This window comes from Chanos chanos, chromosome 2, assembly GCF_902362185.1.
Source record: "Chanos chanos chromosome 2, fChaCha1.1, whole genome shotgun sequence".
NCBI classification, from domain to species: domain Eukaryota; kingdom Metazoa; phylum Chordata; class Actinopteri; order Gonorynchiformes; family Chanidae; genus Chanos; species Chanos chanos.
In genome coordinates, this window is record NC_044496.1 from 43,954,720 (window position 1) to 44,195,453 (window position 240,734).

Here is a 240,734-nt window from a genome sequence, read left to right on the forward strand (position 1 = left end):
GTGTCATCTGTTGTTTGAATAACATGAGGGTCCATTTAACAACTACTTGCTGTCATTTTTCTTGTTATTTGTTAAATAGCATTTTCAACAAGCAGCTGGACCCAGCAGGGGTGAAATAGGCAGCAGAGGGAGTAAATTATCCAAAATTGACTTGATCACTATGAGTCATTATAGTGCTATGGACAAGCGAATAACTCATGTCAGACATTTCCACCTTTGACCCCCTACTCAGACAGCACTAAATCTTTCTAACGAGAAGTTGGTGTAAATGTAACACAACAAATAATTTGGGCCCCTTTAACTTTCTGTGCCCTTAAGCATAAATATTTTGGCACTGGGGAAGTGCAACATTTGGTACCATTCTCTATAATGTGTAAGTGCACTGTTGAAGGCTTTACTAGCATAGACTTGTGATTAATGTTACGTGCTTCTGAAAAACACTTAATCATTGAGCCATTTTTGTGTAGGCTTTATGTAGGTTCAGCAAAATTGTAGGAATTGTGAAGTCATGACACACTTTGCTGCCATTCTTACACAATGTGGCAAAAAAGTGAAGTGGCAACATGTCACATGCTTTCTCAGCAGGTTTTCACTCTACATAAGAAACTCAGCAAACAGTCACCCATTTTGTTCTTGCACTTACCACACATCTGTCTTCAAAGCATGCTTATAAGAGGTTGGCCCAAGATTATTTTGTTGTTGTTCTTTGATTATTTGTTTGTTTGTGTAGAACAAACAAACAGTTCTGAATTATCTGTGACAAGAGAAGCTTAACAGATGAAGTCACATGCTCAGTGTTGCACAATGCACTAGCCAGAGCTAAAAGTATGACATTTTTTATCATAACTGCCTATTTTGGCCTGTCTAAATACAGTAAAAGAGAAGAAGCAAACATAATGCTGCCAAGAACTGATATTTAATGATTCAGTTACAGAATTTGTATATATGAACAATGAGAGTTTAAACAACTTGAAAATTCTCTACATAATGCAACAATACCAGTTGTGTAGATCATGTTAAATGAAACTTCCACAACGATGACACTATGAAGCACATAAATAGAATGTCTTGGCACATAAACCTTTTGTCAGTCCATACTGACAAACAGAGCTGACTAGTGAATTAATTATACACTAGTTACAATACTATCGTATGTTCCAGTAAAATGGAAGTAAAAGTGTTTTTACAGTGAAAGAATTGTTTTTACCATTGATATAACCATTTGTTTTCAGGAGCTACATTAAATATGTCAAATACCTGTTATATTACAATATCAGATAATGTTATAGAGTATGAGATGTGGCAGCAAAAGACTTGTCAGTCAGCCAGATTCATTCAAAGACTAGACACAATTAGTTAACCAGTTTTTAGCCTCTGCTTTGCATATCATTACACTGCTTTCAGTGGTTCAGAGCTTCAGCAAAAAATAAGAATGTTGCATATTGACAGATGACACTGACTTATTTATTTTTTTTTTGGGGGGGGGGGGGGGGGGGGGGGTTCACTTTTTTGAGAGCATTTATCAATAGCCAAATTCTCATAAGAATACAAATGCTATCATTTTGATGGAATTATCTGTTTTAGTAACATCTTTCAAGTTTTGGTACTAATGATGAATTTTGCAAAGAAATGTGTTTTGGCAACCATGTTCCTGCTTGGAATATGATTTAAACTGTTTTCTAAATGTGAAACCTGTTCTAAAATGTATTCAAACCAACAAGAATAATTTAATCAGCTGCTAACTTCAGTTATTAAAATTGTGTTTACATATTAGCTCAAGTAAAACAATCTACCAAGTTGCTGAAAATTGTGCCAGTGCAAGTTTTGTGAGTGTGTGTGTATCATTCTTGATTTACTGTTGCAAATATCAAAACAAATTATGGAGACTTTATGGTGCCATGATGTATGCCACAGTCTTTTGAACTTGGTCCTGGGGCCTCACTTGACAGTAAGTTTTTACTGTAGCCTTCTGCTAATGCTCCTCATTGAACTAACTAAAAGTATGTTGATTAGCTGACAAGTCATATCAGGTAAAAGAATGATAGGTAAGAGCATAAAATATCTGCCCTGTGGTTCCCCTTGGCTGGATTTGAAAAATGCTGATACTGACATATGCAGTTATTATGTGAATAAACAGTAAACACAAGGAGAAATGAAATATAAATTTGGATACTCACTACAGCACATATACCTTTAGTCTACAGATCTGTGGGTTTCAGGTTAGATGATGGCATGAGAGAGAGAGATGACTCGACTGGTTATGCCCGTTCCCCGTTTGTTGGCACCACTGGTGCTGATGGTCATCTTGCCAGCGTGTTTGTGCGCATGTCCCCGTTCCTGCAGCTGCCCGGGCCAAAAGGAGGTGCATTGCACCTTCCGCCACCTTCCCTCCATTCCCCACAACATACCTAAAGATACACAGCGTGTCAACCTGGGGTAGGTGGCTTTGCATTTTACCAATATTGATGCAGATATACATGCTGCTGTTAATATAGTGGTTAATATTAAACTGAGAGATTTAACACAGGTTGAAATGCACAATATAAGAAGACGTTTGACATTAAATACAAACTGATTATTCCCTGTATAACCCTGTAATAACTTAAATATCTTGACAGGTACTACCATAAGTCAAAGTCTTGATTGTTTGCAGTGCATTTAAGGACACCAGATAGAAGAGATTTATTACAAAATAATAGAGATCTCTGGTGTAATCTGTAACAGATTCAAAGAAGAGAATGCACACTATGATTTCCCCTCCTTTGTAAGGAGATAAATATCTTTCATTCTGATTTCCTTTATGTTCTGTCTGCACCCCTGTACAGGTATAACAATATTGAAGCAGTACGAACTTCAGATTTCGCAAACCTGCACCAACTGGAGATGCTTATGCTCCATGGGAATGATATCACTACTGTGGCCTCAGGATCATTTTACCACCTACGCTCCCTCCAGGCAAGTGTGGATATGTAAAAATGTGTGTTTGGACCTAGGGAAGTCGTATATTGCCTTTTTGCAATGTCTTCTGGTTTCACATGCCATACATAATGGCCCATGACAAACACAGAAACAAATGAATGAAATTTCCACAAAGCAATGCAAGTTCTTTATACAAAATTACTTAAAATTCCATATTCTTTAACCATATTGTCACTAGATATGCCAAAATCAATTAAATAGTAAACGTTGCTGCTGCTTCACAGATTCTGAAACTGAGTTACAACAAGCTTAAGACCATTGATGCGGGCATGCTTGAGGGCTTGACAAGTCTAGTGCGCCTTCACTTGGACCATAATCTAATTGACTTCATTGAGCCTTTCTCCTTCAATGGACTTACATCTCTGAAGCTGCTTCAGCTTGAGGGCAACCGACTACAAGACCTGCACCCACAAACATTCATTACCCTGTCCATACTCGGCAACTTTTGGGGTTCAACTTTGCGTCACCTTTACCTGGCAGAAAATAGGCTGGACTACCTGCTACCTGGTACACTCCAGCATCTTAGCAAGCTGGAGGTCATTTCTCTGCATGGCAACCCCTGGACCTGTGACTGCCACTTGGAGTGGCTCATAGAATGGAAAAAGAAGCATGAAGGTTTTTTGTTTTGTTTTGTTGGTTTTGTTTGACATTGACTGAAAATATTGAGAGGACATGTACAAGTCCATCATTAAAAACACATGCGTGATGAAATGATACTGTAGGAAGTCATGACACTTTGTTGTAACGAAGACAAATGTCAGGTCGCTGACTTCCAAAAACTTATTTTCAATTTGTACAGTACGTGTATATACAGATTTAAAATATCAAGATTCTCTCTCCTGTTTTCTAGGTATAGTGAAGTGCAAAAAGGATCGTGATTCTGCAGCGAGTGAAATCTGTGCAGTGTGCTCTTCACCACAGCTCCTCAATAACACTCAGATCTTTCAGCTGACAAAGGAGAAGCTCACTTGTGAGAGGCCCTCCCTACAGTCCCCACTGAAAATAGGAGAAAGCAGTATTTGGGAGGACTTGGAGCCAGATCTTCCATATATCAAGGATCTGGAGAGTCCATTGGGCCAGTTAACTTTTGTCCTGTCCGACAGCCATGGGAATGTGGCTCACGTAGCCTGTGATGTCTCTCGTCCAACTGAAAGCACCTCCATGGTCTGGGAGCACCTGAAGAAGTCAGAGCAGGTAGAAGTCAATGTGACTCTAATTAGCCTACTGGAATGTGAGATTGACAAGGAAGCACTTCAGAATTTGTGGAGGCTAGTTGCCTATTACTATGAAAGCCCAGCCATCTTGGAGCGAGGACTTAAACATGAGAACACATCCAGAGTGACCTATCGGTATTCTCAGGTCTCAAGTGAGGATTCTCCTTACTTCACAGACCTCAAGGGGCATTTGACAGCAAACCCAACATGGCTTTTACAACCAAGAGTTACCCTTCAGTTAAACAGACAGAAGACTACAACCAGGAAATTAGTACTGAACTTTTCAACTTTCATTACAAAGCGCATCAGTGGAAGAGGGGAGCAAGAGGACGTTATCTCTTCATGGGCAATGATACAAAGAAGAACACCAGGGAGAATTCAGTCTGTGCTGGAACATTCTGATGCCAGTATGGACTGTAGCGTGTTGAGCTCAGGACATCAGCCTGTACGATGGATGCTTCCAGATCTAACCACACTGGATAATTCTGATTCAAAGCGAGATGTGTCTGAGCATAGCAAATTAATTATCAAAAATACAAGTCTGTCAGACTCTGGAATGTATCATTGCTTTATTCAAACTGATACTGAAGTGGATATAGTCTCTTTCAGACTAACAGTCAGGACTAATCTCCTTAGCCCCAGTGACCTAAATGGGAAAAAGATGTCTGTAGAAAGTGGAGAATCGCTTACTCTTCCCTGTTATGTGAATTCACCCCAGCCGAGTGAGACCAAATGGTTCCTACCCAATAATCAAATTCTTGGATCATCAGAACCAAATGGGAAAGCATATGTATCACAAAATAACTCTCTTGTTATCGAAAAAGTTACCCATGAAGATGCTGGGGAATACAGCTGTCTGGCCGCTAACCTCTATGGAGTGGATATGTTGTCTCATCTAGTTGTAGTCACTGGTGAAAAGGTAAAAGACCCTCCAGATATAAGTGTAGCTGAAGGTGAATCACCTTTGTTTGAGGGTGAGGAAAATGAAGGCTCAGGTTTTCAAGAAATAAAACGTCCAACTTCTAAAAAAACACAACAGAGAGTCGATGGGAAACACAGGAGTTCAGGTGGGCTTTTACGACCTGGTACCAAAGGAAAGAGAATTAAGGAGACAGTGAGGAAACCTAATAAATCTGTCAAAGAACTTGACCCGCATCGCTGGGCAGAATTTCTAGCAAAAGTGAATGTGAAAGTGTCAACTGCGCAACCATTCCCAATTACGATGACGACAGCAACAAAATCAACAACAGCAGAATCTGTAACACAAACCACATATATTTTCACTACTAATGCCTCTCCAACAACAATTACAGAAGGCACAAGCAGTCCCACCTCAATTTCAAGCCCTGGGGTTCAGAGTGAAAAAAGTTTTGATAAAGGCACATATGTGGAGAAAGAGGGCACAAGACATAGAGACCCACTACACCACAGGGAAGACTACTCAAACATTCCTGAAGTGATTTCACTAAATCCAGAATCAACCTCTGCATCTCCCATTGTCCCAGCTGCAAAAAACGTAACACAACCTCAGAAACAAGTGGACAGATATGAACTAGAAGAGAGAATTAAGGCCAACAACAATCCTATTTGGACACAAAGACGACGACCCACATTCAGGCGAAGGAGACCCCCTCTACATAGATTCCGCCCACAGAGACCCACTTTACCTCCATCAACAACAGAATACATTCAATTTTCAAAATCCTTATCCCCAACGAAGGTATCTGAATTCACTCAACGCAAGGAAGAAGAGACTAAAGCTACGGGCAAAAACAAAGAAGACACGGCCATCAAACTAAAGGGTTCAAGTCAACTGGACCTTCTTACTGAGGAACCACCTCAGGTTTACACAATGTCCACATTTACAAGAGAGGGAAAATCAAGAGAAATGAATATCAAACATCATGTGTCATTTCAAGACAAAATTACTACACCTGTGCCAAATGGTAGATTAGGTGTCACATTGGAACCTATTCAAAACAAGTTGCATGGAAGAGAAAACAGTGAAGACATTAGCTGGGGATCAGATAAGACTGAAGATAAAACTAAACAACATTCTTTGACAGTAAAAACAACAAACTCACCTTATCTTTATCACACAAATGTTAAATCTCCGCTGTCACCCAAAATAACAGTTACCACAGTTAAACCAGTCCTCACTGAGACAGTCAGACACAGAATGGACAAACCAAAGACAAGACTTGAAAATTCAGATTATTCAAATGGTTTCCCTATTCATCCTTGGATTAACCAACAGCACACACAGAAGAGAACCCAAACATCACTCAAACAACAACCCTTCACCCCGCCTCCCTTTTGGCTTTATACCGATCGTGCTCCTTTGTCGCCCACAGATTACAGTTCAAGACAGCGATACTCTCCAGACAGGCCATGGCATTTCCACTATACCGGGGGCAGGGTCACAGAGGTAACTAATCGACCAGAAATCACAGCAGAGACAGCAAAGCCAACAGCATACATCTCTGGCTCAACCGCAACTGCCTTTCCCCTGACTTTACCCCCCCACAGCAGCTCTTCCCCACGAGCCAGGGACTTCCTCCTTTTCTCCAGACTTCGAAATAGATATAGACAATCGCAGATTGATGCATACCGCCTTTCTCAACTTGGAAAACCGGTCACCTCCAAGCCAAGTGTTACTAAGCCCACTCCACATCAAGCTCCAAAGCTCCCAAGCGTCTACAAGTCTGTTACACCACCTTCCATCCCAGTGTCAGTGAACAAGCCACAATCTACCACAAGTGTATTCTATGGTAGTCGTTGGCACCATAGTTACTTTGGGACGAAGAAACTAAGTACTGCTCTGCCCTTCCCCAATCTGATGGGTAATGGACTGAAGCCCAGGATTACCTCAGCAAACTCTGTGAGTGTGTCTGCATTAGCAGAAACGGATATCTCCATACCCTGTGAATCATCTGGAGACCCAGAGCCCTCTCTCTCTTGGACCCAAGTCTCAACAGGTGAGGTGAAATTCAGTCTATTTCAAAACATCTTGTGGTAATTACACCGTGCATCATCCTTTCTCATAAGTTCCCCTCTTGGCAATCAAGTATATGTATTATATTAATCACTATTTGTTCAGAAGACTATCTCTACTATTTCTGGGAATATTTCAGATTATTTTGACAAACTGTTTCCATGTTATAAATACAGTGGAAAGGCTTTGCATTACAAAAGGAAACATATTATAGAAAAACGTACAGCCCATTTTAGAGTCATACAGTTTACACACTGGGTGATTACCCATTTGTTTGAGGACACCACGGTGAGATTTGTCTGTATTACAAAGCCAAGCACTGCATTAATTAAAGCTTATTTGTTTACGAACATCAATTTTTGCACTCGCATATAAACTTTTCCATTCTTTCTGTATTCCTTAGGGATCAGCATTCCAGCCAATACAAAGCATGGACAAAGATTTGAGGTGCATTCCAATGGAACATTTGTGATAAAGAATGTTCAGTTGCAGGACAGAGGCCAGTATCTCTGCACAGCACAAAATAAATTTGGTTCTGATCGAATGGTGATCACTCTTACTGTGCAGACACAGCCCCCAAAGATATATGGTGTTAAAGCCAAAGACATATCTGTATACTTGGGTAAACCAATAAATTTGGACTGCGTTGCTGTGGGTAAGCCCAAAGCCCAGATCTCCTGGATTCTCCCTGACCGGAGCTTTGTGCGAGAAGTGGGGTCTTTTGCAAAAGCAGCCTCATTTTTCCCAAATGGAACTCTGAGCATCAAATCAGCAAACTTTTCCAATAAAGGTGACTATATGTGCATTGCAAGCAATGCAGCAGGAGCTGACACTGTGACCTATCATATCCATGTTGCAGCTTTGCCTCCAACCATCACTGAGGGGGCCACAGAAAGTATTGCAATACAAAGTGGGAGGAGTGTCTATTTACATTGCACAGCAAAAGGAGAGCCAATGCCTCTTTTGAAGTGGAGTCTTCCTGATGGTGCCCACATGAAGCCCACACAGTTTCTTGGCAGACGACTCTTTGTGTTTCCAAATGGGACACTCTTCATTAAAAGTGTTGTACCACTTGATTCTGGACGGTATGAGTGTTCTGCCACCAATGTTGTGGGCTCTGCTAAAAGAGTGTTGCAGCTAGATATTGGACAAGAGACCCCAATCCCCTGGCAACGTCCATCTCAGCAGCATAGTGTCAAAGCCATGTATGGCTCCACTGTGTTCTTGCACTGCCCTGAGTCCGCAGGCTCCCAGAGAGGCACAGTTTGGAGACTGCCCTCAAAAATCCTGCTGGAACATCGTTACAGGTGCTGCGCCAAAGTAACTTTTCTAAAAATCTATCAGTAAAAATTACCACTTCCATAATGGCAGTAATGATCGTATTCTATTGCAGGATTCAATGAAATTGTATGTGCATCAAACTACACGGCATTTAATTTCCCCAAGTACATGAAACAGAGGTTTCTGTACAAAGGAACCCTGGACTCTGTAACAAAGTGATCAACATCTCCTTGGGCTATGTGTGATCTTCTCTTACTACAATTTAGAAAGTAGTTCACTGTAACATTATGTGGCATGACATAAATGCAGCAAAGGAGGTTCTCTCTGAACCACAACTTCCAATGACATGAGACACTGCACATCTTAACTTTAGATTCTACTACCAACGCAACAGATGTCATTATAATTTGGTAGAATTAATTTACTTGTGCACAATCAAAGATTATGTTTATTGGTTTATAGTTCTTTAGAGATCACTAGAAACCCTAGCTACTTAGTATGTAATCAAGTTATTAGCCCAAGGCAGAATAAGAGATACTAGTAGATTACACAGGAATGAACAGATTGTACAAAAAATATTCTTTAATTTATGGCATGAGTGATAAGCACATCCGAGGGCCAAAAGTGAAAAATAACAAACACAGACAAGGTCATTTACAATGCGACCATTCTACTACAACCTAGAGTGCAGAACTTTAGAATGTCTTGCCATGGAATTCTATCCCCCGTCAGGAGACAAAGGAGGTGTAAGTCTCTTTGATCTCCCTCCACACACCTCTATCACAAGATTTACCACTACAGGCCAACACAACTCAACATTTAACTTGACCTTTCACGGTTAGGTGAAAACAATATACAAAGACTGAGTTGTTGATCATTAAACTTTAAACTTGTCAGACACAGGAAAAAGAGTTCTGAGTAATATTATTATCTCACCAACTCTCAATCATGACTGCCATTTTTGTCTTTCAAAAGCGCTCAGTACTACAGTACTACAAAGCATGGAGAACAGTATTTTCAGACAAGCTGTCAACAATAAATATATGCAATGAAATCAACAAACACTGTGAGCTGACCATTACTGTGTTTCTTTTCAGCCCTCAGAGACACATCACTGCTTTTCCCAATGGTACTGTGAGGATCCTACAACTTACTGAAAAGGATGCAGGTAGTTACCTATGCATTTTTCAAAGGCCAAATGGAGAGGACATGGAGCTATTTCAAGTGGAGGTCCTGATGAAGCCTCCAAAGATTGAGAATGCGGGAGCCCAACAGAAAAGAGTTGCTAATGGGGAGAATTTTCAGGTGGATTGCGTGGCTTCAGGCCTCCCAGACCCTGAGGTGTCATGGAGCCTTCCTGATGGCACTGTGATCAATAATGCTCTTCAATCAGATGACAGTGGGACACGTTCTCAACGCTATATAATCTTTGGGAATGGTACGCTTTTATTGCACCAAATGGATAAAAAGGATGAGGGTGATTACACATGCTATGCAAAGAACACTCTCGGAGAGGATGAAATGAGAGTAAGTGTCAAGGTTATCTCAAACTCACCCAAGACTTCCTCCAAAGACCAGCTAACCATATTTGCACCACTTGGTGAGTCAGTCTATATGAAGTGTGATGCTCTTAGAAAATCCCAACCCACAATTATCTGGCTTTCACCAAGAAATGATATCATAACCTCAAATCCTATCAAGTATCAGATCATGAATGATGGAACTCTAGTCATTAAAAAGGTAAATTTATCTGACCAGGGAAAATATGCCTGTGTTGCACGAAATTCAGCTGGTGACAACATTAAAAATGTAATGCTCCAAATTGAGGACAGAGCCCCTCGTATCAATGGAAAAAAGGGGCAAACTAATATGAAAATTTTAGCAGTATCCTACCAGACTCTACTACTGGACTGCAAGGCAGAGGGTGTGCCAGAGCCACAGATTACCTGGACCACATCATATGGCATGTCCTTGCCCACACCATATCTGGGCGGCAGATTTCAAGTCCACAAAAATGGAAGTCTTGAGTTGAGGGGCATTAGGAAGGCAGATGAAGGCCAGTTTCTATGTGTTGCCACAAATTATTTGGGGGAGGCAAGTCTGGGATTTGACCTCGAAGTTGCATCACTTGCCGAAAAGCCAAGTTTCTCAGTGCCAAATATTGAAGTTCTACCTCTCAGACCAGATGGTGGTGACATCACCTTGGAGTGCCATGCTACTGGGAAGCCAAAGCCAGAACTGGCCTGGATTCTGCCCAATAGCACAGTGATGGCCCCAGGCTTGAGACTTCAGCGATTTATTCACTATCCAGAGAATGGAACTTTGCGCATCATCCAACCAGTGACCAACGATAAAGGTGTTTATCGTTGCCTAGCAAAAAATGTGGCTGGACAAGTAGAAAAAAGGTATGCACTGGAGCCTGGAAGAAAGCCTCAAATTCGAGGTACAGCTGGGGCCATGAAGATTTCCTTTGGACAAACTCTGAACATGCCATGCACAGTAGATGGCTGGCCAGAGGCAACAATCACCTGGACTCTCCCAAATGGTCTGGTCTTGGACAAACCTCAGGTTATTGAGCGTGTGACATATTTATCTAATGGTACACTTCAAATCAGAGAGACAGCTAAATCTGATAGAGGGACCTATCTCTGCAAAGCCACCAACACATTTGGAACCTCAATACTGTCATACCCAGTGACAGTAATGGTCTTTCCACCTCGGATCACAAATGCACCTCCATCCATTATAAGGGTTAACAAAGGCTCACCTGTGACTCTAAATTGTATTGCATCTGGCATACCCAAACCAGATATTTCTTGGACTCTACCAGGTCGTACTACACTTGTTCCCAGCAACCGCTTTGCAACACAGGGTGGAATTCACATGACAGTGGAAGGAAGTTTGGTCATACAAGATCCAGGCCTTATGAACTCAGGGATTTATAAATGTAATGCCAAAAACGCTCTAGGAACTGACTTCAAAGCTACATACCTTCAAGTGATATGAGCACCAGTGGATAATGTGTCAAATACATGCACAAGAGTGCCAAAAATTAACCTTGCAATTACAATGGACACCTCAGTTTAACCTCCACTAGACTAAAATGGCTCCTGAGTAGCTTATTATGTGCATGCACAATGCATTAAATAGCATAGATTATTTGACAGCCTCAAAGAACCATCGTTCTAAAAGTCACACTGAGGCCTAATCAACACCAGTTTATGTTTCAAAACGTCTAAGAATTTCATATAGATAAAAAATGTACTTCTATTTATGAACGTATTGTTTTGTAAATATTTAATAATATATTTCATTGGCTGAGGATAAATATTTTTTTTTGTTTAATTTCAATGCAATGTATATGTCTACATGCAAAATATCACGTTCTGAAATTATTAAAACTGATTTGTGATTATAACAGTGCAAATGTAAATCTGGGGAATGCTCTCTGATAAAATGCATTTGTAAACCACGGCATACAAACAGCCTTTCATTGTGGGAGTGAAAAGGAGCCTTGTATGGCACAAATGGCCATTGGAGTGTTCAAGCAGGAACAGTAAAACAAGTCAGTCAACCATTTTTGTATTGAGTTACTAAAATGATTTCTTCCTGAAAATATCCTGTACTTCTTTTTTCATAAGGTTACGTTCATTTTAAAAACTGGTCAGCCTACAAGACAATAAACTAGATTAAAGAACGTTATGATGTTTATATTTTAAATTCTCTAAACCTTAAATTTAGCTAGTTTTACTCTCCGTAGACTATGTGCAAGCTGTCACACCAAGAACATTCAAATGTTTTACAAATACAAACGTTCACCCAGTTTTCAGGCGTTGCGTTTCTTCATAAGGATCAAACGTTCTACAAATATACACGCGTATTACATCAATTACCGTGCACTTGCTAGACATAGCTCTCTTCGTCGGCTTCTCTCATCCGCTAAGGCGAAAACAGTGCCGAAGGGAGGGGATTTCACTTGTCGCCTAACCTCACTCCTTCCCCCAATAGCACAGTCAGACCAAGGCTCTAGTCCGTTCCCTATTTCATCGTTATGGCAAATGAAACTGTTGAAAATGGAGAGGGAAAAGCTAACATACGAAATGCTAATCTCACGTCGTCTTTGGATTTGAGCACGTCTCTGGACCATAGTGTACAAACTCGAATTTTTAAAATTATAGTAATAGGCGACTCAAATGTGGGTAAGACCTGTTTAACCTTCCGCTTCACTGGAGGAAGCTTCCCGGAGAAGACGGAGGCCACAATCGGTGTGGATTTCAGGGAGAAAGCCGTGGAGATTGAAGGCGAAAAAATAAAGGTAAAAAGCGGAGTCTTGCCAATAAGGCCGAAATTCTTTGTCTCGTTGGAGTAACTGCATTCAACATCCCCATGATGTCAGAATCAAAATAGAGTTTTGAAATACGTCTTGAGTCATGCAATGTATCTTCAGTTTTATTCTCACGCATTGCGTTAGTCGTAAGCCCTCATTTTTCTTTGTCATGAATTTAGCGATGAAACATCACTTTGTTATGTTTGATATGATCAATGTGCGCGCTGTTTTTGCTGCTTATTGTTTAATATGCTGTGTATTGTTTAAATTATATAAACATCGTGCATCAATGCCATATCCTCTCTTCACCTTTAACTGGATGCATTTACTTGAGCGATACACTGAAAAGGACATGACAACTGCGTAGCAGTGCTAATAGAGAATGGTTATTTATGTTTTCTGTTGGATGAAACTAGCGTTTAGTCATAAAGACAACACTTAGCAATGTAGAGAACAATATATTTAAAGGATTCAATTTTCCATTTTTGTATCAACACACCATATAATTTACTTCATAATTTGCTAGTCAATAATTTGTTTTAATGTGTTATTTCTTGCCTAGAATAAGTAGCAAATATTATAAGATAAATCGTTGTTTTTTACCTCTTTATCTCTTTGATCATTTATGTCTCCCATCCCAAATATAATTTGACATGACAAGACTTGTATGCCTCAAACAATATGTAAATGTTAGCATTAAAATGCACAGTAAACCTTGTCTAAATTATGCAAGGCTCTTTTGAAAAATAAACATTTTCATAAACGTTTTCATTCTAAATAAATCCCACCATGTGTTTGGAGTTAATAATTCATTTTAAGATTTCCCTCTCATTTTTTTTTAAATAACAACCTCTCCAGTAATCTGTATGTACCTCAGTCTCCATCAACCTGCTCTGACCACTGACTTGAATGATGTTTTTACCTCTAGGTCCAAGTATGGGATACAGCAGGTCAGGAGCGCTTCCGCAAAAGCATGGTGGAGCACTACTACCGTAATGTTCATGCTGTTGTCTTTGTTTATGATGTCACCAAGATGGCCTCTTTCCAGAACCTTAAGACCTGGATCCAGGAGTGCAATGGTCATCGGGTATCCCCCTCAGTACCTCGTGTCCTGGTGGGTAATAAGTGTGACCTGATCGATCAAATCCAGGTGCCCTCCAACACAGCCCTCAAGTTTGCTGATGCCCACAACATGCTGCTTTTTGAAACATCAGCCAAAGACCCTAAGGAGAGCCAAAACGTGGACTCCATTTTCATGTGTCTGGCGTGCCGATTGAAGGCCCAGAGGTCTCTGCTCTATAGGGATGTGGAGAGGGAGGATGGAAGGGTGAAGCTGTCCCATGAACCAGAGGTCAAGTCCAATTGCCCATGCTGACCGTACTGTGAAGCTCTGCCCTGAATGTTCCTCTCTAGCCCACATGTGATCATGCAAAAGACAGGAGGGGACACTAACGTTGAAATGAGCAACGAGAGAATGTGCCTGCAACTAATGACGTTTTTTCCTTTGTGACAGCTGCTTTTGTGACTTGCTTACTGTCTCTCTCTCTCTCTGTCTCTGTCTCTCTCTCTCTCTCTCTCTCTCTCTGTCTCTCTCTCTCTCTCTTCCTCTGCTTGTTTGTCCACCTATTTCTGGTTTTAGTGGGGTTGTTTTCTTGCAATTGACAGTTTTTACTTTTACATGCACTGTAAGGGAAAAACAACATGACAGAAAAAGCAACATAACAATTGACTTCACTGAGTAACCTCTACCTAACCTTATCTACCCCCGTCAATGACACTATTACTAAAATCGTATTAGATCACTTATATTGCTGCTGGCTTCACAGTGATGATTTGGGAGACTAGATATGTGAATATTGGATCAGAGCACCATTTTTATTATTTGTTTGAAAGAAAAAATTCCTTTAATCAAAGAAACAGAAATCAGAGTTGTTCATTTGGATTGCCTCTGTCCAGCCATGACAATTCAAACTCCAGCATACACTTAGCTTGAAAAATCATCATGGAATGCAATAATACATTACAAATCAAAGCCTTTGTTCTGAATTTCATGAGTGAAGGAGTGCATATGATTGGAAATTATTCAAATTAATTGTGAGCAGTAGGTTTATACTTCCACTGTTTGTGTTTTATATATAACTCACAGTAAATCTGGTTTCCCTTTGTATGCCTTAAAACTGTTGCTGTGTGAAAAAAATGATCATTGTTGATGTCTTAATAGCCATATGTGGTCATTCCTATGTCCTTAACAAAATACAACTGTATCTCCCAATAAGACAAGAAACTTATTTAAAATGCTGGTTTGCCAACACTAACTGCATGTCTGGTGTCTTAGAGGTAACACAAATAGCAAGAAACTCCTAACCAAAACATGTGGTGAGGGGTCTCTGTGTAGTAATGATATCAGAAATGCTGTTACCATAGGAGGGCAGTAATCCTGTTATTGAAATACAGACTGTCCAGAACCAGCACCTTCAGCACACAGATAGAATGGGGATGAACAAAATAATAAAAACAGGAAAGGAATAAGCATTCAAATTTTGGAATAAATAAACTACAGTTAGGAAGAAGTCTTTGCATGTTTCATGTTAATTTCAATATTAATATGTGTATACTGTTAATGATGTCTTTAAGTATGTCACTTTTTAAAGCAGTGAAAGAAGTCTGACCAGAGAGATCTAAGTCATTTTGAAAGAATCAAATACTTAGCTCCTGCATTGCAAGTAGGTAAGTTATAGAAATTCCAAAATTACTTGATGTGCTAAGGAAAGTAATGTTAAAAATCATGATGATGTATGCCAAACAATGAAAAACTACACCAGGAGAGAGGAGCTTTGACTGCAGGTTGAACAACTCGCTTACAAAGTGACGTTGCAAGCTTCAGAAGCTGATATTTATAGATAACATTTATTTATAGATATGTTGAAACTGCTGGTATTTAGGGAAACTGAACTGTCCTAATACACACCTAAACCAGTTCAAAGGAAGCTTGAGCACTAAGATGAAGTCAGATGGCTCCCATGGCCTCGCACATGCTATATCAAACTTCCAGCTTGCTACATCCAACTACCAGCATCAATAAATAATCTAAAAATAAATTAACTTTAATAAAAGACTCTGAGATGTAAGATACACAGTAGATTTCAACCTCTTTTGTTTCTACAAGAACTGAAGGCTTTCCCACCCCAGTAAAAACAGTTCAGAGGTTCAAAATTTGTACTGTTCCAAGAAGTTTTGCTGAAGGCAAAAGTTGACCTAGCTGTTTACTTGTTAGAAATATTTTATTCAGTGTTTCCATTATTTTGTATACCCCATCTAAGTAAACATTTATCCGAATCCAAATAATATTATCAGTCCACATCAATTCTTTTGGGTTCCCCAGTCACTTTTGGCATAGTAATATTTTACTGACTTCAGTAGGTACTTTCAAATGTTAACTGATAAATACAAAAACATGATAAATCACTTTTGATACAGTTTAATGTCTCATCAAATGGCCACTCTGCTAGTGCTCTTTCCACCTTTCATCCATTCTCATTTTTGCACACTTTCTCAAGCCCATTTTTCATTTTCTTTCCTTTTGCCTTTTACGCAACCTCCTGTGTCTTTAAATCACCAGGGCTTTATCTGGTTTTATGAGCTTCACAAGGTTTAATGATCACATACAATCAGACTCCAGAGTCTACAGACAAACATTTTTTCTGTGTCTGTATTTGGTTTTTGACACAAAATTAAATTTCCAGACATATCCTGTGGTATTTAATCTTTTCCCCACTTAAAATGTATTAATGTTAAGTTAAAATCAGATGATTTTTGAAAATAGTATACTGTTGATACTATTGTTAGTCTGTTCTGGTCACTAGAATAGGTATTCTAAACCGTATTGACTGAAGGCTTGGCATTACGTGTTAAAGTTATATTTATAAACACTGTGAGACTGTAGCAATGACAACAGTTACACTCATAAAGTACCATAGAAACAGATGCTGCCTTTCCTTGCACAACTCTTTCAAAGGAGGCGAAAATTGTGGTGTACTACAGTAATATTCCACTAGATGGAGCTAAAGTTCTGAAAACTGTTAATATAAAGTTCAACAGTGCACATTCAATGCAGGAAAGGAGGTACTGTGCCTACATCATTACCATGTTTCTTTTTAACTGTCTTTTGTGACTTCTTAATACTTGTAAAACCATCACGTGGATCTGGACTCCCACGTACTTTATCTGGATTCACAAAGATTTATCGGAAACTATATGTTAACCAGTTTCCTTTAAGTACCTCTTGAACAAACAGAAAGTAGTCCGAACACAAGGAGTATCGCGGACTACCAGTTCTATTTACTGGTGGTACAGTCACCCTTAGACCATCTTTCTTCCAAAAAGCAATTATTTGTTGACATAAATATATTCGATGCTTTGACTAAGTGTGATTAATAGAATGCTCTCAGTTTTGCGTTTAGTTTTCTGTTGAGGCGAGTTGAGGGAATTGTATGACATATTCCTCTCGGTGTAATGTAAGCTCTCTTCTACATCTGTTGCCTTGCGGAACAAACTGCCTTGGAGGTTCTGCAACATTTGGGATGGTTTGAATGAAGAACCGAAATGAAAATATTGAAATGTTCTGAGACCTAATAATGTTTACTCCCATCCAGAGGGTGGCAGTGTGTACCTTTAGTATTTTGTGATCACCCAACAATCAAGTGAGATCAAGCAGAATCTAACACTGGGTAAGGAAGGGTTGTCACGAAAACAGTCACTTTTACGGGTGACAGGGGCAAAGCATTGTATGCAAGTCCCACGACCGTAGCCGAAATGGCCGAATACAGCCAAACAGGCATACTTACGGCACTATTGTTTTTTACTGTTGTCACACTCCGAGACATATACCTCGGAAGAACCATGACTCAACACCATCAAGCTTTGGAGGACCTGGGGCCCGAAAGCTTGCTGGATGATGTCCACACTCAGAAGCTAAACAAACAGAAACTGTACACAGGTCCAGTTCTGAAGTTCCAGTTCTGGTAAGTTGGTTTTAGAGAATCTGATCCAAATATTAACCGTAACTGGTGAACTCGCCGATACGCTGTCCTCATTAGATAAGCAGCTGTACTGACGGCTAGCTTAACGCTATCAGTAAGCTTACCGAATTCCGCTCGACACGCTACTGTTGCTAGCGTCAATGAGACAAGGGAGTTAATGTTACAGAAATCGACAAGGCCTTCTTCTGTCCTCTCGAATATACAATGTGCCGAATCCCGTAACAGACATTAACATTCTTCCTCGTTACTCAAATTTTACTGTTACTAGTAGTAGTAGTATAGTCTAAAGCTTATCATTTTATTAGCCTTAAGCTTAAAATAATGAGATTGCGTCTTACGTATCATTGATATGGCTGTGTGAATAAGTAACTGTAGTGTGCTGGCAACGTGTTGTTGCCAGTAGATTTATTGACCTCATATTACCTGTTGTTACTTAGATTTTACTCTGTGTCTACATGTTATGTCTAAATAAACAGCCTTGGAGCTAATCAAACGTATTGATCCTGCACCTTTGTTTTTTCAGCATATCCTGAGGGTACAGTAAGGTGTTCCAGGAGTACTCCCGGTCGATAAACCAGCTGTACCCGGACATCAAAATTGAGGGAGAGAACTACCCTCCTAAACCAATTAACAAGTGAGTGGTCTCAGCGGGAATAACATTTGTATGAGGCAATTGGAAGGACGAATCGTGCTATAGTGCTCTGAATACTGATTTTGTTATGAAAAATGCTAGTAAAACAATGTTAATCTGTCACCCTTGATGTATCTCACTTAATATCTTTCAGGTACATGGCAAACTTCATTTCTTATTTTAAACTGCTCGCCATTGCCCTGATTGTGACTGGACAAAATCCTTTTCAAATGCTTGGGATGGAAACGCCTAGAGTGTGGTCGTGGGGCCAAGAGAATAAGGTAGCTCAGGCTTATATAACTGTATTTTCTGTTTTAAAAAATCCATAGCCTTCAAGAGAGTGAAGGCAAACCAGTGCCACATGAAAATTATACAAGACAGTTAACTCTGTTCATCATGGTTATAGAATAGCAGGTTTGACAAGTTTGTTCACATATAATTATTATTACATAACTTTTGAATGTCTTGGGTTGGTCATTGTGCCAGGTTGTTCCATACTGTTTATGATGCCAGTGATTCAGTCAGAGATCTGACTTGGTAATTGCTTTGGGTGTTCCCCATGCACATCACTCACCAGTATGTTATTTGTGCCTTTATATAAACGTCTTTCGTGATTAGTTACAGAGCGACAATTTGCATGGTGTGTCTTTCAGATATTTTCCTGTCTCATGGCATTCTTCCTCAGTAACATGCTGGAAACTCATTTCCTCTCCACGGGAGCATTTGAGATCACATTAAATGGTGGGTTATTTTAACAAGTACCCAGGGCCCTATTAAATCCGATTCCCTTATATGTTTTTTAAAGGACTGTAAAACATCGTTATTTAACTTTCTACATTGTGGTGCTTATATGGTCTTAATAGGCTGAGATATAGTTCATGTCCTCTCTCTTTTCTCGGTGTTGTAGATGTTCCAATTTGGTCCAAGTTGCAATCAGGATATGTGCCCAACATCCAGGAGCTTTTCCAAATTCTTGATAATCACCTAAAAATGAATCAGGTGGACAAGTTCTCCTTTCCTGCATCATAGTGCTGTTGTTCAAGCAGAGAGATGAGTAAGTGGAATACTGCAGAAATGTTGAAAAGGGTTTTGCATGACAGCAAATTGCACATTAGTTCCATATACAGCTTCACTTGGATTCCCCAGCAAATACATATTAACACTGAAATAACATTGTTATGCTGTGAAAAGCCAATAACAAATGAATGCGCATTTCATTTTGTGTCTCCTTCTCTCTCAGGTCTCTGGGACTGTTTCTCCTGTCAGCGGGACTGTGGACCGTGGCTTTATGAAGGTCTGCACTGAAAACAGTTTGCTGTGAGTGCAGACTGGATCCCTCTCCCACTACACACACTTCCACTGCCTGGTGAAACACTCCTCCAGCTAAGCTCCATCTCATTCTTCTTGTTCAAACATTTATCTATATGCATAAAATTGTAAAGAAACAACTCGGACTATATGTACTGATAAGATAGCAAATACAGAAGTTTTGGTAGAAGGAAAAGCCGCATAGGCTGCTGTCATCTTTGTCTGTCCTCTTTTTTTTCTTTTTTCTTTTTGCGTTTGCTAAAATCTGGATGAAATGTTCCATTTCTCTCAAGGGCGACTGTGATTTTAGTTTATTTGTCTTAAACTCTTCAAACAATCCATTGAGTGTTGGTTTACACTACTGTAGATGTATACTGTACATGCTCTGTCTAATTTCAGTCAGACTTTTTGTGAAGAGAGCTGTTTGCCATCCTAGAATTTACAAAGTTAGTCAAGGCAGGCTAAACCTTTTAAAGTGCTTGAATGTGTATTTTTATGTATTCACAGCAGAGTTAGTTCTAATGTTCCACACTTTAAACTTAAGATGCTTTACAAGTTGAAATGTGAACAGGATTCTGCTATTAGATGAACCCTTCAAGCTATTTATTATTGCACTGCCACCAAACTCTTAAACTTCAGGTGTTGGAGACTGCCATAGTATGAATGACAGTTACTGCAGTTGTTACGAGTTTATTCTCCAGGAGTGCTTATTGAACATAACACTGTATATCAGAAGCTTGATTAGAATGGTACTGTTTATAAAAACTACTCCTATTTTTTTTCCCATAACCCTTTATTTTGATGAAGCTTTGTTTCTGTGGATTCATATCTTGGGTGACCTTTCTTTGGGATTTAGCAAGGTGAAATTTTCTGCCTTTTCAAAAGTGATGTAGAATAAAGATGCTTCAGATCCTGTCATGTGTTATGTTTTTGTATGCAAAGTGGTCTGTATGTTTTCACTGATGTTTTCAGTGGTGACTGTGGAGCACTTGAAGACTGTGCTGGTATAGTGCAATTTGGGTGTATATGAAATACAGACCCATAAACATAGCCTGTGTTTGTCTTGTATTACTTTTATTACCTTTGTTCTGTATTTGTCCACAGGAAGTTATAGATTCATAGATAGATAGATAGATAGATAGATATAGATGTAGATTTGCATGTTAACAAAAGATAAACTTTTGATTGCCATCCAAACCATGACTAATGAACAAAACTGTACATACATTGACACGTAGCCATTAAATAAATAGGTAAAATAATTAACAAATGAATAAGTTGGGTCTTTAGGTATTCTACAAAAGAAGAGAACATTAGCAAGGTCTCCGTATCCTCCCAAGACATGAACACAGGCCCTGCAACATTTATTTTTACATAGAATATAAGCCTTTCTGCTGATATCACACTGATTAAGACAGCAGTCTTCAGCTATTAAATTAGTGAATTATTACAACACAATGTCAGACAAATGACAAATTTTTACCACATACACATATTCTGGAGTGAAATGAGTAATGCCAAACTTACCTAAGATTCCTCAATTATACATGCGCTTCTCAGGTTAGAATGTGGCCATGAATGTTCAGTGTACCCACAAAGTCTTCTTGAGCAGTCAGGAGGATATCCTGGCAATGCAGAATGGATTGATGTGCAGTACATACCAGTGTGTGCAACCCTGATTCTTTCATCTGACCATAGTGAGGTAAAGGTGCCAAGCGAGAGGAATGACAGACACAAAAAATCTAGAGGTAAGAGTCGTTTATTTTATACTGAAACATTTATATGGATAGAAAGCTGTCATAAGGTATCAGAATGTTCATGCAGCTTTTGTGGCTTTACCAATAACTTCATACAGTTCACCTCTCTGCAGTTTCTACAGCAGTGCTTCCTGTGTGTGATCTTGAACAAGGTTTTACAAGAAGTGCAGACATTACATTTGTCATCAGGGACACAGATCAGGCAGGCAGATCGGTACAAAATGATCTACTGAGATGAGATCGTTCATAAGATTACACAGTTGAAAATGTACTCATTGGTCAGGGACATGACTATAGTCTCTGATCTCTTAAGAATTAGAAGGGTCCATAAGTCCTGATGTTTAATTTGGTTTAAGTCTTCCAGAGTAACACCACAAAGGTCTGAAAATACTGAGAAAATTTAGGACAGATAAGAAAGCTTCCAAATTAGACTCACTTTTTATAGAACAGAGCAATCAGAATCTAAGCTTCAGCGTTGATGAGGATAGAGATATCGTTCAGTGCAAAACTGAAAATACACACTGCTACCTTGTCCCATGTTACATCCTGTCAATTTAACAGTGTGTCAAAACAATAACTGTTTTGACTGTTGTCCATTCATCCTTTCAAACAGTAGCCTACCTTATCTCTGCCTCTCTTCCTTCTCTTCACAAACAGATTTAGTGGTAATCATTTCAAATGAAGTCCTCAGAATAGCACAAAGCACAGACGCAAATCACAAATGTTATAGGTCTATCTTGTGAGAGAATTTAGATACATAATAAAAAGTGCAGCTCACTGTCACCAGTAGTATATCACTACCGGTATCATTTATGAGTCAAGATGTATGCTAAAGACTATCAAGATGTAAATCAAGTTTAATGTTTCAGTGGTCCACAACTGTAATGAAGAATTTGCTGAGGCCTATCAGAGATGCAGACAAACAAGAGTTCATGAGGTCGGTACAACTCTTGACACTGGAGCAGATGCTTTGAAAGGATAACTGTCCATCCACTATGCTCAAATGAGGTATCTATCAGACACTGAATTCAGCTCCATATCTAGTCTACACTATCCTCCCACTGTTACTCTCCAATGTCATACCTGCTCAGCAATGAGAACAACCTGCCATGTCACAAGTGTCCCAGACAGGTTCCTGCCTAAGCACTGTAGAATAACTGAGTCCGGGTAGGAGACATCACTCAAGAGAAGGATATACAAGGCCAATACAAGGGTTCAGCAGGCAGTAAGACACCATTTTGGCTCCAGAACTACAAATTCTGTCTTCAGTTGTTTTATCGTCCTCTTCCTTGTCTGGTGTCTGGAGACATTGCTGTTGGGTTTGAAAATTACTGTTGCTGAGAGCCTGATGTCACCAGTGTGTTTTGCTGCCTCCTCTGCAATGTGACTCATGCCTTTGCTCTGTTCCTCTGTTTCAAAGCTAATGGGCTCATGTGCCAAAGAGGTAGGAGTCAAAATGGAGACCCTGCTTGAATTGTAATCCCAAATGCAACATTTTACTTATTAGGCTGCATTAACTTGTGTGGGGAAGATATCACTTTGCATTATGATTGTAACTTTTAGAAGGAAAGTGTGCCTCATGACTATTGTCATGATGAAGTATTAATATTATAGGGACCCGTGCTTGCCTAATTACCTCCACCATGGAGGTTATGTTTTCAGCGCCATTTGTTTGTCTGTCTGTTTGTCTGTCTGTGAGTCAGCAGGATTATGCAAAAACTACTGGGTCAGTTTTCATGAAACTTGGTGGTGGGGGAGTGTAGCATGGGCCAAGGAAGAACCCATTACATTTTGGAGTGGATTTAAATCGTGGGGTGGATCCAGGAATTATTTTTCACTTTTGTTAATACTGAGACCTTGGCAGAGGTCTGCGCTCTCTGAGTGCCCTTCTAGTTACTATATGCTGCAAAATGTATCTGTGTGTTAGAACAATTAGCATTCATTATGTAGATAAGTATCCTGTGCTCTATGGGAAAAATTATCTTGTATACCCCCACACACACTGGCGGACTCAGGAAGTGCCCTCTATGCCGCTCCTATATGACAGTGTCCCGAAGGGTGCCCTTTCCAGCAGAGAAAATGGGATGCAGTGCTGTATAGGGTACTTCTACAGGTGAGAAAACATGAGGAAGTGCCCAATTAGGTGCTCCTCTAATGGAGAAGTGCCCCTCCAGTGGATGAAATGTGATGCAGTGTTGCAAAGGGTATCCCTGCGTGCATGAGCATGTAGGGAAGTTTCCAAATGGATGCCCCTCCAGTGAAGAGAATGTGATGTGGTGCCCTTACAATGGGATAAACTTGAGGTTCCCGAAAGGTGCCTTTCTGATGAAAAAAAAAACTCATGGAGTGCTCTCTTAGATGCCCTTCCAAGTGAGAAAAACACGGTGAAGTGCCCTTGCAACGGAGAGAAAAAAAGTCCCAGTGAAGAGAATGAGATGCAGTGCCCTACAGTCTCCCCTACAACATGCCCTCTAGGGCAGGCTTTCCCAATGCGGGTGTAGGTGACGACAGTCTAGGGATGCCGCCAAATACTTTGATAAGATTTTGAATTTACATCTCAAACCCTGCTTACAATCAAAACACATTGTATGGCTGCTAACAAATCTTTTCTGTGTTTTTGCAAGGGGCCGATCAGTTAGGCTAATATCTAGCTAGCATTTTGATGTAATCTCATCTGCACTGTCCCCGTTTTCATTTTTCAATGTACCTTTTAGGTTAGGTTAGATTATGTTAGGTTAACTGTATTTGATAGTGAAGGCCAAGTAAATTGTTGCCAACGATGACACAAATAAAGTTTAAAATACTCATTCCCATTGTAAAAAACTTACATCTATTCCATTCATTTAAGTTTTCTGTTTTAGCCACACCCCCTCTAAAATGTTCAGATGTCAGAGGTGAGTTAATATAGTCTGAGCTGTAACCCTGACATCCTACTACAATGTGTGAGGTAGGTAATACAGTAAGCTTTCTTTTAAATAATAAAGACTGAGTTTTACCAATGATGCATTACTAAATACTAATGTATGTACAGTGCAAGTGCTTTCATAGACATCTGTGTCACATTTAAGGCTATGCCTAGCTAAGGAGCTAGCTAACTAAACGGGTACGCTTAGCTGAATCTATGCTAACCTGTGGACTCAATTTGGGAATCAAGCAGAAGTGTAAAAATCCTTCCCTAGGGAATTATTTTAGGGTACAAAATGCCCATAGGACTTTAATGTTTGGTGTGAATTGCTTTTTCAACTAACTTAAGAGCAGGGTTAGTATTGGGCTACCCTATGATTACAGGAGGCCGAGGAGAGAAAGAAAATTGAAGCACATAGAAAATGAGCTTTTTGTGCTGTGTGTGAAATAGGGCCTAAACATTTTGAAGGTTTATAGTTCCCTGTGTGTTTTTATCATAGAGGTGTGTTTACACTTTTAATCTGGATCACTTAATAACATAATGTGAATCTCAATCAAGGATGAAGACTATTTCATCATACATGATGCGCTGGTGGGGCGTCGTATCGTGCAGTAGGTGCCTTTTATTTTTTCGCCCCTGCCTTTCAAACAGCTTGAGTTCGCCACTGCCCACACATGTCCTTGGAAGTTTGCCTCACTGTAGGAAAAGCCCTGCACACCTTAACCTCAGTGATAACTGCACTGCATTTCTGAAGTATGCTTCTCTCGTGCGCATGTCATAAAGGACAACGATTCGTCACATCTGAAGTTTGTTGTCTCTGAGAATTAGCAGCTCTCATTACAGGGGACTCCAAGTTTCACTTACATTATCTGGCAACGAGGATTGGGATGGACACTCCACTGAACGTCTCCTGAGCCTGGACAGAAGGTTAACTGCGCAGGGGTCCGTAAGTGGACTGGACTGGAATACTCCGCTCCGACAAACGGAGGACGGGATCCCGCCTAAGGTTGGGACAGGCAGCAGCAAGTGGGTGCTTCATTCAGATTAATTAAGTAAGTAAGATGTTATGAATCATTCCTATTGATTTACGTAGGGAAGTTCTCGCTACCCACGTGAATTTAAGAGTGATGCATGCGGTATCAATGTTTTAGGTGCTAATAGTAAGTAGGTTGAGAAGGTTTTGGTGTCAACCCACAGCGACAAAATAAAGTAAAGAAACCCTCTGTTAAAGTTTGTATGACATGCTTTCAGCCGACTAACTATGCAAATATCTGTTAGGCCGAATGGGTCATTAAAAACAGTCACAGTACCTTGGCTTCAAACCAAAGCTAACCCACCACGTTACTTTTTTAGACTTCTTCCGCAAATTTGGCACTTAATTCCCTATTGGTCTGATAAACAGGTACATTCTCAATCGTTAACTACTCCTGGATACTCAACACGTTGTCCTGGGCAAGAAGAATGTGCCACACATATGTAGAGCATAAAACACTGTGCGCTGAAATTCTGTGTTCTCTTCATCGTTTTTTACAACGGAAAATTAGGACCACATTGAGGGGGAAAAATTGAGATTTCTAGAATAAGGTCGTAATGTTACGAGAATAAATTCGTAATTGAGAAAGAAGGCACACAATTACGAGAACGAAGTTGCAAGTTTACGAGAAAATTATAATATTACGAGAATAAAATTGCAAAATTTGATGAAAAAAAAACACAGTATTTAGGAAAATATCACCAGCAACCAAACAAAAATGATGTGCCAAAACATTAAGTATTTCGTTATTTGTGAAACCCATGCAAAAGTGTAACCACAGAATATGGTCCACGTTCCTCATTTTAACGCAGCAGCGGCAGGCTGCTCTTCTGACATTTCCCTTCTAACACGTAGCTTAAAATTACGACTTTATTCTCGTAATATTATTTTAAAAAACTCGTTTAATTACGACTTCATTCTCGTAATGTTCGACCTTATTCTCGAAATCTCAGAGTTTTTTCCCCTCGATGTGGCCCTAATACTCCGCCATACCATACAACTAAAAATATATTTTTGATAGCAAGTTTGTGTGTGTGTGTGTGTGTGTGTGTGTGTGTATAGAGAGAGACAGGTCAGAAGCTACAGGGACAAGTAGTGTCCTTACTAGTTATGTGCTTAATCTGCAACTGCTCTCCCAAATGGAAAAAAGAAACCCTATCATCTGACTTTTTTTTTAATCTCTAATATATTGAAATGAAATTTGCTGGGGGGAAAGGTAATGTTCTTCAATGTCTAAATTCTCCTTATCATTGTAAAGAGTAACTTTTTTTTTTCTTGTGAAAGTCTGTTGACCAAAATACTGAATGTTATCCTGAAAATAAACTCCCCAGTACTAGCACATAGTTTGCACTAATTTATTAAATGTTTGCAAATGAATAACTGATGATAACATCAGATCAAATGAGCAAATGATTAAAAAAAACAGATGGCTGCGGCTTACAGCTACAGTTTACTTCTGGAGATGGCAACTCTTTATTTTAACAGCTAATGTAATGACCGCTTATTATGTTATATTTGGCAAATGTTTATTTATCACATTATTACTCATTTTAACTGAAAGCAATACGGATTAAATGGCTTCAGATCAACCAAACTGGAATCATACTCGGAAGTAAATTGGAATGAAACTACAAACTGAGGTTTCAAAAAGTTGAATTTTGAAAAGCTCTTTATCTTTTGTTTATGCAACCACTTTGCACTACGCAGCGTGTTCATCTTTGTTCAGTGGTACCTCGTGGCATATCCTTAAATAGTGCGTTGTTCAGGCAACATGCTAGTTTTGATACAGCGCACCATAATATGATCACAGTCCACTTTGTCCAATAGATGGCGCTGCACGATGCGAGAGCCTTTAAAAAGCAATTTACACTTTACCTGAACATACCCTCCACAACAATAGATGGCACTCTAAGTATGCAATCATACTTCGCTGGGACTTTCGCTTTTGAATTCAACGGACAGAAGCGACCCGAGTATACGAGTATGTCGCTGGCTATCTGTATTTTGTTCGTCTAATCGTTGGGATATGATTTCAGGACATTGCTTTCGATGGGATCTTTTCAGTTTTTCATAGTTCGACGGGTTATGTAGGGCAAGCTGCCTAGACCAGTTCCAACCAAAACTGTCTTTCATCTTTACAACCAAATTGTCTGTAGCTTGCAGGCTAACGTTGACTTTAGCTAGATAGCTGGTTACTGGTCTTTATTTGTTATTCAGATGCAGCATTAGGGCGTCTCTAGATTGTTGACGAGACGTAAATACATTTTCCGACGTTATATTGTTACTTGAAAACATTGACGTTTGATTTTGATACTCCCCACCAGCAGAAAATATTTAAAAGCTAAGCAGTCACCCAACTGGGGATATACCTACCAATTTCAGTTCTCTAGCAAAATAGCACTTTACCTCTTAGCAGTGCTCCGTTCCTAGCTTATTGCTATTTATGTCTAAATTTTATTGTCTACTTAACGTTAGTCGTCACTTCTTGTACAACAGGCCTTCTCAATCAGTTAGCTCATCGGAAGCTTAAAAGTGTGGTAAACTTTAGCATTTGCTACTGATTGGATCTTACTAGCTACAGTTTGGCGTTTGGATTGTTAGCTTGTCAATTGTCTCCCCAGTACCCTTTATACTAATATTTTAGTCACCCACCGAGCGTTGCTTAACTGCAGTGTTGACTTGGTACAACCAAAGTGTCTGTTTGCGGACCCTCTGAATTGATATCTAAGTGTTATCACAAACGATTCAAATGAACGAGTTCAGTCTTTGTTTTTTGTATTTAAACATGCTTTGTCGTAATATACCCTGTCGTATTAATTAATTATAGTGACTGTCACCATCAGGGCTTCCTTTTTTTAAAAATCTATCCGCGTGTTTTTCCTCATTAGTGGATATGTATTTGTAACCTGAAGAAAACGTTCGTCTTACATGACAATTTGTCCGGATTTTACTTAACGAAAACCAGTTATTGAGGCAACATGAGTACTACAGTGAGTACTATTCACGCACGCGAACACAAACACATGGACAGACACCTGATTATGATTAAGCAAACGGGCTTTACTTTTTACATGTTTTAGTTGCAGCTGTAATTCTTGCGTTTTTTGTAGACTCAAAGGAAACGACGGAGAACATCCTCTTCATGTTCCAGATGCTCAACCAAAAGAAGTAGGACTCAGTCGTCCCAGAGAGACATGGAGACCATTGTGTTAGAGAACGACAGACTTAGTAGTGAGTGTCGTATTGTCCAGGTGTAGGTGGTCTTGCACCAGATAGAAAGTATGATCATGCCAGCTTTAGTCTGTACCATTGTACATTAGATAGTTCAAAATGAAAATACATTTAGGGCTCATGTGGTGAATCTAAAGACATATATCTTATTCCAGTTTATTAGGTGTTAGTGAAGTGCTTCTTTAATTACGATTCCCTTAGATCTTTTCTGATAATTAGTTCATTATTTTCCCTCTCTTTCCCTCAATTCATTTTGAAGATGATGAGGTGGTGGACCTTACCTGTGAAGGATTAGAACCTGCTGTTGTTGACCTCACCAACAATGATTCTGTGGTGGTGAGTTTTGCATTGTCTGCAAAACAAAAATATGCGAAAAATTATATCTAAGCATTGTATTAGCATTCAAGCATGTATTTTCATGAAATAATGTGTTGATATTGTAGTGTTCTGGTCAGTGCCCAACTCTCTTACTCAGTAGCAGACTGGACTCTCTCATACTGACAGCACGTATGATGCCACTACAGGATCAAACCAGATTATAGTATTTTGCCTGTCTGCGATCTTAATGGTTGTTTTGTTAATGGTGATTCCTCCTTTTCTTTCCTCAAATTACACCTTGTTGCCACATGGAAATCAGGTGGTGGGAGAAGGTAATGAGTCATTATTTTTCTACTTTACAGACCTAATAATCCATGTTTTAGAGTAATCCAAATAAATTTTATTTCAGTACGTTGTACACGCTGAACAAAGGTAGATCAATGTAGTTACTACGGTCATGAGTGAAAAAGTAAATTATTTGTTATGTCCACAGAAAGAATCAGTAGCGCTCACACTGAAAATAAAACATCTCTATATTTTGAATATGCAGCTTCAGTTGAATGCATGATTGCAAAACGTTTGCTTATTTCACTAGCAGTATTTTCTAATCTCATGTTTTTATGGAGTGTTTGTCATATGCAGTGTGCTTTGTAATTCATTAAAGCTTATTTAACTGCTGACATCAACCTCTGTCCAACCATTTGTAAAATGCTGATAAAAGTATGTGTGTGACTTGCTGGCAGACTCCCAGAGCAGACATGGGCAGAACACAGAGAGCTATGTGTTGAGCAGCGATGAAGAAGTAGACGAGAGTAGTGTTGGCCTCAGCCCTGCTATGCTATCCTCTCTGCAAGCTAGCACAAGGGCCAGGTAAAACTTCTATAGAGATTCAGTGCTGCTGAGATACTGCTCTAAAAATTGTAATTTCTGAGATGTTTTCCTATGATTAAAATTGTGTTTAGCACCTGTAATATTGGTCTTATCTTACATATCTGGGTTCATTCAGTCATGTGTCACTCAGGCATTGATCAGTCATCTTTCTTCTGGTGAACTTTATGTTTTACCAGTGGTTACTGGATGTAAAGTACGAAAAAATTGCATTGTTCTCTGCCTTTTTGTAAGGTGCAAACCCTAATTTGTAAAACCATGTGATCTGAGGGCCATGTGTTGTTGATTTAGATTCATTTAGGTTTGTGTCTAAAACCACTGTCACTTCTGTTTGCTCTGTCTATAGATCTATGCCTGGAGCTGTCAGCTGCCCTGTGTGTATGGATGCTTATGCAGAGGTAAGAGTTACAAAGGACATTTTAAATGTACTTAAAGTATTTCTTCTGAGCATAGTAGTCCATTCTCTTTCTTTTCCACTGCTGATACTCTGTCAACGTTCCAAGCCAAGTGAAAGTGCTGGAGAATTTTGAAATTCAGCAAAAATGTTTCACAGAACTGACTTGTCAGAAAGTCATGAGCTGGCACAGTGCACCTAGACCTCAGCAGATTCCTCCTGTCAGGTTTTAAATTAACACTGTTTCTTCCTTCGACAGATCATCGATAGTGGTCGACTGATGGTCTCTACAAAGTGTGGTCATTTGTTCTGCAGCCAGTGTCTCCGAGACTCCCTTGCAAGAGCTCATACCTGCCCCACATGCAGAAAGAAACTCACACACAAACAGTATCACCCCATCTACATTTAACCAGAGGGAGCGACACACACTTAATCAAGTGACCAACAGACCCATGGGACCTATGTGCATGTATCTTGGTCATACCTGAAAAGGCCCCTTTTGTTACTCAGTTAAACACTCAGTGCTTAAACATTCTCACATGAACAACTTTAGAAAGGCAGTGAACTATCGTGAGTGATATTCTCTTCTGTTCAAAAATTCATTTGTTTTTGTCGTATTTTTTCAAATTCGGGCACTTAAGCAGTTGTGGATGTTTGATGATCTCTGCTTCTCTACCCTTAAATGTTTACTTAAGTGGATAACCTTGTGATTACTCCACAAAGCACTGTTTCTCTGGTAACTGCGCAACTGAAGTTTCCTTCTGTGTTCTCTAGTCTGCTGGACAGTTTTGACAGTAGGATGAGGTTATATGAGAGGTATACTGAGAAATCCTGCTTTGTGGAGTATCTGGCTGTCCAGTGTTTTAGGACTCTGAGTTTGAGCTGTGTGATTAAGTGATTAACAGAGCAACCATTTCAAATATTCATATCCAGCTCTTTGTAAAATCAAAGTATGGCCATTGATTGATGTACCACTGCACTATTCTTGTTGCTACTTGTGTGAAATTTGCAACCTTTGAAACATCTTAAGGATATTACATCACCACTGCCCCCTGTTGGCCAGTTTACAGTTTAGTTTGCAGCCAGGTGTTTTGCCTCAAGCCTTCATTGTAAATATTTGTATGTATTTAATGTACAAAATGAGTAGATCACTGTATGTATCAATTAAAATAAAGGTTTGGGTAAATTCAGCCATTGTGTTTAGTTTCAGCAGTTTGTGTGATCATACATAAGATCTTTTAATTGATTGTAAAGACCACTCTTTGCTTAAGACACACAAATGCACATAAATGTCAGTTTCTGATAGTATTGATTGTTCAGTCTGAGGACTTGTTTGACCTAATATTTGTCTTATGTCCTCTTAGATGGAGAGAAGACATAGCACAAGTTATTAACAGGCATTGGTTTTGTCTAAAGTGGTATAAAGTTTGTCATACATTTCTAAAAGTGAAGGCTGTAGTTTCCAGTTGTATAACATTTTATGAACCATATTTTTGAAATTCTTGAAATCATTACAGGGAACTACTTATCCCTCTGTCATTACTGAAGTCTACCACAAGGCAGCAGTATATACAACATTTTGAACATTAACATTATTTCAGTCGTGCTATTTGGCCCTGTCAACTATTTTAAGTTAGTGATAGTACCTTCTATCACCTTGTATCAGGTGTTTGTATCACGATAGAAACTTGCCTCGCACATACATTTAAGACATGTATTCGTCCTAAAATATTGCCTTAATGAAAATTAGTCAGGTTGTTGACGAATTTTCATTTCGTGCCCAATCTTTTCTTGTGCTATATTAAGTGAATCAACACCCTACAGAAAATATTGAGTATGCTTAGAAGGGCGTGTGAACTCTGAATCATTTTATGTCCGACACAAACACTCACATACATACAAATGAAAATAAGGAAAATGTCAGTAAGTGTTAACGAGAAATTAAAAAGGCTTGGACCTGTCTGTATTATTATTATTATTATTATTATTATTATTATTATTATAGTACGGTTGCACGAAAGAGTTAAATACTAAAATGTGTAGAGCCCCTCGTTCTGATTGGTCAAAAGTTCGTCGTAGGGTTGGACTATCGTTCCCTCTACAGTGATTGCGGTGTAACTAGACGACAGACTCTGTTATCTAAATAACTTTAACGGAATTTAACGAGGGACCTGCGGTTGGTTAAATAGCAATTCCGGCTTCGCAATTATTTTATCGGCTCTTCTTTATGGGTGTAATATCATAAAACCGGCGCGTCCACAAGATCTTATTAATTTAAATTTTGTATCGGATTCCTAACCCAAGCCCGTCAGGAGACCAGTGGACTTCACACGAGCGCTTTACGGTTTATGGTTAGGCTAACTGTCATGTAAAGTGCTGGTTGCTGATCACAACTGTCCGCGTGCACATCAGATCTACAACCGCACACTGTTGAGAAAATTGATTTCATGTAACTGTTATCGCAGTGGAAATAAGTAGGACTGACTCGGAATTAACTGCAAACGTAATATCTGGCCGCAATAACGTTATTTCTAACCCGAGAAATTCGGACGCATGCACATGTAACTAGAAATGATCTGAGCGGAGATTTCAAATATGTAAGCATGGTACTTCATTTATCGCCTGAGGGAAAGAAAATCCAGAGAAATATCGATTGTTGGTAAGTCTTGATATGAATAATGATTTTTGCCTAAAATGTTAAGATGAAAATGAGTAACTACAGATATCAATAACTTTATTTAGATATCATGCTTAGCAATACCGGTTCAACAGGTAGCAAGCTCCTAAATGGCAAGCAAAATCAAGCAACAGTATTAGCAGACTGTATGGATTTTCGGTCAACCTAGTCTACAAGGGTTACAAGCTTGTGCTACGAGCACGAAAAGAATAATTCCTCTAACTGAAAACAGGGAACCATATGGCCAAAATAACTGCTGTTCGTTTGAACGGAGTTCATGAATAAAACCATTTAGTCCTTCAGCATCACATTCTACTGTGTTCCTTTTATTGTTTAGGGATAGGCTGCTTGTACTCTTGTAAGATGTTAAATAGTTAACAAGTTAGGCTCATTTCATTTTTACTTGTTAAAAGACTGTAATTCAGTAATAGATTTCCTCAATGTCCTGACCCTTTTCGAGAGGAGAAAAATCTGCAAGAAATTATAACGCTGGATAGCGTTGCATAGTAGTTCTTTTCTTTCATTATTTAGTGTGTTTTTAAGTTCACGATAAGTCAGTAATTGTTCTTTCCTTACTGAGAGCTTGTTGTCTGTGCTCTTTCCCCCAGATTCTAAAAGCAGAAAACTTCCTTAGGGACAGCATGGAACTTCTATGGATTGCCCTTTTCATTTTTGATATTATACTGTTGACAGACAGTGCTCGGGGTGAGTAGAAAAAAAATCATTTGCTTTTTCAGTTTGCATTGAAAATAGAAGGGATGCTTAAATGAGTTAATTGATGCTGAAAAACACTGGAAATTATCAGACAGCACTGAGATGAGTCGAGCTGAATTTTGCGTATGTTTGTGCCTGAGCTAATTTCGAGTTCCAATGTATAAATGATATAGTTCACAATTTTGGAACTGTTGCATAAACAAAAATAGAATAAAACAATTCATGATAACTTTAGACTTTTCACTTTTTTACATGATTCTTCCTACATTTTATCTAGTACATATCACTATGGTTGTCTTTCTGAAAGAAACTTTCAGTGTCCTTTCATGTGTCAAACTACCAGAAATCATTGTTTAAATCATTGCTCTAAGTAATATGTCTTGCTATCTATTATAAATCAGTATGCCATGTTAACACAGATACCATATATATTTACATTTTCTTGTGGCAGGACCAATCAGAATGGTTATAGCATGTATGTTATGATGAATTTGTGATAAACAGATTCAAGGCGTACCTACAGTATTAATAGTTTTCTCCTATTGAAATGATCCTCTCTTTCGTGTTTTAAAGCAGTGTGAAGTGTGAAGTGTTGTGTGAAGTGTGAAAAGTTGATTTCTCAAGTTATGGCCAGTAATTTGCATTGGCATTTAGAGAAACAAAAGGAATTTGCAGCGTTATAGCTAAAAGGCGACGACAGCAGCAAGTCCTAGGGGTCAGTTGACCAGTCACACACTCCTAGACATACACATTGTGGCTCAGTTACCTAAAGCCTCCTTCAACTTAAAAGGGGATTTATGTTATTTTTGTGTGTGACATAATTTGTTCATACACAGTGCACGGTAACTGGGAAATACGATATATTCCAACTAGCTCACCAATCAGCACTTACATGCCATTTCAGTTATTCACAGTTCTGTACACCCTTCTTAGGGGAAAGGTGGCTGGAATTGTAAGATGATCAAGTGGCATTTGAAATATTGAAATGTTAAAAAAAAAAAAAGGCAGACAAAGAAACATATTTTTCTAGAGCAATCTGTGAGATAGCGATTTTCACAATGAAACACAAAGTACCTTGTGTCACTTTCCTGGCAGCAGCCCCTAAACACAGGTCAAGGAGCTGTGGTGCATTGGGTTTCAAAAATATTAAGGTAAGGAATGGGGGACCCTCAAGGCTTTCTCCTAAGCTCCGGAAAGGCAGTGTTTGACCGTGATACCTTGAGCAGTGTTTCATCATTGTTTGCTCAATGTGATCCTCTAGAGTAAGGAAGTCCCCAGCCGTGGTGTTTTTGAGCTGAAACAAACCATCATTTCAGTTCAAAAGCATCTGAAAGGGGGCCCATGCTGATGACTGAGATAGAGAGGGAAACTGACTCCACTCCCTTCAGACCTGCAGGTGAAGCGTGAGCACTGGAGTCTCCCATTTACCGTTACCATACCTTTCAGACTCAACAGCCAGTCACAGCGGCTGGCAGATAGAGAGAGAGAGAGGTGGAGGGGGGAAGGAGAGGAAAGGCAGGAGAAAGATAGAGAGAGGGAGGCCGAACGGCGTCTGAGCAGATTGCATCTGCGAGGGTGCGGAACAATGCAGCATTCACGGTCACACAGCCCCGGCCTTCACGGAGACGCTTAGCCAAAAGTAAACACAAATCCGATTAGATTAGGCAATTCTGTTTGTGTGGCAGGACAATGCCACAGGTTCGTCTGCGGATCTGAGTCGTTCAGGAGCATCGCATGAAGAGAAATGAACACAGTTGACTCGTTGCCTTGATTGTATCAGCGCGTGTACCCGTAGGGCCGATTTGATATGTCTTTAGATAAGGTGATGGAAAGGAAAAAAACAGAAGAAATCCTGTCTCTGTATGGGTATCTCATGTAAATTTACCAAACAATGGTCATGTTGCCTGAAAAATCAGATATTTAGAATGTGTGTTTTTGAACAACTCAGACCTTGAGTTGAAAGGTTTACGATTGAGAGATTAGATTACTGTCGGAGGATTGACAGACTAGTCCAGACGATCAGTTAAAAACCTCATCGTTACTTGTTTACTGGAAGTTTTGGGTGTCTTATTTCTGTCTAGAGGATGCAGTTTTTTGTCTTCAAAAATAAAACAAGGTAGAATTTTCAGGATCAGTGCAGGCATTTCAGAGTAATGAGACACAGGGCAAATATGAAATGAATATATTTCTGGAGACATGTATTGAAAGATATGAGAGAAATTTCACCCAAAGAAGTTTTTACGAAGTTTTAAGAATAACAATGATGAAATAAGATTATATACCTTACGGTTCCCTCAGAGCGTTTTGGATTGTTTCTGTGACTTGTTTTTCAACAGTTTTGAATGTCAGAGTGTGCTCTTGAGACAGTGCCTTTGGAAAGTTTATCAGCACTTGTGTATCATCATGAAGATTTCTAATGACTTTCTAAATCACAGTTGCTAAATAGACTCCCCTCAACAGATTCATTGTAGCAGAGTGGTAACAGTATAATAGGAAAATCCACTTGCTGAAGGGTCCTTACGAGAAGCATCTACCCAGCCTTCCTTGTCTGTCCTTGGTGCAAGAGAGTTCAAAACCTCACGTCAGATGACAAATATTTTCCATCGCTAGCGGAAGCGTCATTTGTGCTTGGCTGCCAGAGAGGCACATGAATTGGATAGCTTATGCAATGTTTCCGGGCTGTGGCTGAAAAATTAGCATCTTTTTCTGTCTGCAGTGATCTGTCCAACTGGCACGTCTGGCAAGTGTTTGTATTTGTGGCTTATGTTGTGTCTCGACAGATACACTTTTGGTCTCTTGATGAGAAATCTATGGGAGAGCTGAAAAGCTCCCCTACTAACATTTAATCGTGTATTCAAATAAAGGTGTTTTCATGGACATAGTACATTTGTAAAGCAGATGAAAATAAGCTTTAATATTCATTTAGATCTATACTTGAAATGTAGTGTTTTAACATGTGTTGTTTGTGAGCAAGTTTCACCTTTACAGTAAGAATCATAGTAGGTTTTATAGGTGAACTACTTGATTAACCTCAATCCTTGTGTTAAATTCTCATGACGAAACTAACAGCGCGCATTTAAAAAAAAAGGACTTTTTTAGATCCATTAATACCTATGCTTTTATATGCAAGGTAAGGAATATAAGAGGATAGAGTAGGGATAGAGGGAGAGACTGACAGAGACAGAGGGAAGGAGAAGGAAGAACATATGGGCTTGTACAAATGGGGAATGGAGTGGGAGTGATGTTGAGTTGAAGTGTTTGTGAGTTCATGCTGCTTTGTTTATACTAATGCAGACCACCCTTTACAGTGACTTTAAATATTCTTTTGAAGTGGACTGCAGTGTTAGCAGGTAATAAATACATAAATATAACTTAAACTGATGCTAAAACCTACTAACTTCTGATAATGTACAAAAAGAAAGCACTCAGAGGTAAGTTAATGATATTCTGGTTAAGAAGGAGACAGAGAATGAGTCCCCTATAGAATGAAGAAGAACATTTGTTCATTCATTCTCCCTCCCCTCCTCCTCCTTCCTATCCTTTTCCCCTCCCTCTCTCCCTCTCCCTCTCTTGCTCTACGTTTCCTATGGTTTATCACTAGCTAGAACCCAGAGGAAGTGTATGTGCTGTATGTTGTTACAGTTGATTGTTCTCCCCAAACTTCAAGGTGTGTATTGACATATGGGGGTCTGGGGATGGTTGTTACTACATGTTTTGCACTCAACATATCAGTGGTCCAGTTATGGTAAGCAGGACTGTGTGATAGGGATAAAAATATCATTATCAGGGGACAGCAAATGACACAATTCATTGCAAATTATTCAGTTCTATGGTGAATTTGTACAATTTACATGGTTAGAACAAACAAATAGATAAACGGTGAAATATAATCTGTGCAGCTTTTAGAGTTAGTGCAGTACATTAATATGAGTGCAACATTCCTGTGTGTAAATTCCAACTTTATTAAATTAGCGCTTTATAGACCGTGGATAGCTGGTGCTAAAAGATTAAAGAAAATAAGTGAAGGCTGCATTGGGAATAAAATGCCACTAACAGCACAAAAAAAATGACATTCTTACTGAACAAGGTGTTAGCAGAAAGGTGTGAAGCTCTGAGGAAGGCTCAAGGAAGAATGGTCATTAAGGTTGGCTAATAAAGTGGTTATTGCAAAGTCAAAAGGTGTTTACATAGCGACCGTTTCTTTGTCACCTAGCCTCATTGGCAATCCACTGTAAAGAACATTCCTCTGTAATGAGGTGGAAAATAGTTCAGGGACGTAAATTGTGCTACGGTCTTATTCAGCACACAGTGGTACAAATCACTCGATTCAGTGGTGAAGGAGGCCTTGGATACTTGAGTACATTAGCCACGTCTTCAGAATGAAAGTGTTTTTAATGTTAGGATCTCAAAAGAACTTTGAAACTGCGGAATAATGAGCAGATCTCAGAGACGTTGCCTTTCTGGCTCGCGTGATTGAAAGTAGAATGAGAAAAGGAATGGTAATGCCGTTAAGGTTCTTCCAGATTGAGAAACTCTGCTCAGAGGACAGCTATGAGTGTTACCAGTGGAGTATGACTCCTGTCATCTGGTGTAGTTTGACCCAACTGAGTACATTTAAGTAATATAACCAGCCTTGAATATGAGTTTTGTGTTGTAATTAGTCCCCGAAAGAAAGTCAGAGTGTGTGAGGGTGATACAGTGATGACAGCAGTGACATATGGCCTGTCCTTTGATGGCTGATGGAGGTCTTCCAAACCATCAGTGCTTTTGGAGGGCTGGGGAGTTCCTTTGCTAGCCTTGGTGCCTTGTGCTGCCTAGATGCTGGTACAAGATCATGTTGCCCATGGGGGAGGTGCCCTCAATCACAGGAGTGAGAGAGGAAGAAAAACAGCCTGATTTCAATGGGGGTTGTAAAAATATTTTGTTAAATCTAGGGATGTGAGGGAGCAAATGCCACATGCCAGTTGTGAGCCATTTAATGCTTAAATGTGAAAGGACGTAACTTTGTGCAAACTTCCAGTTTAAATGCAGTATACAATGAATTAGTAGCAACAAAAGGCTTCAAATATCACATTTTACCTGACTGGTAGTTTACATATATATAATTGGACTAAATGTTAGCACATAGCTCTCAACTTGCACGGTACTTTTGCCTTGGTCGTTCCTCTGAGACAGTCACTGTAAAGCATAGCCTCCTTAGTTCCGGTGCTTCAATGCCTCATTGTTGTGGTGCCTGCAGCTTATGTTTGGCCAGAGTTCCGTGGAAGAGGTCAGAGGTCCAGAGAGCTGACCACAGAGAGGGCCAGGTTAGGTCACATGCCTGACCCTACACCAGAGGTCTTACAATAACATGTCAGTTCTCCTGTTGTGTGTCCCACCCACTCTCAGACACCCTCCATATTTCGATATCAACTTCTTTTTTGTCTGCCATTGCTGTGACTAGGCTTGGTCCCATTTCCCCACCCCCACTTCCCCAGCTGTTCTTTTAGGCGCATTACAAATGAGATGTTGAAAAGCAATCCCTTCGACTGGAGACAGCTTCTCTTGTTTTCTTTTGGATTTGGCATGTCAGTTTGTGTTGGGGCCTGCGCCCTCCAGCAGCTGTGTATATGTCATGTGTCAGGGAGCGCTCCACGGCTCCCTCAGCAAGAGAGAATGCTGCACTGGTCTCAAACAAAACCAGGCATCTGCGTGATTGATAGCTGGCACTTCTACAGTCTTTTTTTTTTTTTTTTTCTATCCCGCATTGCCCTCACAGCTGACATGCAGACGCAATCATCTCCTTTAAAAAAAAAATAAAATACACTTGTGAAGTCCAGGCGTAGGACACTTTACAACACCACTCGCATGAATCTGTGGTATCTGACCTGGCCTAGATATCCAGGCCACATCTACAGCATTGTATTTAGCGTTCAACACCACATGCCATCTGTCAATCCTGAAATTATGAGGACTTGGACTCTTGTCAGCAGTGGCATTGTCTCTAGACCAATAGGACATTCTCAACTGCTGTTTTTGCAGGTCTGTATTCTTCAGTGCAGTGTACTAGTGTTTTGGGGGGGGGGGTGTTGTTGTTGTTGTTTTTAACCAAGGTTAACATGTTTTTTTTTTTTTATTCACACTTTGCATCATCTTAGCCATGTCAGCAGTGACACCGAGGTGTGTTTCAAATGGAAACTCAAACGCTGCATCTCAGATATCTTTACCATATAGCATATATCATAGTTCACACTTCAGTACAACTTTTTTTGTGGTTCCACTACAGGCAAAAGGTGAAAAGTTATTTCAATGAGTTAGAGAGAGAACTGAATGCAGCCTTGAAAGAGTTTTCATAATCCACATTTTGCTTGTTACTAAATGTGTTATTACATGCCAAAGATGTATGCTGGTCAAAATTTATATTGAAAATTGTTTATACTTTTTTCTGCAATCTGCAAATAAGTTTACTCTGCTGATGTAAATCAGTTTTCCATTACCAAACTGGTCATCATCACAATTGTCTTACACCTTAATTTGTGTGTGTGTGTGTGTGTGTGTGTGCGCGCGCGCGCGTGTGTGTGTGTGAGTTTTTCAGTTCACCCTCATTATAGATGTTTTACTGCAAGCAGTTTTGTAAGTTAAATATCAGTAACCCCCCCACCGCCTTGTAGCAGCACTGAGAAGCAGAGCCAGCTGTTGGGGTTGAATCCACACAGCAGTTGGAATGTGTAAAGTGTGTGAGAGTTGTGGGAGTGGTTTGGGCACTTGGGAATCTAAAATCATTGAGAACCCAACAGCGACTGCTATATTGTCGTTGTGGCTCCAACTTTTCTTAAGTACTGGGAAGTTAAACCACATGACTGGTGTTTTTGGTACAGTAAGTTTGTATTTTGGGAAATATCAGGGGACTGTTCTAGAATGAACTTACTTGCACCTGTGGAAGTTTTTATCTCCTGCTGGCTATAGTATGTCTCATAGATCCATGAAGGATCTGGCCTGATGAAATTACCCAAATGGACTATGTGAGAGGGCCTCTCCTAACAGGTGTGTCATTTTCCCCGTCTCAAATCCATTGTCCACTGGAACTCCTGCAGCTCTTTGTCATTTGTTTGTGAAGCTAAACTGTTCACCCAAAAAGACCTCTATGGGAGAAATCTACTGTGTTCACTCTCCCAGACAGCGGTTTAAAGATGAAAGGGCTTCCATTCTATGTCTGTCCCCGTCATTCTATTTCTCTTCTTCTCTCTTGCTCATTCTTTTGGTCTTTTCTCTCTCTCTCCCTCTCTCTCTCCCTCTCTCTCTCGCTCTCTGTGTCTCTGTGTGCTCAGATGACTGTTGTCTTAAGTAAATGTTGTTCCACTAATACAATGTCAGTGACAATTATCCTCGCATGGTTTTGTGTTTCCCACTGAACTCCCATTTGCTCTGTAACAGAAATTTAAATTAGATACACAACAGCTCTGTTACGATTGGAGTAGCTCTTTCTAAATATATTCTTACGGAAAACCAAGTGCCGGCTCTCCTCCCCGAACTTGATCGTTTAATTTGGGGGGGAGGAAAATGAAGGAGAAGGTGGCTCATTGGGTGGGGCTGTTGGTGAAAGAGTGACCCCTCACGTGATGATTGCCGAAAGGAAAATGACTGTAAGGCAGCCAACAGATCAGCACCTTGCAAGGGCAAAAATCGGCATGCACTGACAGGTACAAATGCTATGTCGACTGATTCATTTGAGATGATATTCCAGGACCGAGGGCCACGTGAGTGCTCAGACTGTCAATGGACACTTTGTAGGATCTGGCTGTGCCTCCAGGTCAGGGTATTCTTCTCCCGTGGCGCCACAATGAATACAGGCCAAAACCACTTTACAAGGACAAGCCAATAAGGGGGGCATAGGGCCAAGAGGTTCCGGGCACAGGGGAGCTCTGCTGAAGTGCTACATTTGTAATTTTATACAGGTACCTCATGTGGACTGCATTATGCAAATACTATGCTATGAATGCTTCCTCGAAAAACTACATTATATCATCCACTTGGCATTTTTTTTTTCCTGACTCGTACAAAGAACTTTCTATGAGCATATTTTATAGTTGATATTAAAAACAGATGTATGCAGCGATTGGCCCTGAGCCCAAGTGTCAAACTAGCATTACTTTACTCACAGCTGCTTGGAGTAGAATGTACTACAGCCACCCCTCCTCACTGGCCATGCAGATGTCTCCTGATACAGTCACAGGTTAGGCCATCCTCTGCCTTACTTCAGTCCCTCTAAATGTACCTATCTTAGTATCGCATGTCATTTTTTCATTGGGTCACATTAGTCGAGGTGTTTCAAGGCCTTTTTGTCTCAGTCAGTTGCCAGCAGAGCACGCAGATGAAACCTGACAGAGACCTGCGCAGAACAAATTGAGTTAGTCATGGCTGAGACACAGTGTGGAATGTGGGAGGCTGAGAGTACTGGGTACAGATGGGCTCCAGGGAGAAGCTGGAGACCCTTACCCAGGGCAAGAATGCCAGACTCTCTTGTCAGTGGGCCAGAAAGATACAGATGGTGGAAGACACGGGTGGGTTGGGGAGTGGACTTTGGGAGTTGTTTACCCAGTCAGCCCTGTAGTAGCTTTTGTGTCAGTTTTTTTGTTTGTTTGTTTGTTTTGTTTTGGTTTTTTTGTTTGTTTGGTTGGTTGCTTGGTTGCTTTGGATTGTTTTTTATTTGATTGTTTTAGCTCTTTGAATAGAAGCAATTATGGAGAAAAGTCCTATACGAAGGGATTCCATCTCAAGGAAACTGCCACGCCCCCATCTCCCTCTGCCGCTGTTACTACCTATCAGAGTTTGGTGTCGTCTGCTTACTGATCACTGGTGAACTCTGCCAGTCAGTCAATCATCATGCACACCTGTTCTCATTTCATGGACTCATTTACCTTCTGTGTATATATATTCCCCTTTGTGTCTTATGTCTTTGCAAAACGTTTCAGTTAGATGAGTTTCTGAGCCTTGATATTCTGTGTCTTGTGAACTTTATCTAGCACTTCATCCTATCTCAGTTCAGCCTGGGTCTAGTCTCCATTACACTTCTCCCACGGGCATCCTTGTTCTTGCAGTCGTCCTGACAGAACAAGCCCTTTTTTTGAGTCTTTTAACTAGAAATTTTATTCTTCATGGTTTATTCCTCATCTTCATAATGTTGTAGCAGAAAAAATTGAATCATTGTACATATTATACATTTAGGCTATTCATTTATTTGTATATTACATTTATACAGTATATTATACAGTTATTAATTTTGGGCATGCCATTAAGTATATTATTCTCTTAACATATGAGTGAATCTTGAGACTCTGGTAGTTGGCTTGTATGTAATCTCAGTAACCAGTTATGTCAGCTATCCAATCACACCTTATTGAGACTGCCTGTATCTTTTCACTAATGGTTGTTCTGTATTTGTATCATAGTGAAAGAAAAACCCTCCTGGAGTAACTTCTATATTCTGTTATCTCTGTCTAAAATCAGAGCAAATGAAAAGTGTGATCTATCTCAAGGTTGTTGCTGAAAGTTCAGATAAGGCATTGCTGTAAGCATTTCAGCTCCGCTCTTTTCCTATGTTTGATTATTTCAGTGTAGTGGGACAAATGGCAGGCTCCTGGTAATCAAATATTGACAGGTGATTACAAAGGGGAGCCATACCAGGTGCTGGCCACCTATCGGGAGTGGAGTTCGGGCCATGTGTAATGCAGATAAGGTGAAAGAGAAGTGTGACCAGCCAGGCTCAACCCAGGCTTTTATCAGCAAGATGGAGGCAGCTGCAGTTAAACATTAGCCAGAGAGTTATCAGACTCTTGTTCCTACAACATAAACTGAGAATATTTCCCCCACTTTCCGAGTTTATCATTGTCAGCTTCACATTAAGATGTCTCTTAATGTGACATCTTAAAACATGACCATGATTGCAGTATTGCCCTGTAAACCCTTATGGTTTTTTCTCTTATTTGTTTCAGATTATTTTAGCTTTTTTTTGTTGGCCATTTTGCCACCTTACTGTCTTAATCAGTATTATAATTCAAAATGGATATAACTTTAAAGGATACATAGGATCCGTGTTTTTACAGGAGCAAAGTATGGATTACTGGTATAGTACATCTATAACCAGTCACCCAATGGAAATGTCATCTGCAGTGGAGTTAGCTACCATTTATAGCTCTGCATTTTCCTCCTTTGTGGCATGGGGGAGGGAGCAGGGGTCTATACTCAAGCCCCACATTCCGTGCCTCTGTGTGCTGTTTGTCTGAGCAGCAGAGCCACATTAGCTGCTCCGGCCAGTCAGAGAGCACACACATACACACGCATGTGTGACTGCGTCGGCGTGTGAGCGTGTGCATGCAGTCGCGTATAACGGTACAAAGAGGTCAAATAACATTGTTTTAGGATATTTTTTTCTCCGCTCCAACTTAAAAATGTCTCCTCTCAGTTACCGTCACTCAGCCTCACTCTGGCTAACGTCTAGCACTGTCGAGGTCATTTTTATCTCCCCCCTGTGAAACGTAAAGCCCCTGCAGCAGCCACGTGTAATTGAAGTTGTGGCCTTTAACACATTTTTTCGCCAGTATGCAATAAGAAGCTCGCCTTTCCCTCGCTCTCCAGCCTAGGTCTCTGCCCTGGGAATCGTCTACTCCCTCCGTATTTTTTCAGGCTCTCCTTTCACTTCCAATACATCTGGATAATTGTCATATAGGCCCAAGTTTTCTTCCATTGGGTTCCCATAAAAGACTTTATAACCTCTGGAAGTATGGTGTCTATTAAAAAGTCCTCCAGGTTCTTGGCTTGTCAGTTACCAAAAAAAAAAAAAAAAAAATCACACAGTGCCTTTGAAACTCGTCCCTTTCATTGCTTTTCAGCACTCTGTTTTCCAGACTTTATAGCAACATTTTGTTTTTTAGTCCTCACACACTGCAAAGACAGGTGTAGTGGTAGATGGATGTGATCTGGGTTAATTTGGAAGGACAGACTAGACTTTGCTGCCAGTGAACCTGTGTCCATTATATAAGCCAGGACAAAGGTTTATGTTCCTGTGAATGGAGAGAATGAGATTTTAAGTGTTTGGCAAAAGTCATGTAAGTAGCCCGTCAGGCATGGTTTTGTAATTTTATACACAATCTGTTTTCTGTATCTGTTCTGTTGTGCAAAGGAGAAGACAACTGAAAATTATATCATTGGACAAGTAAATTGTACTACTGTATTAAGAACCATGATGAGATTGTCTGAGTAAATGAGCTCAAGAATGGGTTTATGGTGTGTTCCAAATCCCACCACACATGCCCCCTCCTCATCCCTCATCCCCCAGTCCAGGAAAATAGCAAAGGGAACTTTAAAGACTTTGTGGAATCTGCTGACTGGTGGCGTGGCAACTTGATCCACTCAGTGCCCAACACCCTACTGGCTTCTGGTCTAGAGATTCTCAGAACAGTGTTCCTCCACTGAGGCCCTGGCCATAGCAGTGGAAGAGACAGAGACATGAGCCAAAGTCCTCTCTTCCACTGATGAACCTCCCATATTAATGAAACCTTTCTCTAAACTGGCAAAGGAAAAGGTGAAATATTAACCAAATTTAAAAAAAAAAAAATGTTAAGCAAAGTAAATATTTTATGATTAATGATGTTGGATTTTGGGGTTGCACATTCACACCTGTGCTACAAAAAAAACATAAAAAATAGACTCCAGGGATCCTAAAGACTGTAGTAACTGGTGCATGTTTTAAGGAAATTAAAGAGACAAAAATGCACTTGTCAAATTCAAGCGTTAAACTAACTTACAAAATGACATAAATGATTTCCAGAGTGTCCACAGAATGATAAAGACAGGTTTGATTAGGTCAGCATAAAGTTACATCCATGACTATAGACCATACTTTACGATACAAAAAAAGATACCAATTTTAAACAACACTGGCTAGGCTATTAGAGTTTATTATTAAAGTTTAAAAAGCTAGAGATTTGTGTTTGATGAGTAGTAGTGTAAACAGACCTGCCCTTCTCCCTTAGGGCAATGTTAACTGTCATGCTTTACCAATTGGAAGCAATTGACCTATTGACAGGGGTGGAAATGAGTGCTCTTTACCTGTCTGAATGAATGGAGTGTGGTCTATGGAAATGGAATGTAGTCATCACTCTGACCTGTCACCCCAGGCTATTATAGAAAAAAAAAACAAGGGAAAAAGCAGCTCACTGCTATCAGGTACCGCTTTCATTACTGTGTGTGTGCACGTGTGCACGTGCGCGTGTGTGTTTCTGTGTGTGTGCGTGTGTGTGTGTGAGAGAGAGAGAAAGAGCTACAGCTCTGTTTTGGCAGTGTGACTTTGTGTAGTCAGATATCCAGTTGATCCATAGTCATGGCAAGTTAGGATAGAGTGCAGTCACAAACTTCTAGAACCTCTTAGGCACCCCAGAACTACATTTTTAAGCAATTTGTCACTGCAAAATTAGGATTTTTTCTGCAAAAGGAATCTTAACTCAAAATAAATTAATAAAACCAAAACTCTGCATTGTTAGCTTCATGTTTTAGGTTTACATTAACTTTTGCCTCCCTCATTTTGCTTGCATTTTGTCTCATATACTCTGCTAATGCAAAAAAGTTATTAAATCTCTCCTGATTAAATCTCTCCTGAAACTCAGTAATCTAGCCAAGTGCTTGCGTCTCATTTTTCATGCTTTTTCATAGTGGATTTATAGTACTTCAGTACTCCTAAAATATTTGTCTTCCTCTCCGTGCATCCCACTGTCATACTTGGTAAAGCATGAGAGTGGAATGTATTATTTGAAACGGAGTCCTAGTAGGCCTGTATTAAATACACATCACTGGGTTTTTTATTATTAACTATAGAAATGAGAACATGACCCTATTTTTGTCCTTCGTCTGAGCAACTCCATCTACAGTGATGGAGACTTTACGCTAAATGCTGGCCATAGTGGTCTCTTGGAGATTTGCTGTGTTGCTGTTGGCTCTGAAAGCCTTGTGGTGGCAACATGAGTTATCCCACAAGCATCCCAGTCCAGCTTTTTTTTCACTATTGACCAGCACTCAATAGTGCAAATTTGTAGGCAGCCTTTCTGTTTGCTGAAATCAAATTGGCTCCTCTACTCGCTTGGCTCACTTTGACAAACAGTTTGCAGTACTTGGAGCTCATGGAATGGGGCTAAGGTGTTTAGACACATTGCATTGCACGTCACTCAAAATCCGCCAGAGTCTGTTTTAGACATTCTCTGGGCTCCATAGCTGCAAGACGGCAACATAAAGCTATCATATGGCTTCCTGCTAAACCGTAGACATTAGCTAGCAAAGTCGTGTACTTGCACCTCAATAACGTCAGCTTGGGGAATAATACTCTGGATTCGTGGCCAAACCCAGTTGGTTGGAAAGCATATCATAAATCATAACAGTGAATTGTTTACATTCCTTGTTTACATTTTTGCCCAGCTGCATACCATCCCTCAAAATGGTATTAATTCACGGTAATTACTTCTATTTTGACATGATGGTTTGAGCATGTAACTTTGATCATGTGCACTGTGTTGTTCCGTGGTTTCATGTGAAACCGTGTTTATTAGTTGTGGAGTCATGGATTGCTCCCCATGACCAGAAATGTGCTTAGACCTTGTTCTGAGAAAAATGAGCTGTTTGAATGGGCTAGCTGTAGTTCTTTTGAGACGTTTTTATGTAAAAATATACAGTGTCTTACTATGAAAAATGCAACCATACTGAGCTGTAAAAACACTCAAAGCAACTGACTCCAGGACTCAGGAAGTTTAAGCTTGGCCAAGGTTGTAGCTGTTCATCATTGGCATTTTCCTGAAGGTGAATGAACTGGCACAAAGTGCACTCTTGAGCTTAGCCCTGCTTAAGAAATTATAATCAAACACATTCCAAGGCTATAAAGCACCTCTTGTCCTCTCAAATGTGCCAACAACAATATTGTGCCGTGGACTTCTTTAATACCATAGGGTCCTTCTATCTCACTGGTTAGATACAGAATCTTAAGGGAATGCTTTCTTGAAAATAGTCAAAGATAATAGGCTACCCTAAAGAACATGAAAGAAATTAGTCTTAACTCAAAATGTGCATGTTTCAGTTCATGGTCAAGAGTTAAAAGGGAGTATTTGATGGAATGCTACTTGTGTTGGCCTCAAACATTTGGTTTCTTTTTTCTTGATTCTCTTTTTTCCTGTCATTAGTGGACATTCCAGACATGCGCGTTTGGCTACCTTATACTAGCAGGCCGTAAAAGGGAAGGAGAGATAGGGGAGACTGCTGCTTTAAGATCGATCCTTCAACAAGCTGGCCCAAATGGGAGGCCATCTCTCTGTGATGTTGTGCTCTGCGCTCTGTTGCAGCAGGCTGCAGCAGAGGGGAATGCATTCAGGGTTAAATGGACAAACCAGATTGCCTTTTAAAGGCTGCCTCCTGCAATTTCCCCTCTCCTGCCCAGTTTTATTCATGTTCACACCCACACACACAAACACACACACACACACACTTGACACACTCATCTCATCTCACAGTGATGAGTGATGTCTATCTCATATAATCAACTTGGGTGAGAAAAGTTGAGCTCACTTGAATAAGCCATTAAGTTTACACAACACACAAGTGAGTTGTGTGCAATTTCCTCCATTAATCACTGCTGACATAAAGAGGAGAGAGAGGAAGCTGAAAGGGGAGCTGTGAAAGTGTGGAGCCATCATTTTACTCTGCTTAGCTCTGATCTGTGAAACGTGCAATGCTGTTGCTGCGTCGGCCTGTGCTTGGAGGAGAGGATTTGGGCCTGACCCATGGGCCTTCCCTCAAACAGAAGGCTGGGAGCGGGACACTCGTAAATCTGCCCAGAGAGTGGGCGTACAGTCTTCCAGGGAGAATGAGATTTCAATCTGTGAGAACGGCTCACCAGGAAGGTTTCACTTGAGGTTTGTGCCTGATGAGAAAGCCAGCCGAAAACGGAGAGTTAGAGAAAGAAAGAGAGAGAGAGAGAGAGAGAGAGAGAGGGTTAGGCTCCAATGAGAATCTGCCTGTGACTGATTTCTGTTTTACACTTTCAGCCTCCATCCATCAAAATGTCAGCTACTCGCTTTCCTTGTGAGAAATGCTAGCTTGCATAATACCTGTAGCAGTGGCTCACTTACTGTTCGTCACTTATATGTAACTCCATGTACACAAACATACACACACACACATCAAGTGTTCTTAGATGATTAAGTTACTCCCTTGGCAAATTTTCAATTTGTAAAGACACTCATGCAACAAAAAACGCAAAACTGTCCTTACTCATCCAGTACTCAAGCCTCGCTGATTCATCACCACACCTCAAACTGGGCCTTTTTTTTTTTATTCAGATAATGTCATGCCAGTGCACTGTGCACATTTCTGCTTTAACTTGCTACATGATAAACTGAGTCCCATTTTGTGGCAGTTAAATGGATCCATTCTGGCTTTAGCTTTGCATAAACAGCCATTAGGCTGACTCACAGGCTTCAGAGGACAGAGCTCTGACAATATTTACAAGCTTTGACCTTTCTAACCTCAAAGGAGCCACCAGCCGAGGCATGTGCATACAATGCAGCGCAAGGCCGGCTCAGTAGCAGGGAAGCCAGAGAGACATGGCAGCCTGACAGGGGACTGCGGTTACAATTTCCCCGCAGACATAAACAGTGACACTATCAATTTCCTGCCTTCAGTCTCTGAACAGGGAGTGAGTAACGCCGTGCGTGGGCTGGGGGAAGCCTCCATCCACACACAGCTTGGCCAAGGCTGTCGAGGGCTGCTAATCACTTGAAATGCTGGCGCCTCATGTTGGTACACTGGGCTGTGCTAACTTTTGGGTTGTTGGGTTTTTTTCACTGCAAATGCAAGCGCTGAATACTAAATATTTCATGATGTGCAAGTAATCAAAAATGGATAAGAATAAGCAGTAAGGCTGCACTCTAAGGAAGTCACAAAAGTAGATACTTATCAAATACAAGTACTAGAGTAGAATGGAATACACAGAGCATGTCTGAGAAGTTAAGATTTATGGAGATGAAAGTTAATTGACAGACCTCGTATAATTGTGAAAAACGATTGAACCCCTGATCAAATACATTTTTGGTCACAGCTAATTATTATGGGTATCCAGATGACACGCTAATCCAACGATACTAACACAGCTTCTGTCCATTCACAGGCCCTCCTCGGGTGTCTGAAAAGATCACCCATAGGCAGACTGTCCGAATTGGACGCACCATGAAGCTCCAGTGTCCAGTGGAGGGGGATCCTCCACCCCTCATTATGTGGACAAAAGATGGACGTAACATCCACAGTGGCTGGATGCGTTTCCGTGTTCTTCAGCAAGCCCTGCGAATCAAGGAGGTGGAGGCAGAGGATGCTGGGACATTCATCTGTAAAGCCACCAATGGCTTTGGCAGTGTCAATATCAACTACACTCTCATCGTCATTGGTGAGTCACTTCACAGTCCTCTTCTCTCTGGTTGATATTTAATGAAGTGATGTAACATAGTAGAACACAGTACAATATTTGACCGTGTTTTGTGATTGCAAAATATAAAGTTAAGGCTTGTAACAACAACATTTTCAATCCAGAAACAGCTATTAACTGAGGTCTATTTTAAGATTGAGCAAAGTAACACATTCGTTGCCACTGATTTTACAGTGAAAGGTTCACAGTACAGAACAGAAAAACACACTTGCCCTTGCTCTGCCATGCTTGTTGTTTTTATGATCTGGCTTTTTCTCCTTGTAATTTTTTCTTCAGTCTAAAATTATATGACAAAATGGTAACATGAAAACAGTCAGCAGGGTTTACCATTATTATTACTGGAAAACAATACTGCATTTCACATCCTTACCTAACAATCAAATATTCCATTCCTATGGCAGAACACTTTATGTGTTGCTCTACTAAAACTCTAGCACCTCCAAAACAACATTTCTCACCTTAAAAAGTTCAAATTGTAAAGATGGTTGTCTTAGGCCTTTGTTTGAGGTGGTTATGTGAGCTAGCTATGCCTTCTCTGAGAATCCAGGGTGAACGCACTGGCTGTCTGCCCAATTAATCAGGGCCTAATTTGGCAGGGTCCCCCGTGGTGAGCTGTCCGTTCAGGCCGAGAGGGGTGCTGAGTAAGTCTTGTGATCCCATAACCCCTCTCCTTGACCTGTTGAGGACATGAACCCTTATCCCATAGATCAGAGGACTAATAACTTAAAAGTTTATTAAACAGTAACCAATATCGTGCAGTTATCAGTGTAATTAATTTAATTGCAGCGTCTTTAGCAAAAGCAAATGTAATTTTAAAGTGAATACAACCGTTCAAGAAGAATTTGTTGTTTCATAAATGCTCCACTCCACTCAACTCCAGACTTACTCTATGTTGAGAATCAGCTCTGTTTTTAGTCTTGAGAGTGAAAGCCAGTGTGGTAAGTCAGGACCGTAAAATGACCCCTCTAAAGCAATGCCAACTCTAAATGGAGACCTCGGTTGTGCCTCATTCAGCCTCGATTGTATATCAGGAGGACTAAGTTAATTATCCATTTATTTGCTTCTCAAATAAGCTCCGTGTAATGGAAGACAAAAGAGCTAAATTGCAGGGACTGGACCCATCCTCGCTGGTGAATAGACTGTTTGTGTTGTGGCATACAGTAGGTCATTAACAGTTTTGGCCCACGCATCTGTATCTACATGCTCAGAGCACTGACAGCTTAAATCTTCCCTCTGTGAGAGAGTGTAATGTACATTCCTTTCCTGAAAAGCTTTTATTTCAAAGTTTGAACACAGACATTGCTGGTGAATGTTCTTTTGTACTTTTGTACAGTCTTACACTTGATATACTGTACATGTGTAATGTCTGCTTTTATAAACAAAATGTTGAGTGCAATCAACTCTCAATCTGTAAACTCTCACTCTAGTGTTTGAGCTCGGTTTTTCGGCAATCACTTGTCTTCATTTGTTTTCCCTTTGAGCAGCCCCTTCCATAAAAAGAGACATATTCAAAAATAAGCTGAAAGATAAAAGGAGGGGGGGAGAGAGAAATGATACGCATTGAATAAACATGAGAAAAACACAGCAAGTAAGGAAAGACTTCAAAACAAAAGAAGAAAAGAACTTGGCTTCAAAGGTAGGGGGACTGGAAAAGGAGAAGAGTATAGCAAAACGACCATTAAATAAGGCAGCATGAATGAGGAAGAGTTTGCTCCGTTCAATGGTATTAATGCCCCCCCTCCCCGCCCCCCCCCCCCCCCCCCCCCACCCCATACCCCCACTGATGGCTCTGAGAGAATGGGGCGAGGCAGCTGCCAAGATGACCTCAGCCTGAGCAGCTGCACCCGCTGCGCCTGGGCGCCCTTGCTATGCCCAGCCGGCTTTGATGCGCCGAAATGGGCTCTGCGATGCCGTTTAGTCAGGGCCCTTGAACTCCGTCTTGTTTTCTAATCTCTTTTGTTGGCTCGTCCCCGTGCGTGTAACTCAAACCTGGCCAGCTAAGACTGAGGCGTGCGTTGCGTGTAGAGTTATGTGCACTTTGGAAGAGTGTTCAACTCTACAACTTTCTTACGTTTTATAATATTGTGCATAAAAACATATTTTTTTATTGCGATGTTGATTAAAGTCCATCCTGTACCTAAGGCATGAATGTTTTACAAAGCAGTGTTGATGATAATAGATTAGGTTGTCTTGTGCAGTCATAAAATTTTACAAGTGCTACACAATGTTGTACTCTTTGTTATGAGCACGAATAAATGCTGCTGCCAACTTTTGATCTAACAGATGTTTCTTGAAGGGCTGAAATTTAGTTTTTTCCTCTTGTGCTCTGAGCTGTATTTAATATGTCATGAGAAACTCACAAATGTGCATTTATGATGACTCTGTATGCTTCCATAAAGCTACATAGAGTAAAGCAGTACCAAGGAATAATTTGAGGTAATGAACCTTTAACACGAGTGGAAATTGATCCATACCATCCTTGGGTTCTGTGTGTGGTCCTGGTAATTAGTTCTGACCATCGTCCTTTGTTGTTTTATATCTGCCGGCTTTTTTGCTAGCTGAAGAACATCGACACCTTTTTCCTATTATGGTTCACTCATCTTTCTGCCAACTCCTCCCTTGCAGACCGTGTTTCGTTTCGTATAAATATTTTCACAGTTTTCCTTTTCCACTCTTTTATATTTGATCACACAAAAACGCCTCTGTTGGCGACTGCACAGAAGCCAGACAGGCGTTATGTGATGACAGTTGTACACATTGGGAGAGGAAATTAAAAGATTTCTTCAGTATCTCTCTCTCTCGCTCTCTTTATTCACTTGTATTTTCCCTATTTAACTGGACATTTAAAACGTAGTGAATAAGAGCTTAGAGGGCTCATTCATGGGATTTTTTCTTGCCTTTCGTATTAGCGATTGTCATTTTTAATTGTGTAGCTAGTTTTTAAAGCAAACAAAAGTTAGATTACTAGCCTTAAAGGGTGCGTAGCATTTAACTTTGCTTAGATTAGTACCCTAGTCCTTTTTACACGCCACAGGTTTGATTTAAGATAATTCAAATTATTCTGCTCATTTTGCTTATTTCAACAAACTGTAGCTCCCAGATGGAGACCTTGATTTGTTAAATCCAGGACTATCCCTAATATGAATTTAAGCAATGGATTAGGGCATGTCAGAAAAACCGATGACACTAAATATAATTTTTCTTTTTCACATTAACTGGAGTCTGTATGTTGTACTACACTGGCACTACAACAAGCGCGATTAATTTGTCAGACAGCATGAATTTTTAACATCCAGAACTCCACGGCTGTAGATGGCATATGCACCTGCATGTAACAGGTGCCTCTGCAATTCATAGAGTCCCAGCATGTCCAAAACTATTTAGTAAAAGGCAGCTAACTAGTTACAATCTCAGCTGACAACACTAATGTAACCTGATCATGAAAGTACAGTGCAGATGAATGGATGTATTTTGGTTTCAAAAACATCACACACAGTGAGGAAATGAATAAGGCCGCATAATCTGAACTTCATTGATTAAGCATTGACACACCCTAGATACACCTCTCCAAGTTTCTAAACTTTTGAATAGCCAAATTATGCTAATTAAATCCTCGCTGCATATTGAACTACAATGGTGTGAGTTAAGTATATTTGCTGCTCATTTCACGCATTTAAAAAATTCTGTTTTTCAATATGTGACAGGCTGTGGGATTAAGCACATATTGAAAAAAATTGTGATGAACTGAAATGGAAAGTTCATCAGAGATTTTTCATCATTGATTTTGTGTTAATTATTTGAAAGAAGTAATTAAAATGAAAGACATTTTTCATTCTCTGTCTATAATTCTTTTCAATTTTAACTGTTATCATTTCTACTGATAATACAGGAAATCCACATCTTTTGAACACTATTGAGTACTGCGCTGAAAAACGTGAATCTAATGCAGTCTACCTTTCAAAACGCCTACATTCCCCTAGACTATCTGTCTTAAATCTAGCAGATAAGTTAACACAATCACTGGCCCTCAACAGCAGTGAAGACTTAAATTAAGACTTAAATCTTCCACCACGGCATTAAATGAAATTGTTTTCAAGTCAGTTTGTTGTTCTTGCAAACCAGCATGCCTGGATGGGACATTACATAGTTTATATGACTTCTTTAAAAATACTATATTCGTGTCGTGTGTATACATATATATAATAAATACTAAACTGTATCATAGGTTTCCATTAGCTCATTAGCTAGTAATTACTGGTTTTTGCCTGGTAAAATGTATTTTAAAAACAATAGATTAAAAACAGGACATTGCACGCTGCAAAGAGACATTGGACAGGTTTGATTTCAAGTCGGCAGCGGAGGACTTTGCCGCAATGAAAAAAACAGGAGAGAATAAAATGTTACCTAGTAGTCTATAGGCCATGTAGGCCTAGCCTTTTTTTTTAAACTGGCTACAGATGTTATGGGTTACAGATGTTGAGGTTTTGCTCAATCGTTATCGTTCATTTTGCTTAATTTTTACTGTTCATTAAAAAGTCGATTTGAGGTCATTGTCATTCTATCGTCAACCTAGGTGTAGGCCTACATCATATCTGTGTTTGTAACACAGACTGTTATTGAAACGTGACCGTTAAGTTTCAGATTTGTCCAGTAAAATAAATTCTTCCAGGACACCGGACCGGCAAGAAAAAATCCTAGCGGAAACCCTGATGAAGATATCACAATAATATTGTATCAAGACCCGTGTATAGCAGCGAGTGTCATATAGTGAGGTCCTCCATATAGGACTATTCTCAGTACCAAACCTTTCTCAAAGCCATAAGTTACTTAAAATAACCTCAAAACAACCCCCAGCTCTAACCAGCGTCCTTTCAAATAGTGGAGCTGCCTGTGTAGTCCCGCCTGTGTTCTGTGGCTCCAAGATCAAATGTCCCTGTGAGGATAAGAGACCTGTGTTGATAGGACTCATTAGTAGCCTTGCCTTTCCTCAAACCAGATGGAAAAGACATTACCATCTATCCATCGGTGGCAGCCCTTGCTTTGGGAACTTCTCTCTCTCAGCTTTCCAGACATTCACCATCCCTAGCTCCCAATTTCCCCCCTTGCTTCCACCACCTCTTTATTCAATGCTTAGAAAGCCAACCCCACAGTCAGTGACAGATTTGTTTTTTCTTGTGCCATCACAGCAGTGCTACTTGTTTACCAATGCTCGTATCCAACTCTTTTTTTTTTTCCTTCTTGTAAAGAGACAGGAGTATTGACTTGGGAACTGGTTTAAGATTTTTGTGAAGAAGAAGACTTTATTTGTCACACACACACTGAGCAGTGAAATGGAGCCTCTGCATTTAACCCATCCTAACACCAGTGAGCACACACACACACTATGAGCTAGGAGTAGTGGGCAGCCGCCAGTGCCCGGGGACCAACTCCAGGTCTTTTTTCCAGTGCTTTGGTCAAGGTCGCTGACAGGAATGCTAATCCTAGCACGCATGTCTTTGTGGTGGGAGCACCCAGAGGAAACCCACGCAAACACGGGGAGAACATGCAAACTGGGACGGCCAGGAATCCTTCTTGCTGTGAGGCAGCAGTGCCAACCACTGTGCCACCGTGAAACCCAAAGACAATGGCAGCGGTGGGATTTGAACTGACACCCCTGAAGAGACTGGAAACTAAATCCAGCGCCTTTGACTGCTCGGCCACGTTACCCCCGGTAACACCAACCCTGTTTAAAAAGCTTACTATGCTAATGATAGGAAAGGTGCCCTTTGAATTGAAATGGAGGTCCATAACACACCCACAATCACCTGCAACAGTTGTACACTGTTTTAGACATATAGCTGTTTGTAGTATGTTGTTATTCTCACGGAGTATTAGACCACTGTATTGGTGCTCCAGAATTTGTACCAAGAAACAAAAATATGCAGTCATTTCGTTTACTGGGCAGGTCTTATCAGTTACATGTAGGCAAATTAAAATTAGAACTTAGTAGGACTGGGCTTGGGCAAAGAAAACTGTGCATTTAAGTCCATTTCTCATTTGTTGTCATGGATTTGGTTCTAGGCCATTAGAGACATGAAAAAGAAAGACAAACGTCAATGGTATGTTCTATTTGACAACAGAGTTGGGTTGGAGTCGACTGAGATTTTGCTGAGAAGTCCTTTATTGAGAATTTCTTTGCCTTGGCTGAAGATTTGCAGGTTTTCTGTGATGACAGTGCAGACGTGACTTGAAGTGAAAGTGGAATTGAGACATGTAGGAAGCTGCTGGGAAGTGTCTGCTGATTTATAGTGATTTGTGGAGCTTGCTCAGGCCATAGAAGCTCCTGGTCGGCCAACATCTGGTAATGATCGTGAAGCAGGAAAACTGGAGCTAGAGCGATATCTACTGATCTATATGTAGGGTTTCCCTCTGGACTGTGAGGCCTTAGGTGGTCATGCCAGTGTTTTGTGTGTGTGTGTGTGTGTGATATTGTCTGAACAAAAGTTGCAACGTTTATTAGATTTGTGCATGTTGTCCAATGCAATTCAGTGGCATGTCTTAGAATGTACAAGCCATCTCCTAGTAGCTCTGATAAACTAAACACATTTCTCGACATGTTAGGGTTATACAAATGGCAGAATTAAAAGAAGTGACAAAGAGAGACAATACTAGTGGATGCATTCTGCTTTTGACAGGCTAGTGGCCTGGTGGTTTCTGTGCGTAAGTGTATGTGTGTGTCTGTTTTAGTGTGTAAACCTCCGTTGCTCTCCAAGCAGCCTAATCCACAGAACATTCTAGAAGGCTAAGCCATGCAGAAGGATTCTTTTTTTTTGTGGTACCCTATACTGGAATCCGTACATTAGAAAACATGAAAGAAAGGAGTTTCTCTGAGTTAGAAGGTAGATGAACAGGAAGCAAGTGAAGGGGCTTGCCCATTCCCTCCTAATCTCCTCTTTCTGCAAACCATGACGCAAGTGTCAGATTCCACAGCTGTCTTGGGGTAGAACATAAGAAAACAGATCAGATTACACACAATATCTCAACCGTCTAAGGCACCTTATGAAATATTCCATTAGATGTTGAATAAATTCCAGAGGGAATTTTGAGATATAGACTTTTTTTTTGTTTGTTTAATTGCAAAATTTGATGTCCCATCCTCATGTCTTTTCTACATATGAAAATCGTGAATGGTATCTCAGATAGCAGAATACATCACTATGTAGATCAACAAATTCCTTGTAATGTCTGGGACACTCCTCAGTAAGATGCAAAAAGCAGTAATCCTTTGTGTTTACCATGGAGCAAAAAAAAAAAAAAGAGAAAAATGAGGATTAGAATGGAAAGAGGAGTGGAGTGGCACCGTGCTTCTTCTGCGATGTTGACTCTCTCTTCCTCCTGCTCTTTTCATGTGCTAACCAGCGCATAGCGGCGGCCGTCTTGGTAAATTTGTTTTGACTTGTACTTTGCTGAGCTTCAATGCATGTGTGTCTATGGACCTGCCAGCCAAGACAGCCTGATGTGGTTTGAGTGACACATATTGCTAGATGAGTCCAAAAAGAATCAGGCTATCAGAATAGCCATGACAGGAGGAGACAGCATTGTGACTGGCCTTATTTGTCTCCCTCTTGTTGGTTTTTAGTTTGATTTTCCTAGAAGAACTTTGACTCCCATTGCTCAGAGAAGACAGCCAGAGAGAGAACGGACAGAGACAGAGAGAGAGAGAGAGAGAACAAGAAAGGTGTCCGGCTGAACTTTAGGCCTTTATTACTTTTCATTTTCATCCTGGATGACTGTTTAGTTACTCATTTGAATATTTTTCTACATGAGCCTGGATTTCTTATGTTTTATGATGTTGTCTCACTGCGGATTTCAAAACAAAACCTTCAGAACCTCAAAAATTTCAAAATCTCAGTTGACTCAATATCAGATGACAGCTCATTCATCTTCAGAGGTACTACACTACAAAATGTTCTTGGACCTCTATCCATATCCCGAATTACTGCACTGATTCATTCAGCATTAGTGAAGTTGAATCAAAGTTTGAACCAGGCTTTTGACAGAGTACAAGGAAAACGCTGCAACTCCACTCAATTTTATTGACGGATTCCATCCAGAGGCAGGAATCTGAAAGTAAAGATACCAATTTAAACATACAAAAATGAAAATACGGTGCCAGTTCCTCTATAGGCGGGATAGGTTGGGTTTCAAAAGCAGTCTCGACAGGAGCCACTCAAAGAAGCGGAAAGGGGAAAAACACAAACAAAACCGGTGAAGCGCCCTGGCCCAGGAGAAAGCACTGGGCCCAAGATTACGTTTCACGCCTGCTTGTTCCTGGGGCCTCTGAAAGGGGGGGAGGGGGGGGGGGGGGGCTCACAGGGGCTTGACAGACCCTGTATCTCTGTTCTGCATCACTTCACTTTCCACTGAAGACAGCAGCAAGAAAGGGAAGAGAGAAGAGGCCAGGGAGGCACATTCCTATCTGCAGAGCTGGTGGAGTGCAAGACATGCCTCAGTCAGACCTTGAAGGAATTTAAGAGTTGGACAGAGAGTAAAATAGAGTTGCAGAGTGTCGTTACAAGACAGGAACAGAGAAAAGCATAGAACTAAAGGAGATGGAACAGAGAACTTGTGTTGTGAGGAATGAGTCACATGAGGAAAAACAGGAGAGCTCTTGGATTGAGAGATGTTATGAGATCACATTTGGTGATCACATTTATGCAGTTTTAATCACATTCCTGTCACACGTCCGTCACCTGACCGTTTAGCAATTTAAGACATTTTTGATTTGCTCAATGCACGCTCGATCAAAAATGTTCCTTGACAGTGCGTTGTTTTTTTGGGTTTTTTTTTTCATATGCATCCCAAAATAATGTCTCTGTGTTATGTCGCCTGTTGCTTGAAGTCAAGCTTCCCTGGTGGTTATAAGGCTTATTAATTTGTAACGCTTAATTGTTCCCTCATCCCTGAAGTGGCCTGTCGTTTGTCTAACCCTCAGGGGGATCTGGGAGCAGCAGTGGGAGCTTAACTGTAACACAGAGTTTGAGCCTTCAAACCCTTCATTTTGCCTGGCCACAGAACATTCCCCCTAAGCCGATTAGCTGTCATTTTGCTTTAATAGATTCCTCATACAACGAATTCCCTCACCACTCTAAAGGAGGAGGGGGGCGGGGGGGGGGGGCATTCAGCCCTAGCACTACATGCTTCATCTGCACTTGGATTTCTCTTCCTTTCAGGAGCATGAATAGGTTTCAGAGCTTTTGTTGTTTTCTTCTGGGCTGTCTTTACGGTTTGTTGGAGCCCGTGGAGGCATTTATGTTTTGAAATGGGCCGACTGGGCTTTTAAGGAAGCTCAGGTGAGTACTGTTTGTAGAACTTAAAGAAAAGAAAAAGAAAAAGAAGACGTTTTTTCCACATTTGTTTCTTTTTAGGGATTCCATCAGTGTTTCTTTTCAGGAAGAACAGACAAATACATATCACATGTGATAAGCAAAGTCTTCAAAACAGAAGGAACAAAGAAGAAGTCTAAGATCAACTTTTTGGGTCTTTTTCATCTGTGCTACACCATACAAGCATTGTCCCAAAGTCACGGCTCAGAAACCCTTTCTAACTAGTTTTCTTGGACTTTGATAAGTTCAGGCTCTATAAGACCTCTTGAACACCAAAACCTCCATACATTCAATAGAAGCGAGCTCATTCTCACAGGCCTTCCCTTCTTCTTCTTCCTCTTCTTCTCCCTCTTCTTCAGACACTTCAAAATGGAGGACAAGAGAGGAGAGGGGAGAGTGAGGTTTGCAGCCCCTTGAATAGGACGAGGGCATTTGTCCCTGATTAGCACCAAAAGAAGGGAGGATATTTTTCCGCTGAAAAGAAAGCTTATAGCTCATTATGAGCTGGCTAGGATTAAGCTTGTTCTACATTGTTCCCTGTGAAGGTATTGGGGGTCTACCACAGAGGGTGGTACCTCTCTCCTTTGAGCTCCCTGGGTCTACTGACCTACCCCAAGTTCCCACCCTTGTAAAGATCCATAATAGCTTTTTTTTCTGTGGGTCGGTAACTCACATCGTGGAGGAATCTTTTCTCATTACTCGTTAGACTTTTTTTTCTCTGGATGTCCTTTGTAACTACGCCCGTTGATTATCAGGGCAAATCTCTATAGTGATGCAACCTGCAGACAAAAAGAAACAAGTGAAGTGTGGTCCGGGAGAATAGATGCACCAATTAGTTCAGATGTGTTTGAAGACAAGACGCAGGCTCCCTTTGAAGTCTCACAAACCTTTGTCTTTGTGCTTCATTCTTCCGCAGGACTGCAGCAGTTCTGAGGTAGTTTTTTGGAATCAGATATTCTAGACATGTTCAATCCTTTTGAAATATTTTTTTAAATGAGTCACTTTGATAACTATTAAAAAGAAATGATGAATTGTTCGTGGTCAGTATTTTACTCTTTGCATTTGAAGGACAGTTACAGTGCCTTACTAGAGTGATATCTCTTTGTGCCTATGAATGTAATTAGTCAGTTCTTCACTGAGATAGTCACTAAATTTACAAACTTGTGGGTCCATTTTAGTGAGTGTTTTTACAGCTTGTACAAAGAAAAAGCCATTTCCACATACAGCTAAAACTGACACATGATTCAAATAAGAAGTTTTTTGAGCTGACCTGGAGATCTTTTCTGGGTTTTTAATTAAGAGTGTTTATTGATTATATTATCTTAGCTCTGAAGTGGGAGGAGCTGCTGAATTCTGAGCTCTGGATATACAAAAATTAAAAAAGAAAAAAAACGCTTTGAAGAGTGCTTTGCTGTGTATTTGATTTTTTTTTAATAATGTACACTTTATGTAAATTGTGTAAATTTTGGCATTTTAATTGAACTTGCATTGAGAGCAGAAAGTAATTTTTCACCCTGTTTTTAATTCCAACAAGTCCATGATTTGTAAGCAGTCATTTAAATGATTCCTTTTAACAAAACAGATTTGATTTTTTTTAATGCTACACTTTGATATGTTCTCAGACCTCCCCTTTTGTATATTATTAACTGTTTCAGTTCACTTGAATTTATTTGAATTTCAGTTCATTTGCATATTTTCCAAACACTTATGTTTATATGAAGCATAAACATTTTCTCCTTTCGATTTACCTCTTGCTTTAGTTTGCTTCTTATCCCATGTTGTTTAAGTACACAATAATTATTTTAGTTGCGCGTGATTTCCTTATTACTTGATTATAAAGAATATATATGTAACAGACACCTCAAACCTAATTCTTTTTATGGAGCCTTCATATTTTAAAATAATTTCAGTGGAACATGGGCCAGTTCAAAGCGCGGGAGTGGAGGTGTCGGTTTCAAAGGGAGCGCCGTGCGATCAATATGTGAGATATGTTAATTCAGTAAAGCCCCGTCCTGTCCTTGATGTTTGCTAGAGTTACACGTAGGCAGCTGGGACACTGAAGGGGTAAATCAAGAGGGGAAAGCAGGGGCCCACACCAACTCCCTCTAAACATGTGAATCTCCCAGTGCCTCCTCCACTCCAACATGTTTGTGTCTTAACAACTCAGCATGAAGGGAGGCCATAATGTATGTCCCATTGCTCTAAATGAACTCAGCAATCTTAAGCAAATGCTGTTTTCCTCTTGTAGCTCCCATATATACAATTTAGAGGTTTTAAGTATGGAAATAAGTAATGATTTGGAAAGAAATTGCACCCTGGTGTAAGAAAAACGCTCAAAGGCACTCAAATGACACTCTCAATTCATGGTAACCAACTCAGTGACCGTCCAACAGTTCATCTTCACATGTGTTTTTACATTCCTACGATTTGATATTTTCGCAGTATATGAATGAGGTGTGAACATGACATAAAGTAGCCACCAAACAAAGGCAAGAGGAAAACGTGCATTGTGAACCAAAAAGAATCTGAGGATATTCACAGAATATGACACTTAACAGTTGATGCCCAGATCACTAAAGTACATCAAACTTACCTTAACCACTCAATTTCCACAGGATTCAGTTTGTAACAGTCTTAGGTGAGACAATAAATTAACAAAGAGGAGAAGAGAAGCTTAAAATGACAGAGAAACATGACTGAACCACACACTGCGACAGAGAAAAAGTTAAATGATGTTGACAGAACACAAAAGTCCAGGAAGAAATTATAGAACCACAGTACACTGGACACAGTGTAACAAGGTAACAAGAGGAATTAGTGAACAACAATTAGTGAACATACATTATGTTATTTAATTGTTGAAAAAGAAAAAAAAAAAAAAAAGCTGTAGTCAGAGGCAGCATTGCCCCCTAGTGATAACATTCTGTTTTTTTTTATTTAGCTATGTCTGGTAACCCCCAGCACATGAGAGCCCGTCAGAGTAAGAGACTCTTGCAAGTAAAAGAAAGAAGCCTCAAAAAGTACTCCTCACCAATCCACAGTACTCCTCACCACTGCCCCTTCTTATTTCAGAAACAAGCAACAAAAAACAGCAGAACAGTGACCGCAGTAATGAGTACTAATTGTTCCAGAGGGGCTAAGACACAGACACTGCTTAACACATGAGTGAAAACACCTAAACAGAGAGGACATTTTAATGAATTATAATGTTAAAGGAATTTGTCAGGTGTTAAAGACAAAAAAACTAAGCTGGTAAAGCAGAAATATCAAGATAAGACCTGTGTCCTCACAAGCAGGGCCTTCTTACAGTTTCTGTTGTCTGACTGCAAATGTACCCCCTTCCTAGTTAGGATGGCAGGGAGAGGAGTATACAAAAGGTATAGCTTTATGCCACACTGGTCACTAGTACAACTATACTGATCCCGGTGGTACAAAACTGTGCCACTGATGGCACATAGCCTACTTTTAAAAAAATAACTGTATTTTAGTTTTTATAAGCTTTTAGCTCATCAGGCCCCTGTAGGGTAGGCCACTCAGAATGTAAAGCACCAAAGCGTGTGACCACTGAGTTTGTGTTTTATACTTGTGATCGGATAACCTGTAGAGACAGCACATTTTCTTATTATCCAGGTATTTGTTTTGGTTCTGAGCTAAGACAAAAAATCACATTAGTGTACTTTTGAACCTGAAAGCTGAGATAAAAATCATAACATAAATTGTTTTTGGGGTTTTTTTTCTGAATTTTTCTATGCACTTTCTGTTCTTTATTTTCCTTTGTCATTAATGAGGCCTGACAGTAAATGCAGTGTGAAACAGATTATGTCCATTAAACAGTAATCCAGGAGTGGGGTACTGATAATAATTATTTTGCGTTCCTACTGCAATCTTTTGTTTATTAGGTAGTTAAACCTTACTGATGCATTAATTGTAAGTTTCTTTGGCGTAAATGCGTCTCTGAAACACCAAATTGTAAATTGTGAAACTTCATGTTTCACAGCACACAACAAAATGAGAAGATAAAAGATGCTAAAAATATAATTCTAGCAGCTATGTAAACCATCTGAGCATATAAGGAAAACATACAAAAGGGAAGCTTAAGAACAACAAAGTTACGCAATACAGTTTGACTGAAAGAGCTCTAAGGCCACAAAACCCATAAGCTCTGGGGACATCCAATGAGTCCAGCTTCCAAATCACCCCAGCCTTTGGCCTTTCTCTCTTGGCTGAGTGCTGCTGGCTCACTCCTTCTGCACTGCCCTTAGGCAAGGTGTAGCAATGGCCAGAGTCTTCTCCTTCTCCCTCTGAGCTGGTAATCCTTAAAAGAGAAGAGGAAACGGGGTCAGTCCTGAGCTTGGCAAAGTAAGGCCTCTGTAAATCTACCCTGGTCCCTCAGAGTAAGGCCTCTGTAAATCTACCCTGGTCTCTCAAGCCAGAAAGTGGAATCAAGCGAAAACTTGCAAGAGACTGTCAGGGATTTTACCAGAGCCAGAGGAACTGTAGGTAATCATGCCAGTGCACTCAGTAGGAAGTTGACGTTATGGAACAGGTCAGTATTGGAGCCTCTGGAGAAAATCATGATTTCAATGGTCCTTTTGTATCTTTCGGAAACTAGCCAGATGTTATAGACCTAATTTGTTGCCACATTTGTAAATGGTTTGAGACTAGGTACATGATGATTTGGGTCAGTTTAAGCAGACCATAAAGAAAGAATTCATCATTGTGAGGGTGGCCAGAGAGACATCATAGTTTCACTGTTTGAAAAATTTTAAGAATAACTGCAGTGTACAGAACTTTTGTGTGTGTGTCCCACTCACTTGTCACTACTCTGTCAAATCCAGAGTCAGGCCTAATGTTAAAAATGTTCAGATATGGTAGCACTGTTAGGTTGTTTAAGACCAAAAGCTGAAAAGAATCCTACAAAAAATTGGGCATCTGGTCTAACTCTTTGAGATCTCTGTGTGAATTATTAATATTTAATGGGGTAACGCTAGAAATGTTGTGTTAGCCTTGAATTTGTGAGCGCCTCAAAGATGTGTTTGTGCGATTGACTATAAATATGTTTGACAGCCAGTTAATCTGTCAACTTTTCAATGTTATTCACTCCTCTTCCTGCAGTCAGTAATACAGCAACGTCTCCACTGTGACCATGGCTCGTAAATTTTTGCAGTTTAGAGCTGGCTGTTAATATGGAGCTGTGTAGCAGCAGAATCAGTAATGGTTTCCATAAGCTACATTCTGGAATTCTGTAAATCAAAGCAGAGGTAACAGCTAGTGCTAGAGCCTCATATTGTCCTTCCTCCTGAGGTCTCGCTCCCAGTTTGAACATGTGGATTGCCTAAAAAACACTCTGTCTCGAGTTTCACAGCTGGCCTCACCAAGATGCAAAAGATGACAGCATAATTATCATGCTGTGTTCCAAACACTGTTTTACTTAAACCAAAGGTAGTTGCTCAGGGTTTCTTTTTTGGGGGGGGGGGGGGGGGGGGGGGGGGGGGGCTGTTTCCCAGTGTTTTTTTTCCTTCATTGAGGTAATTATTTGGATTGTTAGCCCGAGGTGAGGATTGACAACTGAATAAGCATGTGCAATAAATTTACACTAAAAGTCAAGTTTTGCGCTCCCTGTCAGACTCAATGTGGCCAAATTGGGTGCTTTAGAGTTGAGGAGGGACATGGCTCTTTGGCTTCAGCCAAAACCTACAGAGACTCCTGCTGTGCATTGCCAGGGAGCTGAGGAGGGCACTTGCTTTTCAACGCACCATCCTGAGACTCAGGCTACACTGTGCATAAAAAACTGTGAAGGACGCTATCCCGTTGAAAAACAGAGGCTTACACGAGGCCCAGTACTCATTTTCCTATGGAAACAGGACTGTTCTCTACTTCTGTCTCCACTGCAGACATGAAAGCAAACACATGCAGGGGTTACAAAAACAGCTCTGTCACATCGAGCTCATTCGAAACAGCAAGCCAGCCCAGTCAGTAGATGTGTGAAATGTAGCATGCCGCAATGTCGTCCCCTCCTGATGAAAAGGAAACAGAGGTCTGTTTCGCTTAGAAATCTAACAGCCTTCATCCTGCTCTTCTTTGTTTATGTTCCATGAATAAAACTCAGAGACGAGACTTTGTAGTCCCTCACATGTTTAAGCAAACAAGTTAGCTTTTAAGGCCCGCCTAGTTGTAGTTATGCTGTTGCAACTAAGAAAACTGATTTGTGATTTACCAGAGAACTCTACCAGAGAACTCAAACACCTGTTTTGGCCCAGACAAGGACCTTTATGAATGATACATAAATGATAAATGATGTTGCAAAGTTCCTAGTCCAAGGTCAGAATCCATTGTTAGCATTCCAATGATAATTCAGTCATAAATGTACAAAAAAATAAGTACAAAGTAACTTCACCTCTGAAGCAAAGTTAAAGGTATTTGGGGGGTGTCCTTAATGAAGCTGTTAGCCTGCTGCATGGTGAGCTATTTTCTCTGCTAGGGCTCAAGCCTGATCTGTTTGGAGTGTTAAACTGCGTACACTTTCGGATCAAACCACCCCTGCCGACAGCTTCAAAGAGCTGACAGCTCTGGAAATGACAGTCATGTGGTGAATGGATGAGCAGAGCAAAGAGGATGTAACCGGAGCGGAAGGCCCTAAGTCGCCACTCGCAATTTTCACTCTCATCCCTCCTGACTCGTCTCTCCTTGTATGTGCCCCTAGGAATTCAGACTGTGCACTTACATGAAATAGCTGAAATTGGTTTCTTTCAAAGGAGTCCATAGACCATCCTCTCTATCCAAGTCTGTAGTACAAGTAAACAGATGAGTTATTGGCAGTTCAGATCTTCATTGTATCTGTGTAACTTGGAGTACTTTTGTGTTAGCCATTTTTTATGATGGATTGTGTAAATAATGATTGTTATCTTTCATACTGTTATGTCTTCTGAGTATATGTTGTACTTGGTTGACTGCATCATGCTGAAATTTTTCTAAATAAATATTTTAAAAATCTCTCAGTCGGAAAGCAGCAACTTTATATTTGCTCCTTTGAGAGTGTTAAAGCCTCTCAGAAAATCTACATCTTGAACATTTTTGCTAACACGGAGTGTTACAGTTCTGTTTGGCACCAGTTATAGTCATAAATCTGTCTCTGCTAGCTCCAGATTGTGGAATCAGTTACTGTAGAGTTCATAGCTACTGTCTGTATATGTTTACATTTTATTCCTTTAGTGTTTTTTTCTAGTACCAATCCAGTTTTTGTAATTAACATGGTGTTATATATTTGTTTTTTATTTTAGTAAACACTCTCTCTCTCTCTCTCCAGATGATTCCAGCTCAGGGAGAAACAGTGGAGGAACAACCGGAGACACAGAGTACTCCACTGACCTTTCTGGAAAACTAGGTAAGGATCCCTAATGTTCTGTAATGCTGTATCCATTAGGTGTTTATGTTTATAATTGGTGTTCAGGAACTGATTGCTACATTTTAGACATCTGTCAAGAAAATTGGAATTGGAAAAACCAGTGATTCACAAAGTATGCGCTCAGTTCGTGAGTGACTCAGTCAGTCAGGCTTTCATGTCAATCCAAACATCCATTTGGAAAGTGGGGGTATACGTGTTTTAGTGGTTGAACCTCCTGGGATCTGGGTAGGTTTTGGAAGTCCACAGTTGTCTTGGTTCACACTTTTGAACTGGTTCCTCTGCCAGCCCTTCTCCCTGTGTGCTAGTTCTGCACCCCCAGCAGTGTTTGCTTTGGTAATTGCATTTGACAAGCCAAAGAGCAGGCTATTTACTTTAAGTGTGATGGGGGAAGTTTTCCATCTCAGCTGATGGCTTCCCTGCTTGATTTGATATTGGGCCTCTACTGTCAGTGCCCAGGAACCACTGTTGAATTCTGGAGTGATCAAAGGGTGTCTGCTCTGCTTATTTCTGCACTATGAAGTGCGATAGAGGGGATACTTTGCAGTCATTTCTTGTGGGTTGAAGACAGGCGCTATGAGAGGAGGCAGAGTTCACTATTGCATTTTTTCTTCTGTTGAGTTTGCTCAGACTCCACTGTGAGCATAAACAGCCTGCCTTGAACAGTGAAGTAGAGCTTCTGAAAGCCTGTGTTTGCTTTGTCAAACTGCCCTTGTGTGGTGCTTTGCTCAATAAAACTGCCTCCACAAGAGCTCCATGTCAGCCCTTTCTTGATTATTTTTATTGTAACAACATCGGTATTGTGAAAAAAATACATCAGCCATTCAGATGTTACTTTTTTTTAAATGTACGGTACAGTTAGAGCTGCTAGGTTCTGTAAATACTGTAAGGTACATTTCTTATCCATTATGCTTTCCAGTAATTATGCAGTGCAACTGTGAAGAAATTGTAGTCATAACAGCTGTTGTGACTACTGGCACACTGTAGATGTTGTCCTGTCAGCCCAAGGCCAAAAGTATGACTGATGATAGTTTAGCGTTATACTGTCCATTATTATGATATTCTAGATGACGTCTATGTTGAGATTTAGAGAATCCCTTGGTATTCGATCTTGCCAATCCAGGAAAAATAAAATCATCAGTAATCCCTTCAACAAAAACAACAAGAACATAAATGAGTAGACTAGTTGAAATAACGTTACTTGCTGTTTGTGAATATTCCGGGTTTAAATTGTTGTGCCTTTGACCAAAGGAAAAAAAAAAAAAAACGTTTTTTCTTCTAGTGCGTCCTCGGTTCACGCAGCCTGCCAAGATGAGGAAGCGCGTGATAGCTCGACCAGTGGGCAGCTCAGTGCGGCTCAAGTGCACGGCCAGTGGAAACCCAAGGCCTGACATCGTTTGGCTGAAAGACAGCCGGCCCCTAGCACCAGAGGAGGTGGGCGAAGGAAGGAAGAAGAAGTGGACCCTCAGCCTGAAGAACCTGACTCCTGAGCACAGCGGCAAATACACTTGTCATGTGTCCAACCGTGCCGGGGAGATCAATGCCACGTACAAGGTGGAAGTGATCCGTAAGTCAGTTTATCTCTATTTGTCTTGTATGCAGAGATATGTTCATCTGTTTACAATCCAGGGCTGTCAGTTAAATGAAACCTGACTCATGTGAGGTGATTGAAGTTATTGTCTGCTTTTCATCTGCTCAGATTTCCTGGCCTGAACTTCAAGGTTGTAAAAAAGCCAAAATATTCAAAATATTTATCTGTTAATTTATCAGCGGGGCTCTATTAGTATTAAGATATTGGGCTTGAAGAAAAAGTACAGTAGTTTTTAATTTAAAGTAGGTTTGTGGTAGCTGAAGTGCACGCTGTAAATAAACGTGGATGGGACAGAGCTACCAACGCACTGATAAAATTATGCGGCACCAAATAGTAGATTTTCGATTGGGTTAACCAGAGGAGCCTTGTAATTGTTTAGAGTTGGTGTTGGTCTGGCACTCAGTCAGCACTCAGGATGGTATTTGCAGATCACATGGTGTTAGTATTGAGCGGTTAGATTGGTTTTGCAATGAGTGGTTTGACAGGGGTTACTGTTTGGTGGTAAATTTGGTTGAGAGCTGGAAAGAAAGATTCCATCCATCTCATTTACCATCTGCTCCAGATTATATCCCAGCTGTGTGTGCTGACTTTACAAACACATGTTTCTACAAACCCAGAGGCGGAAGAAGGCGAATTGGATCAATCTTTTGCTTGTGTCAAATGTTGCTTTTGCCTCGCAACTGACTGAAGAAAAGCAAAGAAAAAAAAAAAAAAAAAACAATAAATGCCTTACCAACAAATTGCTCTGTCAGTACAAACGTGAAATAATGTTCCTTTCCTGCTCAATTCCGTGACAGAGCGCACAAATTCCAAGCCCATCCTGACCGGCACTCATCCAGTGAATACCACTGTGGACTACGGTGGGACCACATCCTTCCAGTGTAAGGTGCGTAGTGATGTGAAACCCGTCATTCAGTGGCTGAAGAGAGTGGAACCCGGCGACGAGAACAAATTCAACTCGACCATCGAGGTGGGTGACTATCGCTTTGTGGTGCTACCTACGGGAGAGGTGTGGTCCCGGCCAGATGGCTCTTACCTGAACAAGCTGCTTATCACTCGGGCCAAAGAGGAGGACGCCGGCATGTACATCTGCCTGGGTGCCAACACCATGGGCTACAGCTTCCGCAGTGCCTTCCTTACCGTGCTGCCAGGTTTGTTCTTCTTTCATTTACAGCCTAATTTACACTATTCTGATGCATGCATCATAAAATGGAATTGTGTAGATTCCATTTTGTGACCCTTAAATTAAACCTTGTTTAATATGTATGTATATGTAAACATTAGTCAGCTTGTCTCTGTGTCTTGCGTTTAAATGTTTGTTTTGAGCTAACTGTGTGTCCCCAATATCTAGATCCCAAACCGCACTTCTCTCCAGTCCCTGCCGTTTCTTCACCCGGTCTACTTTGGCCTGTCATCATTGGCTTACCGGCTGTTGTGGTCTTTATCCTGGGCACCGTTCTCCTGTGGTTCTGCCAGTCGGAGAAGCACTGCTCCTCGGGGGCTATCGTCAATGCTCAGGCCCTGCCCAACGGCCACCGCCAGCCCCCCCGGGACCGGGCCCTGCCAGGCGGGGATAAAGACTGCATGGGATCTGCCGCTTATGAGGAGTACCTGGCCCAGCAGCAACAGCAACAACAGCAGCAGCAGCAGCAGCAGCAGCAACAGCAACAGCTTCTGCTCACCCAGGGAGCCCCCAAAGTCTACCCAAAAATCTACACAGACATCCACACACACACACACTCACATGTAGATGGCAAAGTGCACCAGCACCAGCACATTCATTACCAGTGTTAGCCTCCACACTTCCTTTCAGTGGCCACCAAGGTCTCTACAGTCTCCACGTGGTGTCTGCTTTCCCCGGCGATTTCACATACCCCAGTTTCTCCTCACAGTGCCTGCGTCTGAGGTACTTCAACCCAAAAATGACAGTCTTTGAGCCAAAATGGCAACCACTGCATCAGAGAGGCAGTTTTTGAGTTGTTTCTCACAAATGCAACTGTCCTTTGTGAACATAATGGCGGTGTCCTCTGTGAGGTAGAAGGGACATGGACAAACAATAAAGGACAAAAAAAAAAATGTGAAGCAGGAGAAAAACGGAGAGTATGCTTGTGTTTGAAACAAAGAGTGCCTAACATAACAGAGTGAAAACATTTCTCATGTCATGTTTTGGACGGTCCACTAAAGCACACAATGACTGAAATAAGTGAATGTACAGTTTTCTGTGCTTAACACATGTATTTACATGAAAAACAGTCTCATCCTCATAACTATGTGAACACCAGCTTTTTGTGGGTGGGAGGGCATATTTAATATTACATTTAAATGTGGATGAAGCCAAAACATAAGAACTTTCAGCGAAATTCATCCATAATTTTACAAGCTTCATAGATTGATCAACTGGCATAATCATGCAACAAATAATAACCACCAAATAAAAGCCATCATTATTAAACAACGAAATTACAGATTTTGGCTTAACAGCAGTTGCAGAATGCTGGCATGAGGAGTTTCCTGTTCCTTTCTCTATGATGCATTTTCTCTGGTCTGCCCTGCCCTTACTTGGGTTTAACAATCACAGAATTCCTCATTTCACTCAGGTGGCCCTCTCCCCTTTTAATTCCTCTTTCAGTTTCATTGTAAGTTGGATGTCTTTTGTAAAATACTGACCACTATAAGGAAACTGTGTAAAATGCCTTTGACTGCTCACATAATGGCACCCTTATGAGATTTTAGAGAGTGGAGTTTAAGACAGAAATTTGCCTGAAAGTTTAAAAAAAAAAGTGCTGCATTTAGCGTCCAGAAAAACTCATGAAGGCCAAATAGTGCAGTTATTCCGTGTTTACCCCGGTGTAGTTTTTTTTTTTTTTTTTTTTTTTGTCAAAGCTGAAAGGACTGCCAAGTTTAGTAATCCCTGTAGGTATGCACTTAGTCCAGGTATTTGTTGTTGTAAAAATTGAACTGTTCTGGAAATTGAGGACTGTAGTTGGACCCATGGGAAAAGAAACCCAAAAACGAAATCTTATTCAATCCTAGAAATGATAAAAGACAACATGTGTAGTTAATTTATTTTATTAAGCAAGACATATTGTATTGTTTTCATCAGATTGGGCATTATATAGTATGTTGAACCAAAAATGCATAAAGCAAATGATCAGTTAAGTTCTTTTTTTCTTATAGCTGCAGTGTAAGCTATGTAGCATCTATTAACTGTAAAATATTTATAATTGCTGTTTTAAAAGTACAGGAATTTAGAGATTAGTTAACTTTTTACGGACAATCTTGTACAGTCTGGCCTCTTTTTATGTTGAAATCGTTATTCAGAGTTTGTCACATTTAATCACTTTATCATTGCCATTAAAATAATGTCAAATCCTCATTTCCCTTGTGTCATGTGTTGGTGTGTTATAGATGTTCTTGTTTACTTACTGACTTTGTGAGTGGTAGTATGGAAATGTCAGTTAAAATGTGATTTTTATGTTCAAAAAAAAATCTTACTGTTTCTTTAAGCTTACCCTTTCAGTGCTGATCTTTCAAAATACAAAAATTAAAAACACCATAACTTCTAAAAATTTGATCTGTAGAGAAAAGCTCACCTAGAGAAAAATAAATTTAAAAATGCAAAGCTTCTTTGTATTAAAAAAATACAGAATATTATTTTGGCTTTTCCAATATTTATGAGCCAATTTGGCCATCCAAAAATGTTCTTGCTCATGCTAAGAGCCAACATTACAGGCTGATGCCAAAATGATGATATATAGTTCTGTTCAGTGTTCCGCTGCTGACAGACAAGCACAGTCTAGCAGTCCAGGTGGACAGACCTTTTACCAAGCTGACGAGTGATAGCAAATGAGAGATCTAACATTCTTTTTAAAGGTGTGCTAAAAGATGTCTCCTCACAATTCACAATCGCATTACTTGAAAGTGTAAAACCGCCAATAAAGTATCAAATGTGACCTTTTCATCTTGTACAAGAAAAGAAGAAGTCTGCAAGGGAAGGAAATGGCATATGCAGACAAAAGGAAACACTCACAGATAACAGAAAAGATAAATCGCACAGTGTTAGAAATATCTGTCATAACTTTTGTGTTTCGCTCTTGTAGAGTGTAAGTGTTCGTGCACTGACTGGAAAGTGTCCGGTTTGTCTTGATTGTGACACACTGAAACGGAAACTCGGTATGTGCCTCTGAACACCTGGGAATACCTGACTACTTCTTTCAAAGAATACCCCTTCTGTTTGCATTTCTCCTTCTCCTTTCAAACATCCATAATGGTCCACATATCAACAAAGCCGCCATTTGAAAGGCTGAAAAATAAAAACAGCCAGCACCTCCCTTACAGCTCCCTCCTTCTTAAAAAAAAAAAAAAAAGTAGTGGTTTCCTCTGAATGTTTACCTTGCTTACAAAAAGAGAGGGATGCGGAGAAAGAAAGAAAGAAAGAAAGAGAGAGAGAGGGGGGAAAAAATGGATCTGCAAGATGGGACTAAAGCCAAGGCCTTTAAAGTCTTCCACAGAGCCGTGACAAAAGCGGCCTAATCTCGGTGTTGTCTTTCGGGCCTTTCTTTACACATCCTGCCAAGCAGCCTGAGAGGAAAGGGATCTTTCTACAGCCCCGCTGACATCACTCAGGCATGGGCTGGAACTGGGGTCATCAGAGGCATTCACATGCGGGACATCTGTGCGAGTGTGTGAGTAAGAGCACATCAGCACACCAGCCAGCCATTGAACCAACCCATACCTGTCCCCCTCTCCCTCTTCCTAGACCACCCCCAAGGCCACAGTGAAGCCTGCAAATGCAACAAATTCATAATACAGATTCGTATCTCCGAAAGACTTCACTGCAAATCTTGAGGGTTGTTTTTGTAGCAATACAAACAGTCCTACCCTGTGTTCTGACGTACACGTAGACAAGAGCTACGTGAGTGTGTCAGAATGTGTTGATAATCAGCAGGTGTGAGAACATACTGCTCACATTAAGTGTAGCCTTCAGAAAGTATCCTGTCTGTTTAACTCATTTCCTGTGATTACACCAAGGACATCATTAGTCATGGCCACATATGATGTCTTTTTTGTTGCATTATTACAATATGCCTGTTGTTGTGGTTTTACAGTGCCCACTAAAAAAACACAAATTAGTTTTAAGAGTTACCGAAAGAGGAATCAAATTAGACTCTATGTCACTTGTTTTCAACACTATGCTCTTGCAATTTTATAAGTGTATTGCCATATGTTTTTAAGTACCCCCTTGGAGGTTAAATGTGGTGCATGAATGAGTAAACACAACAAAATCTTTCTTAGATAAGTCTCAATAGTAATAAATCTCAATAATAACTAAACATTTTTTTATGATGTGCATGTTGACTGTAAGTTACAGTATTGTTGTAAAATTGATCCATTCCTTTCCAATCACTGCTTTAAGATCCTGTCATTATCCTACCTCTATAACATGTTTGTTGACCTCGCTTTTTTGAACTACATGTTTTCTTTGACAAATCTTTTTTTTCCCCCTAGGGTGAGGCTGGTGGGTGTTTGTACTGATAGCAGATCTGTACCAGTCAACAGCCAAGAGCACAGAGTAGTTATGGACAAAGATTCCACCTAACTGAGAATATTATTTATGGTTGTAATCAAGTAATCAAAAGGAGTCATAAGTTATTTTTCAGTTTTTGGTCTAGGGGTTAGACCATTTATTTAAAACTTGCTATTTTATAATTTACTATGAATAGTGGAATGAAATTTTCTTATCTATACTAGCAAGGATTCTAATTTAAATTTGATTTAAAGTTTGGTTGTAGTCAGATTTTAAAAAATATCTGAAAGACCTATAAAGTGCAGTAAAGTCAAGAATATATCTACCTGTTAAGATTTCTGAGTAAAAGAATGTTGCATACTAAAGGAGCTGTTTACTACAGGAGACCGACAAAATAATATTTCCTCTATCTTGATGGAACTCCGTAAAAAAAAAAAAGGAAAAAAAATAACATAGACCAAAATAAATTAAGATCAATCAGTCAGAATGAGGTGGAATAAGTTATACCTGTTTGATCTGCTTTGGGATAAGTGATTCAAGATGTGAAGGTCAAAACTGTATATTGGTGGAAAGTAAATCAATTTATTACCTTTGGATGGCACAAAGGCCCTCTCTGTTTTAGAAAAAAACTCCCAAAATGTTAAATAATCACAAGCGCAATCTTGGAAATGTGTTTTCTTTTCCTCTCCAAGGTGGCACGACTCATTTGTACACCCTGGGGCCTAACAGAGAGAAAACAAGGTCTGATTTAGATTTTTCTCTCACTGCATGACACAATGACAGCTTGCCTGAGGGCAGAGTTTCACTCCTGTTAGACCCAGCACAGGAAATGAGTGTAAATCCCTCAGAAGCTCTAGAGTTCATGCACATTTCACATGTACAATAGTGTCTGTTCACACCTTAACCTTTTCAAAGATATGGGCATTCAACTACACAGACAAGCTACTGGAATGGTCCTTGTGTTGCTGTGAGCAACAACAGAAACATACTTATGACACCCATGTTACCAGTTTGGGCAAATCAAGACAAGCAAAATGGCCATAATCACTTTTTACTCCTATCCAGCGATTATATCCTATGTTCTCTTTGAAAAGCACAGGATAAGGCAGGGTTCTATTAGAACACGTGTATGGAGGGTGAAAAGGTGAAAAGGACAGATGGACAAACAAACTGAGGGACAGATAGATAGATAGATAGATAGATAGATAGATAGATAGAGATACAGACAGACAGACAGACAGATGGATAGATAGATAGATAGATAGATAGATAGATAGATAGATAGATAGATAGATAGATAGATAGATAGATAGATAGACAAACAAACTGAGGGACAGATAGATAGATAGATAGATAGATAGATAGATAGATAGATAGATAGATAGACAGACAGACAGACAGATACATACATTCATAGATGCACAGAGGTAAAAGCACACATATATATCATGCACAATTAAAATGAAGTTCATATTACAGCCAAATACTTACAGCACTGAAACAACCGCTTAATGATGAAAAATGGTCCATAGTATTAACCAGCACATGAAACTTTATTAATTACTGTCAAGGTTTTGTGACATCAGCTTGTCTGCTGAATCTCGTCCCAGTTTCCTAATTAGTCAGTTGCTTAAAATAATGAATTTGATGATGAGGTGAAGCACTGGGGGCCAGACTGTGTGTGATTAAACTCTGTTATGAAAAGAAAGCTCCGGACTCGGTTTCATTATTTTATGTTTGGCAATGCGGTTTGTCTCCTCCCTTTGACAGGTCAGCTCAAACAGGTCTAAGAGGATCTGAACCAATTATATCTAGTGTACTAAAAAAGTACAAGCTGCCAGGGGTTAGTCACGTTAATCCGTGATTAAACTCTGCAGTATAAAACACTAGTGTAATGCATTTGTTTCCGTGATTCCTATAGGCGGCTCTAGTTTATATTTGTTTAGTCATGCATTGCGTGTGTGTTGTCATTTGAAGTGGCTGCCAAGTGTTTGTTTTCCTATTGCTCTGATGATTTCATCTGATTTGCGGTTACTGTACGACAGTTTCGGGTTTCTTTTTTCTCCAGTTTCGCTTTTTTCTTGTCTGAAGCTTTCACTGTGTCTGATGTGGTCAGTGAAACTGTGCGTATGCATTTCTATTGTCATTACAGTACAGTAAGGGTAACGCCTCAATATCTTACTAATTGGAAATGGAGTACTAATTGGAGTAAACATAAAAAATAAATAATCAAAAAGGTTTATGTTTCAAGGAGATCAGAGTTCAACTCAATCAGCACTTCTTTAAATGAGTGTTCAATACATACCCTAAAAGAAATTCTGGCTTCTGATCCTACTCTGTCTCACTCTGTCTCTGAGAACCATCTCTAATACTTCCTCTATAACATGTCAAATAGGTATGCTGGATAGTTATGCAGCTCTTTGATGTCATGTTGGAACATTTCACTCACAGGAGGTGACTCAGGATTTAGTTGCTGTGTTCATCGCAGCTAAAGATGCTATTAGTGGGGATGTGTTGTTAGGGAATCAGTCACGAGAAACACCCCTTAGTTTTACAGCTAATATGCCCCTTGCTTTCTTTGTGTTGTACCTAACCACTGCTCATACACATAGCAAAATTCTTCTACATCATGTCTTGAAGCACATGTCTTGAGTACCCACTGAATCTGTGCAATACAATTAAGGTATTGTTCAGTTTCCCAACTACTTGAAGAAAATCCCAAAAAGCTCAACATATGTAGCCATATATTCAATTACAGCCATTTGAGACGTTCATCAAGCTGAAGTTGGCTACATGTAACTTTATGTCAGGCTGTGTTTTGATTTGCAGTAGTGCGATAAAACAGTCTCCTGTCACGCCAACATTCAAAAAGGTATTGTGTTTCTGTTAGCTTCCGAAGCATTAAAATTCCAACTTGCTCAGATTTAAGGCATATTGGCTGTCGGAGATTTGCATGGTTTATATCGGCATAGTTTGAGCCTATGAGCTAGAGGCAGGAAAGGTTACTCTACAATGGTCTTTCTTTCTGCATATGGAAGACTAATGATCACCAGGTGTGTGTGTGCGTGCGTGTGTGTGTGTGTGTGTGTGTGTGTGTGCAAGGTGGAAAGAAAGAAGGCGAGAGAGAGAGAGAGAGAGAGAGAGAGAGAGAGAGAGAGGGACAAACTGCGAGAGAATACATGCAGCAGAACTACATCCACTATCACTTTTGTGCTCTTATGCTTATATTCTCAATGAGCTCCCTCTACAGGTTTGTTTGTGAAAACACACATTCACTGTTATGCACTGTGATGCTTTAGTTTTGTTTTTTTTTGTTGTTTTGGGTTTTTTTTTTTAAAGCCGAAAAAATCACATTCTAAAGTATTTCAATGGTAATGGTCAATATTTGATGTCAGGTAAGTTGTTCCAAAAGCTTGGCCTTCCAGTGTACAGACACTTAGAAGGCTGTACCACACACTTCACTGGGATTAGTGATCACTAGGAAACTAGGAAACTAACCCACATTTTAGTGAGTTTCAGATGCATTCCACAGAGGTGAGCAGGCTGGAAATAAAACTCCCCCCCCCCAAAGGTTTTTTTTTTTCTGAGTTGTAGTAATTATGGGATGTGATTATTGTAAACACACACACACACACACACACACAGGAGAGAGAGAGAGAGGGAGAGAGAGAGAGGGAGAGAGAGAGAGGGGTAGAGGTAGAGAGAGAGAGAGAGAGAGAGAGAAAGAGAGAAACACCGCGTCAGAAAAAAACTAACAGTAACCAGATGTGCCATTACCAGGGCTAAACTTTGAGACAGAGAGGTAAGGCAGACATAGCTTTTCAGAGGTAGACAAAGAGGACTTTGTGCTGTGTCGGGATACTGATTTGTACAGAGATCACTTCACACCAGTCATTTCCTCTGGCCTCTTAGCCTGTAGCTTCCAATAAAGTCATAAAAAGTGAAGGTGTTTTAAATATGCGAGAGTATTTCCACTCTCCTATAAGACTAACTTGTGATTGCTGTACTGCGGTAATGACACAATGCAGATTCATTTTCACTGTCAGATGTTCTGATTCTTACTCACTGCTATGAGTAATGAGTCATCTTCCAGGCTCTCTGAGGACTTTTACAGTACTCATAACTATATAACTAGCACCTGGGCCAAGCCCATTAGCCCTCCCCCATCCCTACCTCTACTCTCCTTCCTCCAACACAGCACATGACTACTTCCTGTTACTGGAGCAGCCCATAGTCAAGAAGAACCATCACCTGCCCATGCATTATGTTTATTTCTTTAAACCGTTTGTTTCATTCTCTCTGGCACTTTGGATGTTAAATAGTAACACTCTGCATGCATCTCTAAACATTTAAACATTATCCATTTACAATGAATTGTAAACCAGTAATCAGACTGGAGCAGCTAAGATTACATCCGCAAACTGTACTATGTTACAGCAAATCTGTCCAGTATTAACCATCTGTTGGAATATCACCAACCTCATCTGACCAGACAAACAGAGGATACCCAGTCCATAACTGCCTTTTTGCAGTCCATACCATTCTACTGAAACTAAATTTCCCCCGCAAACCATTCCTCACAGAATCAGTGATCTGTATGTAAATGCTGGTTCCAAAGACATCCTCCAAACCTTTAGGCAGTTCTCACCAGATCAGCCATGTCTTATTTGGGGGGCCCACACTTCCCAGCATGGACTCCAAGTCATATATGTACAACATGTCTCCAGTCGTTCTCCACATCTTCATCTCATTACCATTCATCACATTCAGACAATGAAACTAGTAATCTCCCCAATTATTAATAACTGAACTGGTTTATATAGCTATTCTGTCATTTCAAGCAATTTCTGTGATTTCTTACAGTTTCCTATTTTCTTTGGTACCCAGTATAGCAGGATAAATTATAACCTCAGTGGATCTGGAGGAGGACCTGTGTGAGTACTGTTTGATTTGGCATCCACACTCTCGCTGAAATAAGCTACTTCATCATTTTAAGATTTATATGTACAGAACATTAACTTCAGACATTCAGAGTTTCAAAGTGTCTTTTGAATAAGGATTTGGATATTAACTTGATTGTATTTGGCCTCAGCTTAGTCGCACGCACAGTTTGACGTATGTTCCTTTTACATACTAAGTTAATCAAAGTGGTTGAAAGACATTTTCAGCCTGTAATGACTTTCACTCTAAACAGCAGTCAGGTAGTGATTGTGTGTAACTGTGAAACAGAACTGCATGAAATATTTTGCGTAAAAGTCTGACAGGTATAGAATATCACACCACAGGCTGTAGGCAATGGATTCCAGGTAAGAGAGACACTTAAAAACCTCTTCACTGGTCTAGTCCCAGGGCGCTTATTATCCGTGGAACCTGGAAAGACAAAATGAGTTCCAGCACCTTAAAATGTCAAATGCCCTAAGGTTCTCCAAGTATTTTATATTGTCTTGAAAACAATCCCTATAAAACTAATAGCTTCATACAGTACAGGGCTTGGGCTCTTGCCATGGCACTCGGTAAATCTTAAAACCACTTGTGACAGCCAAAACTGATCCTTGTAAGGTTAGAGTTTTATATCCTAAGGGCTTAGAGTCATCAAAAAAGACCATAGAGGTAATTCTTGAATGTCATATCTGCCATGTCAGACAACCTATTTAGAAAAACGGTACAATTACAGTTTGTACACCTCTTCAGCGCCTCGTTTATAAGTAATTTGCCAAGAGAATGCCTTGAAGGGATGGGCTGGGCTACAACTGTGTGCTTCAGTGACTCATGGTGCCTCAGAGGTTTTCATTCTCACAGCAGACCCACAATTTGGTTCACATCTAGCCAAGCTCTGAACACCTAACTGGTTTTACATTTTACAAGAGGCATAACCATAAACAACATAACTATAATAAGTATAATTACCACAGTATATACACTGATGTTACAGTCGCTGTACCCATGTACACTCAATGACGCATCCACAATAAAAGGATCAATTTATTACCGGAACTAGCAGTTACATTTACACAACAAATACTGTTCACGCTAAACAGGTTTGTGCAATTTCAGACTTTACAATTACAGTACTGGTATAAAGAAAGCACCACAGAATTATTATATCAAGTGTCATACCAAAATGATCATACCAGTCATACAACTAATGAATAAAGTTAACTAAATTTAAAATTCAGTTGATTTTTGGAGCACGGCTGACTCAGTTTGTATGTATACAAATCTTTGAAGAACACTGCAGCAAAAATATCCCCTTGTTCTGTGATTCAAAAAAGTTTGATATGTGGTGCACTGTACTGACTTCAGTTAACACTTGCTTGTTATGGAGGAGGTCCAAGGGAAGACATGGAGGGGTATCTGTAAGCAGTTGGCAATTTCAAAACAGGCATTTCCCATGGTGCCTCTTTGCAGGAAGCCAGATTAGGGGACTGAGTTCTCAGAGTGTCCCTCAGAGCGCTTGAGAATTCCATACTGAAAAAGGAAATATTCAAGAGTCAAACGAATTTCAAACAGTTTTTACTGGAAGGAAGAGGTATGTTCAATGGAACCTAAGATGCTTTTTATTCCATGTATCCTCACTTTTGAGCTTAAAGCAGGAGGGAGATGCAGCCTTATTTCCCACTGTATTTACGTTTTTGATTGTGCATTTCGCTCTTTCTAAATCTTTGTATGTGAAAGACAACAATACCTGCCAGTGAAAGGACGATCCTATTGTGTTCTGGTGTGTCGCTCTGTGGGAAACTGTACCTGTATAAAGTAGGGAAGAATTTATAAAGCTACAGAACCAGTCTGTCTCTGTCATTCATTTTTTTGAGTAATACTCAACTTTTAACTTTGGAAAACGTATCACTTATTATATTGTGAATGCAGCAAAACTTTTCAATAGACTACACCGCAAAGACTGATGGTGTGCTGGACTATGTGAAGGCTTAGTTTAGATAGAAAATCCAAACTAACCCATTTGGCCATCTTTGGGAGGGCTGATAAGAGAAATCCGTGGAACACTAACAGAGATCTCAGGCTATATAGGGAGAATAAAGCACACTGAATCATAAACCTAATATTAAGTTGCTGTAATTATATTTTGCCCTTGTAAATGATCAGTCATGGGGCATTTTGTGTATTTTGAAAAGCATCACCTTCCTGAAAGGTCCTCTTGTGTTTCTTTCTATGTTTTCAACCCTGGAGAAAAACACATTTACACAAAATGTCAAAACTGATCTTCAAATAATGAAAATCAGAGCGGACGCTATCAAGCATTGAGAATCGGAGCTGAGACTCTCAAAATGCAAACGCTTTAGAGAGGAAAAAATCACTTTGGAACTATGAAAGAGTTTAAAAGCTTGCTTCACATGCTCCGAGAATAGTTTTGAAAAGGAAGCTCCCACATTCCTACTGTAAGGGTAACTGTAAGTCTGTTTATCAAATACCAAGCATTATTTCCGTTGGTTTCAACACTGGGGATTTAATAAGACTAATAAATTACTTGAGCGTATTTTGAGTAAAAAGAAAAAAGAAACGGGGAAATGTGCACAAATTACTGCAGTGAAAGGTAAACAGGGAAATTGCTTAAAATATAATGGCTCTTAATTTTGGTAATCCAGAGAGACTCTCAGATTGTCAAAATATACTGCTCATTGGCTCAGTGTTAATTCACTGTTGTCTTAAAGTAACGTTTGCCCAAACACAGGTGGACAGTTCTCAGGAGCTCTCTTCCTTTCGGCTCCTCTGTGTTGTGATGGGGAGGGTGTGGGACTAAGGCCTCAGCGGTGACATACAGGAGAGAAAAGCAGACAGCTCCCTCAACTCCGTTAACGCTAGGGCAAACACTGAGCGGAAGTTCACCATATGTCAAGCAGTCACTCGCTCTGATTCACCACAAACAATGTGGGGCCTGGGTTACTTGTTGATGGAGGTAGACTGGCTACGGTTATTGTTAGTCTTCATTTAAGCACTTGCTGAATACTGAATAGAATGAATCAGAAACATTATTTTAGAAGAGCATAGCGTGAACGCTGCGCATGTCACGGCCTCCGGGACAAGTCTTCCACGGTCTGGTGAAAAGAAATGGTCGGTGATTCCAAGTGTATCGGAGGGCACATGTGGTAGTGTGCAACCCTTCCTGACCAGCACTGGGGCTGTGCAGGCAGCAGTGAAAGAGGTGCAAGGGAATTGGCCACAACCAAATTGGGTGAATAATGGGAAAAATGCGGGGGGGAAAAATGTTAATGTAATTGAGAAATTTATGGTTGGATGACTCATGGGTGAGTCCAGGAGTCTGAAGTTCTTCAAACTCAGCTCAGGCTATGTCTCTGTAAAGCGGTGAAGGAGGACACTACTTATGAAAGCCACGGTAAGCTCTGCTGTGACTCTACTGTGAAACGTGTGGTGTGGATATGTTGAAACCGCATGGTTCAACAATAAAAGTCATTAGCATCACACTTCATTTGCTTTAAAACTACAGATCAGCGGGTCGGCCCAAGCAGCGACGGTGCACCTTGGCCTAAATTCCACGAGTGTCTAGATCACGATTACAAGGATGCATCACCACTCTTTTATGAGGAATTCCATCACTTGAGGTTTTCTTGATGTTGGGAGAAAGCATTATCTCAGGCACTGCTCCAGAACCTAAATAAGCTGAGTTCTGGTCACTCACACAGTCACGGCATATGTTTTACACTGTATTTATGGACATCAAACCACTCAACAAATAGACATGCCCTGCAGATGGGCAAATTGTCATCCTGGACGAGACTGAAGTTAACTGACTTTGTATTGCTGACCTTGCTGTTTAACGGTGTTGTTGAACCTAAATCACACCACAAAAATGCACCTACACCTTACTATAGCTAACAGTGTCCTTCAAGGAAGGAAAAACACTCAAGATCTGAATGTTTCTAATCAAATGGACATTCATCCACTTGTTTAGAAAACGATGAAGGATGACCTATCTAATTTTTTCCAAGCACTGCCTGTATTTTTTGCAACGCTTTTTTCACAGACTTGCACACTGGGGGTCCAGTCAGGTATTTAAAAGCACTGTAACTCCATTACCCCACTCTATGAAGTTTTCAATAGCCTGCTCACGCTTCAGATGGACATTTGCAGTATACTGAATCAGAGAGCTCTGAGTTGCTTTGCATCTTGGTCCAATACATGGACATCATGGTAAGGGGTATGCAATTTTGACCACAGTTGCCCCAAGCTGATGATGAGTTTTCCTCGGACGTCCATGCCAACATCACCTTTGCCACCATTCCTTGTGAAACGCCAACGAGTTGAGTAGTCTTTTTTCACCGCAGTTCTTGCCAAACATGCCCAAACATTCATCCCACCCTCACAGTCACTGAGGTCTCCTTCTGTCATCATGGTATAAAAACAATAGGTGACTGGGCCAGTGTTTCCTACACACAGACTTTACTTGGGCGGGCCACCCAGGTAAATTAACTCTACCCCTCCCATACCCGTTCGTTCTGCTATCGCAAGAGGGGTCTACTGACAATCACACATGCTCTGCAGAGAAACACAGTGAGAGAGATGTCCTCTGGTGTTACGTTACAAGCACCAGAGGACATCTCTCTCACTGTGATATTTTACAAGCACAAAATCTGTGAAATATATTATGTGAAATTAATACGAATATTCAATAAATCAAAATATTGTGCTAAAGGTCACACGTATTTGTTGCTTGTCACATGTAGTAGACCATTTTTTGTGCTTGCAGGTAATGCCAACCCTTTCCGCCAGCTAACGCCACAAGTATATTTCAGACCTGTGGGAAACACTGTGAGCCTACCAAGCATTTTTATACACAACTAAGCATGATAGGATATTACTTGCTTAATTAACTCCGGAGCTACACCTGTGTCAAAGCACTTGTTTACAGCAGACCTTGTATCCCTCTTGGACTCACACACTGATACTCACAGGCTTGATGTGGACAAATTCTGTGAAAGAGACTTGGATGAACTGCAGCATATCTGTGGCACTGACAATGCTGAAGATGGAAAGGAAATATTGAATTTGAAAAAGGACTCAAGAGATAAATGCCCAAGACAGAAAAAAAACAATAATAAAAATATGCCTCTGCAAGGCAATCTAGTCTAATTTTAGTTACTGTAGAGGAAGAACAATATACTTTACCTGGTTTTAAAAGACTCAGTGAGTGAGAACTTCGGTTAGACTGTGATGCCACTCTTGTACTGAACAAAAACGGAACACAAATTCCCAAGCTGTTCATTAACATTTACAATGATCCAACATACGGGTGAAAAAAAAAAAAAAAGAGTCAGACCGCGCACCTCTGTGGACAATAAGAATGCTTTTTGAAACAACAGTGACCTCTAGTGAGAAGCCAACATCAGTATATTTAAGAATAATCTTATTGTGTTATTATCTAAAGTTAATTCTTACATCATATAACTGCCTCTGCTTCTAGACTTTCTAAAACATTCTTCATACTTCTGTCAGTTATTTTGGCAGGCCTCTGTGACATTGCAATCAAATGTATTTCACAGAAAGTTTCACAGTCCCCATTGCTGCATCAACCAAGGATTTTCAGACCATTCTGAAGTCAACAGTACCTCTGATGTTGAAGAGTGCTCTCTAACTTTGATATATAAGCTTTCTGCTCAGTTATCTTTCTGAAAGAAACAAAGAGAAACCAGTAAAATCCACAAATAACCAAACAATAAGAGAGCAGCTGACCGTATACTTACTTTGCCATTTGTTGCATCTCTTGCTTCATTTTCAGTAAAACTTCCTCTAACTTCCCGTTCTAACAAGAGGATGTTCCATAAAAGTAATTTATAATATTACATACATAACAAAAAATTAAATATTTTTCCTATGTACACAATCAAACACAAAGAAAAGCATGTTCTAAAGAGTGGTGAAAGAGTGGTGCTGTAAAGTATGACACTGGCCGCTAAAATGGTGGCATGAAAGCAAGTAGCGATCCTGTTTTTATGTATTTATTTTGAAAGACACGATCTAAAAGCTCTAAATAATAAAATACACCCACATAAATAATTTTAAGCAGTATGATTAGCTTACTACACAACAGATGTCTAAATATGGAGGGTGTAAATAAAGTACCTCTTACCCTCTGTTTATAATGTGCCAGTAACCTTTTTTGGTGTCTTGCCTGGAACTGTAAGACCTGTCATGGTTATATGAAACATAATGAATGTAGTAAGTTCATCACTGTATTTAACAAGAATTTCTTTTTTATTCATCTGAACACCTTGCTTTGAAAACATCCAAGATAACAAATAAATAATTTACGAATCTCACCCAAAATAAAACCTTTCTAGATTAGTTTATTTTGCTCTGCCTTCAGTTACCTCAAGTGCTATCAAAATCACACAGGTTTACTGGGCTCTGACTGTGTTAGGCCTAATGTTTTTCACATGATTTAGGAATATACCTGCCAGTCCCCACCATGCAAAACAGACTCAACCATGAGCAATAAGGTCCTTTCAAAAGAACAAAGTCATAAAAAGGCAAAGATCAAAGGGTAGGTATAAAAAAAAGGCACCAACTAACCTTTAGGTTAGAGTCAGGGCATTTACTAAGATGTGGAGAGCGTACGGCACAATTAAGTTAGTGCATAGATCACAGCTTCATAGGGTTTTTGTTGACAAGGCTGGTCAAAGTGTGTATGTGACAACAATAATTCGTACATTTCTATAATCTAGTTTATTGCATAGGTGTTAAAAAGAAAGCCATTAAAGCAAAGCACACACCTTGGATCTGTACTGAACAGAACAAAGCAAAACACAAAAAAAAAAAACCACAAAGGGGATTCTGAAGTGATATGACAAAAAGGTTTGAGGTCTGACGGATGAAGATAATCTGTAACCTTTTGGTCAAAATGTGTTTGTTATAAATCTTCCAAAGCACATCGCTCAAAGAGTCAAGTCCCTGCTGTGAACAGCGGTGCTCAGAGCATCACGTATTGTGAATGTTTCACATCAGTAGGGACTGGTTTTCTTGATATGTTTTTGAAATACAAAATAAATACATTTTTTAAAAAGGCAGAGGAAAGATTGCACTCCATTAATGCTCACCACCCAAAAAAACTTGCAGAATTTGAACATTTTTATAAAGACGAATGACTCAATGACCAACAAATCTGAATCAAAGCAAAGCAATGCAACAAACCACTCCCAACCTGGTGCCAAAGGTGGTTCCACTAAGCATTAACTCAAAGAGAGGAAGACTTACATTAGTGAGACATATGAGTTTTAATACAAAAAAATACTGTTGGCCTCTGTACTGAAAGCATAAATACTTTACCCTTGGTCACTGACAGAGTTCTAACAAAATCTCTGAAAACAATATAATCATTGAACTGCATGTACAGTAATTTACCTTACTTATCTCTGAGAAGTACTTGGTTGCAACAGAGTTGACATCTAAGAAGAGTGCTTTTACTTCTGAGCTGCTCTGTGCAAATGCGAAATACAATTTGTAAAAAGTTTAATATGTGATATGCTTGACAGATAAATGTATAAATCAATGACAGTGGTAAAACAATTTCTTTAACTGCTTACTTTGTCTGAGAGTGGAGACAGCTGACATTTTGCTTTGCAAATTAGACATTCTCCTTCCTTTCCTAAAATTGGTCATTGCACATTTTAAATAGCCATAAAACGGTGCATACGAAATATGAATAGGCCTACTTCATAACACCCCAATTATCCACTGGAGGTCCCCACAGACTCAGCTTTAATGCTTTAGGTGGAGATCTTGTTCTCAAGTTAGTTATTTGACATTTTCATTGTGTTTCCACATAATGCTTGTTATCCTTATACATAACCATGCGTATTCTTGAGCTCCTATACTACCGTTCTTGCACTTACTTCAGCTTTAAGTCAAAGCAGGAGATGCAATGAAATCAGAAAAACAGAACATAGTTTTTAGAAAAACTAAATCAAAACATGTATAGTGACAAACCAAAATTCATAAGATGCTGCTTACAGTTCATAATAAAAAATAACTAAAATCCACCTAGACAGCATGAAGTTGAGAGACGTGTTACCTTTGTGGAAGCACACGTTACATATGATATGACCACAGCTTGTAACAGCTAGTTTGCGGTCGGCAGCAAGAGTGTTGAAACAGGAGTTACAGCAAATCCAGTGAGACATCTTTCTGTGTTACAAGATGTTACATAAAGAGGCAGGTACACTGTCAGGTTAATAGGGCTAGGAAGCGTACTTGATTTAAAGCGACAAATGATGAGTCTGCCAGGAAAATGGAGGGGCTTCTTACTGAGAAGAAGCTATCGTTCAGGTAATGGCAAGATATCCTGTTAAAATAGTACAAACAAATTACTGAAATAGCTTAACAAGATCCATAAAACACTATGTCTTTGTTGTTCTGTCACAAACATTTACCACCATACTCTAGACAGCCTTTCCGACAATGGAGTGTTTGAGAAAGAACTGTACATCAGAGCCTAAATTCGTGAAGTAGCTCACCGCGTGTGAAGGCTAGCAAGGCTAAAGACATAAGCAAAATAATTCGTTCTTAGCTAGCCCCTTATCCCATCATTTGTTATTTACAGTGTGCGAGTGACGTTCGTTAGAGAGGTGCGGTTGTCTGTTTGTAAATTAGTGAATTTATGTTACATTACATGTGTGATATGCCCACTTGTTTACCTGATAGCTAGAAATGATCTGGACGTCATCGATCAGTTTTCATTTCTAGCAAACGTTATAATTCAAGCCGTAGAACGCAGGCGCAACTGACCTCTGCAAGTAAGCTTGGGCTACTGACGTACGTGGTTGCAAAACTAACAATTTGATTTGGACTAATCGATTGTAATGCACCAGTCCATTATAGCATATTATGACGCGGAAATATTTTTAACTTATAGCAGGCACTTAAGATAAAGGCACTGCCGGAGCAATCATAAGTGTATAATTGTGTAATGTAACTCCCACTAGACCCCCATTTGAATTTTTACCGGCTGGCAACCAACATCGATAATTCAGTTTTTCCAATATGAAACTTTTTTTTCTGAGACATCATAATTTCTATGGCATTTTAATAGACTAGAGTAACAGACTGAATAGCTATGTCATTTATTCAGATAAGTTCACCATACTTTTTGTGAACGCTCACGTCCAGTTTTGAGAGAGAGTCGTACGTAGATGAATTTATCTCCAACGTCAGCAGTGAATACTGCTCTGTAGGGCTGTGGGGTGAAAAGTAAACGATACGTCTCTTTCTGAGCATATCATGACGCAGTGTATCGTCGTGATAGCTGGCAGATCTATTGTGTGCGTCAGTTTTCCAGGTGAGTCATCATGATATTTTCCCCATGGGAAAAAAAACATCAATTTTCTCTGTTCTGCGTGGTTTAAATCTGTCTCAGCAACATGAATTAGATGTTACAAAGACGTGTTTACAGGAAAGATGTTTCTGAGAGAATCTGCTTTTGGTATACTGGCATTCAGCTTCATTGTGACTAGGGTTCCTGTGAAGATGCTCTGGAAAAAAAAGAAAGACCTGGCCTCCTGCCCATATGAGCGCTCAGTGTGAACTTATGTCCTTAAATGTCCTACATGCATAACAGACAACAGCAAAAGACATTTGTCACATTTGTTTAGATAGTCATGTTATTCCCTCCAGTCTGTCAGGAAAGTTGGCATGACCATGCGTATGCTCATGACTGGGACTGGAAATCGAAGTCACTTATGATTTCATCAGTTTATGATGCCGAGCAAAAAGGAGAAGAGAGTCTGTCTAATAGCAAGTTCCACTGTCTTGACCCTTCCTATTACCAGCAGTCCAGGTGAAGCAGTGTGAGTAACAAGTAATATAAAAATTACTTTGGCCAAGCAGAAGGCTAGGCCACGCGACATCTTTTGTACATCATAAAATGATCTCTCATACAATTGCCTTGTATGACTCCATCATTTTAAAGTCAAAAGTCTGTGAACCAAACATAGGCTTTTTTTAACTATCAACAGCCGCTTTAGAATAACCTAATAATGTTTGCTGAAGCACTGTACAGAATAAGGGTATTGGCATTTCTCAGAGTGCACACAGACAGGTATCATATTTATGCGGCACAAATTAGAGCTGAAAAGACTTTTATTTGCATTCAACCTGTTCTAAAAACACCCAGTTCCATAGCTATTAAAGACATCTATCATGTAAGATATGAAAAAAAAAATAGGATCACAACATTGCAGGATGACTATAGCTTAATCACTTATTTGATTGAGCAACTTACTGACACGGAAATTGCAAAAGTAAGGGTGACAAATAAGTGACAGTATTATATAATGTTAGATATCTATTAAGTAACTAGACCAAAATTACACCAACTTCTTTTCAATAAGAAAATCTTTCATTTTTTTCATTTGCCAGAATCCAACTGTGAGCAGTATACAGGTCTGTATAAGTGCCCAAAACAGGACGTTTCCATTGGTTTCCTCACTCATTTGGCGAAATCGTTCCTCACGTTCCTGTGAATATTAGAAAATAAACCACAACAAATTATACGTAACTGTCATCAAATTAGAAGTTGTTTAAATAATTGTGCCCTGTTATTCTCATAGGGACACCCAAAACTGCACATTCATTTGAGTATTCATGCAAAAATCCACAATTAGCATGTCACCAATTTAAGACCAGCAAACCTGGATGCACCTTCTTAGTGAATCTCTTGTGATTTTCCTTTGGTAAATTTGGCCCCGTGTTTGTAGCTTACCCTTTGGAAGTCTTGTTGCCTACTTATGTAGCGGATCTGGTCAGTTAGATGCTCCAGACTGTTTTCCATAAATTTGACGGTGTCTTTGGCCTTGATTGCAGTGGGATCAGTTGTATGCTGTCCCATCTGAACATCAAAATGGACCCGCTACACACCAGGAGAAAAGAAAGTTATGTCTGTGTTTTGAATATTATGTCAACTGCATTCAGAGTGTAGTAGAACTGAACTCACCAGTCTTTCACCTGCAAAAACAGAGAACCTGGTGGAATTTGACTGCACACACAAGAAATGTGAACCAGAGGCATGCGAGGTAAAAGTGAATTTTCCATGTTTGCCATATCTTTTCATTAATAGAACCTGTAAATAAAAAAAAAATAAGAATAAAGTAAAATTTACAGTCTTTTTTTGAGGTTCAACACGCCTTTTCAAAATTTATCTTCCCTTTACCTTATAATCTGTAATAAATATGGTATTACAATTGCAGTTTGTGTGTGTGCGTGTGTGTATGTATGTGTGTGTGTGTGTGTGTGTGCTTTATGTTCCAGTTATCTTCGCAGACTGCACAACAACTTAAAAAATGTGGATGTTTTATAGAAAAAAAAAATGAAAGCTAGTAACTGAAATAACATTGACAGTGTCTATACCTTTGTAATTGGCATCAAAAGTGACCTCAATGAAGTATTACTTGTCATTTTCATAAACAACAGCTAAGTTAACAGATTTTCATCTTACTTAAACAGTAAAGATTCTCATCATTTCAGCATAATTTAGTAACTTTGGTGGAGTGCCCATACTATGGAAAAAATTCACCTTAAAAGCACAGCAATAAGCATCACAAACTCTTTCACCTCAGGAAGAGAGAGGGGAAAGGCATAGGTCAAGAATGACAATAAATCAGTTTCAAACGTTGTGAATGGATCTCACAGCATTGCCGGTACAAGTATTATATGGAAAGGGTGAGGTGCCATGAAGACCCCGTCTAAATCAAGATGTCGCTTTAAACTGAGTGACCAACCAAAAGGTACAGTGGTCAGAAAGAGAGAATTAATCAGGGAAGTTGCAGTATTTTCAGATCAGTACATGGATTAAAATGGAAATATGTTCTAAAGGGTGACAGCCGAGCCAGACAAGAGGAATGATTTAGTGGTATCAGTCAATCAAGATCCTTAATTTCACACATTACGTTGTTCTTTACAGTCAGATGTCGGAGTGAGAGTTGAAACTCCAAGACTATGAGAAAATTCATGGTGGCTTTGAAAGAGCTTAATGATTTTATGACCAAGACTGGCTAAAGTGTGAATGCAACAACATTGTCCTGAGTCCCGTGGCCTGTATGTCAGAGTGGAAAATGGAGGAAAAAGAGGAAAAGTGTTCGTAGTCTCTTGGCCTAAATACAAATATACCAAAACACAAACACATTACATCACTAGGAGCACTATTCGTGAGGAGAAATCCAAAGAAAAATAGATCTCTTAAAGTAGGGAAAAGTCATTGAGGTAAACCTGCTGGCAGATGTAAGTACGTTGAAAGCTGGACAATTCACTTTCCACCAAGACATTGTTGTGATTGTTCCAAAGCATACAGCCAAAAGTTTTGCCTGACCTAATTTCAACTGTCAGTTTGGAGCACTGAACACTCCCCCAAGTAACTTGACAGTTATACATACATGCACAGATACACAATACAAACATACATAGATATATTACAAAGGTATCGGATACTCCATGTAAATGTAAATGTTAGAAGTTCTGTAAGTGAAGCAGAAATGTATGTAAAAAGCAACATGTCATTAACCTCATGGTCTGGACCTCTCACAGTGACCGTTAAACCAAGATGTGGAGAGTTGTCTTGCTTTTTTTCATCCCAGTACTCCAGTAGGAAATAGCCTAAGACCATCAGAGGGAAAAAAAAGTTAAATCGTTGGGTTTGTTCAGACAGTAATGATTGTTCATTTATCTGCGTCAGTTTTCTGATTTTTTTTTCCAACATAAACATTTTCAGTTGCTTAATACTCATGTTAAATTACATTTATTCAGTCATTTGGCTAATTTTATTCTTTTGGTTAAGGTTAATCATGTTACGGTAAATTATGAAATATAGCAATGACACAGTGAATTATTGAACTTTCCCGGAGGCACTGCACTGTATGCAAGAGGGTCATAATGTTGCTAATGTGATAAACTTGCTTCTGTGACCTGAGACTGTTTAATTGCTGGTATTACAAAACATTAAACAGAGAAAAAGAGTGGTGTACTGCTCAAAATTAAGACAATAATGAATGATTAAATTATGGTTAAATCCTCTCAGATGTGCTTCAGTTCAATTGCTTAACAGAAAGCTACTCCATAAGCTTGTATTTGTTTTTCTTTCATTTTTGAGGAATTAATCATGGATGTAGTGAAGCGCGCTGTGGCTGTCCTTACCGGTCACCAAAGTGTCCTCTGGTATCTCCTCAATTATACACCTTTCCTCCTGTTCCCCTAGGTCAAAGTACATTGCTTGGTTCAAAATCAAGGAACAGAGAACCAGCATTCCTGCTCTCTTTATGCTCATTTTGACTGTTGTAAAAAAATATATTTTTTAAAAATGTAATGTATGTCACTTGCTTTGAATGAGTGGCAATCTAGTGTGAGAAGTATCCAACTGGATTTGGTGTGCTTTTGGATGATCAAACAAGAGCAGTGGAGAGTGAGTGATAAGCTAGGAGAAAAACAAATACAGTGATAAAGAGTATTAAATGGTTCACCTATTAAATGCTGTGGTTCATTGTGAAATGCATCTTAAAAGTATGAGAGGAATTTGCATAAAAGCATAAAAATATCCAAGCTAAGATCATAATAGTCCTGTGAAAATATATCTGACATGTGAAAACACTTTCTACTGTTTGACTCTCAGAATAAGTCAGCATGTGTGCATTTATAAAGGAATAATTAAGAGATTCAGAGTTTCTCTCAAGTCGACACGGCTGTGTTTTGTGTGTCATATGTGTTGTCCGGTACTGTGCTTGAGAACTAATATTGTTGTGTGTTCAGTAAGCAGTCTGTTAGTGTCTTTTTGCAACCAAAATTCTTTTCTTACTTTTCTTTGTAACTTTATTTTGCAAGAACAATTTTTCAATATTTACAGGTGATATATACAGTTTACTGCATTGAATATACAAACATAATCAACACAACATGTTTTTGACAAGGGTCTTACTTCTCTTTGAATTCCTGAACGATTTGGTAGTGGTGTACTTTCATGATTGAGTACAAATGTGTGATGTTATGTTGCTTTAAGAGAGCAAGAGCAAAAACATTGTTGCTCTCTGTTACAACAATGAGAAAGTAACTGATGTTTCCTTAAACAATACTGCCATAAGCAGCCATTTAGAACCTCTCAATTATTTAGGATACTGTTTTATTTGGGGATTTCCTTCAGTTGTGTGTTTATAATTTTAAGACTACTGATATTAGTAGGTATACTGAAGTAATCAGCTTGCAGTAACAGTTTTTCGCTGTGCTATATCCAACAGTGCTGTACAGCAATTAATCAGAATGTGAAATTTACAGTAAGAAGAAAACAATGATGAGGATATGGAGAGAAGCACCCTGGGATGTATCCCCTGAGCTGAAATCTTCATCTAGGCCAAAAGTCCAAAGACTGGGGAGTTTGAGGACATGAATAGATCTCTCTGGCCTTGGTAACCCAGTACTTTTTCAAACACAGTTGTCTGGAACACAGGGTTTCTCCTCCTCCAGAAGCGGGCAAGCAGCCCCGCTGTTAGCAGGCTGCATGTGGATGAAGCGAGTCCGATGCCTCACCCCTTTGTCACCACATTTGCCCTGACATAACCCCCACGGTGACCACACAGATACTTCACAGTCGAGAGGAGTATCTAGAGAAAAAAGATATAGAATGTCTCAAAAAATGACATGGCCAATTTAAATCTAGATCCAAGCTAATATTCATAAGAATGTATAAATTAAAACATGTCCAGTGGGTATCTCTAACTTTTATTTATGCAACACTTTGCGTGAAGTGAAAAGTTACAAGCTCATTATGCGCTAACCTTTGGAACTGTGTAATATTCATGAAAATGTATGTATCATTTTAAATACAGTCAGCAAACAAAATTTAACTGTTTTTTGGTACATAAAAAAGAGGAAAGGTCTGTGTTTACCAAGTTTACTCATCTTGTTTCATTCTGCAGCAACCGTAATTGCAGAATACAATTTCCACTTAATGACTTCCATATGCTCTTAAAGTGAATAATGCCAGATATTCTTCATATTAAACATAACTATTCCTGCTTCTCCAGAGCCCAAGTCGTGACCTTGTAAATTGTTGATATCTATCACAGATTTTTAAAAAGTAGGAAAACAGGGATAGTATATGGAAATAAAAGTCAAGCTGGACTTGACATTTTGCCTCTATGGCAAAGATGTCCTGACTGCTGTGTAATAAGAAAAAAAAAACTTCTTGGCTTCCATTATTTTGTTTGGGGTTTGTTGTTATGTTGCTATGGGGATGGACAAGCATTTTTTGCTGACACAATCTTGTGACAGCCCTGGGATAAATTTCATTACCACAAGCTCCCTCAACCAGTATGCAGTTGTTCTTCAAAGACTCATGTGAGTATGACTGAAGTACAGAAAGTTAATACAGCCAGCACAGTGTAAAGAACGAATATTACATTTACAGAGAAAAGCAGGGCTCTTAAGGATCAGACATTTTTAGATTATCAAACAGATTTTGCTTATGTGAACTTGTCCCTGTGATTGAAATGTTATTGTGGTTGAAAATAATCACCAAGATATCTGATTTTATCGTACTAGCATTTTTGGTTCAAGGACCTTCTTTTTAATTTTGATTTCAAATTTATGTTATGTCTGTGATGGGGATATTTAACTCATTGTTGTCTGAGCGTTTTTGCAAAATCCTAGGCAAAATTTCCATTGACGGCAATATTGTTAAAAGCCTAATGATGACAGGATAACCCCCCTTTGTTATATTTCAATCAGTGTAGGAATATATCATTGATGCAGGGAATTCTGAAATGCATGAACCTTTAATGGTTAAGCCCTACATAATGGCATGCTTCTGAAAAACTGAAAAGGAAGTGTTTCTGACATAAGATATAACAATGTATCACTTGTAAAATCATCAGAAAATGTCATTTCTCAAAAAATGTCTCAAAAACTTACTTATGAGGGCATCTTCAATGTCATTTCCTGTAGGAATCTGGTTTGATTGGGTAGGCTCAATAGGCAGGTTGAAGATTTGATTGTTTTTTATCTTGGTTAAGGTTACTTTTGCAATGGGAGGTAGATGCTTCAGTCGAGGGTAGAAGAAGGCATTTGCTGGATGGTTTGGTAATGATGAGGTTATCTGAGAAAGAATGCACAAGACGCCTGGCATTAGGATATCAACATAAAGATGTATTTCATGGTATCTTCAATTCAGCAGGCACTGAAATTTTCAAAATCTGATGTGCATTCACTTGGATTTCAGTTAATACCAGCAAACTAATGGTTGATTTGGTTGGTAAAGTGTGTATCTGATTAGTTCTCATGAATTACCTGTGTGACTTTGTCCTGAGGAATGGTCTCAAAGTTGGGGGATGAAAATGTGAAGCCACTGTCTGTACCAGCATCGTAAGGGTACAGGTCAAGCGTTACACTCTCTTTCCAGTTCTCTCCCTCACAAAGATTTAAGCTGTCCACCCCCACAAACCAGTCTGGACTGGGCACTATCCGTACAATGAAAGATAACTGGAAAAAGGAATGGCACATGATTTACTATTGTTGCTCTTACCAGGTCCTCTGTGTTTATAACCTAAAGTGCCTGCAGCCTATCCATAATGGCTTGTACTCATTTTCCATAGACGTTTCCAAGTTCTGCTAACTAGAGTTAAAAAGATATACATGGCATTTTATATAATTAATGCCTGAAGGAAGCAATTATAAAACTAGTCCCAAAGCCATGTGTGGGATATTGTATGGAAATAAATATTTTATGAGAGAAAAACCTCTACAGAGGGGGCCATAGTTAATATTTGCACTCAGTTTAAGGTGGTATCTGTAAACTTTTTCATTTAGAAATGACCAGGCGCTTTAAGAGTGCCATGGGATCAAAAAGTTCTTAATTTGTAGGAGATATATTCACAAAGGACATAGCTTGCTTAATATTTATATGGGGTGAATATACTATGTATGTGTAAAATTGTCTGAACACATACCGAACTGTTTTGAATTTTTGGCTGTTATAGATTGAACGGACATTCTGAAGCATCTGGAAAGTCAACTACAGACTAACTACAAACATTAATTGATTTTGATGGGAGATCCTAATCTGCATACTTTTCATTTATGAGAATTTATTGTTTAGACTGAGATTGACCACATATCCTGACAAACAATGTGAGACTTACAAATGAATGTCTTGCAAAGACTTCAAACTCAGAGGTCGTCTGGCCTGTTCCACCAGTTACAGCTGGTGTGGAGAAGAGGCCATATACACTTTGGATGCGCTCTCCAGCTGCCTCCACCTCTTTAATCAGTGTCCATGCTTCTCCTTTTTCACTGAACTCTCTCACTCCGTTGCTTGCATATTCATCCCTTTGCCATATGTGATAGTCTGAGCTGTGCGTCACTCCTAGGATAAGACTCTGATGTTATTTTTCTTTCTTTTATGTCATAATATAGAAATATCACAAAATACATACAGTGAGACTGTTGTGAATTACTCTCTCATCTTGTATTTTAATATTATTAAACTAAATGAACTTGAAGTAGTACAGTGAGGATGTCACATCAATGGTTTTTATGAAATGTGATGGAGTAAATGGTCATAATGTCTCAAAGTTCATGACTTTCGTCCGGATTTAAATATTTTTCATTCAAATACTAAATAAGACCCTTTATGAACCTCGGAAACCATTTAATTGGAGCATTCCACTCACCAATAAGGGGAGACCACTGAGCAGGGGGCCTGTAAAGGGGGTAATGCTTTGGGAAGGCAGTCTGACTCCACTTGCCCGTAAACGTCAGGCTGTATTTGGCTGTGGAACCAGCAGAGCACTCAGGGTTTGAACCCACAGGCAAGGCAGGGACTCCACCCAGCAGAGTCAGCATTAGGGTGAACCAGTGCAGCATGCAGCTCACACATACAGATGTAACCTTTTCCATGCTGATTTTCTGCAAGAAGGGAACAGAGGGAGATTGATTTTAGACAGATTGGTTGTCCTTTCCTACGGGACAGAAGATGGGTTTCAGATCTAATATTCCACTTTTATGCATGACACTTTAGGGTGCAAATCAATATAAAATTTAGGTTAGAGTAAGGGAAAAAGTGCTGCATGAATATGAATGAGTAGTCATTCAGGGATTGTGGGTTTATAATAGCTATGCCACATGATGACTAAAGTAGGAAAGAATTGAGAGCTGTCTAACCAAATTCCCTGCCAGAGTTTCTCTAAAATGTCAGACTAAACTAAGTTCAGAATATCAGAAAATGAACAGATAAGGAGTAAAAACAAAATAAGAATACCAAGTGTTAGGCAATAACTAAATAAGTTTTTACATGTGGAAACCCCTGACTTTAACTGACATCTCTAGTTGTGAATATGTTTAACAGTGCTCACTTATTTGAAATGTATACAGTTTCCTACAAGCAACGTAATTGCCATGTTTCCCTTTACATGTACATGCACATCTTATTACACTGTTATGAGTAAATGCAAAAACATGAGATACATTATTTAAAAAGATGTTGCTGTGCACAAGATGTCAGGTAAAGTACTGTGACCTTAAAATCTTTTCAAAGGAAAAGTCATTGAGAAAAAATGCAAGTGTTCCGGGAGTGCACTGGGATCTTGTAATATAAATTCTGCAGGGTAAACTGGGTCATACATTCTCATCTCCTAACATCATTCTACATTGCACCATAATCTGTGTCATTACACAGAAATATTTCTAATGTTTCATGGTGCAATGCTCAAACAAACATTGTTACATAGAAGTAAGAAGACAAGTGACATATTAAAATCAAGACATTTTGCAGATTCTAAATAAATTATCACACAATACTGGGAATGCATGAGTGCACATTAGATTAATACACGGCTCAAGGTAGCTGTTCTTGGATGAATGAAGACATCCAGATCCCATCCCCTGTACATACTATTTTTGTTTAAAAAGAGTTTGTATTATCTTCACATTTCTACATAGACAACATTTTTTAAATATATATATATAGATATATAGGCAGATAGAGAAAGTACTCACTGGGTTTGCAGAGACAGATGAGCTTCTGCAGAAGTGGAGTGGATGTCACCTGTGCCTGGGCTGTCTAAGAGAGAGACTGCAAGACCAACAAGGTCCTTCTAGCTATTTAAGCCCTGCTGCAGGTCCCTTCAGTCTAACAATATCAATAACCTTCTGACCCCTCCCAGATGCAGAGATTCATGCTCCACAGTCTGCATTACAACCCCTTGCAGAATTCCCCATTTGGTGTGAGTCTATTTTTTCTCCTCAAACAGATTCCATGGGGACCACGCCTCCATAGAGCCTTTTTGTTTTTTTTTTTTCCCAATGTGACATGTGGAGTTAACAGAACTGAGGTGGGGGAGAAGTTACTTGGCTAACAGCTCAACAGTGTAGGAGGCACCCGGCAACCCTGCAAACCCACAGGCTAACCATTCCCTCATGCAGCCCATAATTGCTTCCACATGGTCACGTTTTGCCCCTACTTCTTCTCAAACTCCCTCTAGTCTCTTGACCCTTTATTTGCACTGTGTTCATTGTATTCAGTTTTCTTTGGTCCTCTTCCATTGCTTTTTAGTTTAATACTGTTTTTAAAACATTTGTGTGTTGTTAAGAAATATGAGCTCCATTTTACAGTTGAATTTTAGTATTTAATTAGTTTCCCATATGCTTTAATAGCCACGACACCCAATCTGTTGTCAGTCTCATGTGTCATTTTCTGTTTACAAATTTTCCATCATTATTCTTCGAAGTCATGCCCTATGTTACTGCACGTGGTCTTGATAAAATGCTTGTCAGATTATGTTGACAAGACCAGCAACAGCTATTCTGCAATAAAAATATGGCAAGGATCTGTGTTTAGGAAACTGCAACTGATTGTAACTAAGAGGAAGCAATAAATACCTAAGAGCAATTTTGCAAACATGTGCCTGAAGAATGTAGGTCACCAAATGCATGAATTGCTGCCCAGTCTGTCTTTGTAGGGGCTAAGATTGATTGATATCTTTATTGATCCCCAAGGAGAAAACAGGTTTACAACTAGCTTTAAAACACACGATACTAACACATATGTGCACACTAACAGTACATTTGTGAAGATCTGTTCTGTCGTGGGGTCTGTCATTGATGTTGGCAGAAGGCTTTAGCACTGAGCTGGCTCATCTGTTGTGTGATATTCACAGTGATGTTATAGGTAATGCTCTGGGCCAAGACACCATGCTGGACTTTGGATTGATGTTAATAACCTGATAGCTTTACAAAGGGGGACTAACAAAGAATTAAAAAGCAGAGATGTGGTTTTAATCATGGAGTTGCAGTCTGAAAACTTTGGATTTGGTCATGATCTGTTTTTGCACTCAGTCTTTCTCAGAATTTTGGATCTATAACACGTCCTTTAACCAGATTTCCCTGGCTTAAAGCATAAACATTCTGAAATCAAGCACCACCCAGTACTCTTTTTTACCCCTATGTCAGCTGTATTTCACTAAGCATTTAGCTGATCAAAGCAAAGTTAATGTAACAGAGCAAAGTTACTGTGCCATGAATAATTTGTTTTCTCCTTGGTGTAAAAAGAGTATCACACAGATAAATTCATCCATTAAAAGGTACCCCTTAGTTTTATGAAGATGAGGGATGCAGTTTTGACTCCATGTCTGGCTCAGGTTTCATCTCATGGGTAGCCTGTGCTACTTTGTAACACTTTCCACTTTAAACCCTTAAACCCGGGCCCTTGAGAACTTAAACAATACTAAAACCTGGATATGTGATTGGTGAACACTTGAGTCCATATTTGCTTGAAAAACAAAGTTTTTCCCAAGGGACACATTAAGGGTGAACTGTTTTACCTTGGTCATAACCGTGTCATTTCCATGAACAGAGAGGTCGTTAACCAGGAATGGAGGATGCACAAACCTGTACCATGTGGGGAAAAAAATGCGCATTTACATATTTGCTCCTTGATATTGAGGTTCCCAGTCATCTACTGAGTGATTATTAATGAGTCGCAATGTTGTCTTTTAGAGTCTGACAGTGGAAAGGATTCATATAGATAAAAACCAACTTTTGGCAAAATAAACACACAAGAATTACAAAACCAGAAGAGGGAGCATTTTATTGCGAGGAAATGACCTTAAGCCAACAGGAGATATCATGCCCAGCAACTCACTCTTATTTCTGGCAAAACACATACTCATTTTATGAGAAAGAAATTCATAGTCTGAGAAAGAGAGTCCTACCAGTCTTTAACTACTTTAACCTCATTGTTTATGTAGGTATCAGTTCACTGGATACAGCTCTCTACTACATAAATCAACGTATTGCGATAAACTGTCTTGATACTCATACCTGACAAGAAATTTGTTGTGTACTTCTATCCTTCTATGTGCTTACAACTCAAAAATAACAATAGTGAAATTTACGCAATCATCAGTATTCTGATCAAATTCTTTTTTTCAGGAAAGTATCACACTTCACCACTTATCCCTTGTAGTACTTCTTCCTATCAAATATCTCAGAGAGAACATGGGAGTTTGACCGGTGACCCACAAAGTGAGACCTCTCTGTTATTCCCATCTACTTCTCCCACTGCGCCCCTGTCTGCCCTTAGGCCGGAGGTATAAAGAATATGATTTAGTGGGTCTTTCCAAAAGTCAAATTCATTTTCCAGCTTCCTAGTCGTCAATGGTGAACTCCACATTAAAAGCCTATCTTGATATATAGATATTTGGCTCAGATACAAAGTGGTCCAATTTCATCTTCATGAAAGTGCAAAATCCATTTGCTTGTCTGTTGAATTTCATGCAGGATCACAACACAGATGTTTCGTAACTGAATTAATAACACTGATGTGCTGTATAGATTACAAAGAACCACAAACACAGGTGAACTCAAAGTGAGGGAGTTATATAATATAAGCATGTGGTGAAGTAATAACAGTAATCCAATTTTTCACTACTCTTTTCAAATCTGACCACAGTAGCACGCCAAGTTCCCCCATAAGAAAACAGCTTCATGTATTTGTTGATTCCAAATCTTTTGTCTCAATTTAGGCACTGTATTATATGGGAAATAGTATGTTACACATGATATGAAGGGCAAACACACACAAAAAAAATTTGCATCGATATTTGATTTAATGGCTTCTTTTATTGGTACAACTTTGGTATTGTTCCTGTTATGTGGTGTCTTACGGTGAATAATGAGAAATTATAATATAAAATTACACTGTAAATTATATTCCCTAAAGTGTAAGATTCACTGGTGGCTAATTTGATTTTTTTATATTTGCAAAGCCATGAATCTCTGGTGACGGTATTGCAAATGGAAGCAAGAACTGACTTAGCAGGAATAAGTTAAAGTAATCATCAGTTACTGCATCCAAGCAATACCCACAACCGGACAAGCATGAGCTCAGATGAAGGTAGGGATTTAAACCAGGATGTATGAGACAAGCTTTGATATATTATGAGCATATTAATAGTCTCAGGCATTGCGCTGTCCCACTGGAGTGAAATCAGTCTGTAATCCAATAGGTAACTGTCAAGTAAAGCCTACAAGCTAGTTTTCCGAAACACCCCATTTTAACTTAATATGTAAATGTCAACACAGCAATGCACATGTACATTAGTAAAATTTCAACAGAAAAATTTTATTGACCATGCATACAGATTGTCTGGGTAATCTCTCAGCGAATTAACGTCTCATCGGTGCGGCTGGACAAATTGTAAATACAGACACACACAGACATGCCGTGAACAAACAGGCTTGGTAATCATTTATCTTACAAACCAGTAGTCTTCTGAAAAAAAAAATCTGATAAAAGCAAGATGAAAAATATGATGGATTTCAAAACTAACACTGCAAAAGCCTGATGAAAAATTTTACTGCAATGTTTCTGCACATCATTTGCAGACCAAACTTTCAGGTGTCTCTCTCACTCTTTTTTTAATGGTATCAGTGAGGCAGAATAAGGTCAGAGGGTGATATGCAGTGTTTGAAGCCTATTTTTTTGTACTGACTGATTATAAACTGTAGAGTGTAAATAACTCCAAGTCTCATTGCTTCATCTACAAGTCTCATTGTTTTAAAAGTATTTATACAACCCAGTTTTAAATATTCTGGTTTAGTTCCCCTTACTCTTTGTTCATTTCTGTTGTGTTGTGACTTGTCTTGGTAAATGTTAATGTATCCGTTTTAAATGATCAACTGTTTGAACTGATGTATTCAGTGGCTGATAATTTTGTATGTCTTTTTTTGCATTTTATGTGTATTTGCCTGAGAACAAGTGGAAATTGTTGTGAAACTGCCATGTCTGACATTGCCTACTTTCATGTTAAATAGTGTGTCAGAATAGTGTAGCACAATTCCGGACATATTAGCATGTCCGAATATGTGGGATGCATCAAGTAGCAGATGTGAGGTACCCAGGTAACATACAACATTTTGAAAGAATCCAAAGTATCTGACCACTAGACTTCATCCCATCAGCCCACTTGAACTAAAGAGGCATAGCTTTTTTAGTTCTGAAAAAATGGCAGTCAGTGAGGTGGTTTTCAGATGCAAGATAGTACAAGCACATATTACAACACAGTTGTTTACAATTCTTCATTTTGACTGGAAATTGTAGTACTATAAAAAAAATGTGTAGCCACATACTTCACACTTTATATCTACTTGTCTGGAATTGATACCTTTTTGTATAGCTTGTGGTGCATAGACAGCTATCAAGCTAAATTAGCCAGAAATCCAGTATTAGTGTACTGAGTATTCTTGAATAAAATTGCAGCGTCTTATGTAAAGTTAGGCGAATGGAAAGACCACCACTTGGCAGATCAGTAAAATACCCACTTATACTGCGTTTGCTTACCTGATGGTAAATGTTAGCTTCACAATTGTAAAAGAGAATAAATGAATCGTGAAATCACTGGAAAACATATTGCTCCTTTAGGCCAAAGCAGACAAAAACACCATAGTCAGAATAACAAGTTCACTTTAGATTTGCTGACATTGAAATCACAAGACTTCTGTAATACTAATACATTAATTAAAATGTTTATTGCTGATTTGGAAACTGTTCACCTTTTTACTACTTAGCAGTCACTGGTTTACTACTAACTTATGGGAGCTACATTCAGTTAGAACATCTGTGGTTTTGACATTTTATCATCGTGAATTCTTTAATAGAGTAACACTTAACTTATTATTCATACATTAATAGACATATATTGTTAAAGATATGATGTAAAAATCTCAGGAAGCTAGCAAGACAGTTATTAAATATAGACCAAATTTCTCATGTGCACATACATTGAAACACCATCAACATTTTTTTCTCTCAGAATTAAACACTCTGGCCAATTTTGTCAACACCTTGACAAGTATAACTAAAGAATAGTCATGACTACTCATACTATTTGTGCCCCCCCTGACTTTCAGGAGTGAGGAGTGAGTTGTACTAACTATTGGGGATTGGGACAAGTTTGTCCATACTCATTGCTGTTCAGTGTGCATCCGTAGAGAGCACCTGATGCATAAGTAATGAGCTGCCAACAGTGACTGACATTTGTGGCAATGCATCAGAATGACTGCTACAATAAATCTGCAAAGTTGAAAGAATTCAGGGCACTCAATAGAAAGGAGAAGGGCTTCAAAGCAGAAATATATGTGTATTACTTTCTTGCATTTGTGACACACTGATAACACCTCCTTCATTTGCTGGTATCAGCTGGAGCTGCGTAGCTAGCTTTGTTGTTGATTACTCGGCCAAAATGGCTTGCTAGCTGTACGTATTGTGTTTTAACAGATATAGTTTGATTGTGTGTTAGCATGGCAACATTAGATAGTATTAGCCCATTGCATTCAAGATATATAGCCTTGAGCTCACTAGTAACATGCTTTTGCATTGAAGAGAAACAAGATATATAAATCGGTTGAGTCTGTGTTAAAGTTTGAAATTTTGCTAGGTATTGACATTCATTTATTTGTCTGGAAGAGACTTTGTACAGTGAATGAAGATGAAAACACAAGATAACAAACAATCCTTTGAAGTGCTGCAGTTATAAGTGCAATTGTGCAGCTGTGAATACTACACAACAAAGACAGAGAACCTAACAATAAGAAACAAACTGCACAATGCAGATTGCAACATAATCCCATAACAGGGATGTAACTTATTGTGATATAACTATGCCCCGTTACACTCTGTCAAAGCACTGATATTTGTCTTACCATGCAAACAAAGAACATGCCTAATTTCATTGTAGTCTGCCAACTCTATTGGTCTTTGTTCAGTATGAAAGCTGGAACTGATGAAAAAAAACACCCAAGGTGCTACACACACTGAACAAATACTGGTGGAATTCCCAGGGCAGATAATTGATTTTTAAGAAACACTCTGTATGTCCAGTCAATTCTGACTCATTAAACAATGCGAGTTTTTTACAGTTTGAACATGTATCTCTCAACACCTCTGAGGTTGTGAAAATACTCAGTTATGTATATTAAGTTGTTTGGAAAGTTTTCATTTTGATTCTTAGTGCCAGCCTTGGCCTTAACACACTTGCAGAGTTGCAGAAACAATGGATGGTGAGTGATTAAACCAGCTGGTCCCATAATTTCCGTCTCTCTAAGTGCAGCTGATGAATTGTGCTCCCTCAACAAGACGGTAATTCTTTGCACATGGGAAGTTCTCAAAAGAGCTACAAAATTTCTGGTCCAGCTAGGTTGGATCAACCAGGATAACATGCCTTCAATACTCCCATATGCTGTCAATCAAAGAGTGAATTTGATAAATTCAGGAAAATATGTGAGGTCGTGTCTTAAATTATATTATGGTGCATGAGCAAAGCTGTGCCCAGCAGCAAACTGGAAACCTTTGAGAGCATTTCAGTGAGTCCTCAAGATATAAAGAGGCCTACATGTACCCAACTGAATTTAGTCCAAATCCTCTCCACTACCATAGGGTGAAGATAGCCTATGCATGTCTTTCTATAGACATGCCTGCACCACGTAACCCTTGTCATGTAAACATTGAACAAGACTCCACAGCCCAGAGTCAAAGCGGAGGTTGAAATCACATTCTGGGGCAGCCCTCTGAAAAATGTCATCTCTCTCCACATGGGGCTGCCAAGCAGTCTTATTTCGCCAGGAGATGGCAATGCCCATACTGGTTGGATACAAATTGCGCACATTGAGCCATCACTGAAGCAGGCTCATATGAAGAAGCCCTAAGGGCACTACTGGTGTCGTGGCTGCTAACAATCCCAGTGGTCTCTGGAAAGGACACATGAACACTCTGTGGCCCCACTTGAAATGGATGAAATGAAACAGTCTCTCAGAGATGTCTGACACATCGAATACAGAACAGCATACAGTGACACAGTGAGTACGTTGAGAGCATGGTTCGAATTGCAGGGGGGATTTGGGGGGGTCTGATCCCCTTAATTAAGACTTGGACCCCCCCCCCCCCCCCCCAAAAAGAGGTAAAAAGCCCTGGAGAAAAAGTTGACCCCACCCCCCCCCCCCGATCGTCATTGTATAATTCGCACTCTGGTTGAGAGTCCAGCTCCTGCCTGAACAAAGTCATGCATTGGCTCAAGGTCAGCAAATTTCTTTCTCTGCTCGTATTAAACCGCAAGTCCTACAGATGGTTTAAGTGTCACATAACACATTGCTGGATGGTTGGTTGGGGTACCAATAAAAATGTAAGTTTGATGCTAACGACATGGAGTCAGAACAAAGGGAAACTATCTTTCTGATGGCTTGCAGGAGTAAGGTCTGCGTGCTTATGTCATCTGAGGAAGCCATCTGATGTGGCCACATATTTTGAGGAAATAGTGACAAGCCTAACTGACTACTTTCAGCTGAACCCAAGCATGATCATACAGCACTCTGTGACTAGCCAAATGGGTCAGTCTATGGTGGCATTTGTGGTCAAGTTGCCTTGAATGACTGAGTTCTGTGGTTTTGGAGAGGCTATTAAGTATACAGTCTGGGGCTGTCTGACATGTGGCATAAAAGATGGCAAAATGCAAATGCGGTTGCTGACACTGGATATTGCAGCCACAATGGAATCAGCAGAAAAACATGTCATAGCACTGCAGCAACATTGTCAGCCAAATAGGGAGTCACGTGTGCAGAGACACCGAGCCCTCTCAGAATTAGGAAGGAGCAATGCCACTTTGCGGACACAAACATCATACCTGCCAGAAGAGGGGGTACTTAGCTAGAAAATGAAAGGACATAGCTAGGACTGACCCGAGGAATAGGGGCAATGACACAGATCACACACATTTCTACGGAAATGAGGGCAGTGAGAAAGCAGAGGGGAAAAGCTCATACACTGTCTCAGATACCATGAAACAAAGGTGGCAATGGAGATAAATAGCCAGAATATTGAACTGGAGGTAGACACGGGACTATTATTCAGCACTGAAGAACTGAAATCAAAGTAGGATTATTACCTCAACAGTTGCATCAGACCCTGGGATGACAGGGAAAAGTATTCCTCTGCGTACTTCACTGCGTGGCATATGTCCAGTGAAATGCTGACAATGCCAAAAGGCTGCTGCAGACTGATTTCCTTCAAGTCCTCTCAAGGTAAGATGATTTTATTGTATTCATTTATGAATAATTCTCAAAATGTATTAAGAAAAAAAAACATCACCCAATGGTTAAATCAATTTGAAAAATGTAACCAAAAGTATCATGTTTTTTTTGTCATGCTTTTATTAAACTGATTTGAACTGAAAACTTTTCTTTTAACAGAAAAAATGATTTTGTGGTTAAAAAAAGGAGTGACTCTTGTGAAAGCATGACATTACGCTCTTTTGTTATACCACCGGTTATACAGATACTGAGTTTTGTGGCACTAGCTTGGTATATTAGACAGCCAGATGGGTATTAATGGATTAAATTACTGTTTAGGTGAATGCTAAAGGGATTCTGAGCATTGCTGGGAATGTCACTGCCTAGTTCCAGTAGTTCAGAAATAACCACACTCATGGGCTGAAGTGTGCAGGGCAGGGGTGCCCAAGCTTTTAAGCTTATTGAATCAAATGGTTAGTCTAAGGCCAAAATAAAGAGGGAAAGACAACAAGCAACAAAAATTAACATAATGTCGTCCATTCAAACTGTTTTTGCTTTTTTAATTTGAGTTATAACTTGTTGTTTGTTAATCATATCTGTTGCTTACTTAACACCTCATAGTTCCCCTTCATTTTGTTATGCATGCGTATAATAGTTGTTCTATTGGGAAACATTTGTTAAATATCAGTACAGCTAACCAGTGTCAACATGTTTATCAACATTTTCTGCCTGAACTGTGGTAGTTATCAGTAAATTGAATTAAATAGGTGTCTCCGTAGTGTGTTTTTAAGTAGGTGCCATTTTTATGATGCATCGCTTTCATTTAGGCCCAGTAATAAGGCCTTTCCAGTAAAATGTCACCTCAAAGTATTAGTTTTACTTTTCTTTTCTGCTTCATTGCTTCCTATTTCGCTGTCAAGCTTTTAATATTTATGCTGCAGACTTTGTTCTCCCTCTGCGAGATTTTACGTCTCTTCTGTGGATGAAAGGTCACCTGCCATTTTACTGCACTTCCAAAGCTCCCCAAGATGCCGAAGGGTTTTTAAAACGCTCCATCTGTAGAGCTGACTCATTTAAGGGTTTTTTTGTTGTTATTTCGGGGGGGGGGGGGGGGGGGTGAAAATGCATAAAGGAAACTCATACCTACATACTGACATACCTAAACTGCTTTTTCAGAAAAGTAAATTTCATAACAGTCATACATTTTATGTTTTAGTTTATTCCTCCCCAATGAACAAGCTTGTGGAGTTCTGTGTAGATATAGGTTTGTCATTTTATTTGCTGTGTTTATGTGTATATTTTTTATATTATTTCTTTACAATAATCTATACAGACATTTTACAGACATTCTGACATCATTTTAAGTATCAGTAATAACATGAAAATCCAGGACAGTTAATTGAAAATTATAAATAAATTATAAATTTTTTATAAATTGTTTAATCACTGTTGTTTGTTTTATTGTTCTAGCATCTTGAATAATAATGTGTGAGGATGGTTCCATTGCTTTCCTCATCTCTAGGCCTCATCTGTGTAAGATTTTCAAATAGTGTCGCATATTTGGACATTGTTAAATACTTCTGCCACTTCATTTGAATTACAAGATTTGTACTTTTTGATTTATAACTTGTATACATTTGATTTACAATATACAATCATAAACAATATGAAACAAGTTCAACAGGTGTACTCACTTAAGGCATTTCATTTAAGATTTAAAGGTCTGAATATGCTCAAGTTGCATCTAGTCTCCATACAGTGCATTTGGCCTAGTTGCGGTTCATCTTTATACAAGCTTTCATATTTTCCCCTGGATTTAATTCAGTCCACAGAGAGGGCTGAGATTACATGGGATAAACTGAATCACTCATAGCGACTCTGACAAAATGTAGTTTGTATACCGTGAGCTGTTCATCTTAAATGAGTTTTTTGTAGTTTTGTAAGAATATTCTTTGTGTGGTTCTAATTTGATGAAAGCTGCTTCAATTTTGAGGTGACACAAATATATTTTTGGTGAGAATGTTGGTGCTGTAACATTTTCAAATTTCAGGCGGTCCACTCACTTTCAAGAGGATGTAGTGAGCAAGACTTCACAAAAAACAATATCCTGGATAATGGAGCTGGACTACCAGAAAACATCCGTGGATCATATTTTGCAGTGCTTCAAAATTTCAGCACATTTCACAAAAACAAAATAGTTTAAATTAATATATATGAAAAAAAAAAGTCTCATATAATTATTTTATGTAATATCATTGCAAAAAAGGAGTGTCTACTGTTATGAACTCATTGTCCGCAGGTATGAGGTCATTGTGAATGGAACTGCGGGAAAAAAAAAAACTGGCTGGTCAGTGCTGTTGGTTACACAGGCAATGACTTTTACTCCCATGATCTCATACACCTCAGCTCCAAATCATCATACTGACCATATTCACTATGCAACATGAGTTGTTAGGGTGGTAACATTGAGAAAAATTCTGCTCATTTCTATTACTGCAAGATCGTAAAAATGGGGATAGTGCTAGAGTTGACCAGGAGTAATGTAATCTATCTGTCATATGCAATCAGGCTTTCATTTCTTATGATGAACAACAGGCATCAACATGCACTGAAACTAGACTGAGGTCATGTCAGGAAAATACCTCATAGCTCTAGTACTGATGTTGAGCCACATGTTAGGCAGTGAGCATGTGTGTGCATGTGTGTATTTTGAGGGAAAAAGAGAGAAGTGATGCTAGGAATGGCCAAAATGAAAATGAGTTGGATGCACCTTTAACGGCTCCCTAGATGCTGGGGTGAAACACACCACAGTCATGAGGCTCTAGAGATGGTGTTTTCAAGTTCTTGCTGGATGAGAGAAGTCATGTGCAGAGGCCTAAGCCAAGGATTGCTGGACAGGCATTTGGGAAAAATGTGGTTATCAATCTGTTTACGGTGGATCAAAGTATCACATCTGAATTTGTTCTTTTGTTTTTGGTTAAAGCATTTAGGATTTCAAACAATAGTCCAATCCAGCTGTTGGAATCGTTCTTGGAAACATGGGCAAATTTAAGGGGAAAAAATCATAGATTCTCTCCTAGACAGGCTTTGAAACTGACTCTGCTTTGAGTTGGTTTTGATGATGTACTAGGAAAAACACTTTAAGGAATAACATGCAACATATTGTACGCGGTGTTGCACAACAGTTTGTTGCGTAATACTTTAGGTAGCTTTCCCTGGTCACTGTTGATGTTTTGAATGTTAACAACTGTCATACTGAGAAGTTCAGCTTGTGGAAGTAGTACATCTGTTGTGTATAAAATTAGCCTCTTATCCCCATCTCGCTCTAATGCTGTAGTCACTTAGGCTCCATGTCCACATAACAAATAATAAGATGTGTTGGGGTCAAATTTCACCCTTTCAACCATAAGTCAACATTTCCTTTACTAATGAGGTACTCCTGTTGCAGTCTTAGTTATTACAAGATCACAAGAAACGACCTGAGTAGTGCAATTACAGCCTCTATACATTACCTGATATACCACTATCTGTTCTGGCTGGATTGTTTTGCACAGACAGATGGATGACTTCTCAGGCAAGTGTCACGCCCTGGTCCTCTCATTCCCCCTCTAGTGGTTAGTTTTGGTTAAGGTGTCTGTTACTTCCTGTTTCCTTAGTTCATCTTGTTAATTGAATCATAGACTCTAGCTGTTTTTATTTTGTTCTGCTTTGTTCTCTTATGTATAAATGCTCCAAGTTTTTGCCTTGTTCATTGTGTGGAATTGTCAATGCCTGAGTTGTATTGTCTTGTCTTGGTTACCTGTCTGCCTTCCTGTAAGTTCCTGAAAGTCCTTTGTATATGTTTAATTTAAATAAACTGAAACTGAATTGCACATGCATCCAGTCTCTGTAACCAACCATGACAGACAGGCAGAACACACCAAGTGAAAGAAAGATAATGAATTTATGCTTTGGTTCCACCTCAATCTTTTCCTCACCCAGTTGTCAGTCAGTTAGAATTGCGATGTGCTGTAAAGTTAGCTTCAGGTTGTCATAGCTTCATCACCTTAATGGCAGATAATAAAAAAAAGAGTGATAATGGAGTGCAAACCTATTTCCAAACATTTCCTCAATTAAGGAAAAGTGCTTATATACTGACCTCTAAGCTCATCCTCCATTATCTTGCAAAGGCCGCAAAAAGGAATTGTTAATGGCCAGTAGTTTGATAGAAACCACATGCCAAGCAGTACCTCTAGCTGAATCCACAGTTGAATAACAAAGAAGTTAAGTATGTGGGTCGATTCAGGGCCATTTGTGAAAATGTGTTCTTATAAACCACTGAAGACAAAAGCGAAAACATGTGTTTTTGCCAAGCCAAAGTTACCTCGGTTCCAACAACCTCATCTTGCCTCTCAGTAAAGGTCTTTTCCAGATACTCGCATATTCGTAAACTGGAAGGGTTTTAGTATTTTTTTCTGTCTGTCTGATTGCTGTATATTTGTGTTACTAAATTTCAGTATTATTCTCCAGACAGACACACTGTGTCACATTATTTACTGTCACTAATAACCAAGTATCAGAGAGCTGTTCATGAGTAGTCATTGTTTTATCATGAATACTCCATATGTCATGGTGGTCAGCAATGTTATACTTTCACTCAGTGGTACACTATTTACCAACTTGGTTTTACTTTCCTTATCACCTTTTTTTAACCATTTACCAACCTATCACTTTTGTTCATGTCTGGAATGCTATTTTTTCTCCCTAAAGAGCTCTGTGTGGTCAACTTGAAATTGAATTTTTCTTTACTTTTTTTAGCCAAATTACTTTTTTTTTATAGTGATATCAGATCTATCTTCTCAAACCAAAACAACTAATTAAGGACCAGCTGCCAGTCTTCCTCTCATTGTAACCCTTTTGTGTAAAGCCACAAAATTGACCATGGAGTTAATAACAGCTCAGACAAAAATCATGCCTGCCAGGCAAATCCCCTGTTGCACAGGAAAAGGAAGTCTGGAAAATTTTGGCATTAACCACATCTGTAGCTGTTGAGTTCAGTTCTGAGCAGAAAATCTAGGTTGTAGTCTAACCATTTGTATGTTGTAGCACTTGAATGACTATGTGACATTAATGCTAAATGCCATTTTTATAATCAGGTACCCAGTTTGACATTGGTTCAATGGTTTGCATTTAAAAAGTCAGTATGATTTTCAAAACTTTGCTCACCTCCCTTTAAGGGTGACATGGGCCACACGGAATATAGTGATGGACATCCTAGTATAGAAAGTCTGCAGAATCAATTTTGTTTACACAACTGTTACCTATACTTTGATTTTCCCCAACAGTAGACAATTATAGCCATTTGAGTATCGCTAATATCCAAATTCTATAATTTAACCTATTCCAGATTTGTTCCAAAAGTTGTCCTTGAGCTATGCGTGTCTTTAATACTCAAAAAGTAAAAGATTTTTTTCCTTTGTTTTTCTGCAGTGCTCCAGATGCAATGCCTAAAGATTTGAGACCATATTTGGTGAGTCAGGAGATGAAGACACTAATATCACTGATTATGAAGCACCAGGGAGATTTGAAACCACATGTGCGCTGTTTCTAAAGGCTACCTCAAAAAATATTTGTCATGAAGCATATTTGACCCTAATGGGAAATTGCTCATCATAGGTTTCATCTGAACTTACTTAATGTGTGTACTGTTGTTTTCTTTATTTAAGAAAACCTTGTCACATTGGCTGTTGTATTTCAGAGGGAACTGCATATTAAAGACACAAATCAAAATACAACTCAGAAATTCATAACACTGTCTTTGTAACTATGGTGCCATCTAGTGGAACTACTTAATTGAAAAATCACTAACATTTTGGACTGTACCTCGCCCAATGTTTTATCTATTACTCTTAATTAAGGGCATTGCTCTCCTGTGCACAGGAAACTGAACTACTCTGAAATATGGTGAATATTTTCAGACAATATAGATACACCTGACAACAGAGGAACTTCTGTGGCTATTTCTTCTGCTGCTATTTCTTCCATGTCTAAATGTCTCTAACCCTCAGGCCACAGGCAGCTCGTGAAGAAGCAGGATTGTGACCGTAAGGTCACCAGTTCGATTCCCAGTACTGGCGGGAAAACATCCATGGCTGAAGTGCCCTTGGGCCAGGCACTTAACCCCTAAATGCCCCCTGGGTGTAAGTGTGCTGCCCACTGCGCCTGGTGGTTATGTGTGCTCACTACTGGTGTGTAAGGATGGGTTGAATGCAGAGGTCAACATCACTGCTCATTGCTCACAGTGAGTGTGTGCGATCACAGAGATTTAATCTTTAATCTTTAGTCTAATGCTCTCCATTTTTTGCACCAAACTACAAATTTTCATTCAAAATTTCACATGTACATCATTGGAGCAATGAACATCTCCTTCACCTGGTCTGATTATTATGTCACTGATATGCGGCTGAAAAGAGGTCCATTTGAATGTCATTTTCTGATGATATAATATTGCTTAAAACTGATTTGTTTAGTCTCATTTCATATTTCATTCTTTTTGGAAAGTCTATCCTATGTTTGGTTATTTTACATAAAGATTTCTAAAAATGTATTATTTGTTATTGACATTATGTTGTGATTGACAGTCCTAAATAACCTTTGTATGAAAGGACTTGTGAATTTGGATTTTCTGTCACAGCATTTTAATGTTGAAAATCACAGCTACACAAAACTTCCAATTTGTGTTTTAACTGGGACTTTTATTTCATTTAAAATAATTCATACAAATGCATACAGTCACAAACATTTCTTTTTGGATTCTGTTTAACAAAAAATAATAGTATCTCATAGTATATATAGTATGTATATTGCTAGCCTACCACTTTACCAGGAAGGAACTATGTAGGCAATGGAGTGCTGCAACTACTCCAGCAGCTTAAAGCTGCCTCTTTAGACACATTACAATCAAGTCACACAGAAACAGGCAAGCATGACGCCAGCTTTTGCACAAGACATTTTTTTCTCTTCTGTCCAAAATGGAACTTTTTTTTTTTTTTACCTTTACACATAAGATAATACATGCTCCTTTAACAGAATAAAACATACTGTATGTAATTTTTGTAAGTACTCTACTGAATTGGACTAAAAAAAGACACACAGGTACAAAAAACAATGCACTATATGGTTTAATTTAAAAGGGGAAAGAAAAGGGAGGGAAAATTAATTTCCTGAGAGGGTGTGCAAAACAAACTGCCTCTTTTGGGGCTCTTTTAAACATATAAAACCTAAAGTCATTTTCTCCTCTTTATACTCAATTGGTTGGATGCCTCCCATGTGCAGTTTCTTATTTTTTTTTTCTTGACTGCTATATAAACAATTCCCCATGATCTAAAAACTGTACACAAACAGGTTACATTCATGTCATAGCTACTGTTGTTTTAACAATGAACCCATTAGACACTAAAACAGATAAAATTGCCCACTGTACTTGGACAAACTACAATCTAAAACAGCAGGATATCCCTTGGGCAAGGTTTTTTTTTTTTCTTTTTTGTTTCAATTCCACATTTTTTTTTCCTCACAAGAACACTTCAAAAGAATAAGATCCAACATCTTCAGTCAAATGGTTGTCAACCTTGGGGAGAGTTGCGATTATGTCTTTTACGGCTGCCTGGAGCCTGGGAGCTTGTTCTACTCCTCTTCTTTGGGGTGAGAAGGACAAGGAGAGTTCTATAGTGGTAAGGGAAAATATGGAAAAGAAGGGGCTACAATTGGTCGTTGGGATGCTGCTCTCTGTCTGGTTCAGCCTTCCCCGTCTGGCCTGGTGATGGGGCATGGGGTGGGTGGGCTACGGTGGGCAGGCTGTGGGTTATTGGCACAGCACTTGGGACTATCCCCTCCACTGGTGGTGGAAGACCTCCCGAAGGCAAACTCACAACACCAGGGGGATACCTGAAAGCAAATGACAAGGAAACAGAATCAGGCAACACATTTTAGCATTTGAAAGTGTTTGCTTTACTTTTGCTTTAGGTTGAGTTGTTATTACTGTCCTCATTATAACCCAGTAATGCCACAGCAAGTAATATTTTGCTACTGAATAATGCTAATTGTGGCTGGATAATGTAAATTGTGGCCAACACAACTGAATCTTATCTCCACTGTATGTGTCTGATGTCTGCAGCCATCCACATGAGGGAACATAAAATCTATGTATATTTGACATTTCAACCGTTCGTTGAAGTATTAATTATCGTGATGCAGGGGATTTACAGCATGCGTACCTGTAGGCTCCATTGAGCTCTGGGTGAACTACAGCAGGGTCCATACTGGCCCAGTGTGTCGTTTGTGTCAGGAGTTCTTTATTGACACAGTTCTTCAGGCTGTCTGGAATGCGACCTGGAGGGGAAAAAAAACTTTATTTAAGTGTGTATATATGCTTTTAGTCTGATACCACTTTCTTTCCCTCTCCTTCATTACAATATACCTGACCATTTACTTTGGTCTCCCAGTGGGAGAGTTGTTATATGCTTTTCTGTATGTGTTACATCAGTTTAGGTTGAGGAACATTTCGACTGCAGTCAAAGGGCGTTAAGCACATTGACTATTCCCGAGTAACTGATGACACAATAAACACAGATTTTTCAGTGACGTGATAAAACTCACAAATGAGGATATTGTTTCAGCACTGATCATAGTTTCATATCAAAGAGCCTGTAACGGGTCTAACGTCGTGATGTGTGTTACCTGTGATTGCTCGGCGGATCTCCCTGGCTGCCTCCTCCCTCATCTCAATCGAGGCTTGTTCACTGTACCAGGCAGCATGTGGTGTGCAGATCAGGTTGGGGGCATCTTTAAGTGGCCCCTGGCTGAAACTGACACACAGTTAAGTTCATTGGAATTTATTTTATGGTTCATTTGCCTGTATCTCTTTTCTACTGCACAGTTTTGATTAGAGATATACTTACATTTTTAATGTTTGTCATTAGAAGTGACAAAAAACAAAAACAAAACAGCACTATATTGTATGATTGTACAAGTAATACACTGTAAATATCTACGTAGCGTTTCTAACTATATTTAATTTTCAAACCCCATTCGCTATCCTATACAGTCAAACACCAGTAAGCCTATTTTGACTCGAATGATACAGACAACACTGCTCACCTGAAGGGCTCTGTCTCATGGACATCCAGGGCTGCTCCACGTATTCTTCCCTCTTTCAGTGCCTGGGCCAGGGCCTTTTCATCCACTAGCCCACCTCGTGCTGTGTTCACCAAGAACGCCCCCTGACGCATCTAAAGCACAGAGCAACTAGAGTATCTCAGACAAACTTCTCGGAAAGTAATCACCCACTGTGTTCTCATGCAGTTTTTCAGGTTTTGATGGAACTTAATCTGGCCCAAAGGATGTCCTATGTTGACAGTGCTAACAAGGCAAGAGCCAGACAAAGGCAGCTGGACAGGAACCTTCATGAAATTAATGAGAATCTTATGGCTTTTCTTGAAAAGTCCCAAAATGATTGATTTTTTTATTACAATGTATCCTCTAATATTGTAACCGACCTGAAGTTCATAAGATATTCGTAGGATAATGTATGGTTGTCTTTTATCAGTTAAAGATCGGCATATACAAGGCTACTTCTATTTGAATGCCACATTTAATTAAGCTTTTTAACCGGCTCTACAGGAAGTCAGTTGTTGCAATTCCAGATTCTCTAGAATGTCAGGCAGTTGGCTGTTAAGGGAGGTGCACCCATTCTTCTGGCCTTCACAGTATCCAAATTAAGTCTGTCTTTATATGAGCGTGTACTGGGGAAGTTGACAAGTGCTTTCCTATGAATGTTAAATGTGGTTTCCTCACTCTTGTACTAAAAGTGTGTGTGTGTGTGTGTGTGTCCATACCTGTTTAATGGTGAAGTCATTGATGAGATGGTGGTTGTGCTCATTGAGACTGCAGTGTAGTGTGACACAGTCACTGTGGAAGAGAAGGTCCTGCAGGGTGTTGACCCGCTGAAGTCCCAGGGCTCTCTCCATGCCATCAGACAGATAAGGATCATAGAAAATCACATTAAAGCCAAACGCTTTGGCTCTCAGTGCCACCGCCTGGCCCACACGACCTGAAAACGGAGAGGAAAAAAAACGCTCAATTGTTGATGGCTGCCCACGAGTTCATTTAATCCTATTAACATATGTATAGAATCGCCTCAAATAAGTTTCCTCAACATTTGTGTTTTAATTGAACAACTTAAACGTAATTTATGGGTCCCTCAACTAATCAACACCTGGAAGATTGTGAGGCTGTTTTCATGAGATGTTACATTCAAATATATGTCAGATTCTGTACCAGAGCTCTAGGGAAGCATACAGGAAAATTGGTCCTGTTTGTTTTCGGAACAAACTTAGCCCTGTAGGCTTAAAAGAATTAATGTAAACACAATGATCAGAGCTACACCTTTCCCTAGGCGCCAGTTTGAACACAGGTCAAGGTAACCCCAGACTACCCGTCATATTACTGGAGAGCTAAGGTTATCCCGGGCTACGCTTAATGCATTGTGAAGAGCTCTAGGGATGTTGCTGACCTAGACCAATGATTCCAAGGGTCTCCCCTCTGATCCTTGCTGCTCCAGATGCCACCTCCCGGATCTGCTCAACACTCTGGACTCGCGTGCCCTCTCGGAGAGCCTGGTGCAGCCAGGTGGTCCGTCTATAGAGGTTTAGGATGTGACAGAGGGTGGAATCGGCCGTCTCCTCCACTGATGCTGCAGGCATGTTACAAACTGCGATGCCTAGTGGTGGATTTGAGTGGCAGTAGCTTGAGCTTTTGATTTGAAGGAACACAGAGCTCACTTTTGCGCAGTCTTACAGAGTTTGTGTCAAATAACGAAGTAATTCTAAAGAAATTTTAAAAACTGCAGTTAGCTTGGAGACATAATATCCCTCTCAACTTCCACTTATGAAGAAAACAGCTTCTACATTATGAAGCTTCTACAATATGATCAAATATCATTTTAAATACAGTGTGTGATTTTTTTTTTAAAAAAAAGAGCTAAATTAGACCTTCCTTTCTAGGGATAAAATCATTCTTTCATATATCCAGAGATCTGCAAATATTCTTGTAGAAGTACCATTTATAAATGTGCAGAATGTAAAATGTACATTTTGATTGGCGCTAGCATGGTAGAAAAAGTCAAATCAAAAACAGCTATTCAGCAGTTTACCTAGGTCTCCAGCAGACTTAATATCAATATTGTCGAAGCCGCTGCCAATGCGGACAATGATTCGGAGGGCCTTGAATTTCTCCAGGTCTTCTCGCATAAGTGTGATGGTGTGATACATGAGCGCCCCAACAGCCTCGTTCAGCACCTGTGAAAATAAAGAGGCTTGACATAATGACACACTAATTATATGTAAGACTTTAAATAACACACAGAGTATGCAGTCAGACCAGTGCTATGATTTGTATAAGAATGGTTCACTGAAGCTCAACAGTATGAGTGCATTAAAGCTTCACCTGCATTCCCACACAGCATTGTGGGCAATGTTGACGACACAAGATATGTTTCAACACAGACCTCTATGATCTATCCACTGAAGGAAAAACATCTTTCTATTCAAGTAATTCTTACATTCCTATCTATTTGGCAGAAAGATATTTGCAGTTATTGCTTTACTAACAAAAAAAACATAAATTCAAAGAAAATGTCAGGTCAGCTTCCGAAAAAAATCTATTTATAGAGTTGCACTAGTTGTATGAAGTGCAGTTTATGTGGTGATGTGTTGCGGTAGTGCTACCCTGACAGTCATGGGACTTCCTTAGATGAGATTACAGTGTTCACAAAGGCATGTAAAGGCTATCTAAGCATCCTCTTATGTTTGAGGGATCCATGTCTCTGAGTCCAGTCAAATGGTGTACTTTTCTTTGGTAACATAGCTGGGCTCCCATTGGCTTGATAAAAAGAATAGTGTGAGAGCAGGAGTGCCATCTGTCTCTACAAGCCTTGAGAGTGCACTCTGCAAAGAGCAATCTGGCGGTCCTCCAGAACAGCAAGAAACATGCCAAAAGCAATCCGCAAATCAGGAAAAAGAGAAAAGAAAAGAAAAGAAAAGAAAAGAAAAGAAAAGAAAAGAAAAGAAAAGGACACAAGTGCTGTATTTAGTGTCCAGTAGCTATGAGATGTGTTAAGGGGGCAAATATTTATGAATCATGAGATGAACAGATTGTTGTTATAATGTGCCAGTGACTGAATGTTCTGGTTACTGAGATGAACTTCGACATAGGTGGCACAGATTTTATAAACTATGAGGGTATATTTGTTGTTCAGTGTTAGGTAACAAAAGTAAACAGCAATATTGCAAACAAAATAAACTAAAGCCACTAAATACCACCTTCTAATTCTGTGCAGGTATTTCAGGTTTCTGATTAAACAGCTGCAATGTAATCATATCATTAACTGTAGTTATTTTAGAAAAGTTATGACTGGTAGAGTGACAGGAAACATAACACAGTGCCCTCTTGTCTCCTAGAAAACAACATCGTTTTTGATTGTGATTTCTAACCCCTGCATGTAGTTGATCATTAACAAGTTGATATCCATCAGCACTGTACATACTCTTTTATGATGACTAATCCTGACAGTGATTTCACCTCTCAGAAGTTTAGAAATCCAATGTCCCGAAGCTTATGACACTGAAAGATATCCAGTAAAAGCAGGAAGACTGTCTTTAGGGTTCAGTGAAAATTTAAAGAGTATAATAGAATGTGTTGTGCAAGACTTTGTGTTATTCGTTGTTTTTAGCTCTCATTATGTTTTCATTTTGGCAGTTTTGGCAGTGCTGACCCACAAAAATGATGACTGAGTAAATACACTGAAACAATACGGTAGTGTCTCAGTAATACCTTTGTAATGCACTAACAGAAAGCAATAAAAACACTCTCACTCATACACAGTATAAAGAACAAAAAAGTAAATGTAAACTGCAGTTGCTATCCTTTTTTCAGATTGCATTCTTTTTCATTTTTGATGATCGTACATTCTCACAGAAAATGAGACAGTTTGTGATCTCGATTAATCACGCTGAATCTCCTTAACCGTATGACAACATATACTTTCATTTGAGATACAGAGAAAAATGACAATGTGAGAATCTGCCTCCATTTACTGTCCCTTGGGGGAAGTCTGTTTTTATCTCTTCAAACAAATGTTCGACTGTGCTCTGTTAACAGACCATGTCAAACGTTTGGTATACCTTCTCATGGATCTCCTGAGTGGACTGGGCATCACAGAAGGCTACAGTGGCCACATCTTTCAGAATGGGCATCTCCACTGTACAGTCACGCCCGTCCAGCAAGGCCACCAGTGGCCGAGGGTGCATGGGCCCATTCATGATGGGAGGCCGTATGCCTGTACATACATACACATGCACGCACGCACGCACGCACACACACACGCACGCACGCACGCACGCACACACACACACACACACACACACACACACCACACACACACACGGACGCACACAGATAAAGAGATAGTGAGTCAATCTCCCAGATCATCATGAGATCATTTGTTTTTCAGTGTTTTCATTAATGCAGGTTTAAATTAATCCATTCACATGGCTTGAGTGAGGCAAAGATTTGTCAGAGCCTTTAAGGCTGAGAGAGGCATTAGTCAGTGGCAGCCATTTATGTCAACATCCTTAACATACAGATAGCAAGTAATACGGATTTCAGACATGTGGTTAAAACTAATCACAGCCTCAATGTGCAGGTCCGAACTGATAAATAAATATGACTAGATCTACTTTTAAATGGACTGCCTTTTCATACACAAATTCAAGATTACAATTCGTCTAAAGACCCCTTTAATAAATATGCTTCAACTCTTCCTCTTTCAAAGAGTAAATTACATCTTCATCGGCACACCCGTAACGTAGTGAAAACAGACAAAAGCTATAAACTGCTGTGTCACCATGCTACCAGCTACACAATGCCACATGTCCGTTAGTGGCTCAAAATCCGTCGCATTCCTCATACACTGCCTGATTATTACAGAAGATGTGTTGGGTTAAAAAACATAACACCCAGTTGTTCTCATGAATTTAAATGTGCTTATCAGCCCTGCGAGAATATTTGGGATTAGCTGTTATTTAGTTATGGCTTTATTATTTTAGTTGTTTTAAGAAAATGGTAAGCATAATTCGAATGAACTGAGTTAAATTCTTTCCATTATCAAAGGTCATCATCTCAAATATTTCTTGACATAAGAGCAATCTTGCTAAATGGGAATGTTGTATCTTGCATGTTGTCAGATGTGAAACTTGCCCCGGGTTGAGCAATTAACCAATGAAATTACATGGTAAGTGGTCACCAGATGACAAATGACATTTAGCCAACTAATATGAATAGCTATTAATAATTAAAAGGCAGTATAACTTCAGTAACTTATTTTAACAGCACAGCAAACACAGATAAAATCCTACTCCCAAGCATTAAACAGTGGAGAGATATTTACACTTCAAAGGATGATTAATTTGCCTCCTGCTTTATGCTGAAATCTGATTCACTATTAGAGATATATCTAAACTGTGGTAGTATTTGTTCCTCTAAAACAGTAATAAATACAAAATATTTAAAGATTCCTTATGTCAGAATGGGATAAAACACAGTAAGTAACCTAGACTAGTTGAGTTACTGACACATACTCTGAATATGACTGATGTCTAGTCCATGTGAGGATATAATGAGGACAAATAACTGAATGCATTCATTCTGTTTCATCATGACGGCCTTGAGAAAGCGCTGGAGGAACAGTTCCTGCTGTTCTTGTCCAGTGGCATGCACTAGAGGACCCTAGCCCTTAAGAGAAACTGCCGCTCTCAGTGAACATCATTTTCTTTAAAAAAAAAAGAGAGAATACTTTGAAAACCAAATTACACATAAATACCCCTTTCTTGTCATATTGCACGAAGAGGCACAATTTAATCCTGGCATTACTGAGCACTCTTAAAAACCAGTGGGCATTGCCTCTCAGAATACAAAGTGCCTTCGTATGAAATATTGCCTTCTAACAACAAAAAAAAACTGTTCAAGGTCAGCAGGGTGGTAAGGGGGGGGATGGGACATGTTTTTCCAAAAGCGTGCAGTTAAAAATACGTTTATTCACTTACAATGCCTACAATACTTGCAATACATGCACTGTACACTATCTGCTGCATGCACTACATACAATGAGCAGTTCTAATGTGTATTTGATACACCTCTGATACTCACAGGAAGAAAAGATATGTACACCTGTGTATTGGGCTCATCTGGTGATATATTATCAAACCCAATCTGGCATGTGGAGACATGGCGTGACTATGTTTTCCTAGCGTTCCCACAAGAAATCTCTTCCCTTGATGAACTAAGAGACACACCCCTCTCCACCAGACCCCTCCTTCTACCTCTGGTGTGCGCGCTCACACACAAAGAAGAAGAAGAAGAAGAAGAAAAAAAAAAAAAAAAACGGGGCCTTTTTTCCCCTCCAACAGAAAATATATATATTTCTCACCGTTATACTTATATCCACATATACTTGCCCAATAGCATGCGTGCACTTGCATGTACATACACGCATGCTCGCACACACTCATAGTTATCAGGTCGTCAGATCCCCTCAAGGTTTTTTTTTTTTGTTTTTTTTTTTTGTAGATTACAACATCAATAGAGTGAGGGGTAAAATCTGAGATCAGATATGAGTGTAGATATCTAGGTTTCAAGGTCAGGTGTAGTGAAAATGAATAAACAAATGGCAATACCAAAAATCTCCCTCACAAATATAGTACAGATCTCATACACATTCACGGTTCAGCACGCTACATCAGTCCAGATTTATTCTCTGAACACTCTTCAGTTCTTCAGTTAGTCCGAAAAAAAAAAAGAAATCCAAATCATCACTCAGTCTTGACTGATGTATATGGTTTCCACTGGCCATTGCCACAACGTACTGTCGGTATCCATCCACATTCTGTTCATATTGTTATGCCCTCAGGGTTTGCTGTATCTGTTTGAATTAGCCAGTTCATAGCAACAAGAACCAACAGGGTCAGTCTCACACCGTGTCTACAGACCTAGAGTACCCACAGGCGATAATTCAAACTGACATTGCTCTCTGTTGTGTTGCGTGAAAAATGAAAGCCTTGCCAAAACCCAACCTGTGATTAAAGGGGTGAAAGAGCAGAATCTGTTACTTAATTACACGGTTTTGTTTGGGGTCTCATGAAAGTACTGTTCTTGGAGAACAAATGGATAGCAAATAAATATAATAACGGGTAACCAGATCCATATAATATCTGGTGCTTTAAATCCACCTGCAACATTCATCCTCAGATTATTAGGTTTGAGAAGAGATGAATTGTATTGTATAAATCGGTGGCAGTTAAGAAATTTGGGGGAGAAATGATTTATAATTCTCTGCAATGTATTCAACATTATTACAATTTACAGTGAATTAAAACAGTCAATTAGGATGATAATTAAAATTTGGACAAAGCCCTATCCATTTCTTTAAGGTTGAAAAATCAAGAGCATGATATGTATATACGCTAAAGAAAAAACCCACCACAATTAACAATAACTTATTACGTTCAAGTGTCTCTCAAGCATGTTAAGGCATCAACTGTAATGTGGTCTGAAAAAATCACTACGCTTTTTTTTATGTGCCAAACTGTTGTAACAGTAGACCGTTCTAGAATGAGAATTTCCTCCTTCTAAGAGAGAAAAAATTAGGAAACAAGTCAAGGCCGGAACTGGAAGCCACATTTCCACTGCACAATGTGCAGCTGAGCCATTGGAGAAATATTAGCTATGTCCTTGCCAGCCCGTCCAATTTTTCCAGGAGGGATAGTATGTTTTCTGTCCTTCAGCTAAGCACAAGTCTTAAAAGCTTGGAGTACTCTTCAAAACACGTACATACGCTGGTAAATGTGGTCTTCACACGGAAACAGTGAGAAAAGACTACACGGTACGCAAGCAAATACACCTTTGTACATTGGAGAATGGTTGAGATGAAAGATAATGGGAAAGAGAGACAGAGAGAGCGAGGGAGAGAGAGAGAGAGAGAAAGGAGGGGAGGAGGGAAGGAAGAGGGGGAGGGGAAGAAAGAATACTGCTCAGTGAATGCACAAATATCTGTGTCTATATCAGTACAACCGTTCACATGTGGTCCCATACAGAAAGTAAAGCGAAACGTTTACCTAATGGCAAGCCTTTGTTCAGCAAATGAGAGCTCCCCATCTTTTCAGATCCACCAGAAAACCAGAGTGTGTCCCCTCAGAAACGCATTCACAAAATCCACAGCATATGGCGGCTACCTCAATTTTCTTATTCCTGTTTTTCCTGCCCTAGAGTTGCTAGCTTACACATACGCTCCCGCTCTCTCTCTCTCTCGCTCTCTCTCTCCTTTTCTCAAGCTCCCTCCCCCTCTCCCTCCCGCTCCCTCTCTTTCTATTTCAACTCTCTCTCTCTGACAAACACGCATGCACACACAGAATGCAAGTGTCACTGCATTTATGGGAGTGGGAGAGTGAGAGAGAGTGAGAGAGAGAGAGAGAGAGAGAGAGAGAGAGAGAGACAGAGAGACAGAGAGAGCGCGGGTGTGAGGTGGCTGCAAGAAAGAGAGAGGAGGAATGGGGAGGAGCCTGAGCTCATACAAAATTGATCTTTTGTTTCCTGAGAGGGGGCAAAATGAAAGAGTTATGCGATGGCAAGGAAAGAATCAAAGGAGGAGAGAGACTGAGAACTGACTCCTTTTGATTCTATAGGTTTTGGGGGGGGGGGGGGGGGGGGGGGCGGTGGTGTGGGGGGGCAGTCACATAAATAAATTAGGCGGTACAGTGAAGGATAATAAATGGGTCATTTTCTCCCTTTCCAAAGCCTAAAATGTAATGTTGCGTGAGCCATACAAAAAAATAGTGCTTTGAACACATTTATTTTCTGCACTATTAGATAAGACAAGTTAGCTCAAAGTTAACTGCACTGGACTATGTGATTGTGAAGGTATTGGATAATTTAGCAGTAGACAAACCAAGAACTGAGTGGTAGCTTAGAGATGGCTTTAAATCATCAGAAAGAAATAAGATTTAAATCCTCAGTCTGTTTAAAAGCTCTCTCATTAGTCTCTTTCATCCAAGGTATAAAATAACCCTGCATGAAAAAAAAAATAAAAGATAAACATACAGACATTGATTGTCTTGTTTCATTACAACGATTTGCAAGGTCTGGTAAATTAATATGCGACGTTATATGATATATTTCTGGCATATACTGGTAACTTTAAACTTTTGTCATTATTACATGAAGATTTTGCTCACATTAAACAAATGCGCCTTGAGGAAATGAGAAAACGTGGGGTAGATATATGGTCAGTGTCAAAGTAGTCTGTCATTTCAGTCGAAAAATAACATGAAACATCATAATTTACCACTGTTGTTTATTCAGATGTATAGGGCAGCATTTGGTCTTTTTTATTGCCATAGATATATTTATGGTTTCTCAGCAGTGTGGTTTGAGGCCGCAGAGAAAGGTGGGGGGTGGGGGGGGGGGGTGCTGTGCTTTGATTAATACCCATGCTGTGATGTAGTCTAACATGCTAGTTGACACTTCGTGATAAAGCCAATCGTATGTGATGATCTGAAGCTCTCTGCACATATCTCATTGCTAATTTGCGCCACATTTTCCACAAGCGTCCCAGCTCTTTGCAGGATTGCTGATGTGATGCTATTAATATAACCCAGGCAAGCTATGTGTTGGGCCACCTCTGTACTGTCAGGATAACAAGCCAATTCTGAGAGTATTAGCAGATCCTGCACATGCACTCCAGTGGACAAGTCACCCTGATTAGTGCTCAAGCAGAAGATCCCTCTGTCTGTGACTTCATTAGAGCACACAGAGGACCTCAGGGACTGTTGGTTTGGTCAGCGGAGCACAAAGCATGCGCTACATGGAGTGTCAGTATCTCAGCTATGTAGGAAACCAAGCTAATCAATCCAGCATGGTTAAATGGTCATTTGAGCGTTGTTAAACTATATACTCTTGTAGTGAGCCTTAAGGTCCTTGGCTCTGGGATTGATTTCTCAGTCACCAACTGTAGCTCATCTTAAGTTATGGTCCTCTGCAATGTTGTCTTTCCAACAGAAAATTTGGAAAATAAAACAGAACAAAAAGCAATAATGTACAATTTGGTTGTGCCTCAAGCTGTAGTGCTTGTTGTAGTGGTTTCGTCCTTGGATATTTGGATCAGGGTTACACTAAAGGAAACCTTAGATAGGGAAGTACAGCAGCGATTGCTTACAATCTTATGATGCATCATTTGCACTCACTATTAGACAGGACATGTAACATTATACACCATCATGCATTTAACACTCTGAAGCCTTCCTTGTTTAATCTTAAAATCACCATCAACTTCCTTCTCTGCACAAAATAAACGGTAATGAAGCAACATTAATGTAGAGCTGGAACTAACATTCCCCCAACAGGGAATATTATCACCATGTAAAATGGCACAAGGACATAGCAAGGTGAAAATGGTTCTGCAACAAATCGCAGTTTCACACAGTTAGATCAGTTCAAGAACACGCTGTTGTTAGAAGGCAGAAAAGAAAACTGACAATGTCACTGGACACATTTAAATATGAGTGAATGAGGCATCACAAACAGCACTAGTGCAAACAGCAGTGACCTACTGTGGTGGAAAAGAAAGCATAAGAAATGTTGGAAAAGGAGATAAAAGATGCCTTGGAGAAAGATCAAGCTGTCTGAGCAGACACAGCAGCCACCTCATCAGTGCACACATGCACACACACTCACACACACACACACACACACACTCACACACACTCACACACACACTCACACTCACTATCTCTCTCTCTGCAGCGTATCGAATGGTTAAACTCCTTCACATGGCATTTAGCTGTAAAGAGAGTGAGCTTACAGAGCCACAGTATAACATTTTACTATTGTATAGTTATAACTATATTACTGTATAACGCAGTACATTCTAAATAACACCCGTTTGACTCATATATTCACATAAAACTCAAAAGCTTCTAAGAAAATGTGTAAAAAAAAAGCTTTAAAAAAAAAAAAATGACAAAAAAGATAAACCACCACATTAATTTGAGTTTGGTTAAATTAACTGATGAAACCAATGAGGGTTTCCAGTTTCAAACTGTTGTCTTTTTCAAGAGGCCTTAATGATGTATTGACTGCACTGTTTCATGTGTAAGATATATCTGTCTACAAAATTAATAGTCCTTACAAAAGGGGAGATACCTATGGAAAGAGTCTCAAACACCAAAAACAATAACGGTAAAAAAAAGGAAAAGACATGAAAAAGAAATATACATTTGAACAAGAAGCTGACAACTTCAATACACAGTAATTACTTTAACAATGACTCCAGACAACAGAAAAAAATGCTGTAAAAAGGAAATCTAAAGTATTCATAACTAAAATATAGAATTTCAAAAACTCTCCCGCCGTCTGAATTAACACTAACATTTTTGGGAGCTATCTGTGTTCCAACTTTGTACTCAGTTGGTTAAAAATTAATCACTCCCACAGTCCCATTTCTGGCATATTTCTTTGGGAGCACCAATGTACAAAAAAATAAAATGCAATTTTTTTTTTTACTGTATTGTGGTCAGATATCTGACCAATCATGAATATTTATGTTCATAAGTTAAAGCAGTAGCTGTAGTTCTATGATCAGTTTTTAAAAGTGAACATCCTTTACACAATAGTAAGGGTAGCGTCCTTCAGTCTGACAGGTTTCCCTTGACTAGAACTATGTCATGCTTAACACTGTGCTTTTATGTGCGAAAAGTCTATTTTAGCTCTGCATATTTCACACAGGATTCAAGTTCAGTTCGAGTAAAATTTGACAGTCGTGTAGACATTCTGCATATTTATATGGTCACCATAGCTTCTGCACAGGATAATTTTGATTTTTAAACGTCCTTCCAATCAGCATTATGCTCATTATGTGTGCCTCACCCAGCTGAATGTATGAATAATTTTCCCAGGAGACACTGTCGGCGATTCTACATTCACGAGCTATTATTTATTACACAGTATTCAGCAGGAAGCACGTCTAAGCTATTAACATAAAAGTTACGTTAACTTCAAATAACATGTTAAAAATGTTGCCTAACAATAATGTTTTGACTCAAAACAGTTCTCAGTTCAAATTACACAACCGTGCTTCGTTAAAAGGGTAAATGGGACTCGTGCATGTATTTATAAGTTATACCCTTTACTTGTACATGATTTAGTGTATATCCCAGATGTCTGTAAACCCTAACTCTCTGAAATTAGAGGTCGTTGAACTTTACAACGATCAGTTGTGACTGGTCTGCCAGAGTGATCGTTTTTGGCCAAACCTGTCATCGTGGTATTTTTTATTCCTACTCAGATGGTCGTGTTGAATGTTATTACAACAAGCATGCTTGCCAAAACAATGTTTTCGCATAATAGACTATCGACGCTGTAGCAATTATTGAAAGCAACCTCCAGATATTGATAGAGTACGCTATGGAAATGCCTGCGGAGGAATAAGACCATACAGTTACTCAGTATATGGCAGTACCTAAGCATATTACATATTAGCCTTTTGCCAACAAAGTAGTGTCGACAGGATAACATGCAAGGAGCGTGTGACACATGTTCCTCGAAATTACGCCTGCCGTTTACATTACTGCTTTGACATTTACTCTAGTGTTTCTCTTGTGAAAAAGATGCATGGTTTTTGGGGGTATAAGATAAGAAATTCAGAACAGACTGTGTTTTGCCTGTTAGGTCAACTCACTTACAATATTGCATGAAATGCTAGTATCCCTCGTTCTTCAGAGTAATGAAAACATACTAACATAGAAAGAAAACAGTTCAACAAAATGCTTATTATTTTGAAATAACTTCCCTGCAAATACTAAAACACATGCAAACACTCTTCCCACAAGCATCTCATTAGCTCTTTGAAACGATATATGCTAATTTCGATTTTAACTTTAATCAAACACAAATCACCCTAACACATTATTATACATATTGACTGCTTGCTTAAATATTAACTGAACAGTGACACATCTGAACACTGTAACACTCTATTTTCAAAATTTGGTATTACACCCACAACTGGCCCCGCCATACTATTTACAGCTCACACAGTTCTCATATGCTTTACAGCCGCCCCACCAAACCAGTCCCCAACGGCCACACTCTACGCGTGTCAAGAAAAGACCAGTCACAACTGCATAGGGGCGCCAGCTGGCCACCTTAGACAAGTACACACAGCTCACAGGAAGTAGAATAAAAAGGGGCAAAAACAAATCACCAACCTTGCATCAATCGCTTTGGTGTCTCGGTCTCAGAATCTACCGGGGATTTGGGGTAAAACATGCAGCAAAGAAGTGACCAATCGGGTTGACTGACTGTAAAACAGCCAATCAAGGTAGGTTGTCTTTTGGACAGGGGCCAATCACAGCACGGCTCATTGGTTGGGCACATACAAAGCACGGAGGAGGGTTCACTTGCACATACAGGAAAACGAAATCTGAGTGCACTGTGGGGCGAGGGATAGCAGGAGGGAGTAGAGAAGGTGAAAGCATATGGGGGATGGTGTAAAGGGAATGAATAGAGACAGATAAGGAAAAAGCAGCCTGCTACAATAAGATAGAATGGACAAAGCAACGACAGCTACTTATAAGATTTCCGTTGCAGTGCAGAAAAGTAATGGCCTTTGTTCAGGCATTAGAACAAAATCCACACTTGAAGATAAGTTTGAAATAATGTTAGGTACTATTTTTCTCTCTTTCTCTGTCTCTCGTCTTTGTTAACGTGACACTTTAAGCACAGCAACCAAATTAGAAAAGAGCATATGTAAATGCTTAAGTAACAGACATAAAACGTTTTTGAGACCGGGGATTTTGAGATCTACCAATAATATGATTTACTTGAAATAAATACCTCAAATTAGTTGACACACATTTCAATCTCAAACTTTCTCCCCCTTTTAAAATGGAGCACTATTGAGAATATTAAAATTTCAAACCCACTAATGAAACTGGGATGGGAAGTAGCATGTAGAAAGAAGTGGTTATTCATTTATGAAACTGAAAGGCTCGTTTTGAAAGCTGTTGTATGAGTGAATGCAGTAAAGAACAGGTCATCTACCTACATTTCATTGTTTTATGATGTAACACTGCTGTGTTTTGCTTGACAGTGCGTGTATTTCTTTGGATTAAAGCTCATTATTTTAAAAGGAAATGGTTGACTTAGAAGGGTACAAGTATTGCAGAAAACACCATACTTCTTTGAAACATCCATGTTTTCCAAAAGGAGCCAGAGGGTGTTTTCTTTTGCAACATATGCAGTTTAGAGCTGTATGTATATATAGGGACATCGCTGGATCGTTGGTATTGGAGTATCCATACAAAACATTTTATATAGTAATTTTGTGAGCCAGTTGATCATCTGGCACATCAGATGAAATGGCAATACTTTTAAGACAGGTCCGTCTTCGAAGTCTGTTGGATTTTATTTATTTATTTATTTTTTGAGTCATGTTGTTACCACTTTGCTGAAATCACAGATAAAGATAACCAAAGTTTCACGCTATCTGCTTTGGTTACTTTTTAATAGTATAGAGAGTCAAATATTAGTGCTTCTGAAAACTGTTAGTATTCTTCAGCGCAACATTTTCTTCATTGCAGTAGTTCACGGTACATAAATGCTCTTACATCCTGAAATATCGCTTAATAGGATTTCATATTTTTGTTTTTATTTTTTGTTTTCTGCGTATGTATACACCACAGTCGGCCCTCATGTTTGAAAAACGGCTCACAAAAGACTTTGATTGCACCACGACATTAGGAGGCAGTGCTGAGCTCTGTAGCGTTGTCATTTGCAGTATGAGACCATCAACATCACGAGAAAGAGATGAGCGAATGTAGAGGTGTAGTTGGTGCTGTTTTCCTTTAGTGAAGATGGCGGTGCAAGAAACAGCTGCTCAACTCTCTATGGCTCTAAAGGTCCAAGAATATCCAACTTTGAAGGTTTGTCATAGCTGGTGTCTTGGTTGATATACTTACGGCAAACGTGAACTGTTTTCACCTGACATGCATCTGCATTTTATTGATTTAGCTTGTTAATTTACCCCAGTATAGTGATTGACAATCACAGTGGAACGTATTTTAGGCAACTTTACTGGGTATGCTAAGGCAGATAGCTAACGAGCAAACAACAACCAGTGCTGGCTTAAAATAGCTTGCTAAAAATTAGTTAGCGTTATGTGGCAACTTAGGGGAGCAAAGTTAGCATAATATGACGGTAGGATTACGACTCGGTAGCAAGGCAAATCGTATTTAAGCTTGAGTCTTTCTACAAAATAACTTCAACAGTCAAGCTCAATTACAGTGTAAAATTAACCAAAATGTTCGACATGTCAGTGTGAGCACTGCTTTTCTAACCCTAATCGGAAATCTTACAGTTGTTACTGTGGCTGGAGGTCTTACGAATGGTAGCTAGCTTTGGTTAGCTTGCTAGCACATTTGTTAAGGCTGTCACGCAACACAAGCTTGAACACGGACTGCTAGATCGTCCCATGGTCATGAGCAACGCAGTTAGCTAGGTAGATACGATATATCACGTTAGGTAGGAAGATTTTGAGGATTGCATTTCATACATCGTTTGGTAAGGAAATATTTATTCTCTGTCATATTTAAGATTAGCTGACCAAAGCTCCAACAAATAAGTGAGCTACCCATGATAATCAGACCGCCAGCTACATTTATGATAGGCAGGTGCACATTGAAAATAAGGCTATCCTGTTTTCACATATACAGTAATTGTAAAATCGAACAGGTGCTGATGTTCTCTATAGAAATAATGGCATTTTTCTACCTACATGACACTTCGCCATGCAGCGCAGAGCCAGCAAATTATTTCATGGTGGACATAAAGCACCGTTGTTCTCTGCGTCACATTTTTTACATCTGAAATCAGACTAGACAGATCAAAGATCCTGGCATGGTATAACACTGACATAATGATACATTTTATCTCTGTATTCTGAGGCTCGTTTTTCTGATGGGCGCAGATATTTATCATCTTAGGAGGATCTTGATCAAGGAGGAAAACGTTTTACCATCTTGCATGATTCCTGCAACGCTGACAGAATTTCAATGCTAATGTTCTATCATAGCTATGTATTGGGTAGGAGTGAAATGCAGGCCTTGTGTGCACTGGTATTTTATGGTTTTGTCTGACAAGGACTCTTTATTTATGTGCATACATGGCCTGCCGATGAGTCGACGCTAAATGTAACTCATTAACTTGCAAAGCTGTCGTCTGTGTTCTCTGAATGCTGAATGCTTATTGTTGATGGAAGGTGGGAAGATCACAGTCTGTAAGAAAATGTAGAACACATTTGATGGGAATATATATATATATATATATATATATATATATATACACACACACACATACATATAGTGTGTGTGTGTGTGTGTGAAAAATTCCGTTTAATAGGATTGGTACATATTTTTGTTTTGATGTATTTATTATTTTCATGTTTAACTTAGACCTTAGACAACTGATGTGTGCTGACTCCTGAGATAGTATGTCGAAATAAACTAGTAATTAAATTTTTTGGTCACTGACCACACACACCTTTGATGGCTTTGCAGAAGTCCAGCAGTGTTATAGCACTATCACTGTAGCATATTAATGTTAAAGTAAGCATGGAAACCCTATGAGAGTAATGTAAATAAGAATACTGCAGTGATCAACACTGAGTAATCTCATAGTGATAAACCTGTGATTGCGTTTAATTTAGTCATTGTACTGGATTGTTCTGGATTGTAATCCATAGAATTAAATCATGCTTTTGATCTTCACACTGTAGCAGTGGTTCGGCTCAAGATTTGATAGACTAGATGTAGATTTGATTTTAGGACTAGATGTAAAAACAATTACAAACAAAAACAATTTGTTGTTGTTTTTTGTAAGTATGTTACCTCTTGACTGTCTTTGAACAAAGAAAATGATATTTATAAACTTACAAAAAACAAAACAGAGGCTGTAAGCCTGTCCATGCTCAACTAAGTTAACCATAAAACTGGGAAAACTACTGGATTGAGAAATCTATGTCTTGGTTTGCCTTTGCAGTGTTCCATCAAAATCAAATAATTTACGAATGATGAAAAGCATGTAACGTACTCTGCTCAGTGAACCATACATTGTTATCTTCTGAAATTCAGTTTAATGCATGAGCACCCAGGTGATCACGTGTTCATCACAAGTCTCTCTGCGAGTTTTGTCGAACTAAAACTTGTGTTTCTTACTTTTCTCGAGGCTGTACCTGCATGTTATTGTTCATGTTTTATGCATTGTCTAAATTTAAGTGGACGTGGGCTCTTTTTTCTTTTAATCTACTTTTTGTTATAGCTTGTTTACCAGCTGGTCTTAATTTTGCTCTGATTTCCACAGGTACCCTATGAGACCTTGAATAAACGCTTCCGAGCAGCCCAGAAAAACATAGACCGGGAGACTAGTCACGTTACTATGGTGGTTGCAGAGCTGGAGAAGACACTTAGCAGCTTTCCTGTGGTGGATTCAGTTGTTTCCCTCCTTGATGGGGTGGTTGAAAAGCTTAGTGCCCTCAAGAGAAAGGTACGTTCCCATGGGAACAGTTCATTAGCATTGGAATGTTGCCTCGCTGGTTTCAAGAAATTTCAGCTGCCTAAAAAAGCAGGTATCTCCCTTGTTTTCAATCTAAATTAGACTTCTGGGAGGTTGGAAGTTTATGAAAATCTCTCGAACAGCAATGGTTCCATTTTCTCAAGTCCCTTGTTATCTTAGCAGTAGTGTACTGCTCAATTTAATCATTAAATTATTGCAGTGGTATGTCAAGTGTCACAAGGCATTATGTTAAGGTCTCAGGACATTCATTCATTAGAAAATGTACATCCAGCTCTGTGAGCCTCTCCTGTTTCAAATCCTGAAGCATATCAAACTCAGTTGACCTGTATATGTATATACAACTATACACTTGCTGTATTGTACCAAGGGGACCACATATTGATACTGAACATCTCTTTATAATGGACATAAACAATAATGATCGTGAAACATGAGAAAATGTAACATCCGCTTAGCCCTTGGAACACATGGAGTAGTTATTGAACTTCCGGTCATTTCCTGCAGGCCGCGGAGTCCATCCAGGCAGAAGATGAGAGTGCAAAGCTATGCAAGCGTCGCATAGAGCACCTTAAGGAGCACAGCAGCGACCAGCCAGCAGGAGTCAACCTGTGGAAGAAGAAGCGTATGGACCGCATGATGGTGGAGCACCTGCTGCGCTGTGGCTACTATAACACTGCAGTCAAACTGGCTCGACAAAGTGGAATCGAGGTAGGCTTGCCTTGTTTGTTGAACTGGAGGCTTGGCGCACTAACAGTTATTGAATTTTTCTAATAGTTTGTTTGTCTACGAAATGTTCATGTTTTGATAACATGTTTTAATTTGATTCACATCATGTCTGTTGTTTGTAATGAAAGAGAGCCAATTCTGTATGTTTGTTTTAGGATTTGGTAAATATTGAGATGTTCCTTACTGCAAAAGAGGTTGAGGAGTCTCTTGAACGTCAGGAAACATCCACCTGTCTGGCCTGGTGCCATGACAACAAGTCTCGCCTGCGTAAAATGAAAGTAAGACAGTAAATCCCACTTGATGTGCTGGTACAGCTTTGTGTGTGTGTGTGTGTGTTTTTAATGTGCCTGGATGTGATTGTTTTGGTAGCAAGCCCAGTTTCACTCTGTAGAGAGTAAGGATGGAGTGTAAGTTCTCAGAACTGCTGAGACACATTTAACTTTGTTTATTTCTCATCTCAGAGCTGTTTGGAATTCAGTTTGAGGATTCAGGAGTTTATTGAACTTATTCGCCAGAACAAACGCATGGATGCTGTACGGTAAGAAATTCACAGCTTGAACATGACCATTTTATTTAAGTGAAAGCCTCATTATATAAGGTGTCATTTAAACACTGGTTTTCTTTGTTTTATGAAACAGAGCAGACACAATAGTACATCTATGTGTCTGAGCTTATCGTTGATAAACATGTAGCACAGAGCAGCATAGCAAATATTTGCAGGCAGTATTGTCTTGTTTTCGGTGTTAAGCATTACCGGAAATTTCTTATTTTCTGTTGCTTTTTCTTATTATGAGCGCTGTTTTGAAGTGTGTCATGTCCGTGTTGTGTTGTAGACATGCAAGGAAGCACTTCAGCCAGGCAGAGGGAGGCCAGCTGGATGAGGTGCGACAGGTCATGGGAATGCTGGCCTTCCCCTCTGACACTCACATTTCACCTTATAAGGTAACAATAACACGTCCATCAAACACGTCCTTCATATTCAGTTTTATAATTTATATTCAAACCCCTATTAAGATTTTAAGAAATGATCAGGTCACACCATTTGTGCATCGCTCAATTGAAATGATTATAGCAGTTCATTGTTTCTGGTTGTTGTCTTAGAATTAATGCCATTGCATCATTGACACATTGGTCTGTACCTGTGAGAGATTATTGGCTTTAAACTTCCGTATATATTGGTACCAGACTCTACATTTGTTTTCAGTATTGCCTTTCTACATGCATGGTAGATAGTTTGCAAAAATGTTTAATGTGTTTCTAGGACCTTCTGGATCCAGCTCGTTGGAAAATGCTCATCCAGCAGTTCAGATACGACAACTACAGATTACACCAGCTTGGGAACAACTCAGTATTCACGATCACTCTCCAGGCAGGCCTGTCTGCCATCAAAACTCCGTATCCTCTGTGCTGTAGTCTCTCGCTGCCTCTGGCCTCTACTGATGGGGATCTGTAACATGGATACCTATTTAAGGGTCTTGCTAATCACTGCCATCATTTAATACCATTAGTGTATGTGAGGCCATGGCCCAGCAGCTTTAAACTCTGACTGTTGTTCAAAGTATTGATGTAATGTTAAAAACAAGTCCTTTTAATGTAAGAGAACTTTGTCTTTATTTCACATTTGCATTTTCAGAGACCCAGTTCAGAAGCATCGTTACAGATAACTGTGTCCGGTTTTAGCCCTTAACTTTTGCGTTTTCAGGCAGTGTTACAAAGAGGACGGGACCTCCAAAAATCCTGACTGTCCTGTATGCAGTAAGTCACTGAACAAGCTGGCTCAGCCTCTACCCATGGCCCACTGTGCAAACTCGCGCCTGGTGTGCAAAATCTCTGGTGAGGTCATGAATGAAAACAACCCACCCATGATGCTGCCTAATGGCTATGTGTATGGATACAATGTGAGTAATTGCAAGACATCAGTAATTATCTTATTTTTTTTTTTGTAACTAGTTAGTTAGCGGGATGGAAATTCTTTGACTGATACACTGTCCGTTGTTTTCACTCCCTTGTCTTTAGTCTCTCTTATCCATACGCCAAGATGACAAGGTAGTGTGTCCCAGAACCAAAGAAGTCTTCAACTTTTCCCAGGCTGAAAAAGTCTACATTATGTGATGGGACATCTATGGAGTATTCTGCAGGATATTTAGTTATGACATCAACCTAGGCTGGGTGGATCCACAGTAAATCCACAAGTCTGAGGGCTTCAGCCCCAAGCCCCTGTTCCATGACTGAATTCAATCAACGACATGCCCTCACCCCTTTCTGACCTGCTAAAACCTTCAATGGGAGGGAGGGTTGGAAATGCAGTGGGGTGGATTTTGGGATGGATTGATGAAAAAGACTTTTTGTTTTTAAAAGCATTGATATTTTGACATTTATTTAACTGGATTCCTTACAGTAGTGCCGTGTAAACAGTGCTCCATATTATATCATAAGCAAGAGCTTCTGATTTAATCTGTAGTGAGTAGAACTACCCAAGTATACATTATCGGTGTTGAACGGGGTATCCTTTTCATGAAGCACATTTTTGAAATAACTTGTGAGTAGGTCTGGATGAGGAAAAAAAAAAACAAATAAACACCTTTTAAGTCTTAGGTCTGTATGGTTGATTGCGGCTTGCTTACACATAACAGTGGTGCCATGGTGCTCGGTCATTAACTATGCATCATACATCTTCTCCATCATACTTCTTATACCGTCATTCCCCTTGACCTTTCAAATCCTATTATAGACTGATTATCACAGAAAACAAAGCTACAAAGGGTATATATTTATGCTTATATAAATATATATAGTATATGTTTGTTGTGGTTCCCTGCCTGTATCTGAAGGCCAGCAATGGACAAGGTACAACATAAGAGAATTTAGCCTTTATTATGTTACAGACACTTAATAAGCTGCTTTAATAATAATATCAGATTGACCTCTGTTGTAATGTTAAAGATACCTATGTTCTCTTAGTTCTTGATGTTCAAATCTCTGATTAGTTTGCTATCTTACCCAATGAAAACATGGTTTCCCAAAACATTTTCGGTTTCCTTTGTGACGAATTATTAGTGAATCAGCTGGTAAACTAATTTTGGCAGAGTAACAGCGTTCCTTCAGACCCTCTTCACATACTTAGTTTGTAACTAAATTTTCAAATTTATCAACACATGGGCTAAGCACCTTAAGAACACAAGTGTGGGCGTAGACTTTTGTCCAAAAAGCTATACAAGCATAAAGAGCAGGTCATATAAAGTATGGCAAGTTTGTTTGAAAATTATCATTTTTTGCCAACAGTATACACACAGCATTGCAGAAGTATGAGGATGGTCACCGCAAACAAGAATTATGGAGATTTACAATGATTGTATATCATGAGCGTAGCAAGTGAGAGCACTACAGAAATGTTTTTTTTTACATGAGTAATACAACACAAGATTGTAACAGTAATACAAATTAGATTTGGCAAATTTGCCAGACTCCAGGCAATTATTCTGAATTCCAAGCATCTTAAAACCGATTGATTGCTACCTAGTGTCGTAATTGTTTATTGTGTACATGATTGTCACCAGTGTCGAAATGTGTGAGTTTTTGACAGAAGACACCATTAAGTGCTTTGCTGCTTAGTGAAAGTACTTGTCTGTTTAGTATATTAGTGTTTTTAAACAGGAAATCACTTTCTTCTGACTCTAACAAGGTTGTTGTAAATATGCAAGTTCATCTTCCTTACAGCAGGCATCATCTTAAGCACCATGAGCTTGCAAATTCTTTTTTAATCAGGGCTTCTTTTTGCCATATGGCTCATCACTCAGTTACGTTCTTGGTGTGACAAGTCAAAAGGTTTGGGTAGCCCTGCTGTAGACCCCAATACATAACTGTTGTGGCAGTGCAAAAACAGGAATGTCCAGGAATGTAGAATGGTTAGAGGTTCCTGAGACAGGGTTGGGAACTGGGCAGTCACAACTGGTGAAAAAAGACAATGATGATTATGAAAATGTCCTACTCTGTAAACAAATAAAGGAGATCTCATGGCATCTCTTAGCTGTAGCAATTTAGCTGTGAATTTAATTGTGATCAGCTGAGTTTAACTGTGACCAGCTTTCTTTGAAAAGGAATTCTCCTCAGCGGTTGTTGATAAAGATAGAGTTGCATATATTTGCAACCTACTGAACATGTAATCAAACCCAACCCTAGTTGTCAAGTCTTCCTTGAGCAGGTATACAGAGAGTGGAATATTCTCAGTTCTGCTAAGAGCTTGCTCTCATTCTCAATTCCATAAAATACACAACATATAAACTGTAAACCCTGAAGTGCACGGGCACTTGCGCCCTCTCCTTGCTCTGATGGGTCTGAGCAGTGGCCTATTTTATCAGTTCCCTTTCACTTCAAGCCATTTCTGGATTTGATGAATTATAGCATCCTAAAATGTTTGCAGTGATCCACAGTAGTTTTCCTAACTGTGGCCAGCGGTCTTCCTCAGGTCTTCCTATGGGAGAGTGCACTGCCGTAACTCAATGTCTTCCTTGTTCAGAAATCGGTATCAGGAGGCTCACATTTTGTCACCCAGGAATTGCACAGCAGTCGATGATGCTTAGGGCTCTGTCCCTGCATGACCACCAGGTATCAGGCAACTTCTGTAACGAAGGAAAACACTGGCTTGGATTCATGGATTGTTTTGTTTGTACAAAGGCAGCCTGGCGCTTTGTTGAGATTATGTTGCAAAGGTTTTCAACTGTAGTGAAAAAATGAACAAAGTGTATGCCAGTTTTTGCACTCTACATTTAAACAAGAGGGATTATGACGGTGTGTCACAGAAAAAAAAAAAAACTCACGAGTTAATCAATAAGCATTTGTCTCATGTCATCATCTGCATAATATATTCAACTTTCTGGTGTCATCAAATATACTAAATATGTTCACCCTTTTAGACGAACGATGCAGCAAAAAACACATTTAGTTTATGGCTTATAGTCTCATTCTTTCCACCCACACTGCCTGCACATTTGAATGTGACTGAATCCCATTAGTTGCTCTGTAGGTGATAATACTCTGGTCCCATTATTTTGCTAGGGCACATATGACAGTCAACAGCACATTGCTAATTTTGACTACAGTCAGGGCCGTAAGCTGCTCTCTAGGTAATTGTGAAAAATGGCATTTCTGATGCTATCTGATGGTGTGTCTCCAGCTCTCCCGCTGTGTGGTAAATCTAGGTGTTTCTTGTCTGTGTATTACAAGTGTTTGCATCACCACAAACCTCTTTGTGAAAATAGTCACTTTCAGCAGCCACATCAAGCTTCATGAAAACTTTCATAAGACATGTCTACAGTAGAGCCTCTGGATTTCCTGTAGGGATAGGTGTGAGAAAGGTACTCCAGAGAACTGATTATCCGGAGGCAATTGTGAAGCGTGATCTGATGCAGAAAGTGAACTAATATGAAACTCAATATCTGAAACAATGGGCACCTGCAAGAAAGCAAACATACAGACACATACTCCAGTATGTATTCTTACTTGTATATACTGGATTGTGAGGAATACAAGCAAATGATTTATCTCAGTGAAGGAACACCGCACACAAGCTTAACCACAGACAGAGAAATTCATTTTAATCACTGGATTCACATACACAATGTTGTTTCACCAACTGGATTTTTGTATAAAAAGACAAAAACCTTTTCAAAGATCAGGTAACATATACAAAAACACATTTAGACTTGGATAAAAACTGTGCCATACTTGTTCAGGACCACTTGTGAACATGTCAGATACACATGAACAGTAACCCAAATCATTTAAGATAGCCCCAGTCGTCTTTTCTTTGTTACTGATGACATTCATTCAAAGCAATACGAAGCAAATTTGCAGTTCCATTCAGAACTGATGGCAAGACAGCCAGGGGGGCAGGTGGGAGGGGTGATAATCTTGAGAAGCTGAATCAGTTACCTGATAACAAATGTCAAAAGCCAAGTGTCCAACAGGAATGCTCCTTGGTTGTTCTTTGGTCGGACAACTTTGTCTTTTGGCTCAAGGTATCTGGACAAATGAGTGAGGACGTTTCATGGATGCAGAGTGTCATGATGGGTGACATTCAGATATTCCAAATATAATTGCGATCCAGGTTTGTAACATGTTCCAAGAAATGAACTACTGGGTTCTAGTAACCAAACTCCTGACACTGCAGGCTGATTCCTTTGCTAGCAAGTAGAGGCACTAGGGTCCTAGTCTGTATTACAAACCGAGTGTATACAAATCACATCGTCCTGTTAAACGAAGGTGTATTGTTACAAAAAACGCTAGTAACTAAGCTACAGAAACTCTCTGAAAAATGTTTCAAAACATTTCTAAAGGCATATCAAAACTTTTAGACACCTGAAAGCCAATAGACGTTTATGGTTCAAGAGCCGCTTTCTTTTAACAGGTGTGTGAAAGCTGACTGCATCTGTCTCTAAGAGAGAAATTAATGAATTGCTAAACCAGCCTGCAACCCCCTAAAAATGTAGCTTTTCTAAAGAACACATATACTTATCCTTATTCATTAATGAGGAACAGAGCAGAAACTCAGACATTACTACAAACAGGAATGGGATTTCAACATTCATATTATTTGCAAAGTTCATCCCTCTGGTTTTTCCCCCTTCCTCTTTCTCTATGTCCATTTTTGTAGCAAGCTGCAAGTATCTCAAAATACCTCACAATTCCAACGGTATAAAGATTTACCCTCTCATTGCTTTTAGAGTGTTAATGAGAATGTGCCATCTATTTAAAACCCTCAAGAACATGTTAAAAGAAACTTCCAAACCTGCTGTGAGGACTTAGTCACATGCTGCAGAGTGCCTGACACTAGTGAATACTAAACCCTCTACTGCAAATAACACCAACTTTCCTCAGGGTTCAGTGACTGTAATACTCAGAATGTTCCAGAATACTTGCGCTCCTCCCTCTCCCCACATTGACTGCTCACATTTTTCTCTGCATACTTTCATCCCTATCCCACTCTCTTTCGGCCCTTTAGTCATCAAAATACAGCTGCCATTGTCTTTCTGATTGCCAGGGAGATGTATTAAAATGTACAGTTAAATTAAGACGATGATATGATCAGTCCACATACATACAAAACACTGGTTTCAAACATTCATTCATACCTCCTTTTTCATGTACATAAGTTAAAATTACACATTCAAATGGTTGTAATTTCATAAGATGCACACTGTGTTGAAACACAGTGGTGCAAACCACTGTCAACCAAATTCGATAAGAAATTGTCACTTTTCAATAGGAAATGCGCATTAAAAAGCAATAAATTAATTAATCTTTTAGAAGTGAAATGAACATCACATAAATTAGACTTTAAAGCAAAAGTAGATATGCACCAATAATCGATCACTATGTGGTGCCTGGTCACATCACTGAATGCAATGTGACATGTGCTAAGCTACTGTGACTTACACACAAATGAGTCAGAGCCAAAAGAAGAATCACTTAGTCACCAAGTTCCATGAAGGGTCCTTTGTTGGAACTCAGTTGTAGGCTTCTATAAGCACTACCTTTACAACTACATCATCTATGATGTCAACAGCAGATCTAAACTAATAGTGTGAAGATAACTTTAAGTGGAGTTATGAATGCTTTTACATCAGATGTCTCATAGGAGTGAGTTTCTCCTCTTTTACATAGTAAATGTTGTGTTCCAGTTCATATGAAACAAAGGTGCTTAGGATCAGCTGAGGAAAAGGACTCTTTAGACCACAGTAATGAGGTTGATCATTCTAAAGTACCAAAAAAAAAAACCACATCATAAAATACACTGAACTACTCGACGCATAGACAATACATTTGACAGTTTCAAAGTGACTGAGATCACCTCAGTGGAATAGTCCAAATCATTTTTGCTTTGTGAGCTCCATTTCAAAACAATCTGAAGTGTGCTTTGGGAATTGCTTGTGCTTAGAAATTGCTTGTGTTTGCATCAAGAGTGGTCTTGGGTACGCCATATGATTTACATCCATTTCATGTCGCACTGACATAAACTTGCACAAATTATAAGGCCATAATTAAGTTAAAAATTGGCAGATATCATAGTTAAGTATTCAGCTGGTGTAGAAAAGGACTGAGCGTCCTCTGCTAAATGGAGATGTTGAGAAATTGGACATCCTACACATACCCTGAGGTGTGTGCTCTCAGAAATGAACAGCAGACCAGCTGAGCACAACTCTGAGTATGTCGTAGCTTTTCATGGTTAAAAATCACTCTTTTTCATTACGAGTGTTTTTAAAATCTTTAGAATTGGAATTATTTCTGTGTTTAATTGTCTTGTATCATGGATGTTTATCTCTGGTTACCTGAAATTGTTGCTAATTTCATTCTTGTGTAGAACTCTGTAAATGAGCTCACATTATGCTATGGTAGCCACGGTACCCAGAAAAGCGAGACATAGTGTTAGTGTCACAGTTAGAAACAAAGACGCTAAGGTAACTTGTGGGCAGGCCACTGATTTGGTCCGACCGGAACGGTTCCATTTGGTGCCGGTTCTGTCACGAGTCCTTGGAGGTTTATTGGGACCGGGTGAGTTTCGCGAGGGCTTGTTGTGTGGAGGGTAGTAGGAACCATGACCCGGCCAGTCATCACTAAACCTCTCATTGCCCATACCACCTCCAGACCCACTGCTCTCCTCACCCTCACCTACAGGAGAAGACAAAGTCACGTCATGTGAGCATGTGGGGACTGAGGGGGTGTGTGTGTGTTTGACAAAATGTGTTTATGCAGTTGTGCTTTACACTATCAGAAGAAATAAAACAAAACAAATATGCTGTGGTTTGGATTTGTGGATGCAAGTGGTTTTGTGTCAGGAAGAAATTCAGTAGAAAGAAGAAGGGAAACTCACTGTCTATGAAGTCAGCATCCTGTCCTGCCTGTGCATGCTTAAGTCTGTTAGTGGCCACACGCAGCTCCATTATCAACTGCCGTGTCCTGATGTCTGGACGAGCCACATCCACCTCCACCTCTGGATTATTGATCTGATTCACCAGCCCATCTCCTGTTACATCAGGCAGGTACCTAACAAACACACATACTCACCATCACATCAGGGTTCATCTGGGATCTGATAATTGATCCATCTGTATGAATTACAGTTTCTCTCTCTCTCTCTCATACATGTATACGCATCCACACACCTTCCTCGAGTCTGTCCATTCCAACAGCGATCTTCATTGGTGACATCAGCTGCCATTTTGGCATCATTACAGATGTTTTTTGGAAGTGATACCCAGAATCCCCTCATTGGTCTGAGACGTTCTTTTAGCTCAGATACCTGACATCACAGAGTCAAGCAGTCATTAAACTAAACAGAATTACTCAACACTCTTCAATTTATTCACTAAATGCATTTGTATTTACATATTCAGCTGCACACTTTTATTTATGCCATGGTTTTGTCCTGATACCGATGAATGATTAAGAAAATGTTAATCAGGGTTAATTTTACTCTTTCACTTATTTATGGGATCCTCTCTCCCTCACCAGTCGGTCAAGGTTTGTCCCTGCGGCAGTGGTGGGTTTCTCTTCAGGGCTATAATTTCTGAAGGGTCTCCTGCTGGTTTTGTCTCTGTCTCTGTCACGATCACGATGGTCTCTAGTGGACCGTTTGGAGCGACCTGGGGCAGGCTTTGGACTGCCACAGCCCTGGAACACCTACAAATAACACAACGACAGAACCTAAGAAATGCATGCACGCCCGTACGTGAAGCACACATTTACAAATTTACATATACCAACCAACAATCCCAGCACACATTTTGAAACTTCCATGCCGCAGAAATAAGTCCAAAAACTTCCATAATTGAGCCTCCGATTCTCAAACTCAAATTCCGTAACACTGTGCGTCACGTGAATACACACAAATACTTTGTTTTTGTTTCTTCCATTGGTGTTTTGAATCCGATAATGCAATGTATGCACATTTAGCTGCCTGATTGTAAAAAAAAAAAAATTACACCCAACCTCAGTCAGTCCATTTCTCACTCAGTCACACAATCAATATATTCATCCATACATTCATCCTTACTTGCCTTGGTTGAGGTGGTGACACTGTTCTCCTGCATGTGCATGATACCCTCTGAGACTTTAACAGCAATGGAGTCTGCAGCTAGTTCAATATTAAATGGACCCTCCAATTTCTCTGCCACCATTATCAACGAGTCTGTGAGAGAAAGAACAGGGGTGGGGTAGTTATACTCAGAAGGCTGGCAAAGTTCTCAAATAATATACTTAAATAATAACAGCATGCACATCAGTCACTGCTGTCTATTCCACCTGTCCAACTGCTGCCGACCTTCATTTCGCTGCTACTGTACACTGTACCTTGGCATGTGACAAATAAAACCTGAAACTTGTAACATTTCATAGCTTTTAATGATGGTCCATCCATTTTCTCTCACCAATAAAGTTGTTCCATTCAGAGTCCAGATCAGCTTGATTGGCCAGACAGCCCTTCATTACATTTAGGCACAGAGAATAACAAGGTTTGATGGTGGGGATTCCACGACACAGAGGGCAATACCACTGACGCATCAATGCTTGCACACACTCTGTCCCTGCAGACAGCTAGAGAGACACAAGAATGGATTGTTGATCTCATAGATTAATTAAAAGCATAAAATCTTAAAAGGGTTTTCAAGTGTAATCCTAAGAATATGTCAGGTAGTATATACACACACACAGTCATTTCGAGTACTAACCTTGATTGCTTTGCTAACAATGTCACGGCCTGTGGCAAGTCCCTGAACCAGTGCTCTGGCTGCAATGAAAGCCCTGGACACCTGACAATCACAGGAAAGAGGGACAGAGTCAACACAGTAGTTTCTCAGCAGTGATATATGAAATTATCTCTGTAACATTATCTGACAGTTTTCTCCATCTTTCTCCCAATTTGGAGAATCCCATTACCCCTCTCCTAGATCTTCCTCTCATGCAGTACCTACTTTCACAATCATTCAGCAATGCAACAACTGTTATTTGCTTAAACCTACAACTGTCAGTGAATATCATTAAACAACAAATGAGATCTTCACCAACACTTCCACTTAAACAAAGCCACCTGCATTCCTTTGGACCCTCAGCTACAGACAATAAGTGTGGCATTTTAAGACAGCTACACCACTAGAGATCACCACTTTTATCTGTTTACATAAGTTTTGTTTCTTACTGACCTATATGTATATGTATATGTATATGTATATGTGTTGTCTCACCTGTATGCGCAATTTGCGTGGGAGGTCTCCAAAGGGCTGCAGCTGTTCTGCATGTTTGCTGACACATTCAAGATACTCTTCACTGAACTGGTACTGTGGGTTGACCAGAGAGAACACCCGTTCCACCAGCCGTGACCAGAACTCAGACAAAACTTCTGCCAGACTTACACTGCCCCCTGCAGACACAGGGGAAAACATATCAGGCATCACCCACATGGCTATTACACCAACACATGCAATTTACTTGACAGACAGTGTTTACTGTGAGGTGTTTTTCTCTGAGTACTTGTGTTTAAAAGGCACAAAGGCATTATCAAATCTGGGTGTTGTGTGTCTAAAAAAACTGCTTAATAACATAACACAATTTGGAGGCTTTTCTTATGTTGGAGGTTCCAACTAAGGCAGGAAGTCTAATGAAAGACAGATAAGACTCAGACACGTAAACAGGCAGGTAGTCAGGCAGTCAAGTAGCAAGAACACACAAACAGACGAATGGTCTGACAGGTAGATAACTAACCTGTATAGTACTGACGCAATTCAGTGAACAGATCCTGGAACACGAGTGCATTTTGCGTGTAAAGGCGGCCGTAGGTCTTTGTAAACATCTGGTTCATGGAGTTCTCAGCCAAGTCAATGAGTTCTCTGAAGAACTCTGTTAGAGAGATTAGCATTGGTATCAAATGGTCTGCCCATATGAAATGTGTCTTTTTTTCCCATAAGTTACCATATAAGGGCATGACTCTGAAATATGATGTGATGTGGTTTGATTAGCTACAGGTGAATGTAGGTAATGCATGAGAATGAATGTAACCACTGTTTGACCACTTCTACAACATCTGTAAGGCTTTTGCTAAAAGAGTGCGTTTCCAAGGTCTCTATGTAATGGCTCTTTCCCAAGCCCTTGGACATTCCAAAACTTCATATTTACTGAAACTGTTTACTTTTCTACTTTCTTACATAAAACTGACTACATCATTACATATCACGTAGTAGCACCGATTACACAGCACGTTCAAGTGAATGAAAAGTTGGCCAGAGCTGAAAGACAAAATATCTTTTCATTTGACATTATGGCTCTCAGTAATGTTCACTCACCATCAAACTTGTGATGGCGCTGAGTAAGTGTGGTCACCAGAAACTGGCTGTTGTCTTCAATGGCAAACAGGAAGTCGCTCTCACTCTGGCGCGCTAGTGTCTCCTCCATTAAACTGGAACAGCAGGTATAGTCTTGGGGACAAAGTCGCAGATGTTCACCTGAAAACAATCAGAGGACAGTGATTAGGTGCTGTCCCAAAGCAAAACACAAGAGCCGAATTCTATTAAAAATGCCATTGATCAGATCAGTGTTAAATAGTGGAAAACAGAGGCTATGTAATGAAATTTCAATGTACTTGAGGTGATTTGAAGCACACATATAGGAAAGCCTCTAATGAAGTCTCTGACCATCAATAAGTTCACAATGGAAGACTTAACACTATCAAATGTCTAGCAACTTCTAGACAGTCTAGCCCCTACTACTACTGACTGTCCCTACATACCTTGGGAGTTGACAATTTCTTTAAATCAAAATAGTTTGAGTATCAATCCTATATATCAGCTATGGGATACTAAACATATCTGAATATGCACACTCTAAAGAGTAAAATAGGGTGATAAAAGTGATGTTAAATTCTTATTGTACCTTTTGTTGTTATATGTGAACAAGAATGAGTAATTTTGCTCTAGTTGCTGTTTCCAATTCTGGAACCTCACATGCTCAGTTTTCTGAAGTGTACATCTGTGTGTAACAGAGGCTTCCATTTCTTAGATTTTCTGTTTGCTTCATTTGTAGCAGGACTTAAAAATCATGTTGAGCATATAAACCAGTTTTTACACATTTCATCCATTCTCAAAGATCAGTCACATACAGCAACTCAAATGTGTAACTGCTTTAGGTCACCATTAAAGTGACTGCTGAGGTTAAGATTTTTCAAGCACAAAGGGTTATATCTGGATATTCTATTAGATGTGATTAGATGTTACACTTTATTGATCCCCGTGGGGCAGGTCCTCTCTGCCTTTCTCCCATCCTAAATATGTAGGAGCAGTGGACAGTTGCTATGCAGCACCTGGGGACCAACACCAGTTCCAGGCCAGTGCATGGTCAGGGGCAATAGTAGGAGCATTCAATGCCTTATGTCCATGTCTTTGACTGTGGGAGGAAACCAGACTGCCTGGAGGAAAACCCAGATGAACACAAACTCTGCAAACTCTAAATAGAGAGAGGAGCTGCAACTGGGACTCCAACCCAGCTTTTAGGGGGATAGTATCTCATAAATTCACCATGAAAGAAATCACGTGAACATCTACTTAGTAGTTCCCTGCTTCCATATAGAGATTAATGCTGCTATTGACTCTTTCTCTCAGAATCAAGGCCCCATCTGTGCTGCAGAAATCATTAACTCATCGGAAAGGGCCATTGGAGAAGACACAGTTCAGTGATAGCAGCAGAGAAATGAAGCCACAGGGAATCCAATGACAAGTAATTAGTCTGATCAGATCGGCTCCAGTTTGCTGTAGTTAAATCAATAATGGTTTGGGTTCATGGAATGCTCTATGAAGAAAAAAGGAGTAATAAAAATATCCAACAATGTACAAATAATCCTGCACTTTTTTAAGATAAATACTTTGTAGTCCATAGATTGTAGCCAAATGTGTTAACATTTTAAGATTTGTTAACTTGAGGTATCTGAGGCCTCTTCAGACAGCTTTATCTTATTGATCTAAACAACATGTATTTGCTGTGAAAGCTTGATTCTTAGCACAAATTCTATTCACACTTTCCTATTTTGTTGTCCGTTCACTTCTCTCTTGCATCTCTCCGTCAGTTCTCCATTTACATTTATCATCCCACTCTCCCTGCCATCTGCTCCCTGACCCATGGGACAGCCAGTAGCAGAGATATCAGCTCACAGACACACACACACACACACACACAGCCTCACTCCCTCTCTCTCTCCCATCCTAACACCTCAACGTACCAAATTCCCCAAAAATTACCTTTCTTCTTCTCATACAAACACGTATTCCACCATACGGCTGTCACACACATACACACACACGCATTGTTTCCTTGTCTAGTGACGCAGACGTACTCATTTTATCCAAGCAAATTTCGGTAATTGCGAACGTACTAGACATGCAGCGCATAACCTCAGTGACTGGCCTGCCTCGTCTGACAAGGGGCTCATTATGGGCGAGGTTCTTTGTTGAACACCGGCCCGCAGGTTGATGAGTCGGGTAGTCTATACAATTAGCAAAATCAGTAAAACCCCTCCTTGGCAAAAAAAAACACCAAAAAACAAAACAAAAAAACTCAGTTTAATACACCTTGGGTCATCTGCCTTTTCCCTCTTTTGAGCTGTTCTGTCAATTACTTAAAATTTTGACGTTAAAATGTATAAAGTCGTGACAGACTGAATTCCGGAGGACAGCAAGATATCTTACCGGATATTTGGGTCATCGGAGCAGTATTGAGGCTATATCCCTTCTCTGCGTACACCTGTCGAGTGTCGCTGCAACTCCGACCTGCCAATGTCGGCCCCCACATCGACACAGATAAAACCAGTATACACAGCGACACCGGCGCACACCAGTTGGGGTACAACCGAGGAACCATCTTCCCCAATCTATTCAGGGAGCCACAGCTGTCGGTTTAACACCAAATCTGTCCGAGTCGGCTTCCAAACCACTTAGAGCCTATTTGGCAAGAATTAAATAGGAAATTGCAAGATCATTTGAAACTGTAAGATACAGAGGCGTCAACTTAAAAAAATAACGTTTTTCATGCCAAATCCAGAAAACCGATGATCTGAGGAATAGTTCATCGATTAATAGTTGTATCCTCTTAGGCTAATATTTCTTTATGGCAAAGACGACAAAACCGCAGATACAAGTCACCTCGGAGCACCTCGAAAACAGTTTGAGTTGTCCTTTGTCCTATTGACTGAATGAGAGAGTGCAAATGAGGGAGAATACATTTCATCCTCCCATCAGCGGCCACCCCCTGCGCTACGATCTGTTTCAGAACAATAACGGCCGGATGGGGGGTAGAGGAGGAGTGGGAAGTTCCCTTTGGACCTATAGTGGCAACTGCAATTTAGCCTTAGACAGATTTAAAAAAAAAAAAAAAAAAAAACGGTATAACGAAATGTCAGGGCTCCTCTCGCTTTCTTACTCCTGCTTAGGAAAATGAAATAGGGAGTTAGATAGTAACGATCGAGTACGGTTTATGGTTTGTCGTGAATATTCTTGTTGTTAATTTAGTTTACCTGTGATTTCTGGTCAATACCAAAGTCGATGCATTTCGTTATACGAGATATTTAAAGTCTGATTCTTTAATAGTTAAATAAAAAAAGAACTCTTAGTTTAATGTAGATTCAAAAACATAACAGCTAACATGTTCGAGCATAAACATTATCATTTCAGTCAGATTTTATAAATGTAGTTTAACGAATACAAATTATTTCCTCTATGGCCAGTATTTATTACACCAAAGAGTCTCTGAATGTAAATTAACAGAATTTACATTACATTGAAAATTTCTAAAACAGGTGTCATCAAACTATAAAAAAAAATTATAAGTTATACAGAATAGGTTGATCAAATTAAAAGTGAATGCACTTTTGTCAGGAGGTGACATGTACGGGTGTTCTAAAAGCGATAATAAGAAAACCTTAGATACACACAAGAGCAGCGATGGCGCTCAAATTTTCTGACGTTTCGTTGCTGTGCGGAAATATCTGAGGCGACCAATCCCTGTTAACTTTTGAGGCAATTAACCAGTACTATATTAAACGACTGAAATTAACTAACCAATCAGTGTTGCTTCTCCTCTCGTTTTGCCCAATCAGAGAAACGGCCACGGCCCCTTATTTAATTAAATTGGACAAAATTTGAGTAAGGGAATCGCTAAACTGAAGAATTTCACAGTAAGGACACGCATAACTTTAATTAATTTAGAAGCACGGAAAGCTACAAGCCACCTGAAAAAACAACCGCATAGGTAAAGGAAGGTTAGCATTAAATGACCAAAAGATGAATCCACAGGCTTGTGTGTATTGTCCGATTATCTTTTGTCATGTCTTCATGTTTTTTTTTTTTCTTTCTTTCTCTCTTTCTTTTTTTTTTTTTTCAAAAAGAGAACCGCCTGTGAACAAATACCCGTGGATACTAGTTTAATTTTTTAAGTTAATGAACTTGAAGTTAAAACTTGGCCTTAGCTAGGTTAGCTTGATGTGTCCCGCTCTTTCAGTGATGGGTCTTTACTGACCGACGTTCGTTTTACGGATTTTTGTGAGTGGGCTAACTTTAGTCAGACATGTCGGCTAGCATCATAGCTTTCTATGACTACTTAACTTGTGCCTCAGAAGTTGACTAGTGCAGTTAAATTGTGTTGTTACTAGTCTTCCCAGAAATAATATTCTGTTCGTTTAGTTGAAATTTGCTTAGAAGTATTTGTTCGCATGTTTGAAATGGCTGTATCAGCCTGATAATGTTGGTAGACTAAATTACACGTAATAAAACAAACAAAATGTCCAAAAAGCAGGGACCCCACTTATGAAGGTTTCCTCTCTCCGGTGAACATCAAAGCAAAGATGAGCCAACTAAACGAGTCCGACCTTGACAGGTGAGGTAGAACATTTTTCTCCCTCCAGATAATCTTTAGTTTCGTACAGATATACCCCACCCCCCCACCATTACTGAATGGGTATAAGTGTTTAAAACATAACGTTTGGTGTTTAGCTTAGAATTGTACATGCGCCCCCCCCCCCTTTATTTTCTTTTGCAGGCACACATGTAGCCACAGGTAAAAAAAAAAAAAAGAGTTTTGCTAGCACATTGCCCACTACTATGTATAATGAGACCACTGTTTTACAAAAGGAGTTTAAAAGTATTGCCCCCCCCCCTTTTGGAACATACATTAATTTATATGCTCCTATTATTGCGATATGAAATATTAAAGACATTCAAAGGTAAATGTGTGAACCACATGAGTAATGAACTTTGTGCCATGTAACACAGTGAGCATCAAAAATGAGATGTGTGCTGTATGACCTGACAGTGTTGAGGAGAAAACTGAGACCTCAGAGTCAGACAGTGACTTTGAAATTCAGCTGAAGTCTGCGAAAAGAAAAGGGACTGTATCACAGGGAACTGTGGTGAGGAATGCTTTCACTGCTTACACACACACACACATGCATACATAATGTGAGCGCTTCACTGATTACAGAAATTCTCAAATACTCCCCTTTCATCCTGTTCAGCCATCTAAGAAGTTTAGGCATAAGGCAGCATCCAGGTCTGCTTCCAGCTCAAACCAGTCTGACACACAGCAGACCACCCCGCATCTGACCCCCCTCCGCAAAATCACCAGACAGACCACTCACAACGAAAGAAAGGAAACAACAGCAGGGCAGATGTATGAGGCTGTTAAGGCTGGACGAAGCGCACTGGTGGTGAGGAAGAAGTAGAGAATAAATCATTAAGAAAGCACCAACTGATGGGTGAATAGGTGATTTGATGGTAAAGGGATGAACAAATGAAGGGCAAAGATTGAGGGAATTTTTATTTAATCGACTGATGCAGTGCACCTGTGGTGTACCACAGTATGGTGTTTAACTTGTGGCGCTGAATGCTACTTCCTGATTGGTTGTCTTTTTCCAGACAGTCATTGATGAATGGCTGGATGATTACAAGCGGGACCGGGAGGCGGGACTTCTGGAGCTCATCAATTTTGTCGTGCACTGCTGCGGCTGCAAAGGTCAGAGGCCGAATAGGGGGGAGGAAAAGGGACGCTTGGCAATGTCACAGGAAGGACAAAAGAGAGAGAAAAAGAGGATGGTTGATGGGGGATAAGAAAGAGAGAACTACTCAAATGGAGTGATGATTGAGGTGAAAGGTGACAGTGTAATAGAATCTCTAACAGATATGGCTGAAATGGCTGATAGTTAACTGAATACTGTTTAGCTATCGCTATCTTATTCTGGGCTCAGTCAGTTAACGTTCATCCTGGGTAAAGATCTCATGGCACTTCACCTATTTCACTGTTAATTTGATTTATTATAGTGACGTATCAATGAAAATAAAATGACTATTTGCGTCCTGTGTGGCTTAGCTTGTCACCTCTCTCTGTGTTGAAGGTGCTGAAAAGTTAAATGGAGGATCTTTATTCACATTGTCCAGTTCTCCCTAAAAACAAAATATAAAAATACTTCCAGAAGTCTCATTTTTAAAATACAGTTTTCAGATCTGAAAGAGAAACGGCAATTTTCTGTGTCTTCAGCTGCTCAGTCTGATTTTTGAATCTTTTTTTTTTTTCAGTTCTTTGAACGCAGGCCTTTCAAACGATAGTATGAACTCATCTGAATTGTGTAATTTTTTTTATTTGTCTATACATGTTTTGTTTTAGGTATAGTGACAAAAGAGATGTTCAACAATCTGCAGAATGCTGACATCATCAGTCAGCTGACCAAAGAATTTAATGAGGTGAGAGAAATCAGCATCAAGATTTTGAAGTGCTTTAGAGTGTATTTTTCTCAGCTCAACTAGATTTCTTGTCTGTCTTACTAAATCGAGAAAAGATATGATTCATTCTGAGAGTACATTGATTTTTTGGTAATATTCTGAATAGTAAGACTATCCATTGAATTTTCACTGTAGAAAAGGAGAGGAGAATAGCAGTGTGAACAGTGTATGAGTATTGCCCCTGCTTTTGACTATGACACTTCCACAGTGCTGTCACACATTTCTCTGAAATTGTCCAGTTGTATAGTATGATGTGTAGTAGCCATTGCCCTGCCCTGAGACCTCTTTCCTGGTCTTAAATGAGACAGGTTGCCACATTGTTTTACCTTATCATAACAGTGCCAGTCTGACTGCTGATAAGTATTCTGCATGTTTTATAGAGAGAGCATTAATCAGGGACATTTGTGTGCTATGAAGTCTGAGCTTTAAATTCAACAGTTGATGCCGCAACTGTAACCACAAAGCTGATGTCCCAATTGGACCAGTGTAGACAGCTACAGATTTATTGACTGCCCTGATGACTTGCTATTTATTTTCCACTTTTGTGTATTGGTAAACAATACGAGAGGCCAAGTGCAACACTGTCACAGACCAGCTTTAGACCAATAAAATTAACGTTTGTTTGTATTTACTTTCTCTCTTTCCCTCTCTGGCTGACCTCACGTGTACATACTTGGTCACAGATACTTAAACACACTCCTCTCCTCTTCAGGACTCTGTGACCTACCCCCTCTCCTCAGTGGGCCCTCAGTGGCGCCGCTTCAGGAGTGGCCTGTGTGAGTTTGTGGCATTATTGGTACGGCGCTGTCAGAATAGTCTGTTGTATGATGAGTTTCTGTTCTCATCACTGCTTGCGTTGCTCATTGGCCTTGCGGACTCTCAGGTCCGAGCCTTCCGTCACACCAGCACACTCATCGGTGAGTTACCAGTAATCACTGTGCATTTGCAGATGAGTCATCTGTACTCACAGCTTTGTAATGTAGTCATTAGAAATTCTGTTTTATGCAAATCTGAGCCCTGAGAAATCAGAGAATGCTGTTCGCTCAGTGAATAGGTCATTGGTCTGATCATTTATGTTTCAGCATTAATTAGACCACAAATGTCCTCTCAAAATGGATGGATGATTGTGTGTGAGTGTGTGTGTGTGTGTGTGTGTGTGTGTGTGGTTGTAGTGGACATGGGCAAAGAGGGACAAAGTGTTTGTGTTGCAGTGATGAAGCTGATGGAGTCGAGATGGCTGTGGTGTTAGTATACTGTTTGTGTGTGTTATAGTGATGAAGTTAATGTCGGCTGTAGTAGAGGTGGCTGCAGTGGTGTTTGCTCAGGCAGAGATGACTCGAAGACGCTCTGAACTAGAAAAAAACAAGAAAGCTGAACTCAGAGCAACAGAGAGAGTAGAGGAACTACAGGCATCTTATCAAGAGGTTACAGACACACTTGCATGCACGCACACACACACAAACATCCACACAAAGTTATACAATAAACAGGAGAAATGAAGACTGCTCATAGGAGGGTTACATGCATCCATGCACACACACTCTCACAGTGGTGACGGAGCTTAATGGTTATATACATCTTAAGTAATATCAAGTTGTGTGTTTCTGGTTTTTTGTGTGTGTGTGCGTGTGCGCATGGGTGAACACTTAGTTGCTGGAGCATCAAGAGGAGCTGTTTTCCATGATCAACAGTGTGTTTAAAGGTGTGTTTGTGCACCGTTACCGTGACAATGTTCCAGAGATTCGTACCATCTGCATGGAAGAGATTGGGTTGTGGCTTAGGGAATACCCCACCTATTTCCTGAGTGATGGACACCTGAAATATCTGGGCTGGATGTTGCATGACAAGGTCCATTGTCTCACACACACACACTGGCTCAGGGCTGTGATGAATGGCTATGTCTTTCAGTTCAAATCGGTTTAAATTCTAGTCGTTTTTGAAATATTGTAATATATTCATCACATGTGCAATAGCTATTAAAATCTTTTTGTTAAATGTGTGTATTTGTCTGTGTGTTTCCTACAGCAAGCACCAGTGCGTCTGCAGTGTGTGTTGGCTTTACAGCGCCTGTATCAGGAGAAAGACTTCATTGGACGGCTAGAACTCTTTACCAGTCGTTTCAGGGTGATGCCTCTGTTTGGTCTCTTTCTCTATCTTAATATTTCTCTGCCTTGCAACATATTTTGCATTTTATGCTGTTGATTTGTTCTTTGTGCTTAAGGAGAGGATGGTCAACATGGTGTTAGACAAAGACTTTGATGTTGCTGTGGAGGCCATCAAGCTGCTTTTGCTGGTCCAAGAGTGAGTGTATCTATGCTTGCGTGTGTGTGTGTGTGTGTGTGTGTGTGTGTAAAGTGTGTTTGTACAATTATATCACTGAGTAAAGTCTCTGTGTGTCCCACGGGAATGCCAAGACGTCTACTCATCTCCTAGACCTGATTCCTGAAACTAAAAAAAAAAAAAAAAAAGCTATGGATGGCTCTTTTTGCAATGGTGCGATGTAAACATAGTTACAAAACTGTCAAATACAGGACTTGCTGAGTAATAAGCGCATGGTAGCAACTCAGATAATGTGTCCTCCCCATTGTAAGCTGAATATTTTCTGAAATGTACAGTCTTTAAATGAAGGTACCCATTCTTAATTGTGTGTGTGCATCTTAACTGTGTGTGTGTGTGTGTATGTGTGTGTGTGTGTGTGTGTGTGTAGGAGGACTGAGGATGGTCTGTCTGAAGAGGAATGTAGTCATGTGTACCCACTGGTCTTTGCAACACATGGGGGATTGGCAGCTGCAGCTGGGGAATTCCTATACTATCAGTACGTAAAGCATCACTTAGTTTCTGCAAGTCCTCCTGCCACAAATGTCCACGCAAAATAAATAGATGAGTGTGTGTGTGTGTTTATTAGGCTGTACAGGGAGGTTAATCAAGTGTTGACAGAAGAGGGGTCAGACAAACGCAGGATCACTTTCCTCAACCTGCTCACTTGCTTCTTCATCCAGAGCAAGGTAGGAGGCCTTCTCTATGCTTCACTCTTTCCCTCTCTATCTCTCTCTGACTGACTTTCTTTTTTCAACTCTGTTTTGCTCTCTCTGTCCTTCCTCTCCCTCTGCTTTTTTTTTTCTTCATTCATATAAATATGAATTAATAATTGTGCTGTCTATTTACACACATTTCTCTATTCTGTGTTGACCTCTCTCTCTGTCTGTCTGTCTGTGTCTCTCTCTCTCTCTCTCTCTCTCTCTCTCTCTCTCTCTCTCTCAGTATCATGAACATGGGGCATACCTGGTGGACAGCCTATGGACTGTTGCAGGGACAGAATTGAGAGATTGGGATATGATGACATCACTGCTGCTGCATGACAAGGGGGATGGTCAAGGTGAGTTTAAAGAGAAGATTTACTGGAGGTTTCACCTCCTGTCCATCAAAAAGGCGTTAGTGAGATGAGCTTTAGAGCATAGACTTGACTTTCTTTGTATGTGGAAAGAAAACGGACTAGCCGCCAATTCATACAGCTGCAGTGGACCGCCCACTGTTTTCAGTGCTTTTTATTGCTTTTATATAGGTTTTGGATGATTTTACAATCCCGACATTCAGCAGATGTTCAAATTTCGAAATGATTTTTGCCCTAATCAATGTGAACTTAACACAGCTTCTAACTTCAGTGTTTTATTTTCCCTGTGCGTGCCTGCACACAATTGTTTGTGTGTGTGTGTGTTTAGGTTTGGAGGATGAAGAGGAAGGTGCTTTAGTGGAGCTGATGATATGTGCTGTCAGACAGGCCTCAGAGGCCACGCCTCCTGTGGCACGAGCACAGGGGAAGAGGGTGAGAGAGGGAACAGATCTCAAAGAAAGCTCAGGCTATGAAAATGGTCAGAGACAAAGTGGAAGACAACTTAAAATGAAAGGCTATGTCAAAGTCAGGGTGCCGGGATTGGTGACTAAGTATGTTTTCAAATCTGTAGCTCATTTGCTTTGAGCCGAATCAGGAGATGATTGTTTATTTTGTCGTAGTTCCCCATTGGTTCATTTGAACATCACATTCATGTCTTAAAAAACTGTACCAAGATTTGTTTAGTAATGGACCGAGTCCATCTGAGCAGGGTGTCTTGGACTGTAAGCAAGTGTGATTGGCATGTTCACATCTACTTATACGAACCGAGCTAAGGAGGAAATCACTCCAGCGTTTGAACGAGGTGCGAACATGCCATCAGTGGATCTAAAATGAGAATTAAAGAGAGAAGACGTGTAAGAGTGTGTGTGTCTGTGTACGTGCATGCGTATATATGCGCGTCTGGATGTCTGTCAATTAATGTTTGTCTTTCAGAACCTGAGTATGAAGGATAAAAAAGTCCAGGCTCAGGACAGGAGACGCCTCACTAACCATTTTATACCACTGCTCCCACAGCTACTGAGCAAGGTGAGTGCACCTACACAGAAATGCATGTCAGTTTGCTGGATGTGTCCCTCTGTCTTATCCAAATCATAATTATAATTGTCATATAATTATTATCAGCAAATGCAGTGTCAATCTGTCTTTCTGTATCTGTGTCTTGTCTACCACACGCATGCCATCTCACCCATATTCCCTCACTGTCTGACAGTACTCTGCAGATGCAGATAAAGTGAGCTGTCTGCTCAGAGCTCCTTTGTATTTTGACCTGAAAGCATACGGCAGCACTGGACGCCTGGAAAAGGTTACAGTTGTGTGTGTGTGTGTGTGTGTGTGTGTGGGATTAACCTAAGGAAATGGATTACCTTCTTCAGTGGTTACTCCATAAATACCTCAAGCACTGACTAAGAGAAAGTTCTCTCTCATGCTCTCTGTCTCTCAGTACCTGGAGCAGCTGATGATCCAGTTATGTGGAATTGTGGAGAAACACACAGACGAGTGTGTGCTAGAGGCATGTGCACGTGTGGCATGTGTACTTTGTGAGGATACCTACACCTTTTCTGTCCGCATGCAGAGAGCAGTCAGTCAGCTGCTAGACAGAACAGTGGAATGTTTCACATCCCTTCTTGATGAACTGCTGCAGGTATTTATACACACACACACACACTGTGATGCCCCCCCTTGTTTAAGTCAGATCAGCTGCTGTGTTGTATATGGCAAACAAACAATATTTGGTTGGAGATCAAAAATCATAAACTAACAGAACAAAAAGAGAGCTGCAACCCTACAGAGCTCATCAGGTCAGTTAAAAAAAACCTTGCCTTTTTAAAGTATGGTCACTTCATTGGTTTGGAGCTGACTTTGATTTCCACAGATCTCAGACTTTCTCAGGGTTGCCCCAGGACGTACTCTCAAACACAGAAGCGTCTGAAACAATACTGTCCTCCCCCACTTAACTTTCCAGTAGAGTTTATATGAATATGAAAGGTGACACAACTGGACTTTAAACCCAAGTGTGCTTAGTTAAACGTGACACCTGGCTCACCTTATTCTTGGCAGTGAGTTTATGTTCCACTCATAAGTATTGTGTATTTAATGACTTTGTCCAACAGATGGAGACATTTAGCAGATAATGAGCTTGGTCCTTGTTCCATTGTTGCAACATGCATACAGGGCACTGAACATATATAAATATGTATTCACATAAGTGTCTTTGTATGGAAAAAAATGTGTGGGTTTTTTTTTTTTAATTCTTAAAAATAACTCATTAATTACTTGCGATATTGGACCTTTCATAGCAGCTCCACAAATTAACGCTAGGTCTGCACCTTGAGAGACATCATAGATGTTACCACAGTTTTGATTTTGTGTGAAGTTAAATATGGGCTATCATTATTGAGAAGGTTTTTAGATGAGTACTGATTAAGGAGGTTAATGATGTGTGTGTTGACAGGGCACTGCTGATGAAGATGAACTGTTTAGTGCAGCTGCCTCACTGAAGAGGATTGCTGCCTTCAGCAGGTATGTGTCGGTGCATTTCTGCTAAAATAAAAGCCTGTGTTTGTCTTTGAAGTGGGGTGTTTTATACCACTGAAAACAGCATTTCTCTGCTGTGGTCTTTTGTGTGTGTCTGTGTGTGTTTAAGCGCCAGAGATATGACCACGTTGAAGGTGTTTGAGTCTTGTCTTATGTTACTGAAGTGCGGTGTGGAATCTAGAGAGGTTGAAAAAGAGGTTAGGACACACACAAAAACATACTTTATACACACTAGACAAGTAAAATGAACACAATACATATACAGACACATAATTTGGGCACTACACAAACACATGCTTACACCAAACACATACAAAGATGTTTTAGTAAGCATCCTCAGTGGGTAGAAACATATACACCCATGTCACTTGATGGTCAGTAGCTGAGCTGCGTGACTCTGTGTGTGTGTGTGTGTGTGTGTGCGTGTGCGTGCGCGTGTGTACTTTTAGCTGATGGTTCCTGCACTGAGATGTGCTGGATTTCACTTGCTCTGGGAGAAAGTGAAGATTACTAATACCAACACTCAGACCTCTAAGGTAACAAAGCATCTTTCTGTTTCTCTTGCTCACAAAGATGCACAGACACACACTCACATATCTGTCACACACACAGGCTGAGCTGAAGCGTCTGAGAGGTGAAGTTCATTCCTTCTGTGTGCTCTGCCAGAACTGTCTGTCTCTGGGTCAGGCTGAGATCAGAGACCAGGTCGGGTGCTTTCTCACTCTCTATCCTATCTTTAAAAACACTAGTACTTTAAAACTAGTGGGACAGTAGTGCAGTTATTTAATTCTGGTGACAGGGTAACTGTAGTAGTTCAGTTGTGCAATAGTGTTATTGTCCTGTGTGTTCAAGGGATTTAGCATTGACATTTGTTTCTTATCTGTAGTTTGAATACCATGCAACAGTATCAAAACAGTGACAAATAGACAGGTTCATATAGTACAGTCACATTAAAGAATTTCATGTGTTTTTTTTTTGTTTTTTTTTTCTCTCTCTCTCTCTCTCTCTCTCTCTCTCAGGCCTTTGTGTTGCTCTGTGATTTGCTGATAATATTTAGTGACGGTTCAGTGAGAGTTCGTCCAGAGCTCCAGGCAGTGGTGTATGCTCCGGATGATTCTGTGAGAGCAGAGATGGCCTCCTTTGTTCTTGACTACGTGTTCTCCCAACCAGAGGATGAGATCATATGTACAGCACACTCACAAAACAATGGCACTTTTTTTTTAATTTGAAAAAAAAAAGGGGGGGGGCTCAATCTTATTCTCTGTTTTAGTAATTTATGCTATCAGTTAAGGAAGTTACACTGCTGGAGAGAACACTTTGAAATGTTTCCTCAAAGGGTACTCAGTTGAGTACCACAGTAGAGCACTAAGTTAGTTTTGTGTGCAGGTGTGGATGTATAAGAACAAGATGTGAAACTGTATTTTTTTTTTTCTATCTCCCTGTTGAAGATGAGGCAGAGATGAAGTTAGCACTACTGCAGCGACGGAGGAACCAGCTCGCTGGGTACTGCAAACTGATCCTTTACGGTGTCTTGGAGATCAGGGCTGCTGCTGATGTCCTCAAATATTACAGCAAGGTGTGCATGCTACTGTGACTTCATGGGTATGGATATAGCTCGCCTGGCTCTTAGCAGGACCTTTCACCCATTCTAATTCTCTACGTTAAGTGAAATGTACTGGAGTTTGTTGGGGTTTTTTTCCCATGTTGTTGGAACCTTTTGAAAATTATTTAGGGGCTTTTGTCATCTTCCTATCATTTATACATTTTTTGTGAAATAATTATCATCAGCAGAGCATGTGCCTCAGAGTAAGAGCAGATTACAGGTGAGATTCAGAGATTTGCAATTTGCCGGCTCCTAATGAGGGTCTTTAATAATCTGTGTGTGTTCAGTTCTACCGGGATTATGGCGACATAATAAAGGAGACGCTGAGCAAATTGAAGATGATAAGTCAGGTGGAGAGCGCTAAGACTGTGGGTCTCTGTTTACAGCAGGTGAGTAAGTCTGCGTATACATGCACACCACCATGTGTTTGTGTTGTAGATAGACTGTGTGAAGTGTCACTGCTGACGTTGTCATTGTGTTTGTATGTGTCTGTCAGATGTTTTCTGATAGAGATGAACAGCATCATGCTGAAGAGATGAAAGAAATCAAAGAATTGGCTAAAAGACTCTCAATGAGCTTCGGCATCAACCTTCACCGCATCCGGAAACCCCTACTGGCCTTACACCAGTCAGCCTCCCTCCATCTTATTTCTGTTTACAGATTAGCAGTTCCTTTTAAACTTTGTTTCTTTATCGCTGTCTTGGAAAGCCATCTTAACAGTGGTACAGATAACATGGATCAGAATGTCAGTCTGGTTTAAAATACTTCTAACGTCACTGTGAATTGGTTTAGAACAACCTCTTTCACTGTGTGTGTGTGTGCGTGTTACAGAGACGGTCTTCGCTTTGCTTTTGGTCGTGCTGAACAGCAAATCCACCCTCCCCCTAATCTTGCCTTTTTGGAGATCCTCAGTGAATTCAGTTACAAACTTGTACGACAGGACCGCACACAACTGTGGGTCACACAGAAGCATATACATAGTTACTCATATACTCATACATCACCTCTCATGTAAATGGTGTGGAGTCTTGAGTATATTTGCTAGACTGACTCACTCTCTGTCTCTGTGCCATAGGCTGGGTTATCTACAGCATGTGCGAGGCAGTATAACTGGTGAGTGTGTGAAGATGTATGAACGCTCACTGCATTCGGGTACCAGAGGGAGTCCAGCTCTCTCTCTCCAAGGCACGCCAGCTAAAAAACGTCGTAAGACCATGGCACAGGGTGAGTGTACCACTGTAACCCTTGGCAATAAGTTCTGTTCATTATCAGTTTGAAAGGGTTTCTCATGTGGCCAAAACTTTCTGTACTTGGGCACAACAGGCATAAGAAGGCCGTGTCTGAGGACTTTTCATGCAAGAAACAATGGGTGGAAAAAAAGATGAAATTGTTTCATTTAAGTAGACTGTGTTGTATCCACAGATATACAGGCACATGGACTGTCACTCTAAAAACATTGCCAAACAGGGTCAGTACAGATATGCCCAGACTTTCAGTATATGTATAGGTGCTGATCATTATGATGGTGTTTTCTTTGTAGGTTCAGTGCTGAGTGTGGATGAAGGTTCACAATTAGCAGGAAGTGTATTGAGCAGTCTGCCCACTCCAACTCTGACATCCACGGCTCATGTAGAGAGACTCCCTAGACCAGCTTCTCCAAGTGTAGTATCTCCCAGGTCCTACCACGAGCCCTCTTCAGAGCATGACTCTGTAGACGACTTTACTAAGGGGTATGAACGCACACCATCACCCGAATACAACTGTACGTCCACCTGTACACACTCATGGACTTAACTCCTCCGTGTCTAGGTCGCTGCGTAGAAAAGTGAATGCTACCAGAAAGCAGCACATTTCCTCTGAACGCAGTGAGCCTGACATTGACTCTCAGCTCAACATGTGAGTGTGTGTGTGTGTGTGTGTGGAGGTGATCTCTCAAATTATTTTTTCATGTTGTGACGTCTTTTTGCTGCATGACTGTCTTTCAGGCTGTCTCTGATTGAAGAATACCATGAAGAGGAGGAGGATGAAGTGGAGGAAGAGGCTATGTTTGAGGAGTTTGAAGAGAATGATGACTCTGATTTTGAGACAGGCTATTCTCTGGTAAGCTGGAGTCTAATGTTTGCTCTGTATCTTGCGCTCTGGTGCTCATGACAGATGGATATTACATACTAGGTTATTTATCAGATTCAACTAATAATTTTGTCATAAATTTGTCAATTATAGACATTCCTGTATGAAAACTGATTCTTTATGTCTGATTCTCTAATGTGTCTGTGTTAAGGTAGAGACAGCTTTCTCTTTCCCCTCATAACAGAGAGCATTAAATGGTTACTGTCATACTGCAAATATGTCAAGAACATTTGTGGTATGTTATTTTGAAGTTTTTCCACCAGACTGCAAGCAAATTTTTTTCATTATTAGATGGAATGGAACTTTGATGGGTGCTCAAGTGGTTGTGGGGAAATGTTCTTTACACAGACAGGATTATGATAAAGCTCACACAGTTCATAAATCTCTTGAACCAGAATTGTAATAATAAAGAAAGAAATAAAAAGTAGTAGTAGCGGTGGTGGTAGTAGTGATATCAGTATTTGATCATGTAGGAAAATCCTACAGATAACACTGCCTTTCCGTGAGAGAATCCATGGATGGGGCTGGAAATAGGAGGAATAATTTGGTGTGTGTGCAGAAAACACTTAAAACAGCAGAGTGTTTTACCTTGTGGGTTGTCTGCCATAAAGACACTGGCATCTTTCCTTAATGTTTGCAACAGGTCAAAGAATAGACATTGCATTGAAAGTGGTATACAACTCAGAGGTGCTACTAAGACTATGATGGTACTGCCAGTGTGGTAACACAGTGAAAGTGGGCTTAACTAAATAGACATGGGATTTCAAGTATGCTTTGCTTTAGTGGTTAAACAGTCCCTGGTTGTGGTGACTAGACTTCTGTTTGCACTTTTCGTCTGTGAAGCCACTTCCATTCAGACAACCACACCATGCTTTGACTTGGGACCTGTAGAGTGGCTTACCGTCTCCAAAGCTCATGATAGGTGGATGTGCTAAACATTTGTCACTTATTCTGACCTTTTTTTTCTTTTCTTTTTTTTTACTTTTTGCATCCAACATTCTGAAACACTTGTATCCTTCATTACAAGCTAAAAGTATTTAAAAACTTAGAAATACAGTTGTGTATTAAACTCATCTTTTGAGCCCCCCCCCCCCCCCCACACACACACTCATCTCTCTTTCATTCTTTCTTTCACAGCCTTCCACCCGGCGATGTAGTAGCTACCTGGAGGATCTGTTTGAATGACCTGCACTACATGTAGGCCAAGACAGAGGAATTCCCTCTGAGCCTGATTCAGTAGTGATGGGGTTGGACTCAGGGGCCAGTTAAAGTCTTGAGATACACAGCAGTGAGAATGAGCAACTATTTATAATACACCTGTATTGTGTTCAATTTATGTCCAAGACGTACTTCTGAGCAGAAACCTTTGTTTGTGAAATTTCAGTACACAAGATTATTGTGGGAGGGCACTGGAAACCATTCTTTACTGAGTTAGTTTTTTGGGGTTTTTTGTCTAAACCTTGCACCTCACAAGTTAACATTATTTATCTTGAGTTCCTCAGAGCCATACTGGCATACTTCTCAAAAAATTCTGAAAATAACTGAGTTCTTCAAAAAATAAATAAACTTTTCATTTGAAACATACACACAAATGAATTAAATGTGAAGTTAGTCCCTGACTTATTGTGTACTGTATGCTCTACACAGGATAGGTGGGTCCAAACTCCATTCCATCACGTTAGAAGTCAGTCAGTATTTTATTTAAATAATACATCATTAAAACGTGCCGAGTATGTGAATATACTAATATTTGCGTGAGAGCAGTCGAATACATTTTTTTCCTGCCCTGTGCCACCTAAATCAGCCTTGGAATCGTTATTATTTTCTCGCGTTCAACTGCTAATTTTATACATTCTCGTTTTGAGAATATTTTTGTTTGAGTGTGTGTATGCGTATTTTTATTATGAGTAACAGGTAAACTGGGGGGGTCCAATTTTAACGATGTGAAGCTGCTTTGTTGAATCCGCCATTCTCTCAGCAAGTCTATTGTATTTGTATCACTCGGAACATTTCGCGCCGTTACTAAAGTAGACTACATTGGTCCACATGATCACATGACCGTGTCCTAGGTAGCGACTTTCGCGCCACGCAGGAGCCACACCTCCGGCAAACAGACTACGCATTTTGATTGGCTCAGAGTTGGGGTAGACTCGCGCCAGTTTTTGCAGTTTCTCTTGCTGGGGTCTAAGGAAACGGTAGCCTAACAAACGACAACTTTGTTATAATAGTTTAAATAATTGTAAAGAAAGGGGAATATATCGCGTCAGAAGTTGCACCTTGTGCCTCTTTCGATTGGTTTGTACCTTTCAATTTGAAACATGGCTCCGAAGGATTATACGGCAGAGAAGGGTGAGTTGTATTAAGTGCTGAAGTTTAGCAAATATGGATTTTTAAAAAGGCGTGCAGGCCGGTTTGTAAGCCAAACAAGCAGTCCTTCACATCTTAGTTCACATATATGGCATGTACAATTTTGGGCTGTAAAGTTTTGTGGAACAGTTGTATACGTCTGGCTGCCCGGTCGATAGGTTAGATAAGTAACGTCCGCTCTAAAATTGTTCCAAGACTTGTCAGAGTGTATGTTAAACTAGTTTTTACTGGTCTTGGCCAAAGACGGTTATATTCACTAGATGGCAATTCTTGCCATCACCAAAGTGAAGTCCTCAGGCTGATGAACAGAGCATTAAATATTACTATTGTCGGGGCAGGGGAAATTTACTGTTCAAGTTTATTCGCGCTGTTAATGAAATGAAAAACAAGTTGGTCACAGACCGTTAATATGTTCCACATGATGATAAATTCGCTTTGGGAAATGGTACTGTGATGTTACATATCTGCTGTTTCGTCTACCATCCCAGTTTCGGAAGTTTACTGGACCAGTTTCATCCAGAGCTGCATGGCAGCTAAAATACCCGGATGGAGATTCAGACAAAGACTTGAGCACATGGTGCGGTTATACCGCGGACGGGATTTCAAAGACTATTCATTCCCCCAAAATAATATCGGTGATTCTGGTTATCCGAAAGGACGTGAGCAAGGCTACAGTATAAATTTGTGCATTCCCGAGTCAAACAATGTTATACAAAACAATAAGGAGACGCAAAGTGGCTCAGTATCATGGACTAATCAAGAATGACCGTGGTGTGGGCACAACACCCGCAAGCTCCTGTAATCAGCACTGCCTGTGGTTTAAGTTACCTGCTAGTTGCTGGAAATTGCGCAGTGTCTTGAAGCTTATCAGATGGAATCGTATTTATCCATCATGTTTAGATATTTTGTCTAAATGTTTTAAACACGTTAACAGGGACTCAAGCGGAACTGCACAACTTCGCAACGGTACCTAGTGTCTCATATACAACAGCATAACCTCGTTCGAAGTTTCCATCAAAGTTCTAGAAACTGGTTGATTCCAGGACCGAGAAAGACACATAAAAGCTATACAGAGTCTTTTCCAGTACGCACACCACTTTTACAAATGGCGTTGGTTGTAAGTTGGGGGAAATCTTTGCTATTTTATGGGAGTTGATTGTGGGTTACGAAGTGAACGGGTTTTAGGTGCGACAGTGCACGTAGGGAGTTGTTTGGTTTGTCCCAGCTGCTGCATTGAAACGCGTCACAAGCACATCCGCTCTTGTTTAGATAATCGTTTTACGTGATTTGTTTGTGATTTTCTCCATTTATCGTCTTTGTTTTTAACAGTGTGCGCTGATCGTGTTGACGTGTGACAGATCAAATTAATATTGCGTAATAAAACATTTTTTTCGTGGCAGCGAAGGGGACTATTTTATGAACGAACGGATAGCGGAAGTTGCTACAGCTGTAAATGGGCTCGAAAGCCATGTGCTTCTTTGTTTACAAAAACAGCAGAGACGCGAAGTTATGTAGCTGATAAGATTTACGAATCATGGAAGAAACTGCGAGAGAGCATCTTATTCCGATGGAGGTACTGGTATACATCACACAGGAATAACTTTTAAAGACGCGCTTGTTGGTTCGTGTTAAAAAGAGAAGTGGGGGTTGTTTTGTGTGTGTACTATTGGTGGGGGCATGCCTAGATCGATTAGATCATTTTGATATTGTTGTTTACACGAATATAGCCACGCTAGTTTTAAACTCAGTGCATCGTTTAAGTCGTGGTGCGAAACTGGCCTTTCATTCAGAAGGCATGGCTGGATTGTAAACAGTGACTCATCGAGATTAGTGCTCACGATGTTACCCAACAAAGGGGTCGACGCGAGGACGGTGCGTTAGTTAAAAGAAAAGCTCTAGTTGGAGACTGGATTCTGGTGATGTAGCATCTCTACCTTTATTTACATCTCACCTGATCTCTTTATGTTTCGAATCACAATTTGGCCAACTTTTCCAAATGTTGACCTAATTACTTATTGCACTTAACAATACGTTTTAAAATCGGAATTTGTGTGTTTGAATGCGCACACATCCTGTAGGTAAGTTTTGTTAATATGCGTTAACAAGCAGCCAAAACCCGTTTGTTTTTGGAATAAATTTGTGGAATTTCAGGGACTTTTCGATGGCAGACATTGAAGCTTGTTTGTTCTAGAGAGACATAAATCACCCCGCAGTTGATGGCACTGTGTTGTTACTTCCTTTGCTGGAGGAGGGCTCCGGTCACGTGACTCATGTTTGTCAATGGATGGATCAGCCAGTTAATGGCACACCTGCTCCGCAGAGTGCTTTAAAGGAGCGGTTTTTTTTATTCTAGTTTTCATGGTGTAGCTAAAAGAGAAGTGAAATCTGGAGGTGTTTGTCTGCAGCAATTTTGATGTAGGAGACTCTTATTAATGTACTAATTTCCATTCACTGTGTACTTACACAGGACTGTCACAACTGTGTGCCTCTTGGAGTGTTTGCAACATTGCTCAACCATGGATTTATGTTGTTTTTCTCATTGAATGACAGAAAAGTGTAAGAGGTTCCTTCAGGAGTTTTACACTGAGGACAACAACGGAAAGAAGGTGTTCAAATATGGATCCCAGCTGGTGAGTGAAAGGTGTACATTGTGATCCGACATCATAAGGCTCTGTGCTTGAACACCGAGTCACTTCAGATTGTGACAGGCATTTCCAAATCATTTTTCAGATCAATTAATGACATAGTGTGATTGGCAATTAATTTCAAGGAATAAAACACCTATTTTCAGATTGCAGACTTGGACATGGAATTGCTCAATCTGTCGCCATACAACCTCCTCCCAGACACTAATACTATATTCATATGTAATAGCTTGTAGAAAAGGCTAATAGAGGCATTTGTAACCATGTCCAATTGATGTTTAATTGACGTTCGCTTATGTAAATTTATCATCAGTTCATACAGGTAGACACCCTTGAACAATGTAACTTAAGCATAAGTTCATAAATGTTTTGCACTAACTGATGAGCAACACTTGCTGTTTAACTGCTGCTGCCTTGGAATTTGGTTAAAATGTGTGTATGAGCCTGCGTTGAGAATAGTCATAATATTGTGTGCGCATGTGTGATTCGTCTAATAGTAAGAATGGCAGTAACACTGTGTGTGTGTGTGTAGGTCTCTCTGGCACACAGGGAGCAGGTTGCATTGGTGGTGGATCTAGATGATGTAGCAGAAGAAGACCCTGAGCTGGTTGAGAGTATCTGTGAAAATGCCAAACGCTACACAGGCCTCTTCGCGGATGCCATTCATGAGCTACTGCCAGAGTACCGTGAGCGAGAGGTACACACTCATACTGATTGCTACCTGTGTGGTCAATGTGATGTCCATACACAGATTGTCTTCTGCCCGGTTTATGAGAATTGTGTGCTCAGCTGTATGTTAGTGTGAGCTCTGAGGATGTTCTTGGAAAACAATGTGTATCAGATGTTAATGGAATAGCTGCAGGATAAGTCTGTCCTTTGACCTTTGTGCAGGTGGTGGCGAAAGATGCCCTGGATGTTTATATTGAGCACCGGCTGATGATGGAGAATCGGGGTCGCGACCCTGCTGACACGCGTGACCCCCGTAACCATTACCCAGCTGAGCTGATGCGCAGATTGTGAGTTCACATTAAATTCTGAAATGCTCACAGATTACTGTGAGAAACCTTGTCACCCCACATCTTTGGGGAGCCCCTGCAGCTTGGTGGTTAAATCGTTCGCCTGCAGGCAGGATTTTTCGGGTGCTCGATACAGATTTTGAGCTTACTGCGCTGATGATTATACTGCGCACAGTGTCAAGGACATGTGAATTCTTTGAAACGCTTATCCACCAAACCCCTGTCAAATGCTGTGACACTGTTTATCACAGACAGGCCATGAGACAAATATCTGCCGTGAATGAACATTTAAAATGAAGAGAATGTGTGGGAAAGATCAGTCTTGGCCCTGTAAGCTATACCGGGGATAACTGTGTGTAATACCAGCTGTCATACAGGTTGAGTATCCCTTATCCAAAATGCATGAGACTAGATATGTTTTGGATTTTGGGTTTTCTTGGATTGTAGAATACAGTCGTGTGTCGTCTAACAACGGAGATACATTCTGAGAAATGCCTCATTAGGCAATTTCGTCATTGTGTGAACATCATAGTATACTTACACAAACCTAGATGGTATAGCCTACTACACACCTAGCCCATATGGTATAGCCTATTGCTCCCAGGCTACAAACCTGTACAGAGACGCAGTAAACATGAGATGTATGAGGCTGCTGCTGGCATAACATGGCATACTGCTTTACAAGGAACTTTTTATTTTATAAGTAGAAAAGAGTACACTCTAAAATGAGGAAAAAGTACAGTATAGTAAATACATAAACCAGTAACGTAGTTGTTATCATTATCAAGTATTATGTCCTGTAAATAATTCTATACGTTTATATGACTGGCAGTGCAGTAGGTTTGTTTATACCAGTATCGCCACAAACATGTGAATCATGCATTGCGCTACAACGTTAGCACTGTTGCCCATAGTGGTATCTGCAGCCGTTTTTTGACATTTTCAACAATATCTTTGTACCACAGAACAGAGAAAAAGCAAAAACACAGTGAGTAATGTGCTTAAGTCTGGCGTTGACAATGGTTGGTAACAAACTGGCACCAAAAGAGCGTCAGAGCCCCACATGGACAAGTGAGGTCAGGTGTAGAATTGTCCACTTGTGACGTCATGCTGGCGCTCACGTTTCAGATTTGAGTATTTCGGATTTTCAGATTAGGGATGCTCCACCTCTCTCGCTGTTTGTCAGTTAAAATATTATCATGTTAATGATTGTTGCATTTTGTAAGCTGCAGTTTGCTAGAATAAGAAGACTGTCACAACTGGAAAATGGTGTTCGTAATAACACCGGTGTCAAACACACGATAAAATAAATGCCTTTGGTAGTGATCTCTGAGTAAAGCAACTAAAAGTGTGCTTGACCATTGTTACGCTTTGACTTAAGGATTGTAACTCCTTTCTAATGTAATAATGGCCCACTTTCCTTTTCTGCAGCGAGCTGTATTTCCGCCCCCCATCTACAGCGAAGCCAAAGGTTGTTCGGGATGTGAAGGCAGACAGCATTGGGCACCTGGTGACTGTGAGAGGAATTGTTACCCGGGCAACAGAAGTCAAACCCATGATGGCTGTCGCCACATACACATGTGATCAGTGTGGAGCTGAGACGTACCAACCGGTTAGCGCTCATTTCTATACGTATGCACGAACACACTTCTGCACAAATACAAGCAAACGTCATCTCTAATGCACTCTCATTCTCTAAACCTGAGCATTCCCAGCCGACACACGCTCACTTGACATGCTCACTCAACAGATCACTGAATAAATTCTCTGGTGTTTCTTTTGGTGTCAGTTTCAAATGAGCACTTTAGCATCCCTGTAGGTTAAATGGATACATCCCTGACATTGCAGCAGTGTGTAGCCGCTGTGCTAACTGAAGCTCTGTGCCGCTGTGCTAACTGAGGCTCTGTGCCGCTGTGCTAACTGAAGCTCTGTGCCGCTGTGCTAACTGAGGCTCTTGTTGACCATTGATCCAGATCCAGTCGCCCAGCTTCATGCCCCTGATCATGTGTCCCAGTCAGGAGTGCGTCACCAACAAGTCGGGCGGACGCCTCTACTTACAGAGCCGTGGGTCAAAGTTTGTCAAGTTCCAGGAACTGCGCATCCAGGAACATGTATGTATGTTTTGTATTTGGGAAAATGTCGGGTAATGTTCGGTTGCCCAAATAGCCAGTAGCATTGAGAAACCCAGGACTTCTTTGGGAAGGGGAGATTGCAACGTTTTTTCCAAAGATTTTTATCTTTGAGTGTGTTGTCAACTGTACCCAAGTTACATCGTAGTGCAAACATCACACTTTTCTGTGCTTTTGTGGGCATAATCAGTTTACTATACAAATCAGGTGTGGTAGCGTATAATTAGCACAATTAGTGTGTTTTTGTCATCCGGCATAAGAGCAGCTGCTAACTGATGAAATATGTGACACAAGGACATAAAAGGAAAGACTGAAGGAGTTATTTACCTTTACTTTCTTCCTTCCATCTTCTCACATTATCACACTGTCTTGTTTTTTTTTTTTCTCTGCAGAGCGATCAGGTTCCTGTCGGTAACATTCCTCGCAGTATGACCATATATGCTCGTGGAGAAAACACACGCATAGCCCAGCCCGGAGACCATGTGGCTGTTTCCGGAGTCTTCCTGCCGCTGCTCCGCTCCGGCTTCAGACAGGCTGTACAGGTAAGGGAGACAGATGGAGGGTCTGGCCGCGTAGCGGACGGAGAAGGAAGAGGAAGTTGTAAAGGACAAACCAGGCGAAAGGCAGAATATACAGCGGAGTAAAAGACACATTGTCAAACTCAAAACTCCTATTTGAACTAATGAATTTGCATTGTTTTACTTGCTTAGGGCCTGTTGTCTGAGACGTACCTTGAGGCTCATTGCATCACTCTGATGAATAAGACCGAGGATGATGAGCTGGGCACAGAGGATCTGACCGAGGAAGAGCTGCGTCAAATCACTGGTGAGTTTGCGAAGCTTGTTTAACACTCTGGCTAACTTTGGATTAGTTGAGCGTTGGGAGGTTATTGTTATGTAGAGCTTGTGTTATAAGGTGCATCACTGTATTATGTATGCAACAAACTGCATTTGTTCAGTGTGTCGCTGATGTTTTGTAAAAAGCGTGCTGTTTTGCATGACTTGTGTTGCGGTGTGTAGCTATTGTTATGGACCTGTTGATGACCAAAAAAAGGATCTCTGAGAACTTTAAACTGAATGGAGTGTCTCTGTATTCAGTCACTCATGTAAATGAGGCTCTCTGAGTGTCATTCAGTAGTGTTGTGTATAACCGCTGAAGTGGAGGAAGGATGCATACAGGCTGATGTAGATGAGTTCATTTCTCTAAAAAGCTGTAGATTGTAGCTGTGCTATGTTGTATAGCTGTGTCTTAACACTGTTATGTTGTCTGTCTACGTTTTTGTCGTGTAGAGGAGGATTTCTATGAGAAACTGGCAGGCTCCATTGCTCCAGAGATCTTTGGCCATGAGGACGTGAAGAAAGCCCTGCTCCTGCTGCTGGTGGGCGGAGTCGAACAGGCGCCACGTGGCATGAAGATCAGAGGTAAGGTTCTGCTAGAACCAAACCATAAACCTTATGAGTAAAACTGACACTTGTATAAACCAGTACTAAAGTCTACCAGTGCAAAATAATAATTAAATCAAGAGTGTCCATCCACACTCGTCGAGCCCTGAACAACTGTGAGAAATCATTGTGTTCTCTCTGTAGGGAACATTAACATCTGTCTAATGGGAGACCCTGGTGTGGCTAAGTCTCAGCTCTTGTCATATATTGACCGCCTTGCACCTCGCAGTGAGTTTCCTTTTCGCCTCCACCTCTGCCCAGAGGTGGATGGATGATAGTTCTCTTTAAATTTACATGGTTTTGTAATAAACTCGGTCAATAAAGTGGAGTTGTGGCTTCTCTCCTTAGGCCAGTACACAACTGGGCGTGGCTCCTCAGGTGTGGGTCTGACTGCTGCTGTGATGCGTGACCCTGTCACTGGGGAGATGACCCTGGAAGGCGGGGCTTTGGTGCTGGCCGACCTGGGCGTTTGCTGCATTGACGAATTTGACAAAATGGCCGACGCTGACCGCACTGCCATCCATGAGGTCATGGAGCAACAGACCATCTCCATCGCCAAGGTAACCAGATCATAGCGAAAAAAACTCACAAAGGATGGCCAGCAGCCTCGTCTATCCTCAAGATAACAACTGCATAGATCAGACTGTTGTCATAACCATGGTAACAAGTTATTCAGACCTTACTTAACCCTCGGGTATCCATCCAAAAGTCAAACATCCCTATCTCAAGTAATCAGGATGGTACAGAATAGGAGATGGCGTTTTAATGATTTAAAGTGTATGAATAGCGCCTCATTAGTCCAAGCATTTGTATCACAAGCAGGAAGTGACTCAGACTTCAACTTGATCAACAGCATGTGATCTTTTAGAGGCTTAAACATGGAAGCTTGCCTGGCAGAGACTTTTAAGAGTGTGTGTGTGTGTGTGAGAGAGAGAGTGAGACTTTGGTTGTAAACCTCACTGAGAGCTCTGTGACCCTGTAGGCCGGCATAATGACATCCCTGAACGCTCGCTGCTCCATCTTAGCTGCGGCCAACCCCGCGTACGGCCGCTACAACCCCCGCAAGAGCATCGAGCAGAACATCCAGCTCCCCGCGGCGCTGCTCTCTCGATTCGACCTGCTGTGGCTGATACAGGACAAACCCGACCCGGACGCAGACCTCCGCCTGGCCCAGCACATCACATACGTCCATCAGCACTGCAGGCAGCCTCCTACACACTTCAGCCCCATCGACATGAAACTCATGAGGTCAGTGTGTCTGTCTGTCTCTGTCACACACACACACATGCACACATCACCCCCATCGACACACACACCCACCCACCCACGCCTCACTTTCTCTCTCTCTCTCTCCCTCTCTCTGTCTCGCACACACACACACCACCCTCGCGCTCATAAACATGATACTTCAGAGTCTTCTACATGGACCAAGAGACACACACAAACCTTTTTACCTGCACTAATATGATCATTTACATCAACATCTGAGCTCACAGAGACAGGCAGATGTGACCAAGCCTTTGGTGTGCACCAACTCTGTTTATCCACAAAACAAGTTTTATTACCTTTCATAAAGTTCCTTAATCTCTTGTTTTTACAGACTTACCGACTCTACCTCTCTCTCCCTTTCAGGCGTTACATCTCAAAATGTAAGAAGAAGCAACCAGTAGTGCCAGAGTCTCTGACCGATTACATCACAGCTGCATATGTGGAAATGAGAAAAGAGGCCCGAGTCAGCAAAGACACCACCTTTACCTCCGCCCGCACGCTGCTGTCCATCCTGCGCCTCTCCACCGCACTGGTGAGACCCACGCTCCACTCACCCTCATCGCCACAACTGGCGCTGCTCTACACTCCACTCCCAACCTGAAACAGTCAGTGTTTAAGCCCAGGGTTTGCCCTCTGAGGCATGTCTGTGTGAGACTTGGATGTGCTTCTGTGACGCGTGTGTGCTAAAGTGCTTACAGTGCAGGTAGTGGTTTTGTCCGGCCTACTGCAGTGTGAGCACTTCTTTCACTCACGGCGTCAACAGCGGCGGAAAAGGCCAACACGTTCATTGTGAGATCGAGCAGTCCTCGCCTCCTGTCACCTCATGGTTCACTCGTACACCACTGCTCAAGATGCTTAAACGGACATACGTCAGCTCCTGTGAATTAAAAGTGCTGTTTGTGCAGGTAGCTGCTTTCTGTCCTACTGCAAATTCAGCACTTCATAATATACAGTGGCAGTACCGTCACCACTAGTGGGTGCTCACACTTTATCAGTTACATCTGCAGTTCTTTTGCTTCACCAACAGAGGAGTTATCAAAGTTAGTGTCCCTAATCAGAATTATGTGTGTTCAGGTCTTTACTGCTGTGGATGGGTCAGCTTTGCGGGGTGGGCAGTCAGCCTGTGGTATACTATTGCCGCTGTGCAAACCCATGCAAAACTGACTCACCGCAGCACAAAACGACGCCAACCTGCGAACCAAAACAGCACTTCGCAGATACCCCTCTGTAATCTGCCAAAGGAGGGGATGGAGGAGTCCTGAAGTGTTTAACCAGTGGAGAGACTAGCTGGTGTTGAGAGGCGGAGACTTGGGCAATTGCCGACTATTCCAGAGGGCATTGCACTTGTCTCGGTCTGACAGTGCCGGCACAACTCAGCCCAGAGACGGCAGGAACTGTGGAGCAGCAGTAACACAGTCACCGAAAATTACACCTGACATCCCTCCATTTACTTATGAATATCTGTAACCTTAACCAAGCTACAGAAAAGTTTGTGTGATTGTAACAACCATTACCAGGTGATCTGTGTGGCACACAAGTATTTGCTTGTATTTGTTCCTGTATTATGTTGTGGTAATGAGAATGTTATTTTGACATTAAAGGTAATGAGCTCAGTTATTGAAATATCTCTATCTGAAGCTCTGACAGGAAGTATCGTGTGGACAGACAAATTAAACTCCACTGTCACCCTCCAACTATTGGAAACATGTGAAAACCTACAGTCACTGTGGGCAGTCGTTACAAGTGTGTTGTTGGCTGACATTTGACCTGTGGTGACCCCTGACTCTGTTAGGCTCGGCTCCGTATGGTGGACGTTGTGGAGAAAGAGGATGTCAATGAGGCTATGAGACTGATGGAAATGTCAAAGGACTCACTGCAGGCAGACAAGACAAATAACACCAGGTAAGCCTTGTCTGGATGTGCCTAATGACACACTGAACCTATGAGGCAAGGGTGTAAAAATTCTAGTGCGTTTTACTGACTGGTCCATGGACAGGATGTGTTTTATTGGAGACAGTAAAGAGTAGAATGTGTGAGTGAGGGTGTATTTTTGTGTTTTTCTGGACAGTGTCAGTACATGGCTCTATAGAAGCCTCTTGTGTAGGGGCATCTATGACATCAAATAGTATGTAAAATGGGATTACATTGCACATGGTTTAGTGTTGGCAGATAATTGAAACAGCTAGAGCCTGTAACACGCACAGGGAAGTAAAGGAAACAGTTGATTTGCTCACACCGTTTAGCTCCTCTTTGGAGTACAGCCTTTACATGTGCTTTGACTTCTGACCCTGTGTTGCTTTGACCTTTTAGGGTACAGCGACCAGCGGATGTGATTTTCTCTTTGCTGCGTGAGCTGGCAGGAGAGGGTTCTGCCGGAAAGGGTGGGGCCGGGAGCGTGGTGCGCATGGCCGAAGCAGAGCAAAGGTGTGTGTCCCGCGGTTTTACTCCAGCACAATTCCACGCCGCCCTGGAAGAGTACGAGGAACTGAACGTGTGGCAGATCAACCAAGCCCGCACACGCATCACCTTCATCTGAACACACACCCACCTAATCCGCCCCAAAAAAACAAAAAAAAAACCCCATACATGCACCACCTTAATATGAACAACATAAGAGTCTTTAACTTCAGCTGAACACATGTAGATGTTTCAAGTTCAACACACTTAGGCGCGCACACACACACAATCATCTACATTCCTCATGTGTGCTCATATAAGACAGGTCTATACAACCGCATTTGTTAACTGGCTTGCATGTGTGTACCTTTATCTTCTGAGAACAGGCATATTTGTCATGTACACACCTGTCTGAATACTTCTCAGAGGTTTGCATGTTTATACTAGTTGTCTGGCAGATGAATATTTACATGTGGTGTTTGGTACATTATGTAAATGAGTGGATGAAATGATGATCTTCCCTCTTTTTTTTTTTTTCTTTCTCATCTCTTAATGGTAGTAAGTTAAATGTAAGCTGAGCAGATTTATCCTTTATTTTCAAGTGCTTCTGTTTTAATGCTCCAGATTCTAAAATAAACCCACTTGTAAATACAGTCTTGACTCTGAATTGTTCAAACTATCACAGTGGTCCCTGAACATAGATTATGTATCAGATTAGCTCTAGTGATTTTTACCCGCTTAGGTGAGAATGAATGGTAAATGCTAAGAAACACAAGGACAGAAATAGTTTCAGAGGTATCCAATATACAGAATGCATGGCCGTCTAAAACGTTCTGTATTAACTGTTTCACACATTATGTTCTGTGTATATAAATAGAGTTTTTACGTATCTGTGATGTTTAATAAATATATGTACTACATTACAGAATCATGTAAATACATTATGTTAAGGTGTCTTGGTGCTCTGTGAGGTCTGGATCAAACAGTGCTTGTCAGCACTATCTGACAGTAATGTTTCTTGATTTTGTGCCTTTAAGTGTAAGCTGAACGGGGCATGATTTAAGATGTGGTTCAGAATTACTAATGCTAACATGAGTGTCTGAGCAAGTCTGTTTCAGGCAAAAACATTTTCAGTTATTGCCATAATGTTTTTGAGCAGACTAACCACAGAATGGTGGCAGTGGTGAACGCTTTGTTTGAAAACCCACATTTCCTGCAAATGTTTTGAGCATTTAAATTGCTTAGTCTGGGCATATACATTTATAAAGGCTGTTGTATTAGTATAGGTCATTGACATTATCACTTAAACTCTTAGTAAAACTCCATATCCAGGGAATTTCTATTATAGGTGATCAAAATTAGGGTTGCCTAAAATTTAGTACAGTTTAGTTCAACTGTATTAGCTTTAGTTCAACACTTTGAATTGAATTTAAAAAGCCTCACAAATTAAACCTCCTTGACCTTGTGTAAATACACATTCCACATTTTTGCATCATATTTTTCCTCACAGCATAAACGATCATTGTGACGCAGAAAAAGGAGATTAAAACGGCTTTGTTTCGCTACAAAATGAAAATCTGAATATTTATATTTGTGAAACATACATATATTTATATTTATATTATTTAAAATATTTTATTACAAAATGAAAGTGTTACTTATTAAGTTTTATAGTAACTGGAATAGTAAAAACAGTAGACCACTTCATGAAACAGAAACAACAAAAGAGCCTGGTCCTTAGCAGTACTGTGTTTAGCGTAAAGATAAATTTGCATATTACACCAATAACGTGAGGGCTGCTGTGGCTGCAGGTCTGAAAAGCACATTAGAGATTGTTTACTACACCAACATCACGTCAGGACTTCAGCGTTACAGGAGCATATGTGGGCACACCTGCAGTACATACATTTAGAACAGATGTGGGCCTTCTGTTATTAGATTTTTCACAAGCTGCAGTTGGACAGTTGACCCTGTCAGTGTTACATTCAATTTTCTTGGCCCCCTCTAAGCACTAAAGTTTCCTGCCCTTTTAGTAAAGCTTGTTGTGAGTGCAAAGTGTTGTGAAAGCAGATAGAGTATGTAGCATAGTATCTTTTTCTAAATGCTTCTCTAACTTCTAAGTCTCACACTGAATACCTTATGAAGAAGCTAAGGCTCTCCACAAACCCGACCTTTTCAACACTTTTAAACTGACATTTTCTTCCTAGTGGATTTTGGGGGTATTGTGTATATATGCACCATTGTACACCCCTACTGAAGGCCCCTTTTGTTACGATTCCTCATGGGGCTATGAAGTTTCTCCCAAATTAAAACACATTTCCACTCATTCTTTCACCCTCCATAGGAGGGCTGGAGAACCCTTATTCTTCATTAACTCGGTATGTCTTTATTTTTCTGTATTTGTTTTACATCCCTACCTGTGTACATCTGTGCCCAAGTAGCAACAATTACTGTCTATACACACTTATTAATCTTTCTCACTGCAAGCCTGCACAAAATTGTGTGAAAAAATGTCATTTTGTTTTCCTGCTACTTGGAGTGAAGTCCAGAATACATAAACTGGAGGCAGGAAAATCAGGCCCAATGACAGGAGCTTGAGGCTGAAGTGGGGACTTGATTTATGTCATGACAAACCGTAGATTGTTGAAACAGTTATGCTGTGATCTTCTGCTTTACTGTTCTTTTTTTGTTGTTTGGGTTTTTAAGAGCCAGTTATCCAGCTGTGCTTTGAAAATAGTACCCAGTCTTGGTGGTCTGGTGCGGTGATATGAATTAAAAGTATGAATGTTGTGTAAGTACTGCACAGAGCTTTCAGTGACCTTAAAGAAATCCTGAAATGATAAGTTCTCTATTTGTGTTTTGTGACAGTGTTATGTAATACTACAAATCACTACTACTGCTGTAGCTACAGCAAAACACCTGCTTGTGTGAAAATGGGTACTGCCGTAGCGCAAACTCCTCAGTAGAGTGGTCTTTGGGTCCCCACAACTGAGCTCTTCAGTTAGCATGGCCTTGGTGGTTGCTAATGTGATTTAGCCATGTGCATTTTGTTGACATGGAAGGCTTGTAATGGTAATGTAACCGTCACTTCCAAAGTTTCCCCCTGCCTATTAAAAGCACAGTGATAGTTGGCGTCACTTTGCTGTTATTTTCATTTATGCTGCATCTCATTAAACAATGTCCTGAGGTTTCCTGGTAGCATACATACACATATTAACACACCAGGACTCCGACAGAAACTGCATGTGCTGCAGTGCTGTGTACTTTGTAATTTAAAGATGTGATGTTTTCCCCCCTGGGAAGCTAACTTCAAATGAACATCCACAAGATGTTGTCATGTTTTATAAAAGATCATAAAGAGGAGATGAATATGAAGATGACAGTGGTGATGATGATGATCTGTTTCTCATTTGGGTTTAACGGTGGATTTTTACTGCTTTGGGAGAAGCTAAAAAACAGCTGGCTTGTTCAAAACCCCTAAATTGTATTCATTTTACCAGGATGTTATACGAGAATGGCTGTAATACTTCAAACATTGTAAATTTCTGGGCATGTCTGAGCAGACAGATAAAAGAGCGAACGTTAAATAACATTTTACATTGAAATGTTACTTCAAAAGAATTTTTATTGACAGCTGATGTACCCAAGTTCCCAGGCATGTACTCTGTCAAACATTTCATATTACTTTCCTTTCAAAAAGTGGGAGATCCTACTATTTTATAATTAAGTTATCTCTGTGATCTCTTATTTGAAGACACAGCACATGCTCCCCTTCATGAGGGTCCTTGTGCTTTTTATGTTAGTGTCCTTGAAATGCAGTAGTTTAAAGCAGGTACATTTTCACTAGCATGGGGAATATGGAAATATTAAATGCTATTACTAAACGCTATTAAATCTTTGCGAATTACTAATTGATCAATCAGATTCAATTCAAACCAAAATAAAGTAGGTGTAACTGAATTTTGGTATTTGAAGTGGAAGTTTCCACTCTGCATTTCTGAAGGTTGTTTTACAGACATGGTCTGTGCACAGCAGGAGAGAGGTTTTTCTTCCACTCCACTCTACCGGTTTCCATTAGAGTGAGTTTTATTATTCCCCGACTCCAGCCATAACTGGGGTGAAAGGCTCAAAGTTTTGGGACAGTGGATGCAGCAAGAACAGAGCCACATGGGGAGGAACAGTGGGTGGGACTCTAAAATTATTTGTCCAATAGGTCCACTACTGAAAAATGATTGGTGAATAACTTTGTATAAAAATAGCCTGCACACCTTACGGGGCACTGATCACAGCATCTTCTGTTAGGTGAGTGGCCACTAAAAATGTACTTGACCTTGATAAGCTTCTTGGATATTCATTTTTTAATGCTTGCCTTATTTTGTTTATATGAGAAGTGGTGGCTGTTTTTGTCTAGTGTATTTGGTAAAATAAGTCTGCTCATTTTAGTGTTTTAATTAATAAGAAATCAATGAGATGCTCAAAATCCTTGCCTGCTTGCTCTCCTATTTGAATAAAACATAGGTTAGATTTGAAAAGTTGTGCTAGCATAAATGCATACATATATGGGTTTTATTAGCAGAAATAACAAAGAATGAATAAATAATTAAGAATTTCTGCTTCCTACTTGCTTTTGTGTAACCTCTAAAAAACAAAGCACTAACCTAAAAACCTGAATGTTGTGTACAGTTAGATGCATCATTTAGAAGTACATTTAGATATTTAATTTTACAGATATAATTTTTAGATATATAATTGTTTTATAATTCGACATTACATGCTGATGTACATATTAAAATCTGTGTTCCTTTACATCTTTGTGTTCATGTTTAGGTTTTTATGTGCACTTAAGCTGTTTATTTTGATATTTTGCACACATTATGTGTGTGAGTATCAGGTTTTATAATATTAATAGATATGGGTGTTTCTGCTGATGTAGGTACATTTTCTCAGCTTTGGAGAAACTGCGTAGATTCTTTAGTAACTCTGTGGATTTAAATATTGTAAATTTAAGGCTGTGTGTCTGTTTATTCATAAGGCTTACCCTCCCTTCCCTCATGTCCTCCTTCACAAAGGACGTCCACATCAGTATGTGTTGAGTTGCTATTCACTGACGGACAGATTTTGTTTGTTTGTTTGTTTGACACAACAGTGAAATCTACTATCTGTATTCGTCTTGATTTGCTGGCGACCAGGATGAGGTGTCCTTTGCGGCTCCTTGGAGCCCTGTGTTGTCTCACGCTGCTACCAGGTGAAATGAATATGTCAATACAATATATGTATATGTGTCTGTGTCTGTGTCTGTGTGTGTGTGTGTGTGTGTGTGTGTGTGTGTGTATATATATATACATATATATATAAATAACACATTGTGATCTTCTGCTCTCAGGATGGCTGGATGCTAAGTCTTTGATGAACATAATTAAACAAGAAGGTAAATTTTAAGTGTGACTTTTTCTTGACCTTAACGTAAGAAAAGAAAAAGTAAGAACAGAGTAATAATTCTTTTTTCCCCCAATACGTTTTGGAAGATGTGGCTCCACGCAGCGCTGTAGAGATTGACTCAGAGAAGGCCAATGATTTCCTGTCAAACTCGCGTCCCAAACGCAACCTAGATCCGCGCTGGCATCGGGCTCAACCTGATTTCCAAGCATACTACCGTTACTACACCAGCATCGGACACACAGAGGGGGTGAGAGGGGACAGGGGAGAGATAAAAAGAGGAGAGAGGTGGACTTAATGTAGAACTAAATACAGAATTTACAGTTATGCAAGACTGGTATTCACAGTAAAGCACTGAGATTACAGGTATATATACAATGAAGTTTGCTTGTTTGCATGTATTAACATCTCTCGTGTTATTGTGCTTTATTCTCTCTTTCTCTCCTAGTTGTATGAGATTGACAGGATCAGAATGCTTTACCAGCAGATGCGTTACCTGGAGCATGTGTACGGTCCGAATGCTTCGTATTACCAGAACAAACTGGGCTTGCCCTTCTTGCCAAAATGTGACCCCGCCAAGGACAAAAAATGTAAAATGCTTCCCTTACCACCTGTTCCTCCTCCACCTGCTCCCGAAATTGCCCCGGCCTCAAAGAAAGCCCCTGTTCCTCAGCTTGTGCCGGCACATCCTCCACTGTCTCAAGCTGATGTGATCTACCTGTGTAATCCCAAAGACCCACTCTGTAAACCCCACATTGTCTACATGCCCACTGGTGCGGTGCCTGTACTCTGTGACCCCCGTTATCATCCCTCTTGCAAACTGGAGACCCAGACGCCTGCACCCCCTCCACCACCACCTCCTCCTAAAAAATCAGAACCCCCTCCACCACCCCCTCCTGCCCCCATTATCTATAAGGGCATGGAGTATGACTGTGATCCATACTGGGACCCTGACTGCCTGATTGACCATCCACCCCGCCCCATTAAGGGCAAAGTCCCTCCCCCTCCACCACCTCCCGCACCCACAGAGGCAGTGGCTGAGGGGGATGGGGAGGAGCCAGCACCTCCTGCACCAATCAGTAAGAAGCATCCCTACCCCTACCCTTACTTCTACTATGCGCACCCCTACCGCCCATACAGTTTCCAGGATGAGCTTTATGATCCTTACCGCTACCCATCCCCTGATGTTGCTGCTGATGACAGCAAGTAGACATGTACACACTAAACTCTGTTCTCAGAGAAGAACAGTCAGTTCTCACACATGTACAACTAACAGGCCCTGACCTCATAGTGACATGCACTCAGTAATGAGATACTGCTAAAGCAAGAGACACACAGACAGAAATACACATGCATATCTACACATCTCAACCAGATGTGCTGGTTCTCGGAAGCTCTTCGATTTAGGTTGTCTTGCGGGGTGTGAAGGTCTCATTATTGTTGCTGACCTCTGACCTGTATATTTGCAGTACTCAGTGCCTTTGATGTGTGTACATGTAGAACTCAGTCCCTGGACTGTTGCTAGGATAAATGCCATACTCATGGCAAAGCTGAAGAAAAAAATAATAAACTTTACAAAACACCTTTTCATGTTTGAATTTGTGACTTTTTCTTTTTTCCTCTTTAAGTGTTAAGTAGAAAAAAAGACATAAAGAGAGGGAGGGAAACTGGGAAAGAAAATGTGCCATGTTGGCATTTGCGACTGATTGATGTTTATGTGGCTAATAAACCACAGTGGGGGGTTCCGCTGCAGTTTAAATTTTATACCCACATAAACGCTGACTCTGTTTCAAACTAATGGATAATGTTCCTTTTTTCCCCCCTGGTGATCCCTCATTATTCTTTTTTCTCTTGTCTCGATCCTTCTCAATGCCACTCAACCACTCAGCAGGAACAGTTGACATCAGACATGTTAACTGCAACCACATTCTCACCTCCAGACATACTGTCTACACATAATGCAGTTTATACATTCAGAGATATACACACAGAGTGTATTTGGTTCATTTCTCTTGTTATTGTTATCCATGCTACTGCAACGGTGTTGGTGAGAGGGTTTTGAATACTAAAATTTGGTGTTGCTGCATTATTTAGCCGAAAACATAATTTGATCTTCATATTGATTTACAACATTCACTCTGTTGGAAAAGTGTTTGAACTTCTAGATTTCTCAACTGGCGACAGCTGCTCTGGCACCAATAACTTCAACATTTTGAGTGCGTTTTGATGAAGCCTACACAGCAGCATAGAGTCAAATTTCTTCTGCTTCTTCTGTTATGTTGCAGTTTTACTTGTGCATAGAATCACTGTCATGCTGCATGACCCACTTTCTGGTTAACCTCAGCTCATGGGCAGATACCATCATATGGTTCTACTGATGTTTCTGCAGTTTCTTGTTTCATACATGACAAGCCATCCAAGTCCTGAAGATGCAAAGCAGTTCTAAAACTAGTTGTATTTCATTGCCCAGTGTATATTCAAGTTCATGCTGGTGTTTTGGTTATCCAGTGTCATTTAAACTTATTATAATTCTGCATGCATGTTTTTGGAAATTGGACAAATTCTTAATAAAATACCTTTTGACTTGTTTTAATGTTTATTTTGAATTCTTGAGGAGTGTGTGTGTGTGTTTGTGTGTGTACAAAGTTGGATTGAGGTAAATTCATGTGTGACAATTCAGAAAAAAAATCCCAAAGAAAGATCATATTTATTTCCTCGAGAGTTATGGAACAAACCAAAAGACAAAAAAAAAACAAAAGACAAATTTCTGTTTGTCATTGAAGTATGTCCATATGCATGTGTGTGCATATGTGTGTGTATTTGCAAAAGATTAGCTGTTTCTCTTGCTACTACAGGCACCTAACCCAAGAATGAATTGTGTCAGCTGCCGAAAAAAAAAACCAAAAAAACAAAAACCCACTATACTCAACTGTAACTGAAAGCTAGTGTGTGAGAGTGTGCGTTTTAAAATGGGAACATAGCTAAGCAGACAAAACTGTGCAATGGGCATCCTCTGAGTTAGAAGAAGAGGCCTCTCATTCGACGTCCGATACCCTGTCTGTCGTACAGCACATTAAACTTGTTGATGAACTGATTCATGCTGTTACATGTCTTAGTGATGGTTCCTAGATATGCCATAAGACCCACATCATTACATTGCTGAAAGAGAGAGAGAGAGACAAAATGAGGTCAGTTTTATTGCTTTGTGTATGTTTTGTGTGTGTGTGCGTGTGAGAAAAGTGTTTCGTGGGGTGCTTACATCATAAAAGTCTGTTTTAAACTTGAGTGTGCTGAGGACAGGCAGTCGATGACACAGGGCGTTTGCTTCACGGAGAATCTCGTGATTAAAGGGCACCTCTCCTAGACAGAGAGAGAGAGAGAGAGAGAAAGAAAGAGAGGGGGAAAGGAAAACGTAAAAAAAAAAAAGACAACAGAAGAAAAATGGAAACCGTTGTTGGTTGACTGTCTTGAATTGATTAAAAGTCGTTAGCTGAAATTGCCTTAGACCAGTAATATGTATCCTTGGAAAGATTTCACCTTCTAGCCTATGGCCTCTGTGTGCATGCAGTTTGTAGTGTCAGATGCTATTCCTGAACACAAATGCACTGCAGCCTACTTATATAGCTTAGGCACCCATGTAAAACAACATAAAATGTTCAAATCCAGAAAAAAAAAATGCTTACAAAAGCATAAGGATACTGACTGCAGCAAAACCTAATAACTACAGGTCTTCCTTCTGATCACTGGGCTAAAGTGTCAGCATTGCCGCAGGTATTTTTTTTAATGTCAACATACACTCATGTTCAGGGGTCAGCTGGATGCATGGTCTATTAAGTGTCATGCTGGAAGCTAACAATATTTCAACTTCTCAGTATAATTCAGCATTAAACTTTTAACTTCTTATTGGTGGTTAATCTGTCTGTGGTTAACTGTTAACATCTCTATAAGAGAAAAACAGCTGGCTTCACCGTGGCTCAGTGGTTAGCACTCTTGCTTCACAGAAAGAAGGCCTTGGGTTTGAATCCTGGCTGCCCCAGGTCCTTTCTGTGTGGGTTTCCTCCCACCACAAAGACATGCATGCTAGGATTAGTACTCCTGTCAGTGACCTTGACCAAGGCGCTGGCATAAAGACCTGGAGCTGGTCCCTCTAATCCCCCTAAAATTGCCCACTGCTCCTAGCTCATAGTGTGTGTGTGTGTGCTCACTGGTGTTAGGATTGGTTAAATTTCACTGCTCAGTGTGTGTGTGACAGTATTTCTTATTCTTATAGTATTTCCTCTTCTTCTAAAACAAAGATCTCATGTTCCTCTCCACTCAACAGTCCTCTCACCTGCCTCCACAGCTTTGACGTACTCCAGGATCACCTTCACTCTGCTGTGTAGCATCTTTATGGCACTGTGCTGAGCTATGAGGTGCTCTGCCACTGAGGAAGAGAAGGAAAGAAAGAAAGAAAGAGAGAGACAGAGAGAGCGTGCAAAAGTTTTAGTTAATTAATCAGAGAATTAATTTAATTTGAGTTTCACTGTTCATTAGTTACTGCTAACGGAAAAAGAGCTGAACCCACCAAAACATAATGTGGACGATCCTACCACATTTAAGACGCGCACACACATACACACACACACACCAACTAAAGCATGTGTGGTCTAGGAAAGGGGAGTGGATGGGAGCCAGTACCTGTGGAGTTCTCTCCTGTGCCGGTCGCAGTCATTCGGGCAACATGATCAACTCCGATTCGTTCAGCTTCCTCAGTGGCAAGCGTATACGTCAGCTCAGCAAACAGCATGGTTGCCTTGGAAACACAATGAGAGAAGAGGTAATGTACTTCATAAAGGCCATTCTTACACATTTACCTGAAGCTCTCATCCAGAGTGACTTCTACATATTTTTTCCCCATCTCAGAGGTCTAACACTTACACAAAAGCCATTGTAGTACTTTTTCACTTAAATATGTAGCTGAGGAACCCAGCTGCAGTTAGATGTAAGCAGGAAATTCTTTTTCCTCTTGTGCTCAGAAACAGTGCTTGCATTTCCCTAACATTCAGATTACTACAGGGTAGGGGTGTAACGGTACGTGTACTCATCCCAAACTGTCACGGTACGGACATGACTGTTCGGTGCATGCACTCGTATGGAGAATATGCGATACCCCGTATGTGAAGATTGATGAACGTAATGTGGTACCAGATTTCACAAGCGCGAGTCTCTCATTTCACTCTCACATATTTGGTTTGTTCTCTTTTCTCTAAGGTTTGGGATCTGACAGTGGTGCAAACACATGACGACATAAGTTTATGTCCTTGTTTACAGGTACATTGTAGTAAGAAGTAAATCACATTTCTTAATGAATAACAGATGGCAATGTTGGCAGTTAACAGCTTATGATTGGCTACATGCTGCTGTAGGTGGCTGTGTGCAGTTGTGATGTCACAAACACACAGAATTCAGAATGGGCTGTAGAAAGGCTTGTTTTCTTCACATAGATCATACAGCTGTATGTTTTCATATTTTAACAATGTTTCCATGGCACACTCATCTCAGTGAATTCAAATGGGCAAGGAAAATCGTGATTTCCATTCTATGGCACCTTTAATGCACTACAGGCTGTACCAACCTCGGGGGACTATACAACACTAGGTGGAAAAAACCCTAACTTGCACTACTGTCTGTTCAAAATAAATGAAAGAAACCTAGCCATATGCATTTAGGGGTTTTTGTTGTTTTTTCCCCCCCGTTGTACCGAACCGTGATGCCCAAACCGTGGTGTGAACCAAACCGTGACATCTGTGTACTGTTACACCCCTACTACAGGCACTATGCAGTTAAATGAAAAAGAGAAAAAGAGAAGCCTGTTACCTCTCCGCTGATGATGTCAATAACTGACTCATACACACTGACAGGGAGCTTAAAAAATGAGAGAAATTAGACAGTTAAGTCAAGATTCAACCTCCCAGAAGACAACCTGCCAGCAAAGCCAACAGGAATCCAATGAAAACTAACCGACTGAATGAAAACTGAAGAAATTTCAAATTGTTACCAAACAATCCAGACACAAGTTTAACAGCCCCATGCACCCACCCACACACCTAATATAAGAGTAGCAGAAAAAACAGAAACTTACATCTGTGTGTTTAGTCATTGGGTTGAGTTTGAGGAACAGAGGACTCTCAATAATTTCACACACCTGAAGAACAGTGAGAAGAAAAGATAAACATCGGTCAAACATCCTCTTGGTCATATCAGTCACTGAGAAGATGACCGGTCCACAATTTTGCTAGCTTACTTGTTTATGAATGTGGATATCCGACTGGTCAGGAGGGCCACCAGTTGTGTACCATCCAAGGAATTCCATGTCTTTGAACACTTGCTTAACTGATAAGAAAAAGATCAGAGTGTTGGGATGTGGACAGCTCTCCACTTATAATCTTCTTCTCACAGACACTGAGGCACACAGAAAAAGCGTACTTACACTGCTCCTCCTTAGTGTAATAGTATTCCTTGTCTATGTGAACTCTGTCATCAACTGTGTGAGACAGAAGTTCAAAGGAGTTCATCACCTCGATGTTTCTGCCTTCCTGTTTCCCTATGAGTGCACCAATCACTGCACAACACAGATACACAAACACACACTCAGAGTTACATTGTGAAACACTAATTACAATAACCTCATGCAACACACATACAATTAGGGCTGCATATCAGAATTACACTCATAACTTTACACATCATAACTTATGGACATATAGTCAAAACCAACTATAACATTACACTGTCTAGTGGTACAGAGACATCCTATATCTAACATTCATCGAATCCCAGCAGGACCACATTTGGAAACTGTAGTAACACAATAAGCCATGCTCTCTCCCTTTTGTTCAGTGGTTATCACTGATGGTCAGACTCTTACATAGCTGTGAGGAGATCAAGGAAAATACCACTTTCCACTCAGTATGTTATCTTACTAATGATACTGTGCAATTTGTGTGCTCACTGGGTTCACAAGCTACTGAGCAAACCTATGAGGGCCTCAATCACCTTTATTGAGGGGAACGACATGCAACGTGAGGCTTACAAGACTTCAGGTAACTGGGCATCCAAAATTATTTGAAAAGGGGAGGAAAGTTAAGAACAGACAAAAAAAAATGTGTGTGTGATGGTTCTGAAAGGGGGCAGGGGATGTGCAACATGTGCCATGCCAATCCAGAGCCCATCACCCATCACACTACACAGACCACTTCCTTACCTTGCATCGGCCGGCCCTCCTGTGACCGAAGGCGGATCCAGTGATCAGAGATGTTGAGGATGACGAGTGGATGCAATGCCACAGAAACACTCCCCATCACCCCTGACGCCATGACACTGGGGCTCACTAAACACACACACCAGAGATTTCAACTTAGACTCTGTTTCCCCGCTTCACGAAATCTTCAAGTCAGTATACTGAACTCTCTTTTGAATAGTGAGTCAGGTATAACAGTGAAAATGGAACAAACCAATAAACAAACAACATAAGTCTGAAATTCCTTTGGTTTGTTCCATTTTTATTCAGTTGTATTCTTATATGAAAGGACTGGGAATCAAAGAACAGTCTACATATGAACAGACTGTGAAGAGATACAGACACCGTTTGCCTGTAAACAGAGGTACAATGAATGTCTATTTCAATATATCTGGCTTGAACTGCGGGTACACACTGACGTTAAAGAAACGTTAGTGTAGTAGTTAATGAGAATTCAGCGAACCGGTGGGCTGATGCCCTTTTTGAGTCATTTTCTCAAAAACTGGACACCTAGGTGATTGTTTTATCGTTCAAGAAACCACAAACATTGGCATATTGTTAACCCTCTCTATTGCGCACTGTACCTATATCAGAGCTACAGTTTACAACTGAAAAAAACAGGTAGGACTACGGTTGGCTTCAATAAGAGAGCGTTAATAATGACAGTGTGGTTTTCAGAATTAGTTATGAGCGGCACAATCACAACAAACTATTCTGCGGGTGAACTCGCTTTAAAACTTCCTTCAACCTATTAAACGGATTAGATTCTTAGTAAGAAGCCATCCTGGATAACACCTTTACTCATCTAAAAAGACACTGCAAGCAATCTGTCAAAAGAATTCTCACCTGCCCCATCTACTTCCATACCCCCTCCATTACTTGCCGCCATCTTGTGCAGTGGTCCACGGCGCGTGCGCAATGCCTTTGCTTTAAAGGCATGCGTTTATTTGTGTCGAACACAAGAGGGCTCTTTCAAAAACATTACACTGGTTTGGCTTTGGAGTGTTAAATAATGTTTTCTTTTCTCTTTGATGGAATGCATTTGGCGATAGTGCTTTCCATCCACTGAGTTATGCTAGTCTCATGCATATTATTATATTTATTTTTACTTTGGATTTTTGGCCTCTTCCGGGTAATATAACCCTTTGGCTAGCGTCGTTCCACATTGTTGTTCCGGTCTCATCTCGGCCGTTTGTTTACAAAATGGCTGACATGATCTCTTGCACTCTGGACTGCTTCCCCGAAAATATTTTAGTCGATATTTTATCCTATTTAAATGTTCGAGAGCTGGTTCGCAATGGAAGGTATACGGAATATGTGGAATATATTTCTTTTAGAAGATATAGCGAAAGCTGACGAATGGCCATTTAGTATTTCTAATGTTTGTTCGGCAATAATTTGGCAGTAACCTGCAATTTTCTAAACATACATTGTCACAGAAGTACTAGATGATGGGTTGAGTTGCTGGCTGTGTCCGAAATGGCATACTACATACTACTCGCATACTAATAATGACGTAAAAGTAGTAAGTAGTATGCAGTACGTGAAAAATAAAAATTTTGCAGTACACGACAGTTACCCGGATGATGTACTAAATTGGCGAAAATTTCTAGTATACATCCCGAGCTCACTTCGCCGACTACTGCATCCCATGAAGCAACGCGGTGATTTCCAACAAATTTTAAAAACATGGCGGACAGCGACAGAACCAGCTTCAACTTCAACTTCAACTGCAGCTGCAGTTCCGAATATAAATGTATCAGTTGCATATTTTGGTGTAATAAATCTTCATACGCTTTCTTATACGCCTACTTTTGATACATATTTGTGGTTGTCGTGTGTTGTTCGATTTTAACAGAACAGATAGCCCAACCGATAGCAAACGTGTAGTACACTACACGAAAGTTCTCATAATTGCGTACCATACTGTATACTAGTGTGTGGAGTAGTGCGCAGTATGCAGTGTATACTAGGCTAGTATGTAGTATGTAGTACGGTAGTATGCCATTTCGGACACAGCCGCTGTCTTTTTGAACGATTTTTCCCCGAGTACTAGCATCATTGATGATATCAGAGATCGATTAAAACATGTGTACCTCCATAAATTTCATTGATTTTGTCAATGTGCAGAGTAAGCAAACGGTGGAGGCGCCTTGTAAAAGACCAGAAATTGTGGCGAACTGTTGACCTCACCACATGGAAAGGGGTATGTATGGAAAGAGATGTACTGACTGACTTTGTATACCACTAACTCTGTAAACCACAGTAGTTCTTCTGCACACTTAAACTGTCAACCATCCTCTGTTGTCTCTATTCTCTGTCACATGTAGGGTAACAGCAATGTGTTCTAACAGGGCGCATCATCCTTCTGGTGTTGATGGTCACGTGATCAACTTGTCACTGTTTTCTGTTCTCTCTCTGCTTGATAGGTAACATCTCGAGTACTATGGATTTTGTTACGGCAGTATTTAGGTTGTGGCCTGCGCTGTCTGCGTCTCAGAGGCCTACTTCTGTCAGCGCGTGGTGGCTCCTTCTTATCTGAGTCATGGCTGCAAGCCTTAGCCTCCAAATGCCCACGTCTGCACAAGCTTTCCCTGCTGCACACTGATCTGCGACGGCTGCATAGCTGCTCTGTGCTGCCGCCCTCATTGCAGGTTCTGGAGCTGCATGGCTGTGAGTTGCCTGGTGATTTCTTCAGTCAGAGTGACTCCACAGCCAAGCCCAACCAGAGAACAGAGGGGAATAGAGCCTGCCAACCCTCAAGTAATAAAACAGGCAGAAAACAGGTTTCCCCAACAGGGGTCAGCATTGAAACGCTAGTCCTGGACAATGTGCCATCCTTCACAGACCAGCATCTGCGCAGTCTTTGCTCGTGGCAGAGACTTGTTCACCTGGAGCTGCGAGATGTTATCCGTGTAACAGCGGCAGGTGTACGTGGCTGTGCCCCTGATGAGGTTGGCGCACAAGGACTCCGCCAGTTGCGTTATCTGGAGGTGGGCAACTCGGGCCGGCTGGGCTCACAGATGCAGATGGTGTCTCTGGGGCTTGGGGATGGGTGGCTTGGGCTCGAGGAGCTGAGTCTGAGGGGCAGAGAGGTTAGTCCAGGTCTGCTCTGTGTTAGCCGTTTGCGGGATCTGCGAAGACTGCGTCTGTCAAACTGTTGGCTTACTGAGATGATGGTGCTGCGCAGCTGTAGGACACTGAAAGACCTGTGCAGGATACAGTTCTGCGAAGTGGACTTCCATACCCGCCACAGGACATCAGAGAGAGAGACGGGGGAGGACAGTGAGAGAGAAAGAGAGGAAGCAAGAGAGATAGATAGAGTGGATGGAAGGGGTGACACTGAGGATTGTATAGGTGCAAAGGTTGATGAGAATGACCCAGTACCTAGTCTCAGACACTCTCTTATGACTTTGCTGCCACGTTGTGAACTAGTTTTCACCCGCTGCACCATCACAGTGTGCACAGACTAGACCAGTAAGCACACACTTGCATAAATCACCTCTGCTATTAAACACACAAACACAAACAGACTCATTCAAAGAACTGTGAATGCCTCTGTTAGGTTTATGCTCAATGGCTTCTCCACGGAAAATGGAACATTTTTCTATGTGGAGCTGTGCAAATGTGTTTAATGATGGATTTGACTCTGGAATTTATAATAAAGATGAGTACTCATGGTGAACTGGTGTCAAGTTTGATCGGTAGCATTCCAACACATGCACTTGTAACTGATCAACACATTTACAGATTTTGTACCAAGTATCCTTTGATGACCAACTTTTTCCAAGATAATATTTTCTATCTGTGAAATATTAATACCACCACTGAGCAACTGATATTATTCAACCATTTCTCCAAGAAGCTGGTCTTGAATATTTACCACACCACTTTGGCGCTCTCCTAGGGGAAACCTTAATACACATATAGTATCAATTGTTATTTTTAAAAAATAAAAATGACCACTAAAAGTTAATTATATTTAACTATTTTTATGTACTGCAGGACCAAGTCGAATATTCTCTGTAGAGTTAGAGTTGGACACACACACACACACTTGTGGATCCACCTGTTTGCACGCATTCTGTACTCCATACCTGTATATCTTTGCATTCACACATTCACAGTACTAAAATAGTAATTCACACAAATTGACATGGACTGGAGGGTTAAGCAGAGGACACTCGCTCCTCTTTATGCAAGTCTTGGGTGTGAGTCTGAGGTGCTTGTCTATGGCGGACAAGGTCATAGGTGCTTGTGATGCCTGTGTTTATCTTTCTCCGAGAAGTTCATTTCTTTGGTCACAGTAACATCTTGTGCAGGGGTGACTCTTCTTCTCTCCATCTTCATTTGTAACCACCACTGAGCCTCAATAAAAGAAGACTTCGCCAAAATCCATCTCTGCGCCTTTTATTATTTTTACAAATACAAATACCCAACACTACTTGCTCTGTGAACACCTTGCATAATTTGTTCTGTGGTGTGACACATCATATTTGATTGAAAAGTATTTAAAATGGTAATTAAATTTTAAGGACATATTACGTCTACAGTAAAAGTAGACACTCTGTTTGACATGTACATATTTCACACCTATAGAATTTATAGTTATTTTTTAACTTCAATTTCTTTACATGTTAGCCCTTTTGCCTTACAAACCTGTAAAGAGTGGTTATAATATCTTCAAATCCTGATGAAAGTGCATCATGTTCTTAATATGATGAAATGATTCAGTGTTTTGTCAAATATCTCAAAAGTAAACTAGCTGAAGCTTTATGAAGCACTTGTATTTCCTATTCTACTGATGTCACATCATAGGACATAACATCACATGACAAGGCAGGAGGCAAGGCAGAGGAGAAGTAGAATAGCATCAGTTTTGGATCTTAATCTTTGCTATCAGTAAAAATAATGCATTATCTTGGTAAAAAGAATGAGGAATGCACAATGACCAAATGTTGCAACCAATGAATACAATGGACTTAAACATTATTGTTAATTAAAACCATTTTCATTTGCTATCATCTCTATCTACCGATCTTGACTGTTTTTAACAACTTAAAATTTTAGTATTTTCAGGACTTGAACTTGCATAGACCTTCTATTTGATTAAGCCTTTCATACAATAATTTTTCAACTAATCTAACTCACCAAATAGACTATAAACAACTTTCCAACATTTTTAGTATTTGGCAACACTAACTTTCATAGATCCTTTTGTTTTATATTGCATTTTTAAAAAAAAAAAATGTTATTAATTAATCCAACCACCCTGCACCAGGCATATGAGGATGGGCTTCAATTGTTGAACCTTGGTCCCTCCCAACATTTCTTCCAATCTCAGTGTATTTACTTGTAACTGTCGCTCTGGGATCACTCAGATCCAGCATTCTATAAAACTGCTTTTGTCCATTATGAAAACTGATATACAAATAAAACTGAGTACAACTTGAGTACAAAATTAATCTAACTCATGAAGTGTGTAGGTCAAAAAGGAAATAGCTTCACTGATGGTATCCCTGTAACATTAATAATTCATTTACTCTCTCCTTGTTTCTCTAAGTATTTCTCCCCTGCTATTTTCATCTTAGTTTATCCTCTTATTGTAATTGTTTGTCCTGTCTTTGCTAATGTCTTAACAAACTGTTGAAAAATTCACTTTTAATATAAATTTCAGTGGCAGTATGCATCCAACATACTCATCAATGAAATGCAAAAGGGAAGTACATTCGCTCTGAAATGAAAGAAAAGAATCAAAATAATACCATTGGACCCACATAATTAAGCAAATATAATCTTTTTAAGGCTTTTCACTGAGGTAAATTATGTCACGCCACAGGACAGCGCTGTCACATAACAGGACATTTACAGCTTTGTTGCCATTTGCTTATGAAAATGCTTCTGCTGCTAGGGCAACAAAGAAAGAAGGGGGTGTAGCACTAATTTATAATACTAAAATTACTCCTAACACCCTTAGCTTACCTAATTTTGCCTACTTTGAGGCAAAATTAGGTAAACTAAAGATTGCCTCCGTGAGGAAATCCTGCACTACTTCATCTTTCCTCATAGTAGTGCTCTATCGCCCCCCTGGGCCCTACAGTCAATTTCTAGATGAGTTCTCTGAAATTATCTCTGTTATTATAACTAGAGTGGATAAAATCCTGATACTGGGGGACTTTAATATCCACATCAGTAATAGTTCTGATTCTCTTAATAAAGCTTTTACAGCTATTATAGACACTTTTGGCTTTAATTAATATGTCCACGAACCTACTCATTCTAATGGCAACACTTAAGATCTTATACTAGCTCAGCTCATGGACTAGATGTTTCTCACGTCGTGGTCTCTCCCTACTCCACTGCCCTCTCAGACAATTTTCTTATTACTTTTCAGGTAACTGTCCCGTTCAAGCCAGTTGTCTCTATCATGGTTCGTAGATGCCGTCGCATAAATGCTTCCACCACTGACCTGCTTCCTACTGCTGTCAACTCTTTCAACGATCAGCCATGGTCTTTGAATGACTTTACGGACAGTATAAATTCTACCCTCCGTAATGCAGTAGATATGGTTGCACCAGTAACTATAAAAAAAATAGGTGTAAACACTCCATACCTTGGTTTAATAATGATACCCGCACACTGAAGCAGGTGTGTAGGAGATTGGAATGAAAATGGCGGGCCACTAAACTAGAGGTCTTCCGCCTCACCTGGCACGACAGCCTGGTAGATTATAAACATACCCTTTCCACAGCCAGATCTGCTCATTATTTGAGAATCATTAATCTTAACAAAAATAACCCCAGGTTCCTTTTTGATACAATAGCTAAACTTACTCAAAATCACTCCCCTCAATCTAGCCCTTTTACCGCAAACGATTTTGTTGAATTTTTCTTGAAAAAAATAAACTTAATTCAGGGCGATATTCAAATTGGTCTATCAGGTCAGCCTGCCAGCACGCTCTTCCTCAATGCGCCTGAGATTAATCGGGATGTGCACCCTTTAACTAAATTTAACCCTATCTCGCCAGATATCCCTTTTGTCCTCTCACACAAACTTAGTTTGGAGGGGTGTGGTTTCATCTTTTCGTGCCTCATTAACCAGTTACCAGCATTGATAAAAGAGTGTCTACTTGAGCAGTTCTCTCTCTCTTCCCCCCTCTCTCTCTCCTCCCCCGCCCCTCTTCTCTTTCTCTCCCCCTCTCCCCCTCCAGGTATGTGCAGTGCGAGTGGTGTGCCTAGTATGGATCATATTTCGGCAAGATGTTAAAGCCACATTTGCCCCTGCGATGTGTTTATAGGCGGTTGAGTTTGACTTATTGACTGGGGAATGTAAGTAATATGATTCATTATAGTAATGTAGGACAGACTGCTATGGCATCCGAGGTAACTTTATTTTTATTTTATTATATTGTGTGTATATATCCGCTAATTGCATGTTTTATTTTATTTTAGACTTTGGTTGTCAACTGCTGTTTTGCCTTCTGTTTTGCTTATTGTTCTGGCTAACTGTCCGAAACCACTGCTCTTTATTTACCGGATTGCCCCTTGTCTTTGGTTAAAGTTTATAGTTTGTTGGGTTTTTTGTTTGTTTGTTTGTTTATTGTTTTTGCCTTACTGAACATTTTGCCTGTTGTTAAATTGTTCAGAAGCTGCTGTTTGTATGTGCTACCGGTTTTGCCTGGCCGCTAGGTAGCCAGGTATTTGTTCCTTCTGGCCGTTCTTATTGGTGTTTTAAGCAAGCTATTTATAGAAATGAACTGTGTGGATAAGCCGACTGGGTTTATTTTATTTTACTTGTCCTAGGACCTTGTCTGGTTGGAGTGGTGGTTGGTTGTGCCGGCGGAGGGGTGTTGGTCGTTTAGGAGGTTCTCTGCACCCACACTTTTGTCCACACTTGTGTGTTTGCTGCATTACTTTTATCTGAACACTATTGCACTTTATTTTGTAGTGTGAGTGATCTGCCGTGGTGGTAGGTAACGGCCCCTTTGGTAAGTCCCTTAGCTACCCTCTGCAGCCAACGGCCCCACTCTTTCCTCCTAGCGCTTCCTGTTGGTAAACCATAACTATAGTCTCTATACTTCCCCTTTTTTTATGCACTCTTGGTTTTGTTTCAGTTTACCTACTTTTATAATAATATATAGTGTGCGAATAAAAATTGACTTCATTATAATCTTTCCTTGCAGCTCTTTACTGACTCAATAAAAGCCCATTTTTTTTCCTGAAAATCACGTCTCTGCATTCAATCACTGAGAGAACAAAGGGGAACCCTTGTGTGTGTAGAAGGCTTCTGTGAAGTAAATCTTTGGGTGAAAGGCCCAAGGTGGTGTAGTCTAAGGTAAATAAAACATATCCTTCGTTACTGGCTGGGGAGTTACACTTGCTAGCCAGTACAGTTAGATAGGTAAACTGTAGCTAACTAATTAAACTGGTGTTGAGCTCCACTGGTAAAGATGATGATAGAGGTGTCCTGACCGTATTTTTGATATTAAGTTAATGTTAGAGGTTTAACTGTTAAAGTCCTAAGCAATTATTTGAGAAATAAATTTGTTGTAGTTTATCTTTTTTGTAAATTAAATACAAGGCAGATTATAGATTTTTTGTTGTTGATGATGAAGTGTCTTTGTTGAAAGCAAAAAGTACTCAGTGAAATTAGAATGTTTTCTGTTGCATCATCTTTGGTTGATGTAAAACAATGTCGGCAGACAATAAAGTGAAGATTTGCGGATGTCATGCTGTGCATTTTGGGGTGATGGTTTAGCCCCAGTTCTTCATTGTTCAGTTTATGTTTCCCATTGTGTCTTGTAGAGGTGTATGTGTAGTGTTCATCATGAATGAGGTACTCCCCTCCTATCATGTCATGAAGTTAAGTAAGTTACTTCCTGGTTGCTAAATGAAAAGGTTGTTGCCAAAGAGAGCAAAAGCATCACTGTAAAAGAAAACCCAAAGTGAGCAAAGTGTACTAAATGCAAATTAGGCAACTATTTGCATTCTGCTTTTATTTAAGTAGGCTTTAACTAACATCATTTATTAAACTTAAATAACATGATTAGAGTGAACTTGTATAGAATATGTCACTGACAATTGGAATGAAGTAAATCACAATTAAATTCCTGGAGTAGGAAAATAAAGTAGTTCAATCTCAAATGTGGCTAACTGAAAGGAGATCAAATCAAGTAGAGCAAGCTCAAATTTTTTTCATTGTAACTAGGGGAAACGAGAGGACGATAGCGCGAAACACACCACAGTACTTTTTGCACGTTTCAGCTGAAAGCAGAATAGAAAATCAAACTTGTGGAACTGAAAATGAATTTTAATATGCATTTTCATTTGGTTACTACAAAGTGAGAAAGCTTTGTCAGTTTATGAATGCATACATACATACTGTAGGATACAAAGGCATTGCTTTACATAGAATGCCTGCACTCTCTGCCTGCAAGAAACTTCATGATTGCCTGACAGCTATCAGTAAATAAAAGGTCAGTGCCCACACTGAGCTGTCAGGATCAAACCCAGAAAGCAAGAACAGGGACAGAGAGATCAATTCTGTTCAATTACAATTTTATACATGTATAATTATATGTATATATAATGAAGATTATATTATTAAAATACTAATATAATTTATACATTATGATTATATGGAGGAAAATTTCTTTCGCAAGTAGCTGTTCCAATAGGCAAAGTACGGGCCAGCTGCCAACACGGTGGCGAACAAACATCGATTATCCTGTGCCCTTTCAAAGGTCATCTGAGGGCCTCCACACATGTCCTTAGATCCCTGTCCTAACATATAAAGACTTGTATTCTTTAACCTAAAGAGAGAAATGTCAGAGGTGTGCTTTTCCCATGTACATGGAATAAAGGTAAATGATTCATCACATCTGAAGTTTGTCGTCTCTAAGAAATTAGCAACTCTCGCAACTGGGGACTCTGAATTTCCCTCACACTATCTATCTATATCTCAGTGTATGTATGTATGCATATATATATATATGTGTGTGTGTGTGTGTGTGTGTGTGTGTGTGTGTGTTAAGACCGGAAACAAAAAAAAAGCCCCAATGAAAACCCAAAGTGAGACAAACGACCAAATGAACGAGCGATCAAGCGAACGAACAAACAAACAGCAGAACAAAAACATCTAGGAACACTTGAAAAACATAGCCTATCATTTTCTTTTGTTTATTATCATGAACAGGATCTGGGATATTTCTAGTTTACTTTACAGCCAAAGATCTCTTTCCAGGTAAAACTGACTATGGCGCACATTCGTTGCGACATTGTACTGTTCTAAGTATGCTTTCACTTGCCCGCAGCTCCTAGTCCTGTCAAGACGAAGCAGGGCAGCAGTTAGAATGTTTATTGTAAATTGAATTAACATAGGAGAGTGGGGTTATATTTATTAAACATTCATCTTTAATTCCGAAATTACAATTTACCGATAAATCTATCTGGACAATACTTCACTGCTGTCGAAGATTGACGTTTTCCCGCAGATACGGAAATTGCCCATAGTGTGCGACTATATCACGGGTAGGATGCCCGTTGGAGCATCAGAAACAGATAGGTAAGCGTCCCTAAAGAACATAAGAGACAGAAAAAATAACGAATGTATTTCGAGATGTAATTTTTATACTAGAAATTTCGAGTTTAATCTCAATATTTCAACTTTATTCTCAACATTACAAGCGAAAATTTGAGAATAAAACAAAATGCAATTAATGTTAAATACAGTAATTTTTCCTCTACCGTTGGCTATAATAATATTCTGTATTCAGGGACACCATATCCTGCGTAAATTTTATTTGGCTTGTTACAACACGTCTAAAGTCTGCTTGGTAGGCACTAATGGTATTATGCTATTATGCTACCCTTCAAACACATTACTGACAAGCAATTGAGTATGGTGGTGTTGATGGTTGATGTGCGGTTTATCAGTATCAGTGCTCTCAATATAAGAACGTATCATTAAAAATAAATAAATAAATAAATAAATAAATAAATAAAATCAGTTTGTTGAGGGCCGTAAATTGCCTACATGCGTTGTCCAACATAAAGGTTTTGGGCTCTATTGTTCAGCTTTACTATATTAGGTATTTTTCAAATGATTTTAGTTTTATTAATGGTATTAGATATAGATGATATATGACAACTTAAAACTCTGCTGCGCACCCCTAATAAATATTTTTTGTAGCATCTTGTCATTCTGTAGTGAAAGGCAATCATCTCATAACCTTCCTCTCTGAACATCTGTGCTCTTTAGTAAAGCTTCTCAGAGCAAAGCATGCTTCTCCTAAACGCTTGCATCGCGAGTTCTTCTCACAAGTGCTTGCATCCTGTTTATAACACTGGATGCAAGCGTGGGAAGCATAAACCGTTATTATTCTGAATGGCAAGTAACGTATGCCGTATGATTGACGCATTAAACTGTGTGCTGAGTGTTTATTTCATGTGATTTTGGATGCTGGTGAAACGTATTGCCAACGAACTTGGTTATGTTCTCTCATAATTCACAAATTCCATTTTGTATTTTGCAAGCAAGTCAGTCCAGAATCACTCTCCTTCCAGTGATGCAATCTTAGTAAGAATCACATTTCTGCATTGGTGAATATTAAGTATGAATCTCTGTCACCATTACATTATTAATAATCCTCAAAACTCATAATTTAAACATTATGATAATGATAATTTCAACACTATGATAATATAATTATATATTGTGAGGTACTTAAATTATGGACAAATTTTGTACGACATAACATCACTGTAATAATTTTCGGCTCGATTTTATTCAAGATCATTTCTGCGAAAAGAAAGCATAGTTGTGCAGGGTTTGCTCAGCACATTAAGCCGGGGAGGTGTGTGTGGCTTACCCTGTACGTTTTTTTGTAAGAAGACACATCTGTTTCCTGATTTTCTGTTTTGTACGACATAACATCACTGTAATAATTTTCGGCTCGATTTTATTCAAGATCATTTCTGCGAAAAAAAAACATAGTTGAGCAAGGTTTGCTCAGCACATTAAGCCGGGGAGGTGTGTGTGGCTTACCCTGTACTTTTTTTGTAGGAGGACACATCTTTTTCGTGATTTTCTCTATGTGGGCAGACAGTAGTCTACAGCAGACCTTACCGGAACATCTGCGTACCTCAGAGAGACTGTGCGTCTTGAGGTAGGCTAAATACAGAATTTCTCCGCAGTCCTTTGCTTTGTTCCAACATAAGAAAGTATTGAAATAAATTTATTTTATGGCTTATTCGCTTCTTCATTTCGTGTTGATGAAACGTTTTGTTGCTGCTGAGTAAATGTAATAAACATTGGAGCAGTGGCGGACTTAGGTATCGGCGAAATGGGGAGCCGCCCAGGGCGCCATCTTGCCGGTGGCGGCACGGGGCGCCCACACCAATGTTAATTTTGGCAGGTGATTTTGATTAAGTCTTAGATTTAGTTTTCTGACTAAAACGCATAGGCTTATTCGGTCCAAAAGCATCCTGTTTTAACGTTATTTATCCATTTCGATATTTTAAATAGTTCGGCGTTACATTTGTGATGAATTATGATGAAACTGCTATGTTTTTAGCACATTCCTTCAGTGTGCATTTTGTCAGTAATGTAAAATTAACTTAACCTAATAGAAGTTCACCATTGTTCACCATTGGTAAGACTCACTTACCATTTTGAAACTCCCTTTCTTCAGTAATTCACTCTCAACACTGGAAAAGTGAATTCACTTGACTAATCATCATTCTGTTTGTTCTCAAAAAAGAGAAAAAAGAAAAACAATATTACTGTGTATTTCTTGTGTTTACATTTTTCAGTTTTTAGGCTGAGGTCCTCTGGTTTTTGGGAATGCATTATCTGCACAGCGGCAAGGTGTTTTTGTAGCAAAGATGTAAATAAATTGAGCTAAATGCTCCAGATTTTATAGCACAATGTTATAAAATAATAAATGACAATTAAATTGATAATGATATACAAAGAGTCATAATAACTGGACCACATCACTATAAGTCTTACTTTTGCACAGTATTAACTAGTCCTTCATCGTATCTCATCATGTTATAAATTTCACACATGCCTCATGTGGTGGAATTTCAGGAAGGAAGGGTGGATTTTCCTGTGTTTGTCACTTGTGAAACCAAACTGCACATGTTCGACAACTCTGTCAGAAAAACACTCATGTCAAGACAGATCAGAACTCACTCATGCACAAAATATGATACTCACAGATAATCTAAATGCCTTTGAACATGTATTGCAGCCCAGATGAATCCTCCGCATGGTGCAATTTTGATCCGAATCCAATTGAATTTCTGTTCTCAAAAATTTCTATTCAAACATTGTCAGATGTATTAGAACAAGTTATGGTATTTTAAAATCTACATCAGCTGAACAGTAAAAAAGTGAGAAAACAGCTCTGAAATATTCTGTATATTGTATTTTGATTCCATATCATGCTCTCTTCAATAGTCTCTTGTAAGATTTTTGATGCAGTATACCTCTTCATTGTGTATTGGAACGGTGCCTGACTGACTGCTTTCCTACAGTTGCAAACCGTATTTTACTGACGTTTCCTTCAGCGTTTAAGTTTGAAGGAAGTTGCTTGGCAGCCCTCATAGTTATTTGCTGCTATGTGTTATGTTTACTCCTAAAAATAAATTTTGATATTTTTACCTTGCAGAAAGCGCAAACCTGATGAAAATGAGAAGGAAATGGATTGTGTTTGTTCTGATACTCATCAGCTGCATTACATTTTTTGTACGTTTTGCACTGAACACCACTGCTGAACACTGACACTGAATACAGCAACAAAACTGACCGCTGCTTCTAAACACAAAACTTACCAATTCTGCTGAAAACAAATATGGAACAGGACCACTGAACACAGATAAGTGCTGAGCAGTGTTATCATAAACTATTAGGCCTACTGGACACTACGATGAAACGCAACCCCTGAACACAGATGCATAATGTATCCAGTGTTTATTTCGTCAATGAAATTAATGTCGAAAATATTCGTTGACGAAGTATAGCCTATTTCAAATTAGTCAACGACCACGACGACTAGGCCGAACACTTAACCATGATGATATAAGAAATAAATTTGATTTCATTATATTATTGACGAAAATATGACGAAACGAAAACATCGCGAGATGTTCATTACATCTTCAAACATTTTAGAAAGAACATGGATGATTTAAACAGTCCTATCGCAGGCATGCTTTGGCACTGTTGCAAAGGAGCACTAGAGAACGCATGATCATCATTATCGGCATACAGGTAGCTTATGTTAAGGAAACATCTGCACTCATTTTCCCGCATTCCATCGTCGTGTCTTCAAAAAGCGGCATGGTATTCTGCCCAAAATTTAAGAGGATGGATGGAATATCAGGATGATATTTGCACTGCTTTTTGCCTCGCTATTTGTATTGGTTACTGTGTAATATAGGCTAACGTATGCTTTAATATAGGCTACAGCTGGCAATATACAATTAGACAATACACCAGGTCCGCCTCGGGGGAAGTCGGAGGTAGCCTATAAGGAATCGAGCGATTCTATTCTGTGTAGTCTGCTCTGCTCGGACATGGGTAGCACCTGCGGCGTGCTGTTACTGTACAGTTTGACTTGTATTCGGCGCCAGGGAAAGAGCTGACCCACTGATACAGTACAGCGAGGTTCAGACCACACGATTTTAGCTTCGGAGTTGAAATCGTGTAGTCTGAACCTCGCTGTACAGTTAAAGAATTTACAGTTAAAGAAGTGTTACAGTTTGACAAATGTAATTCTGTCAACTAAAACAATTGTTTTCTTTGACTAAATTGATGTGCCAGTTTAGTCAGTGAGTAGGCCTAATTGACTAAATTGAATCAATATGACATAACTAATATCTAGCTAAATTTAAGGGACATTTTTAAATGACTAAATTTAAAAAATGTGTGAAAATTAACACTGATAGTATCATTGAACTCTATTACCAAGCTCTATGGCTGACCACAAATACTGACAGCAGATATTGACCAGTGCCACCGAACACAACAAACAATCACAAATTCTGAACATAATCACTGAACACTTTCATTAATCACAGTTTTTGAACATAAAAATTGTACATTTTCATAGAACAATATTACTGAACAATATCAGTGAACACTATAAACTACCAATACACCACTGGATGCTATTAATGACTGAAAATACTGAGAACTGCAGATGAATGCTATTACTGAGCATAAACACTGAACTGTGCTACTGGACAACAATCACTGAACACACATACTGTACACTGCTGTTTGCCCTCTTTACTGAACACAGCCACTAAAACAGGATTATTAAAATCCTGTCACTGACACAAAAATAGACTAGTCCCCCTTATCACTGTTTTAATCAGCACTATTCCTGAACTGCCAAACAGAATGTGTCAAACAAGTTCTAAAGAACTCTGGACAGAGAGCTGCAAACATAAAATTATAGGACAATCATGCAGCTGTAATTTTACCTGATGAATTTGTTATCCCTTTATTTGTGGAGTTCTTCTTAGGAAGGCAACTGCGATAGCCAAGAGTTTCATGGTACACTTTATGTAACATTAATTATATATAATCAAGCTTGGCAGATATGGATCACCTGAGAGATAAAGGTCACTGTAGAGATAGGTTAAGATCTGGTTAAGATACCTGCTATTGTAGAGCTCTATCAAAGGTAATGAAAATGCTGTCTCAACTTGGGTGTGGATAACAGCACATAAAATATCAACTCTTTTTTGTGTTGCAGGTTTTTCTGTACTTTGATAGATGGGACATCAGCGTATCATCATTATTCACAAGATCTCATTCCATTCATTATCCCCTTTCAAATTATGTATTTAAAAATGACCTTGAATACACAAACATAACTGCAGTAATACACACTAGCATATCCTTAAATACAACAGAAATTAGCTTGACAGATCTGAAAATGTTGGGCAATGTGTTGAGTTGGCCGTTACCCACAAAAAATGTGTCTGTGGTGGATGAGGCTACTGCTGCAGCCCAGAGCTCCTGTATCCTGAGTCCTCATGTGGAACTCAGGGTTGGAGACATCCTCAATGTGACTGTGATAGCAAAAAATGCCAGGGGGCAGCTCAAAACCTATGGAGGAGATTTTTTCCAAGCCAAGCTGTTTAACAGTGAAACAAAGGCCAGCTTGTTTGGACTGGTGACCGATCACTATAACGGCACTTACACAGTTCAGCTACCCTTGCTATGGCCCGGCCCGGCCCGCGTGGCTGTTCGGCTGGTCCACTCCAGTGAGGCAGTGCAGGTTCTGGCCAGGCACAGGGAGCTGCAGCCAAATAAAGTTTTTTTCTTGGGTCTCTTTCGAGAACAAGGCACAGAGGAGAAGGTGGCGTGTAACGCCCAGAGGAGTGAGTGGCTGTTGAATGGAGCTGCATGCTGCTGTGAGTTCAGAGAACCAGTCAGCGGGGAGGTGTGGCTGTGCCGTAAGCCCCCTTCACTGCCCTGCTCTGCTTGGGTTAGTCACAGCTTTGGTGGATATCAGGCACAACTCTCCAATTTAGAGACTAAGCTCCTCAAGAGGTATGTGCAATTTCACTGTAGACACTAACGCACACACACACGGACGCACACACACCCACACACACTGTAACACTTTAGCTTCGTAGAGTGAAGACTGGAGACACCATGGAAGAGGCGGGAGTTGGCAGTACTCATAGGGGAGAGTTTAATAATGAAGTGTCGACCATATAATGCCGGGTCTCCATGGCACACTAATCTGGACATACATGCACTTCAGACTAGCGAAAATAAAACAGAGAGGGCATACATAAGCTGTTGCATCACGTTTTTTTGGTGGTAGAGTCAGATAGCGAGCACTGCAACTTCGTCCAATCCCACCAATATACACAATATAACTGTTACAATATAACTGTTACAACACACACACTGTTACAGCGCGCGCACACGCACACACACACACACACACAGAGTTACAACAAAGCAGATTACTGTACACTTGCATAGACTTTAATCTGAAAATTTCACAGAGTGTTACTGTGTCACTCTGTGCGCTGCACACATGCTGTCAAAGTCATGCAACTGTCAGTGTCTAAATATTCATCTCACCTTACTGTTATGGTCTTGATACATTCAGTGCACACATATTCGTTAGTCCTGTTACTGATGTCACATATTAATATGTGCCATGATGTCTTAACAACACAAATGTTTACGTTGTGTTATCATCAGTGTAGACTGTATAAACTCACCGTAACTCTTGATTTCAAGGATTATTCAAGTTTTATGACAATTTTGCACACTTTCATCTTGGAAACAGTTTTCTTAAAGGCTCTTGTAAGCACCTTGCTCTAACTTGTGTACACAGCCTGTTCATACCTAAAGAAGAATAAGCCTACCAATTGGTGTCATGACAAGTTTGAAAAATTATTTTCAATCTTTAAATCCCGAAGCAAAACAACGATATTTTGAGAAAATTAAGTTGGTGGAAAATGTAGATCCTTATGCAGAGTTAAGACATGGAACAGAGATATTGAAGATTACACTGGAGTAACGCATCCAGACATCGTGTCCTGTCTTTTGTTCACAGAATGCCTATGCCAACGAAGAGCTTAAAAACTTAATTTTCTCAAAATATCGCTGTTTTGCTTCAGGATTTTTTTCAAAGGGGACCAGTGCTCAGTTATGGAAAACAAATTTTATTTACTTGTTCAAAGCTATTTTTCTCTGCACAATATGATGACATTCACCTGAGGAAAACACTCAAGGACAACAACCAGTCTGGCAACATTAAGTTGAATTCCACTTCTTTTCATTTTAAACTCGGGACATGTGTCCCACTCACTCCTCAGAGCTTGAATTTTGACTTAGTTCTGACTCTTTGCAGTGACTTCACTAATGTTATCGTGCCTGGATGTGAAGCAGTTATCAACGTTCTCCCACGGCAGTCAAGCACTGGTAAATTTAACTTCTTTTGACACCTGTTATATTTACCCTCTATGTTTAGAGTTACTATGTCTCATTTCAGAGACAATGTCATATGTCACTAAGCATTTTCATCTCACTGCCATTTAGGAGAGTTCTTAAAAAACAGATCTGAGAAGTGAACCTTTCGAATGAGATAATTAGAAATATGCAAGGGGTGTCCGACTTGAAGGGATGACCACCTTATCGTAGTGAGGCGGTTTGCGCTAGAGCTATGTCAGCTGGAGTCTTGTACTCCTGTTAGGGACGCCCATGCCAAATAGGTTGAAGGGTGGGGACTAGACAAAGTGTGATCCCCTGGTCCTCCAGGTTGGGGGTCGGGCAGAGGGCTGATAACCCTCTCCCGTAAAACTGCATTACTACAGAAACTTGAAGCAAAGCAAATTTACCAAATCCAGGGGACACTGTGACTATTCCTCACAACAGAAGAGACCCCATGATGACACATGGGGGGCCAAAGCCAACAGGACGTCCTCAGGCCGACTAGGCCACTGGTGCACCCGAAAAACATCATGGAGATAGGAGATATCAATAAAATAGCAATAAAGGCAAATTGCAAAATGCAATTTGTCAGCACATTCTTGACTATACTTGTACTTTTTAAGTGCACTGTTAAATTGTGGAAACATACCATCTCAGCTTGTGCGCCTGACATCCCTCTCACGCACAACAGTGAACATCACACTTCAGTTCACCTTGGCCGTTACATCCACACTAGGTTGGGACAGTAAATCTGAAAAGTTTATGTAAAAACATTTCTCGATACACTCTATCGTTTTTGTACCACTTTCCAAATGTTCTACGTCCACACCAAAACGCTGAAACGCCTTAGTGTTTGTTGTTACGCCATTACGAAGTTGTCCCACCAACTAGCCTACGTGTTTGACCAGGTCGTGACTGCAGTGAAGTTAGCTTGAAATTAGACATTTTCCTCACCTCACCTCTTTCTTATGAAAAGTTAAATAAACTACGTACACATTATGTTATCCTGCTTTGTATTCAGTTGTGAAATTATAATTATTGTTCGAACATGATATTAAATGCGAATGAATAACAATTTAAGGCACATTATTACATCCTACTGTTTATTGCACCCGGGGCCAGCGTCCTATCATTTTTTGCGACCCATCAGAATGTGCAACCAGCAGGTAGTGCGCATGCGTAGGCATGAAAAAAAATGGCACAGCTGACAGTACCAAATGCCCACCCATAATTTTTAAGCAATAGTTTGTTAGATAGTGATAATACCATGTTGATAACATTTTCTGACAAGATCGATTTGTTGCCTGCTAAAAATGGTACACAACTTAGGGTAGGCTACCTGCGGTAGTATTTCAAGTTAGGGTAGCAAAGATTGATGGCTGCAGATATGACATTTTAACAAGGTAGGACAAAACGACAGAGCGCCCAAAATTATTTATGAGAACCAAATTACAGTTATGAAGTGGTCCTACCGATTGCAAGCCTTCTCTTTTTTTTATTTTTTTGTTATTGGTTTTAAGTACTGTTTTTATTACTCTTTTGACTGAGCCCAGTCTACTTTTTGCTAGCCATTATTTATTCCAATCTTTTAGAGGACGCTGTTTTAATTCGGTGTCCATGCTTTAGTAATTATTTGTTCTTTCTTATTTTTTAGAGGATGCTGTTTTAATTCAGTGTCCACATTGTTTTTCTTCTATTGGACAGGTACCTCTTTCGAGGACGATTGAGACATTTTACCTCTCTTATAATTGACGCACTTTAATTAATTTATCTATTCTTTTTTTTTTCAGCCGTTTTAAGTGGCTGTGATTTTATTGGCGATAACAAACTATTCAAAGTTGTCCTGTAGTGCTTCCTTTTCTCAACAGTGGAAACATATTTGTTGCTGGTACACTAAGAACCACTCACTATCATCTGACAATTGCAACTTGCAGAATGAGAAACCATCATTTACTCTGGAAGAGGTGACAAAAACCACAGAGAAGTGGTAGGTATACTGATGTAAAAAAAAGTGTGGCAAGAGCCCTGATGGATTGGACTCCAATCTGTGAAAGGATCATTCAAGCCAGGTACCATTCCCAACATATTAAGTTGACAACTGTGCACATCTGTGCACCCACAGAACATGCAGACAAACAAGAGAAGAACGAGTTCTACGTGAGACTGCAAGATGCACTAGATGTTAGGAACGCACATGACATGCTGATTGTCACTGGAGACATGAATGCTAAAGTGTGAGATGAAAACGGGGACTATGACAGGGTGAAGGGCAGGCTGGGAAAGTGGAATGATATCGGGGAAAGGCTGTGTGAAATGTGTGACACGAACGAGCTAGTCATACCACGAACACTATTCCCACATAAGAATATACGCAAGGCAATGTGGGTATCTCTGGATGGGATGACCAGGAATCAGATGGACCATGTACTGATTAGTAAAAGATTCAGGAATTCAGTGAAAGATACTAGAGTATACAGATCTGCAGACATCGAAAGTGACCACTATCTTGTATGCACGACGGTCAAGCTGAGACTGAGAAAGCAGCCAAAGGAAAAGAAAAGTATTAGAGTCAAGTGTGATACGGCCAAGCCGAAAAACGAAGACATCTTGAAGACGTTTATCATCGTGATCCTGTGGAGCTGGAAGAGAGGACTTATCATCAAACTAGTGATGAAAGGAAATCTCAAAGAATGCAAGAACTCAAGAGGTATAACCCTACTTTTTGTCATGGGAAAGATACTTGGGAGAATTATTATTGATCGGATAAGAGGCAGAGCAGACTGCAGGTTGAGGAAGGAACAGGCAGGTTACAGGAAGGGCAGGGGGACAGCGGAGCAGGTCTTCATACTGCGCAACATCATCGAACAGGTCAGTGAGTGGCAAGCAATGCTATGCTTGAACTTCGTAGAATTCGAAGAGGCCTTTGACCCTATCCACCGTGAAAGTCAGTGGGTGATCATGAAAGAATACAGAATCCTTGAGAAGATTGTGAGAATGGTGAAAATATTCTATGAAGACATGAAGCCGCTGAGTGAGGAAGTGAAATGGCGTGGATGGAAGATGATCAGACATATACTAAGGCAGGACCAAAACAATGAATGCAAGATAGCAATGAATTGAGCGCCAGAAGGAAAGAGAAGAAGAGGAAGACCAAAGACTACCTGGGGGCGCACAGTTGAGAAGGAAAGAGAAGAGGTGGGCTGGAAATCATGGAACGAGGTGCGGACTATAGCAGCTGACCGGGAAAGGTGGAAACGCTCTGTGAAGGCCTTATGCACCACGAGGCATGAAGCAGATAGGTCACGGGTAACATGCAGGGGTGTGTCATTTTTTGGTCTCATAAACCAACAAAGTAGCGAAGGAGAACAACTTAAAAATCACACACATACATATGCAGTATATGAAGGAAAAGTAATATCACTATGACATTTAATCATAGGGAGATGAGTGTTCCCTATTAATATCAAATACAGAAAAAGTCTATGTATAAAAAGTTGTTTTGCTATATAACCAAAGTTCATAACAAGAAGTGTCACATCTCAATCTAATCACCAGAGGGAGCTGGAGGATCCCAAACGTCTTTGTTCCCTATCTCCCGATGATTAGTTCAATACCATCACTTCTTTTTATTGTATTGTCTCTGGTTTTGAAATCTGTTGTGTATATGTCTTCAAAGCTTGGTCTACTATTTGGAGAGAGTCTTTGTACCTAGTCTGTTCCTGTGCTTGTCTTGTATTCTTTGCATTACCTCTCACTGAAGTGTGTTTTGTTTGTCATCTAGCTCCCCCTGTAAAAGTGCTACTTATTTTATCCTTTGAGTCTTTGCGGACATCTCAAATCGCCAAACAAAATTAACTTCATTGTGACACTAGGTCAGACAAATGTTATTTGACTGATCTTTGTGTGTTTGTGTGTGTAAATAGATATTTATGTTGATGTGGGTGTGAGGAAATGCTTGAGTAACTCTCAAGTGTGTTTGTATGTGCAGGTAAAGGGAAGAGGAAGAAGTGTATTCCGGGTTTGGAGACGCAAGTGCCTGCTGGGTTCTACCACCAGGACCAATGGACATCACTAGTGTGTGAGTCTCAGATCTTCTCATCTGCCAGCCAGGTATCAGTGTGTCTGCGAGACAAACAGATTCTGATGATGGGAGACTCCACGCTGCGCCAGTGGTTTGAATACCTTGTTCAACATGTGCCATGTAAGTCCACTCATTTCTCTGGCTACTGCAAAACCTCAAGTACTAAAATTTAATCCCATAATCCCAAAATATAATCCCATACCACTACAACATGGAAATAGGGAAATCACAAGGTCAAACAGAATATACTCAAAAGGAAAATGTGTCATCTGACTGCAAACGCTGCAAACCAGCTCGCATAAATATTCATACCCTACACATAACAATTTGGTAGAGCCAATCTTTTCTGCAGTAACAGAACAATCTCTTGGGGTAGGTGTCTTGCACACTGGTTACGAGTGGTTAACTGTGCTTTGTTAGTACCAACTCCTCTTGGCGATTTTGCTCCAGATCAAGTATTTCCTTAGACACTTGTAGATTGCAATTTTCCAAGTGTGCTAAACATTCTTGATGGGTTTTAAGTAGGAGCTGTGACTGGGCCACTCCAGGACATTCATGTTTTTGTTTCTAAGCCATTCCAGAGTTTATTTGACTCTGACAATAGTCTGTGGGAGTATTGTCCTGCTGAAAGATTCCGAGCGTCCGCCTCTTTTGCAGACTGAAAAAAGTCTTCTTGAGGTATTTGATTGTACTTTGCGCCATCCATCCCTTCTTCAGTTCTGACGAGATTACTTATATATGCTGATGAGAAGCATCCTGACGCCATGGTCCTGCTGCCTTCATACCTCACTGTAACCACAGTGGTTTTTCAGGTATGGGCAGTGGTAATTTTGGGTCACAGAAAAGGACAGCGGTTTGGCTGAAAAGCTCCATCTTGGTCCTACTGAAGCAGAGCCCCATTGGTCTGACTCCAGTCAGGCTTTGAAAGAATTCTTTTTGAGTAAAGTTTCTTCTGAATGCATATGCAAGCAGTACAATTTTACCTTTGTTTACAACACCTGCTGAAAAATTTTCTAAGCAATTAAAACATTGGACAAACACTTGTCTGTGTCATTTTGAAAATATTTGCAAAGCATAATATGTATGTACGTATGTATGTACATATGTATGTATGTATGTACGTATGTATGTACGTATGTACGTATGTATGTATGTATGTGTGTATGTATGTTTGTATGTACGTACGTATGTATGTTTGTATGTATGTGTGTGTGTATGTATGTACGTATGTATGTTTGTATGTATGTATGTGTGTATGTATGTGTGTATGTATGTATGTGCGTATGTATGTATGTATGTATGTATGTATGTATGTTTGTATGTATGTATGTGTGTATGTATGTAGTTACGTATGTATGTGTGTATGTATGTATGTATGTATGTACGTATGTATGTTTGTATGTATGTATGTGTGTATTTGTGTATGTATGTATGTATGTGTGTGTTGATGCTTGTATGGATAGATCGATACTTTTTTAAAAACGTTTTAGAGATGCCACTCTGTCACAAACTTAATCAATTAAAAAAAATCATTATGATAATCTCGAAATACTGTCGTAATAATTTTTAATTTACTGAATGCACAGCTGTCTTTCAGTTACTATCATATAAGATATCTAACATCTAAATACATATAAGCAACATCTGTCTAAATATTCATCATAGATATGTAACAAATATTTAATGTTAAAATGAATGTTTAAATATTATCGATTGAGCCAGTATATAATTTTGTAAAAGTTCTTTTCTTTTCCACTATAGCACTGAAGCTCCTGAACCTCTTCACTTCAGCCAAGTCAGGGCCGTTTGAAGCAGTGGACACAGACAGTAACATTCGGCTGGAGTGGAGAGCTCACGGGCTCCCTCTGCGCACGAGTGAGACTCCCCGCGCTGATCTGCACTACATTGCCGCAGAGCTGCAGGGTGTGGCAGGGGGTGAGCACACTGTGGTGGTCTTCACTATCTGGGCTCATTTCACCACTCACCCGCTGTCTCTGTACGTACGACGATTGGCGAACATTCGCAGGGCTGTGGTTGCCCTGCTGCAGCGAGCTCCACGGACGTTGGTGGTGATTAAGACAGCAAACACAGGATACAAAGATGTGTATGGCAGTGACTGGTTGTCATGGCAGCTGGACTGTGTCTTAAGGGTCATGTTCAAGTCACTGCCCGTTGTGATACTTGACGTCTGGCAGATGACTTCATGTCATTATTCTCCTGACAATATTCATCCACCACCAGAGGTGATCCGTAATGAGGTGGATCTTTTCCTGTCTTTTGTGTGTCCCAAATGAGAGACTTTTTACTTTACAATACCTGGACTAGTGCAGGTTTCACTAATTGTGAGAATAAAAACTGCGTAGACTCTGCCCATATCCCCCCTTTTGTTCTCTCTCTCTCTCTCTCTGTCTGGCCCCAGACCAGGTCATGCACAACAAGGAATGTATATATATATAAATACACACATTCACCACCATACTGTGGTTTGCCATCCATTCAACTACGGATGTATGAGGACTGACATGTTTCATTTTGTCTTAGACTGTGTCAGGAAAGTTACTCCAGCTCTGCACTTACATGCCTTGTAATGACACTGTGGAAGTAGAATGAATGTCTATGTCTGTGTGTTTCCAATGCTCATATTTATTCAGAAACTCATATATGTTTAAACATACAACTCTAGACTTGTGTGTTAATGCTGCACATTTTGTAAAGTAAGTACACTGTGATTTCAGCTTCAATGGAAAACTGATAAGCAGTCATGACAATGCAGTTGTGAACCAAGAGAAGTTAGATGGCAGTTCCTATAATGATTGCATTCTTTCATTTCAATCAATACATTTTTGTTAAACATGTAGACAGTACTGATTTGTTCATTATTTCAGATATGTTTTAGATTGTGTAGTGAGCTTGATAGTTTTTTTTTTAAGTGGATAACTTTTGAAGGCACAGACTTCCAATGGGAGGGGGGTTGAGACGGGAGGGGCTTGATCACATCTCATTACTGGTATTTGTATGGTTGTAGTTATTGTTATTTTTAAATTGCTGTTTAAAAAATATATAATTTTATTTTTATATTTTTAATACATGTCAAGAAATATACAGTGCATGGTTCCTCTTAAATACAAATGTCCCAGTGAGTTTGTTTTTTCAATTTTTTGGATTAGCCTAATTTTTCACATTTGTTTCAATAAGCAAGCCTCTGTGTCTATTCTTACATAAAGAAAAAAAGTAATTTTGCATTCAAGACGCGTGCATGAGCATGATCAAAACAGACCTTAGCACTGTAGCAAAATCAATTCAAGTCAAAGTTCAAATTTCATTTTCCTTTTTGGCAAGCTAGCTAAGCTGTCTTCAGTATTTTACTATGAATTATAAGTCCTGTGTGACCCGAGCATTTATGTTCATACAGACACAGATGGCATGATAAGAGAAAGCTTAAGTAACAGGCAGCTCCCACCTGTATAAGTTAAGTATCATCGAATAGTATGGAACAATATGCATAGTACCTGTCCCAGTGATCGTTGTTGATCTTTATAATATGTAACAAATACATTTACTGTTATCAGAACATTCAGACCTTGGCCTGAAGCATCTGGTATGAAAACTGCTCTGCCTTACAAGCCTTGCAACGGGTAGTGGAAACTGCGCAGTTCATCAGTGGGTCATATTTTGCTGTTATCAAGGACATCTACAATGAGCAGTGTATAAGGAGGGTCTGCACTCAGTATCGGGCAAGATCCTTCTCATCCCTGCCATGAACTGAAACAGCCTTTTAGTTTCCACCCTAATTCAATAGGGGGCGATAGCTACCGCTTGTCTCAATGACTCTATGAGTTATAATCTATCATGAAGAAGGAGTTGTTGTGGCAACGCGTATGCGCTGTTATAACTAATCATTCTGGATGATTTTTTCGAATGAGAAAACGTTATTGTCTTCATACAAATTTGCATCTAAGGATGATTTTTACTGTGTGTTCACTTAGTGAAAGAGTCTACCTCTACTGATTTTTTTTTCTTGCGTTCAAACAGAAGGTACAACTAAGTTCGACGTGTGCATATGGGACAAGGCCAAACGGTTGTTGTTCAGTTCTGATGCTATTGTCTTTTCTCAGCTTTAGCTATCTACATCATATCATCCACGTAAGCTTTATGACAGACAAACACGATGAACGAAGATCACGAATAGCGCAAAATACTTAATCTGTGTGTACAAAAGTACCTCATTGTGTCAAGTGAGTTGTAAAATGACGGTGATAAACAGCATCGTTCCTGCACGATTCCTGACTCTTATTGCACATCTGGTGATCGTCATTACCATATTCTGGTCACGGGTATGAATCAAAATGTTAATATCTGTTAACTTATTCCTTATATTGTTGGTAGAAATCGACTAAATTAGGCATCTTTAAAGATCAGGCAAGTACCTACGTGCCATTTCCTTTGATTATTTGCAGAGCAACAATGTCCAGGCTTGCCTTCCGCTGGATTTCAGTGAAGAGGAGTACAATACTGAGGACACACGGTGAGAACCCACCTCAGGGTCAGGAGATCTTGCCACTAGACTCCTCTAGACACATACCTGTCAGTTGCAGTTGACAAAGTCATTGGGCTGGTGTTTTGTCCAGTGTATTTCAGCCAAAGTTTAGGTTGGAGTGTGTGACGTTCAGCTAGGTCTGTATTGCTGTTTCTAGTGTGTTTTTTGATATTGTTTTCTGCCTCCACAGGTTGGTTGTGGCACTCTCAGTGACTCTGGGTCTGTTTGGGGTCGAACTGGCTGGGTTTTTCTCTGGAGTATCCATGTTCAACCACAGCCAGAGCCTTCTGTGTATCCTTACTTGACATGTTCTTATGTACCACCGACAGATAAATACGGAGATATTGCATTCATGCATTCTCCTGGAGAAGACTCTTCAGATGCTTTGAAACACCAACACAATTTTTGTTTATACCATGCTTCTGACAGATTCACACCATGGCAATTTTTTAAACATGTTATAACCATGATTAGTATGTGTGCAGACATGAATTCCAAAATGCTCATATACATTATAGTCACCAAGAAGCCATTCCACTGAAGTGTAATTTTTGCCCTGTACAAATACTCTTGGAGTTGTTAAAGATTCCCTGACTGCAGTGGTTGATCAACACTAGCCATAGCCAGTCATGCCAGCGGCACTGTGGCCCTTCTTTTCTTCCTGTTTGAGCAGTGGAACTGCACCCTATACTGGTGGATCTTTGCCTTCTGCAGGTCAGTAGGGTGTGTTTAGAAAAGGCTTTGTGCTACAATGAGGAGGTTTTAGGGTATTAGCGTGAGTGAAATACAAACAAGTGGCCATGTAGAGGTTCTTAAATATACCTGAGAAAATAAGACCATTAACAGTTGCAGACCTTGTTGGAAATGTGCATGTTAATATAGATAAATAATTTTACCCAACAGGTAGACCTGTTTGCAAATACTAACTGTGAAAGCACACAGACTTTTTCTTCACAGTGCCAAACTTTTGTATGCTGACAGCATATAACTATAATTAACACACAAATTCATCAGCTTTTCTTGTATATGTAGATAAAGTCATGGCACTAATACCTAGATTTATGCCACCATGCTTGGTTTTTGTTTATTCCCTGACCAATCAAATAAGCACTGGCGGCCCATTGCAGTGCATCCATCTGTCTGTCCTTCTTTGTGTTCCAGAAGTGGGAGTGTTGGACATACTGGTTTATTTTTGCCTTTTGCAGGTTGGTGATGGATAAAGTCAGAATAAATGTTTTACTTTATCTCCTTGGGTCATATTGGTCAATGAAAGATGAAAGTGACCATAAACTGCCTACTCTACACAACCTTCTACACAACCTTGGTTCAGACACACACACACACACACACACACACACACACACGTATATATATATTTTTTTTCTTTTTGTCTTACAGTGTAATTCCTGCATTGTGTGAGCTCATCCTCTTCATTGCTGTGTTTGGACTGAAGAAAAAACCATTTTGAACACTCCAGTGGGTCAATCCACCATCACATCTTCATGTGATGTCACATCTCTGTATGATAGTGCATATTGCTATGATGCCATCATCTTTGTGCATGGACCTCTGATACCAGCAGAGTTGGCTCTATGGCTGTATGCTCTGTTTTTTTTTCCCCCCATCATGACGTTTGAGTTGTTAGCATTTCACAAAACTGTTTTCTTTACTTTTGATTCACTCTGTAGTAAGTTGTAGGTCTTTTGTAGGTGTAATTATTTCAGTTTTGTACCTTTACAGTATATCAGTGTATTATATTTAATAAAGGCGTGTTTTGTACTTTTAAAGCTTTTGTCTTTGGTATGTTTGAATTGAGAAGAATCATTTGATTGAGTGGACTTAGGCAGTCATGTCTGTCTCCATTTCAGATGCCCCCTGCATAGATTGCTAAATATAAACAGAACTGAGAAATATAGTATAAATCTGCAGGAATGTTAACATGCTGTTACACGGTTGAGTACTATTTAACAATGTCTGCATGGTCATTCAACACATGAACGAAGTGTCATTCTCCCATTTTTTTATGCTGTCGTGGCATACTTTCCATTTCTTAAATCACGTAAAAGGGGTTATTTAATAAGTCCATATCTTGTAAGAGAATACAAGTTAGATCAAATAAAAGATAGAATAAAAATTATATGCTACTCGTAGACAATTTCCTGATAGACAAAGAAAATAGGAGGCCATCTGCTTTGCTTCAGCCAATCAGACAGAACGAGGGATTACTACAGCCAATCAGGTAGAAGAAGAGGTTAATTTGAAAACCTTGGCGGTGCATTCTCGGAGAACACAGCTCTTGGACGCACTAAAATTGGGTAAAGAGAGGCATCTGAAAACAAAGATTGTGGCTGGTAGTAGCTAATCGTCTAGCTACCAGAAGAATGCAGGTAATTTAAAATGTTTTGTCATATCTAATGCTCTTACAAGTAGATTCTTAGTCGTCGCGATAAACTAGTTTGCTAATCTATCTCAGCATAGCTATTCTAGCGTTGAACTAACTTACGTTAGCTGATCAAAATGTGTTAACGGTTGCTGACTTTCTAAATGTCATCAAACCGCAGCAGAAATGTTCCACAGCAGAAACGTTCAAATAACGATGAGTTGCACGGGTGTACTCATTGTTCACTGGGTACGAGAGATGTACTTCTACAAGCTGCTAATTACTAGCCAGTCTTGGTACAACACTAGTGTCATGATGTAGTGGCAGCAAGGTTAGCTTTGTCAGACACATCTTGGTAAACTCACTTTGCGTTTCATATGTACTCATAATGACAATCTTTAATGCCAGTTTCACATTAATGGTACAAGTTTTGCAAGTTGACTAGCTTGTTTTTTAGTACCAGGCAGGAAACATGGACGAACTGTTCAGCTAGCTAAGTATCTTGAGGCCCTGTATGACTTGTCAGTGCTTGCTTAGCTCTTTGCCGATGACCGGTCTTTTGCAGTATAGTTATATAGATTCTGCACTCATACGGTAAAGCAAATGACTTGCTTTTGGTTCTAGAATAAAGAGAATCGAGATCCTAAAGGAATCCTAGGACAGGTAAGTTCACATTCTTCTTCTTGACTGGTTGGACGAATGGTTAAGGGTTGCGAAGAGTTATACATGTACATGAACTGAGACGTAGACTAGTGTGTAATGAAGCCTGTTTGGTTTGGAAAAACTGTCTTTCTTTAGGATGAGCAGATGCCACGGAACATTGTCAGATTCCTAACATTGTAAATGTGACCATAAATATTTAAATTAGTGTACTGCTTTCTATAACAGTTAGTCTTTTTTGAAATTTGATGTGTTTGTAAAAATCTGCGGATATGATCTTTAAGCTAACTATTATTGTGTGCTGTTTTTTTTTTTGTTTGTTTGTTTTTTTTTTGAGTATGTACATGCTGATCTACACTGCAAAGAGGATTAGCTCTTCTCTTAATCATAGTGTCCAAAGTCATAACCACTAAATATACCCTGCAGTTTGAACAGAGTTATAGTCGTGTGATGTTTTTCTTCAGATGGAGACAGTGGGGCCTCAGAGAGTTGAAGCAAACCCAGGAGGTGATAAAAGAAACGTCATGGGTACTGCAGTTTTGTCTGTTCAGATTTTGGTTCTCATCAGTGTATTTAACTATTCATCATTGTGTTCCTGTTATCTTTTTTTTTTTTTTTTTTTTAAACTGTCATGGTCTCATTTTCTGAATATAGGTCCTGGTAGAGTACCAACAAATTCCATCTCTCAGAAGTAAGTACTTCTGTATACTGCATTGTCATTGTGTATGAACACAACATGATTGATTCTTCACTCTAAACCACTCTGTCCACTGTATTTGGATACACTGGATTAAACAGAAATGTCATTCAGTGGATGAGCTGTTTGTGATACTGTACAAAGTTCCCTTAATCATATTGAATTAGTGCTGTCATCAAAATTCTTTTGTGTCTATCTCCCCCTCCTTTCCTCAAGGAAACTTTCAATTAAGGACTTTGACATTGGGCGTCCCCTAGGAAAGGGGAAATTCGGGAATGTGTACCTGGCAAGAGAGAGGAAGCTAAAGGTCATTGTGGCATTAAAGGTTCTATTTAAATCCCAGATGGAGAAGGAAGGAGTAGAGCATCAGTTGAGGAGGGAAATTGAGATCCAAACCCATCTAAGGTCTGTATCCTTACCTTGCATGCCTTACCCCAGAATTTTATGTGCAGTGAAAGATTTCTCTTAGTTGGATTTTGATTTTCATGTGTATTAAGTCTCATGTGTCATTTCTCTTATTAAAGTATGAAGCACATATGTGAGCACTTGGCGCTGGTCCGATTTTAAGCTGCATTTGTGGTGCATGTAAATTGACTGAGTCAACTTTGATTCCTCTTGATGAGGTTTATCTTGTCATCTGTCTTGGCAGGCATCCTAACATCCTGTGCTTCTACAATTACTTCCATGACTCCTCACGAGTGTTTCTCATTCTTGAGTATGCCCCACGGGGAGAGATGTATAAGGAGCTCCAGCGCTGTGGACGATTTGACGACCAGCGTACGGCTACGGTGAGGACGGGAGTCTGGGTTGACATAGACATTGACAGAACTGTAGTAATGCATTCTACAATCAAACATTTACAGTGACTTAAAATTTATGTTAAAGAATCACTGTGCTCGCACATCAAAGTTCTGAAGTGAAGTAAATCTAGGACAGTACAGTCAAATTACAATTTCAACTGTCAGTATGTGGAAAATGTTCACAACATGTTTATGAAGATGTGTCTCTTACTCTGAAGAATATATTGTCTGGGTATTGTTGTGCTTGAGCACTGCTGTTGGTTTTGAGGGTTGATGAGTGAGTACTTTGTACGTGTTCTTGTGTGTCTGTCTGTCTTTGTATGTGTGTGTGTCTAGTACATGGAGGAGTTAGCAGATGCTCTGATGTACTGCCATGCAAAGAAGGTGATCCATCGTGACATTAAACCAGAGAATCTGCTCCTTGGCTTTCGTGGAGAGCTGAAGATTGCTGACTTTGGCTGGTCTGTTCATGCACCCTCACTACGGTAAAGACCTCCAACACACACACACACATACACACACACACACTTGACATACAGTTGCCCCCAAATGTAAAAACAGCCTTAACATACAAAATGACTGAGGTAAAACTAACCATATCAAATCCTCTTGTGTAGTCTGAGGGAAAAACAGGGAAACACATTCTTGAACAGACACTAGTCACAAAGTCACTTGAGGATTCATCAGCAAAAGAGGTGTATTTCCCTTAAAGATTAAGTGCACTGTCTTTTCTCCCCCTCAGTGAGTGAAAAGAATAATGGTGTATGGTACTTTTTTTATTTTAATTTATATTACAAAACAATTAATCATGAACAGTTTTTTTTTTTGGCCAGAGGAAAAAATGGTGATAACCAGTTTTCTGTCACTTTGTCTCAGTAATCAGTGTATGTTGTGCTGTTATTAGGCTTAATTTTGTCATGTTTTGAAACAAAATGACCTGTCAAGACAGTGAATCACGTTTGTCTGTTCTATAATATACTACTGTGTTGGTTTTTGTCTGTATAGTGTAGTGTGGTAGTAATTACTCTGTGTTTTGATGGTTCTCTCCCCAGACGCCGTACCATGTGTGGCACACTGGACTATCTGCCCCCAGAGATGATCGAGGGCCATTCTCATGATGAGAAGGTGGATCTGTGGTGTATTGGAGTTCTGTGTTATGAGTGCCTTGTGGGAAACCCCCCATTTGAAACAGCCAGCCATTCCGAGACATACAAGCGAATCACAAAGGTCTGTATCTCTTATGTTTTTCTGTGGCTGACTCACTTAATGGGGAAATTTCCTCCTTTAAAGACATGGGCTCAATACAACCCTAATACTGGCAATTGCCAGTCACTGAAATGAATCACTGTCCTTTACTATTTAAGATGGGAAGTAAAGCTGTTTTTACTTGGTCAGTCTCAAAGTTACTGGATTTCATCTCCAAAAGAAAGCTCCTAAATTTTGGTAAATATTGGTCTGCTAAAATAAGGCTATTGACATTGGTGAGAATGGGACCATAGGTCAATAGAGTGAACGTCGGCTTTAAATGTATTCCCTGGCTGTTTTTGAGGTTGTTTGTAGTGTCTTATCTGCTTATTGTGGTGTTACACAAATTGTGTATCGTTGAGCACTACAGAGTTATGTGATGTTTTGGATCAATTATACCTAAAGTATTCCTTGTCTGTGTTATGCACATAATGTATGAATGTGTGTGTGTGTTTGGATGTGTGCTTAAAACAGGTCGACCTCCAGTTTCCTAAAGTGGTCTCAGATGGAGCACGAGATCTGATCTCTAAGCTGCTGCGTCATAGCCCGTCCATGCGCCTGCCACTCAAGAGCGTCGTGGAGCACCCGTGGGTACGAGCCAACTCTCGCCGCGTCCTCCCGCCTGTGTGCAACCCCTGACCTGAATGACCGCCTGGATGAGAGACGCTGAATGCCTGAATCGTGGGGATGGGAGTTAGGGTTTATGTTGGGGTTAGGATCGAGGTTTGGTTCAGAGTGCCTCTCCATCAAGCAGAACACACTGGGAGCCAAACTACACTCTGCTGTCTCCTAATAATTTTATCACCTGCTGTTTTTAGATTATTTTACACTGCTCAACACACAGTTCAAATATTACACATTACCCTAAAACTGTACAGTTCACTTCTGATATGTGGGATTGATTTTATGTATCTTTTAATGGGATGCGTGGATGTTTGTCTCTTTTCTTTCTGACTGTTTATTGTTATATATGTTTGTAAAAACACTTTTATTCTCTTTGTAATAAAATGACTTTCCACAGTTCTTTGGTATTGTTACACTGCGGACAAAGAAGAATGCTATCCGCAGAGTAAAATGTTGTTTCCCAATCGCTTTCTTCAGATTTTTTATTGGTGATTTGATTTTGATAATAACTACTAATTGTACATGTTTAAACATTACTGGTCTAGGGAGCTTAAAGTAAGGATTAATTACATTGAAAAAGTTTTAGAGAGAAAACAGCTCTGTGTGAAGAATCAGAAACAAACATCAGAAAGTAATGATATACTTATGTGTATTTACGTTTGTGTGTATGTGTAGGAAGACGCCAAGTGCAATTCAGTGATTACGAAGTGACTCGATGTGGTAGCGGTATGGTAGCGTGGCCGAGCGGTCTAAGGCGCTGGATTAAGGCTCCAGTCTCTTCGGGGGCGTGGGTTCGAATCCCACCGCTGCCAGCAAAGTTTTTATTGTTCCGGTGATCAAGTTTAGCAGCGCGAAGGGCGACTTCGATATTAAACACACAGTCCATGTCATTGAAATGTACGTTACTGAACAGAACTGATAGAAAATGGCCATATACACATCGCCGACAGGAAAATGCCGAGAAATGTTTCCAGTAATATACAAGAAACAACAAAAAAAAATTGAAAAGAAAAATTCACAAAACTAAAGTATAAATTTACAGAGCGAGAGATACATTGAATAAAACATAAAAAAGAATATTTTGTGAAACGAACAGAATGTGACCGGAGGGGTGATTTATTGTTAAATAACCACCAGGGGCAGTGTTGCTAAAGAGGGAGGATCCGTTCCTATGGGTTTTATTCCTGTTGCTTAGTTGAGTATCCGGGTCATGCATTTCGCAGTGAAATCAAAATATTTCTACTGAGGAGGGAAACCGCTACTGGATTTGAATGAAGAACTCCTGATATTTTTCAGTTTTTGTTTGTAAATTCAGTTTCCCATATGGCTGGATTACCTCCAGGAGACCCGCAGCTGGTCTCTATGATCGTCAACCATTTAAAAACTCAGGGTTTGTTTGATCAGTTTAGAAGGGACTGTCTAGCAGACGTGGACACAAAGGTAACGTTATACTAACAAACGCTATGAACGAAATCTCAAAATCGCTTGCCATACAGATGGTAGATAAGAAACGGATTAATTTTGATTGTTTGCGGCTTAAAGTTTGTAAGGCTCAAATGCATCAGATTGTCAGTGACTGGAATTTCACCTAAAAACCAAATGTCTGGATTCTAAAGAGATTAGAGTGTATATTATTCAAATTACGTTTACCATAATAATAAAGATATGTCGTCTGAAGACATAAGAGTTTTATTCTATATTTTTTTAAGCTGTATTGTTAGAAAGTTCGGCACAGCAGACCGCTTACTTACAGTTTTCTTTGTTTCTCGACATGTATTCATGCAAATCCCTTACAGTGATGATAGACAAGGGTTGTATAACTTCTGCAAGATGCACCTGTATTACTTGACCTGTAGTTAACGTACTGTCTGCATCACGCTGTTGACAACTCTTTTGTGTTAGTGCAGGTTTTTGTGTGTGCAACTCAACCTCTTTCTTCTTCTTGTTTTTTGTCCTCCTTTTCTTGTTTTTGCATTGTCCTGTATTTGTCAAAGCCTGCCTACCTGCATTTGAGACAGCGTGTGGACAACTTTGTTTCAAACCATCTTTCTAACCACACATGGAGCCCTCAGCTGAACAAGAACCAACTGAGGAACAACATCAGGCAGCTTGTTTTGCAGTAAGTCATATGCTTGATCGTCAGCTCCATTGACTGGTATTTTAGAAAGTGGAATTTTAGCTTAGCTTAAGTTACCCTCTTCAACTATTCCACTATTTCATGCATTTTTGAAACCTTATGAGGTTTTTTGAAGCATTATTTAGCCCCACAAATGTTCAGGAGCCGTATGGGCACACATACATTTTGTGAACATATGTGTTATTTGTCCCTTGCAGGTCTGGTCTGTTGGAGCAAGGTGTGGACAGAATTGTGGCTCAAGTGGTTGATCCTAAAATCCACCACACCTTCAGACCACAGGTTGAAAAGGTGGTCCGACAGTTCCTGTCTCCAGGCAGTCATGTGGAAGAACCTCCTGTGAGCATGTCCTCACTGCCTGAGATGCAGGATTCCAATATGCTGTCTCCAGGTAACAGCTTTTTGTCTGTCTCTTCACATCTGTTGGAGGAGTGCCTATAACCATTATAGAAGTATTTAATAAGATAAGTTGGGTTCTTGAGGGGAGGTTGGCATGGTGTTTGTGTGTGAGTGTGTATCTGCTGATTTTGGAAATGAGTTGCTAGGAGTCTTGGATTTAGTGAAAGGGTAAAAACAATGTCCATAACGGAAAGTTGTTATTAGTGTCACATGCTCCTCAGTCACATCTCTTAACCGTAGTGAAGTTATTAGGCAGATTTATTGTTTAGTCCAACATACTTGCGTTGAAATAAATTGCTTTTTTGTCTGAGCTCAGCCATGGCTATGTTCATGGCAATGGTTGCTAGGCTGTTATTGGAAAATTCCAAGAATGAAGGTGGAGCTTGTTAAGGGTTGATCGTACCTCAGTATTCACCATTCAGAATTTGTTGCTCTTTTGGCTATAAATCAATCATTCTCAGCTCCAGTTTTGGTCATTCTCAGCTCCAGTTTTGATCATTTTCAGTTCCAGTTTTGGAGACCCATAGCATAAGACATTTTTGTCAAACCTAATATCTACTGGCTACTGAGAAACAGCACAGCTGCCGTTTCCCAAATGAATGTGTGCAAGTCTGGCCCAAATATTTTCATAATGGCAGAACCCTGTGTTTTTGCCACCTAATGGAACGGACCACTGAATTTACAAATCCGTGGTGTCTGAAAACAGATGCGCTTATTAGTAAGCTTCCGTTGTAATACAATGCACCGATGCTAACAGTTGAATTCAGAGCCATTAAAAGTAAAACTGTGATATTTAGCTGAATCAGTTTTGTTTTTTTTCTTCCAGTCCCGTTTTGTTCTGTAAAAAAAAAAGTCTGTGGTTTGACTTTGCTCTCCCTTTCCTCACAGTGATCTCGTCTGCTCCAGCCTCTAGCTCAAGCAACAGCGCTCTCTCCATCCTGGATACCATCAGCTCCCTCAAACAGGAGGCCGACAGCAAGCCCAAAGAGCCCCCACTGCAGGGGGAGGAGGGAGAGATGGACATGAGTCTGGTGGAGGAAGAGGATGTGGATGAAAACAAAGAAGAGGAAAGAGAAGAGGCAAAAGAAAAGAGGGCAGAAGATGGGAAGTTAGTTTCCGAGGTGCCTGTGGCAGAGTTAAAGATTGAGGATGTGGCTCAGGAGATGGAAGGAGAAGGAGAGACAGCGGAGGTGAAGAAAGAGAAGGCAGACGCGGAGACAGAGACTGAGGAGGCGTCAAAGGAGCAAGGCGAGGAGAGCAGGGACGGTAAAGCCGAAGACATGAGAGAGAAGGCCGGCGGCAAAGCATCCGGGAAGAGCAGAGACAAGAGCAAAGACGCAGACTCCCAGAAATCCCACAGCGACAAACAGCACATCCAACAGAGAGCCAGAGAGAGGCTGAAAGAAGGTGGAAATGTTTACCTTAAAAACTGAATGAAAATACTCACCCATACTCCATTTGACCTGCGTGCTTAGTGTTAAGACTGGCTCACTAGAGAGATGCTTCAGTCATGCCTACACTGAGTTTCCATTTCATTTATTTATTCATTGTAATTTAAATAAATGTTCAGTGTTAAAGTCAGTTGAATGACAGGTAGCCATTGAAACATAACTCTAAACAGAATGTTGGTCTGTTTTCCTGTCAGAATACTCCCTGGAGGACTCAGACTTGGATGGTTTGAGTGACATCACAGTTAGCTCAGTGCATACCAGTGACCTTTCTTCTTTTGGTGAGGAGAGTGATGAAGATCCGCCTCCCTCTGACTCCACTGAGGAGGGAGAGATAACCTCAGAGGGTGAGTTTGTGATGGACTGTATTTCAGTATTCTAATATGCTGAGTTTTTGAGATAAATTCAATGTGTACTTTTTCTACAAAATCCCATAAAGCTGTCGCTCCAAGCTGAAGTTGTTACAGTGCAATGTCCCATTGAATATCAGCATGCTGTGTGCCAAATGATTCTGCACGCAAGAATTGGATGTGTTTTTTTTATGCGGATAATGTTGTGTGCATGTATATGCTGACGCAGGTGTGTACGTGCAGTGCTGACGTGCTGTGTGTGTGTGTGTGTGATATGACGATGATGATTTTGTGTGTGTTTGTATGTGGTGCAGATGAGAAAGTGCAGAAGAAGGAACCCAATGATGTTACGGATGAGAATAAAGAACGGAAGCCCCGCGGGGCACGCCAAGGCTACGTGCACAAGCCCTTCCTCTACTCCCGTTACTATAGCGACTCTGACGACGAGGTCACCGTGGAGCAGCGTCGGCGCTCTGTCGTGAGCTTCACTCTTCGCTCCGTTCTTTTCAGCATCAGCCGTGTGCCTTTAGATTAACCCAGAGAGGATTCACTTTAACGCTTTTTATTCTTCAAATCTTCCCCACTCATCTTAGTAAATGTCATCATAGCAACACTGAAAAGTAGTGATACTGAAATCTTAGATGTCTTTTTGTAGAGAGCGTAAAAAGACTACAGCAAAGGTCATCCTGAACAGCCCAGTACTTTTTTTCTGTTACATCCGGTGACTGCATGTTGAGTGAAGTCAGTTTTCTGTACGGAGCCACAGGTCCTGCGGGAGCCGTAACAAATAATTATGATTATTTCTTTTTTACTCATCGTGTGTTCTTTATCACTAATTAGAGGTCTGACGGGTAGAAACTAACAAAGCAGCGTAGGTTATAGCTGTGTACAAACATTGAAAGAGAGTACACATATTGCATGCACCTCTATTTCTTTGCTGTAAGGAATCATTTAAGTACTGTTTATCACATCCCATCATACCCCTCTCTTTCTCTTTCTCTTTCTCTTTCTCTTTCTCTTTCTCTCTGGATGTGTTGTTTAGGCCAAGGATAAAGAAGAACGCTTATTGAAGCGTCAGCAGAATCGTGAGCGGATGGAGGAGAAACGCAGACAGAAGGCAGCTCAGACAGAAGAGCAAGGTAAATCAACCACAACAAAACCAAAACCGAACTTTAAAAAAACTAACAAACCAAAAACAAATTAATAATTGTATTCCAGTGAGCCAAACTGTCTGTATTTCTGTCTTGTGTTTGTGTTTGTGCTGTGATACATGTTGTGTCCATTTCAGTGAGTTTGAAAGTGTGGTGCTATTTGAAGGAGTGTGTGTTAGTGTAGCGTGTGATATTGTAGTGTTAATTTCTGAATAAGTTGTGTTAGTTTGAGTAATGAATGATAAAAATAACTTGGCTCCAGAGGACAGTGAAACAGAATCATGCATAACATAACACCGTGCTTCAAGACTCTCCAACAGGTGAAAAGGGAATATTGTTCCTATCGGACCCTACGATTCCTATTATTCCAACTTGACTTCTTATTATCTTGCTAACAGAGACATACAGCTTTGTTGTATACTCGCCCAGGCTTGTCTTGTGCTGTTTAGAAGTGTGTGTGTGTGTGTGTGGGAATGTGTGTTGTTTTTGTGTGTATTGTTCTGTGGCGTGACTGTACGTGAGTGCTGCTTTGCTTTTTGTTGTTGTTGTTGTTGTTTTGTCACCCCGTGGGAGTGCAGGGTGACGTTGTATGGATAGTGTATGAGTGTTAGTGTGAGTGTTGCTGAGTTTGTGGTTTTGATATTTCCGTGTAGATGACGATAAGATGGAAGCTGCCTCACACAGTCAGGAGACTCAGGGCCCCAGGGCGAAAGAGGCACGTAAAGAGAGGAAAGTTCTGGAAAAGAAGATGGCTCTCAGTCAGAAGAGGAAGAGAGATTCAAGGTTTGTGGGTTTCTCTCTCTTATTTTTGTTTTGGGTTTTTGATAGTGTTTGTGTCTGTTATTTGTAACGTGATCTCACTGTGCTGTGAACATAAGAACATAAACTTTCTTTATAAAGCAAGATTTAGGATGGGCTCTAAGAACATTAAGGCTATTACTATAAATATTAATGTGAATATGACTCTCTGTCTAATGTGAATGTGACTATGCATTTAATGTGATTTATAACTGTGCCTCTTAGAAAAGAGAATGTTTTAAGCAACAAGAAGAAAGGAGATTCTGAAGGAGAAACACTGAAGAAGGAGGCAAGTCTTCTCTCTCTCTCTCTCTCTCTCTCTCTCTCTCTCTCTCTCTCTCTCTCTCTCTCTATCCCTTTCTCTCTCTCACTCTCTTTAGATTGCTCGTTCTCTGTCTGTCTCTGCCTCAGTTTGACTAATAGAAATAATGTTGTGAAGTACTTTTGGGGTAAATGGTGTCAGAGAATGAACATGTAGACACTCCCTATATATAAAAACTGGATGAAGGCTGATCACCACAGGCTTTTTCTCAGGATGAAGGCTAAATATCAAAGATGGTTATACGGAGAGTCACAAACATAAAGATATGATTGATCTTTTGATCATTTTTTTTTTTGTTTAGATGTTTTAACCTTGCATTTAAAAAAAAAAAGTGTGTAGGGTCACTAAACAAGCTCTATAAATTTAATATGATCTGAGTGAGTCTGATCTGTCTGTGCATTCACAGGAAGCGGTGAAAGTGACTAAGAATCAGCCTGTAAAAGCAGTGAGAAGAACCTCTGAAGCAGAGGAAACACGCAGGAGGAGGAGCAGCAGCCAACTGGAGGAAGCCAGCGAGCCACGGAAAGCCCTGGACAAGAACCAGACACATTCCTTCATCCTGGACTTAGAACAGGGCTCAGAGGAAGCCCTCCGCCACAGACACTCAGGGAAAACGGACCGACACCCGCGCAAGGAGGTGCACCCGAAAGAGAAGGAAAGGAAAGAGAAAGAGAAGGATCGCAGCCTCTCGGATGAGCGATCCAAACACAAGCAGAAAACAGAGAACAGGAAAGGGGGAGAGATTCAGGGAGACGACAGAGAAGGTGTGAGAGGAGCATCCGATGACAGAGAAAAGAAGAGCTCAAAGATCAAAGTGGATAGAAAGGACTCAGTATGCGGCAGGGAGGCCGCGGAGGAGGGGAAAAAAGGGAAGATATCCTCCGACGCCCCGAAAGAGAGAGAGAAAACAGAGAAGGGCAAGGGAGAGAAAGCTCCAGTGAAGAACGACTTGAGACAGCAACACCGTCTAGACTCTACTGGCTCTTCAGAGGAACGCTCTGAGGTTGAACTTGGGTCAGAGGGCACCAAGAGGAAGGACAAACATCCTAAAGACATTCTGAAGAGATCAAAGAGTCACACAGAAGTGAAACACCCCGAAAAGGTCAAAAACAGGTCAGACAGTAAGGATTCTGGGTCGGCTGAGAGAGAGAAATCCAAACCCGATCAGAGTGGCGCCGAGCCCCAGAAATCCATGTCAGAACCTGAAAGCGATAGTCGAAAGTCACGGGAGACTGAGGCTGGATCAAAGGTCAAAACAGTGCTGGAAAAATCTAAATTGAAATCGAAGGAGGAGCTGAAATCCCAACCCTCTTTGAGCAAATCGGACAGGAAATCTTCAGTTCAGGAAAGCAAGAGCAAAGGAGTGATGCCCGCCAGCAAACCAGACTCATTGAAGGATCGAAAGAAAGACGGAAGCATGAAAGAAGAGAGGAGGACCTCGGAGGATCAAATGGTCGAGAAAACAAAAGAGGGCAAGTACGGCAAAAAAATGAATGAGAAGAAATCCACCGAGGGAAAGAAAGCGGAGGAGAATCAGAAAGGATCAGAGACAGAGGAGAATCAACTTGAAACTGCAGCCCAGTGTGAGGCTGATCCAGTCACTGCCATCAACGATACCCCTGCCCACGTTTCAGATAACACGTATGACGCCCTGAGTGATGTCACCCCCGAACCTGAGGATGAGGAGTGTGAACCGCACCGACTCTCCACCGAAGCTGACGCTCTCCTCAGCCTGATGGACGTTTGCATCTCGACAGCAGGAAGTGATGTCCCTGGAACGGCTAACAGAGAGGAAGAGGAGTTGTCTCTCCAGGAAGCTGACTTGAAGATGAAAGAAGCCGCTTTGACGCTGCTCTCCATGGACCCAGAAATGTCCGTGTCTCCAAGCCTAGTTGCGATGGAAACGAAGCAGCTTGTCATGGAAATGCAACAGACCACCATGGATACGCAGCAGCTTGTCAAAATGGGTACGGTGCAGGTCACCGTGGATACCACACAGCCAGAGCCTTCTGTGGTTGACCTTGCCAGTGAAGGACATTTAGCGAAGTCCGGGGATTCACAGACAGATACTGAGAACGATGCTCTCACTCAATCCTCTGCTCAGGATGAGCCATCAGACAGAAATCAGACTCAACATGGTACTCTGTCCAGTTTCTTCAGCCATAACTCTGAAAGATTTCACAAATATAGAGCAGTGTTAAAATAACTGTTTTGCTTATTAGAATTGATGATTTGACTCTATGTTCGTGAATAAGAGTTCTTAAAATTTGTGTCTTGCTGTAGATGAGGCTGATTTAGGTGTGGAGAATATGGAGACTGAGTCAGTCACACCAGAGAGAGTCACCTCGGAAGTAAGTGTACACTGTGTTTTTTTTTCTGAACAACAAAACATCGTTGCAGATTTTTAATGAATAGTTGTAAATTTTCTCGATGAATGATTATCTCTGTGCATGTATCTATACCCCTAGAGTTCATCCACTCTTCTGGAGGAATCAGAGAAAGATGTAAATACTGAATTGTACATTTGTTTTGTTGTATTAAGGATGTGAGTGATGGCGTACAGACCACAGAAACAAAACCAGGTGAAGTTTTGCCTGAGCCTTTGTCACCTGTCAGTACAACAGGTAAGGTCACGTTTGGGGCCATTAGCATTATCAAGATTTCACAACTTATATATACTTTTACCTTTAATGTAAATTGTTATCCTACCGTGATATGATTGGAGAAAAGATTTTGTTCAACTCATTTTCTTTCTGGAAATGACATGATGCTATGTTTCCTTATAAAAGCCAACCCAGTTTAGAAATTATGAAGACCAGTGCACCAGCACACAAGTGGCTGCATGTTTCATAATATGACAGAAATAAATAGTAAATTTCAAATAGGTAGTACGTTTGCGAGAATGTGAAGTGCCATGTGTTTATTTTGCAATGTAAAATATTCTAGACAGTGCTGGACGGAGATCATTTCAAACATAACTTATATGTATTAACAGGTACTGTGATAGCTAAAATGTATTCATGAAAGTAGTGCTGCCCTCACAGTGAATTTAACTCAGATAAACTGACTGTGTCTGTAGTTTTACTGTGTATATGAAATGCAATCAGAGGAGAGCACTTATGTCCTCAGCTTCGTCTACCACTCTGGAGGGGTATGATTGAGTATTTGTGACATAGAAACAGGGAAGAGCCTGTCTGGGAGGAGCCTCTTGGGTATATTGGGATTTTGGCCCCTGTAGATATGGGTGGGTTTTTTTTGTTTGTTTTTACATTTTTACCATCCTTCTTTCAGATGACGGACCCCCCGGTCAGTCTGAATCGACTCTAGCACACAGTGAGCGGCCAGATGAATCGTCTGTGAGTTTTAAGCGATTGTTTTCACCTCTTCATTTTGCTTGTTGTCCAGAATCTGCTTGCTTATCAATAAGGAATAGAATCAGCAGTGCAATTATCCTCATTCACTGTACTGAACTCTTTTTCCCTGTCTTTTGACTTGTGGTGTGTGTGTGTGTGTGTGTGTGTGCGCGCGCGCGTGCGTACATGTGTGCGTGTTTGTGTGTGTGTGTGTGCGCGTGCGTGTGTTTGCTTGTGTTTCGACTGTTCCGCCTTGCAGGACAACATTAAGACAAATGAAGATGACTCAAAGACCAGTGAGCCATACAATCAAGCCTTGATTGATGCTGGTAGGAGTCCCCCACAAAATCCCCCTCAAAAATCTGTTCCACCCATTATCACCCATCACAAATTTCACAGTGACCTTGCTAGTTATGACTCTTAGAAAACACAGCAGTTGAGTATAAACCCTCTGAGTTTTATCACGTGCACCAGTGGCTAGTTAATAATTATAACCCTCTCTCCTTCTTGCTTTTTTTCCCCAGACCCCATGTGTTCAGAGCCTGAGGAGAGACAGGCAAGCTCCACAACATTGGAGACTGTCACTGGGGTTTCGGATGTTGGGGTTTCGGATGTTGGGGTTTCGGATGCTGGGGTCTGTGGGACAGCCGACTCTGGGGCTGCAGATATTTTGGTTGAAAATTGTGACAAACTCCAAGTAAAGACTGTTGACACTGAGACAAGTGAGTCATGAATACTGTGTTCTGCTGTTGTCTTTCACCGTCAGTGTGCCATTCTGATCTTATGACAAACTTTCCTTGAGGATTTTTTTTTATTTTTTATGTAAAAATGGTCTAGTGTCTTTCTCTCATGTTCTTCGCTCTATTCTCCTCTTTTCTCTTCCTTCCCATCTCTAAGGGGAAGACCAGAACAAGACATCTGAGGAAGTAGTGCATTCAGAACCTGTAAGTAGTCACAAGTAACTCTTACACACCAACACACTGTCTCTTAGCTGATAGAGCCTGTTGCTAAGTAGTGAGAAAAAAACAAAACAGAACAAAATAAAACCAAAAACCTGGCAAAAAATAACAAAAAAGACCCTGACAAAAAAACAGAACAAATTTGGTTAAAATGATAAGGAAATATGCCTTATTTTTCTCACCGATTCTTCCTCATGCAGCGTGTGTTCGAATATTAATTATGATGTTCAATGCTAAATGTTCTCTGTTTCAAGGCTGGCGTGGATGAGGCCACAGAGACACAAAACAGTCACCAGGCAAAACTAGTCAAGCAAGCCAGTGAGTCTATCTATCTGTCTCTCTCTCTAGCTGTCTATCTCTCTGTCTGTCTGTCTGTGTATGTGTCTGTCTGTCTCTGTCTGTCTGTCACGTTTCATTCTCTGGTCAGCTCACCTATATTTAAAATGTTGCACATGTTCCATTACTGCAGGTAATGCATCTAAATCAGATGGACAGGACGAGGACAAAGGCTCAGATGTGTCAGAATTGGTGAGGATTGTTTGTAACACTCTGAATCACTTTCTTATGACCAATTAGTCTTTATTAGTGGTGATTTTGATGGAAAAACAAACACATTTTTTCCTGACCAGGATGAACAAACTGAGGGGAGAGTGACCCGTAAAGGCAGATCATCCAATCAGAGAGCAGCTGCTGTTAAGAGTGGTGGTTTGTCATCATGATTCTGTTAATCTCACTATGCTCTATTTCTGCACTATTTCTTTCTGTCTCTCTGTCTCTCTCTCTCTCTCTCTCTCTCTCTCTCTCTGTCTCTGTCAACTATTTCTGTTTGTATTCTCTCACCCTCCCTGTACTCTGTATGTTTCACTCTGTTTTCTTTATCCCTCTCCTCACACAAAATGTAATCGACATTTACTGAAGGGATCTGCTTAAAGATTGTCCACAGTAGTAAATTCACAGTGATAAATGCTTTGCCTTTATTGGAGCAGGCTTTAGCTGAGTTTTGCTTCTCTTATGTCCCTGACTGTAATAGGCAAAGCCAAGAGGGATCAGGAAATCAAAGAGACCGGCAATGACCAGCAAGCCACTCCTCAAGTAAGTCGTGTTTTCTTCTCTCTCTCTCGGTCTCTCTCTCTCTCGCTCTCTTTCTCTCTCTCTCTCTCTCTCTCTCTCTCTCTTTGTTTTGTTTTCTTTTCTCTGTCCCTGTCTTTTTCCCTGACTCATTTTTTGGACAACTCTTACACTCTCTTGTCTGTTGTCTAAAGGAAGAGGGGAACGACGTGACCACAGAGACGAGAGCTCCGCGCCGAGGGAGGTCATCCAAAACGACACCTCCTCCCCTGAGAGAGACACGTAAGCTGGTGCTTTTAACTGTTAGAGCTGGTCTCCTTTCTTTACTGTTCCAGCATTCAGATGACCTGATTAAACCTCTCAACTTCTGTCCTGTCAGGCTCAGCATCTCAGTCCAAAGAGGAGGAGACAGGACAGGAGGAGCAGAAGGTGGGCTTATTAAACAGCTCATGCATGGACTCTATGGGAACATTTAGGAATATATATATATATATATATATATATATATATGTGTGTGTGTGTGTGTGTGTGTGTGTGTGTGTGTGTATATATATATATGTAGTATGTAGAAATATCTGTGTGTATGTCTTTGTGATGTGCATTTATGTGAATAAAAAAATGAAATGTTGTTCTCCACAGGGTGGCAGAGGTCGGAGGTCAGCTGCACAGACCAAAGACAATGTCACAGGTTAGTATTTGGACTTTTCTCGCTGCTACACCTTTTATTGCTGCTCCCCCTACAGCACATCTAAAACTCCAATACTGCTACACCCTTATAACAGCCACGTCTATTACCTGACAGCACCTACAATGTGGAATATACTCATATCGCACCTATATCTGCAGGAAAACTACACCTGCTATACACTTATGCCCTTATCAGTGGTACATCTGAAATACAACTATTTAAATCACAGATGCATCTCCATGACCTCACCATGACTTCACCCAATACACAACTACACCTGAGGCATAACAGTGCCTCTGTCACAATAGCCATTCTGTAGGAACTCGTGTTTAACACAGCTGTGACTCTCCAACCTGTGTCTCTCTCTTACTGCAGCCAATCCTGCCCTTAAAAGGAAACGGTCAGAAGAAACTGAGGATTCTGGGAAGGTGAGTCGGCTTCGTGAAAACCAAACAAATAGAATGTTTTCATCAATGAGCGTTTTTTTTTAGCAGTTTTACCGCAGGTTTATAGCAGGTTTATAGAGTTTGATGTTTATGTTTATTATTAAAATTTCCTGCAATTTTTGTATAAATTCAGTCATATAAAATTACAAATTCAGCACTTCGGCACTAAATATAGCACACTTTGCCCTCTGTCTGCATCAGGAAATCAAGAATTAAAATGAATTTATTTATTTGACCTGACATTAGTTTTGGATTCTAAAACAACAGTGAAGTAGTATGAAAACCAGCTTAAGGATGTATTTAAAATGGGAGTTTGTTACTGATGTGTCTGTGCATGTCTGTGTACACAGGATGAGGACAGACAGGAAGAGGATTCTGCCAAACGAGCTCGAGATGATACTGGTAAAACACACACACAGACAGACATGCTGTTTTTGGCAGGCGTCTGTTTTATAGGGTAATGCTTTATACTTTCTCCCCTCCCAAATTTATTTTTCATCCCTTTTTTTCCTCAGAGAGTCAGTCAGAGGAGCAGGAAGAGGAGAATGAGGAGAAGAAAGAGAAGGATGAAAAACAGGAAGATGAGAAACAAGAAGACGTGAGCAACACTAAAACAAAAGCAGTTAGTGAAAAATCTCTCTCTCTCTCTCTCTCTCTCTCTCTCTCTCTCTCTCTCTCTGTTTTTTTTCACCCCCAAACTCCCGTGAATTCTGTTGACTGCTGTTAAAGGAACAGACATGTAGAAATTCAGGTGCTGATTGATTACTGATGCACTGAGGAGTAATGAAGGCTAAATGGTGAGGGAGCAGGAACAGCAATTAGAGTTCATCAACTCAGTTGTGGGTTTGATTTCTGACATAGTGGGAAGAATGAACAATGTGCTTAAGATCCCTGTCCCTGCTAATGAGGCCTTGAGCAAGGCATTTAAAACCACATTACTGCTGTCTAGCTTACTCGGTGTGTGGACCTCTGACGTTTATAGGGCTTAATGCCAAAGCACATCATCAGGGATCTCCACTTACGCAGATAGAAACAGTGGTATGGGAAATGAAGCAGAAGGAAAATCTCTGTTGTAAAACAGTGGGTAATGAAGTACTGTAATGTTATGTTAGTGGTGCGCGGTGACTGACTGTCTAACTGTCCTACTTGACAGACGGGTCTGAAAAAGGCACTGACTGGTCTCTTATCAGTCGTTCATTTGTTTGTGTTTATCTCCGTAGGGGGAGGAGACAGAGAAGGAGGATGAAACAGAGAAAGAGGAGGAGACCGAGAAACCTCAGAGGAAAACCCCTCGTCGGGGCAGGGCTTCTAAAACCATTCCCACAGAAGACATGGGTGAGTGAATGAGTGTGCGTGTGTGTGTGTGTGTGTGTTCAAAAGCCATGCATCTGCAGCATGCTAAAGGCACTCAGTGATATTGGGGCCCAGGATTAGTGATGATACTATCTGTTATTAGTGATATAATACCAGTGATCACAAGACTTTCTCCCCTTTACGCTCCACTCTGTCCTATGTAGATGAGACTGCATCAGAAAAGAAAGACACAAAGCTGGAAGAGAAAGAGAGCGATGACAAGGAGGAGGGAGGAGTGGAAGAGGAGGAGGAAGAGACTCAGACAAGAGCGACGACTCGCTCTGCTTCACGGCTAGAGGCCGAACGGTAACCACGGGACATGTGACTTTACAGATTATGATATGTATTAATCCCACTGTTGTTAGTGACTGGCAGAATGGGTCACGAGTAGCATTACATTAATGTTGTTATTGTCTTTTCTTCTTTTCATTTCTAGGAACAAACCAAGTAAGCCCTCAACCCGCGCACTCAGTAAGCGCAGCGGAAAAGAAGACAGCTCTCCAAGTACACGGTATCTGTCTGTCCACCTGTCTGTCTCTCTGCTTGTAGGAGTGTGATCAGACAAGCTAATATGTTTATGATTGTTTCTGTGCATTTTTTTTTTGTTTTCTCACAACGCAGCGGAACACGAGCTCAGGCCTCCACGGCGACAAAGGGACGTAAGCGAGATCCGAGCCCGCCGACCCCTCGCACCCGCGGGGGGCAGAGATCCGAAGAACCTGCTGCCAAAAGAACCAAAAGATGAAGCATTCCCAACATAAACGACAAACAACTGCAGCAACTGTCAAACCTATTTTATTTTTAGAAACTTGTAACTTTTTTTTATTTGTAAATACACTGTTTTTTAATAAGACAACACACACACACACACACACACACACACACACTATCACAGCAACTCTTAAAGGACAGAGCCAACTTGTGTTGTTTGGTGTATTGTATGTGTTGTATGGTTGGACTAAGGAGGCAGTGAAACAAAGGGATCTCCCTTTTCTTTCTGGTCCTTTTGGATGAGTAAGCTGTTCAGTGCCATGAAATTTGCAGTATCAGTAAAATGTCTGGACAAAAATAGATTTTTGCCCAGCCAGTTTTCAGCAGTCACAAAATTTTTCAGAATATTGAGTTGTATTGTTTCTATGGTATTGTATTTGTTGTTTTTTTTTAAGTAAGAACAACCTTGTCCACATATTCACTAGTGATTTCTATCTTTATGTGTTTGCTTTTTCTTTTGGTTCCATTGAGTACATTCTCAAATGCTGTGTTGAACATGAACATATTCATTCTGTGAATGTGATAAAAATCATTTTGCTTTTCCCTGAGTTGAGTACTTACTCAATATTTACTGGCTTGTAAATGCCAGTGTGACTGTGTTTTTGGAAAGGGCTTTGATTTGGGATTTGTGAGTATGTTACTGTCATTTTTTCTTCTTGTCGTTAAATAACCTGAATACCTAAGTGGTTTTCATAGATTTGTTTGTGTGTGTGTGTGTGTTTTTGTGTTTGTGTGTATGTGTGAGTGTGGTTGCGTGTGTGTTTGTGTGTGTGCATTTTGTCCTTGATGATCTGATAGATACATGAATGACCACTCTGTTAACGTTAGGGCTTTACGAATCTTTTGACATATAGTCAGTAGGTAAGATCATTATAAAAATTCTACCCTTCAGTATGATTGCTTTGTTTGTTTTGTGACTATGTTTTCTTTTACATACCACTAAATGCTATATTAGTGGAAATCATTGACAGGGAACTTATAAAACGCAGATATTTTTTGAATTTTACATGAAACAATGACAGATTTATGTTGACATGTCAGGCTGAAATCAAGAGTCTTCAGTTCTTCATGTTATTCCTAATACTGTGAAATTTACTTCTTAAATCATACCTGGTGGTATCATACACGTGAAGACAGATTTTGATAAGGATATTCAAAGTTCCGTATGAAACACTGTCAGTATTTTGCTTTCGGAATATTCGTCTATCAGGTAAGTAAATTGATTATTACACCGATGTCCACTAGATGGCAGTAATGATGTTAGAGCCAACTGTAGCTCCGAACAGGCTGTGCGAGCCTCATGTCACTGTGTGTGCATTATTTGCTGGGAGAGGTGACATTTCAACACCTGAAATATTTAGTAACACTGAATGGACCCTAAGGGTTACTACTGAAAAATAAGTGAAATTCTGTTTCGTTGCTTACTGGAAAGAGTGTGTGTAGGAGGGTGCACATAGCCTAATATTGACTATGGAGAACACAGGAGGTTTTTCATGGAACTGAATTAAATTACTGTGCTTGATACTGGTCACTACGGCTGCAACAGTTTAGGGAACCCTTGAACAGGGGTTTCTCATTGTGGCAGGCATAAATTTCAGTTAATGGTCTTAGTAAATAGTGAACAATAGCAAATCACATACAGTAAACTGCAAGTGACATTTCAGACACCCTCACGACCATCGGTTCTGAATAACATACAAGCTACTTTTCAGTGTCACTGGAATAGTTTTTCTTTGTAAGAGCCACGCTGGGGCGTCCAAAAGATTTTCATTAAAATAATTCACTTATACAGAGACTAAATTATTTATTTCTATTTGTAGAAATGTATAGCGTGCCAGCATGCCTATGTATCGGATGTCAGCATTTAAGCTAGATGTCATGTTTTCAATTTATTACACCTACCGTTTGAATTTTCCTAAACACGGTACTTACGTGGTAAACAAGCAAAAACAATATTTTATAAATCAAAAACATAAAAACATTTAATGCTTCTGACATTTGGTGCAGGTGTGCTGTCCACTGCTCCCGCGCCCTAGTGGTTGTGTGTGCTCACTGGTGTGTAGGGATGCATTAAATGCAGAGGGCAAATTCACTAATCACTGCTCACGGTGTGTGTGTGTGCACGATTCATTTTTAATTTAATCTCAATCTGAATGTGCGAAACACTTTCAGATTTAAACAGTTTCTAGATATGTTCAACATTTAAAAATGTGTGAAAACAGACGCATAAAAAGTTACTTTTTAAACATTTAAAAAAATGGTTGAAACATTTTTAAATCGGAATTGTTTTCAACACTTAAGAAATATCTCAAACAAGGTATGTAAAGATTTTTTACTATTCCTTAAGTGAGTGAAGGGTTGGTTTCCAGTGTAGCTTTTGTTTGTTGTAGGCCTACAATTTGGCTGTATTTGTCTTGCTGGGTAGTAACTGATTTTATTGTGCTGTCTGGGTTGACAGCAAATGGCATTATATCACTTCAGTGTACACACTCTTTGAATGGCAGGCGCCTGTCAATTCGCAGACTGTATATGATTGTTTCTGCACTCCGTTTTGATGTGGGGTTAGTTTTGCTTCTGAATGTAGCTAAGGGTAACTTTACCCTCATCTGACCCTCTGCCCAGCTGGCCTACATCAGGCTTCCTTATATTCCCCACACCGCTAATTTACGCAGGTGTATATGATGGATGTGTGCGAGTGTGTGCGTGAGAGGTGTGTGTGTACCCGTTTAACCTCCCTGTCTCAGTTCATCTGTAGAGTACAATATGTGACTTTATGATTGGCGCGCGCGCACACACACATACACAGAGAGAGAGAGAGCGAGAGAGAGAGGGGGGGGCACACTAATGAGAGACAAGGCGAACGGTCATCCAGGTTGCGCTCATTAAGACCGTTTAGAGACTGACGGGAGACCGCATCGCAGCTGCTTTATTTAACGTTAACGTCCTGAAACGGAGCTGGAAAGTCTGCGGTATTCCAGGGCCGTTTCCCGACCATTCCTGCGGAATGCTAAATACGATCCTTTTAGATGTTCTTTTCAGGTATTTCCTGAAGCTGCAATCCAATCCCTAAATGTTGTACTAACACCTCACTCTCTTTCTCTCTCTTGCTCTCTCTGTCCTGCTCTTGGGCCGGTTTACACCGCGCCACTCACTCTGGCAGTGAAACAGCGTGTCTTTGGAGCGGACGAGAGGAGAATATACCTGACTGGGAACAGAGCTCACAGTGTGCATGTGTATTACTGGGAGAATCCACACGGAAGCGCTGTAGTCCACAGGACAGGCTACGGAGATGTTATTTGGCAAGTTTAATTTTGCTGTCACATTGGTGGCGTATTTGAAATGTTTCCACATTTTTGGTCAGTCTGTCATTCCTCTTATTACTCACACGCCCGCACCCGGTGACACAAATAGATAGATAGAGAGGGGGGGGGGGGGGGGGGGGGGGGGGGAGAGACTGACGGACGTAAAAAAAAAGTGAGAGTGGAACAGGGTGGGGAGTTTAAAAACGTATAGTAAGGAGATGAAGGAAAGTAGGCTGCCGTAACTCTTCTCACCTCGGCAAATAGCGATCACGAAAACGATCCCTGTCAAGCATACTAAATCTCTCTCTCTCTCTCTCTCTCTCTCTCTCTCTCTCTCTCTCTCTCTCTCACTGGGCTGTCCATCATGGTGATGTGAAGCACCTGTGTGTGAGCTTTTATGTGCTGTGAGTAGTTTTACTGAATGAGAGGACATTGTGCCCTCAGCCAGCACTGGAGAGAGCTAAAAGTCATTAAAAACATGAGTGTCGTGTTCGGTTCTATATATTGATATTGTACACATTAATTGAAAAACATTTTCTTATGAAACAAATGAACTGCTCTGCGAGGTGGTTCCCAGCCCTGAAAACAGAAGTTCATTTTTATCATATATACTATTTTAATCCTTAAAACGGTACCTGGAACAGTGACTGCTGCAGTCTGTAGCTCCCAGACCTACAGGCAAGAA

The 240,734-nt window shown here is 40.1% G+C and overlaps 21 protein-coding genes and 1 non-coding gene across 28 annotated transcripts; 16 read left to right on the forward strand and 6 right to left on the reverse strand.

Annotated features, from left to right (window-relative positions):
* The first annotated feature begins 2,260 nt into the window (after positions 1 to 2,260).
* LOC115804874 (matrix-remodeling-associated protein 5) lies at positions 2,261 to 11,475 on the forward strand. The gene is made up of 7 exons (XM_030765363.1): positions 2,261 to 2,436; positions 2,826 to 2,955; positions 3,204 to 3,594; positions 3,830 to 6,047; positions 6,144 to 7,171; positions 7,592 to 8,495; positions 9,567 to 11,475. Exons 1-7 carry the CDS (start codon positions 2,261 to 2,263, stop codon positions 11,473 to 11,475), a joined length of 6,756 nt encoding a protein of 2,251 aa, XP_030621223.1.
* Positions 11,476 to 12,520: 1,045 nt separating this feature from the next.
* On the forward strand, positions 12,521 to 14,171 carry rab33a (RAB33A, member RAS oncogene family). Its single transcript, XM_030766326.1, has 2 exons — positions 12,521 to 12,784; positions 13,725 to 14,171. The coding sequence occupies exons 1-2, from the start codon at positions 12,521 to 12,523 to the stop codon at positions 14,169 to 14,171; spliced, it is 711 nt and encodes a 236-aa protein (XP_030622186.1).
* A 3,356-nt stretch (positions 14,172 to 17,527) lies between these two features.
* Positions 17,528 to 20,668, forward strand: selenot2 (selenoprotein T, 2). The gene is made up of 6 exons (XM_030765739.1): positions 17,528 to 17,817; positions 18,359 to 18,469; positions 18,621 to 18,747; positions 19,120 to 19,207; positions 19,374 to 19,520; positions 19,707 to 20,668. The coding sequence occupies exons 1-5, from the start codon at positions 17,609 to 17,611 to the stop codon at positions 19,493 to 19,495; spliced, it is 657 nt and encodes a 218-aa protein (XP_030621599.1). The 5' UTR covers positions 17,528 to 17,608; the 3' UTR covers positions 19,496 to 19,520; positions 19,707 to 20,668.
* Positions 20,669 to 27,430: 6,762 nt separating this feature from the next.
* On the forward strand, positions 27,431 to 31,470 carry rnf4 (ring finger protein 4). 2 transcript variants are annotated; one of them, XM_030765772.1, is made up of 8 exons: positions 27,431 to 27,450; positions 28,358 to 28,459; positions 28,580 to 28,700; positions 28,960 to 29,036; positions 29,338 to 29,350; positions 29,762 to 29,888; positions 30,253 to 30,304; positions 30,560 to 31,470. In XM_030765772.1, the coding sequence occupies exons 2-8, from the start codon at positions 28,448 to 28,450 to the stop codon at positions 30,707 to 30,709; spliced, it is 552 nt and encodes a 183-aa protein (XP_030621632.1). In that variant the 5' UTR covers positions 27,431 to 27,450; positions 28,358 to 28,447; the 3' UTR covers positions 30,710 to 31,470. The 2 variants fall into 2 exon arrangements, with proteins under 2 accessions (XP_030621632.1, XP_030621630.1); XM_030765770.1 differs by lacking the exon at positions 27,431 to 27,450 and having other exon boundaries at positions 28,036 to 28,459.
* Positions 31,471 to 32,446: 976 nt separating this feature from the next.
* On the forward strand, positions 32,447 to 70,595 carry fgfrl1a (fibroblast growth factor receptor like 1a). Its single transcript, XM_030766133.1, has 7 exons — positions 32,447 to 32,959; positions 33,586 to 33,682; positions 49,872 to 50,144; positions 66,855 to 66,932; positions 68,233 to 68,517; positions 69,339 to 69,692; positions 69,893 to 70,595. Exons 2-7 carry the CDS (start codon positions 33,619 to 33,621, stop codon positions 70,333 to 70,335), a joined length of 1,497 nt encoding a protein of 498 aa, XP_030621993.1. The 5' UTR covers positions 32,447 to 32,959; positions 33,586 to 33,618; the 3' UTR covers positions 70,336 to 70,595.
* Positions 70,596 to 80,385: 9,790 nt separating this feature from the next.
* rnf212 (ring finger protein 212) lies at positions 80,386 to 87,219 on the reverse strand. Its single transcript, XM_030766975.1, is given in 13 exon segments — positions 80,386 to 80,527; positions 80,529 to 80,536; positions 80,754 to 80,812; positions 81,023 to 81,086; positions 81,205 to 81,247; positions 83,993 to 84,062; positions 84,209 to 84,267; positions 84,649 to 84,708; positions 84,784 to 84,842; positions 85,170 to 85,226; positions 86,441 to 86,515; positions 86,623 to 86,684; positions 87,111 to 87,219. Coding segments are annotated over 13 exon segments (867 nt in total).
* A 2,181-nt stretch (positions 87,220 to 89,400) lies between these two features.
* LOC115806071 (transmembrane emp24 domain-containing protein 11) lies at positions 89,401 to 92,348 on the reverse strand. Its single transcript, XM_030766798.1, has 5 exons — positions 92,219 to 92,348; positions 91,590 to 91,681; positions 90,027 to 90,152; positions 89,796 to 89,942; positions 89,401 to 89,550 (listed from the first exon to the last, which is right to left on the reverse strand). Exons 1-5 carry the CDS (start codon positions 92,346 to 92,348, stop codon positions 89,401 to 89,403), a joined length of 645 nt encoding a protein of 214 aa, XP_030622658.1.
* Positions 92,349 to 93,493: 1,145 nt separating this feature from the next.
* On the reverse strand, positions 93,494 to 96,964 carry spon2b (spondin 2b, extracellular matrix protein). Its single transcript, XM_030766731.1, has 5 exons — positions 96,739 to 96,964; positions 96,208 to 96,431; positions 95,357 to 95,548; positions 94,982 to 95,165; positions 93,494 to 93,672 (listed from the first exon to the last, which is right to left on the reverse strand). Exons 1-5 carry the CDS (start codon positions 96,962 to 96,964, stop codon positions 93,494 to 93,496), a joined length of 1,005 nt encoding a protein of 334 aa, XP_030622591.1.
* Positions 96,965 to 113,938: 16,974 nt separating this feature from the next.
* Positions 113,939 to 129,055, reverse strand: ctbp1 (C-terminal binding protein 1). Of its 2 annotated transcripts, none has more exons than XM_030764857.1 (9): positions 128,977 to 129,055; positions 119,845 to 119,999; positions 117,816 to 117,960; positions 117,177 to 117,383; positions 116,500 to 116,714; positions 115,763 to 115,893; positions 115,343 to 115,470; positions 114,880 to 114,994; positions 113,939 to 114,550 (listed from the first exon to the last, which is right to left on the reverse strand). In XM_030764857.1, exons 1-9 carry the CDS (start codon positions 129,035 to 129,037, stop codon positions 114,364 to 114,366), a joined length of 1,344 nt encoding a protein of 447 aa, XP_030620717.1. In that variant the 5' UTR covers positions 129,038 to 129,055; the 3' UTR covers positions 113,939 to 114,363. The 2 variants fall into 2 exon arrangements, with proteins under 2 accessions (XP_030620717.1, XP_030620718.1); XM_030764858.1 differs by lacking the exon at positions 128,977 to 129,055 and adding an exon at positions 123,832 to 124,041.
* A 1,563-nt stretch (positions 129,056 to 130,618) lies between these two features.
* maea (macrophage erythroblast attacher, E3 ubiquitin ligase) lies at positions 130,619 to 136,659 on the forward strand. 3 transcript variants are annotated; one of them, XM_030764919.1, is made up of 9 exons: positions 130,619 to 130,692; positions 133,127 to 133,309; positions 133,844 to 134,047; positions 134,221 to 134,343; positions 134,527 to 134,603; positions 134,899 to 135,007; positions 135,327 to 135,460; positions 135,768 to 135,963; positions 136,082 to 136,659. In XM_030764919.1, exons 1-9 carry the CDS (start codon positions 130,624 to 130,626, stop codon positions 136,175 to 136,177), a joined length of 1,191 nt encoding a protein of 396 aa, XP_030620779.1. In that variant the 5' UTR covers positions 130,619 to 130,623; the 3' UTR covers positions 136,178 to 136,659. The 3 variants fall into 3 exon arrangements, with proteins under 3 accessions (XP_030620779.1, XP_030620780.1, XP_030620781.1); XM_030764920.1 differs by lacking the exon at positions 134,221 to 134,343; XM_030764921.1 differs by lacking the exon at positions 133,844 to 134,047.
* A 5,786-nt stretch (positions 136,660 to 142,445) lies between these two features.
* Positions 142,446 to 148,960, reverse strand: gpc2 (glypican 2). Its single transcript, XM_030765364.1, has 11 exons — positions 148,789 to 148,960; positions 146,398 to 146,556; positions 145,820 to 145,954; positions 145,303 to 145,478; positions 144,790 to 144,870; positions 144,490 to 144,655; positions 144,121 to 144,251; positions 143,573 to 143,743; positions 143,227 to 143,363; positions 142,935 to 143,107; positions 142,446 to 142,732 (listed from the first exon to the last, which is right to left on the reverse strand). Exons 1-11 carry the CDS (start codon positions 148,958 to 148,960, stop codon positions 142,446 to 142,448), a joined length of 1,788 nt encoding a protein of 595 aa, XP_030621224.1.
* Positions 148,961 to 150,938: 1,978 nt separating this feature from the next.
* Positions 150,939 to 163,712, forward strand: stag3 (STAG3 cohesin complex component). The gene is made up of 31 exons (XM_030765365.1): positions 150,939 to 150,970; positions 151,406 to 151,502; positions 151,608 to 151,799; positions 152,008 to 152,104; positions 152,753 to 152,829; positions 153,581 to 153,785; positions 154,141 to 154,292; positions 154,519 to 154,716; positions 154,894 to 154,992; positions 155,090 to 155,169; positions 155,576 to 155,683; positions 155,774 to 155,873; positions 156,130 to 156,244; positions 156,588 to 156,691; positions 157,193 to 157,285; positions 157,470 to 157,562; positions 157,701 to 157,901; positions 158,712 to 158,779; positions 158,904 to 158,991; positions 159,244 to 159,330; positions 159,407 to 159,499; positions 159,814 to 159,979; positions 160,243 to 160,370; positions 160,685 to 160,849; positions 160,894 to 161,024; positions 161,229 to 161,351; positions 161,473 to 161,621; positions 161,938 to 162,127; positions 162,207 to 162,293; positions 162,383 to 162,497; positions 163,665 to 163,712. Exons 1-31 carry the CDS (start codon positions 150,939 to 150,941, stop codon positions 163,710 to 163,712), a joined length of 3,681 nt encoding a protein of 1,226 aa, XP_030621225.1.
* Positions 163,713 to 164,845: 1,133 nt separating this feature from the next.
* On the forward strand, positions 164,846 to 176,005 carry mcm7 (minichromosome maintenance complex component 7). Its single transcript, XM_030766552.1, has 15 exons — positions 164,846 to 164,876; positions 167,445 to 167,524; positions 168,072 to 168,236; positions 168,431 to 168,555; positions 169,987 to 170,167; positions 170,529 to 170,666; positions 171,077 to 171,226; positions 171,395 to 171,509; positions 171,974 to 172,105; positions 172,271 to 172,354; positions 172,475 to 172,686; positions 173,109 to 173,374; positions 173,759 to 173,927; positions 175,188 to 175,297; positions 175,706 to 176,005. The coding sequence occupies exons 1-15, from the start codon at positions 164,846 to 164,848 to the stop codon at positions 175,929 to 175,931; spliced, it is 2,184 nt and encodes a 727-aa protein (XP_030622412.1). The 3' UTR covers positions 175,932 to 176,005.
* A 4,977-nt stretch (positions 176,006 to 180,982) lies between these two features.
* On the forward strand, positions 180,983 to 182,438 carry and4 (actinodin4). The gene is made up of 3 exons (XM_030765367.1): positions 180,983 to 181,037; positions 181,318 to 181,478; positions 181,677 to 182,438. Exons 1-3 carry the CDS (start codon positions 180,983 to 180,985, stop codon positions 182,436 to 182,438), a joined length of 978 nt encoding a protein of 325 aa, XP_030621227.1.
* A 1,478-nt stretch (positions 182,439 to 183,916) lies between these two features.
* On the reverse strand, positions 183,917 to 189,396 carry cops6 (COP9 signalosome subunit 6). The gene is made up of 10 exons (XM_030765875.1): positions 189,354 to 189,396; positions 188,472 to 188,597; positions 187,698 to 187,829; positions 187,512 to 187,600; positions 187,350 to 187,412; positions 187,085 to 187,132; positions 185,906 to 186,020; positions 185,559 to 185,651; positions 184,488 to 184,588; positions 183,917 to 184,387 (listed from the first exon to the last, which is right to left on the reverse strand). Exons 1-10 carry the CDS (start codon positions 189,394 to 189,396, stop codon positions 184,247 to 184,249), a joined length of 951 nt encoding a protein of 316 aa, XP_030621735.1. The 3' UTR covers positions 183,917 to 184,246.
* Positions 189,397 to 189,710: 314 nt separating this feature from the next.
* On the forward strand, positions 189,711 to 192,192 carry LOC115805730 (F-box/LRR-repeat protein 12). Its single transcript, XM_030766402.1, has 4 exons — positions 189,711 to 189,811; positions 190,638 to 190,713; positions 190,937 to 191,812; positions 191,873 to 192,192. Exons 1-4 carry the CDS (start codon positions 189,711 to 189,713, stop codon positions 191,978 to 191,980), a joined length of 1,161 nt encoding a protein of 386 aa, XP_030622262.1. The 3' UTR covers positions 191,981 to 192,192.
* A 12,267-nt stretch (positions 192,193 to 204,459) lies between these two features.
* Positions 204,460 to 212,858, forward strand: LOC115804878 (NXPE family member 3-like). The gene is made up of 4 exons (XM_030765368.1): positions 204,460 to 205,079; positions 208,745 to 209,514; positions 210,472 to 210,684; positions 212,326 to 212,858. Exons 1-4 carry the CDS (start codon positions 204,460 to 204,462, stop codon positions 212,856 to 212,858), a joined length of 2,136 nt encoding a protein of 711 aa, XP_030621228.1.
* Positions 212,859 to 214,811: 1,953 nt separating this feature from the next.
* Positions 214,812 to 216,569, forward strand: tmem107 (transmembrane protein 107). 3 transcript variants are annotated; one of them, XM_030766669.1, is made up of 5 exons: positions 214,812 to 214,898; positions 215,022 to 215,089; positions 215,292 to 215,392; positions 216,210 to 216,306; positions 216,500 to 216,569. In XM_030766669.1, the coding sequence occupies exons 1-5, from the start codon at positions 214,812 to 214,814 to the stop codon at positions 216,567 to 216,569; spliced, it is 423 nt and encodes a 140-aa protein (XP_030622529.1). The 3 variants fall into 3 exon arrangements, with proteins under 3 accessions (XP_030622529.1, XP_030622530.1, XP_030622531.1); XM_030766670.1 differs by having other exon boundaries at positions 216,210 to 216,285; XM_030766671.1 differs by lacking the exons at positions 215,292 to 215,392; positions 216,210 to 216,306.
* A 1,128-nt stretch (positions 216,570 to 217,697) lies between these two features.
* Positions 217,698 to 221,522, forward strand: aurkb (aurora kinase B). The gene is made up of 6 exons (XM_030765369.1): positions 217,698 to 217,777; positions 219,055 to 219,243; positions 219,488 to 219,626; positions 219,975 to 220,123; positions 220,691 to 220,865; positions 221,358 to 221,522. Exons 1-6 carry the CDS (start codon positions 217,698 to 217,700, stop codon positions 221,520 to 221,522), a joined length of 897 nt encoding a protein of 298 aa, XP_030621229.1.
* Positions 221,523 to 222,237: 715 nt separating this feature from the next.
* trnal-aag (transfer RNA leucine (anticodon AAG)) lies at positions 222,238 to 222,319 on the forward strand. The gene has a single exon. It is a non-coding gene; the product is annotated as a tRNA-Leu (tRNA).
* Positions 222,320 to 222,830: 511 nt separating this feature from the next.
* Positions 222,831 to 225,187, forward strand: bod1 (biorientation of chromosomes in cell division 1). The gene is made up of 5 exons (XM_030765370.1): positions 222,831 to 222,947; positions 223,502 to 223,626; positions 223,842 to 224,032; positions 224,929 to 225,106; positions 225,175 to 225,187. Exons 1-5 carry the CDS (start codon positions 222,831 to 222,833, stop codon positions 225,185 to 225,187), a joined length of 624 nt encoding a protein of 207 aa, XP_030621230.1.
* A 60-nt stretch (positions 225,188 to 225,247) lies between these two features.
* bod1l1 (biorientation of chromosomes in cell division 1-like 1) lies at positions 225,248 to 235,366 on the forward strand. Its single transcript, XM_030765371.1, has 23 exons — positions 225,248 to 225,447; positions 225,686 to 225,835; positions 226,153 to 226,316; positions 226,881 to 226,977; positions 227,643 to 227,772; positions 228,013 to 228,076; positions 228,516 to 230,247; positions 230,393 to 230,460; positions 230,652 to 230,733; positions 231,401 to 231,465; positions 231,722 to 231,791; positions 231,987 to 232,184; positions 232,360 to 232,406; positions 232,676 to 232,739; positions 232,891 to 232,949; positions 233,051 to 233,126; positions 233,452 to 233,513; positions 233,684 to 233,771; positions 233,869 to 233,918; positions 234,129 to 234,177; positions 234,553 to 234,605; positions 234,974 to 235,025; positions 235,353 to 235,366. Exons 1-23 carry the CDS (start codon positions 225,321 to 225,323, stop codon positions 235,364 to 235,366), a joined length of 3,561 nt encoding a protein of 1,186 aa, XP_030621231.1. The 5' UTR covers positions 225,248 to 225,320.
* Positions 235,367 to 240,734: the final 5,368 nt, after the last annotated feature.

Coding starts and splice junctions, on each gene's coding strand:
- LOC115804874 (XM_030765363.1), top strand. CDS start 2,261: ATGCCCGTTCCCCGTTTGTTGGCACCACTGGTGCTGATGGTCATCTTG. Junction 3,595..3,829: donor ATGGAAAAAGAAGCATGAAG/GTTTTTTGTTTT, acceptor CCTGTTTTCTAG/GTATAGTGAAGTGCAAAAAG. Junction 8,496..9,566: donor CTGCTGGAACATCGTTACAG/GTGCTGCGCCAA, acceptor GTTTCTTTTCAG/CCCTCAGAGACACATCACTG.
- rab33a (XM_030766326.1), top strand. CDS start 12,521: ATGGCAAATGAAACTGTTGAAAATGGAGAGGGAAAAGCTAACATACGA. Junction 12,785..13,724: donor TTGAAGGCGAAAAAATAAAG/GTAAAAAGCGGA, acceptor TTTTACCTCTAG/GTCCAAGTATGGGATACAGC.
- rnf4 (XM_030765772.1), top strand. Junction 28,701..28,959: donor AGAGAACGACAGACTTAGTA/GTGAGTGTCGTA, acceptor TTCATTTTGAAG/ATGATGAGGTGGTGGACCTT. Junction 29,889..30,252: donor CAAGCTAGCACAAGGGCCAG/GTAAAACTTCTA, acceptor CTCTGTCTATAG/ATCTATGCCTGGAGCTGTCA.
- fgfrl1a (XM_030766133.1), top strand. CDS start 33,619: ATGGAACTTCTATGGATTGCCCTTTTCATTTTTGATATTATACTGTTG. Junction 66,933..68,232: donor TGACCTTTCTGGAAAACTAG/GTAAGGATCCCT, acceptor TTTTTCTTCTAG/TGCGTCCTCGGTTCACGCAG. Junction 68,518..69,338: donor GTACAAGGTGGAAGTGATCC/GTAAGTCAGTTT, acceptor ATTCCGTGACAG/AGCGCACAAATTCCAAGCCC.
- LOC115806071 (XM_030766798.1), bottom strand. CDS start 92,348: ATGAGCATAAAGAGAGCAGGAATGCTGGTTCTCTGTTCCTTGATTTTG. Junction 91,682..92,218: donor AGAGGACACTTTGGTGACCG/GTAAGGACAGCC, acceptor TGATGGTCTTAG/GCTATTTCCTACTGGAGTAC. Junction 89,943..90,026: donor TTTTTGCAGGTGAAAGACTG/GTGAGTTCAGTT, acceptor CCTGGTGTGTAG/CGGGTCCATTTTGATGTTCA.
- spon2b (XM_030766731.1), bottom strand. CDS start 96,964: ATGGAAAAGGTTACATCTGTATGTGTGAGCTGCATGCTGCACTGGTTC. Junction 96,432..96,738: donor TCAGTGGTCTCCCCTTATTG/GTGAGTGGAATG, acceptor GTCTTATCCTAG/GAGTGACGCACAGCTCAGAC. Junction 95,549..96,207: donor TCTTTGCAAGACATTCATTT/GTAAGTCTCACA, acceptor TCCTTTTTCCAG/TTATCTTTCATTGTACGGAT.
- ctbp1 (XM_030764857.1), bottom strand. CDS start 129,037: ATGTTTTACCCCAAATCCCCGGTAGATTCTGAGACCGAGACACCAAAG. Junction 117,384..117,815: donor TAAGTCTGCTGGAGACCTAG/GTAAACTGCTGA, acceptor ATCCACCACTAG/GCATCGCAGTTTGTAACATG. Junction 114,995..115,342: donor GATCCGCCGAGCAATCACAG/GTAACACACATC, acceptor TTTCCCCTCCAG/GTCGCATTCCAGACAGCCTG.
- maea (XM_030764919.1), top strand. CDS start 130,624: ATGGCGGTGCAAGAAACAGCTGCTCAACTCTCTATGGCTCTAAAGGTC. Junction 134,604..134,898: donor AAACGCATGGATGCTGTACG/GTAAGAAATTCA, acceptor GTTGTGTTGTAG/ACATGCAAGGAAGCACTTCA. Junction 135,461..135,767: donor CTGTCTGCCATCAAAACTCC/GTATCCTCTGTG, acceptor TTGCGTTTTCAG/GCAGTGTTACAAAGAGGACG.
- gpc2 (XM_030765364.1), bottom strand. CDS start 148,960: ATGGTTCCTCGGTTGTACCCCAACTGGTGTGCGCCGGTGTCGCTGTGT. Junction 145,955..146,397: donor GCGCCATCACAAGTTTGATG/GTGAGTGAACAT, acceptor TCTCTCTAACAG/AGTTCTTCAGAGAACTCATT. Junction 143,364..143,572: donor GGACAAACCTTGACCGACTG/GTGAGGGAGAGA, acceptor CTGTGATGTCAG/GTATCTGAGCTAAAAGAACG.
- stag3 (XM_030765365.1), top strand. CDS start 150,939: ATGAGCCAACTAAACGAGTCCGACCTTGACAG. Junction 153,786..154,140: donor TCACACCAGCACACTCATCG/GTGAGTTACCAG, acceptor TGTGTGTTATAG/TGATGAAGTTAATGTCGGCT. Junction 161,025..161,228: donor CCCCTACTGGCCTTACACCA/GTCAGCCTCCCT, acceptor TGCGTGTTACAG/AGACGGTCTTCGCTTTGCTT.
- mcm7 (XM_030766552.1), top strand. CDS start 164,846: ATGGCTCCGAAGGATTATACGGCAGAGAAGG. Junction 173,375..173,758: donor ATCGACATGAAACTCATGAG/GTCAGTGTGTCT, acceptor TCTCCCTTTCAG/GCGTTACATCTCAAAATGTA. Junction 175,298..175,705: donor GACAAGACAAATAACACCAG/GTAAGCCTTGTC, acceptor TTGACCTTTTAG/GGTACAGCGACCAGCGGATG.
- and4 (XM_030765367.1), top strand. CDS start 180,983: ATGAGGTGTCCTTTGCGGCTCCTTGGAGCCCTGTGTTGTCTCACGCTG. Junction 181,038..181,317: donor TTGTCTCACGCTGCTACCAG/GTGAAATGAATA, acceptor ACGTTTTGGAAG/ATGTGGCTCCACGCAGCGCT. Junction 181,479..181,676: donor GCATCGGACACACAGAGGGG/GTGAGAGGGGAC, acceptor TTTCTCTCCTAG/TTGTATGAGATTGACAGGAT.
- cops6 (XM_030765875.1), bottom strand. CDS start 189,396: ATGGCGGCAAGTAATGGAGGGGGTATGGAAGTAGATGGGGCAG. Junction 188,598..189,353: donor TATGGAAGTAGATGGGGCAG/GTGAGAATTCTT, acceptor GTGTGTGTTTAG/TGAGCCCCAGTGTCATGGCG. Junction 184,589..185,558: donor CGTCAAAGCTGTGGAGGCAG/GTGAGAGGACTG, acceptor CTCTCTGTCTAG/GAGAGGTGCCCTTTAATCAC.
- LOC115805730 (XM_030766402.1), top strand. CDS start 189,711: ATGGCTGACATGATCTCTTGCACTCTGGACTGCTTCCCCGAAAATATT. Junction 189,812..190,637: donor GAGCTGGTTCGCAATGGAAG/GTATACGGAATA, acceptor GTCAATGTGCAG/AGTAAGCAAACGGTGGAGGC. Junction 190,714..190,936: donor ACCTCACCACATGGAAAGGG/GTATGTATGGAA, acceptor TCTGCTTGATAG/GTAACATCTCGAGTACTATG.
- LOC115804878 (XM_030765368.1), top strand. CDS start 204,460: ATGTTGGGCAATGTGTTGAGTTGGCCGTTACCCACAAAAAATGTGTCT. Junction 209,515..210,471: donor TGAAGACATGAAGCCGCTGA/GTGAGGAAGTGA, acceptor TTGTATGTGCAG/GTAAAGGGAAGAGGAAGAAG. Junction 210,685..212,325: donor CCTTGTTCAACATGTGCCAT/GTAAGTCCACTC, acceptor TTTCCACTATAG/CACTGAAGCTCCTGAACCTC.
- tmem107 (XM_030766669.1), top strand. CDS start 214,812: ATGACGGTGATAAACAGCATCGTTCCTGCACGATTCCTGACTCTTATT. Junction 215,393..216,209: donor CCACAGCCAGAGCCTTCTGT/GTATCCTTACTT, acceptor CAATCAAATAAG/CACTGGCGGCCCATTGCAGT. Junction 216,307..216,499: donor TTTATTTTTGCCTTTTGCAG/GTTGGTGATGGA, acceptor TTTGTCTTACAG/TGTAATTCCTGCATTGTGTG.
- aurkb (XM_030765369.1), top strand. CDS start 217,698: ATGAGTTGCACGGGTGTACTCATTGTTCACTGGGTACGAGAGATGTAC. Junction 217,778..219,054: donor CTAATTACTAGCCAGTCTTG/GTACAACACTAG, acceptor CCTTTCCTCAAG/GAAACTTTCAATTAAGGACT. Junction 220,124..220,690: donor GTTCATGCACCCTCACTACG/GTAAAGACCTCC, acceptor TTCTCTCCCCAG/ACGCCGTACCATGTGTGGCA.
- bod1 (XM_030765370.1), top strand. CDS start 222,831: ATGGCTGGATTACCTCCAGGAGACCCGCAGCTGGTCTCTATGATCGTC. Junction 222,948..223,501: donor TAGCAGACGTGGACACAAAG/GTAACGTTATAC, acceptor TATTTGTCAAAG/CCTGCCTACCTGCATTTGAG. Junction 224,033..224,928: donor TTCCAATATGCTGTCTCCAG/GTAACAGCTTTT, acceptor CTTTCCTCACAG/TGATCTCGTCTGCTCCAGCC.
- bod1l1 (XM_030765371.1), top strand. CDS start 225,321: ATGAGAGAGAAGGCCGGCGGCAAAGCATCCGGGAAGAGCAGAGACAAG. Junction 232,950..233,050: donor GCTCAGATGTGTCAGAATTG/GTGAGGATTGTT, acceptor TTTCCTGACCAG/GATGAACAAACTGAGGGGAG. Junction 233,127..233,451: donor AGCTGCTGTTAAGAGTGGTG/GTTTGTCATCAT, acceptor TGACTGTAATAG/GCAAAGCCAAGAGGGATCAG.